Source organism: Mytilus galloprovincialis, chromosome 7 (genome assembly GCF_965363235.1).
Source record: "Mytilus galloprovincialis chromosome 7, xbMytGall1.hap1.1, whole genome shotgun sequence".
Lineage (NCBI taxonomy): Eukaryota > Metazoa > Mollusca > Bivalvia > Mytilida > Mytilidae > Mytilus > Mytilus galloprovincialis.
Window position 1 is genome coordinate 79,439,142 of NC_134844.1, and position 283,150 is coordinate 79,722,291.

Consider the following 283,150-nt stretch of genomic DNA (forward strand, 5'->3'; position numbering starts at 1 on the left):
CGCTACGTTGAAGACCTGTTGGTGACCTTCTGCTGTTGTTTTTTTCTATGGTCGGGTTTTTGTCTCTTTGGCACATTCCCCATTTCCATTCTCAATTTTATTTATAACAGAAAGTCCAGCATGCATGGAGTTCAGTATATTTGTGATTTAACAGGCACTTATCCGATGTACTTTTTCCTTAATCAAATGGTAAAAACGCAAGCTCAACCATATCAAACGAATGGATAACAACTGTCATATTGCTGACTTGATTCATTATAAGAATATTATATACTCTTAACACTGTTTAACAAACACATATAATTAAAAATAAATCTAGACCTGTGTTATACACTTTTTCGACAAAATATTTTTTAAAAGCAGTTTGGTTTTTTCCCCTATACTTTTAATTTATCTCACTTTTGTCAAAACACACAAAAAGCTATTTTATATTACTTTTATAAACCATTAGTTTTTTTTGTGACTTCTAATCAAATTTGTTTAACAAAGAATGTTATCTTTCTTACAGTAATAAAACAAACCACCACAAACCAATTAGAAAATCAGTTAGAAAACAACCCTGGAGTGTTTTATGTTAGTCAATGTTCAGTTTATTATGAGGAATATTAGACTGTTGTTTTTTGTTTCAATTTGGATGTTTATGGCAGTTTTCTTTTGACTGGTAAAATGTAAGTGTTCATTTGATACATTAGATATTTTCCACCACATTTTTCATAAAATCTGGCAATATAGGAAATAATTAAGAGTTCTTAAATTTAGAATTATGATCATAAGATAAAGATGAAATATATTTGAAAGAATATAAGTGAACATGTCTTTATCGACAATGTTTGTCTTTTGGGGGGTTTTGTTGGTTGGTTTTGGAGTTTAGCGTGACGTCCATTTAATTGAATTGTCATTTACTATGAGTGTACTAAATTCTGTACTTTTGTTTTGATTGGTTTAAATCTATAGATACACTGCCATGTCATGTTTGTGATTTTTTTTTCAAATTTGAATCAGTTCGATGTGTTTAAAAGTCGTTTACAACTGATTTGATAGTCTGTTCCTATGTTGTACACAATTCTCCAGTTAAGGAGGGTTGGATCATTCAGAAATGTTTCAGTGGTTGCCGTTGATTAATATCCGTCATATTTTGTTATTTTTTTTAAATATTTAATATAAATTAGATTAGTTGTAGTCTTTGTTTAATACATAACCGTACAATAGCATTAAATTGCTCGTGTGCATTTCACTTGAAATTTGATGGGTGGTTGTCAAGTTGGCACCAACACCACATCTCATTATATTTCATATAGTGTAAAATAATGTTGAACGGTCAGCTGAAACCCACAGCCTTCCTGTGTGGTATTTTTCATTGCAATTGAAGACAGGTGGTCTTCAGATGCTGTCTGCTCTTTAATATGTTTTTGTATCGTTGATATATTCCCTGTTTCCAACCTCTATTCTTTTGTAAGATCGAATGTCATGATATAGTAAGATTCGTAAATTAATCATATCTCTACAACATTATCAATGATACTTCGACATTATCAGTGATAAGCTGTATGCAATTACTGAATATCTTTCAACATGCTGCCATTTGCAATAATTAGTTATTTGTTAGACTGGCAATACTGTCGCAGTTGCTAATAATGACGATTAAAAAAATCAAAACTTAATGGCTCTTTATCAGTATTGATGATAACCTTTGCAAATTTGTACCAATATATACGAAGGACAATTTTCCCCTTTTTCTTCTTAAATAATCACTTACGCAAAATGCCAGTATATAACACTACCAACTATCCAATATCATTAAGATCAATATCAAATGAATTCAAGGACATTTTTTAATCTAAATTCATTAATCCTTTTTACATGTACTTATCCGACATAACTTTTTAAAAGCTGTTTTTTTTTTAATATTTTTAATGGAACTTAAACGTCAAAAGTTAGATTAGAACGATTTTTATTACTTTTTTTATTCATTTGTTATTTACCCTACTTAATAGTTTTGTTAATCAAAGTATGTTTTTTGATTAAATTCATAAAAAATGGATTTTACTCACAAATCTTATATATCAATAAATAACATTATGAAGACAACAACCTTGTTTTTTTTTTATATTTGGTATTTACTTAGTTATCTATGTACAGTATTGAACTTATTTGCACTGACCTGACAATCTTCACTTACTTGACATGGTTTTGTCAGTTTAACCTCGACTTGTGAGGGTTTTTTTTTTATTTTTTTATGTCTTCCGTCTCATTTGTTAATAAGGCAGGCTATAAAGAAAGCTATTTAGAAATCTAGGAATGTTGTGATTTCATTTTAAGCAGTACAATGTCCTTGAATTGTTCATATTGACAAAGTTCAAATTTACTAGCCTGATTTCGATAAGACATTGTATGAATGTGTGATGGAACATTGTAAATTAAAGTTGAATGAAAATTGTTGATTTATTTTAGGACAACAATACCAAGTGTATTTATTTATTGTGATAGATTCGTTTTGGAATATGTTGATACTTAATGCCACATAATAGTATTTATACCTTAAATATCAAATGTTATACTATTATAAGATCCATTGATAAGTTGTCTTACCAAATTTGACCTAATTGCAATCAAAAATCAAATATTACAGAATGTATATTTAGCATAAACCTTGTATACATAAGGAACTAACATATTAAATTCTTATCTATTAAAAAATTCCTTTGGAAATTTATTTCTCATTATAATCTTTATGGATTTACCGAAGTTAGTTTTAATTCTAGCTAAATTATTTTTATTTTCAAATTGTCAACTTCTTAAAATTGTGTTTGTATGAAAGTGATAGTTTATGACTTAAATTTATAACAGATGACATAGAATATTATATGCATTTTATTTCGTAAATATTGTGGCGATTCAGCCTTTGTGAAAACCTAGTCCAAATCGTTATCAAGCTGAGTAGTCAGAACATGTGACATCTTTTTTAATTTAAGGTTTTAAAAGAACTTTTTTTCCTGTTTCCATCAGTTAAATACGGTATCCGACAAAATAGTGCTAAACTTTACCCCTATTTAAATATATCCTGCTGCTGAAATTAATTTTGGTTTCGAAAATTTAGATTGCTGATGAACGTATACATTTTGCCTTCTATCGTGGTCGAATTAAAGAAAGCAGTGTGAAACGAATTGGATTTTTTAAAAGGGACTTCCAATCATTTTTTTTATACGTATGACAGTATCTGTTGTGACTTTTATACGAAATTTGTACTCTTAACTTTGTGTTACTTATAAGCAAATACAAGTGAGCGAATATAAATCCTACTATTTAACAGTACAAATTATGACACCTAATGTACCTATGCTAATATTACAAGATTATCATTTATTGTGGAGCATTCGAAAAAACGAAAAATTATAAAATAGTTGAACTAAATGTGATCAAAATTTTGAGAATTTAAAATCTAAATACATTGATTTCTCTTAAAAGCATATATCATAAATATGATCAAATATGCTGAATTTATAATTCAGTGATACTCATGAACATTGTCCAACACAAAAATGTCAAGCTATGAAGCTTCCTTTCTGACTGGTATTATGGTATAGTGGGATATGACTTGGTTGTCTTGGTTTTTTCCTTATTGCTTATCATTATTCTTTATTCGTAATGTTTACACGCCGATGTATTCTCTTTTTCTTTTTTTAATTCTTCTTACCTATCTAGGCCATTACATATCCCAACATAAATACATAATGTAATGTCTATTGTTGACATAAAAAATAAACTCATCATAGATACGAGGACTAAATTTTGTATATACGTCAGACGTACGTTTCGTCTACAAAAGACTCATCAGTGACGCTCTCTTTATGAATCAACAAATGCGTCTTACTGTACAATGACAAATACATAAAGAGATAACAATTCAATCATCTTGTAATGTAACCTTATATGGAGTTTGCATTTTCTCTGTCATTTTTTTATATTCAAAATCAGCCAACTACAGAATTGAACTACCAAACAATCATACAATATAACAAGATAGGGGTATCAGAAACACATATAATTAGAAAAAAAACTATTTCATATAGGAGATCTTATAGATTACAAAAGAATTGTACAACCAAAACAGCGGCCTGCATTTTTTTATTTCACCGCTTATATATAAAAAGACCAACATGCAAATACAATTATGACAATATGAATTGAGTCCTTTAATTTATAGGTTTATCAAACTTTAATCACAGTACGCAAACTTGAAGTTAAATGTTCATCAAATGAAACAAGAGCTGCATTGCACCCTATAAATCAGTCAATCAATACTAGCGATTACAAACTAATTGACTTGTCGAAATTTGTTTCTTATTCTGTTTTTGGTGTATGAAATAAAATAAAAATATCTTAATTATCTTTACGCCTTGGTCATCAATCAAAACTTTCATTAATTTGTTTCGTTACCGAGATAAAAAAAATGATTAAAAACCGATAACATTTGCCACAAATATGGGAAAAAATATCACGTTTGCAAGGCCAATACTGATGAAAGAATTATAACTCAATTACAGCATAACTTGTTCAAATTAGACCAAACTTGCACAATTCGTTTGGTCCTCAATGCTCTTCAAATTTGCAACGACTGGGTCGATACCACTGCTGGTGGAGATTTATTTCCCCGAGGGTATCACCAGCCCAGTTCTCAGCACTTCTGTGTTGACTCGAGTTATCATTGATATGTTCATAATTATAAATAAACTGTTAACAAAACTTTGCATTTTTGAAAAACTAAGGCTTTCTACCTCAGGAATAGATTACATTAGCTGTATTTGGTAAAACTTTTAGAACTTGATGGTCCTCAATGCTCCTAAACTTTGTACCTCTATTTGACCTTTTAAAATTTTTTCGATTCGAGCGTCACTGATGAGCCTTTTTTTTTAAAGAATCGCGCGTCTGCCGTAAATGTAGAATTTTGCTCCTGGTGTCGATGATGAGTTTATCTGCACAATCAAATAATTCTAAGAACTGGAAATAAACTAAACACTTGTATATAAATTGAAAGATTGTACAAGCATGGCTTAATGTTCCCTAGGAAATCGGAAATATGCGAAAACTTAAATCCAAAAGATTGAAAACCAACACAAAAATCAATAACGAGAACTATTTGCTCCATTAGGTTAAAACAATATAGATATAAGACGTGTTTCATGCTCTCTTTCAATTCTATAACTGTGGTTTTTGCGTTGGTTTTCCATCTGTTGGATTAAAGTCTGCGCATTTTTCTGATTTCCTAGGGAACATTAAGCCATGTTTGTACGATCTTTCAATTAACAAAAACAGAATTGAAAGAGAGTATGAATCACGTTTTTTATCTATATTATTTTTAACCTAATGGAGCAAATAGTTCTCGTTATTGTAAAGTTTAGTTCACGTCTGTGTAGAAAAATATTCTATCTTTTATAATAATAGATTTATATACAAAATATCTGATATTTTGTGGTCTTGTTCGGTTAACAACCTCCGCGATATAGGCTGTGTGTGCTATTGCGGCGTAAAGCAAACAGCAAGCAATCAATCGGTTAAACTGACCATTATTGATTCCTCTCGAGTACAAAAGCTTGAGTGACTATGTTAACAGATAGTTGACCTATTTGAAAAGCATTCTCTACTCTAAAAACTTCCAAAGAAAAGCGTACAGTATGTTTTGGCCGCAAAGGAATAATGGATTTTGAATATTACTCTAATTTTAAGTTTAAACAGACGATCAAATTGTCATCGTTCGTTTTAGAGATACAACCAACTCGCTTTTAGTTTATCTTATAATTGGTTTGTGAAACGTAAACATCGATCAACATCTGATGCCGGCTTATTTGTTTTATATAGTTTTTTTGAATGTATTAAAATAATTTAGACTATAATTATTAACAACCACTCAATACTTAATATCTACTTATGAATATATGTGTAATTCCAAACATCAAGGTCGATGCCACTGCAGGTGGACGTTTCGTCCCCGAGGGTATCACCAGCCCAGTAGTCAACATTTCGGTGTTGACATGAATATCAATAATGTGGTCATTTTGATAAATTTCCTGTTTACAAAACTTTGAATTTTACGAAAAACTAAGGATTTTCTTATCCCAGGCATAGATTACCTTAGCCGTATTTGGCACCACTTTTTGGAATTTTAAATCCTCGATGCTCTTCAACTTTGTACTTGTTTGGCTTTATAAATATTTGGATATGAGCGTCACTGATGAGTCTTATGTAGACGAAACGCGCGTCTGGCGTACAAAATTATAATCCTGGTACCTTTGATAACTATTTTATAGATTTATATTTCTATTGTCATAATATCTCCGTTGATCAATAAACTTCTTCAAATTGAAATGCGAAATTATTTGTCAATATGTTTGCACTCACTGCATTTAAAACAAAATCCGATATAAATCTGCTCTAAGATAACAGCCGTTTATATACGTTCACGTCTCATTTATCGATTAAGAGTATTAAATTGAAGGTAACAAACAGACGCTGACGGAATCACATCAACGAAAAACATTAGCTAGGTTGGACTGGGTAAGCGCCTCATGTTCGTCATCACTCTTCATGCAAACATACAGAAATGCAGTCAAAATGTCACCTTCAGAAATACTATGCACAGAAATAGAGTAAAATACAAGACAACTATTTATCGTTACTGAGTTAAGTCACATATGCATCGTTACAGTGATGGTTATCCTAAAATTTAAGCTGTGCCAATTTCACTCGTTTTGTGGAGTGGGTTTTCTTAAAGGGGAACATCCCTGAAAACTGTTATTTTAACATGCCAGAGAAATATTCAATCATCAATATATTCTAGTTCGAAGTCGTCCATATGTATCCATATTGTGGGAAGATCAAGAACAGATACAAACCAACTATGTCTGCCGGAATCTTTTTTTTTTTTACATTTTTAGTATCTAATCACGGTTGTTAAAACAAAGTACACTATGATCTTTCAAGTTATAAAATATTCTATTTGATAAAAAGCATTTTGGACTCATTGCTAAAAAAAATATTACAATTATACAAATATGGTTTAATGAAATGCAAACATGTGTATTTTATTTTCCTTTAAGAATGTGTGAAATTGATACAATGACATATATTTCAAATTCTTTTAAACACACGTCAATTTTATTCAAGGACAGAATGTTGATAGATTCATTAAGGTAAAAGTCGTGTAGTTATTCGACATCATTTATGAAAAGCAGCTGCGCTTTTATATTTTAATGGTCCTACAATACAAAATTATACATTATCATGATCTGTACCAGATATGTGATTAATTAGATTTTCAATGCATTCCAATCAATTTTATTAAACAAGGAATACGTGTACCCTAGTACATGTAGTCGAATTAAGTTTTAATTGATAAAAAACAAAATGTAAGTATGTTATCATTGATAGCATTAAAATAAGATCAATAATGATTTTAATTGGGTTCCGTGTTTCTTGCATTTTTTGATGAAGTGTTTGGAGTCAGGTTTGATGTGTCTCCATTGTTTTGTTCATCTCTATGCCATGTCTGTCAGTTTCATCTTCACTTTTGAATGTCTCTTTTGTTTTCACACTTATGAAGCATAAAGTGAACAATGTAATGATAGTCTAGTTGGAATTGAATTTTACAACAGTTTGGATATAACGGTGATTGCTTGTGCTCGTGTCCTTCATAACAATCTAATACATGTATCAGATGTCACAAATTATTGCGCTGGTCTTTAACTCACAGGATGCATAGAATAACAGCAACTTGTATTCCTAAATGATCTTCTAATATGTTTACATTTTAAAATTTTCCTCAATACGTTTGATCCCGTTTGGATATTTTTCCGGGCAATATATTATAAAGTGTCCTATATACTCATAAACATAATAAAACAAATGAAACCAAATCTATAGAGATAGACGATATGAAATAAATAATTAAAACCCATTACTCGAATAGAAACCGACAGATGTAAGTTTTGGGATCACCGTGACGATAACAATGTATCTTTGTGACAATATAATGGAATTTGATGCGACTGTCATACAACTGAGAGGTTTAGCTAGCTATAAAACCAGGTTCAATCCACCATTTTCTACATAAGAAAATGCCTGTACCAAGTCAGGAATATGACAGTTGTTATCCATTCGTTTGATGTGTTGGAACTTTTGATTTTGCCATTTGATTGTGGACTTTTCTTTTTGAATTTTCCTTGGAGTTCAGTATTTTTGTGATTTTACTTTTGTCTCAAATCCTAAAATGCCAGAAAATTCGTCACAAATGAAACTTACTTTTGTATCTTATTTTCCTGATTGATACATTTTGACGCGCATGGTTGCTGATGCATGAATAAAAGGAGACATTTGCTTATTCCATGCAGCTGGTGTCGCATATTTGGAGTTTAAAGTTTAAAGTAGAGTGAATTATCAGGTTTGACGACACCATTTGTTTATGAATTACCGATATCACCACGGCTATGGGTTTTCTAAACGCAAACCTGAGCATTTTTTTTTTTTACATTATAGTTTGTGTACAAAGACAAATATTTTAACTTCAATAAAGATAGCATCAATTCTAATAGGACGTGTTTCTTTCGCTTTGTAAACAACACCGTGATAACATTCTCGATATATCTATACTTAGCCCAGACTCAGAGTTATACGTAATAATGGATATTACAATGTACCTCCCACGTAAATCAACATGTATTGTAACCTTTTTCCAAACGCTTTTCCAATTCTATTGTCTTAAAATTGCAATAAAAAAAAAATAATTTCAATTCTTATTCAGATGCATAATAAAAACATAATTACTATATAATAGCTTGGAGAAATTAACAAAATCAAAATAAAGTGAAATACCGCGAAAGTCTATTCATTTTTTTGCCGCATTTAAGTCGTTTCAAATGAAAACGCTAGTGTTGAAGATTTTCCGTTATGTGAACCATTGAAATTCGTATATTATTGTATTAAATTGGTTTTTTGAGAAAGTTTTTCTTTTATTTTCTATATGTATTATTCTTTTGCATTATTCGCATTTTTAGTTACCAATTGTCAACTTTGGATTTTACGGTAGCTTACGAGAAAAACATGCAGATCTGAAATGATAATGGCAAATGTTTGGTTTGAGAATTTAAAGAATTAAACAGATTTTTTTCTAGCGATTATTCACGAAATAATCCATGGAAGCTACTGATTTATTAGTCTGTATCTAACAGGGAGTAAAAAAAAGAACAGCCACACACTCGGCATACCCGTCCTCGCTTCAGTTTTTTAATGACTGTATTTGTCCTATTAGAATCGAAATAATTCATGGAAGCCATATATTTGTTGTAGATTTACACATGGTTTGTGCTGTGATATTCTTATATGTTATCCCTCGCTAACGCTCAGGATAAAATTTGAATATCACGGCCTAGGCCATGTGTAAATTTCTAACAAATCTATGGCTTCCATGAATTATTTCTTAATTATATACAAGGACTTTTTTATATCTAATTTGACAAATGATAAGTGTTTGTCACATTATTGAACATCAGCTTTGTTTACTAAATTTTTTAATTAATCCTACAGACCACAAAAACTGCATTATTTATCATGTTGATGTGATTAGTATTATTGTGGTAATTTATTAGAGTATAAATGCCTTGTTATACATTTTGTTAACTGAAAAACGCTTTTTTAACATCAGATGCATTATAGATGCGAGGTAGTGATTTCCAATGGTCGCACTCATAACTGGTTGCATTTAATCAAAACGAGACTTTAAGATGACCATGTAAAAATTGAAAGAAATAAAAATTGTCACGCGCCAAAATGAGCAACATGTCTTTACCCCCAAAACATAAGATGCTGTTACAATTTTAATCAACTTATTGAATTTCTTGGCTATGTTTTTTGTTCACATGTTCGAATGTAAATGTATATTTTCGGTTCTTGCTTCCTGAAGTTTGTAACCTCTGGCTTGTCACCCTTGACTAGCGGAGATGTACAAACACATGCTATTCCTCGCATTTTGCCTAAGATGCATGCACTGGACTGTCATATATTGAGTTATAGGACTTAATCAATATCTTTAAATGTTAGACAATACAAACTATGAGCGAGGGATTTATACTGTAGCTTATTCTATTTGAGTTTTACACAGTTAAGTACTTACACACTAACATAGTACATAATTACACATTTGAAAAACGGTGATAAAGAAGAGAAGGAGGAGAATTTTAAATCATCATTCCATAATTGCTATTTTAAGCTACCTGTGCTAACCATAGGATATGGTTTAGTATAATTTGATCATGAACATTTATTTTTATCTTCATTCAAAAGTGTGTCAAATGAATTCAAGGAAATATTTTTCTTTATTCATTAAACTAAACGTCATTTCTTTACAAGGACAATCTGTTGATATTAATTAAGACAAATGTCATGTATTTATTCGACATCATCATGATCATCTGTGAAAAGCTGCTGCGTTATTATGTTTTTGATTGATACTTTTGATCAATTTTATTTTAAACAAAAACAATCTTTTCTTTTTAGCCGTAAGAAGTTTTATTTGAAAAAAACACCAAAATTCAAGTTAACATTTCTCATGTTATAATGATATTAAAAAGTTTCGTGTTGCTTATAGCATTTAAATTATTTGTGTTTTTGTGTAGATTATGTAAACTGTCGTTTTGTAACTTAATTTATATGTTTAGTTTCACTTTGACCTTTGAATCTTCTTGTCTCTTTAGTATCACACTCCTTATTTGCATGAAGCATACACTCAGTCCTATTAAACGTAAGCCGCAGTGTAGATGTCTCCGAAACTTCTAGTATCTTAATGATTTAATTCATGTTTCAGATTCGTTTTACTAACAATTATTGATCTGGTCTTGATAAATTCAAGATGAATCAACAAAAAATATGACATGCAACAATTTTGACAACACTGACACATGCTATTCCTCTTATATTGCTTCAGATGCATGCACTAAAATTTTCGATATTTAGTAATAGGACTTTATCAATATATTTAAATGTTAGACAAAAGAAACTTTGCCATCAAAATGTATACTTTAGAACATTCTATTGCAGATTTGTGATAGTTAAGTACTAAAGCACTGCAGACTAACAGGGTACATTTTCACTCATTTGGATAACAGCGATAATGAAGAGAGCATCTGATTGCTACTTTTAGCTACCTGTGATAACACTAGTTTTGGTTTAATATAATGTTAACATGAACATTTTTTAAATCTTCTTTCAAAAATGTGTCAAATGGAGACAAGGAAATATTTTTTTTTTTTATATTCATTAAAACAAACGTCAATGTTATACAAGGAGAACTTTTTGATATTAATTAAGACAAATGTCATGTAATTATTCGATCATTATGATCTGTGAAAAGCTGCTGCGTTTTTATGTTTTTGATTGATACTTCAGTACGGAAGACCTACATTAATATGATTTTATCATTGCAGTAATTTATTAGATTTTAGTGCCTTTTGATTAATTTTATTTTAAACAAAAGACATTATTATCGTTTTAGTCGTAATAAATTCTATTTGATAAAAAACACCAAAATTCAAGTTATCATTTCTAATGTTATAATGATATCAAAAAGTTTCGTGTTGCTTGTAGCATTTAAGTTATTTGTGTTTTTGTGTAGATTATGTAAACTGTTGTTTTGTAACTTAATTGATATGTTTAGTTTCACTTTGACTTTTGAGTCTTCTTGTCTCTTTAGTATCACACTCCTTATTTGCATGAAGCATACACTCAGTCCTATTAAACGTAAGCTACAGTGTAGATGTCTCCGAAACTTCTAGTATCTTAATGATTTAATTCATGTTTCAGATTCGTTTTACTAACAATTATTGATCTGGTCTTGATAAATGCAAGATGAATCAACAAGAAATATGACATGCAACAATTTTGACAACACTGACACATGCTATTCCTTCTATATTGCTTCAGATGCATGCACTGAAATGTTCGATATTTAGTAATAGTTCTTTATCGATATATTTAAATGTTAGACAAAAGAAACTTTGCCATCAAAATGTATACTTTAGAACATTCTATTGCAGATTTGTGATAGTTAAGTACTTAAGCACTGCAGACTAACAGGGTAAATTTTCACTCATTTGGATAACAGCGATAAGGAAAAGAGCATCTGATTGCTACTTTTAGCTACCTGTGATAACACTAGTTTTGGTTTAATATAATGTTAACATGAACATTTTTTAAATCTTCTTTCAAAAATGTGTCAAATGGAGACAAGGAAATAATTTTTTTTTCTATTCATTAAAACAAACGTCAATTTTATACAAGGAGAACTTTTTGATATTAATTAAGACAAATGTCATCTAATTATTCGACATCATTATGATCTGTGAAAAGCTGCTGCGTTTTTATGTTTTTGATTGATACTTCAGTACGGAAGACCTACATTAATATGAATTTATCATTGCAGTAATTTATTAGATTTTAGTGCCTTTTGATTAATTTTATTTTAAACAAAGGACATTATTATCGTTTTAGTCGTAATAAATTCTATTTGACAAAAACCGCTAAAAAATCAAGTTATCATTACTAACTTTAACATGATGTTAATAGTGAGTTGATTTAGTTTTGTGTTGCTTCGAATTTAGATTTTTCGTTTTTCTTGCAGAGTGTTTTACTATTGCTTTGTAACTTAATTCATTTGTTTTGTCTGTTTCAACTTCACCTTTGCGTCGTCTTTTCTCCTTATTTTTATGAAGCACATACTCAGTGTAGGATTTCATGTTGGTCTTATAAGAAGTTAGCGACAGTTTGGATGTATCTTGGATTACTAGTATCATGATGATTGAATTCATGTCTCAGATACTATTAACAATTGTTGCTCTGGTTCTGAAAAATGCAAAATGCATAACAAAACTTATATTACATTCAATAACGTTATTTTAAAGTGAAACCAATTGTCAATCCTTCTTAATTAGACATATGAAGAAGATATGTTTGAAAGAGAGACAACTCTCCATCAATGTCACAATTTGTGAAAGTAAATCTTTAACACGTAGCTTCCTTAATGGTTAATCGTCAATACAAATATATTTCTTGTCACATTTTGCATTTTGCCCATTGATCTTTTTCTTTGACATATTTGTCTTTATGTGATTTATACTTTAACACAATGGTGACTGCTGAGCCCCTATTTTCAACATTTTGACCTTAAGTGTCTGTCTGATTTTTTCAAAAAAATGCTGTCAATATAATAGAAATTTATGCGACAGTCATTCACGGGAGATGTTTAGCTAGCTTTAAAACCAGGTTCAATCCAACATTTCCTACATCAGGAAATGCATTACAAAGGCAGTGTTCTGACAGTTGTGTTCAATTTGTTTGATGTGTTTGTGAGTTAGATTTTGCAATTAGATGTGATATTTTTTGTTTACATTTTCCTTGGAATTTCGTATTATTGTTAGTTTACTTTTCTCCCAACTTTTCGACTGACAACATGACGTTACACATCTAAGACATATGTATTACAACTAGATAGAAAAGCCTGCCAATACAAAAGAAAAAGGTCAAACATTATTCGTCAAATAATAATTAATAAAAAGTTAACAAAGGTACCAGGATTATAAGAATAACACGCAGAAAACCAACATGTTATGATTTTGAAATTTTAAAGTGAATTTTCATATATTCGTTTCACACAATTTACACAAAACTATCAAATTATTTTGCTGCTTCGTTTAGTAATATACATACTGATTATAAGACATAAAATTAATAGAACATACACTGAGTTTGAATGAAAACACCTACAATACAGATATGTTTAAAGGTCACAATAAACGACGTGTGCCAGTTTTAATAGACAAGGTATCAACGTCAACGTATGTTGTATATATACTAGTAACATCATTATAATAAAATCGTCAGATTCATTCATAAATTCAGTGTCAACAAATTTGACCCAATTATCAATGGTTGTCAAAAGAAACAGTGAAGTTGTGTGTGGTGGAAATTATGATATTTATTAAAAATGTACCGTAGGATACCGATCTATATCATCATCATAGGTCAAATTTGTAGGGTTACCCTTTATCATTGATTATATAAAAATTATTTGGTGCAAAAAGGGGTCAAAATATAGGGACTGTCAAATTCAGAAATCGAAAAGAAACTGACAACGCCACTGCTAAAAATTAAAACTAACAACAGATAAACAACAAAAGACACAACATAGAAAGCTAAAGACTAAGCAACACGAACCCCATCAAATACTGGGCAATTAAAGTATTGAAATTAATGAATTAAAAAAGGACAAGAATAAGAATTGAGTTCTAAGTATGAAATTGTTATGTCGCATTACTAAATTGTCTTTTTTTTTCTTGGTCATATATATTTATAATTAATATCTTATTTAAAAGATATAAAAGACACATAATTTTTTTATGGTATTAATGCTTAAGATGTTAAGATATACTTGCATAATAAGTTTCTTGAACCAAAAAAAAATATTCCAGTTTAAGAGAGCCGTGGTGTAGTGGTGAGTGCATCGGACTACTAACACAAAGGTTCCTGGTTCGATTCCCGTTTGGGATGAAAATTTCAGGAACTCAATTTTCGGCTCTCCCTTGACACCATCTGCGAGTATGGTCTTAAGGAAACGATGGTAGTCCGTCGGAAGCGGACGATAAATGGCTGACCCATGTTAAGAGAGAGCCATATCTCTTGCACGTTAAAGACACCCTTGTAGATTTCGAAAAAGAGTAGGCTTATGCCGCTACAAGGCAGCACTCGCACCCGCAAAGTGGAAAGGGATTATTATAAGTTTCAAAACTTGTTTCCCAATCCACTATAAATAAATATGTTTAAACTAAACTAAACAATATCAGGCTTACATTCAAGACGCAAAACAATCGTATCATCTGTATTCAATTTATTAGAGACACTCGATTCAGAACTATTAGAAGAGTAAATCAAATAACCAAGTAAGGAGCATTTGATTTAAGGGCATACGATACAGTTTCAGGGGAGGTAATGACGTTGCTAACGTAAATTTTTATTATCGCGACGTCAAACGGTGACTAACGGGAAAAAATGCAGTTTTCGGCTCATTTTTATCATTTATACAACATATACATAACATATAATTTAACAAAAAACAGCTCGTCTTTATCTTTTAAAACAAAACAGTTATGTATTTCTATCGAAAGAAAAAATACGTGCACAAATCCGTATTTTGTGGAAATATCTGAAATTTGAACCTCAATTTACTCTAAAAGTAGCACATGAAGGTAGACTTTTTATAACATATTTGATTTAATCAGGTAAAAAATAGCCTACATGCAAATTTTCATCGAAATTTGAATACGGGATCAAAACTGTATCGTATGCCCTAAATGGTTGTCGTCGATGATTATTAATGTGTTCATATTTGTTTTTCATGTGTTGTCCTGGATCATATGGGTTGTTTTAATTTGCATATTTCAAATTTTTTATGAATGGACCATTTAAAGATGATAGACCGGTATGGATTCTTTGTATTGCTGAATTTCCTTTGGTGACGTAACAGGATTACAAAATGGCAACTTGGTTAGCGTAGTTCTGGGAGATTTATAAGTTGTACTTTTGGAAATCTAAATATAAATAAAGTTTGTGTGCTCAAGCGTTTTATCTTATAGCTAATGCTTAATTAATGTTTATTTGACCAACATAGAAAGGTCTATTTGTCGAATTCATTAACAAATCATAAACTAAACCTAGATTTTCCAAAATATTTGTATTTATTATTTTTTTCTGTTTTATTTTAGACCTGCAGGCAAATTTGAAAATATTTTTAGAAATGAAAACATAAAACAATTGAATCCATGGAAATATCTTACATAAAGACAATTTTTAGGTACAAAAAGGAGACAACAAATAAACAGTCCATAACAACTTGAATCTCATATTTGATAAAGTTAAAACTACTACAAAAACAGCTTTAACTTTTTGAAATTTAGTATCTGCTTACATATGAAATTCTAACACCTGTTCTGGTAATTGAACGAGTATTGATTTGTTTGTAATACTTAAAAGTTGTTTTAAATCAGGTTTTTTTTATTATTTGAACGTCCCCGAAAAAAGCACAAATATTATCAAAACTATCGAATGGAAACAAGTAGACGCATGTTATTGGATGGTATCGAAAGAAAACATAGTATTATCAACTGGAAGGGAGATAACTGTATATATTTTCTTAGAAAACATTTATAATGACGGACGAAAGAGGGAAATGTAAAAATGTTTAAAATACTAAAAATTTAAATATAAGCGAGATCGGATATTTGTATAACTTTTAAAAGAGGGACGAAAGATACCAAAGGGACAGTCAAAGTTATAAATCTAAAACAAACTGACAAGGCAATGGCTAAAAATGAAAAAGACAAACAAACAACAACACACACGACACAATATAGAAAACTAAAGAATAAAAAACACGAACCCCACCAAAAAACTAGGGGTGATCTCAGGTGCTCCGGAAGGGTAAGCAGATCCTGCTCCACATGTGGCACCCGTCGTGTTGCTTATGTGATAACAAATTGGGTAAATAGTCTAATTCGGTAGGTCACATTCATGAAAGGGAAGGGAATTGTAGTTACGACGTAAGGAACATATTTGATATCATTTGTTTTTATTCCATAACGGTCAACCAACTCGTGATGGCGTCCGTAAAATTTACGAAGGGATGATTTCAACTTCACCATTTAGAACTCTTGGTTTAACAGCTTCATTGTGAGCAGCAACCCTCTATCAAGAAAATCATGATAGGAAATGCAAGCACGGGAATATCGTATCAATTGGGAGATATATACCCCGTATGCAGGTGCTGCTGGAATGTTGCTACTTAGAAATGGAAAGTTCACAATTGGAAAGCTGAAATCACCTCTTTTGTCGTAAAGTTTTGTTTTCAACCGACCCTCATTGTCAATTTCTAGATGTATATCAAGATATGAGGCCGACTTAACTGTATCTGTAGTATCCTTTATCTCTAGCTCAATTGGATAGATGCGTTCCACATAGTCACCAAATTTTTAATTATTTAGTGAAAGAACATCATCCATATAGCGAAAAGTAGAGTTAAAGGATATTGCTAACTTCTTATCTTTCTTCCTAAGAAGTTCCTGCATGAAATCAGCCTCATAATAATAAAGAAACAAGTCGGCAAGCAGAGGGGCACAGTTTGTTCCCATTGGAATGCCGACAGTTTGTTGAAAAACACGTCCTCCGAACGTAACAAATATGTTGTCAATCAAGAAATCAAGCATCTTGATAATATCAGTTTCAGAGAATTTTTTGTTCGAGTCAGAGTGATCCTTTACAAAGTAGCATTTATCCCTCCCTAAGACAAGATACTTGTATCTACGTTGGCCATTCTTTTTAACGAAGCAAAGCAATACAAACTCTTTCAATTTGTCTTTTAGTTTGGAATGTGGAATACTAGTGTAAATAGTAGAAAAGTCAAATGTTTTAAAACTGTTACAAGATGAAAAAGAGTTAGATTGTATGTACTCTAAAAGATCTTTGGAATTTTTAAGTATCCACATCTGATTCACGCCCCCTCTAGAATTGGCAGTTTCACAATAACTTTGAAGCCCGTCTTTGATTGCTGATGAAATAGATGTTAATAATTTAGAAAGCGGTTTCGTGGAGCACTTGGAAGACCCAACAATATACCGTTGTTTGTAAGGACACTTATGTAGTTTAGGTATCCAATACAGTGATGGCAGATCTAGTTCTTCATCTTTGGTTGAAATTCCAAAGGAACACAGAACAGACCTATGATTATCCAGGATTTCCTCTTTGGTAAGTGTCGTGAGGGTATATGTTGAGTTTTCAAGTGAATTGTCAATTCCTAATTCGTTTATCAAGCAGTGAATGTAATGAGTTTTACACACAAAAACGATGTTGTTTGGGCTTTTATCAACAACATATTTGTCATGGAGGTATGATATGTGTTTTGCAACATTTGGGTCTTTAAAGATTGACGTAGCATGGGCATTGATAGACCTATTCAGTTTCTTAATTCTGATATCAACGACCTCACTGCCCTAATCCATTCGGAAAGAGTGTCTACGTCTTCCTTCTCGCGCTTAACTCATTGCCTGGCATAATCCTCAACTGAATACATCAAAATTTTAAAGTTGTATTTCCAATTGATGGATGTAGGCTCACGATATTTCGGACCTTTCGATAACACATTTCGTAGAGAAGTGTTATTAACAATGTTGAGGTCACCGGTAATAACGTGGCCAGCACATTCACATTAATAAAGAACCATACCAAAATTAGTCAAATTCACAACAAAAGGCAGGCATAACAAGAATTATGTTTTATGCAAGGGGATTAAACTTTCAATTAAAATACTTAAATATTTCAGTAGCATCCCCGACAACATACAGCGTCAGCATTTATTGTTTTTACAAAGTTTGCATATTGCATCAAGATATTATTTGTGCCATCAAAATCACAACATTAAGACAGGTAAACTTGGTAAAAAGAAAGTAATATGTATACAACATGATACAAAAATATACGAAAATGCAAGACACATTGGTAATTCATTATGAAAACATAATTCATATTTTATTTTCATCAAAATGATACAGCGAAGTTGGATTACCTATAACGATAGCTATATAAGTACATATTTACAGATTAAATTACCTCGTTTCTGTGTTTTAATCTGAGGGCTTTTGATAAAAAGAATGGTTCTTTTGTGCTGGTGTAGATTTTATTCTTCTGACAATTAAACAAAATAAGCAAATTTAGTACGATTGCAAACAAGTCACCTATCCAAACGACGTGAATTGAAGCAAATATGTCTCACCGTACTAAATTAATGGAAAACTCCGATATCGTACTTTCAGCTCTTAAAAAAACCGACATCAAGCTAGGAACAATGAGGACAAAAAAAAACAACGAAAAACAACAACTAACGACAAAAACAAAAACAAAAACAAAAGTAAACGTTAGACTTTGTACAGGCACATATTTAATGATTCCGATAAACATTTGTTAGAACGCTTTTTCCCCTAGCTCTTGCTGTCTGTAATACCACAACATAAAAAAGAACAAAAATAACTGGGAATGGATTAATCAACAGGAACAAAAAAAAACATAAATAAAAAATGTGGCGGGATTAAACATGCTAGCGGATGCAAAACCTTCCTCATAACTATTCCAACATTACAACAAACTAATAAATCATAAGTGTTTTCTTCATATGAAATTTTGTTCCTAGTACTGACGCTTGGTGTGTTACTCCTAAATAATGAAAGTGAATTAGAGGTGAACACAATAACAATTTCGATACAACGCATATACTACCGTAATGTTACAAGTTGAAGCATCTTTACTATTTCCAGGCCTCTTATGGTCATTGGATATGTTTACTTGTCCTTGCAAAAAAATTTAAACCCGAAAATTCAAATCAAGTCAAGTTTCATTGTACAAAGATGGAATGTCTTAATTTCTTTATTCTTTTTTTTTAATTTTTTTTTATTGTTTCGGCCATTTATCCCTCAAGTTTCAATGCTCGTTGTTGTATTTTTCATTGCCACATCTTTCTCTATTTCTTTTCATCCGTCACCTCTTCGCCTTTCGTCAACCTTATGTAGACTCTCACATCCTGTAATAAACATGTAATTAAGTGTCTATTGTTGACATTGTTATTGTAAATCATAAACAAAAATGTCTAACTTAACAATCGAGCATATAAATTAGTAATTGTGATCTTCTTGTTTTACCATATATGGAGGTCACACTTTGTATATGTTCATCAATGTTATGATTAAAATCCCCCTCCCTCTAAAAAATGAAAAATTTCAAAACAAACAAACACAGCAGCTAGGCCGATAAAAACAAATGAAGTGAGAAACAACCGAGGGGTTTAATGAAAAATAATCATCGAAAAAATCAGGGAAAGTATTTGAATATTCGATTATACACTGTCTTCAGATGCCTAACAAATGGATCACCCAATAATCCTGCAATCATAAAAACATTCTTAGTTTACAATTCCACTGCTCAACTTATATAATCTGTTAATTGGTTGACGAAATTTAAGCACATTGAAAATACAATTTTTATTCACATGTAACAGTTATATGAAAAAAAGAACAGTTAAAGTAATGGATGTCTTCGCATTATTTCAAAAAAGATTAAAAAAAGCAAAGTCTATTTAAATACCAGATACAAACAAATTCCGGTCTATTAAAATGTCAGTAAAAGCTGAGCACTGCTTACATTTTCCTTTATACAATCACAAGTAGTAACTTAAAGTACAACAAGTAAATGTTTCATTGAGGATCTTAGAATTCACGCTTTACTTGCGCCTTATGTAGAAGATCATTTATGCTTCGGATGAAAACTACAAATGAACAGAAGATATTTTTTCATTAAAAATTGTCACGAAAACCGGTAATATTTTGAGCTGCGCTTGTATCACCTTCCGACACATCAATTGCCAATAAATGTTTAACTATTGTATGTTGACACATGACGACCTACATTTTGTAAAAGTCTGCTACACAAAATTAATCGGGATGGAAACATTTATATATATAATTTTGATAAAGTGTGGGATACCCTTTCTGTAATTATCTGCTATCTAATATACATCGTTATACGTACAACAATTGCAATAAAGAACCAATAAGCGACAACATTTGTAGAACGATGTCCAATTTTTATCCATCTGTAAAAAGAAGACAATTAACTGTCAACAAAAAACCGGACGGATAATCATGAATTCCAAAAGGGACGTAGCAGGTCCGTTGATGTTGTAATTCTATGCATTCATAACCAACTTAAAGTTTGCGATTCACATTCAGTCAAAATGACACAATCGATAAAGTTACACATTAGACAAGTTTTCTTATATCTAAATAACCAATTATCAAGAGAAACAGACGCATTGTCAATTTATTTATGATGGTATACGTTAATTCTATTTAGTGTAGATTTCGTTCATTTTACCTCGTTGGTAAATGTTCGACTCATTTTCAGGACGCCATGTCCATGAAAATTAAGTAGGGTAAGCTATTATAACGCAAACGATATTAATTGAAAGGCATTCTAAATGTTTCAAGTGTTGAATAACAAACGATACAAATATAAAAAAGTATGGACTTATTATAATTTGTTGGATACGATTTCTTATGGATTTCGTGGGTAAAGGGGAACCAATTATTTAAATGTGCAACGAAATAATACATTTCAATGTGCCTGTTTGCAGACAAATTGTAAAACCACGAATTCAAATATACAAGAAAAGACAATTGTTCCTCAATCCAAGAAAATTGATACTCACGAAAATAAATAAATACACATTATATATGTTCATACTTTTGCAATAACAAATGCAGGTCGTAAAATTCAGAATTTAGCTGCTTCGAACAGCACCAACAAAAACAGCAAATGCAGTCTTACATTTAATCGAATTCTAACACTAACAATGTTAACATAAAATCTACAGAACAATAGATTTTAGAACCAATTTAAAATTTCATTGACAATTTCAAATCAAGACATAGAAATCCTACGTTTTTTTTTCTCTAGATGGATAAAGAATTCTGGATAAATTAAATATTTTCCTATGCACCGATAGCTTGTTGGGAATGACAGATAAGTCGACTAAAAATTCGACACAGCTGATTGTAAAAGAAGGTGTATAACACCTTTCATCAACACCTTTTTAGAATGAACTGTTTCCATCTTAACCCTGTCAACTGAAACTACGAACGCATTTTAATATAAAAAAAAATCCATGTATTTAAATTTTGTCGGCTTCATGGAAAATTTTGTATATGAGCAATTAACTAGCATATTAAGACAGTCGTTTGGTTGTAGAAATATTGGATAGTCAATTGGCTCTGCAATTAAACTTTTTTAGAAGCATGTTTTTTTATAAATACTTCCATAATTTATATAAACGTGTTTCCGTAATCACTTGTTTTTTTTTTCATTATTCGCATGTCTAAAACTAAAAGTTGATTGGTTGTATCGTAGTTGTGATTTTTGGTGTGTACGGCGATTCAAATTATCATATTAAAAAGACACACAAAGTGCGACCTCCTTATAAGGTTTAAATAGAAGATTACAAACTGTTATAGCTTTACACATGTCATTATAGGTTTTTAACGTAAAGTAATTTTTGTTGGTACTTTGCAATAACAATGTCAACAATAGACACTTAATGACATGTTCATGTTAGGATAAATGAGTGTCTACATAGTGTTGATAAAAGGTACATAGTTAACAAATACTACAATATCGGAAAAAGGAAACGCTATAGTATCAAGATATCATATACATGATATATGTAAAATGAATCTGGAATAAAAAGTAAAATCACAAAAATACTGAACTTAGAGGAAGATCAATAGGGAAAGTCCATAATCACATGGCAAAATCAAATAACAAAACGCATCAAAAACGAATGGACAAGACATGTCATATTCCTGACTTGGTACAGGCATTTTCAAATGTAGAAAATGGTGGATTAAACCTGGTTCTATAGCGCTAACCCTCTCACTTTAATGACAGTCTCATCAATTTCCGATATTTTTACATTGATGCGTTAAATAAACAGACACAATAAATAAAATAGTCAAAATATGGGTACATCAGTCATCATCGTTTAACAATTTTAAAAGGAACAATTTAACAGAACACAAAAACATCTACTATCTACGAACACATTTATTGATTTGAGTGTCTGACGTCAGAAAAATTTAAACGTCACATAAATTTGTCGTTCAATGTGCGTACAAACAATTTTAAAATTTTCATGGGAATGTTAGCATACAGGGTTAAAAAATCAAAAGTATGTAAGAATAAATTTAAGAAATAGACCGAGATTTAAACTAGTCCAAAAGTTATATATAGAATTTATAAGAATCCAAAAATAGTTAATTCCACTACGTGATTGAATGATTTTGACGTTTGTGCTTCAACGTATATTGTAATTCATAATAGAAATATATCATAATGACATATAATAGAACAATATCATATTGACGGGATCTTTTAAAGTACAGAGTCACGTTATAAGAACAAAAGAAATACAAAAAGTCGCAAATACAAAACAAACCACAAAAAAATGAAAGCCAATACAAACACATTGACGAGATGTATAAGTACCGAGCCACGTGAAACGGATATCACATGAAACCATTCAACAGTAAAAGTAATATTAATAATAGAACAAAGACAAATGAAAGAACTATAAAACACGTTGTTAAGATGATAAACAACATCAGTACGCAGAATCTATACATCAAGACCATCGTGTATTATTTGAGAAGTTGATACGGAATATTTATCAACAAGGTCTTGGTACCTTCCGATGAACTTTTTTAGAAAAAGAACGAGACGTTCTTTGACATACCCCTGTTTCATCAACTTTCTACTCAGACACTGGTGACGTTTTACAAAGTCTGAGTAGGAGCTGCAAGCTCTTGAATATCGAATAAGTTGGGAAATATATATCCCATATGCAGGGGAAGTTGGTATATTGCTACTAAGGAGGGGGAAATTTATAATTTCAAAATTAAAATCGTCTCGTTTGTCATAGATTCTGGTACTGAGATGACTGTGTAAGTCAAATTCGAGATATAAGTCTAAAAATGAGGCGGAGGAAGCCGTGTCTGTTGTTTCTTTAATCTCTAGTTCTGGGGGATATATTAATGGAACCCAATCAGAAAAGTTCGGATTGTTTATGGAAAGAACATCATCAATATATCTGAAAGTGAAATTAAATAATCTGGCTTCTTTGATTCTCTTGTTTTTTACAAGTGTCTGGAGGAACTCCGATTCATATGAAAATAAGAAGAGGTCGGCAAGAAGAGGTGTGTGAGTATCGGCTATTACGAGCTAGTATTCGGGAGGAGCTTATTGCCAAGGGACTATAGTTATTATGATCCTTGCCATTGTGTTTTAGTCGATACTTGTGTCATTGGCAACTCTACCGATTCTCCTTATCTTCCTAAGCAGATGCAAGTTCACATCAAAAGAAATGTCGAAAATCACTAAATGCGAACTAGTAGAAAAAAAAATAACTTTATTTATGTACAAATATATACAGTGTCAAAAAGTTCTAGCAACTATTTATAAAATATAAAAATATTAACCATAACTTTTTACTATAAAAACTAGGATTTCAAGATCTTTTAAGGAATCGGTTAATCGGGTGCAGTTGACATCTGAAAGAGAAATAAAAAGATAAACTAATAATGATAAATTAAAAGTAAAATAATATCTATTGGCATTATCAAATACTTTAAAATGGGAGGTCTCTCAGCACATTTTGTTAAATAGTTAAGTTAACACACCTAAATGATGTAGAAAAAAAAATAATGCATTGTTTCGAATTTTGTGTTAAAAAGAATTAACATCAACAATATATCATACGTTAACTTAAAGTATGTAGTACTCGAATATCCAATTACTTTGACAATCGTAGTTAAAAGCATATATTTCTTTTTTTTTTCGCACATTCAGAACTCGACTTGAACATATCGTATTTCTATCAACATCCCTCAAAATCGTTCAGAAAATATGAATACCATGTATAAAGATAAAAGTTCTTTACGAATGGCGTGCAAAGAAAACTGAGTTTCCTAGTTGTATAGGTGAAGGTATTCAAATATATTGCGACAAACACCCGATGTTTACTGTATTACTAGTATTTAAATGAATGCTCACGTTTAAAATATCAGCTTTTATAACCGAAATAAATCTGTAAGTATAAATATTTCACACAAAAAAGAAGTCAATACTAACCGACTGAATTATTCCTCAATTATAAGGAAGATGTTTCGCAAATGTTCCTGTAACATCCTCGACATCGTTTCCCATTGTAATAATACAAAGTAGCCATTCTACATCTCGATGGAATTTTCAGTGCATGACAATCCAAAATAGGACAACCTCTGTTTAAATAATTCTTGTAAAATTTAATAGCATCCACATTTGATTGTCCTGAAATTGATATATATTAAATACACATTATAATTACAATTTGTATATCAAAATAAAATATGTTCAACATAATCTATGCAAAAAAGTACAGTTTAAAGATGTTATATTAATTTAAAGTACATATAAAATGTATGCGTTATCAGTTTCTTCAATTGGATCAATGGAATTGAAAGCACAAATATAGTTATATCCACAATTTTCCCCACAATTGATTTTTTTTAGAAAAATCTGAAAGTTTATATTTAATTTGCTTAATCAATAACTAAATGTGTTTGAATAAAGTTACAGCTATTTGATTCTCCTGATAAGACTTCAAATGAAAAATGTAATCGTGGAAATGACATATAATCCTACTTTTTAATATACGGCATTGATATTTGCATTTTGGTATGATGTAAAGCATGAAAATAAAAATTTACACCCAATTAATTTAATATGTTTCTTATATGAACTTACCTTCTATTCGTGGTGTAATCACAATCAGTAATAGGAAAAACAGTATAAGTTTTGTAGAATTCATATCGGACTTCAATTTGTCTTATGATACGAAAAAAGTGATTTGATAAATGATAGCTGTGTTGTCTTTTATAGGAAATTTTTGCTAATACTCTTAACCTTGGTGGAATATTTGGCAGATTACACATAGACAATGGAAGTGAATCAGATGTTATGTTTTTAATAATTTCCAGAAAATGTAAAATAAAACCGCAAACTAAATAGATACATCCTTAAGTACTTTTCATACTTCAAGGTCAATAATAATCATGGATATGAATATTATCGTAGTAAGTAAAAATCATAAGTATCGTCAACACCCACCTCTGTCTCATATACAATTCAAATGAACGCCTTCTTTGAAAAGCATAACTCCGACGTAATTTTCAACATGATTGAAGTAAATCTTTTGAGAATTAAAAAGGCAGTTTATTTACTAATTTTTACAGTATGTGTTATCGATTTACATTTCAGTGGGCAGTGTCCTTACAAATACTAGCCCAACATTTTCAGTGTGTACAGGTTAATTTATATAAATATGTGTATAGCTTGACATGCATACATCATTAATTGTATGTTTATTGTTATTGTTATTACAAAGTACTAACAAAACTGTCTTACCTTACAATTACAAACCCATAAAGATGTGACAAGTTTGTAATTTTGTATTTTAACCTTATATGGAGGTCTTATTTTGATTGCCTTCTAATTTTAAACTCAATACAAAACAAACAATATACAAACTATACAGATAAACTAAAATAATATAACGTTTTATTAAGGATATTCAAAGTAACCTTAATCATGTTAATAACAATCATATATCATGCAATACAATTCCACATGAACAACAGTTTTGATACTACTACACAAAAACAAAAAAAATTCTGGAATCAAGATTTAAGTGATATATGGGTAACTATGCACAGTTGTGAAAATCAGTTTAGGAAATCATAAACCAAAATAGGAAACGTGATAGTAGAGTGCTCAGTATCGAAAAAGACGTCTAGTTAACGAGTTTAAGTTAACGGATAACACACGGCTATATTTATATGCAAACTATTGCAAAATCATTATATTTTCCAATCATGAATGTCGTCGTAATATCCCGTGGTCACGTTTTTCAAAATTTTGTGGTTTCTCAGGGTACCCCAAAAATACCTCATCATACAGGCCATCTTCAACACGAAAAATAAAATTATTGCTTTCTGTGTTATTTGTTTAAAGGATACTTATCATTTAGCTTAAAGATTAGATTTATCATATAACGAAAGCCGAAAAGATTTATATAATTTAAGTATTAGTACTTCATGATTTTAATAAGACTATTTTTTAGCTGAAATTTACCATATTTTGAACTAAAGAAAATTTATTGCGTGTTACGTTCATGTAATTTTTACTCTGATTGTATCAATAAGACATGCTTCATATGTGTGCCAAATATCTTTCGTGTAATGTTAATCGGTGAGAAGAAAATAGCAATTTTAAACACAAATTTAGTGATAATTCTGCCTTGTTTTAAACACGTCTTTTCTCGTGACGTTAATCGTTTTGTAGCTTACACTATAGGTCATTATATAGGACAATTGTCACTATAAACTTCTTTTCTTTTTTCTTTTTTTTTTTTTTGCTTTTTATATGGTCGATTTGTATATTTGGAATAATCCAGTTAGTTTGAAAGTCGTTGTTTTGTAATTGGAAACATTTTTTTGTTGGTTTTTATAACTTTAATTGGTAATTGATAGTTTTGTTATAATTGTAATATACAAATCAAATCCTTCGGTCACGTTTCAGATCCGGAATGTGGCACACATTCACAGTGCTGTTAAACTATGCCCATCAAGCCCAAAACGAAGTAAGAATGAAATACAATGGAATAAATGTGTTATATGTCAGGGTTCTTCGACTAAATTGCATAGTTATATACGAGGAATTAGCACAAACAAAAGCTTTAACGAGGTTATGAGATCACGGAAAGATTTTAGTTTATTGCATGATGCTTCAGACCTAGACCATCTCCGTACTGCATGGTTACAAAATGTTGTACCATCATTCTTGCTATTAATCTTACACTAGCAGGCACAACTGCAGTTATTTCAAAACTGAATCAAGTTTGTTGTTCGTCTGTAAAAGTGTCATATATAAAAGGTCGTCAAATTCCTGACTGGAAAAAGTTTCTTTGAGTCAGTGAAAACCAACAGGCCTTAATCAGATTCCTTTGCGAATCGATTGTTCAGCATAATACATATGGTAGATCAACAGTTACTATGATACATGAGGAAGTCATATTCTATCCAGGACACTAAATCTGCTCAGAAGGGGTATTCAAGTTTTAAGAATTATTTTGTACGCCCGATGAAGTAGATACGCACATGATTTTACATGTATTCATGTAGACAAAGTGTTCGGTGTGAAAGAAATCAAGGGTAGGATAATAATAAAGTCACAATATACAACTGTTCCGATCTTATGCGTTCATTACTCTATGCACCATACGCATGAGCTATCGTTTCAAACAGGCACTATAACTTTCAAAGAAGATTTACGCCGCTATATACCTGTCCACGAAATATGCCATCTGTAATATTCTAATAGCCGCACATGCTGCAACATGCTATAACTTGATGCAATACAACGTAATCGGCCCTGTTTGGTAAGCGCACTGCTTTGTTTAGTCTTGAAGGACAACCCGGATGATTTTACCGATCTGTCAAACCCTTCTTATTGTGACATCGATGAATCTATAGATGCAGCTATATTAACTTATTGTTAGGTTGAATAGTTTGTAGTCAAAACAAAATTAGATCATTGTGACCTAAACAAATTGATCGTAAAATTTGCTACAATTTAAAATTTCTCTCTGTGAATCTACTTTTAAAATAATAAGTGATAAGAGCTTCACTCCAGACGTTAATTTCATGTCTTCCTATATAGTAAAACTATCCTAATATTCTCCTCTTCAGTTCGAATGAGAAAAATAAGAATGGCTTGTTCCTGTCTATCTCGAAGTACAGGTATCATCCGAAATTCTGCAAGATTTAGTTTGTACTTGTACGGGGAAATCTGTGTTTTAAAAGGGTTGTATTTCGAACAAAATCTATCATGTACAGATTTATGCTCATGTCAGGCAAATGACATATGTCAAAATGTAAATACTCGTCTGGTTGCAGTTAGAAACATTGATGACAACGGAGATGACAATGTATAAGATTTAATTTTTCTGTATGTACCTTATGAATCATTTTTAGCTATCGAATGAAAGTGAAAATTACGCAGTCCGTAACAATAAAAAAAAACATCTACTCAATTTTAAAATCGTGGGAATTATAGTATCTACTGGGGATTCCGAAAGATATGTAAAAAATAAATAAAAAAAAACCTGCAATATGTTCTCTGACCCTGGCGTGGTTGGTGGGCTTAAACTACAGGAGACCATAATACGTAGTAAGTAATACTAGCCTCGATCATAATTTATATATGCATTTGTTGTTGTTTTTTTTCGTGTTTTTGTCATGCTGTTGTCTGCTAGTCTTCATTTTGTAAGTTTTTAATGACTTGTAGACATTAAAGCAAATTGTTGCTCATTTAGTCATCTATAAATATGTAAGATTGGGTGTTTTACCTGTTTCTAATAGACGTTTTGTTTTCATAACTTTACCCCCCCCACCCCATTTTTCTCTGTTTACAGTAGTTTTTACTTTTGTAAACCAAAGATATACACAGAGCTTTATATTCAACCAAGTTCGACGTTAATTTCGAAACAAAACATTCATATATACACTTTCACGCCCTATAACAGATATCTGATATTTACTTAGAAATTGACGAACACCTTACTATCAAAAGACGTGAAAAAACACATTTTGTTTGCGACAAACGATTAAACTTAAGATCTAGAAAACATCTTTAGATCTTACTTGTAACGAATTGGATGCAAATATTTGAAATTTAGAAATGGAAATAGGTCAAGGTCACTGTTATTTAACAGCTGTTTGAAAATTTCAAATTTGCACCCTATATGCAAAAAAGTCAATTTAAAGTCATTTTTGGCGATAAAAATATGAAATAAGTTCTAAATGTTGATACAAAAGACATTTTTCTATAAATTATTTGTTTCTATCTTGCTCCAAATGCATAAATGTAGGAGAACCAAGCTATCTAAATGTGACTGTGTATTTTTCTTGATTTTTTGCTTTGACCTTTGACCCTGATTTAAAAATATCGTGACCACGACAGACAACGACGACAACGCTATTTCGATGAGATTTGTTCCGCTCTTTCCAATGATATAAAATATAGCCGTGTGATATTCCGTTAAGGCAAATCGATCAAATTCGTTTATTGGGCACCCTACTAGTTGGGTAAATTTTGGTTGCTACCTTTTAAAATGCATTGTAACGTTTTTAATTTCGGATGATTACTTTATTGCATGTCTTTGAAATATTTCGCATACGCATTTATAAGAAATTGATACCTTTTGCGTGGTTGGCCTATCCAAATAAAACTCATAAATAGTATTAATCTACGGATAATTATGATTCTATAGGTTGCACCTTGTAAATACAGCTGTTTCACAAACCATGCCTCTTTTGGGGAGATCTTGAATATTCATAGAAAATTAATTTTGTTTACATACTTGTTCCCAGTTCTGCTCTCTGTGTTCCATCTCACAGAGACTTAACTTGGGAATATTACCAGTAAATAAACTACCTAAATCATGTCTTCTCTGACTGTTCATGACGCTAAAATACTAAATCCCTGGGATGTGTTTTAGTTGATTTTAGTTTCTGATGCATATTTTTTATTATTAATTGTTTTTGGCTTTTAACTAGATGTCAGTAACTGCGATTACTCTCAAATCGTATTTTCTTGTTAATTCGACCTGTTGATAATGTTTATAATGCTTTTTTGTTATTTTATATTTATATGAATCTTGTCTATATAACAGCTTTGGTGATTTGGAATATCACTTCGTCTTACTACATTTGTTTAAACTTCAAGATTAACCTGTATTTTTTAAAACCGTTTTTTTTCTAAAGTGAATATTTTCGAAGGGTTAAATATTTCGCAGTGGTGTCTTGACATGGCTTTGTTTGGACTGGTTTATTTGCTTTTTGGCCTTTTATAGCTGACTATGCGGTATGGGCTTTGCTCATTGTTGAAGGCCGTACGGTGACCTATAGTTGTTAATGTCTGTGTCATTTTGGTCTTTTGTGGATATTTGTCTCATAGGCAATTATACCACATCTTCATTTTTATATGTTTTAAAGATAATACCAAAATCAAACATTTGCTACTATAACAATTATTTGTGCACACATTTTTTCTAGATAAACTTTATTTGCATATTTCGATTGCCAAAAGTTTGGAAATCCAAATTAGATAGCGCTAGAGAGATTTCAATCCAACAGTTAGATAACCTTTCGACGTAACGCAAAACGAAAGAGTAAAAGAAAGACTTTGTCTTAATATACTTTAATCCTTATTCGAAAAAAGAAACTTTACCATTTCAAATGTTGTTGTCAGATGTTTGGACAGTTGCTCTATCTTGTTTTTTATGAAGTCTACTTAAAACTTTTTCTCATTATGTTAGTTATTGAGAAAAGGTGCATATAAAAGTCACATATAAACATGTAAATAATTCACCTCAATCATGTCGTAATAAAGAGATCAAATTCCGAAATAGCATTAAAACAAATTGAACTTTGAATGTAACAAAATTAAATTCCGTATTTAGAAATACGAAAAAAGTTTGTTCTAACTCCTAAGTACTCAAATGAAGCTGTAAAGTTGACATAAATTCAGGTAAACTGTCCCAATGATAAAACATATTGATTATACTGTGTAACCAATGTAAATGTGCAAACGAAAAAGTTAAACATGAGAAATTTTAAAACACCCGACCCATATTTAGGTATGCATTTAAATCATCATTAGATAATATTCAATTGTACACGTTATTTCAAACAAAAATTAAAGTACATGTTGTTCCTCATCAATTGTAATTATAGTATGATTTATTTCACTGTAAATTTTACTAAGTTGAAAAAGGAGAAGAATATGTGTAACGATTATGTTCTTTTAATTTATAAATAATATTAGCTATTAGCCTGATACCTTTGATAACTATTTAGTTTCGTTGTTTTTCTTTTTATATTATTATAATTTTTTTCAGCTCAATTATCATACATTCCAATTACGCTTAGTGAGAATTATTTAAACAGAGGATGTCCTGTTCTTAACTGTCCGTACATATCATGTCCTTCTAGATGTAAAATGCCTACATTGTACCGATACAACGGTAGACTTTGTAGAGGATGTCATATTAATATATGCTCATCATACATACAACCTGTACCCATGGATATTTGAGATACACAGTGAAATAAGTTCGACCTCTTAGTTTTTGTATATTTTCTGCTTTGACAGTCACGGGAGTAGAAATTTGTAATGTTTTTATCATAACATACTGTCATGGAAATCTGTGCCATTTATTAGTTGCAAGTTTTATGAAAACAACAGAAAATAATTTGAGTATTTCTTTTTCTTATCGCATATCAGTAATGCAACAAATAAGGCATACTATTCACGTCTCATACAAAAATAAATATTGAATTTCAAAAGCTCTCTTTCTTGTGTTTATTCTAGATTTATTAGCTGAAGCATGCCTCCAGTTATGTGATTTTCTCACTGTAATATTGACGAATTGGTGGCCTCCGGCTGTTTTCTGCTCTTTGGTCAGGTTGTTTTCTGTCTGACATATTCCCAATTTCCATTCTAATTTTTGATTTTCCCTTTTATACTTTATTTTTTTATTTTTCAGATTTTACCCAAGCGTCCTAAACCTGATCCTAAGGCTGATAACTTTTGAAATCCAACATAATGCTGCCATATGATAAATTATTAAGTTAGATTGCAATTTCTTTTTTAAATTTGTATAGTATATAATTATATTTGTACTTTTATATGTTTTGCCTATTTGTAATAAAATATGTTTTTATACATCTTTTTTGTTTTACTTTAAACGAGAAGGTTAAACAGTATCAACTATAATGTTGAGTGCTACCCTCTATCATGTTTATTGTCTTTTACGCGAATATGACCTACTGGGTAAGTCCTACATGAGTTATACGACGGGTGTCACATGTGAGGCAGAATCTGCCAATCCTTCCAGAACATCTGCTATTACCCCTAGAAGAGGTTTAAAGACGCTCATGTAGCTCTTGCTTCAGTTTATGTGTTTTCTTTTGTTGTTTTGAATTTTCTCATATTGTATTTACCGGTATCTGGTCTTTTCTTTGTAATGAAAAAAGTTAGTTTGTTTCAATTTCAAATCCATGATTTATTGACGATATACATTTAGCTTATCATCGTTATGTATTAGAGTAAACACCACATGTGGAGCTGGATCTGGTTACCTTTCCTGTGAACCTGGAATCAGACCGGTTTCTAGCGGGGTTTGTGTTGCCTCACTTTTATGTAAATCAAATTCTGTATCATGTATACTGTAGAAAAGGTAGTTAATCTCAATTTTTTTGTAAAACAACTTTGAAATACACAAATTAGGAAATAACTGTATTGTATTTTAAGCTACTACGGCATCAATTGGGGATTTGTGTATATAAGCGTCGGAGCTTAAAATACAATATTGTTATCTCCATTCTAATGAAACTGACAGAAAACAACGTTAAAACATGTACTTAAAGTCTGTCATATGCCGTCTGCGCTTGCGCGTACGTCCCATAGCATCAATTGTCAATTGATGCCATGTAAGAAAGTGACGTTATCCAATCAAAATGAACGTTACAAACGTTGTTGCATTAGAATTATTTATGACCTTACGCTAAGGTAATTGGTGTTTATTAACAATGTGTTCAGGAAAGCCATGCTCTGAAATTTGTCACTTAATTTGAGTTAAAACAGCTAGTTGGATGAATAACGAATTTGCCGTTATTTCAAAGGAACATTAATTTTCGGATTTTCCGAGTTATTTAACGACTCGGCGGGTATATTGGGTTACCCTCAAAGTTGTGAACACAACCGCATTTAACTGATCAGTTGACAGGTATGCCAATTGAACAACGAAGTCTTGATTACAGCTGAACAAACACCTCCGATAAATATTTCATATATGTATGTCTAAAACCAGTGAGACCAGTAAGGAAATGAGATTTTCTTTTATTTAATGTTAAATATTTGACTAGAATACGTATGGTCTTAAGTTTTCACATTTAATCCATTACTTAAGTAGTTGTGTCTTAAGCAATGACTACCTCCACTGAGAAAAATTAACAATCACATGATGAACAGTCAACAAACACTATGATTAAACCCCACTAAAACTCATGTTCTGTTCAAATACTCTTGAAGGGACTTGCAAATACTTCGTCAAGGATATAGTTATGCGTCAGCACCTAATTGTTTTGGACCAACACCGTGAACATCTTTAGCAAAAGAATAATTATGTTTAAATGTTATCTGTTTCTGACAAGAATTCACGTTTACTTATTGAAACAAAATAATGATAACTCTATCATAATACCGCTAACGGAGCAAGATTATATATAATTAAGGTTGGAAAGCGATACAATTTTAAATGACTTGTGAAATTGTTCTTTGAATTTTTTGTGACTTCTTTTCTTTTTGACTTATATGGTCTTCATGGTATATTGAAGAGTGTGTAGTCTTCAGTGTTGATTATATATTTGTCAATATCTGTGGTGTTTCTAACGTTTTCTTTTTTTTTTGGTAATTAATCATTATTTGATTTTTCAATTTGAAGAATTTTTTTTTCAGAAAAGAGTTCGCTATTGTTACATTCTCTTTTAGACGTACTGTATATTTATCGTTAACATGTCTTTGTAAACAAATCATCCATTCAGGAGTACAACATGTGAAAAAATTAAGATGACTGATTTATTGGCGGTTAAATAGTTATCAAAGGTACCAAGATTATAATTGAGGAATTTAAAGCTACTTTCAACACTATCGTCCTTTTTGGGGCTGTCAGTTATTGTTCGTGGAGGAAGCCAGTGTGCTCTTAGAGGTCATACCACCTTCGGTAGGAACACTGACTTTTTAGATTGTGGTCAAGTGCACTTGACATGTGCCCAACCTCAGTAGTGACTATGTTGTGTTATAGTACTTCGAATTCTTATACAATTGAACAACAGAGATGGAGATTTCTAATACAAGTAAATAAATGACAGCAACACTTAACATTATTTATTACAAATTTGCGAAAGGCTTGTATGCAGACATTGGCAAAATCAATAAATCACATATTACTTTTTCCTCAATGCACGAAAATTGGTACCAACAAAAAAAAATGAATCCACAGTATATGCACTTAGCCATGGATAAGCATCATGATAGTTGTTGGTACTTTACTCTGGACATTACCGATAAATTTAATTTTATCACTATGTGCATTTTAAATAATGTTGAGTTTTAAAACAAACATTTGAAGTAGGCAAATGTCTACACTAATTCTTGATGTTTATTACCCGATAGCCATCTGAATATTAGTGACACAGCAGTATTGAATCATCTGCGATATTTCTTCAAAGTATAGAAATACATTCTATAATATTGTTTGAAGTACTTGAGACGGAATGAATAAATGAACGAACGAATGAATGAAGGAACTAACACACAAATTAGTGAATTAATGATACAGAAATGTTCTGCAAAAGATACTTTTGCATGAGCTATTTTGGCTGCATTTTTTTACTCTTCAAAATACATACATTGATTATTTGAACATAATCCAAAAGTTAAATAAGACTGATATCAAAGCGTTTCGTTCTTGAATAATAATCTATATAAATAGGGAGCATACTTTGTAATAGAAATCATTCTTCATCAAGTTAGTTTTTAGGAGAAAATCGTATATATTCAGAACATTTGGCAATTGATAAACGTATGATATAGATTGAGAAACTGGTTAAACGAGATTTCCCAAGCAACTGTTTTATGACACTTGAACTAAGTCGGTATCTTGTACTAAGTTAATAATGGTGCTTCTTCCTTTGTAACTTATTATTGATATTAATATATACATTGGAAATATCAAACAAATTATATTGATAGCTCAATCAAAGAGGGACGAAAGATACCAGATTTTCTGCACAGAGGTCATTCCGAAAATACATGTCTTCTCAGTAATGCTTGAGACCGAAATATATACTTAATTGAAGAGCTTTTAATCAAATACTGAATAAATGATAGCTAAATCTGGACAAGGAAATAGAGCATTCCTTCAGGAAGATACACTATTTAATTCAAACTTATACCCCAATTGATAGCGCAGTTGCAGATTGATAAATTAATGTATCCTTACCTTACCTTTTGTAAAGTATTCCACGCGTATTCAGTACCAAACTATGTTGAACAGACAGCACAAGCGAAATGATGACAAGTTCGTCAATAAAACCTTATGTCCATGTTCAATTTATATTTTTATTTTTACTTATTTAGAAAATATTTGTATAACTTTACCATACGAGTTTAACATAGATATCAGTCAACACTTACTGTTAAACTTATTAATAGGTCAAAAGTCAAAGAAAATAAACATGGTGTAACAAAATATATCGATAAGACCGTTGATTTCCCGTTTGAATGGTTTTACACAAGTCATCTTTGGGGCACTTTATAGCGTGCTGTTCGGTGTCCGTGTTGAAGACTAACTTTCACCTATAACGGTTTACCCTTACAAATTGTGACCTGGATGGAGAGTTGTCTCATACCACGTCTTTTCTGTTATATATAATTCTAATTTTTGAAGACTCGGTAATTGCGTTATTCTTAAAATAAAACTAAATGGTATCAACACACTATATAGTAATAATATGATATTATTACGTAAGTATTTCTGTATTGGCCTTGTTATTGGTCCGAGGCTTGCTGTATTGGCCTGGGGCAAAGCCGAAAGCTAATACAGCTGGCCGAGGACCAATAACAAGGCCAATACAGAAATACACGTAATAGTATTTTTATTAATTAACTACAGTGTTACAATATTTTTTTGTATTTCATTTCACAAAAGATAAATATTTTTACCTTGAAGTAGAACTATCCAAATCTCTTTTTATTAGATGCAATATATAAGGATATATTGCTGTTTCCAGGTGTCTTCAGCATTTTCTCATCTGATGAATTTTTCTACCCTTTCTAGTCACTATAAAGTGTGACAATTCAAATTTAGACGCAACGCATAAATAGTAATTGGAAGGTACTGCCATTGCATGTGTTATCGGTTATGCAGAAACTAATTGAATAATTTAAAAAAAAATGTAGGAGTTGAAAATGATACTATCCATATGCCAATTGACCAAAGAACGAAAATTTGCATAATTACAGAATGTATATGCCTGGTTCGGGTTTAAAAACTAAATGGCAGTTTACAAAAAAAAGCGAAAGTAAACAGTTAATCGATTTGTACCAAGGTCGTCAAGAAATGAACGTTGTGATAATCTACTCGTTCCCCAAACGTGAAATTATGAGGTGTCAAAAATGAACTTTGTGATCATCTACTCGTTCCCCAAACCTGAAACAATTCCATCGTCTGCTTTTAAAATGCTTTTTAAATGAATGTGACCGTCTTTAGCATGAAATGTACGTTTCAGCATGTTTATGATGCCTAAATGAAAACTGCAACTTCCAATCAACTGTATACTTTCAGTTTGTGTTTAACGATGTAAAAACTAGAGACGTTTCGAAATCATAAACATGCTGAAACTTTCAGTTTGGCATATATTTCAGGCTAAAGACGGTCACATTCATTTAAATATCAGACGATGGAATTATTTCAGGTTTGGGGAACGAGTAGATGATCACAAAGTTCATTTCTTTACACCTCAAAATTTCACGATGTAAAATTGATTTACTGTTTATTTTTGCAAGATTTTTATGTTTTATTAACTGTCATATATTTTTAATCACGAACCAGGCATACACATTCTGTAATTGTGGAAATCTTTGTTCTTTGGTAATTTGTCTTATGGATAGTTGTATCATTTTCAACTCCTATATTATTTCTTTTTTAATATATTCAATTTGTTTCTTCATGACATAACACATGCAAGGGCAGTACCTTTCCAATTACTATTTATATGTTGCGTCTAATTTTAAGTTGTAACACTTTATAGTGACTGAAAAGGGTAGAAACTTCATCAGATGAGAAAATGCTGAAGACACATGGAAACGGCACGAGATCACTAGATAAAAAAAAATAAACTGAGATTTGGATACATGTAGTTCCACTTCAAGGTAAAAATGTGTATCTCTTGCGAAATGAAATAAACAAAAATATTGTAACATTGTAATTAATTAATAAAGATACTATTACGTGTATTTCTGTATTGGCCTTGTTATTTGTCCTCGGCCAGCTGTATTGGCCTTCGGCTTCGCCTCAGGTCAATACAGCAAGCTTCGGACCAATAATAAGGCCAATACAGAAATACTTACGTAATAGTATCATATTAAACATTGATCACACGTGTGAAAAATCCTTTAAAATACACGTATAATACGCGACGTACAAACGTAAAGAATGGTATAAGAGTTTTATAAAAACAATTGTGCTATAATATGCTACAGAAATTTCTAATTGTGTTTGTTCAATATATCTGCTTAGTAAGAATTGATAACGTATCATAATATCAAACAATTAATCTAAAACATATATAAAACAAAATATATAAATAATTCGGATCCGAGAAGACACAACAAAAATATTGGTTATACAGTTATACTGGTCGAGAGACACTTCAACTAAAATTGATGTGTTTGGATTATATAGTCCAAATATTTATCTTCTTTTTATAGCTGAAATTTCCCGACATTAGACAATATTATGTAATGCTAAGTTGGTTGAGAATCATCTTGTAGATTTTGATAAGCGACAAACTAAAGAAAGACACTATATGAAAATTTGAAAAAAAACCAATACGCACTGAAAATTTACACATACTAGTATATACACAAAAAAAAAACAATAATTTGATTATAACAAATAAACAAATACAATTTATTTAAAGGAAAACTGCTTCTTTCAGAAACTGCCGTAAGGCCCATCAGAAGTCTGGTCTACGAACTATTTAAGATGATCATCGTTCCTGAGAGTGAAAGATATTTTATAAGTGATCCGAATTTTATGTCTACCACATCTTCTCCTGTTTTTTAATGTACCCTACCCATTTCCTAAGTGTCATTTTTATCATAATTTATTTATGAACAGCACAAGATTTAGTGAATGTGTACTTCCAAGAAATGGTCTGGCAGGGATATATGCAAAAACCTCATCTGTTTCATCTAGTTAGTATAATTCCTTTTTCATGTTTTTTGTATAAACTCAGATTTATTAATATGTAGGTTTATAAAGAACTAATGCACATCTATAATGAATGTAAGGCATGTCTACCACAGTTCTCCTAATTGTTCTGTAGATACATGTCGAAACTTTCCTGTGTATGTATAAGCACGGATCCAGATAGCATGTATGTCAACAAAGGGGCATGGCAAGGATGACTGCCACAACCTCTCCTTTTCTCAACTTCCCTTTGCACTTATCAGAAAAGAATGACTCTAAATAAAATCTATTAGCACTCTTTCACGCTGATTCATGCAATACTGATAGTAACGAAAGTGTATCTCTTACGCAACACAAAGTTCAAATTCTAGAATGATTGTTTTACGCATATTTGTGCTAATTAATATACTTTTGGCATTAATTATAATTAATTAGCATTTACGAAGACATTAACTGAATCACTTCCATTGTTTGTTGAGGTCACACATGCAAAACCACATTGTATGCTCTGTCACCTTCCTATAATGTAGGACCTTATTTGTATAAATACTTTCGGGTTTTATTTAGTTTTAACACACTGTCACTGTAATATAAACAAAAGATGAACATGAGAAATTTCGCTTTACTTTGCGTGTTTATGTTGACATTTGATGTAAATGGTAAGTTTGTTTTACATTATTATTTTTGCGAGAAACACTCTCTGTATTATGTTTTTATGTTATAGTTATCTTGTAATCTTTGTATATTTTTTAGGGGTTTATATAACCTAGTATACAACATGCGTTTCTGAATGAACCGCCATCATAGTATCCTCATGATCGTGTTTGAAAAAGCTTTAAAGCTTTCAATAACATTTGCCAGCCACTCCGAAAAGAAAATATTATAACGTCCGTAATCAAATGACCAAATCAAAAGCTCAAACACATCAAACGAATAGATAACAACTGTAATGTTCCTGACTTGGTATAGGCATATTTAAATGTAGAAATGGTGAATTAAACCTGGTTTTTATAGCTAAATCAACCTCTCACTTATATGACAGTATATAAATATCAACTGATAGTTGTATTCCTTCACAATGCATTAAATGGTACTTAGTTTCTAATAAATATTTTCAGCTCAACAATCATACAGTCCGATAACTCTCAGTGAGAATTATTTAAACAGAGGATGCCCGATTCTTAACTGTCCGTACATATCATGTCCTTCTAGATGTAAAATGCCAACATTGTACCGATACAACGGAAGACTTTGTAGAGGCTGTCATATCAATATATGTTCATCATACATACAACCTCTAGACATGAAAATTGGAGCCACTCAGTAAAGTAAGTTCAACACCTTTTAATTTTGCAATATTCTATCCTTCTCATGGGAATGGAAATTTGGTTCGGTGCTTATTGAGAAACATTCCCTCTTGTATCAATGAGGGTGTGGATTGGGTTTTCAGAAAAGTACATGATGAATCAAATCTATATACAAATTAACCAGTCAAAATAAGACAGTAATGTGGATTTAAAATATAAAGAATGCAGAATTTTTGGATAAAGTTTATAAAGAATAAACAAAACTTACCTACATGATATAAGTAATACAGATTTGAACGGCCAATCATCTGGAGCCTCATCTATCATTATTGTAATGTTTGGATTATTGCAGTTATTAATTCCGTTGCTAGACAAAGAGATGTATAATTACCGACGAGACAATAAGGATGTTAATAGCTGCAGATTAACGAATATCATTACATAATTGGCAAAAAATACATAGTATATGCTTTTGGTGGTACAGGGATGACAATACAAAATTTAATTTGAATATTATAAAATACTATTTGACTTTATCAATATATCATCCGAATCAACATGATGCACCAGTATAACACCAGGAGCTGCGATAATTGATGTTTGAAATTGTATGTGATACTATAAAAGTCATATCATAGATATTACATAATATACTAAAAACAAAACATTTTGAGTGAAATGTTATAAAGATTATGATACCAATAACTATTCAGACAGATGATACAGAAAGATGTATAATAACAACTAAGAGAAGTCAAGTTCATTATTTTTTTTTCAGGTCTTCTTCTTTTTTGTTCATTTTAGCTTTATTCGCTAAATGTTATTTTAATCTTATTTTTTAGGAGTTCACATCAAAGAGTCTAGCAGAACTATCCTTACCATTGTGTGAAATCCATATTTATGCTGCCATAAATTATTTCGTAACTTTACTTTTCTTTTTTTAATTTGTATTTTAAAACAAAATATTTTTGTATTTTTATAGATTTTGCCTTTTTGTAATAAAACATGTTCTCATCTGATTGTTTTACTTCCAAATAGAACTTGAATCTGTATTTTAGAACACATTATGAATTATCCTTTGATTAATAAAAAATCTTATTCTAAATGGTTGAACATACATATAATGCTCAATTCAGAGATCTGTACTACAGAAGCAGAATATATATACCAGATGAATAATCAAGTCTGTATTTGACCCAAAAGGCTTGCATCAATGTTTCAATACCTAATACCAGCGTACTTCTTGCTAATCAGTTCAACCCGATATGTTTGTTGCTTTTTACATTTCACATTTAAAAAGTAAAATCACAAAAATACTGAACTTAGAGGAAAACCAATTCGGAGAGTCCGTAATCACATGGCAAAATCAAATAACAAATCCGTTATTAAGTATTTTTTATCAAATACAATTGCAGTCAGCGAAGTAGTACGAAAAATCAAAATGATAAAAAAAAAATTGAAAACAAACACATACAATGCAACGACTGAATAAAACAACACATGAACAACACTACAACACTATATTACACACAGAATCTTAACTGCAAAATATAAAAAAGGAAATGATATCAAAAAGGACATTCCATCTCATTAGTCGAACATAAACTGACGACGCCATGGTTTAAAAAGAAAAAAATATCAACAGACAAACAACATTGAAAATAGTACACAAAATATAACATAGAAAACTGGATATTAAGAAACACGAACCCCACCAAAAACTTGATCCGGCTCAACATGTGGCAACCGTCGTGTTTCTCGTTATAGTACAAATACACTAACAAGTCAAATTCGGTAAGTCAAATTCGGGCAAAGGAGGTGGAATTTTATTTACGATATTAAGAAAATCATCTGTATAATGGATATTCCTTAACGGCCATCTAACTCGTTATGGCGTCCTTTAAACGTACAAACGCATGATTTCAACTTCACTACTTGGAACTCTAGTTAAATAGCTCCTAGTGAGCAGCCTACCTCTATCAAGGTAATTATGACAGAAAAAATAACCCAATGATTACCGTTTTTATTTGGGGATATATACTCCGTATACAGGCGTTGTTGGAATGTTGCTACATAGAAAAGGAAAGTTCACATGTGGTAAGCTGAAATCATATCGTAAAGTTTTATTTTCAATCGACTTTTATGGCCATTTTATAGATATGAGGCAGACATAACTGTATCGTTTATCGCAAGTTCGATGCGAAAGATGCGTCCATGTTTTGAATTATTCAATAGGAGAACATCATCTGTATAGCAGAAAGTAAGTTTAAGTATACTGTATTCTTCTTCAGCTACTACCTAGGAACATGAAGTCAGCTTCATATGAATGAAGGAATAAGTCGGCAAAAAAAAAGGCGCACAGTTTGTTCCAATGACATGCCGTTTGTTTGTTGAAAAACACGTCTTCCAAACGTAACAAATTAAAAATGGTGTCAATCAAGAAATCAAGCATTTTGATAATGTCAGTTGCAGAGAATGTTTTTGGTGAATCAGTATGATTATTAACAAAGTAAAATTATCACACCCTAAAACAGGATACGTGTTTCTACGTTGGTCATTCTTTTTTTAAGCAACAAACTTACTAACACAAACCCGGCCTAACCCCGACACATTCTGTATATATGTGCCTGTCCTAAGTCAGGAATCTGTAATTCAATATTGTATCGTTAGTTGATGTGTTACATGTTTGTTTTTTGTTAATTTTTTGTACATAAATTAGGCCGTTAGTTTTCTCGTTTGTTTTACATTTTGTCATTTTTTAACCTTTAATAGCTGAATAGCTGTATGGAATTTGCTCATTGATGAAGGCCGTACTGTGACCTATAGTTGTTAATGTCAGTGTCATTTGGTCTCTTGTAAAGAGTTGTCTCATTGGCAATCATACCAAATCTTCTTTTTAATATCTATGTCATCTGGTCTCCTGCTGCAATTTCCCTCGTTGACAGTTATATCATCTTATTATTTATGCATACTCAATACATGTCGTTGTGAACAATACATAAAATTAGGAGCAACAAAATTAAATAAGTGCAGATGTTGCATATGCTGAAAAGGCGACAGCAACTTTAAACACATCAAATCATTTTAAAATCATAAAAACAGACCCTCAGTAGAATTTATTGTTTCATTGACCGAAAGGTGTCATATAATTTTCAGACTGCTATCTCCATTAAGCGTACAGACTTGTATTATGTGTCGTATGTTGAGGTCAGACATATGTTAAGAAAATGACAAACATTCAGCACAGTCATAAACACACACATACACTTTCACTTTTAATTAATTTTTTTTATGCTTTATTTTCTAATATGGTTTTATAACTAAACATTTAGAGGAGCACTTTTCTCGCAAGTTAATGATTGGATAGCACAGTCATAATATAATATATGTTTTCACGATGAGCCCTGTATACCTCAAATTACCTGTGATTACAGATTCTAATGAAATGATTAGTGGCACGCGTAAAAGCTAAAGTATATAAAATATTCAAAATTAAAAAAGCAAATCAAACACAATGAACACAAATACATCTCAACTTGTTCGAATCCAACAACGTAATTGATTTTAGCTAAAGGAATCTCTGTAATACTGCACAATTATTACACCAGGAGTTTCGATATCAGAAGCTTGTCAAAACATTAATATAACTTTATCATCGGTACAAGGAGATCATTCTTAAATATAAATCAACTTGCAGACATCTTATAAGTTCAGGTATTTTACATCACATCTTTTATGGTGATATTCTTTACAAAGCACAAAAATGTCGGAAAACACCTCGAAAGCTAACCAAACCTTCAAACAGACTATTTGGAAGGGATAAAGTTACGATACCGTTGTCAAGTCATTAAGAATGGCATTTGATGGGATTAAGATATATGATTGAGATATGATACTAAACCCCTAAAGGAAGTGTGCTTGGTTTTCTTATGATGAAGATAATGATCTTTAAATCACTTTAATTGGGGGGTTAGGCAGGCATTTCAAAAACTGATGGTAGTCCTTTGTTATTTTATGTATTATTGTCATTATGTATTATTGTCATTACTCTGACATCGTGCTCGGAATTCTTTTAAACTGAGTTTTACTGTGCGTATTGCAATGTGTTTCTTTAATCTACATTGGCTAGAGTAGAGGTATACAAAATCTATAAACTCCGCCGCATTTTTGCGCCTGTCTAACTCCAGAGCCTCCGGCCTTTTTACTCTTGTATGTTTTTTTGGAGTTTGGTTCATACATATGTTTTGGAGTTAAGTATGACGTACATGTTCACTGAACTAGTACACATTTCTGTTTATGGGCTAGCTGAGGATTTTCTCACTGCATTGAAGACCTACTGGTGGCCTTCGGTTGTTATCTGCTCTTCAGTCGTATTGTTTACCATATGATATATTTCCTATTTCCATTTTCAATTTTACCATGTATTTATATTCTTTACAACATATTACAATTACAAATAAACAAATTAAAAATGACAGATAAAATTTGAAAAAAATAAATGCAGTTTACTGAAGTAACAGAAGAATTGAATAATTATAGAACTATATTTATAAACAGAACTGTCATGATCTGATTTTTGGAAGAACTGCTTCTATACAAAACCGCTGTAAGGTATTCATGGTCTGTCCTACCAACTATTTAAGGTCATCGCTCTTGAGATTGTAAGATATGTAAGAAGTGCTTTCAACTGTTCGTCTACCACATCTTCTCGTCTGTTTGATTTATTCTACAGATTTCCTAAGTGTAACTTTTATCATTATTTTTTTTTATGAATTCAGATACAACGATTGATTAAGTAAATGCGTACTTCCACTAATGGGTATGGTAGGGACTATTAATTAAATCAGGATATTTCAGTTTTATTCATGTTATTCGTTATACTTTATAAACTCCTATTTATTTTTACGCTCATAAAGAAATGATCAATTTGCAAAAAGGGGTATGAAAGGAATGTCTACCGCAGAGTCTCCTAATTATTCAAAAGATACATGTCCAACTGTTCCTCTGAATCAATCCGATGTATTTATAAATACGGATTCAGATAGCATGTGTGACAAGAAAGGAGTATGGCAAGGATTACTCTTTCGTCCTTTTCTTATCCCTACACTTCCCTATGTATTAAAAGAATAATAAATAATCAATTAGTACTTTTTCACCCTGGTGCATGCAATACTGATAATAACGAAAGTATATCTATTACACAACACAAAGTTCAAATTCTAGAATGATAGTTTTACGCATATTTGTGTTAATTAATATACTTCTGACATTAATTATAATTAATTTCCAGTTAATAACTTAGTAACTGAATCATTTCCACTGTGTGTTGAGGTCACACATGTCAAACCACATACTACGCTCTGTCACCTACGTACAATGAAGGACCTTATTTGTATAAATACTTTCGATTTTTATTTAGTTTCAACATACATTGTATACCACAGACATATAAACAAAAGATGAACATGAAAAATTTTGCTTTACTTTTCGTGTTAGTGTTAACATTTGATGTAAAGGGTAAGTTTGTTTTAAATTATTTTTCTCTGTGAGACACTTAATGTATCTGCCTGAAGTTTTGTTTTAAATTATGTTGATTGACAGCAGCGGGATTTTATATAAACGAATATACAAATTTTGAAAATGCATAAGAGCTTTAAAAGAAAGAAAATTATCAAATTTCAAAGTCAACATATGAAGTCGGATTTTGTTTTTTAATCTTTAAAAAAGAATAGACGTCTTTTTAAATTGTGTTGTCATTGTGACACTAGAGTAATCTTGTCTTCTCAAATGTTTTTCGATTTTTTTTCTTATCAAATAAACAACAATTGTGTAATTGAGTTACACCGAATTAGATATTTTTCTTTGTTTTTATAGAAGCCGTGTTATAGTCTTAAACTCTAGAAAGAAACAGTATAAAGTCAAATATGTAAACCAAGGCTGTTCAGCTGTAAATATTAGTTAACATTATAAGTAACCATTATCGACAAACGTCTAAACATTGATCTTGTGTGGAAAAGAAATCATGTCAGATTGGTTCATAATTAAGCAAATAAAATATTTATGATATATAAATATAGTATATAAATATCAACTGATGAGTGTTGTTCCTCACATTTTATTTAATTATACTTGATTTTTATGATTTTTTTTTCAGCTCAACTATCATACAATCCGATAACTCTCAGCGAGAATTATTTAAACAGAGGATGTCCAATTCTTAACTGCCGTTACATTTCATGTCCTTCCAGATGTAAAATGCCAACATTGTACCGATACAACGGAAGACTTTGCAGAGGCTGTCATATTAATATATGTTCATCATACATACAACCCATAGACATGGATATTGGAGCCACTCAGTAAAGTAAGTTAAACATCTTTTAGTTTTGCAATTTTCTTCCTCTTTAGACTGTCATAGGAGTGGAAAATCGATTCGGTTCTTGTTTAGATATTTTTACTTTTGTATCAATTAGGGTGTTGTTGGGGTTAACAGAAAAGAAAATATAAGTCCATATGAACAGACAAATGAACGAAAGAAAAACAATAAATAGAGAAAAATGTTAAGGCAAATATAAGAAAAAGATTTTTTTTTTCTAGAAAATAGTTAATATTTGTGTAAAGCTTAAGACAAATGAAACAAGAAAATAAACAATAGAGAAAAATGAGGCAAACATAAGAAATACAGAATAATGATCTTTCATATTTTTTGTAGATATATTCACGTATTATTCTCGCAAACATTATTTGTTTTATTTTTTAGATTTCGAGCGTCTACGAGTCCAGTAAATTAGCCAAATGATTGTGTGAAATCCATATGAATGCTGCTATAATCTATTTATTAATATATTTGCATTGTTTTAATTTGTCTTTTTAAATAAATTATTTTTATACTTTCATCTTGTTTATAGATTTTTGCCCTTTTGTAGTAAAATGTGTACCCATACATTCGATTGATTCACTTGAAACTAGAACTTGATTACATGCATTAGTATGATAGTAAATGTTGCTGGTTACCTACCCTTTACAAAATTTTAGAAGTTTAGAAAAACTAAGGCTTTTCTTCTTCAGCAATTGATTACCTTAGCTATATTTGGCAAACATTTTAGAAATTTTGGTCCTCAAAGGTGAGGATCACCTTTGTACTCTATTTGACCTTTTTAACTTGGATTCGAGCGTCGGGTATGAATGTTTTGTAGACAAAATGTGCGTCTGGCGTAAACACAAAATTTTATCCTGGTATCTATTAGTTTATCTAATTAGTCCTATATGTTAATCAAATTACTAATCTTTAACAATGCATGTAATAAAATATCTACTACTGAGGCAAACTTATTTACCGCTGTAACAACCAAGTCTCCAAACATCTCTGATACTTCGTTAATATATACTCTTTGAAAACAAAACAGTGAAATGAAAGGCATGAAAAAAACAACACAACACCACAAAACGAAAAAATGATACGACCACACTATATAGAAAGTTAACAACTAAGCAACATGAACCCAAGCAAACCCTTGTTGATTTTTTCATGTTCTGGAAGGTTCATTCAAATATTTTGTCGAGGTTATATGAATACCCTGACACTTTAATTATTTGGAGAAATCACTGTAAACATCTTTAAATGACAGGAAACATAGTTTCTGATCAATATCAATTATAAAAAGTTTCTGATCAATACCAATTATAAAATGTTTCTGGTCAATACCAGTTATAAAAAGTTATAAAAAGTTTCTGATCAATACCAATTATAAAAAGTTTCTGATCAATACCAATTATAAAAAGTTTCTGATCAATACCAATTATAAAAAGTTTCTGATCAATATCAAATATAAAAAGTTCCTGATCAATACCAATTATAAAAAGTTTCTGATCAATACCAATTATAAAAAGTTTCTGATCAATACCAATTATAAAAAAATACTACTGGACTTGGACAATACACGTTCGGAAAAAGATGTTGGTAGGGAAACGTTGCAGTGTTTTGTAAACATGTTCAAGGGATATATTTTCTATTTTATTCATCATTGTTGGTGTTCTGCCTTGTGTTATTGGTTGTGGTATCTTTTTTTTTTTGGAATATCTTGCTAGGCAAATAAACTCACTCAGATATTATTGGTTGTTTTTATTGGACATTATTCAGTGTAGATGATATCTGTGCATGTAACACATGTTTATGTAACTTTTCGTGTATTGTGAGCTTTAGTTGCTAATTGTTAGTTGGGTTTCCGATTTGTGTAATTTCGTGAAAGTATGGTTATATCATGTATATATAACTGTGTTGAGATGTAGACCTACTTTTATTTCATCTTTTTCGTTCATAGTTTTTCACATAAATCTAGTCGTTAGATTCATATTGTTACAGACGTCAGGACCGCGTATGTATAGCTGCTTATGTGGTATGAGTTTTGCTCATTTTAAAGTCTGCTGGTGGACTAAAGCTAATAAGTTTTACGTTGGTATGTCTCAGGTGGCGACTTGTCTCATTGGCAATCATCATACCACATCATTCTGTTTTTGCATACACTATACTTATTATGAATATTACGTTTTAATTAGAACCGAAAATCACGACTAAAACATAACAATAAATGTATAATATACAAAGACGGCGACACTATCAGTTAACCTTATCAAATTATTAAAAAAAACATCGCTAAGTGTTCGTCGTATTTTCGACAATTTAACATGAGCAATTGTAAAAAACTAAACTACAGGGGTAATGATCAAGACAATCGAGCAAAGTAGAGCTCACAAAAGATATGTCCGTGATTTTCTCGGACTCTATATAGGATTGCTATTTAACATTTCGCTCAGGGACTTGTATGATATGGGATGTACATGGTTGCTGTTCTACTTTTCAAAGTAAAAACAAGCTTTTAACATGGAGCAAACAAACAAAAACAACCTTCCTCAATTCTAGCTTTAACAGCCGACCCAGGCAGTTTTAAATACATTTTAACCAATCCATGTTTTAACGACGAATGACTGACGAAGATAAAGAAATATGCATAAATAATCAGTATTCGCTATGCGGAGTTATTTATAAAAGAATTAAAGAAACATGATTCGTTATGTTGTTATATCATAGACAAACTACCAAAAAATTATATTACTAATGAATTGTGGTGTCAAAATACATTTAAGGTAGCACTACAGTCTAATAATGATTTTTTGATCATATTTTTTTTATCACATAATTTTGAAGTAAGTATTATTCTGCACAGGTTGTAAAAATTCCGAAGTCATTATCATATCACAACAGGGAGTAAATTGATAATGAATTAATGTAAATAAAAGCACATGGTAATTAATCTAAATGTATAAGCATTTGGGAGGGGCTATTAAGTCAATCATCTGTTGATACCAGTGTCCATCTGTTAATCCCTGACCACAAGATAAATATTGTAGTCTTATATCATTATTTTGCAACAAAAAATATTTATATAACATGGAAGTAAACAAAGAAAAAAAAAACTAAAGGAAAAAAATCTACCAAAAAGGAAAAAAAGTACTATGGAAAAGAGTGGGGAAGTATTTTTGAAAGCCTCTGACTGCCTGTATAAATTTCTTCTCTTTGGTCTTCTTCCATTTAAATACAGTTTTATGAATTTTAATTTATTTTCAGTTTATGTGTATTTTTTCAGTCCCATTAAATTAAATGTATTTTCATTTCATCAAGAAAAAGGTGGTCTTGATCTTTTTATGAACATGTTTTTTTATACACACTTTTAATGTTCTAGCTAATTTCAAACATAGTTTATTTTTTTTTTTAAATTCAAATGAAAATTATCACTTTTATATATAGAGAATAATGATGTTAAACATTGATTAAATGCTGCTGGTCAATCATGTTTTTCTCTTATCTGAGACTGTCTGGAAAGAGGTGGAGCTTTGTCTATATTTAATTACTTCATCACAGATGTTGGTCATATCTGTGACCCCAAATGCCAAGTTAGTGTTGGACAGTTCACATATATTGCAAAATTTACCGAATTAGAGCATCAAAGACACAAAGTGTATGGTTCTATTGATATAGTAATGGTATCAGAACACTCCTGGGGTGTTCCCAGTGGAAGGTTTGTATTTATATTGACTTTATAGGGGTTCTAAGGGGGAAATTCAGTTTTTAGGTCATTTCTCATAACAATTTTTCATAATTGAAAGGAAAAAAATGAAAATAGAAACTTTATGGGTACCCCTTTGGCTTGACTTTGATATATATGATTAAAGGGTGTATTTTCTACAATACCGTGTCCCAGTTTTTGGATAATTTGTTTCTAAATGAATTTATAGGTCTCCAAAGATGAAAGGTGAAATGAGGTTTGGCACCCAGCAGTTAAATCAATATATCTTCTTACTGGAGGCATATATCAAAAATCTGAGACACGGTTTTGGAGATTGTATATGGTTGATTACAGGGATGAAAAGAAATGTTTAATACCATTTGACATGTATGTGCCATTTTCATCCAAGTTGGAAGCCCACTTTTTGGCAATTAATGAGCTATATTTTGAGATTAATCAAACCAAAAATAAATTTATATATAAATTCAGAAAGAGTTATATTTCAGCTTTAAAATGAGTTAAAGATTAAAAACATCCATTGAGTAGTTTTGGAGAAATTAATCTTTAAAGACTGTTGATTGGAGTCAGAAAATTCTGACTGTAGTGCTACCTTAAGACAATAGCAATCAAAACTAAGGAGTAAACAAGGACTAAAAAAAAACAAAGGAAATTTACATCAACAGTTATAAATAAATAAGAAACAACACGAACTCCACTAAAAACCGGGAGTGAAATCAGGTGCTCCGGAAGGGTAAGTATAAATATAAATGAGCCAAAATTTAAAAAAAAATACACAAAATACATTTTCTTTATCTTTTTCTTTTTTTTTTTTTTTTTGTATTTTAAATAATATTTCAATCTTATGATAAAAGATTTTCTTAAAAATGGTTTTTATATTTGATTAAATTATGTAACTTTTAATACATTCATTTAAACCAAAGCAGGTGTCAAGGTCGTAAAAATGTCCCCGTTGGACGTATAATTATTTTCATCTTTAGAAGAATGTGCATTGTAAAACACTTTTTTAACATTCATTTCATAACTCTTGATTTTGTTCATTGATATAAATTTTAAATTTACCTATCATATACATGATGATAAAAAAATCATTGAATAAATGAAAAGTTGAATGAATGAATGAATGAATGCTTCAATAAATAAATGAACGAATGCTTCAATGAATGAATGAATGAATGAATGAATGAATGAATGAATGAATGAATGAATTAACAAACAAATATAGGAAGGGAGGAAGGATGTAAGAATGAATACATGCATGCATGATTAGATGAATAAATAAATGACTGAATAATGAATGAATAAATGAATAAATGAATGTATGAATGAATGAAAGTATGAATGAATGAAAACATGAATGAATGAATGTTTGAATGAGTAAACAAACGACAAAATGGAGGAATGAAAGAACAACGGAAAGCACGATCGAAAGAACGAATGCACGTACGACCATACAAATTGACGAAATAATGAATGAATGAATGAATGAATTAGATAGTTAGTTAATGAATTAAATAGTGCATTAGTGAATGAATAAATCAATCAATCAAAAGGAATGCAAAATCCTTCTATACATATTTTCTAGAGCTGTCTTGTTTTATGTTATCAAAATACTTAATATTATGATTATCCTTAAGATGAATTCAACATAATTGAAAACTGCTCACGACGAGTAAATAATAAAATTTGTAAAACATTAACAAAACAAACGAGAGAATTTCAATATTGGAAATCGTGCAATTGTCTACCTAATAAATATAAATGGGATGATAACTCTGAAACCAAATTTAAACTGGCATTAGAATCCAATACAGTCAAAGCATTAATTAAAGAATATGAAAACTCAATATTTAATTACTTTTCCATAGAGAAAAATAAAATTGAAAATATTGTTAACAATTTCAATGAAATTATCTATGATGCAGCTGATCAATGCCTCAAAAAGAAAGGGGGAACCCTAAGAACAAAAAAACTGCATGCCGAAATGCTAAACCAAGTAACTCCTCTTTTAAGTGGTATGACATGCCATTGATAAACCTTAAAAACATCTTGACAATAGACTCAAGCTCTTTCTTAAATATGGTAGTGATCCAAATGTTAGATCTTTATATTTTAGTACACTTAAGCAATATAGAAAACTTAGAAAACTAAAGTCTCGCAAATACTGCCAAGAGATTGTAAATAGACTGGACACTTTGAACGATACAAATCCAAAAGAATACTGGAAACTGCTTGATCAGCTCAAAACAAAAGATAAATTTTAAACTGATGAAGAAAGTAATGTACCTGAAGCTGATTGGTATGATTATTTTAGGAAATTCGACAAGGAGACATACTCAAATACAGAAATGGATATCCTTTGAGAAAATTTAGAGAAAAACAAAATGTTTAATGAATTAGATTACATTATATCTGAAAATGAAATACATAAAGCTCTAAAAGAGTTGAAGAATAATAAAGCAGCAGGCTTTGATGTAATAATAAATGAGATGTTTAAATGTGGCCAGTCAGTTTTGGTGAAACCACTTAATAAACTATTTAATACGATATTCTCATCGGGGAGTATCCAACTCAATGGAGTCAAGGGTATATGTATCCTATTCATAAAAATGAAGTTAAAGATGATCCATCTAATTATAGAGGCATTGTTATTAATAGCTGTGTTGGAAAAGTATTCACAAAAGTCCTCAATTTACGATTAGATCAATTTCTTTTAAAAAAAAACAATATTATACCCCACGAACAAATAGAATTTACAAAGAAAAAACGTACTTTGGATCACATGTACATGTTTGTTCTAAGATCCCTTATTGAAAAACATACAAAGAAAGAGAGTAAACCTTTGTATGCATGCTTTATTGATTTTAAAAAAGCTTTTTATTCAGTTTGGCTTCAGGGGCTTTTCTATACACTAAGACAAATTGGCGTAAGTGATAAATTTAATCATATATTGAAAAACATGTATGCCAATACTAAACTATGTGCCAAATCAGGTCATAATTTGACTGATTTTTTTCAATATGATGTTTGGGTAAGACAGGGAGACAATTTAAACACAAATTTGTTTAAAATATTTATTAATGACATAAAGAATGATTTTGATATCTCTAGTGATCCAGCATTCTTAAATAAAAATCCATTGAGTTGTTTGTTATATGCTGATGATATGGTATTGTTATCTTCAAGTGAAAAGGGACAGTAGACCTCTCTTAATAAGCTGTCATCTTATTGCTTACAGTGGAACCTGAAAATAAAACTATGAAAAAACTAAATGTGTGATATTTAATACATCTGGTCGCTTATTGACTTCAAAATTTACTATCAATAATATCCCTTTAGAAAATGTTAAACATTATAGATATTTGGGAGTTGTATTTTCAGCATTTGGTGCATTTACAGAGGCAAAATCTGAACTTTACAAAAAGGGATTAAAGGCCTTTTTTAAACTAAGAAAATCATTTAGTGACTCACTTCCAAAAATTTCAACATTCATTCATATATTTGACCACAAAATTCAGCCAATTTTACTGTATGGATCAGAAATATTGGGTACTGGCAGTCCCTCGAAACTCAGGGATTCATCTTCTTTTTATAAACTATGTAATGATTTTATACTTGAAAAACTGAATGTAAAAAGTTGTAAATATATACTTGGTGTGAACAGGAAGAGCACAAATAATGCTGTCATGGCAGAAGTGGGATATTTACCAATACAATTGTCTATTTTATTAAGCATCCTTAAATATTGGATAACTTTAGAAAAATCTGAAGACATTTTACTAAAAGAAGCTCTGGTACTATCTAAACGCCTACATGAAAAAGGTCATACTTCATGGTATAGTTATATTGTTAAAGTTTTAGAGCTTCTGGATCTCACTCCCGACAGTTTACTACATAAGAGTAAATGTTGTATTAAAAAAATAGTCATGGGAAAACTTAAAGGATTATATATAAAAGAATGGAAAATTTTTAATGATGTAAGAAATACTAATAACCAAAAAAATAAACTTCGTACATTTCGTTTATTCAAAACACATTTCAATTTTGAACCCTATTTAAACCTGCTAAACTCTAAACAAAGGCAAGCATTAACAAAACTATGAATTGGGGACCAGCAACTTTCAATTCAAACAGGGAGGCAAAAAAACATCCCAGCTCATAAGCATATTTGTAAACTTTGTGAGGAGGAGGTGGAAGATGAGATCCACTTTCGCCTACGATGCAAAAAATTAGAAACATACAGAATAATATTTATTAAAGAACTTTGTATTTCTTATCCTAATCTAAAGAAATGTAACTATGAAAATATGTTTGTATGGCTAATGGGTTGTGAGAATCTAGAAGTTCTAAAACACCTATGTAATTTAATAATCAGTCTCTGGACTGAGAGGGATAAGTTGATAAAAAATGTAAATGATGCCAATTTGCTCACCCAGTGAATGATTCATAAACCAAATTTAAATTTTATGGCACTAATGGTATCCATAAACAGTTGAATGACATTTTTACATGTTGAATATATACATATATAAATATCTGCAGTTTTAATTCTGCTTTTTTGTTTATTTTGTTTATTCTATATTTTTGTATATCATTATATCATTAAGAATTAATAATAATCATTGTAATACATTGTTTGTAATTATACTGCTCTTTAAGGGTGTCTTTGATTGACAATAAAAATATTGTATTGTATTGTATTGATAACCGGGTGAAATAGATTGTCTAATTGGTTTAACGCATGTATATTCACAAAAGGGGTTTTGCACACACAGTTGGGATCAGTTCTATGTTGCATTTTGTAAAAATAGCTGTTTCCCAAACCGCACCTCTTTTGGGGAGATTTATCATATTCATAGATATGTTAATATTTTAAAGTATTGGTTACCATATATGATCTCTGTATTTCATCTCATAGAGACATCACGTTTGAATGAAACCAGTATAGAAAAACATGGTAGCGCATAAATTGTAATTCTTAGGAAGTCCAAAAATAGAGGTAAGGGTACTATAGAATTTTAGTATAAGTTTAAACTCTTAGAAGTTTAGGGCATATAAATGTTGACCTTTGAAAATAGTAGTGCATATAAACTTTCCGTTCTTGAATATTATTTTTCAAGAAACTTCATAGTAAAAGTGTCACAGTTTTAGCCACAATGGGAGTTCCTATGGGAAATTGAATTGTCTATATTTATAGAATTGCAACCTCTTACATCGATTTAAATTTGTCAAAATAACTCATCAGAGACTAAACTATTCTATTCAAGAACGTTTCAGCACGCGCATACTATACAACTGGTTCTAAATGATAAAAGCTAGTAAATATGATAATCTCCAACTTTGAAAGTAAAAATTTCTAAATAATTAATCATACACAAGATATCCAAGAATATGTTCGATTTGATAAAAATGAATTAAAAAAAATAATTACAAAAAAAAAGAAAGAAAATGTAATATCCATGTAGCTATTGAATAAATATTAAAGCAGATATAACTGCTAGCTTGTGATTTAGGGTAAAGCTACATCTGTAAGATGGGGTTCTAAAGAATATTTTTTTATTCTGAAAATAAGTACTTCCATCCAAGGGTAAACCAGAGATATCCCTTAAAGACTCTTCTGTGTCAATGCATTTACTTTTTATTTTTTTATTTATCAGACTTTATAAACTCAGATGTATTCTTACGTTTAGAAGGAATGTATGTCCATATAAGGGTTTAACAAGGATGTATACCAAAGCCTCTCCATGTTCCTGTGCATCAATCATATGTATTTATACACACAGATTCACATATGAATTCAGATATCAACATGTATGTCAACAAAAGGGTATGGCAAGAATGTCTACCACAGATTCTCCTAATTCATTCCGTACTATATGCATTTTGAAACGTTCCTTTTTATTTATCAGATTCAATAATAAACCAAACAGTACTCTTTCACCCTGATGCATGCAATAATGATTATAACGAAAGTGTTTCTCTCACGCAACAATACACAGTTCAAATTTTAGAATGATGATTTTACGCATATTTGTGTTAATTAAATACCTTATGACATTAGGTATAATTAATTTCCATTTAGGAGTACACTAACTGAATCACTTCCATTGTTTTATGAGGTCACACATCTAACCACATACTACGCTCTGACACCTTCGTACAATGTTAGACCTTATTTGTATAAATACTGTCGAGTTTTATTTTGTTTTAACACACTTCAGTTAATAATAAACAAACAATGAACATGAGAAATATCGCTTTACTATTTGTGTTTATGTTTACATTAGATGTAAATGGTAAGTTAGTTTATTATTAGTGTATGATATAATTTTTGCTTTGTTTTAAAGCTAGAAACTTTTTTTTTTTTTTTTTTTTTTTTTATTTTATGTTAAAATTGTGTTGTCATGATTGTTTTATTTGAGAATTGTGCTTTTGTGTTTGTTTTAACTCACATGAATTAAAATATGAAATTCATCATCAAAATGCTCATATTCTTTCACTTTTGTTACTATATTTATAATTTTACAATTTCTGTTTTCAGCTCAACAGGCATACAGTCCGATAACTCTCAGCGAGAATTATTTAAACAGAGGATGCCCGATTCTTCACTGTCCGTACATATCATGTCCTTCTAGATGTAAAATGCCTACGTTGTACCGATACAACGGAAGACTTTGTAGAGGATGTCATATAAATATATGTTCATCATACATACAACCTGTGGACATGAAGATTGGGCCCACTCAGTAAAGTAAGTTTGAAGTCCTTTTTTTTGCAGTTGTCTTTCATAGATTGTGATGGCAGGGGTAATTTGGTTCTGTGATTTTTCGGAGACTTTCACTCTAAATATTAGGCCAAATCAACAGAAAATTGAACCAAGAATCAAATAAAAGAGTAGTCTAAGCCTAAAAAAAAACCAGAAAATCTGGGAACTAAATTATAAAGAAAAAAAGTAAATCCACAGAAATACTAATCTCCGAGGAGAATATAAAACGAAAATTCAAATTTGCAAATGGCAAAATCAAAAGCTGAAACACAACAATCGAATGGATAACAACTACCATATTCCTTAATCATGTTAATATAGAATGAAAGACAAATTAGAAAAAAATTATCACATCCGTATCTACACAACCATCAGACTGAGTATATTATCAAGAGCTGTGAGAGTTGAGAGGTAAAATGGTATATGATATTGAGAACTTCATATCACAGGAACTTTATAACGTAAACAGATGTTTATAAATGGAATAACGTCTTCATGATTAGGGTATTAGTATCAACGAACATTACATAGATGATACAGACAGACTGATAACAAAAGTTTTAAAAAAAAAGTTTCACAAAAAATAACAAAATTAGAAAAAAAAAACATTTGTCATATTTTATCTTATCATATGTCTTTTTTGTGTGTTTATTCTAGTGTTTTTTCCTAAATATTTTTTTTTTTTTGTAATTTTTCAGGTTCTAGTGTCATAGAATCCAGTAAAATTTCCAAATGATGTTGTGAAATCCGTGTAAATGCTGCCAAATATTATTTATGAACTCAACTTTCATTGTTTTAATTTATTTGTATTTTCAAAATATAGACGATTTTTGTACTTTTATAGATATTTGCCATTTTGTAATAAAATATGTTTTCATCTATTCAATCGTTTTACTTGAAACGTTTACTTGAATAGAAAAATGTTGAAAGTTTCCCTTTCATCCTTTATGTCAACCAAATTCTGAATCGTGAACAATGCATGCAGTGCTCAATTCAGAGATCTTTACTTCAGAAGCAGAACATATATATATATGTATACCCAAAAAAAACAACCATATCTTCTTTACACATCAACAAACAGCACTGATACGTCGAAGCTATGCAATCTATGTACAACAAAAGACATCAAATCAATGTTTTAATACAGAATTTCCTAGTAACTATCAATGGTTATGTGTGGTTTTGACATTTCTTATTTAATCCTTTATTAAGAAGTTTTGTCAAATACAATGGGTTCCCCGACTCTGTAAAGAACACAAAAATACAAGATAATAACAAAAAATAAAAAACAAACACAAAACACCTTATAAAAAATGAACATCACTATAAACAATTTGAACGAAATTGCAACACAAACCAAACAAAAAACTCCTGTAGACTTTCGATGTTCCGTGTAAATATTAAATCCAGGTTTTATGAGTGCATCAACACTATAACAAAAAGGAGCTAAAGATACCATAGGGACAGTTAATCTCATAAATCGAAAATAAACTGACAACGCCATGGCTAAAAATAAACAAACAACAATACACAAAAGACAACATAGAAAAATAAAGACTAATCAACACGAACCCTACAAAAAACTGTAGGTGATCTCATGTACTCCGGAAGAGTAAGCAGATCCTGTTTCACATGTTGCATCCGTTTGGTTGTTCATATCATTGCAATCTCGGTTAAGGGGCTAATTCTGTATGTCACAATTTAGACTTAATATTTTTAGAAAGGAGACATAATTTCTGATGAATACCGATTACCAAAAAATAATAAAGACTACAGGACAATAGCCATACCGGGAAAGATATTGGTGAAGCACCTTTTGTAGTCTCTGTAGTGTTTTGAAAAAGTTATGGGGATATATTTTCGCTTTGTTATTAGTCACTGTAAATGTTCGGTCATTTACTAATACATGTATTGGTTTTGGTATCTTTTTGCACACCTACTTGAGCATATAATATCATTCTGAGGTTGTATTGATCATTTTAATGTTGATGCATTATTCAGTGTTGATGATATTTATGCATGACATGAACTTTTTTTTTTAGTTTTGATCGCTAATTGTTATTTGGGTTTTCAATTTGTTGAATTTCATGGAAAGTATGGTATTTTATAACCATTTAAAGGTGTAGACATATTGTTATAAGACCTTTTTCGTGTATTGTTTTGTACATAAATCTGGCCGTTAGGTTTCACGTTTCAATTCTTTGTGGTCAAAATTTGTGTGCCTAGTATGTAATTTTATTTTCGTTGGGTTTTGTCTATTTTAAAGTCCATATGATGACCTACAGCTAACAACTTCTATGTCATGTGGTCTAGTTACCTATTTTTAATATATATTGTCAAGCAAGGGGATGGAGGTTAGCTAGAAACGCATGTTTCATGTTTGTTTATATCAAGTTCTTGAGATTCATTTAAACAAATTTGACTAACAAACAAACTAGAAGCAGAAAATGTTTACCACAAAATTTAAGCAGACTGTTTCTCATAGAACACTAACTGAATCACTCATTAGACTACACCCATAGTCTACGTATTTTTTTAGAACAGTTTTTAGACAGATTCTAAGAGATTTTAGAACGGATCTATTCAGGAGGTTGGTCGTATCTTTCCCTTTCTTTACTTCTTTTAACAAATTTACTTTATTCTTCCTCAATCATAATAACCTTCAATCTTTATCGAACTGAACAAAGAAATAAAACGACGGGTGCCGTATACGGTGCAGGAATTGCTTACCCTTCCGGAGCACCTGATTTGACTCCCAGTTATTAGTGGAGGTCGTGTTGTTTCTTATTTATTATTTGTTACTTTTGATTTAAATGTCTTTTGGTTTTATGAGTTTTTGTTTACTCCTTGGTTTTGATTGCTATTGTCTTATTAAGTAACATTTTAATTTGCAATATTTAACACTGAACTAAGATACATAATTTTATTCTAAAACTGTGTATTTCCACTCAGCGGTATGGAAGAGATATATACCGATTTGAAAGTTTCCCCTGTTTCATTGATTCAGTACGAGTCAGTACATTTCACTTTATTGATGACTATTAACTCAGATGTATTCTTAGGTACATAATGAATGAATGTCCATGTAGGGGAATGATAGGAATGTCTGCCTCATCCTCCCAAAATACATTTAGGAGAACAATGGCATCAATCAGATCTATTTATAAACAAATGTACAGACTCACATATGAATTCAACAAAAGGGGTATGGCAAGGATGTCCACCACAGTTTCTCCTATTTCATTCAGTTGATAAATTTCCCAACGTTCCTTTTTATTTATCAGATCCAATAATATACCAAACAGTAATCTTTCAACCTGATGCATGCAAAAGCGATAAAAACGAAAGTGCTTCTCTTACGCAACAATACACAGTTCAAATTCTAGAATGATGGTTTTACGCATATTGTTGTTAATTAGATACCTTTGACATTATTTATAATTAATTTTCATTTAGGAGGACACTAACTGAATCACTTCCATTGTTTTGTGAGGTCACACATCAAACCACATAGTGCGCTCTGACACCTTCGTACAATGTTAAACCTTATTTGTATAAATACTTTCAAGTTTTATTTAGTTTTAACACATTTCAGTTAATTATAAACAAACAATGAACATGAGAAGTATTGGTTTACTTTGCGCTTTAATGTTGACATTTGATGTAAATGGTAAGTTAGTTTATTATTATTGTATGAGATAATTTCTGCATTATTGTTGAGTACGAATTTTTTGCTTTTTTGGTGTTATATAAAAATTAATATATTTGCTTATTTGAATCTGCAAGAATTTTATATAGACAAATATAAACCATGCGTTTCTTGATAAACCTCCATCGCCATGTTTGACAACGCTTGAAAGCTTTCAAAACAAAATAGATGATCACATTTCCAAGTCAATTAGAAACGAATTAGATGAAGCTAGTCAGAATGTATGGAGTAATTGACACTCATTTAAGGGAGTTTTTCTTTAACATTCTTATTTGCCCCATTTAAGATAGAACATGAAATCCGGTTATTAAGTAACAACAATAAACATTTCTTCTTTCTTTTTTTCTCCCTTTCGCACCCGTTTCGCTGTGTTCAAACTGAAGAGGTATATAGTCAATGTTTGTCCGTTCCATATTTTATTACGGGGCTCAAATTTCGAATTCAGATGAAATGAAAACTGACTGGGTTTTTAATGGTAAAGATTCTCAACACAATGCTCAACATTCAGCCGTATATATCAAAATGTTAACGAGACTTAAACTGCTTTTGAATGGGGTTTTTATATAACAAAAATTTACTGGTACCATTTTTTTGTGATACAAGTTTTCCATTGAAGGACATTTATAATCAATTACTGATCTGCATCTCAAGACAGATCGAATAACAGGCCTAGGCTTCATTTCCTTTTGATTCATTTTGTTTCTAATCATTGTTTATTTTGTAATTTTTTATTGCAAATTTGAACCAACTTTAATCATATATCAATTTATTACATGATCTTAAATAGGACATAATGGTATTGATTATTATTCAGGTTTCACTTGCCCTATAATATGTAAATGTTTTAGGTAATACCGATTGTGCTAATCTATGTACAAATTATAAAAATATAGTATACAAGAAATATACGTGAATACAACCTGTAAAATATCCTAAAATAATTGTAAGCATAAACATTTTCAAATTTCCTCGTTATTTCAAATTTAAAAAAATACATCTTTATTTTAATTGTTCCACACGTATAAGAGTTATGATATAAATTGCTTTTAATTGTAATTTACACGAATCATTGTGTCATAATATTAATGACTTTCCTCTCACTATTCTTTTCGTGTTTATTATGTTAACGTTCCTTTTCTTTTCATGTTTATATTGTAATATTTTCAGCCCAGCTATCATACAGTCCGATTACTCTCAGCGAAAATTATTTAAACAGAGGATGCCCGATGCTTAACTGTCCGCATATATCTTGTCCTTCTAGATGTAAAATGACAACATTGTACCGATACAACAGCAAACTTTGTAGAGGATATCATATAAATATATGCTCATCATACATACAACCTGTAGACATGGAGATCGGGGTTATTCATTGAGAAAGGTAAGTTTGACGTATTTTTTTGTATATTTTCTGTCTGTGACAAAAATGTTTGACTGTCATTAAACTTTGGAATTTATTTATTTATAATTTACACTTATTCAGAGATCTACACTATTGTGTCTATTAACCTTTGGATTTGTCGATAAAACCATTCGAAAATTCCATTACTCATTGTACAGTGGTAAGAAGATAATTAACGATGCGATTAGATTCATAGACCAGGAGAGTACTACCTTCATTGATGAACAAAATCCGTCTATCGCAAACTCGAACAGTAACTTTCTAAATATGAATAAATATTAGGATCCTGACTTAAGACGCAGGCAGGAATTTAAAAGAAATGTTTTTGGGATTAAATGAGTGTTCATGCAGCAATATACAGCCATTTTCAAACCATCATTTTGTACATACGGTAAGTCTGTACCATGTCAGGAATATGTCAGTTGTTTTCCAAACATTAAATGTGTTTGAGCTGGGAATTTTTTTCAATTTTATAAATGACTTTCCGCTTTGAATTTCTGTTGCAGTTCGGTATTTTTTGTTATTTTACTTTATACAACATGTACAATAAAGAGTGTCATGCCTATCAATGTCAGAGACTTTCTATACTACAGAAAGTCCTTGTCTGTGTACATATAATTTATATCAAGATAAGATATATTGCTCGCTTTATCTGTATACCGGGCTGTAATGGATATTTATGTCGTTTATTGGTACCAGGTTCGTTAACAATGAATTGTTCAAATCTTAGTTCATCGAAATCAATGCTAAATTTTAATTGTTTGTAATGTTTTGTATTTTCAGGTTTCAAGCATGAAGAAGTCCAGACCATTATCCAAAGGATTATGTGAAATCCAACATAGCACTATCATATATATATACTTAGTTATTTTAAAATTGAATTTCTTTTTTATATTTGTATTCCTAAATTAATTGTCTTTATACTTTAAAAACTCTTTGACATTTTTAATAAAATATATTTTTATACAATGCATTTTTTACTTTAAACTAGAAGCTGTGTCAGTATCAAAGATATTTTAGATACTCGGGATACCTGTATATAAGTTACCTTCCGAAATACCTGTATATAAGTTAACTTTCGGGATACCTGTATATAAGTTAACTTCCGGGATACCTGTATATAAGTTAACTTCCGGGATACCTGTATATAAGTTAAATTCCGAAATATTCACAATGACCTTAACGTAATTCTATGTTCAATGGTCGATTCGTTTAAAAAAATAGTCTGAACAAATTAAAAGGAAATGCAACACAAAACCAATTGATAATTAATTACATAACTGACAAACAACAGACCACAAAACCTACATAGTCTAAACAACTTGCACCTGGGTTACACTAATGACTGGACCGAATGACAGGACCGAATGACAGGACCGAATGACAGGACCAAATGAAAAATGCTAATAACTTTTTCATTTCTCAAAGGATTGATCTCAAATTTGAAATATAATAAGATTTCATCATTTGATAAATAGATTTAAGAAAAAAAATTAAAAAGTTTTTTAAGAAACTTTAGAAAACGTGACATGACCAACTCTGATAATGACAGGACCAACATCGAGAATGACAGGATCAAATAAAAATGCTAATAACTTTTTTTATTTTTCAAAGGAATTATTTCAGATTTGAAATATAAAATGGAATGTCATATTTTTAAACCAAAATGTTATAAAAAATGTAGATTTATTTTCAAAAACTTTCGAAAACGTGACATGACCATCGCTGACTGACTGGACCATCTTCGACAATGACAGGACCAGATGAAATTGCTAATTTCTCTTTCATTTCTCGAAATATTTTTCTGAAATTTGAAATATAATAAGATTTCATCATTTGATAAATAGATTTAAGAAAAAAATTAAAAAAAATATGTAAGAAACTTTAGAAAACGTGACATGACCAACTCTGATAATGACAGGACCAACTTCGACAATAACATGACCAAATAAAAATGCTAATTACTTTTTTATTTTTCAAAAGAATTATCTCAGATTTGAAACATAAAATGATATGTCACATTTTGAAACATTTATGTTATAAAAAATATAGATTTATTTACAAAAAATTTCAAAAACGTGACATTTTGCACATCATTTAAGAAAAATATAGAAAAAAAACGTATAGAAAGATTGCGGTTGTGTGACCTGACCAACATCGGCTATGATCTGGCCGATGAAAAAAAAATTATAATTTCTTTCTTATTTTACTGAAATTGTTCAATTCTGATCCATAATTAGTAAAATATATCTTATAAATTCAGGAAAATATATTCTATGGTGGTTAAAAATCTTGATCTAGCTACTAAACGAATGTTGGCAGAGAGTCACAGGACATGCAGATTTATTGAATTATCATCATAATTCATGACATCATGAAGCCCAATTTAAGCCACTTTGGAAAGGTATTAAACCTTTTAAAGTAGTCCGTGAAAATGTTTGATTCAGTATATTTTATGAAAATATTTATAACTCCCAAGAAATCATGCATGAAAAGGGTCGGGCATACTTCTAGAAATGTTTATTTGTTTATTTATTATGAGGGGGGAAAAACTATCAAGATATACCCTGCATATACTCAAGCATACATGGAAATAACCAGTGTCTGAGCAGAAAGTTGATGAACCAGGGGTATGTCAAAGAACGTCTCGTCCTTTTTCTAAAAAAGTTCATCGGAAGGTACCCAGAACTTGTTGATAAATATTCCGTATCAACTTCACAAATAATACACGATGGTCTTGAAGTATAGATTTTGCGTACTGACGTTGTTTATCATCTTAATTACGTGTTATATTATTCTTTTATTTGTCTTTATTAATATTACTTTTACTGTTGTCTGTTTTTAGAGATATCCTTTTGACGTAACTCTGTGCTTATGTATCCCATCATACTTTGAACGACAAAATTATTTTATGATGTGACTCTGTACATATGTATCTTGTCATACTTTGAATGACAAAATTATTTTATGATGTGACTCTGTACCTATGTATCTTGTCATACTTTGAATGACAAAATTATTTTATTCATTAATATTACTTTTACTGTTAACCAACTTTTTTTGTGATATACATTTTACGTGACTCTGTACTTATGTATCACGTCATACTTTGAACCACATTATTATTTTATTTATTATTATTACTTTAACTGCTAAGTCAGTGTTTGTTATATCTATTTTGCGTGACTGTATTTATGCATCCCGTCATACATTGAACGACAAAATTATTTCATGTCTACCTGTGCGAATTTCAAACGCGCAATTTTACACCAGTACCCATACCCTCCTTCCTTGACGGGTGCATTTTACATAGACAAATATAATCGTATAATATAATCAAAATGAGGATGTTAATTTGATGTATGCCTTTTTGTGCTTCTTCGTTACATTTGTTGTTTTTATAGTGATTAAGATGATAACACAATGTTGACTGCTGTACCCCTATTTTTGACATTTTTACCTGTTGTGTCTGTTTGTTTTGTTCACGCATCGGTGACTATGTAGTGGGATTTGATGCGACTGTCATACAAGTGAGAGGTTTAGCTAGCTATAAAACCAGGTTCAATCCACCATTTTCTACATTTGAAAATGCCTGTACCAAGTCAGGAATATGACAGTTCTTGTCCATTCGTTTTTGATGCGTTTTGTTATTTGATTTTGCCATGTGATTATGGACTTTCCGAATTGATTTTCCTCTGAGTTCAGTATTTTTGTGATTTTACTTTTTACTGTTCTGAAAATATTAATAAAACAACGACATGAACTATTATGTGATTTTAATTACTGTCATCACAAACTTTATTGGATTTATCAACTTATTTATGGCTTATGTCACACCTTTTGTGTGTTACCTTATACCCCTGTCAAAATGCAACCATGGTTGACCATGGTTACCATCGCTAACCATTGATAACCATGGTCAAACCATGGTTGACTGTGCTGAAAACCATGGTTAACCATGGTTAACCATGATTGTGACCATGGTCAACATCTGACCATGGTTGACCATGCTCTATTTAACCATGGTTAACCATGGTTTTCCACGTTTGTGACCATGGTAAACATCTGACCATGGTTGACCATGGTCTAATCAACCATGGTCAATTTGACAACCATGGTCTTGCACCTGACCATGGTCAACTTGACAACCTGGACCATGGTGAATAAATATTGATCTGGATTATACCCATGGGAATTTATAACAAATTGTAAATTACTTTGAGACTTTCAATATTAAAAAATCGTGCTCGTTTTTTCAGTGGTACAATGTTATTGACAATTTTTAATTTCTTTCTTCCCAAGAGGTAAGTTGTGACCTTTCATGATTATTTCAATAACAATATATTCTCTATACATTTTAAAACACACATAAACTGAGCAGTAAAGCTATAGTGGCAGAGAATGCTATTTACAGTCGGGTCAAATTTGGGACTTACAAACTTTTACAAACTGGAAGTTGGAACTTACTTTCGATCAGTATTCCTTGTTTTTTAACAGTTGTACGCAGTCATTTAACGATGTATTTCTTTCTTCCAAAGACGTAATTTCTGACTTTCTCTCCAAGTTCATAAATCTGCCTTTCTTTATCATTATACGGCATATTTTAAGAACTTGAAAACATTTCAGAGTGATATCTTTAGTCTTTATTGTTTATGTTTATTCCCCAACCGGAAACACATGCGACGTCATGATCAATTATTATCACCAACCGTTAACAATGATTCACTCAGTGCGAAACATTTAAATGACTTGGAACAAACGTCACGTGATCTCAGTAAAGTTATTTCGCGCTTTAAAAATCAAGTGAAGGATTTGATGTCCAGTGTTGTCACGTAAAGAAGATTTGTTATCAGATAAGTACATTCACATGAAATCTGTTTGATATTTTGTTTAAAAGATGTAAAAATTGTTACAGTATTTGATTTGGCTTTCATTAATTGAACACATGCCACCTGAAATGCGTCTTTAAATTTTTTTTGTCAGTGTCAGTTATCCATATCAACATAAATTTTATATTTAATTGTTTTTAATTCCAGGTGTAACTGATAAAACTGTACAATATGAAAATTTTGTCAATGGTAAAATAATTTACACAATCATTCTTTTGTTTGAAAGGTAAACCAAAAAAAAAAAGGGGGGTACAATTATTTGTTTAAACAAAAACATGTTCATAATGTTTATTTTGTTGGGTGTTTTTATTATTGAAAATTTGCAAAAGAAGATAAAACATTTTTGATCCTTAAAATCTGTTATTGTATACAAATTATCAAGAACAATTGATTCTTTGTGGAAAATTTTATGTTCTTGCAGGTGGAAACTGCTTTGCATTTTATGGATGAACATTTCTGCAAGGGTAGCTTTAAAGAGATTCATGCAATTTAGCATTTGTTGGTAGTCCTGACACAAAAAGGAAGAGAAGTAAACAGGCTCCATAACAAGTAGACTAACTGTTTCAAGATAATTAAAGATTGATTTGACAAGAATGTAAAATGGCCAACCATGGTTTAATGGAGATGGTTGACCATGGTTGACTCATTAATAACCATGGTTGACCATGGTTGGAACCACGGTTGACCATGGTTGGGACCACGGTTGACCATGGTTCGAACCACGGTTGACCATGGTTGTAACCACGGTTGACCATGGTTCCTACCATGGTTGACCATGGTTCTAACAATGGTCAACCATGGTCATTAAAACCATGGTTAACCATGGTCGGCCAATTAACAATTTTGTCAAACCATGGTCAACCATGGTCATACAACCATGGTTGACCATGGTTAACCATGGTTCTAACCATGGTTCAAACTGCACACTGACAGGGGTAATTGTGTCAGATTATGACCGGTAATTAATATACAAAATATTCTGAATGAATGAATGAATGATCTTTATTCTCATCAAACCAAATACATAGTTACAGAGAAGATATTACAATGATATATATAACATATATAAGATATAGCATTTGTGAAATATCAATTAATATGATAAATATTTACACCAAAGATAAATAAACATATTGTTGTACTAACCAGGAGGATAGACTTTCACAGAAATAGATTTAATAAATCTACAAAGTTTCTCAGGCTCAACTGCAATATTTCTACAACTCGGTTTAATACAATATACCAATACAAAGTTCAAATAACGCGGTGGGCGTTCGCAGACCTAACGTTTTCCCCAAGTTAGCTTGTTTCCCTTATTTTCTAAAAACTTTTAAATCATTCAATCATAATGTGTGTGTTTTCAATTATTATTATTAATTTCAACAAGGATTTCTATAGTAGGAACTATGGTCTATCACGTTTTCGCAATAAAGAAAATCTAGATTTTATCTTTATTTGATGTATTAAAAGATGAGATCTTATTATATTTTAAATCTGACATAATTCCTTTTCAAAATTAAAAAGTGAATAGCATTTTTATTTGGCCCTGTCCTTGTCGAGGTTTGTCCTGTCATTGTCAGTGTTGGTCAGGTCACATATTACAGCAAGCTTTTAATATTTTTTTCTACATTATTCCTATCTTTATGTATAAAAAGGTTAAATCTGATTATATCTCAAATTTCAGAAAAATATTTTTTAGAAATAAAAAGTAATTAGCAATTTCATCTGGTCCTGTCATTGTCGAGGTTGGTCCTGTCAGTCAGCGATAGTCATGTCATGTTTAAACTTTCTATATTTTTTATAACATTTATTTTTCAAAATATGACATATTATTTTATACTTCAAATCTCAGAGAATTCATTTGAAAAATAAAAAAGTTATTAGCATTTTTATTTGGTCCTGTCATTGTCGATGTTGGTCATGTCATTATCTGAGTTGGTCATGTCACGTTTTCTAAAGTTTTTTCCTTTTTTTTCTAAAATCTATTTATCAAATGATGAAATCTTATTATATTTCAAATTTCAGAAAAATAAAAGAGAAATTAGCAATTTCATCTGGTCCTGTCATTGTCGAGGTTGGTCCTGTCAGTCAGCGATGGTCATGTCATGTTTTCGAAGGTTTTTGAAAATAAATCTATATTTTTTGTAACGTTTTGGTTTCAAAATATGACATACCATTTTATATTTCAAATCTGAGATAATTCCTATGAAAAATAAAAAAAGTTATTAGCATTTTCATTTGGTCCTGTCATTCTCGATGTTGGTCCTGTCATTATCAGAGTTGGTCATGTCACGTTTTCTAAAGTTTCTTACAAAACTTTTTAATTTTTTTTCTTAAATCTATTTATCAAATGATGAAATCTTATTATAGTTCAAATTTGAGATCAATCCTTTGAGAAATGAAAAAGTTATTAGCATTTTTCATTTGGTCCTGTCATTCGGTCCAGTCATTAGTGTAACCCCTTGCACCTCACCAACAAATAACATGTAGTCAGATCAGGTGCCCAAACATAGTTTCACAAAATACTAAAAAATACTCAGTCATGATAATGTTATATAAAGATGATAAATAGTTTGGACCAATGTACTGTCAACATTTTTGATGACAGTGTACATATTTCCTACCGTCTCCTGATTTATCAACTTTTTGGAATTTTGGATCATCAATGCTCTTTTCCACTTTGTACTAGTTTGGCTTTATTAATATTTTGATATTTATGAGCGTCACTGATGAGTCTTATGCAGACGAAACGCGCGTCTGGCGTACTAAATTATAATCCTAGTACCTTTGATGACTATTATCACCAGATTCCTTTTATCACTACGTTTTTACATAGTACCGGTCCTCAACACATAAAATCACTCGCATCTTTTCAAATCTTAGTGATTATATGTGTGCTGCCAGTGATATCTGAAACGTTGTTTGTGGTTCTTTACACTATCCAAAATTGTCAACTGGACCTTTGATTTGTCAAAGTTCCTTAAAAGTATTCGCTATTGTATTCTGTACTTATTTTATAAATAACGGTGTATAAATATAGTTACATTCTATAAGAGAGAGGCGAAAGATTCTAAAGGAACGTTCAAATTCATATTCTGCATGTTGTAAGTATCCTAAAAATGTATGCATTTTTTATTCAGAAATAACTCATATTTATCAAATGTTCATGAATTGAGAAAACAAGAGTGCACACACTGAAATGTCTCGCCTTTTTAACTAATCATTGATATTATGTTGATACTCCTAAATATAAAGCTTTATTACAACTGTCACATAAACTTAACATGAACCATGAAAATGAGGTCAAGGTCAGTTGAACCATATGCCAGGCAGACATTTACAGCTAACAATGCTTCCATACAACAAATATAGTTGACCTATTGCTTAAAGTTTAAGAAAATAGACCAAAACACAAAAACTTAACACTGAGCAATGAACCGTGAAAACCAGGTCAAGGTCAAATATAACCTGCACGACTGACATGTAGATCATAAAATATTTTCATACACCAAATATAGTTGACCTATGACATATAGTATAAGATAAAAAGACCAAAACTCAAAAACTTAACTATGACCACTGAACCATGAAAATGAGGTCAAGGTCAGATGATATCTGCCCGCTAGACATGTACACCTTACAATCATTCCATACAACAAATATAGTAAATCTATTGCATAAAGTATGAGAAAAACAGACCAAAACACAAAAACTTAACTATAACCACTGAACCATGAAAATGAGGTCACGGTCAGATGACATCTGCCCGCTAGACATGTACACCTTACAATCATTCCATAAAACAAATATAGTAAACCTATTGCATAAAGTATGAGAAAAACAGACCAAAACACAAAAACATAACTATAACCACTGAACCATGAAAATGAGGTCAATGTCAGATGACACCTGCCAGTTGGACATGTACACCTTACAGACATGGGGTAATTGAAATATGTAATTGTAATTGACTGTAATTAATTACAATTTATCATGTAATTGAATGTAATGTGTAATTGAGCATTTTTTCAATTACATGTAATTGAATGTAATTAATTACATAGCCAAAATTGCCTGTAATTGACAATTACTTTTCAATTACAAGTCAATTACATTTGAAATTTTGGATCAAAAGATTAAATCTTGTGTTTTCTCAAAAAATTATTAAAAGCAATAATCTTAACAAATGTTGTAAGCTGACAAAGAAAAGCCTTCACAGTATACTTTCTGTATTAACACAACCATGGTAGATTCTTCATTTTGTATTGAATGATAAAAAAAATGTAGACACATGCCATAATTTTAAAAGAAACCACTAGGAAGTCACTGTCTTGACCTTAATTAGTAGATTTAGATAGATATTTTAAGACATTGATTTAACATAATTAACTTTATTCAAGGACTTAAATAACCAATAAATATAACCTCTGGCTATTTGTTTTATTACAAACTATATAATGACTGTTTTTATAACAGTTATGTTAAACAGATATAAGGCTAATTAGAGAGAGATAAATATACCCCTAGGGCCTATAGGTACATGTTTAAATTCTTGAAGGGATAATGCATATGACAAAATCTCACTTGCAAAATTTGTTCACTATATATATGAATGTTGAAAGAAAACATTTTATCAGATTTAAAAATGAGCTCCAAGAGTGTACTGGAACATTTTACTGTTCCTGATGACTTCCAAAATGGAAATACTTTCAAAGGAAAATGTATGCATTGTGGCACCCTCATTAGTGGAAGTTATAAAGTTACATCCAACTTTGTTACACATATGAAGGTTACATACTATATAAGAATTTTAAAAATTAATAAATTCATAATGCTTCTTTTTCATTTCTAATCAGATTTCATTTATCTTATATCCTCTAATAGCTTACATTTAAATTTGGAAAATATTTTGTTTATTAAATTAATTAGTTGTGATTAAAACTAAAGTTTATTTTTGTTTTAAGAAGTCAGATTTCTAAATCACTTATTTAAGATAAATAATTTGAATAAGCTGGGATAAAAATGAAAATCATTTCAAAAAATAAAAAATAGTGCTCTTTTTTTGTATCATTTACAATCAAATAAATTTAAATAAATGTAAAATTTCAATAGGTAAATTAAAACAATTTAATATTTTCAAGATATTAAATAAGGCCTTTTGTAATTTTCAGAGAAAACACAGAGATTTGTACATTCTGCATTCTGAGAATAAAGAAATTCAACCAACATTGACACAATGCATAAAAAAAAGTGTAAAATATTCACCGTCTGATCCAAAACAGTTAGAAATGACAAATGCTCTTATAATGTTCATAGCTGGGGATCTTTTACCACTCTCTATTGTCGAAAGTGAAGAATTTAAAAACTTGATGGAAAAAGCTGACACTAAGTATCAAGTGCCTAGCAGAAAGCATTTATCTTCGAAACTTCTACATGAAAAATCGGTTGAAATAAAAAATAACCTTGTAAATACTCTTAAAAGAGCTGAAAGTGTGTGTTTAACCATTGATCTCTTTTGTATTGGCATAGTAACTGTCAACGTTTACCACGTCTAGCTAAGTTAGCAGTGCAATATTTAGCTATTCCAGCCACATCTGCACCAGTTGAACGCTTATTTAGCACTGCTGGAAAAACATTTAGGCCGGAAAGGTGCAGACTGGCTGATGGAACATTTGAAAAGCTGATGATGGTCAAATGTAATGGGAAAATGCTTAAATAAGTTATATGACACAATACAAAAATGTATATACTAGTTGAACACTGTCTAATTGTTATAACTATAGAGCAATGTATAATACTTATGTACATATCATAGAATAAATGCATGTTTTCAATGTTTTATCTTAAATTTCCTTTCAAATGTAATTGAAGTAATTAATTACATTTGCCAAGTAATTGGAATGTAATTAATTACATTGGTAAAAAAAGTCAAATGTAATGTGTAATTTAATTGAAGATTTTGTAATTGTAATTGAATGTAATTAATTACTTTCAAATGTAATTGACCCCATGTCTGACACCTTACAGTCCTTCCATACACCAAATATACTAGACCTATTGCTTATAGTATCTGAGATATGGACTTGACCACCAAAACTTAACCTTGTTCACTGATCCATGAAATGAGGTTGAGGTCAAGTGAAAACTGTCTGACGGGCATGAGGACCTTGCAAGGTACGCACATACTAAATATAGTTATCCTATTACTTACAGTAAGAGAGAATTTAACATTACAAAAAATCTGAACTTTTTTTTCAAGTGGTCACTGAACCATGAAAATGAGGTCAAGGACAATGGACATGTGACTGACGGAAACTTCGTAACATGAGGCATCTATATACAAAATATGAAGCATCTAGGTCTTCCACCTTCTAAAATATATAGCTTTTAAGAAGTGAGCTAACACCGCCGCCGCCGCCGTAGCCGCCGCCGGATCACTATCCCTATGTCGAGCTTTCTGCAACAAAAGTTGCAGGCTCGACAAAAAACGACATCTGTTGCTGTACATTTATCGAAATTACATAAATAACACATAATCTTCTATAAACGTAAACAAACCAAATTTCATTTTAAAAAATAGGGATCCATGAACTCGTTTTCAAGTTAAATAAGTTTGAATGATAAAAATTAGTCGAAAACTGAATCTTTTCCCGATAAGTCATAGTTTGACGTCGCGAAAATAAAAATTAACGTTATCAACGTCATAACCTCCGCTGTAACTGTATCGTATGCCCTTAATCAACTGTATAACTCAAACGTTTGTCGTACAAAATTGTGTGCAAAACAATACTTCAGGAGGTTGGTATAAAAATGTTCGAAAAGACACATAACTTATTCTTTATCAATTTTATGGATATACACACATACCATGGTGTTTATATTCATTTATTTTAATGATGTTTCTATCATCAAATTGAAAATGATAACATTTTGTAAACAGAATTGCACAATAAGTCTGCTTTAGCCTATACAATGTTGTTAACTAAAATGAAAATGAAAAAAAAAAAAAATGAAGAATGAAAAGTGAATAGAACATATTGAAATTTTTATTCATTGCTCCCGGCATGGTTATTTGTGTCCAAATGAAATTTAATCATCCCAGAAATAGCATTCAGTTAGTTCAGCTTTTCCCTAAAATCATGTCTATATAGGCACCAGATATAAGATCTGATTTTGAGATTCCAAGTTTGTTCATTAAATCATCAGCAATTCTTTGTCCTTCGTCAACTGTCTGTCCTTCCTTCATCACAACCTGCAATAAATGTATTAAAAAACAAGTAAAATAAATCACAGAACAATATTTAAAACTACTCAATTCAAAAAAATCAAGGTATCGCCACCTTTCGTGTTAATCTTTAAGGTTTAAATGAAACTGTATACGGTTATTCAATTCAAAACAGCGGCCTTCGTTTAAAAATTCAGTGTCATAACATTTAAGATATCATGTGCAGATTCCCGAAAAATATAGTTCGAAAGCGTCCGGTCACTTTCAATTGAGATACGTGTATTTCATGAGCTATTCTACAGTGTATACTTCCTAAAGATTAATTATCAAAACAGGAATACATTTACCTCCAGCTCCATGAAGTCGCCATCATTAAGATTATGAACTTTGTCAATGTGGACACGTGTTTGTCCTACCATATATAGAGTTCTTGTTTTCTTCACTTCCCCTTTTATACCAAGACATTTTCCTAAGGTCTCCTGCGTACATAATAGTAAATTGTTGGAATAATTTTTAAATCAAATTTCATGGAAACATCTAAAAAAAATGACAAAAAACGTTGTGGTTTGTTAAAACGTCATCGGCAATTAGGTACCATTATTTTCCTTCATGTGTTCAAATAAGGAAGCTACCTATATAGTCAATTGTATTCTAAAACGGAATATTGTAAATCAATGTAAATAGTTTTTTCGGATTTCGACTGCCGTAAGAAAGTATATAGTTAGCTCTCAAAGTATTTGTAAAATGTTATTGTATTAAATTTCAATCAAAAGTACTTGACCGATACGCTTTTTTGTAGTTGTGTGGTTGATCACGTCCCATAAATACAATAGTTTACACGCATATCCAAGACGATATATTTTATTGTCACCTCATTAATTTCATAGCCGCTATCCAAATTTTATTAAATTCAATGTAGGTTGGACAAAGTTATTGATGCCATGAAAATAACCAGACTGAAACTAAAGGTTAAAGACGGCGATGACAACGGGCTGCATAATTGCTTTGTCTTGCTTCCGCTTGACACAAAACAGCGAAGTAAAATGCATACGTATAATATATGTTGTTTCAATGCCAGAAGAACTGGTACAAGTAGCCTAGGACATAATTCTGGATTAGATAGTACCGTTTCAAATGTGTAAGTAGTTTCTCAACATGAGCTTATAGTGCTGGATCTCATATTTTGCTGACATTGAATCCGGAGCGTCTTTTTAAATCAGAATACCATAGAATAATTTGACCATCAATGTACTTCTGATTTAATACAGATAGGAATGACAATTCTAACAAACCATGCAAAAAGTCAAAATAGAAAGGAAACTGGTCTTAATATATCATGTATAGATAGACTTAAAAAAAACAATTAAAAAAATATAACATTCAATATGAGATTATTTAAGGTTTCATGAGACAAAACATATGTTTTTTACAATTTAAACATCTTTTCAAGTACTGAATCAATAGCATAATGGCGACCAATTTTCAAATCAGAATAAGCCAAAATGAGGCTTTCCTCTTTCTATCCAAGGTGTCCAAATATTGTGTAGACTGATATAAACCTTAACATCGAATTATTGGACTGATGGACGAACGGATGCACATGAACTTTTACATGTTTTATTAATTCTAAGTAGATAATCAGTAAGCATCTGCATATAATTAATAAATATGCTTACCTTGAGACTGTCAGGGTTGGCAACTTCCGTGATGTTATAGTCGCTGAATTTGGGTCCAGTTTGGTCAGGTCTATCGTAGAAAATCAGTTGCGCAGTTTTACCCTTTTTGGGGAAAAATAAAACAAAAGTTTTTCATTATTAAAGTTCAACAGAAATTTCAAGTCACATGAATACGCAGTATAGACATTTGGACATTTTTCGGTCGCACTACGTTTGCGCGCAGCTTTTGTTTACACTTATGAGACTATATACTAACGGAAGGGGGTACTGATACTTGTAAATAATTGAACAAATTAATAAATTATAGATAAGTATTGTTACCTGTATTTTCCCTAGAAAATACTGATTGAATTCTTTCAAAATAGGTACCTTAGAAGACTTAGACTAACGGAAAGGATACTGATACTTGAAATAATTGAACAAATGAATAAATAAATAAATAAATAAGTATTACTACCGGTATTTTACCTGAGTTTACCTAAGTTTACATGTCAAAGAAGTTGGCGCAAATGTAATCAACAGCTGCGAGCAAACGTTATGGATTTTTGCGCGCAAATGTAATGGTAATGCGCGCAAACGTAACGCACCGGGTTTTTTTTTCATCAGGAAAAGGGATTATCATATTATTTCCGATCCGATTAATTTTTTCTGCTTGAAAATTGAAATATTTTTTACAAAATTGGTTTTACCTGCAATTGATTTTAAAGTATGCAGAGTTGTGGTTTATACATGTAAATGAATGTTTCCATAGTCTCACTAGCTGATAGTTCATATAGTTTAACCTGTTATATTGCATAACCCTCAAGTAAAAAAAAAAAACAAAAAAAAAAACAACATCCTCATCTCAGGATGCATATATAGGTAAATTTACCTCAATCTTTCGTAGTTTGAGTCTTCCCTTATCCACAGTGAAGAATGTGTCTTCCTGTTGTAGAATGGTTGGTCCCTCAGTACATATCTGTTCTGCTACCTTACAGACACCTGCCAAGTCTTTTAGATGTGCTTTTATTTCAACGTTTGACGGCATTTTGTAATTTGAGTATTACTGAAATTAAAAATAAAAACGACGATAGAGGCCTTTATTGAGAAATCCTAGTTCGTGACCTTGGGATATAATTATTTTGCAGCAATGTAAAACAATATATTTTGCTATAGTAGTTTACCTGTTTGGAGTTTAGATTTACCATTATTTGAATTTACATATTGATAACAGTTTAGACATGTTAGAGATGTGTGTTACTGTAATTCTAGATATTAAACAAAATGTTTTCATAATTGTGTTTTCCCTTAAAAAAAGTTATAATGATCCATGACTCAGTGGTTGGATCGGATTTTATTCCTGCAAAATTATCAAAATTCAAGAATACTAGTATGTCCGTCTTAATACACTTTGGTTCTTACGATACAGAAACATTTGATTTTATAAATTTTCTTCAGTGGCGGATCCAGAAATTTTCATAAGTGGAAGTGGGGACCCGCTCCAGTCATGCTACAGTGATTCCCTGTATATTCAACCATTTTTTTTCAGAAAAAGGGGGGGGGGCGGACCCCCTGCTCCCTTTAAATCCGTCTCTGTTCTTGAAAGAAAATTCAGGTCGAGAACGTTAACAATCATGAAAACAAAACAAAACCCTGCAACTTTGTTAAATCAAACTAAATTTTAATTTTGGACCCTTTGGACCTTAATGTAGACCTATTTAAAAACGGACCAAAAATTAAGAATCTAAATACACGGTTATATTTGGCATATGAAAGACCCCCACTAATTCAATTTTTGATGAAATCAAACAAAGTTAATTTTGGACACTTTTGAACCCTAAATCCTAAACTGTTGGGATAAAAACTCCCCAAATCAATCCAAACCTTCCTTTTGTGGTCATAAACCTTGTGTTTGAATTTCATAGATTTCTATTTACTTATACTAACGTTATTGTGCAAAAACCAAGAAAATGCTTATTTGGGCCGTTTTTGGCCCCTAATTCCTAAAATGTGTTGGTACCAAAACTCCCAAAATCAATACCAACCCTCCTTTTGTGGTCATAAACCTTGTGTTAATATTTCATAGATTTCTATTTAGTTATACTAAAGTTATTGTGTGAAAACCAAGAAAATGCTTATTTGGGCCTTTTTGGCCCCCAATTCCTAAACTGTTGGGACCAAAACTCCCAAAATCAACCCCAACCTTCATTTTGTGGACTTCTATTTACTTATACTAAAGTTATAGTGCGAAAACCAAAGGTCTTCGTACGACGACGACGACAAAGAGGCCAACGTCATACCAATATACGACCGAAGAAAAAAAATTTGCGGTCGTATAAAAAATAACAAACTGATAACAAAGGTCTTTCTTTGAACATGGTCCAGAATTGGATGAGTTCCTGGTTTTTATGTTACAAAATGAGGTTTTTTTTTTTAAATGTACTATTTAATCATTTCCCTATGACCATATGCTAGTTGCCCATGAAAACTGACCACATCCCCCTTTTTTTAGATCTTCCGATGATCACGTATACTTGCCGTAATACCCATAGTGTAGATTCTATATACGTAATTATATAGAAGATTCTGCGACGCGTGTCAATTGAGTTGGAGCCGGACATTTTTTCTGCAACTAAAAAAAAATTGCCATGTTAACAGTTTACCGTTCAAAGTGTACGGACTGCAAACCGGTCAAAGAATTTTTATGACGTTTTTTTTAACAGGTAAAGAGCTTGAACGGTGCTCTAGATCAAATCATAGACCTGTCTAAAATGAAACGTCCTAATCATGTTAATTACGACATAGCGTTGCTGTGTTTTAATATATATATTCAAAACAACCAAACGGATGCCCATGGTTTGCAACATGTCAAGGTGTGTACACGTCTGTTCTTCTATCTGCTAAGACCCCCAAGGGTGACTGGGGAATAGAAATATGGTCACTTGGTCTTTTCCCGACCGGCAGTAAAACGCTTGCCGAAGTGGGGCGTCCGTTTGGCTGTGCGGGATGTATCAAGTTTGCAGTCACGTTCGGTCAGAATGAGGACGTCAAATCTGATGTCTCGTGTGAGAGAGTGCCATGCTCTTTGCACGTTAAGAACCCTTGCAACAACTCTAAAGACTTTGAGGGGTCCGTAGTGGGACTGTTGCAAGGCAAAATTTATGTCCCTATCCAATATAACCTTATTTTCCAGTGGCAGTCCAAATCTCTCCGACCATCATCCCAGATGGCCTCTATTGTGACCCCATACCTATCTATTGTAGTTATTGTGAACTTGTACTCGTCCTGAACATGCATGAATTATTTGCCATTGGACGTTAAGCAACCAACCATCAATCAATCAATTTATCTATCTGCTAAGCCTCCCATTTAGAGTTGTTTAAATAGTTATCAAAGGTACCAGGATTATAATTTAGTACGCCAGACGCTTTTCGTCTACACAAGACTCATCAGTGACGCTCATATCAAAATATTTATAAAGCCAAGTACAAAGTTGAAGAGCATTGAGGATCCAAACTTCAAAAATGTCATTAACACTAGAGAAGTTCCTTCTTCTATGCGTGACAAACCTACACAAAGCATCTCCGTCGTCTATGTTCTTTTGCTATTATATTAATGTCCTCTGGTCACGGGTAAAAGCATATCTTAGTGATGCCCCAGGTCTAATAAAATTAGGTTTTGAACTCAGTGACATGTAGCTGTCAGTAACTACATGTGAGTACTCTCAGATTATGTACTTAGTGTCATTTTGTTGTTGGGATATACAAATACCCCGCCACGTCCACTCTGTGTAGTATTTGTATCCATTTGATGAGTTGCAAATGTTGAGCCTTTTTCAACTGATTTTTATAATTCGTTCTTATATTGCAGCACTGTCCCCGGTTATAGGAGGGTTGGAATCCCGCTAAGCTAACAATTTTAACACCGCCACATTCTGTATCCATGTATGACATGTATGTGCCTGTCCCAAGTCAGGAGCCTGAAAATCAGTGCTTGTCGTTTGTTTATGTGTTGCATATTTGTTTTTCGTTCATTTTTTGTACATAAATTAGGCCGTTGGTTTTATTCGTTGAATTGTTTTACATTTGTCATTTCGGGGTCTTTAAAGCTGATTACGCGGTATAGGATTTGCTCAGTGTTGAAGGACGTACGGTGACCTATAGTTGTTAATTTTTGTGTCATTTGGTCTCTTGTATAGAGTTGTCTCATTGGCAATCCTACCACATCTTCTTTTTCATATAACATATGTCTGTGTCTCTCTTTAATGGTGAAAGAGGTGAAACTGATCTGAGGGTTCCTATACGTAGGAAAACAAGTGGTATTTGCTTTGTTTCAGATCTATGGAATTTGTTTGATTTTAGGGATGATTTGTTTTTATTCTCTGTGTATTTTTCTAGATATATGTCCTATTTTCGGTGCAAAATATAGTTAGCATGCATTTTGTGTCCGGGAATACATGGACACGTATATATAGAACTATATAAACAGATAAACAATCAATGTCTATTATAATGGTTACAGTAGCCCAGTGTTATATAAAACTTGTGATTTAGGCGGACACAGCTGGACACAACGGTATTTCTATATAAAACTTAAAAATCTGCTGGCTACAGGTGGACACAACTGTACACAGTACTAATCCTATATAAAACTTATGAATATGGGGCTACAGGCGGACACAACTGGACACAACGTTATTTCTATATAATACTTCTGAATATGGGGGCTACAGGCGGACACAACTGGACACAACGCAGTGGCGGATTTACCGGGGGGCACAGGGGGCATGCCCCCCCCCCCCCAGTTCAGGTCACCAAAAAAATTTTTAACATAATTTTTTGCTACTGAATCTTCTTAATATCTAGAGCGGAAATGAATCACAGCTTGATTTGACTTCTTATACTGGCCGTTAATTAATTCCAGCGTCCACATGCGTGATTTATGACAACTTATCGATGGGTGTGTAAATATTGACACCTTTGTGTGTTTTTAATTTCTCTTTGCAAGCTTAAATTATGGAAAATACATTTACATGTTGATTGGAATAGTACGAATTTTTATTGGTTTATAATACAATAAAGATTAAAATCGATTACCAGGTGAAACTTCTGATCTGTGTTTTTAAAGAATAGGTACAAATTATATGTTTATGTCGATAATGTTGGTATACATCTATATTTAGGTTCTTAGTTTCTCTCCATTCCAAAATACAGTACTCACATTACCATTTTATTTAGAATTGATGTTTTTTCTCTCTTCAAAACGGTCTTTTTGTGAATTTATTCAGCAACAAATCAAATCATTATTTTTTTAATACCATACACGTTTGTTTTTTTAAATGGAATGGAATGTCCTATTTACTTCCCTCTTATTTTCAAGGGAAATCGACAATTTGTCAAACCCCCTTTTTTTCACCGGTCTAGGAAAAACATGATGAATTGACATTTTCTTATAAAAAAATCATTAATAAAATGCTAAATTATTTTCCTAAGATCTATTTTGTAACTGAATCTGGGACTTAATCATTTCTTTGAATGCCCGAGCATACAGTTATATTTGTTTATTTTGATTGTTTCAATTGCCATGTACATGTATGAGGCTAAAAAAGGTCACCATTTGTAAGGATATGAAGGTGTTTTACAGATATTAGAATAATGTACAAAAAAGTAAGTCTGGAAGCAAGGCCAAAAAAATATAGAGGTGATGAAGAAAATATTGATTGATTGTATGTTGTTAATAATGTCCAGTGGCAAATATTTGATGCATGTTGAGGACAAATATAATAACAGATCAATTGGCAGGAACAGAAAGTATAAAGTGAAATAGTAAAAACAATAAAAAAAAAAATCTAGAAATATAGAGATATAGAAACGATGATCTGACCCTCACCCTTTAAAAAAACAACAACCAAAAAACAACACTCACACTTGCATATACCGTATATACATCTCTAAAAAAATCTAAAATTTTGGTTTCATGGTGCCCCCCAGACATCAAGGTTCTGGATCCGCCCCTGCAACGCTATTTCTATATAATACTTCTACATATGGGGGCTACACAGGCGGACACAACGTTATTTCTATATAAAACTTCTGAATATGGGGGCTACAGTCGGACACAAGTGGACACAACGTAATTTCTATATAAAACTTTTAAAATATGCTGGCTACATGTGGACACAGCTGGACACAGTGCTATATTATGTAATAAATATAATACAAGTATCAAGAATTTATTTGTTTATTTTAAATCCAAAAGAGAAAGAGGATAATTAACTGTTGTCTTTTTGTCTGCATTGAATACAATAAAAATAGTACATTTGGCATGTTCTGTAATAAAATAATGATAAATAATAACTTATAATCTGAAAATCACTTAGTCAAGGTAGTAATTAGCCTCTTAGCAGTAATAGCTCTTAAATAATTTGCTTTTTTAAAAGCCCTTATATTTAAAGTGCATTTTTAATTGTTCCTATATATCATTAGGGCCACTGACACAATTAATAAGGGATCTAAGCCAGCTAAAGTAGGCGCTACTCACAATTTTTTTAACATTCAGAATGATTCCCTTAATAAATCAATAAGTCTGTCGTTAGATTGTATAGTTACTGCTCTAATTACAAATATAAGTTAGCACAACTTTTTAAAATTTCATAAAGACTTATAATACAGTATATTATTAGAATTTTTATAATTTTTGCTTTCATATCTTGTACACTGTATATTGATTATTCATGTGTCACCTTTGTATTGCAACTTTTGGCAGATCTGATAGCATTCCACAGTGATTATTAGCAGTTTATAAAACCATATTAGGATGTAAAACTTAGCAGTTTGCATGAATATTCATTATTGACAGTTGTTATTATAGCAGTTCTCATGAATATTCATTATTTAATAGCTGTTATTATAGCAGTTCTCATGAATATTCAGATCTCATTTAAATTTTTCGTTAAAAATAACTGCCAAAGAACTGTGAAGGCTAAATAAACTGCTAAGAAACAGCTATATGGAATGCTATTGGAATGCCTTTATGCAAATTAATCATTGCCTTATATTTGGTAACTGTGAATGCTTATAGACTGCCAAATAACTGCTGTCGAGGGGAAACTGTGAATGCTAATAAACTGCTGTCAAGTGGGAACTGTGAATGCTAATAAACTGCTGTCAAGTGGGAACTGTGAATGCTAATAAACTGCTGTCAAGTGGAAACTGTGAATGCTAATAAACTGCCTAATAACTGCAGTTCACTTTGACTTGGGAAAAGGTCTTAGAGACTCAATAAACAAGTTCGTGTTTGTGTTTCAATATCTTTAATCCAGTCATGTTTTCTGTATCAATGGGTTCCACGCTTTTTGCGCTTGGGATATCTTTCACATTTAAACTTCCTGACACAAAGTTATTGCCTAAAAAAATCCAGTTTTCTAATCACAGAAATTTGTGACATATCGCGATTTGTGGTCTAGGACACAGCGTTTTTCTCGTAACACGAATATTTCACGTCATTTATCAGTTTTTACTCTCGAAAGATGATGTTGTCATTATAGAGCAGCAGAATATGTCGACAATCATTTTGGTTAGATTTACTACAAAACCGAAAATTGAAACAGGAAGTCATAAATGAAACGAAATGTTAACGGTTATCGGTAACGGAAACGAACAAAATTCGGAAACGAACAAAATTCGTAAATCGTAAATTTTATAAAATAAAAAAAAATCGGGGCGGGACGATTTCAGAGGGGCGGGCGGGGATGAAAATCTATCAATTAATTTTAATTGGCCTTATTTCCATTCTTTAAAACAACATTCATTTCAAATTTTTATTTTTTGCTCAAGTATATATATATATATGCTTTTAAATGCATAAAGATGTTTTAACTTTTTCTATGATAATTTTATGAATTTCACCGTGAAACTATATTAATATGTACACATGTGTTAAATATTGAACTGTCCCTTATATCTGTTTATATCATGCTTTTAGATAATTTTTAGAAACAGAAAAGTAGTGTCACCTTGTTTTCTAACTACAGATTAAATTAGGTAAATTGACAACACTTTCTAATATAAAAATGACATTATCCTAATTTTGTGATGCCTTATTTGGCAAAGTTTTTTTTTCAAACACAAATAGATAATCCATAAAATCTGTTTAAAATAAATGTAACATAGGCCAATATAGTGGGATGGTAAATATATATATTCTGCTGTATCTACAAAAGTCAGATTTTAATCATAACTGGTTTTACAATGAATTTTAAACTGAAACAAAGATATATATAATTAAAAAAAGGCCTACCTTCACTTTCCTGTTACAGTTGAAAATCAGTAGCAGAATAATACAAATTTTGTGAAACATGAGATTAAGTATCAAAATGTCAAGGCATTTGATTGGGTAATAAGTAAACTGAACTGCAAAGTAATTGGCTAATTGATACAGGTAATTGATGCTGACAAGTTTTCTGTGGACATGATTTACGATTTTCATTTACAGCAATAAAAATATAGGTATAATTAAGTTCAAAGGAATGTAATACCTGTACAACTGTGTTTGTGATAATTAAAGCTATCATCAGGTATTATTTTTCTTTTTATGAGGGAACTTCTCCACTAATAAAATATACTTTGATCTCAATGAAGTGATGAAGCTTCAAAAATAAAAAAATAAAAGACCTGAGTACTGAGTTAATCAAGTTCATTGATGGTCATGATGAATTATTTTATTTATTAAAAAATATTATATGTTTAAGATAATATAATTTGTTACAAATTTGTCAATATATACCTACTTATTTGATGTATGTATTAAATTCCTACATTATTGCAATAAATTGCAGTTATATTTGAAATACTTTTAGAAGACATATGCATTTATTAGAATAATTTAAAACATGTAAGAATAGAAAAACAGCAAAAAACCAACATCTTATTATATATTGTTTTGATCCACCTTGGACTAATATGACTAATACAGTACTATTTAAGGAGCAGATATATATATATATATATATATATAAGTACGTCTGAGTCAGTGACAACCCTACAACAGATGTATCCATCGGATCGCCATCAATGATGGTGATACATGGCTGTGTACATAATGTATATACAACTCGTCTAAACATCAACCCAACAATGTTAGATCTGTAAATTTGCTTTCGCAAATTTTTGGTTCTTCCCTCGCCGGGATTCGAACCCATGCTACTGTGATATCGTGACACCAAATCGCCTGCACTGCAGCCGTCCCGCTAGACCACACGACCACCTGGGCTCTCAAAAAAAAAGAGCTTTCGGTGGGCATGTGTTACCTTTCCACGTCAGTTTTAATCTAGCGGCGTACTACAGTACATGATATATAAGGCATGAAGATGTTATTGTTACAGATCAGCTAAATTATCTATAGTAAAGGATCCTACAAATTAATGTAAGATACAGTCACAGAAAATAATTATATACATAAGTACGTCTGAGTCAGTGACAACCCTACAACAGATGTATCCATCGGATCGCCATCAATGATGGTGATACATGGCTGTGTACATAATGTATATACAACTCGTCTAAACATCAACCCAACAATGTTAGATCTGTAAATTTGCTTTCGCAAATTTTTGGTTCTTCCCTCGCCGGGATTCGAACCCATGCTACTGTGATATCGTGACACCAAATCGCCTGCACTGCAGCCGTCCCGCTAGACCACACGACCACCTGGGCTCTCAAAAAAAAGAGCTTTCGGTGGGCATGTGTTACCTTTCCACGTCAGTTTTAATCTAGCGGCGTACTACAGTACATGATATATAAGGCATGAAGATGTTATTGTTACAGATCAGCTAAATTATCTATAGTAAAGGATCCTACAAATTAATGTAAGATACAGTCACAGAATTTATCTATCGTGTAACGTGTACACAGGGTAAGCGTGTCTGTTTCTATTTTAGAATGAGTCCGTTACCAGTTTGATACTGGATCCAAAATTGCTCTATTTACAAAACATATAACAAATAATCTTTATTCAAATATATACGTCAATGAACCAAAATATGTACAACTGCTCTTTGCAATCTTTAATAAACTATCTATAAACTATTCTACTTAAAGTATCTATATACAACTGGTACAAATTTGTACTCTTACAAATTTGTCCTTGGGTCAGGAACAAACTTGTCCTCCTGGTACAATAATGTACCCTACAAGTTTACACACTTGTCTTTGTTCCTCTTGTACAATTATGTACTTTACAAGGTGGTCACACAGACTCACACTTGTCCTATACGGTACAATACGGTTCCGCTTGTAAATATATAAATCCGTATTTATAACAGGCACCGACCTGTTCTTTATTACTCTTAGTAATAATATTTAAATATATACGAGCGAGCGATCTCGAATATCACCGTACCGTGGTCTTATGTCTCTGAAGACTTTATGACAATCGACCCTGAGCTAGGAATCTCTCCTGCTTATATACCCCAATGGTAGCCGTACCATTATTATAGGAGGGGTGTTCTTCCAAAGTGTCTCATTACTCGTATTGACAGTTTCCTTAGGAACACCCCTTTACATTCGACCTGACCCAAAGTTTACCCGCGAAACATCTTACTCTTTTCTATGTTTTATTAAAGTATATATACAATGCATAAAATAAGGCTTCTACCGAACTGTAACCAATATAAACAATCTAGCCTTAGATACCAAATCATCACATAACCCACGCCTCAAAAACACATGCGTCCCGCATGTCTAAAACTAACTTTTAAAACGGATAAAACATAGAAATACTATATACACATGCTAATTTAGTTAAATGTACAAAAACTATTTAACAATATAATCTGCCATCCAAGCTGGTTTTCGCCTTGTACGACGCCCTTCATAACTAATTTCTTGCGTTTCTTCCTCAGGCAACGTTGACTCATGAACAGCAATGTCTTGTGAATAAGGGTCGTTTTCAGCTGTATCATTTTCAGTGTCTAATGGAACAAAAATGGTATTATCTGATTCTGTCCTTAATGTCTGTTTGTTCTTTTTCTTAAGTCTGTCGACATGTATGACTTGTGGTTTCCCTCTGTATCCACAGTCAACTTTATATGTAAGGTCACCATATTTGTCGAGAATTTTGAAAGGACCTTTCCAGAAACTAGTCAATTTTGAAGACATCCCAGGTTTCTTAACTGGGAAATAAACGTACACCTCGTCATCTTTTCTGAAATCTTGGTATGACAATTTGAGGTCGTGATAGTGTTTCTGTCTTCGCATTTGCCCTTTAATTTTACCTCTGACAAAACTGTGGGAGTGTTCTAACTTCTCTTTAAGCTCCCAAGCCCATTTATGTGCAAGTATATCTTTAATAATCTCTTTTTGTAACATTTTGTCAAGGTTGTCATTTACTACCTTGTTCAAATGATAAGGTGTACGACGAGGTGGTTCTTTAAATGGCCTTGCGTTTCCCGTATTGATTTCGTGTTTTATGAGATTGGTCCTTCCCAAATCAACATCAGAAGAAGCAAACAAGTTCTGATTTTCTATCAACAAAGATTTAACTTTTTGTTTGTCTTTCGAAGTCAATTCATCTGATGTCCTGTCTAACAGATCTTGTAAATCTGGTCTAAGTCCGTTATGTTTCTGTTCATTTGAACTAATATTACCATCTAGTACTTGTTCAACACCAGACATTTGTGCTATAGTTGTACCAGGATAGATTGTCTTAGGATCTAGTTCTGTGTTCATTAATCTAACAGGGACTTTTTCGCCTGACCTTACCAACGTTCTAGAAGTTAAAATGTAGTCTTTCCCTGCATGCTCATTTGCTTCTAACAAAGCATTGTTAGCAGGTAATTTCTGACCTTCTGCTAAGCAAACCGTGCCATTAATGACAATTTCTGACCTTGGCGGTATAACAACCGCTTCTGAAGCAACCACTCGGTAACAGCCTATTGATCCCTGAAAACACAAATCTACCTTAAAATCCCCAATACAAAAGTGTCCATTCTTAACATCAATTAAACAATTATGTCGTTTCATGAAGTCCAAACCAAGTATACCGTCAACTTGCAGATCAGTCACAACAGCTTCAGATTGCAACATATTTGGACCGAAATGCAGATTGAACCTGCCTTTTCCACGAAGCTCTAGCTTATTGCCACACACTGACCTAACAGTTGTCTTTACTTCTCTTAGATATGATTTGTCTAATGGAGTCAACATATCGTATAACTTGGAAGATACCAATGTCAAAGTTGCTCCTGTATCAACCACAAACTTGGCTTCAATGTCTCCTACATTTAGTTTGACATACATACCAGCATCTTCAGATGCTGTTGTAACCGCACCTTCATTTGTCTTACGGTTATTTTGTTTCCTAGTTTTCATTAATGTTTTTACAGACCCATCCCCCTTATTTCCATTATAATTGTTCTGATTTCTTCGGGGTAGGCGACAGTCCCTTGCTAAATGACCAAATTTGCCACAATTGTAACAACCCTTATTTGTCCTCTCTCTTTGGGTATATCTTGTTTTATTATTTGTACCACTAGTTTTTAATTTTGCCATTTCAGTCGTAAGAGTACTTAGACTTTTCTCCATTGTTTGCATCCATGATGCAATGTCTTTCGTTGGTGAGTCACTTTTTGTAATCTTTTCTTCCCTACCTAACTCGTCATCGTTCATAGTTTGCCGTAAATAACCTCGTCCCTCTCTCACTTTATTTTCGGCTTTATTGTAAGCTTCTAGTTCAACGGCAAGTCTCACGGCATCATTTAAACCTTTCGGTCGCGATTGTTTTATTCTAAGTCGCATTTCCGAATCAACGAGCGCGTCAATAAACTGCTCTTTCCCGAGAGTTTCACGTACGTCCAATGGGGCAGTAGGATATGCCAAGTTGGACAATCTCCGAATTGACTGGCCCAATTCGGGAAGTGATTCGCTGGCTTTTTGACGTCTCTCTTTAAACTGAACTCTGTATAACTCAGTTTGACTAGAAGGTGCGAATCGCTCGTCAAGTGCGCTGACTAAATCGGAAAAGTTTTGTCTTTTCTCACTTGGTAAATCTCCAAGTACAGCTTGTGCTTGTCCCATTAACGATACCGCTAAGTATAACCCTTTTCTATTTTCCGACCAATTATTTACAAGTGCACACATTTCAAAATGGGACAAATAGTCTGTCCATGATGTGCTACCGTTATAGTGACATGGTTTAATTTTCACACCAGAATTATCTGTGTTACCAGTATGTCGGTACTTTGATTTGTCAGTTTCGTCTATTTCCCTAATGTAACTATTGTCTATGGGTAAAGGCAAAGTATCCCCTTCCTTTAAATCAATTTGGGAAAATTTTACAGTTTTGTACGTATTCGGGTTGTTGAATGTTGGTAAATCAACCTTTTCATTATCTCCCTTTCTTGACAATGAGGACCCTCTTGATCCCAGACCCGAATCATTTCTTGATACAATATTATATTTTTGACGAACACCTTGATCTTTGGGTGTTGACGAAACAAAACTATTTCTATAAGTTGTTCCTTCTTCCATATCATAAATTTGTTTTGTGTACTCGTCGATTGTATCATCAAAAGACATGTTTGTACTTTAATTTGCGATATAACTATGCATTCACAATATAATAATATCAACACAATGTCATAAATGTACAATGTAATAAATGTCAATCAAAATATTGCCTGTACCACTATCGATCGTTAATCCCTAATGTAAATAATAATCGTAACTTAACCGTGGGAAATTTAAAACGTTAACAGGACAATTTTGATCTGTGCAAAAGTGAACAGTTTGGACAAAAACGATCTGTGCAAAAGTGAACAGTAAATTCTCACAAGACAGTTTGGATATAAGTTTATAAGATGATCAAATTTGGATATATAATCTTTCACTTTGGATTTAAAAATGAACAATTTGGATCCCAACGCTAGCCACCAAATTATGTAACGTGTACACAGGGTAAGCGTGTCTGTTTCTATTTTAGAATGAGTCCGTTACCAGTTTGATACTGGATCCAAAATTGCTCTATTTACAAAACATATAACAAATAATCTTTATTCAAATATATACGTCAATGAACCAAAATATGTACAACTGCTCTTTGCAATCTTTAATAAACTATCTATAAACTATTCTACTTAAAGTATCTATATACAACTGGTACAAATTTGTACTCTTACAAATTTGTCCTTGGGTCAGGAACAAACTTGTCCTCCTGGTACAATAATGTACCCTACAAGTTTACACACTTGTCTTTGTTCCTCTTGTACAATTATGTACTTTACAAGGTGGTCACACAGACTCACACTTGTCCTATACGGTACAATACGGTTCCGCTTGTAAATATACAAATCCGTATTTATAACAGGCACCGACCTGTTCTTTATTACTCTTAGTAATAATATTTAAATATATACGAGCGAGCGATCTCGAATATCACCGTACCGTGGTCTTATATCTCTGAAGACTTTATGACAATCGACCCTGAGCTAGGAATCTCTCCTGCTTATATACCCCAATGGTAGCCGTACCATTATTATAGGAGGGGTGTTCTTCCAAAGTGTCTCATTACTCGTATTGACAGTTTCCTTAGGAACACCCCTTTACATTCGACCTGACCCAAAGTTTACCCGCGAAACATCTTACTCTTTTCTATGTTTTATTAAAGTATATATACAATGCATAAAATAAGGCTTCTACCGAACTGTAACCAATATAAACAATCTAGCCTTAGATACCAAATCATCACAATAGTAAAGGATCCTACAAATTAATGTAAGATACAGTCACAGATATATATACAACTCGTCTAAACATCAACCCAACAATGTTAGATCTGTAAATTTGCTTTCGCAAATTTTTGGTTCTTCCCTCGCCGGGATTCGAACCCATGCTACTGTGATATCGTGACACCAAATCGCCTGCACTGCAGCCGTCCCGCTAGACCACACGACCACCTGGGCTCTCAAAAAAAGAGCTTTCGCTGGCCATGTGTTACCTTTCCACGTCATTTTTAATCTAGCGGCGTACTACAGTACATGATATATAAGGCATGAAGTTGTTATTGTTACAGATCAGCTAAATTATCTATAGTAAAGGATCCTACAAATTAATGTAAGATACAGTCACAGAAAATAATTATATTCATAAGTACGTCTGAGTCAGTGACAACCCTACAACAGATGTATCCATCGGATCGCCATCAATGATGGTGATACATGGCTGTGTACATAATGTATATACAACTCGTCTAAACATCAAACCAACAATGTTAGATCTGTAAATTTGCTTTCGCAAATTTTTGGTTCTTCCCTCGCCGGGATTCGAACCCATGCTACTGTGATATCGTGACACCAAATCGCCTGCACTGCAGCCGTCCCGCTAGACCACACGACCACCTGGGCTCTCAAAAAAAGAGCTTTCTATATATAACTCGTCTAAACATCAACCCAACAATGTTAGATCTGTAAATTTGCTTTCGCAAATTTTTGGTTCTTCCCTCGCCAGGATTCGAACCCATGCTACTGTGATATCGTGACACCAAATCGCCTGCACTGCAGCCGTCCCGCTAGACCACACGACCACATGGGCTCTCAAAAAAAGAGCTTTCGCTGGCCGTGTGTGTATATATATATATATATACAGGTATACAAATAATTTAATGAACTAAAAAAAAATGCTTGCACATAGTGAAAGTTAAAAAGGTAATAGATTTTCCAGTCAAGGTCTTTATCGTGCACACAATATCGGATTAAATAAAATAAGTTAATATTATTTTTTTTTAAATGTGTTTGTATTTTTTGGCATTTAAAAATAATTTCTTTCAAAAATCATTAATCACAACATTGATGTACGAAGGATTAGTAAAGTTAGAGATATTTAAAGGAAAAGAATGTCAACATTGAAAGTGTGGCAAAGGGAAATCACTTGATGACTGATTCCATCCACTAATAATCTTTACAGACAAAACAATGAGAAGTATACAAATCCTTGGATGTACCAATAATATTTTTTGAAACCACCTGCATGTGACTTTAACAATTGAAAACAATTGTATAATGTTGAAAATGTAGGGAACAAAGGAGTCATTCTCATTTTTCATAATTTATTATTTCATTAGCAAATTAAAATGTTTTTGGATGCTAAAAACTGTTTGTATGCCATTATTGAAACTAGTATAAAACTTGCTAATTAAAAGAAGCAAAAGGTACATTTTTTTCCATTCTACTAATGAAATGATATTATCTTAACCTATGTGTTTCAAATTGTGGAAAAACTACGAATTCACAATTTGCAACAAAACTTCAAATTTGATACTTAAATAACTAAAGTTTAAAAATTACAAATTTAAATAAGTCACCTGACTGACCATATATGGTATCTAGATGGTATCTTCCACATTATGTCATGTGACAAACCGACCAATCAAATTCAATCACTAGCACTAACAATAACACCAGTGTTTGTTATCAATAATTATAGAATTATCTTAATTGCCTCTTCACTTTATTTTACTTTGCTTTGTATAAGTTTAGTACTGCTTCTATCATTTCTATATCATAAGCCAATAAATTGAATTTTTTTTTTATCTATTTTTTTTTTTTGGACATTGGCAGATGTTTTAATTAAAAGTAGGTTTAAGTGTGGGTAATTTTATTCAAGTTGCTTTTTAATTTTGGCAATTTACTTTAAAAACAATGATTAGCATAGAAGCAAACTGTTGAACACTTTTCTGATGATGAAGTACAATAGACTTAACCTATAGCTGTACAATGTAACCTATGGGAGTGCAACCCGAGTATAAATCTCAATAACTTTCACAATTATACCATGGTTTAACAAAATAAGGTATTCAAAAGAAAAACATTGTCAAGACCTAGCCGCTGACGTCTGAATTTTTTGATAGAAACAACAAAGTCAGCATGGTCAGTGTGGGGCCTCTAAGCTAATTTGCCGGCTTTGCACCAGCTGAAATAAATGATTGCTTAGGGTGGGAATCGAACCCACATACACCAACTCTGTTGTCCTATACTATTGCCGGGGGTTTCAATAAAAGCTATGGTATAATTTAAGATACACCACAAAACAGTCCAAAAGATATGAAATATCTATAACATATGAGACGCGTTTGTCAAATAAATTCATATAATGATAGTTGTTGTCTTCTTTAAAGGATGTTAATGTTGAAGTTCACATTTGTTGCAACTCTTCAAGGATTTGTAATAATTATTTGTAAAGTAAAATGGCAAAAAGGTGTGAGAAGTTGTTAGAATGGATGAGAAGTTGGTAGAAACACTGTCCAATTTTTTTTAATTTTTTTTAAATTGTTTGTTGTTATACCACTTTATAATTCATATTTTTAAATTAATCATAGTAATTAAAAAAAACTAAGGTTCTCTTTTACATTGAATAAACCAATTCTCCAACCACTAAACAATGGTATAACCTCCCATCAGGTACTTTCCATTTTTATATTCCAGTGAATGTTGGCTTGACCTGTCATGTCAATTAAAAAAAACAATGATAGCTCTGCATGCTAATTCCTTATATGGCAAGTTTTTGGCCTTTTAACAATAAATAATGCAATCATTATCACAGCAATAATCTATCCTTTTAAATACGTATATGTTGCTAATCACTTTAAATTATGATTTTAGAGCAAAAAGGAAAATGAAGAAATAAAACTTATTATATGGAATGTCATGCGACTCTTAATAGGTATACACAATCATCACAGTGACACATCTACAATCACAGTCATTGTCCTATTCTTTTTTTAATTTGTTTGTTATTAACAACATTACAATTCATATTTTTATATTCATAGTAATTCAAAATCTTTTCTCTTACTTTGAATAAACCAATTCTCAAGCAAGTAAACAATGGTATAACCTCACATTAGGTACTTTCCATCGTTGGCTTGACCTGTCATGACTATTTAGCTAGCATTTCATGACCTTAGGTAGATTTTTACATCAGAGGCCCCTGAGGGGCCTCGGGTGTATTGCAATCGCCTACTTTTCAAAGATCAAAGAGATGCATATATAATTAGTTTTGGAATAATAACCGACATTATAGACCCGCGGACCTATATAGTGCAGAATAAAATTCCGTATCGCTTCTTTTAAATTCATGTTTTCAATGGATACTCAGTTTTTTTAATTTTTCTCAATGCAAAATTTATAATATGAAAATGTTTTGTCGTTAGAAATATTTGTATATTAATCAAACGATCTTCAATATCAATGAGGTGTCGAAAAATTGTTGTTGCGGATGAATACCACGAGTGCGCAAGAGGGCAAGTGCGAGCGTGTAGAAAATCGAGAGGAAAGCAATTCACACATTTATACACAGAAAGGTAATTATATTTCAATTATTTGATTTGGAGTAACCTTTTTAAACCGTTTATAGCATATTTGTCTATAATATTAACGTAGCAAAACCAGGAAAATTTAATCTGTCATAATATTAAAATAAATTATCAGGTCACGTCCCCCGCAGCCATTTTGAAAATACCAGCAGATTGGGTAGGAGTAACAAGAACCTGCAAGGCCTTTAAAGATAAGGTTACTATTTGTGTATTTTTTTTAACAACAATTTGTTTTTATAAAGATCTCAACAATTTTTGGAGTTAAATTTCTTTTCTTCGTAAATAACAAGTAGATTGATCACTTGGACACACACACGGAACTATTTTCTGTTTTTTAAGATACTGTTTCGGATTTTCGCTCCTTCTCCGACTTAGTTTGTTGCATTAGTATATATATGTGACCCTTGACTGGAAAATATGCGGAATTTGTAATGACTTTGACTATGTCTATGTAAGTAATTCTAATATATAATTATTGGTTGAATTTATTGTATTTATATAATATTCAGAGAATCTTCGACTTTTTCTTCTTCCAATAGAGTTGGACTCTTTTTGAGTGTATAAAGACTCTTGCTCGTAAAATCAAGAGTCTTACTTTACACTGAAATGTCAGAATTTGGGTTAATCACATTTACTGAATTACTATAGATATATTGGGAGAAACCTTACAGTTTTGGAGATATAAATATAGATTAACTGTCCTGTTTTTTAAGTCTTCCTTAGCTTGTAGTATTGTATTATTTTGACCATACATGACATGAATCGCCAAAATTATATGATAATTAATTTGATGACATACTTGTGCTTATCATACTCCACAGCATTTTTTAATTTAAATGTGTAACCATATCCATGTCAAATTTTAGTAACTTATATTAGACATTTGTTCACACACATACATGCATATGAGAACTTGAATTGAGCAAATATGATTAGTTATATCTATGAGAAATACAATCAGTTAACTTTATCTATGAGCACCCATGAGATTTTAAATTGAGCAAATATGATCAGTTATATGTTGAGTAAAATTTGAGCTAGATCTACTCAATTGAGTTAGATATATATATCAATATTGAGACTAATCTAAGTGGTTATTTGAGCACACATGAGCCTATTTATACTATTGAGAGCAATATTGGGATACTGCATGCATGAGCAAACTAAGCAAATCTTTATTGAGACAAACCTATGAGCGCTATATTTTTAAATTTGTTCTTGACAATTTTTTGTTTATTTTTAAAAAAAAATATAGGGACAACAGAGTTGGTGTATGTGGGTTCGATTCCCACCCTAGGCATTCATTTATATTGGCTGGTGCAAAGCGGGTAGTTTAGCTTAGTGGCCCCACACTGACTCTGTTGTTCATATGTTACTTAAAAAAATTAGGTGGCATCGTTCAGGTCTTGCCATCTTTATTTTTCTATTCGAAAATCAGACACAACAAAACCATTGAATAATTGTGAAAATTATACCAGAGGTAACTATGGCATGTATGGTAAAACTTTAATTGTTTTTAGCATAATTAAATTTGGCTGCCATCCAAGATCTAAAAAGTTTTTATATTGATGAATTATATATATCAGATTTGGATTCTTTTGGTTACAAAACATTTTGGATGGTACATGTAGGTAGCGGCCAAATCTTTATTCCTAAAGGCTTAAAGCTTTGGCCAAAAAAAAATATATGTCTGTTTCCTGTTTCCCGACCGACCCTGACTCAAACCCCCCGACCCTAGATCTTTTTATTCAAATCCGGAAAAAAATCGTTTCCAGTCCCGAAAAATTCATTTCCGGACCGATCCAGATCCGTATTTTACTATGCCCAAACAATCAAAATGACTTAGTCCGGCGGCTACAAGCATATTTCAGACGAATTGTGCACATCCTGTTACAAGCATGAAATTTGGCATAGACCTTCCTCAACTATTACTCTTTTATTTCAGATAGGGAGGCATTTGAAAAAAATGTCTCACTTCCGGTAAAATCCAAAATGGCGGACGTCATACTTAAATCAGCCCAATATCGAAGGCTAGCGTGTAAAAATGTCCTATTATCATGCTACTATCATAATATTTGGTACAGACCTTTGTGTTTTACTACTTTTGGATAAATTAAATAGATTAGATGTCTTCAGAAACCCCACTTTCGGTTAAAATCCAATATGGCTGACATTGTACTTAAATAAGCTTATTTTTTAGGGAGGGTAACTGAAATGTGTTTTTACGTATTGCTACTATCATTACATTGTGTATGAACCTTTCTTTGGTGTTTCTGATGGATACAATGCATAAGACATATGTCTTAAAAACCCTTTCTTCCGGGTATATCCAAAATGGCGGACAGAGAAATATCAATTTTTTATTCAAATTTTCATTTTTTTCAATATGTAAAGAAAATGATTTTATTTTGTGCTGGTCATTAAACTTTTGGCTTAAAGTTATCCTCAAAACCACTTATTCTAGCATGTTGTAAATATTTAGATATAAAGTTGACACTTCCGGTTAAAAATATGACGTAAATTTCAAAGATGAGTCCTCAATCTATTTCTTCGATTTAGAGTTTTGGATAGATTAATTAAAACAAAATAAAATCACTATAGTACTAAAAATTATTTAAAATTATTACTATTTGGCCAAGAATACATGTTTATTCACAGTCACCATGACATGCACACATCGCAGTGCACGGGATACCCGATTTTCCAGATTGAAAATGACCGCGGAATCCTTTCTTACATCCACAATGTATAAGCTTTTGACAAAATGATGAGGCCTCAAAAAGAGTTTTTCAAAAGTTATCCTCTTTGTCCCCGCCTGGAGTGGGTAGCATAAGAGCCAATCCCAAGCTCGTCTCCCTAAACACCTGTCTAAGTATATTGCATTATTTACATGCTGGAAAAGACTAGACCAAGTTGAGGGAATAGCCTCGAAAAGCCGTCCCTGTTGCGCAAATAGTTATTTTCTTGCTTCGTTAACCATGTTATACCCATCTGCTAAGTTTGTGCGATCTTACAGTAAAACCCCGGTGATTTAGTCTGATTAATCATTATTCTTTTTGTTAAAGTCACATCTTCAAATGCAATCAATGAATCCCACATAGTCTTTTCCCCCCTTTCAAGCAAAGAGAGAACCATATCACAACAGGTAAAGACATGGATAACAATAAGTGTTTCAGATCACCCAGATCACTCATTGCCTAGTGCATTTGAAAGGCAATTGATAGATATTAATCCAAAGTCTTTTGCCCTCCCAATTGCAAACACAACGTCTACCCCTATGTCACGGAATAGCGAAACAGTATTGACAACATCATCATTAACGACTGTTCGAATCATGACTCGTTTAAGTGCGTGTTTCACTGCATCAGACACATGCACCATGATTTTAGTGTCTGCCTCTAAATGTGAACTTGGTGCTGAACTTGAAATACATTACGTGGTGGATAAGATAGAATATCCTGACCATTTGTTGCTATAACTTCCATACGCATCCAAGACTTCATCCACTCGTATTTCAGTTTCAATGTATTTTATTTAGGTAAGGACATAATACCCAATCAGCATACTCAGTAGGCCGCAATTCACAATCGGAGAGCTGATTTCCAACATTTACAAAGACTGTGGTATTGTTTCTCACATCTTAATAAATTCTGCAAAAACACATATTTTCTTGCCTTGTTAACCTAATCTGTTTCTTTTTTTTTTTATCTTCCAACAAAACCACGTATCGTTTTCAATGACATTAAACATCAAATCCATATGGTGATGTTGGCTGGTCAATCATCATTCTAAATGCTATAGTCACATCTTCAAACTCCATTAATGTCACCAACGCAGTTCCTTTTCCAGCGAACGTGTTATCTTTTAATGCCTAGTGCATTTGAAAGGTCATTGATTGATATATATCTTATACTATTCCCCTTCTAAATGCAAACCAAAGTTTGTCTGCCCTATGTCACGGAATAGCGAAACAGCAATGACATCAGTATCGACTGTTTGAGTCATGATTCAGTTAAGTCTATGTTTCACTGCATCAGACACATCTATCTTGATTCTAGTGTCAGTCTCTTCGTGTAAACATGGTGCTAAACTTGAAACATCATCAAGTGGTGGATAACACTAAACATCCTGAGCATTTGTTGCTTCAACTACCTTGTACTCAAAATTGTATTGAGCAAGCTCCTGTGAATGAAAACTTAAAAGTTCTTTCTTACTGTCGTCATCTCCCAGAAAACTTTCCAATCTTTGAGGATGTTTTTAATCCTGGGTTCGTCTGTGTATTCCCTTTCACCTTAATGTTGCCCTTGCTTCTTTTAGCAGCTTTAAAACTACCAGTATTTCGCTATTCCGTAACAAAGAGGCAGACGAACTATTGATTGTATTTGGGGAGGCAAAAATCTTTGGATTAATATCTATCAATGGCCTTTCAAATGCACAAGGCACTGAGTGATCACACACTTTTATTTCTGATCAATACCTTATGACGGGTTGTGATACTGTTCTCTCTTTGCTTGAAAAGGAAAAAAAAAGACTGCGTGGGAGACATTAATGGTATTTGAAGATGTGACTTTAACATAAAGAATGATGATTGATCAGCCTAAATCACCGGGTTGTACTGTACAAACTTATCAGATCTAACATGATTAACGAACCAAGAAAGTCAATTTTTGCACAAAAGGGAAATCTCATTTTAAGTGAGGCTATTCCCACGACTTGTTCTAGTCTTTTCAAGCATGTAAAACGTGTAATATACTAATGCAGGTGTTTAGTTAGACGAGCTTTGGATTGACTCTTATGCTACCTAGTCTTGTCACTAATGGATTGCGAAGGAACAAAGAGGGTCCCTTTAAAAAAAACTCTTTCTGAGACCTCATCATTTTTTCAAAAGCTTGTACATTATGGATGTAAGAAAGGATGCCGCGGTTATTTTTAATGTGTAAAATCGGGTCTCCCGTGCACTGCCTTGTGTGCATGTGGTGGTGATTGTGAATAAGCATGTATTCTTGGCCAAATAGAAGTAGTTTTAAATATTTTTTAGTACTATAGTGATATTATTTTGTTTAAATCAATCTATCCAAAACTCTACATCGAAGAAATAGATTGAGGACTCATCTTTAAAATTTACGTCATATTTTTACCGGAAGTGTCAACTTTATATCTTAGCATTTACAACATGCTAGAATAAGTGGTTTTGGGGATAACTTAAAGCCAAAAGTTTAATGACCAGCACAAAATAAAATCATTTTCTTTACATTTTGAAGAAAGTTGAAAATTTGAATAAAAAATTGATATTTCTCTGTCCGCCATTTTGGATACTTCCGGAAGTAAGGGTTTTTAAGACATATGTCTTATACATTGTCTCCATCAGAAGCACCAAAGAAAGGTTTATACACAATGTAATTATAGTAGCAATACGTTAAAACACATTTCAATTACCCTCCCTAAAAAATAAGCTTATTTAAGTACAATGTCCGCCATATTGGATTTTAACCGGAAGTGGGGTTTCTGAAGACATCGAATCTATTTAATTTATCCAAAAGTAGTAAAACACAAAGGTCTGTACCAAATATTATGATAGTAGCATGATAATAGGACATTTTTACACGCTAGCCTTCGATATTGGGCTGATTTAAGTATAACGTCCGCCATTTTGGATTTTACCGGAAGTGAGACATTTTTTTCAAATGCCTCCCTATCTGAAATAAAAGAGTAATAGTTGAGGAAGGTCTATGCCAAATTTCATGCTTGTAACAGGATGTGCACAATTTTTTACAAAGCCGCCGGACTAACTGCTCCCAGCACAAATGTGCTACAATTAAGGTTTAAAAAATGTCAGCACTGGGAGGATTATTCAATTAAAGCTTCTTTAAAGGGATTAAATCATTTTGAGGTACAGGACCCTAACCAAACATGACATTTAACCGACTGCAAATCTGACAGGGAGTGCAAAAATAAAAAAAAAAAAAAAAAAAAAAAAATCCCGACCTACCGACCCTGATTTATTTGCCTTGGAAGCAGGAAACAGACATATATTTTTTTTTGGCCTTTCAGGTCTGAAAATTGCCCGAAATCATCACATTTTGACAAATTTGGAACATAAAATGTACTTTTATGAAAAGAACTGATTTATTGAGTGTTAAGACTTTTGAAATAGACCCAAATTACGAACCAAATTGAGAACTTTTTGGAGTTTTATAGGTTAGGCTATTTTGGGAAAAGTGAAACTTGTCCTTTGAATCAGTGGTTTCACAATAACCATTATATACTAAGTATCTGTTAGAAGATAGCTCTTTCACAGTACATTGTTAAACTTAAAGATAAATATACATGTATACCGACAATGACCAATATTAATGATGGAATGAGATTATACATGTATATATACTGTTTTATATTGAATTGCATGTACATACATAAATGAAAATTAAAACCAAACTGTTGTCATTATTCATAAAAAAAGAAAAGGGAGGTATGATTGGTATAAATCAGACACCAGCTCTAGACAAAATGATGAAAAAGAAATAAAGCTTATAACCATACAACATTTTTACAATCAGAAAAAAACTATACATAAATCAGTTAGAAATGGCCATGAAATGTCAAATGTTAAACAATATATACAAGAAAACTAATGGCCACATCAATGTACAATCGGGAAATCAAGATATACACCAAAAAATTACAAGGCCTGTTTTACAGGTTTCTTACAAAGGACCGACACATTCATATGGTAGTTGTGTTCTATATGTATAGTGCAAAATGTTCTCATTGCTATACCAGTGGTATCCAAAGTATTACTATTAAATCCAGAACAAAGTAAAAAAAACCTAACAGTTGAAAAACTATCCAAATGTGATATTCAATTAACAAAAATACCATCATTAGCAAATGGCTATCTACATATAATACATTGTAATATTTACAATGAACCATTTAATAATTAGAAAACAGAACCTACAATGTACATGTATAGCTGCTGATTTAAAAAAATTATAATGGATAAATGATTGACTGTGTTACAATAAAACCAAGATACAAATGTAACTCAGTGAAGCTATTTATGAACATTTAAAGAGTTTGTGTTGACTGCAACAAAAATCTAGAATAAGGGATAGTAATCTTGCTGTGTTAACATCCATTTAATTAGAAATTGATCCAAAAGCTAAATGTTTCAGAAAAAAGACCTGGATACTACATGTACAAACATTGTTAATAAATGCCATTTGTAGACAGTGGCGGATCCAGAACTTTTCCTAAGGGGGGGCCCGCTGACTGACCTAAGAGGGGGCCCGCTCCAGTCATGCTTCAATGATTCCCTACATAATCAACCAAATTTTTCCCACGAAAGGGGGGGGGGTCAGGCCCCCCCCCCCCTGGATCCGCCTATGGTAGAGCAGGATCTGCTTACCCATCCGGAGCACCTGAGATCACCTGTTTTGGTGGGGTTCGTGTTGCTCAGTCTTTAGTTTTCTATGTTGTTTCTAGTGTACTTTTATTTGTATACAGTATGCATGTCTTTTTCAGTTTTAGTCATGGAATTGTAAGTTTATTTTCCATTTATGAGTTTGCTGTTCATCTGGTATCTTTAGCCCCAGGGTTTCCCCTGGGTCAATTATTTTTTTCGCCAAAACAATATATTTTTCCCCACTTTATTTTTTAATTAGCCACAATATTACAATTTATCTGTTTTGATATGATTGTCTTGAACCTCTTTTTCATAGTTCAGTGAGTGACTATATAGCTACTCGAAGAATTGTTTGCTATGTTGATTCTCTATTATAAGTTATATGTTAGCAATTTTTGTATGTGTGCAACTATATGGTCATAATGCCAATCTAACAGTTCTCATTTGACCAAGTAATCATTGATAATTCACAAAGTTAAGTTTCCTAGTTCAAGTCAGTATCTCAGATATGATAGCAAATTATATTTAATATTTGTACTATATATTGTATGGTGAACATATCTGTCTGGTAGGTATAATATAAACACCTGTCATTTATCAATAATTCAACACAACTTGAGGTCCTCTGATGTTCAGTACTTCAGTACTTTGATTTAAATAGTTAACCACGTGTATCAGGAATTTCCGTTACTATTTGTTATAAAATACAGAAGGATTACCCTAAATTGTAAAAGGCAAAATAAAAAGAAATATCAATGATAGCTCTGCATGTCAATTCCTTATATGGCAAGTGTCATACATTTTGCCTTTACAATAAATAATACAATCATTATCACAGCGATAATCTATCCTTTTAAAGAGTTATAATAATATGTTGCTAATCACTTTCAATTATGTTTAAAATGGTAGATGATCACAGGCACTTGTTTGTGTAGATGATGTAGAAAAATCTTAACATGATCCAAGTTCCATATATGGGATGTCATGTGACTTCTTGTAATAGGTGTAACACAATCAGTCACTGTCCTATTCTTTTTTCAAAGGAGTAGGTCCGGTAAGGACCGATTTTGGCCTCAAATTTCAGGTTCATCTGACGAAAGATTTTGACCACTTATTAAACACCTAAGTGTCTATTTCATTTGAAACAATTAGTTTATGTGAAAGATTTTAACTGATTTAGTCATTAAAAACGACCCGATTCAAGCTAAATATTCCGAAAAATGTCACTTTTCAGATGGTTTTTGTCAAAAATGAAAGTGGCCGCATCCGTGTTCATCCTCAATCTTTATATATGTAATGTATTATCATAAAATACAACTTACATTTTAATATTGAGGATGAACACGAATGCGGCCACTTTCGTTTCACACGAAAACCGTCTAAAATTTAACTAAAATGCTAGAATTGTGAAGATTTTAGTAATTTAGCATGACTTAATGGTGCTAATACCCGATATATGTGCATTGTATTTTCAAAAACAGCCCATATTTATGTAGCAGAAGCATTCTACCATACAATAAATAACTAAAAGTTTACATTTTAACAATTTTGTAAAACTGCTATATTTTGGGGCCAAAAAGGGGTCTTACTGGACCTACTCCTTTATTTGTTTGTTTACCATTTTACAATTCATATTAATAGTAATTCAATAACTAAGGTTATCTTTTACATTTAATGTACCAATTCTCAAACAATGCTAGAATCTGACATCAGGTACTTTTCTTTTTTTATATTCCAGTGAAAGAGCAAGTAAAAATTCAAGTAATCATATTAATTATTTTTAGAGACATCTTAATCTAGAGATCTTTTGCATGTTTATTTGGTTGTTTAGATATGTTTATCTCATAGACAAAAAGTCATTGTTTTCCTTAGATATACAATTCTAAATATCAGGTAGATTCAAAGATAGAGAAGGGGCCATAAGACTTGCATGTAAATGAATTATACATGAATATTGTTCTCAACGGATACAGGTCACTGTGTTAAACGTGGTACACAAATTTAGATATAACTTGAATTGCAGTGATTTAGAATATTTTTACCAAATGACCAAAGTAAAAATGTGGTCTATATTGAGAAAATCATCAACACACAATTAGATATGAAAAAAATGTTAGCTCTGCAGGTGAATTCCCTATATGGTATTCATCACATCATGTGACTTGTTTCAATAGGTACATACACAACCAATATCACATGTAGCAATGTTCAAGGGAAGAAGGTTAAATTAAAAACTTAAATTTGTATTTCTATACATGAGATGTTTATTGTGTATTTTTATTTGTCTTATACTACACATTTTTTATTTGTTTTGATGATCCAGATGAGGTACACTGCCATTGATGGCAACATCACACCACTGACACTATTTACAACCAATTTGTAAAAGAGCCAATTCCAAACTATCAATTTACCCTCATATTTAAATAATCATATCAATAATATTGATTGATAATTCGCAATTCTTTAAATTTAAACCAGGTGCTCCGCAGGGCGCAGCTTTATACGACCGCAGAGGTCGAACCCTGAACAGTTGGGGCAAGTATGGACAAAACATTCAAGCGTGATACAGCTCTGAATTTGGATTGTGATCAAAGGAGTAGGTCCCGTAAGACCCCTTTTTTGCCCAAAAATATAACAGTTATACAAAATTGTTAAAATGTAAACTTTTAGTTATTTATTGGACAGTTGAATGCTTCTGTTACATAAATATGGGCTGTTTTTGACAATACAATGCACATATATCGGGTTGTAGCACCATTAAGTCATGCTAAACTACTGAAATCTTCAAAATTCTATCATTTTAGTTAAATTTTAGACGGTTTCCGTGTAAAACGAAAGTGGCCGCATTCGTGTTCATCCTTAATATTCCAATGTAAGTTGTATTTTATGATAATACACAACATATATAAAGGTTGTGGATGAACACGGATGCGGCCACTTTCATTTTTGACAAAAACAATCTGAAAAGTGACGTTTTTTGGCATATTTGAGAGATTTTTCATATTTGAGCTTCAATCGGATCGTTTTCAATGACTTAATCAGTTAAAATCTTACATATAAACTAATTGAATCAAGTGAAATAGACACTTAAGTGTTTAAAAAGTGGTCAAAATCTTTCGTCAGATGAAACTGAAATTTGAGGCCAAAATGAGTCCTTACCGGACCTACTCCTTTTTGACATTACATGGTTTTTTTTTACACAAAACAAATGTCAAGATTTTACAAATCAATTAAAGATTTCTTCTTCAAACTTTTTAAATCTAAAATTAAATAGTTGACACAGCATAGGTTTCTGACACAGAATGAATGTGGTCTAATGAACTTAAAAGTTGTTTTTTTTGCCTTTGAGCAATTCACTATGCTGTTGAATATTAATCCTCTCAAAAAAATGTTTGAAGAAATTTTCTTTTTATTTATGAAATCTGAAATGAGAAAAATTTAAACCCCCCCTTTTTTTCACATCCCCGTTTCCCTTTTTCCAAAACTGATATCAATTCAAATTTCTAATGGAGTTTGCAACAATAACTACTCTTTTAAATACATCATAAAATATTAAAATGTAAAATAAAGTGCTTGTTATCACTGAATGGTAAAGATTGATTGGTAGTAAAAGTGAATATACATTGTTTATTGTATAAAAAAAATAAAAAGAACTTCATCAGCAACATTTTATATTGGCAAATTTCCAATGAAGTTATTTACATAAAGTTATTGGCAAATAAAAATAGAAAATGACATCATAGTCATGTCTGGCAAATGTCCAACATACATTATCTAAAAACATTTTAGATAAGATAAGGAAAAAAAGCTTCATCAGCAACATTTTATATTGGCAAATTTCCAATGAAGTTATTTACATAAACAGGTCAGGACCACTACCTTATATAGAAATGCATAAATTAGCATACTTATGTTCTCGCACATGTAATTATTTATTTACATGTGACGCAATTTATTTTTACCTAGGTTTTTGACCAATCCACTAAATGAGTCACAATGCATGATGGACTACTACGTGTTTACAATCAACCAAGAACACGTGTTATTTACTGAAATACAACACATTTTTTCGTGCAATGCGGGATTCACAATTTCGCTTAGTTTTTCATTTTGTGTATCCTCATTTATAGTTCGTGATATAAAGTATTACTTCCATGCTCAGATTAACGAAGAGTTGTTTCTATGCGAAGAAAAAAGGGTTTGAATTACCCGATATATAGCCATTAACATGTTTGATGATGGCACAGAGATTCCATGTATTTGTCCACCAGAAGCAACGAAACAACAGCGAAAAAACACAATTACCCATGAGACAAACTTACTGGTGTAAAGTAAGCCGTCGATAAAATGCAGCCGGTGCTGATATTCAAGAGTACAGCAATGTTCGTATAGATAATTAAAGGCAAATGTGGGATCCTTGAATTTTGTGTTCGTAAAAAAGGCGAATAAATATTTACATACATGGCAGTGTTAACAAAATCTATAAGTATTTTTGTTGGTCACATTTCAGTATATGGGACTTCTAAACTGTTCCCTTTTTGTTTTAAGGTAGTGAAATCAGCAACTGTAGTTTCAGTTTGTTCTTTTTTTAACGGGCTCGGACATTTGCCAAACTGAATAAAATCATTACAGCTGATTTCTTAAACCTGCAAAGTAAAACTTTGGTTGGCTTGCTTGCTTTGTTTGAATAGTTGTTTATACAAGCTTTGAAAATAAGATTGACATCTTTAAACAATATATATATATAGGCATAGTTTAACTTGTATATTTTATATTTTGAACAATATACAAACAAAGCAAGCAAGCTAACCAAAGTTTTGCTCCACATGCATTAGGAAATAAGCTGTAATGATTTTATCCATATGTATGTGCGACAAGGTGGAAAATTTGATATGTTTTGTGAAAATTGCAGCGTTGGATCTATAATAAAAAAGATGTGGTAAGATTGCCAATGAGACAGCTGTCCACAAGAGACCAAAATGACACAGAAATTAACATTTATAGATCACCGTACGGCCTCCAACAATGGGCAAAGCCCATACCGCATAGTCAGCTATAAAAGTCCCCGATATGACAATGTAAAACCATTCAAACAAGAAAACTAACGGCCTTAATTATATAAAAAAAAAATGAACGAAAAACAAATATGTAACACATAAACAAACGACAACCACTGAAATACAGGCTCCTATACAATATTTTTTTTTATGGGATAGATTTCTTGTCCTTTTATATATTTAATTGGGCCTTTTTTTTTTCTTTTTTTTTTTTTTTTTTGGATTGTTTTACACAAGTAATTTTTGGGTCATTAATAGCTTACTTTTCAGCATTGGACCTATGACTGCTTACTTTACTAAATTATGTCTTTGTTGGAAAGATGTCTCATTTGGCACTCATACCTCATCTTCTTATTTCTATATACAAAGCACGTTTTAGAAAAAAAATATGGTAATATGGCACCCACTATGATCCAGAGACTTTTAATATTGGAGATATTTTACATATGTCAACAGGACAGCAGCCGAACGATAAAAAACCTCTGAGGTATCTTTTGTGATAAAATTAGCAACAAACGGATATTATCGATGGATGAAACTATAAAAAATGTATTGAGCTATATACCGTACCCGCTCAGTGGCGGATCCAGGGGGCGGGGGTTCCGGGGGATGGACTCCCTTTTTTGGACGATCAGTGCATTTGGATGGGGACATGTAGTTGGAACCCCCTCCCCTTTTGTCCAGGGTTGTGACCCCCTTTTAAAATGGCTGGACCCGCCCCTGCCGCTTTCATAACACTTCTTTTTAGAATACTGAATATTATGATGTTCTTACTATTAGTTCAAGTCCTGATAAAAAATAAATACACATTCAGTACAGAAAGAAGTGTTTCAATGAAAGTTTCGTGTTTATCTAGGCAGAAATGATTTTGCAATGACATTATACAGGTTTAAAAGAGCTTAAATGATTTTCTTACTGGACAGTGGTCACTTCATTGGATATTTCACTGTGTCATGTCGTGAAATTAATGCAGGTTCAATTCATAACAATGCACAAAACCGGTTCAACTACTTTTGCAAGGCGAAAAAGAAAGTCGAATCGTGAAGCCAATAAACAAATTTTTTTTAATCTGAGCATGCAAATTGAAGATTACGTTATACATTTTACATTAAATATATTTGCAGAATAAAAACTTTGGTAATGAGAGTCCCAGACAATATATTAATTGACTGTTTTCCCACTAATTCCACGTGTTTTAAGTAGTAGTTTACTCGTAGTAGCCCACAATGCATTGTAGTTCATTGAGTCGATTGGTCAGTTTTTCAAGGCAATATTGGCCTTGTGTTTTGGAAATTACTATGCAAATATATTCTGACGTCAGAAAATCTAGAGTTCTCGACCTGATAAAGTTATTGGCAAATAAAAATAGAAAATGACATCATAGTCATGTCTGGCAAATTTCCAACATATATTATCAACTACTATTCTATACAAAGAAAGATAACTCCAATTGAAAATTAATTGCTATTGCACAATATTGTGCAATTAGATATTTCTTGCTATTGTGCAATACTGTGCAATTGAAAATTTCTTGCTATTGCACAATACTTGATATGGAATCTTGATTTGGACCAACTTGAAAACTGGCCCCATAATCAAAAATCAAAGTACATATTTAGATAAAGCATATCAAATAAGCCCAAGAATTTAATTTTTGTTAAAATCAAACTTAGTTTAATTTTGGACCCTTTGGACCTTAATGTAGACCAATTTGAAAACTGGACCAAAAATTAAGAATCTACATACACAGTTAGATTTGGCATATCAAAGAACCCATTTATTCAATTTTTGATGAAATCAAACAAAGTTTAATTTTGGACCCCCATTTGGACCAACTTGAAAACTAGGCCAATAATTAAAAATCTAAGTACATTTTTAAATTCAGCATATCAAAGAACCCCAAGGATTCAATTTTTGTTAAAATCAAACTAAGTTTAATTTTGGACCCTTTGGACCTTAATGTAGACCAATTTGAAAATGGGACCAAAAATTAAGAATCTACATACATAGTTAGATTCGGCATATCAAAGAACCCCAATTATTCAATTTTTGATGAAATCACACAAAGTTCAATTTTGGACCCTTTGGGCCCCTTATTCCTAAACTGTTAGGACCAAAACTCCCAAAATCAAACCCAACCTTCCTTTTATGGTCATAAACCTTGTGTTTAAATTTCATAGATTTCTATTTACTTATACTAAAGTTATGGTGCAAAAACCAAAAATAATGCTTATTTGGGCCCCTTTTTGGCCCCTAGTTCATAAACTGTTGTGACCTCAACTCCAAAAATCAATCCCAAACTTCCTTTTGTGGTCATAAACCTTGTGTTAAAATTTCATTGATTTCTATTTACTTATACTAAAGTAATTGTGCGAAAACCAAGAATAATGCTTATTTGGGCCCTTTTTGGACCCTAATTCCTAAAATGTTTGGACCAAAACTCTCAAAATCAATCCCAACCTTCCTTTTGTGGTCATAAACCTTGTGACGACGACGCCAACGTGATAGCAATATACGACCAAAAAATTAAAAATTTTGCGGTCGTATAAAAAGGGTCCATCATGATTTTATAGTTATAACTACTTCGAGTTAGATGAAACTACTACTAATAGTTTATATTAATAAATGCAGAAATAAGCCTACTAGTAGTTTAGAATATATGCAGAACTAAGCCCACCTTGGCTGACAAACTTACTTTTATTTTCATATTAGGAAGGATTCCCAGAAAAAAAAAGCCTTTCCAGACGTCATAATTATTTGGACAGTCAATAACAGACTTCCCTGTCTCCCTGTGTTCTCCCTATTGAATATTTCTGATGCTATCGGAAATCTGCAAACTTATAATACATAATAATATTTCTGTGTCCGCGTGTCCGGACACAAAATGAATGCCAACTATATTTTGCACCGAAACCTTGCCACTAATGTATTTTTCTTGCAATTTTATTTAAATGCGCATCTTGCGAGTCTAAGTTTCCTTACACGCTTACAGTAGGTCTCGTTGGGGTTTAAACGTGACGCGAGATCGGTCGATTTAATTAATCGTGACACGTGAAAGTCGAATAATGAAGCATGAAAACGGGAAACCGAAGTCCGGCGGGTCACGGGAAATTGCTATTATGGCAAAGAGAAGCAGGATCCAGGATCAGACCACCCCAACCTCCAATGAGAGTCATGAGACCCGATTTCAGTAAAGTCGGACATAAACTATCTGTATTTTAATAAAATTGTTTTCCTTGTCAACATATAAATTTTAAGCATGTGACCATGTATAAATTAAGGGTCATTTAATTAAGAAGCAATTGTATGCAATTTATTGGATTTTTGTTTTGGCTGATAAATACACGTACTTGTCTGGCCAATCCTGGAGGAAAGGCTTACGTAGTTAATTTATTTGTCTGTGTACAATGGTGTACTTTATAATATTATACACTACCCAATTAAAAGATCGTCTAGACATGTTAGAAGGGGTTCAATTCGGCAGTCAACATTAGATCAATCATTAACAGATATACAATTCCTTGTACATATTGCTTAATGGCCGCGTCACACTGTCCCGATTTTTACGCCGATGGCAACACGATTATGGAAATTTCCAAAATCGGGACTGATCGTATCCAGATCGGGCTATTCGTAGTGCCATCTTTAACCATCGTAGAACCATCGGCCACTTTTTCTAGCCTTCGGGGACAACTTCGGGAAGAGTTCTAAATTTTTTAACATGTTAAAAAATCCCCGGAGGTGCGTCCGATGTTGAGAATTCGTACTGAGTTCGTATCACCATCCTCACCATCGCAATGTCACCGGGAATGCATCTTTGAACATCGTATTGCATTCGTGTTTCCATCGTTTCCATCGGGCAGTTTTGACATTACGATGTCTACACGAATGAATGACGAAGCTACCCGAAGGTCTAACGATGACAACACGACTTCGTGAAGACCTCGTAATCCCATCGTGTTGCCATCGAATAAAAGTACGAAGGCGACAAGATGGAACTACGACGGCAATAAATCCAGCTAAATGTAAGTTAATTTTTGCGCTAAAATACATTTAAAGTGCCATGATCGATATGCACTGGTCAGTCTAATACGACAGTTAAGAAAGACGTTCACAAAACATGGAGCTCATATCATAATTATGATTCTATGAGAACAAGAAAGGCGACAGCGTTTTTTCTTTTAATTCAAATGGAACAAGAAGAGCAGCTATTACACTCAGGATTTACTTTTACAAGTAAAATATTATTTTTTGTATCAAGTAACATAATGAAAATCATAAACGCGCCTCGTACACCAACACTGCAGGTACACGTATATAGGGACACCAACTTTTTCTCCATTATTCTGATTTTTTATGTATCGTCTGAGTTGTTGTCATACGAATGTTTACTCCATAACCATTTTGTTTTCTATATGTCATATTTTGCCGCATTTGTTGCTTTCCCCACATCCTTCTATTTGTCTATATAATTATGACATTCTCCTGGAAAGAGCTCTTTTTGAATAAAAGTGATCAACGAACCTATTACCTTACCTTTAAGATAGATCAGTAAACATGGGCATAATTATGGGTGATTATTCAGACTAGTGCACACATTTTACAGTTCAAACAAGGCAATGCCGAGCGTGGCATCCCCTCGTATGTAACATATTGGGGACACATATGGACACTATATTTGTATATGACACATGCAGAAAATGGTAAATTGAATATGCATATTTGATATATAAACGTCTTTTAGACATCGTATGGCTATCGCGCCATCATCGTAATCCATCGTGTAGCCTTCGTAATCCACCGTGTAGCCTTCGTGATCCATCGTGTAGGCTTCGGCTGAGATATGAAGCTTAAATATTCGTCTTCGGTTAACCTTCGTATGTCCATCTTTTGCTATCGTATATAATTTCGGCACCATCGTATAGACTTCGTTATTCATCGTACTTGCTTCGGTCACTTTTTGGTATTTTAACGAGATCGGGACCAACTTCGTACGAACTTACAATTTTCGCATTCGGGTGTCCATCGTCTATAAAAATCGGGACAGTGTGACACGGGCATAAAGGCTGTCAAATTCATGGTCACCGATTTGACTCAAATTCTCATATATTTGATTGTTGTTGTTACTTTTGTTTATGTCACAAGTATAATGTTACTTATATGACAAATAAAGATTATTTATTTATTTATAAAATGTAAAGCATTTATCCAAATAGATTAAAAATAAATCATGTAGATGTTTCTCATTGTTTTTAACCGTATAAGAATGATTTTGTGTGCATCGAATTAGTTATCAAATGATTTACCGTAGTTTCACTTTCATTGTTGACATTCTTTTTCTTTAAATAACCAGTACACGTACAATGCATGCGTTATCAATTTCTAGCTAGGGGTTAAATTGAAATTCACATGAATATGAATTTAAAGAGGTCGACTCATTCACTTGCAAGTGAATAACTAATTATCAATGTTTCTTAGCGTAATTTGACAAAATTGAACCTTTTTGGCTGCAAAAAGCAAATTGTTATTTCATTATTTCACTCATGAGCTATTTCACTTTCATATTTGATTGAACAGAAAAAAATCAAACTTTAGATTTTTTATATATATCATAGCTAGTGCCCCTTTAATGGGATAATGAAAATCTAATGCAATTATAGATTACTTCTTGCATTTAAACAATTTGTTACGAAAGAGAAAGATAATTTTACTAGTGCCTTCCTTATCAGAATGATGTATTATTAGGTATAAGATTTATTTTATTATTTATATCGCACAATGTGGTTATATTTTTTCCTGTAATTTTGAACATATTTAATACAAAAGTCTCTCTAAAATTGAAGTAACCTTTGCAGTGTAGCAGCATGTCCTGTTCATTTTCAATTTCGCTACTTTTACAGATTTCAGAAATTCTTTGTTCTCTGGGTAACTTTTAAATATCTTCCTCTTTCAATGGCAAGGTTATCAGCCCTTACTCTTATAATTTACATAATGCTGATCGATCTGATCTATTTCTTAAAGCATCACCATAACCTGCTCATTCACTCATTTTGTATCAGAAAACACTCAGGAAAAATGTTAATTTTGGAGAAGCTAAAATATTTGCATGTTGCTCATGTTGTTCCTTTGTTCCTGAAAAACATGGACAATTAGTCTGTGTTATAAAACCAAACGGGGGTTTAATAGTAAGGTTATCATTTGAAAAATATGATAAACCTCAGTTTTGAATAATAATATTTAACCTTTTAACCCATGAGGTTTTTTTTTTTTTTTTTTTGTAGCAGTATATATTTGGTGAACTAAACTTCCTTTTGAAGTGATTAAATGGTCCCAGAATTTAATATACAAATAAAGAACACATAGCTTATCATGCTTATTTAAAGAACCAACATCAAGGATCATCCATGATCCAGAACCTCGAATCTTTTATGTAGCAGTGAATAAAATAATATTGGTTGTAAAAGGAATATATCTTGTGAAAATCAATATGATTTTATTTCCCATAGCTAATGTTTGGGAAATAATAAAACTGAATTGGGGGGCGTCATCAGATTGTTATTGTTATTCAGTAATAAAATATAAGTTGTCTCGGAATCTTTTTTTCTGTATATTATATACCTTTTAACATGTTTAAAATTAATTGTATTCAGGAATATACATGATATAGAGGTGGGGGGGGGGGGGGGCGTGTGCTGACAATTAAGTTCCTGTGTATCTCATCTTTATGGTACTCACAAGACTTGACTGAATCAGGCTCAAAAAATGAGTTTGCAACGGTTTTCAAAATGTATGATTGTGTCTATTAATTTACGTTTACGTACACTACATAATTTAGTAAGCATGGTAAGTGCATTCACATAATTTATTAAAAGGGAATAAAAATACATTGGATATGCTGTTGCAGCATTTCAAAGCGAAAGTAGATTTTTTTTTAATTTGTATTATAAAACTTAGCTAAAATAATGAAGCCTGTCCGCTTTATTTTAAAATGAAAATTTGACTTACCGCTTAATATGAAAGCACGTGTTTTTGTTTACGGAAATAAATGCTATTTAAGGAGAATTGGTTGCAATTTTTAGATGTGTAGTACATAATACGTAATTATAAGATAACAGTTATTTGTTTGGTAATTAAAAAAAATATTCTTTCTTGCTTATAAAGTATGCATTAAAAATAATAAGCTTTACAGGCTAATTTTGTAATTTCATTGTAGTAAAATTTAAGCAATCAAATTAAGACGGATCCCGATATTTCAGCTCTTTAATGTTGAAGGGAAAAAAGCTACAAATGTAAACAAAAACCTTCTGATCTGAGATTTTGTGACCGGGTCAGTTTGATAACAAAAAAATGTCAGTTGCAGCTATTAACAGATTATTGCTGTCAGGGCAGTATGCTACTGTATTGTCGGTAGTTAAAGGTTTCAGAAATGGGGCCGTGTAAGTCATATAATAGAGAATGTTATTTTTTTCAGTGTTATCGTTGCCGTTGGTCGTCTTTCATGTCAAACTGAAACATACATGTCTTCTTCTTCTTATGGTATCCAGTTATCCATCAGATTATTGATGATTACTAACATACATTATCTCAAACTTCTATCAGATACATGTACCGTAAATATTCAATTGCTATACATGTCAACAACATCAGGACGTTCCGGACCCTAATCGATCATGTCGATTCGTTTAAGTCCAAATAAGTATGACGTCTTGAAAGACTATTATAATTTGTTTTCTTTGACTCCTTTATACTTTGAAGTAATAGCCTTTCAAGACGTCATATTTATTTGGACTTATCGATTCGTCACACCCGGACCCTCATTGATTCGACGCAAAGATAAATCAAAATCAAATCAAATAAATTTCTCCTCTGATTAATAAGATGCTACATTTTGTACATGTATCGTGAAGTCATCTTTTCTAAAAAGTAATCAGTTCTCGATAGCAATGCGCAGGTTTAAAATATATTTCACGAGATTACACATGTTTTCTGTTTGTCTGTATTTCAAGAACAGAGCAAAAAACTCGCTTCTAGCAAGCAATAATTTCTCCATTTCAAGTTTTCAGACATGGTATATCCTACTGTAGTCTAAAATCAGTCATCTTGTTGTTTCATTCCGATTTTGTTATTGTACTTATCACATGGGAAAACTCCACATTGAAGTCACAACCCTAATAGTAAACAATAACTTTAAGTGTATGAATCTCTCTGAAATTAAACCACAAGTTTCCATACCATGAAGGGATTGTTAGTATTAAATTTTGGGGGTTATCAGTCAGGGGACTTACTTAAACAAGTGATTTTCTAAATCACTGATTCAAGTAACATTATTTCCATAAAGGTTGGAAGTTAGAGTTGTCTTTCTTTCAAAATCACCTATTTAAGTAGTACAAATTAATCACCAGAAGAAGTGATTTAATTTTATTGTACCTTTAATATAGAATACTAATGATCCAGGGACTAATTATGTTTCTAAACTTACCAGAACCAACATCTGTGTTGTCTAGGATGACCAGGCCACCGTTTCACAAAGCCTTCGTAAGTCTACGTGTCATCGTAAGTCCATCGTAAATAAATCGTAGGATTTACAGCCGTTTCACAAAGCCGTCGTAAGTTAAGATGATCGTAAAAAAAGCGTAAATCCTAGCGTAACTTACTACAGCTATACCCAGTCGTAACTCCATCGTAGTTTTTCTACGAAAATGAATTAATCGATCTAACATGGCTGCAGCGTTCTTTTTCTTGGTCAAGATGCCTCAAATGTTAGAAGACGAAGGAGAATCTTCAATATCATAGAACTACACTTGAAGTCTTTCTTCGTTGGATTATTTGTATATTCAAGCAACTAACTTAAATGCAAATCTAAGGTATTAATCATTATTTACTCATCTTATTTCCTACTGGCGTTCGTCTTAACAATTTAATAAATAGGCTTTCTATCACGTCCGCGTTCTAAAATCTATTTATAATTATATCACTACAGGCACAGTGGTAATCGATAAAACGTTTAAAGAAGGATGTTTTATTCCCATTTTCAAAGTTATATATATGTACAATATAATTCTGAAATCAGTGTTTCACAGTCAAACCAGATAATAATCATTTTTTTTTTTGTAATTTCGACCAAAAAAGAAATGTATTTTAATAAGAATATCGAAATAAATATCTGACTGTAATTAGTTTCGTGGTTAATGGAACTTATTGCAATTATTTAGATATGTATGCCTTTCGAGTGACTATTTTTGGATCGACTTTAATGTAGATCATGTATACCAAAATTAAAAGGGGGTAAGCTGCAGATCAATAAGACTTTGTGTAGATGCGACATGTCTTAAAAAAATACAGTAGAAAAAAACTTGGAAGGGGGGGGGAAAGTTAAAGATTGAAACGTGGAGCATTTTTTTCTGTTTACTTTATTTTTTTTATTTAGGGACATCGCCACATGCACCTGTTTCTATAAATGGGAAGGTCGACTATCAATATGTAATATATATGGATAGTCGACCTTCCCATTGATAGATCGAAACAAGTGCCTGTGCACATCTCTCCTCGGTCCTTCTTCTTTTTAACATATTATTTAGGGAAACTCGGAAAGACAATTATTCTATACACAATAGACGTTTTAGCTATACAAAACTGTTGGAAATGTAGGTTATACGTTAATAAAACAGCAATCAAATGACAAAGACAAACTAAGGACATCCAGAAGGCAACATAGTATAGTATAGTTTTCAACAATATAGATAGATGTCTATGTTCCAGACCATATGAGTATTTTTACGGTACAAGTACTTTTTCAAAATACGCGGCATACATTTACGTCGGACTGTTCGCGTACGGTCTGTCAGATTTTAAGAAGTTGGTCAAGTTTTAATACAAATAAATATATTACAGATCAACATGACATAAATCTCAAATCAAAAATGTTTGGTATGATTGCCAATGAGACAACTACCCACAAAAGACCAAAATGACTCAAATATTAACAACTATAGGTCACCGTACGGCTTTCAACAATGAGCAAAGCCCATACCGCATAGTCAGCTATAAAAGGTCCTGATAAGACTGTAAAAAAATTCAAACGAGAAAACTAACGGCCTTATTTATGTAAAAAAAAAATGAACGAAAAACAAATATGTAACACATAAACAAACGACAACCGCTGAATTACAGGCTCCTGACTAGGGACATGCACATACATAAATAAAGTGGCGGGGTTAAACATGTTAGCGGGATCCCAACCCTTCCCCTAACCTGGCCCGGACAGTGGTATAACAGTACAACATAAGAACGAACTATAAAAATCAGTTGAAAAAGGCTGAACTCATCAGATGGACAAAAATACATGTGGACAAGGCCGGGTACTTATACATCCCGACACAAATAGACACAATGAACAGATCTGAGAGTACATATATTCTTTATAATTTGAAAATTTATATGGATTATTCTAAGGGAGTTGCAGAATGCAAACGTCTCTTTCGCCGGAATGATTCCTACGTCCCAAGTTTCATATTTGAGAGATTCATTATTCATTCCAATTTAAAAAAAACAAAAAAATATATATTTATATATAGATCTGGAAGACGAATGCTCGAAGACAGATGACATTGTTTTTGCTTTTTTGGGGGGTTGGGGAAAACCTATTTTTCTCTCACTACAAATAAAAGTTAAAAAAAATTAAAATCCTCCAAAACGATTTTATTGATAAGCATTTTTTTTCTATATTGGGCTATCAATAATAAATCTAATCTGTTCTGATGATAAAATTGTTACTTTGTCAGATTCCAGATAACTCTTAACATGCTTAATGTAGGATAACTAATAATGCTGTATATGTTATAAAACTTTATGCTCAGCGCTAGCTTCTCATTACTTTTTCCTCATATATTACAAACTAGATAAGATCAGATATAACTAATTCCATCTAATCTACTGCTTAAATTGTTACAAATAAGCTAAGTTGAAATATTTATATTTTTCTGTGTTTCATAAAGGAAAACAGTTCCGGAACGGAAACGATCACTGTCCGGAGTTTGATATGATCATCGTAAGTTAAGAAGGCTTTGTGAAACGGTGGCGTGGTCATTTCAGGTGATGACCTTGTACTGAATCTAGGATAATGACATAAAAATCACTTGTTTAAGTATCAGACCTCAATTTCCTTCCCAAAAATCACTTCTTTAAGTATCATTCTTTTAATAACCCCCACTAATTTCAACACCCCCGAACAGTGAAATTTTTATCGCGAACAGTAGAATTTTATTACATAATCTGAAAAATGAAACCTTGAACTTCACAGGAAAAATACTCCCACTGCTGTGAAAAATCTTTTAAGAAAGTATCAGTTCATTATGTAAAGCCATTATTATAGCATTTTTTCAACTAAAATAGAATTTTCAGCTAAATGATAGCATCAAAGGTATAAACCTTGCTACTTAAAAGAAGCAAAAAGTTCATATTTTTTAATTTTACTAATTAAAAGATATTGTTTAAACCTATCCCTACTAAAAATAATCAGTGGAATTCCACTGAAATCCCACATAAATCTCACTTGGGAATTCCACTGGTTCCCACTGGAATTCCACTGGACAATTTTGTCGGGATTTTTAGAAGATTCCAGTGGAATCTCAGTGGAATCTCAGTGATATTTTTAAAATCCCACTTGGATTCCAGTGGAATCTCAGTGATATTTTTAAAATACCAGTGTGATTCTGGGCAATTTCCACTGAAATTTCAATGGGATCCCAATGAAATTTCAATAATTCCAGTGGGATTTTAATGCAAACCCAGAGAAATTTAAATGGATTCTTCAACACTATGTGTAGTGAAATTATTTTAAATTCCAGTGAAAACAGCAGATCAATCACGTTATTTTTTCATGTCTTAAATAGTTTATTGTCTTTTTTTTGGAAATGCAAGTGAAGTGTATAGGTTATTCTTTACTCTGATTTGTATTGGTCTCTTATTTTACTCTAACATCATAGGCCCATATTTACATGTATGTCTTGCCATTTTTAAAATCTCAAATTTGATCCACAATCATGATAATTGAGTACATATGTACTAATTAAGTTTTAAAAGATAATACTTTTTGCTTTTTTGGAAAAGATGTCTCTATATATATTAAATTATTACAGTCATACTACAGATCTCCAATTTTGCGAAAACTAGCTACTATTGAATAATATTTTATTGAAGAGATTGTCTTAAAGATATATTAGTCATGTGTCATACTGTGACAATCCAATAGTAATTATGTATATGCAAAAAATGCATGGTCTTATAGTTATTTTCTTGATCCTACATGGTCACAATTTATTTGAAGGAAATGATAGTTTCATAATTTTCAAAAAGGTTGAAATACTCATTCATAATTTGTACTTACCAGAAGATTTAATCCAAAAAATATGAAAACATCAATCTTCACAAATCCAATAGTCATGTCATCAAAAAAATACATCTTCACTTTTTAATATCAATAGAATATAACTTTTGCTCTTTTAAATTTTAGTCCACAACTCTACATCCATGGTAAAATTCATATTTTGGTCAAGATAAATAAGACATCTTTTCTTGTAATGGCTGCAAGTTCAAATTTTGAATCCGACCAGTGTTGGGGTTGTATCTATAGGGAGTTGTTTGATTCCTTGCAATGTTTTCCTAATCATACTATTAAATTACCTAAATCTTAAATATCTGATATATATAATAATAAATAAATGATATTTACCAACTTTTATCTATTATTTTTATATTTTGAACTGTAGAAATTTAAGAGAAATATACAAAGACATGTGGTCTCCTTCATTGGGCCCCATTGAGTGTGTACATATCATTTCCTGTCCATTTCACAGAGGCAAATTGAAAACAGATGGGCACATAACATTTCTATTACTAATTGATAAGAAAGAGACTGCTTGGAAATAATATTTGTGTATAATCATGATATAATACTTAACTAAATATAGAGATAGACTTAATAATTAATTGTACTTGAAAATAAATAAATTTTAATTACCTGCAACTCCTTTGTTGAAAAATTCAAAATTAAATTGTCTTAAATACTGTTAGTGAAATAAGTATATATATTCTAGTCACTTTATACATGTTTAAATGTACATATATAAATAGCAACACATAACATTTTTCAGGTCCATCATCATTTAATTATCAGCTAAATTCATTGAAATTTTTTATAATGAAAATTCTACAAGTCCAACATCCCACTGGAATTATATATTTATAAAAGACACATGTCCAAATTCCAGTGGGATAATTAGGAATGACAAAAAGTACAAATTTCCACTGGAAAATATAGAAATAATCCAGTGGAAATGCCACTGAGATACCATCGGGATAAACTTCCCACTGGGATTCCACTGACACTCCAAAACATTCCAGTGGGATTCCACTGGATTTTTTTCTCCCACTGGGATTCAAGTGAATCCCAATGGTATCCCACTGGAATCCCAAGTACATTTTCAGTAGGGATGTGTTTAAAATTTTGAAAAAAATACAAAATCCCAATTTGTGACAAAACCTTGAACATGTTGAATTTGCTACTCAAATAAGTGATTTAAAAATCACTTATTTCAGTAAGTCCCCTGACTGGTTATGACTCAAAATGTTTTGGAATTAGGGGCAAAAAAGGGGAAAAACTAGGTATTTCTGGTCAATGGACAATGTAAAAGCAGTGTAAGCATGGTAAGGGAGGTATAATTCTAAAACATTTAACATACAATGTTGGGTATGTTTTCTGATTTACCTCCCTAACACTACTTGTATATTATGTATAAAGAAATGTCAGGTTAAAAACTAATTACCAAAAAAGGGGAAGGGTAGGTGTTTTCATTTTTTTTTCTTCAAATTTCTCAAATTCCAAATTTTTGAAAAGTTCAAAGAAAAAATCTTTAATTGAACAATATTGCACAATAGATTTGTAAGATCTAGATATTTGGTTTTGTGTCAGAAACTCATAAAATGTCAAAAATTTTATCGCAATCAGGCCTCTACAATAACTTTTTTATGAGTCAAGTACAACTGAATCTAGTCATGTCACAGGACTTAGGTTCTAGTATCCTGTTTTTTTTTTAAGTTGAAAAAAGTTTATTCAAATGCATCAATAAAAAGAAGAAAAGGTCTGATTGCCAATGAAAAAACTCTCTGCAAGAGACCAAATGACACAGAGATTTACAACTATAAGTCACTATTTTGCACATATTGTTTTTTCTACTTATGCATGTTATGATCAAATATGATTTTGTGAATGTTATGGTAAATAAAAAAAAGTATTTTTGTGAAAAAAATTACCGGTATGGTAAGTATTATAAGGAACAGAGTAAGGTAGCAAAATGAGGTACAGATTTGTCTTGGTTCAAATGTCTCCTTTCTTGCCAAACTGGCTATCAATCATGTCTACTAAATATGTCTCCTACGGTGCCAAACTGTCTATTAAACTTGGAGCTAAAGTAAAACCTGTGAGGTGACAACTGTCCTGTAAAGTTACCTTATCTACAAAGCCCATCATTGATTCGGATCAGTAAGACTGGTTTCTAAGAAAAGTATACCTTTTACCTTTGAAAATATACCTGACAAAGAACCAGTTAAAAATTATTGATTTGAAGTTAGAAAACATTTTGAAGAAAATGGTTTTGCATTTGAATAAACACAATACAGAAACATGTCAAATTATTATTTGTTTTCTTGTTTTTTGTTTATAATTACTTTGTTCATCAGAGTTGAATTATTAAAATTTATTTCCTGCAGAATAATTGAACTTCTCCCAACGGACAAGTTTGGTATACAGCTTAAAATTACTTGTCCGACCTTTTTTCCCTCTGGTATCAGACAAGCGTTATTGTCGAGGCCTGGCAATCCAAATTCAGAGCTGTATCAAGCTTGAATGTGGTGTCCATACTTGCCCCAAGTGTTCAGGGTTCGACTTCTGCGGTCGTTTAAAGCTGCGCCCTGCAGAGCACCTGTTTTACTTTAATAACCATAACATTATACTTTTTGACATAATTACATAATTGCATATAACATGTATAACATATATGGGCAGGAATTCGCTAGTGAAATTTTAGGGTCAATAGTGTTTATCCAATTAAAAAATAAAGAAATCATGCACATATGGAGAATAAACATTGTTTAAATATCAATGTGGGTTAGTCTTTATTGCCAAATGCAAAAAAAATGGATCCAATTAAAAAAATCAACAAAAAATCAGCACTTGTTATGTGCTGGTAGTTGAAAACTGAAGACAAAAAGTGTGACATTTCTGCAGTGGCAAAACCCCTAGTCATATTTAGAATATGCCTGAAGAATTGTTCTACTATAATAGTTGAAAATCAACTGCAAAATGATCCGTCTATCATTTAGAAACCCCATTTTGTACAGAATCCGATTATTGCTGCAAATTAAATACGTTTGAAAATGGACAAGTGCATGTAACTTTTCCCGTCAACAAATGTTACATGCACCTTTTCATTAGCTGATTAGCTTTGGAAACAAGTTATTGGTCCAGCATGGCAAATTTTGAAAGGTGTCAACAATGGGTACAATTTGGATTTCATGATTTTTATCAATCAACTGAAGTTTGAAAAATATAGAAGGTAAGAGAATTTATTTCATTTTCGTGTCAATACTGCCCAATAATACTCATCTTTTTATAACAGTTGTATACTTTTTATAGTAAGCATTACCATAATTATTTTTTTCACATTTCAACCCACTGACAATTACATTAAAATGTGGCTTTGTCATCTTTCACACTAGGCATCTACCAGTGATCAAGCAGATGATAAGAGAGTGGGACCAGGTTAATTTGACCTCACAATGAAGTGTTACATGCACTTTCTGTGTAAATTAGGTTCTTTGATAATGATGTGTGACTTGCTTTGCAATTTTGTCAAAAAATATAAGTTTATCTTGTATTTAAACAGGTTTGACCCTTACGATATTCATTTTATTGCTGGAGAGATTTCTGTACATAACATTGACACGAAAATATTTACCAAGGAAAGGTGTCTATGATACATGCAAAAGCTTTTTTTTTGTATGGTTTGCCTTATCAATCTAATATTTTACATGAAATACCACAGATTAATTGCCAATTTGATTAACTAGTACTTGTATTCATTCTCAGCATTATAAAGATAACTGGCCACTTAATTTGAAAACATAAAATGTAACATTGACACCAGAATAAAAACAATATTACTTTATTACCCTTAAAGCAAATTGGCCAGTGCATAATATTAAATCAAATGTAAATTTATGCTGAATTCTTAACAGAGAAGTTGTTGATCTTTCTTGATTTCTAGACTTTACAATATTTACTTGTAATTCTTATCGTTTAAAGGCATGTAACATTGACACATCTTCTGCGTCCAGGTTACATGCTACAACCTAATAAATGTGCATACAATTATTCAATCAATAAAATCTTGTTGAAATTTAAATTTGCTTCATTAAAATGATATTAAAGAAATAAATGAGTTTTAATTATTTGTGTTTATTTTTTTCCTGATTGACTAGCAATTTTTCCTCATCATTTGTTGGTGTTCCTGTCAATGTTACATACATAACCCAGAATTATAATGTTTTAAAAGCATTGATTTCCAAACCTCTGTTATGAGCTTTAAAAGGAGTTTATCTGAGTTTATAAATGACTAACATCTGAAATATTGTCATCACACAATTTCTTTGATGCTCCTATGATAACTTTATGAGTAACATGGACTACGATTTTTGTATCAGGTCTTTTTTGTGTTACATGAGAAGATTTTACTGTGTTGAAATCAACAGTTAATCTAATTTTTAATATTCAAAGTTATTATTATGATACCTATTTTAAAAAATAATGTATAAAGTAAACCCAAATTAAACTTTTTTTTCATTAAGAAATTGTGTATGTAACATTGACAGAGTCTATTATTTAGACTTTTACATGTTCAGGCCAGTGTTACATGCGTAAACAAAACTTACTGCCATATGGAGCTATTATCTTATTTTTATTTTACAAAATTAAAGCGTTTTCATGTTTTCCTGTTTATTTTGTCTTTTAACACTAGTTGGTAACATTGACAACAATATTTTGTGTCAAGATTTTTTTATGTTACATGCAAAGGTATTACTTCCTTAAAATCAGACATTTATATATAACATTTTAACACCTAAATGATTAATTAGATATTACTGGGCAGCAATTATATTATTTCTCCAAAGTTGACTATTAAGCACACCACTTTCATCTTCTGGTCTTCATGTATGTAACATTGACATACAACCTTTTACTTTTCTGTCAATGTTACACGCATGAACAGAACTGATAACATTTACTTACTCCTTTGCTCTATAAAGAGATTATTGATAATTTAACTTGTTTTACCACCATCAAACTTCATCTTTATTTCTAAATATAGATATTCTTTTTAGAAGTGTATTTTCTTTATTGACAACAAAATTGGTGTCAGTCTTGAAAATTTACATGCAATTTTTAATAAAAAAAAATCTACAGGCAATATAAACCTAAGAAAGAAAAAGATGATCAGCAATAAATGTGATGAAGAAAACTCTCAGGAAGATGCTGCAAAAAGAAACTGTCCCTGTCAACCAGTCAGATGGTGATGTCCCTGGCAGCCAGACAGATGGTGATGTCCCTGTCAGCCTGGAAGATGGTGATGTACATATCAGTCAATCAGTTAGTTGGTGATGTTCCTGTCAGTCAGTCAGTCTGTGATGTTCTTGTAAGCCAGTCAGAGGGTACTGTCCCTGTCAGCCAACAGATGGGGATGTCCTAGTCAGCCTGGCAGATGGTGATGTTCATATTAGTCTGTCAGTTGGTGATGTTCCTGTCCGTCAGTCATATGGTGATGTTCCTGTCAGCCAGTCAGATGGTGATGTCCCTGTCAGCCAGTCAGATGGTGAAGTCCCTGTCAACCAGTCATATGGTGATATCCCTTTCAGCCTGTCAGATGGTGATAACCCTATCAGCCTGGCAGATTATGATGTCTGTGTTAGCCAGTCTGTAAGGTCCCTATTAGTGAGTCAGGTGGTGACGGTCCTTTCAGCCAGTCAGATAGTAGTTCTGTGTCAGAAAACCAGATGATGGTGACTGTGTATGCAGACATACTAGTGATCTCCAATTTGACCATTCTACAGCAGTGTAGAAGATAGTTATTTCAAAATCTTGTTTATTTATCCCTTTTCATTCACCAGTCAACACATGTATCATGTGTATTTACTGATGCTCATTATAGAAATCATGAGGAATTCAATTTGTAACATTTTTTTTTAATTGTTATGCCAATAATTGACATTCCAGAATATCTTTTGCATTATAAGAGGTTCAGGCTCCTTCTGATTTCAAAATAATAATAATAAACTCATCATGGATACCAGAATTGAAATTTTGTAGGCCAGAAACGCTTTTCGTTTACAAAAGACTATTCAGTGACGCTAATGAAACAAAAAAGTAAAAGAAGGCCAAATAAAGTTGAAAACAGGACTATGGTCTAATGGGTGTTGGTTTTCTCATCTGAATTGTTTTACACTGGTCATTATGGGGCCCTTTAAATTGTGGCTTCCTGTAGTTTAGGTAACAAGTTTTCAAGATGAAATGGCATTGAAAAATCGAAACAAGATATTTGAGAGTTTCTATATTATTGTAAATTTTATAATCTATGCATGGATTTTGGTTCTGATTGAGGGTAGATTAATTGTTGTTTTGTTTCTTTGTTTTTTCAGATAGATAGTTGAAAATGTTGGAGACAGAAAACAAGAAACAAGAAACTTGTTTTGAATGTTTGAAATAAAATTTATTGTTTAATCCTTACAAAGTTATCATAAATGTAAGATTAACCAGCAGAAGTAAAACGAGATATAGGGTAATATGTCTATCAGACAACAACCTCAAAGATGAAACCCAAATTGTTCTTTATAGAAGTTATGTAAACGATTGAAAATAAGATTCTCAATAAATGCAGCTGTATCAACCTCTCGTAGATTTGTCCATATTTTGTCTTGGTTTTTCATACTATTAGTTTTAAGTGTAACTGTGTCACATGAATGAGGGATACATGTAATCATTTTGTACCCTTACTTTGTCAGTATTAGTTATTGAGTGTCAAAGAAACTTTGTGGATGCTGATGGTTGTGTGGTTGTCTTCTTATCAATCTCATCCCTGTGCATAAAAAAACGGGTTGCTTACTTACTGATATAAAAATGTTTCATGTTGTGGAAATTTTGGATGACTCCTTCATCAATTGATCTATCTTTGGTCTTAATTTTATTTTTCTGGTTATTTTGACATTTGAATATCTTTTAATTTAGCCTTCCATAGTGTACCACCATGAACAAGCATAACTACTGGTATAGTTAAAAATTATGTCTGCGCATGCTGTCTGAAATTTAGGTGAATGGTTTTGGTATTAACCACTATTTAAATAATATCATATATGAGAAATGTGGCAGTATAATTGTATAATTTACATTCAGATGGTTGTTGGGAGGCTTTTTATATCTTTTAAGGTCAATTCTGGCATGGTTCATTATTCATATTTTTTGTGTCCACGTTACATGCAACATTTAAGTCACTATTTTATGACAGAAATGAGATAATTGCAAAAATATTAATACAATTTTTTAATGTGAGGGTAACACAATGAAAAAGAGCCTTTACATGTTCAGAAAGAAAATGATTCTTACTGTATTTATCTCTTAAACATTGCATGTAACATTGACAGAAAAGTAGAGGAAACTTGTTTTCACAAAATTTCTGAAAGAAATGAAAATATACATTTTAGAGTTTTGATGATAGATAATGTTTTGTGATGAATATATATGATATTGAATGTTGAATAAGTTAAGGAATCATTAATCTCAATTTGGAAAAAGTGTCCATGTTACATGCTCCAAATTCATTAATTGCTTTGGTTCCAAACTGACGCAAGTTTAAAAATGATTTTTTTGGTTACAAATAGAAGGACACCATTTGTAGCAATAATTTGTAAAAAATTTAGAAGCTTATAATGATTTTTATTTTTTTCTTACAATGTCACACTAAAGTAGCATTAGCGAATTCCTGCCCATATTTAAAGCAAAATTGCAACATTGACTTTACATGCTTTAAGATTGCTTAATGAAAAGGATCTAAAAAACTTAAATGATAGGATTGAAAATTTGGGTACATGTACATGTATAGGAAACACACATACTTTTTTGTTGTCGTAATTAAATTGTACAATCAATATAAATTCCCTTATATACATGTACATATATTTTTACTTTAATAGTTTGAAACAGATAACATTTTTTGACATACATTAATGTATACTTTTATTATTATCTATCTAAGAGTATGTTTTTGTCTTTACAGCTATGGGGCTAAAGTTCGGTTTCCACATTCCCTGGTAATGGCATTCTTGTTTAAAAGAGAAAGGTAGGTAAAAGTAAAATAACAAAAATCAGAAACTCCAAGGAAAACCTGAAAAAATGTTCCATATCAAATGGCAAAACAAAAAGCTCAAACACATCAAACGACTGAAAAAACTCATTTTTCCTGACTTCGTTCATCAATTTCCTTTCTTATGTAAAGTCAATTTAAGAAAATTTAAGGAGACACGTATCCTGCCAGGGACTTTTATATTATAAATAGTACATGTCAATGCATGTAGTATGAAAATAATAAACAAACAATACTTAACTTTATAAACTTTATGTTGAGTAATAAAGACAAATAGTAGAATTTTCTATTGGAGTAGTATATGGTGTCAAGCTTGGGACAAATTCTAGAAAAAAAAAGAAAACAAATTCGTACAAAAATTTGTAAAACAATACAGACCACTTGTTATTAAGAGAATTATTTACCTGTACATTTACTATTAAATAAATTGTACTTGTTCATGTACAAGTATTATCCCTGACCGTCTGTCATCATGTACTGTAACAGTAAATAAAATATTCATGTATAAGTATAATCCCTGCCTGTCATTTAGTCGTACACTTACAGTAGTAAATTATATGTGTATAATTCAAGTTACTGTAAGTGTACGACTAAATGACAGTTTCTATATTTAAATTTCATATGTATTAATTAAACTTTTTTCCCTTTAAAATTGGAGATACACATGCATTCAATTACTAAATAATTGAAATCGATTAACGTGATTAAGGCTCAAATCATTTCTGCTTGGTTTTCCAACAGTTTCTTATTTAAAAGAAATATGAGCAATGAGGTAGAAACTGCTTGGTCAAATTATTTATTTTATACAGCACATATGTTTCATATATTTTTAGATTTTGAATTTTTTCCTCTTTTTTTTTAAAATGTTTTTGATGAATAAAGTATAGCTGACATTATCTGATTATGGAAATTTTTTATACTTTAGATCAATGAATTTTAAATAGGGTAAACAAATATATATACTTGATGTTCTGTACAAAAACAGTGCTAGTCCAAAACTGGTTTTATTTATGTAAAAAAAATGTGAAACTTTCATACAACTTATTTATACTCCACTCACTCTGATATTAAGGTTCAGTACAATAAAACAAACATGTATACAAGTCACCATGACATTACTTGGTGTTGAAGAAATGGATAAAGAGAGATAACTCTAATATTTATTATAGACACTCATGTTTTTGTTAAATGCAAAAAAAAGTTGTAAATACATTGAACTGTAGTACAACAATAAACAAGACAAGGCTGTCAACATTTGATAGAAAATATATTGTGTAAGGATTGGCAAGAGAAATGTTTATGATTGCTCGAAATAGTAAGACAATACCAGCAGAGCATAATTTGCTCATAATATATAGTAAGAAGATACCAACAGAATGAGCAGAGGATATCTACAAGTGTTTAAAACGAATATTATACCTTAAGGGGTAATGCTTGTTCCAGTTGTTTTTGATTATTTTAAGAATTAAATATTAATAAACTTATATTAAAAGTTAAAATATGTAAGATACTCACAAGTAAATTTATGGAAAAATTTAAGGGGAGATAATTCAAACCCTATCAGAAAATATGAACATAACAAATTTACTTAAAAAAAGTATATTATTATTTATTTATTTACTTCTTCATGTAAATGAAAATTAAAAGTAAATAATTATTTATATTCATAAAATTAGTAGTAAAATAAGTAAAAGTTTACAGTTCCAGCTCAATCGATTTCATCCTTTCATTGGGACTCTTCAGGATTTAACTGATATATCGTTATTATGGGCGACGTTGTTAAGGAGATTTGTGACTTCCATCATTGTTTGTAATTAAAAGTTCTTGAGATTATTATTTATATATATATATATATATATGCTTCTTCATGTAAATAGAAATAAGTTGTACAAGTAGTACCCCTGATTGTTATGTGAAATTATATATTTGCACTCATTATTTATGTAGTATACGTAAAAAGGATTGCAATGAAAATTGTAAATTTTTTATACCAAAGTGCTATAAAAAAAATATAAAAAGGGCTCTGAAATTTTTACACATTTAAAAATATTTACGATATATTATCAAATTATTACATGTATTATTTTATTTTACAGTCCAAAAGATATGGCAAGAGGAATCTTAGAAGCAACATTTACACATTCTAAGAACTTGGCCATGTTTGTGTTCCTGTATAAATCATTGACTAGTCTGATGTCATGGTTACAGTCAGAAAAGGTTGAGTTTCACTCCTTTATGGCAGCATTTGTTGGAGGATATTTGGTGTTTGGTAGATATAACAAAGTTAATGAACAAGTAAGTTTACAAAACAAAAAGTTTAAGCGAGCAGTAAGGTTTTTATTTATATTTCTTGATTCAGAGTAAGGGTTGGTGTGAGCGTGCTGACACAGCTTGTAAAACTAACAAATTTCATGACTTCCGTGAGTAGAAAATTAAGTCAGACACAAATGTGCTAAAAAGGTTGAGAAATAACCCCAAAAAGTTGATTGAACACTAAGAAGTACATAAAGTAAGGATCTTGCATGAAAAAAAGTTTCTGTTATGTTGGTTTACAGATCTAGAACATACATGCATTTACCATAGAAAAAGAATAATTATGATAACATACAAACTGTATAAGGCAATACTGTTTATCATGAGTTGTCTTCATAACAATTTTAAAGTATACTCTCCTTACTTTTGTAGTGTCTTGACTGCCATGGTTTCATACAAATTTGAAGCAGATATATTTTAAGCCAAATTTTAATGTAGATAAACTTTCCTCATATATACTTCTAAACAGAATATTGGACCTTTTATATGTGTGATTGAAGTCTGTTCAAACATGTTAATTTGAAAATTATACACACATGTAGAATGTGCTACGACCATCACTTTATATTCTATATGTACTCTTGATGCTATGAAAAACAAGAAACTGTTCAAACTTATCTCTATATTACAAAATTACATTTTTTTTAACTTGAAAGTTGTTTTGATAATACCATGTTCAAGGGGAAATAACTCAATGTACATTTGCTAAACTAAATATTTTCATGTTGCTTTTCATGTACGTGATGTACATGTCATGAATTGTACACAATAATTTAACTACATGTGAAACAATACAAAATACCAAATCCTTACAACATCATATACAATTTTATATAAACATGTTTCACGATGTAGTACTTGCCTTTAACAAAATGTGATGTTTTTGAGTATTGTAAAATATATAAAATAGGGAGATGAGTTATGATTGCCAATGAGACAATTTTCCACCACAGTACAACTAAAGTGGATGTAAGGAATCAAAGGCAGCCTTCAACAATGAGCAAAGACTATACTGCATATTCAGCGTTAAAAGACCCCTGAATTACAAATGCAAAACAATTCAAACAGGAAAAATTAAATGTCCTAATTTATGTATAAAGTAATGAACAAAAACAAATATGTAACACAGCAACAAACCACAATCACTAATTTACAGGTTCCTGACTTAGGATAGACACTACATAATGTAGTGGGGTCTCTTTTTGTCATGGTTTATCAATCATTGTAACTTTGAACTTAGCACAAGCATGACAAGGTCAAAAGTAGATGTTTAATAAAAATAATTTAATATTTGTGTTTCAGATTAATTTGTACCTACTATCAAGAATTTTATATGGATTAGCCAAGTTAGGAGTTCAAAAAGGATATATACCGAAACCCAAGCATGACACTTTTCCATTTTTTGCTGCATTAGTTTGGGGAGTAGTTCTGTGGATGTTTGAGTATCACAAGGACACATTACAGCCGTCACTGAAATCATCCATGACATATTTATACCATGACAGTAACCAATGGAATAGCTTCAAAAATTTCCTTATATACAACAAATGATTATATTTTTTGTAATATGTTTTTTTTATGTGATTTGAACAATCAATTCAAGTCTTTCATCATGTATAGATTCTTTCAATTTTTTCATCATTTTTGTAGAAAACATTAAAACTTATTAGCTGTGTCAGATAGAAATTAACATTATGCAAATAAATACCAATATATCTTTTAACCCTCCCGGGATGAAAATATGCTGCTATGAGAAAATCTATAAAATAGACATACTAGGCCTCAATCTTTTACTTCCTATTTGATTGAATGTTTGAAAATGAATCACAGCCTTATACATGTACATGTATATGTGCACTTGCATAAGGTTGAACTCTATCTTACACTGCTCATATATAAATCTCCTACTAGTACTGTAGACATGGTAGAGACATGACATTTGCAACTTTAAAAGTTTGTGATTATTTTCTTGAATAATTTTGAGTGGATACAATGGGTAAGATGACTGTCTATATGATTTTATATTTGTCCAAATGAAACTTGCCCCATAATTTATTTTAAAAACAGAAGACATATAAATGTACTGAAATATTTTTTGTAATTAAAAAGGCATATGATTTTACAACTTGTATCCTTTTATTTATAGACGTATAAATTGAAAAATGTATCAAACAAACTCTTACAGAAGTGCATAATTGTCATTATTATGCCCCACCTACGATAGTAGAGGGGCATTATGTTTTCTACCCTGTGGCTCCGTTCGTCTGTGCGTCCGTCCGTCCGTTCAGGTTAAAGTTTTTGGTCAAGGTAGTTTTTGATGAAGCTGAAGTCTAATCAACTTGAAACTTAGTAGACTTGTTGATTATGATATGATCTTTTTAATTTTAAAGCCAAATTAGACTTTTGACCCCAATTTCACGGTCCACTGAACATAGAAAATGAAAGTGGGAGTTTCAGATTAAAGTTTTTGGTCAAGGTAGTTTTTGGTGAAGCTGAAGTCCAATCAACTTGAAACTTAGTAAACTTGTTGCTTATGATATAATCTTTTTAATTTTGAAGCCAAATTAGACTTTTGACCCCAATTTCACGGTCCACTAAACATAGAAAATGAAAGTGGGAGTTTCAGGTTAAAGTTTTTGGTCAAGGTAGTTTTTGATAAAATTGAAGTCCAATCAACTTGAAACTTAGTACATATGTTCCCTATAGTATAATCTTTCTAATTTTAATACCAAATTAGATTATTACCCAATTTTGGTCCATGGAACATGGAAAAGGATAGTGCGAGTGGGGCACCCGTGTACTTTGGACACATTCTTGTTAAATTTTTGATATATTTTTGTTAATGCATTAAGACATTTGGCATAACAAGGAGCAACACAAAAAATTTCCCCAAAATTGTGTTCTTATAACTTCTTACTTGAACATTTGTAAAATGGCCATTAAGGAGGTTCGCGGGTAAAAAAATTTCGGCCAAAAATTAAACTTTTGTTTTTTCATTACAAGTTTTAGTTATTACTTTTATGGTTATATGGTACAAAAATCAAACAAAACAAAGTGATTCAGTTTGGCCCCAGATGACTTTTAAAATGTTTTTTTCATTGCAAAAGCTCCAAATTATCTCCATTTGGTGCAAAAATGCAATTTATTTGCATTAAAATTGAAATATCTTTTTTAACTCATCGGTGACCTATATTTTTAGCTCACCTGGCCCAAAGGGCCAAGTGAGCTTTTCTCATCACTTGGCGTCCGTCGTCGTCGTCCGTCGTTAGCTTTTACAAAATTCTTCTCCTCTGAAACTACTGGGCCAAATTTAACCAAACTTGGCCACAATCATCATTGGGGTATCTAGTTTAAAAAATGTGTCCGTTGACCTGGTCAACCAACCAAGATGGCCACCAGGGCTAAAAATAGAACATAGGGGTAAAATGCGGTTTTTGGCTTTTAACTCAAAAACCAAAGCATTTACAGCAAATCTGTTTTGGGGGTTAAATGGTTCATCAGGTCAAGATCTATCTGCCCTGAAATTTTCAGATGAATCGGACAACCCGTTGTTGGGTTGCTGCCCCTGAATCGGTAATTTTATGGAAATTTAACTGTTTTTGGTTATTATCTTGAATATTATTATAGATAGAGATAAACTGTAAACAGCAAAAATGTTCAGCAAAGTAAGATTTACAAATAAGTCAACATGACTGAAATGGTCAGTTGACCCCTTTAGGAGTTATTGCCCTTTATAGTCAATTTTGAACCATTTTTCGTAAATCTTAGTAATCTTTTACAAAAATCTTCTCCTCTGAAACTACTGGGCCAAATTAATCCAAACTTGTCCACAATCAACATTGGGGTATCTAGTTAGAAAAATGTGTCCGATGACCGGGCCATTTAACCAAGATGGCCGCCACAGCTTAAAATAGAACATAGGGGTAAAATGCAGTTTTTGGCTTATAACTCAAAAACCAAAGCATTTAGAACAAATCTGAAGAAGGATAAAATTGTTTATTAGGTCAAGATCTATCTGGCCGTAAATTTTCAGATGAATCGGACAACCCGTTGTTGGTTTGCTGCCCCTAAACTGGTAATTTTAAGGAAATTTTGCTGTTTTTGGTTTTTATCTTGAATACTATTATAGATAGAGATAACCTGTAAAAAGCAATAATGTTCAGCAAAGTAAGATTTACAAATAAGTCAACATGACTGAAATGGTCAATTGACCCCCTAAGGAGTTAATGTCCTTTATAGTCAATTTTTAACAATTTTCATTGGGCCAAGTTCATTATAGATAGAGATAATTGTAAGCAGCAAGAATGTTCAGTAAAGTAAGATGTACAAACACATCACCATCGCCAAAACACAATTTTGTCATGAATCCATCTGTTTCTTTTGTTTAATATTCACATATACCAAGGTGAGCGACACAGGCTCTTTAGAGCCTCTAGTTTATTATTGTTTTCAAATAAGCTTTACATAAACTAAATAATTGTAAAACTTTAGCGATTTCTGTAATTTAACTCTTTTTTTATTTCGATATTACTTTTATTTCTCCTATTAGTTCAACAGAAAAAAAGGACATTAACAAAAATGTATGCTTTGGAGGCAGATTGTGAGCTTAAATGAACAGTGACCCCATGTTTTCATTTCATTTTTCTATGAAGTATATGATAAAGTTCATTTATGAAAAAATACAGAGAAATCCTATATTAGGGGAATAAAACTATTTAGACCCGCGAGCCCCTTACAGGTAAATTATATATCAAGTGTTATATCACTAATGGCTTTTGCCAAACTTTTCACATGTATGTACATTTATTACTGAAACCAACATTATTAACAATGTTATTTCCTTCCATTTTGCATCATTGCATCTGTACAAAAAGTTGATATAATCTAATTAAAATTTGGTTTTAATTAGATAGAGATTTTATTCAAGATAATAAAATGATTTGTACTTATTGTTTCAATATTGATTAATGTATTTACTTTAATATAAATAATTCATTATATACATGTATATATTATGTATTTATAATTATATATAAATATAATTTACCCAAATGCCTTGTTTGCCCTGAAAAAATAAATGTTAGAAATTTCGATAGAAGTTCAGAAATAAGTATGTACATTTATTGTTGAGATTGTTTAACAATCATCAGAATTGCAAGGCTGCAAACAAATAATGATATCAAATATAATTAAATATTTTGGACATCTTTCTAGTCACAATTATCAGATTATTACAAAACTACAGACATTGGAAAACGTTTCTGAATATTAATAGTAACTGTTTTACTGTGCTTGAGGGCTATTTCATTTAAATGAATTAAGGAGCATTAGAAGAAAATTACAAATTTTTGACATGGTTGTTGGGTCTTTTATGCCAATAAGCTTTTATATAAAAATGAGATGTGGTTTTTAAAAATCAGGAGATGTTGTTTTATTGCCAGTAAGACAGCTATACTCCAAAGTTCAAATGAAGGTGATGTAAGTAATTATAGGCAACCGTACTGCATTCAACAGTGAACAAAAACCCATAATGGTATATGGTCAGCCATAACAGACCTGGCATGAAAATACGAAACAATTTAATTCAGAAAACTAAACACTGATGTAACAAATCGCCTTTCCTTCCTCACACATCCATTTAAATGGACCAACACTGACTCATAACTGGCTTCACTTTCATCAAGTTCCATTAACACCAAAGGTTTTGAAAGCTTAGTGCATTACATGCTTGTGAGCTGCAAATCAATTGCTGCCAACTAAAACATCATCATTTCGCCTTTATCTTAGGTCTTGGATATAACTTGTCTTCTACAATGGTTTTAACAAGGTGAATATAGATCCGTCCGGTTGTAATTTTGACGACGGATCATTTTGTTATAGACCTTGTAGTTTGTCAAAAATTGGCATGCTTCAAAAACTTTGCATAGGAAGTCATCATCACAATCACTTAGGCAATTTGATAAACTTAGTTTTCGTAGATCGGGACACAAATCGACTAAAATCAAAACTGCTTCCTTTGTGATATGTGTACAATATCGCAATATAAGTTCCTTCAAGTGAGAATGTGACCCGGAAATAAGAATGTTACCATTAGTCAGTTGAGAGCTTTCTTTAATATTTGCATGCGAAATACCATTACAAAACGAAAGAATTAAGCTGTTTAAGTTCGGACATGAACTTATGAGAAAATAGACGCCACTGAAGGTAATATTAAAACAATTACTGAAATCAATTTCTCGTAGAGAATGACAGTGTTCACCAATCGCAAACAAAGATTCGTCCCGTAGTTCAGTACATCCATTTAATGTCAATAACGTTAAATGTCGACATGATTTTGCTATTTCAATTATACCATCGTCGTCGATATTTCTACATCCAATCGTGGACAAGGACTTTAGGAGACTACAATTTTCAGCAACTGCGAAAAGTGTCCGATTTGATATGTTTTCGCTGTTTGAAGGATTCCCGAAAGATATGTTTTCAAGACTTGGGCAATTCTGTGTTAATTGTACCATTCCACAATCTGTAATTCCACTGCTTTGTTCAATGTTAAGAAGTTTTAGAATTTTTGTTCTCCCTGTTATATTTTGAAGTCCTTCGTCATCGAGTAAATTAGAATGTATTGTAAGCTCCGCTAATAGAAGATCCTTTTCTGAAACCATGAAAGCGCCATTTGAAGTGTGTCCATTGAAGAGATAAAAAGAGTTAAGTTTTGTACAATCATTTAAAATTGAGGCAATAGAACTATCTTTTAATGTTTTCCATCCACGAAGAGCTAGTTTCGTTAATTCCGGTTGTTTTCGTAGAAGAGAAATTAACTCATCATCGAGCGTGCGTGTTCCGTAGAAATATCCTATATCTAGCTCAGTAAGATTAAGTCCTTTTAATTTTTCTAAACAATGTTCCATATTGATTCGAGTGCCGGATATGAATTTATTTTTTTTTAGATTTGGGCATCGTTGAATTATTTTATCAAAGAAAACTTCCGATACTACAAGGTTGTCGGAAACATCGAGTGACTTGAGATTTACGAACTGCAGTTTCCTCTGAAAGCCGAAAAACTCGATGATATGACCAGGAGTAATGGTTAAGCTTTTCACAAAATTTTGTATTCTGCGCACATGCTCGAACGGTTGGGAATAATCTCCATAGATTTCCGTATAATCAACGTGTTTCCAGAGACACGATGTAAATGCAAGCTGTTTCCATAGGTCGCATACTTGGTCAATGTTTGTGAATAGATCACTCTGGGGTACGTACGATAATATATGAAGAAGTAACTCACTTGGTATGTCGTTGATGTTCATATCTGGAATTACGCTGTTGTAACTGACTTTACGAAGTGTGGTTTGAAACAAAAGTAAAACGTATCAAAATAATGACTTCGTTAAATTTCAATTTCATCAACAAAGTTCAAAATAACATCTTATTTTAGATTTCTGTAGAAAATCGATCGCCGTATTAATATATACTTATAATTGTTCATGATACAATATGTATATCCTTGTTGTTCTCTCTACTTTTACCATAATTTTCAATGAAGTCCAATAATCATTCTGAAAAAGACAAAAAAACAACAGTACAATAGCTGAATAAGATAATATAAATATATTTGAATACAAGTTGTATACCAATTTAGTGGCGACTGGCGTAACGTATATTTAGCGAAGCGACCAAAATTTGTAATGATTTTTACTTAAACAAAGTAAAAGTAAATTGTAAATAAAACATGTTTGACATAAATTAAGAAGATACTACAATATAAACTACATGCGATATACTATATTGTTTATTGCTGTTGTTTTTTCTCACTTTTAGCGAGGAAGGATGGAAATACTTTAATCGAATTATGTCAGGCATCGACGGAGTATTAGGTTGGGTCAGGATAAAGGCGGTTCCAAGGGAGGGAGGGGGTGGTCAGGCGGGCCCACCATTTCGTAGGAAAAGTTTGCTTGCTTATACTTATATAGGGCATCACTGAAGCATGACTGGAGTGGGCCCCCTTAGGTTACTCAGCGGGCCCCCTTATGAAAAGTGGATCTGCCACTGCAGGATGCCGGACTCATATGGCCACCGACGCCTATACCGCCGCCGCCGACGACGACAATGGCTTGGTAACATTATGCGAAATCTATACATTTTTATTCAGAAATAACTCATATTTATCAAACGTTCATGAATGTAGAAAAAACATCATTTTATGCTGTATATTTATCAAATTTTAAAAAATTGCACTATTTTGCGTTTTCCTGAAAATTGGTACACATAATCTCTTCACGTTTGCCCGCGTCACACTGTCCCGATCTTTATATACGATGGACACCGGAATGCCAAAATTGTAAGTTCGTACGAAGTTGGTCCCGATCTCGTTAATATACCAAAAAGTGACCAAAGCAAGTTCGATGAACAACGAGGTATATACGATGGTGCCGTTATATACGATACCAAAAAGATGGACATACGAAGGTTAACCGAAGACGGGTATTTAAGCTTCATATCTCAGCCGAAGCCTATACATGATGGATCACGAAGGCTACACGATGGATTACGATGATGGCGCGATGGCCATACGATGTCTAAAAGACGTCGCATACAGCTTACTCTAAAACCGATATGATTCAAAAGATTTTAACCACATTTGGTATATTGTTCCTCATTGTAATGATCTGACATTTTTTATGTTCAAGGCCAAAGGTCAAGGTCATGCAGATGGACTTGTTTTTTCTCCTTGAAATAGCATAATACACAGGAAATTGGTTGCTCATTTTTTTTTTACCTGCTGGTTCTAAAGACAATATCAAAGGTATTTCCAGTTACTGAATGTTTTGGTTGATTTCTAAAAAAATAGTTCATGTATCAAATATGCATATTCAATTTACCATTTTCTGCATGTGTCATATACAAATATAGTGTCCATAGCACCCAATATGTTACATACGAGGGGATGCCTCGCTCGGCATTGCTTTGTTTGAACTGTAAAATGTGTGCACTAGTCTGAATAATCACCCATAAGTATGCCCATGTTTACTGATCTGTCTTAACGGTAAGGTTATGGGTTCGTTGATCCCTTTTATTCAAAAAGAGCTTTTTCCAGGAGAATATTATAATAATATAGACAAAAAGAAGGATGTGGGGAAAGCAACAAATGCCGTAAAATATGACATATAGAAAACAAAATGGTTATGGAGTAAACATTCGTGTGACAACAACTCAGACGAAACATAAAAAATCAGAATAATGAAGAAAAAGTTGGTTTCCCTATATACGTGTACCTGCAGTGTTGGTGTACGAGGCGTGTTTATGATTTTCCTTATGTTACTTGAAATGAAAAATGACAAAAAATAATATTTTACTTGTAAAAGTAAATCCTGAGCCTGTTATAGCTGCCCTTCTTGTTCCATTTGAATTAAAAGAAAAAACGCTGTCGCCTTTCTTGTTCTCATAAAAATCATATGATATGAGCTCTATGTTTTGTGAATAAACTCATCATAGATACCAGGGGTCGTGTTCTCGAAGCTATCTTAGGACTAGGACGTGTCCTAAGTCCATCTTATGACAGGTTTTTATCCTAAGTCGTGTTCTCGAAGCTGTCTTAATTTACGATATATCGCAGTTTTCGTCCTAACTTTAGGACACCTAATTAGGTGTCTTAGGATAATCCTATCTTCATCCTAACACAATAAAGTTTGGATTTCGCTTTTTTTTCATTTTTTTACCTGAAGATTAATATGAAATGAAACGCACCATCGGTTTTGACTCGTATATAAAAAAAAAGGCATGATTTTGAACTTTGAACTTCGTTTTTACGATTACACTACCAATTCAATTCTCATTTCAAAACAAATTCTTTTCCAGTTTAAATAACAATCGTTTTTGATATAATTTTAGTATTACATTTAAAATCATGGATTTAATTCTTTAATTGTAATTATAAAATTCGTAAACAATCAGTTTATTAATTGGTTTAGTAATTAATAAATGTTTTATCAAAAAATAAATTTGACGATTTATAATTTCGACTTAGGATATGTTTATGACGTCCTAACATAAGATACGTCTAAGATAGCTTCGAGACACAACTTAAGAATGTCCTAAATTGATCTTAAGTCCATCCTAAAATTGGTCTTATCTATGACTTAGGACGAATCTTAGGATACGTTCGAGAACACCACCCCAGGACTATATTTTGTATATACGCCAGACGCGCGTTTCGTCTACAAAAGACTCATCAGTGACGCTCAAATCCGAAAAAGTTAAAAAGGCCAAATGAAGTACGAAGTTGAAGAGCATTGAGGACCAAAATTCCTAAAAGTTTTTCGTCTTTCTTAAATGTCGTATTAGACTGACAGGTGCATGCATGCATATCGCGCATGGCACTTTAAATGTAGTTTAGTGCGAAAATTAACTTACATTTAGCTGGATTTATTGCCGCCGTAGTTCCATCTTCTCGCCTTATATAGAATGAAATTCAAAACAGTGTGGCTGTGGCCATTGATTGACACACTAAACTGATCCATTGACTGGGACAATTTAGGTGAACGTTTGTATGTAACGACCACTGCTCACTATGTACTTTTAAAAGACACTTAAACTATGGGGTCACCAAAGGTTCTCAACACCTTAATAAAGTACTTCGAAAAGTTAATCAGAAATAACACGATGTTTTGATTTATATCAATAATATAAATCAAAGCATAAAGGTTATTCCTGATTAATTTTTCGAATTATTTTATAATTAAAGGCGTTAAGAAACCTTTGGTGACCCCACAGTTTAAATGTCTATCGTAGGTACGTCGTGAACAGTGGTCGTTACAGACAAACGTTCACGTAAATTGTCCCAGTCAATGAATGAATTTAATATGTCAATCAATGGCCACAGCCACACTGTTTTGAATCTCATTCTATGTGACATGTAGACAAATTCAAATAATTTAAAATCCAAACAAAATTGTCTATGTACTAACAAAACATTATGTTACTTGTTTGTAAACTTACGTGTACTTAATCTCTTTAACATGCGTTGTTTTGCATTCTGAATTCATGTACATACATATTTTATAGTCTACGTAAAAATATACCTGTTTACTTCCTGTCAGGTAAACTTGAGGCAATATCTATACTTTTACATCCCAGCTCCTTTGTTCTAACAGGGGTGATCTGAGCCGGATCGTCCCTACCAGATCACCCCAGTTTGAGTTTCTTTGAGATGCATGCTTTCCTTTGTTCTGTAACATTTTGGCGGGAATGTCAAATCCACTATAAAACTTATAATTAATTATACGGAAAAGACTATCTATCAAAATTCGCGTAGAAAAAATCCAGTGTATATGCTGGGATTCGAACTCAAGACCTTTAGCATATCAAGCCACGACACATACCACTACACCAGGAGGACTGGATACGAACTCACAGTAATCTAACATACTTAAAAGAAGCAAGATCTTTTTATAAGTGGGGCGAGTTTGCAGACCTTTATTCAGTGGGGTTTAAACCTTTTTCGTTAATAAGTGAGTTATCAGACTGATTGTTCAATTTGATTTTACACTTTTTCAAAAGTGGGGCGAGTCAGTAAACAAGAGTACGGCGATTCTTTTATAAAGTGGCGATATAGTGTGGGCCGATAGGCAAGTGGGGCGAGTTGACATTGTTTGATATCTACTCATCGTGTTCGGGGGTCATAAAGGGTATACATCATATAGTAATATATAAAGTATATTATAATGGTTGTGTGGCGTTCTAAACTAGATTTTATAAATTGCAAATGTTTTTTCGTCCAATCTAAAAGAGCTTGGATGTAAAATAGTTATCCCACTCGGACTTGGTGTGTCAGTGTTAGATCACCCTCTGGCCTCCGGCCATCGGGGTGATCTTACACTGACACACCGCGTCCTTATGGGATAACTATTAAAGAAAAACTAATTTCTATATTTAGAAAACTGATTTATACCTCGATTAATACAATATTTAAATAAGCGAAAGGAATCGACAAAAATAGAACTTTGTTTTTAAACTTGTTAAAAAGTTTATAGTACGTTTTTTTCTTCGCAATACATGTTTAACAAAATCACAGTGTGGGAACGGAACTGTACGGTTTTTTAATAATTTGGTCATTCGGGAGACTGTCAAGCGGTGCTCCGACATTTGCAAAATAACAAGTTGCTTGATGGAAACTTTGACGAACTCTTATGTTCCTATATAACGTTTCTGCTTCAAGTTTTGATAGCTAAAACATTCTTTATGTAAATATGAACTCATAAAATAATAAAAAAGATATATGCATCCAAACGTTTTCCTTAGAATTGTTGAGCTCCGTGTAAAACGATCAAAATTGTCACACAACAGCGATCAAAAATGTCAAATAAACATCGAAAAATCAATGTTACAGTTTGCTACCTGAATTTTCATATGTACCTTTTCTGATATATAGTCTTACCAGTCTGAAAGTTTCAAAGCCAATGTCCCAGTAGAAATCTAAATATATTCATTTTCTCCATGTCGGATATTTTTATTGACTGTACAATCGCTTGCAAGTTCACTGTAATATCACTCGGAGCCTTCCTGTACAATCGCTTGGAGCTTTCCTGTAGAATTGCTTGGCCAAATTTATTAGATACATTGTACATCTTTTATATTAGCTTTGGATTTTACTTATTTTTACCACGAGCATCACTGAAGAGACATTATTTGTCGAAATGCACATCTGGTGCATAAAAATTGGTACCGTTAATGTTCTTACTAACACTGGGTCGATGCCTCTGCTGGTGGACTGTTAGTCCACGGGGGTATCACCAGCCCAGTAGCCAGTACTCCGGTACTGGCATGAAAATACGGATTTTTTGTGTTTTTAAATTTGCTGTTACAAAATGTTAAAAAATATTATAAATTAAGGAATGTATCTCCCTCGTGCAAAGCTCTGATTCCTGTCACAGATTTGGCTATACTTTTTGGAACGTTTGGATTATAGCTCTACATCTTTTATATAAGCTTTGGATTTTACATATTTTGACCACGAGCATGACTGAAGAGACATTAAAAATGGTACCGTTAATGTTATTGTATATGCATTGCATTGGTTGTTTCTTGTTGTTCTATTAAATTCATCTGTGGTATTTGAAGTGAAAATAAGCATAAAACCGGTCATTTTGTGATTTTACTTTTTTCTTTGACAATTTAGATTCTATCAAGGAACCCTTTTAAGGCGACTATATCAGAGACAAAAACAAAATGTGTACAATAGATATAAAAATGAAGGTGTGGTATGATTGCCAAAGAGACAACTCTCCACAAAAGACCAAAATGACACAGAAATTACCAAATATAGGTTACCGTACGGTCGTCAACAATGAGCAAAGCCCATACCGCATAGTCAGCTATAAAATGCCCCGAAAAAACAATTTTAAACGAGAAAACTAACGGCTTATTTATGTACAAAAAATGAACGAAATACAAATATGTAACACATAAACACAAAACCACTGGATAAATATACAAAACAAAAAAAAAAGGACATTACAAAATATGTTAAGAATCTAATCTAAAATAAAACTGAAAATAATCCTGTTACAAAATAAATATTTATATATACCGAAAAGGTGACTAGATTCTCTTTAAGGGTAATTAGCATATTTTGAATTTTACTTAATATATTATTTACCAGCAATTTAAAAAATAATAATAAATACATATTTGAACAATACAACAAAATATTTTTCATCACAGGATCTGAATATTGTAACTTGATATGTAGTTTGTCTGATTTTCCATTGAAAAGGATGTGAGGGTATTTAATAGTTATCCCATAAGGACGCGGTGTGTCAGTGTAAGATCACCCCGATGGCCGGAGGCCAGAGGGTGATCTAACACTGACACACCAAGTCCGAGTGGGATAACTATTTTACATCCAAGCTCTTTTAGATTGGACGAAAAAACATTTGCAATTTATAAAATCTAGTTTAGAACGCCACACAACCATTATAATATACTTTATATATTACTATATGATGTATACCCTTTATGACCCCCGAACACGATGAGTAGATATCAAACAATGTCAACTCGCCCCACTTGCCTATCGGCCCACACTATATCGCCACTTTATAAAAGAATCGCCGTACTCTTGTTTACTGACTCGCCCCACTTTTGAAAAAGTGTAAAATCAAATTGAACAATCAGTCTGATAACTCACTTATTAACGAAAAAGGTTTAAACCCCACTGAATAAAGGTCTGCAAACTCGCCCCACTTATAAAAAGATCTTGCTTCTTTTAAGTATGTTAGATTACTGTGAGTTCGTATCCAGTCCTCCTGGTGTAGTGGTATGTGTCGTGGCTTGATATGCTAAAGGTCTTGAGTTCGAATCCCAGCATATACACTGGATTTTTTCTACGCGAATTTTGATAGATAGTCTTTTCCGTATAATTAATTATAAGTTTTATAGTGGATTTGACATTCCCGCCAAAATGTTACAGAACAAAGGAAAGCATGCATAACAAAGAAACTCAAACTGGGGTGATCTGGTAGGGACGATCCGGCTCAGATCACCCCTGTTAGAACAAAGGAGCTGGGATGTAACGACACATACACCACAGTTCCATATCGACCCTCTGATTGGTTTACCAGAAGATTGAAAATGGTCATGTGGTGTATGTTAGATACCTCACACTTTTAGCCAGAAACTACAATGTAACACATTTTCTTTCCTGTGATATCAGCAAAGCTTTCTCGTGAAATTTAGCTCCTCCTATGGTGTATCTACACATACACAACACTTTTTAATTTGGTAACTATAACAAGGAATTCGAATGTGGAATGGTGGTAGCTAACCACTGATCCAAGAAAAGACACGTATATGTCAATAAACATGATATTAAAATAAGAAGATGTGGTATAGTTTCAAATGAGATGTCTGTTTATTACAAGCTATAGCTATTGGTAGAAAAACCTTCTGTAAAATTAAATTTTATCAAGGATGGGAGAGGACTTGTAATCTGAAAGACAGAGAAAACACAAAATCCTTCAAAATGATTTTTTTTATATCAATGTCACGATTCAGCAACTTTTCAATATTCCCCTCTATAGCATCCGACAAACGAACGAACGTTGTTTTGTTTTTTGTAAGAACAACATTTTTATCAAACAACATTTATATCTTCAATATAAAAATAAGGAGATGTGATATGATTGTCAAAGTTCAAAAAATAAATGGATTTAAGCAATTATTATAGTCGTCGGCTATAAAAGGTCCCGACATGAAAAATAAGAATCAATACCTTTCGAATTTAACTGACGGCCTATTTCATAATAAAACAATTTACGAAAAATATATATGACGACATGAACCAACGACAACCACTAAACTACGAGCTCTCGACTTGAAACGGGTACATAAAGAATTTGGCAGGGTTAAAAATGTCTGTGTGCGCTCATTTCTCCCCAAAACTAGCACAGCACAAGACCAAACTATAAAAAATGAGATGAATGATTGGATCATCATACTATTATTGACGATATCAGACCAGGTGCGGATCCCGCCTTTCTGCAAAAGGGGGATCCAAACCACGGAACACACTGAAACGTCCACAAAATAAAAAATAATCGGAAAAATGGGTTTCAACCACCAAAACTCCCTCTCCCCGCATACCGGATCCGCTAATGCAGGCTGCATCCATTCAAATAAAAGCTTCAAACATCATTAACACTTTTAAGTGTGTAATTTAGGTTTAAACAAATGAAAAAAAACAATACCAAATAAGTAACTGTTAAATCGTAACAGAAAACGGAGAGAAAAATCATGCCAGACATATAATGTATTGGATTGCAGTAGTTTTAATAAATATTTATATGACAAAAGTATCATGGAAAACATAAACTGATCACGAATGTGTCAGAAGAGATAGTAGTAAGCATTATCTACTTAAGAGTTGTAATTAGTCATATGCCACTAGAAACTATTACAGCAAAATGCAATGAGTGTGTAGGGAAAAGTAATACCTTTGACTAGCTTGCTTGCTAGCTTGACCGTGAAGTCAAAACAAGGTAAAGTAGGTTACCCTCCTTTCGGAGTAGTCTTGTTGGCCAAACGATGAAAAGAAAAGCTCCAAGCGATTGTACAGGAAGGCTCCGAGTGATATTACAGTAAACTTGCAAGCGATTGTACAGTCAATAAAAATATCCGACATGGAGAAAATCAATATATTTAGATTTCTACTGGGACAATGGCTTTTAAACTTTCAGATAGGTAAGACTATATATCAGAAAAAGTACATGTGAAAATTCAGGTAGCAAACATTGATTTTTCGATGTTTACTTGACATTTTTGATTGCTGTTGTGTGACAATTTTGATTGTTTTACACGGAGCTCCACCATTTTAAGGAAAACGTTTGAATGCATATATCTTTCTTATTATTTTATTGGTTCATATTTACATAAAGAATGTTTTAGCTATCAAAACTTGAAGCAGAAACGTTATATAGCAACATAATAGTTCATCAAAGTTTCTATCAAGCAACTTGTTATTTTGCAAATGTCGGAGCACCGCTTGACAGTCTCCCGAATGACCAAATTAGTAGAAAACCGTACAGTTCCGTTCCCACACTGTGAAAATGTGATCTACAGCTATAAAAAAAAAGTGCCTAACGAGCTTAAGATTGTGTGAGGTAGACGAAATTGACCTTAAAACGATCGTATTGTCTTTTGATGTCCAAAAATAGGCAGATCGTACATATAAGGACTTTATCTAATGACTACATACATTTGGGATTTATTCTTATTATAATATTCGAATGAATCTGAAAAAAATATTTTTTGTTAGGATAAACAAGTGTGGACACAGATGAGTGTGGATAGTATGTTTGGATGTTTGACAGTATTTTATGATAAATGTAGTTCTATGATTTTCCTATATGTGTTATTAACTGTGTTGCACGATGACAACCAACCGGAGCATTAGGAGTATTGTTTATTTTATATTTAGTTTAGTTTTTATGTTCAAGACAGGCATGGAAGAGACACTACTTGCAATAGTTACCAAATGATTATGATAGAATATGTTCCACATCTTTGATTTTGGATACATTTTATAGCCAGGAGAGCAACACATAATAGGTTCAATTTTTCGTGATTTTTTTTAATTGGGAGTTGATATCTGAGAACATGATATAAGGAGCCTGTAATTCAGTGGTTGTCGTTTGTTTATGTGTTACATATTCGTTTTTTCTTTATTTTTTGTACATAAATAAGCCTGTTATTTTTCTCCTTTGAATTGTTTCACATTGTCATTTCGAGACCTTTTATAGCTGACTATGCTGCATTAGCTTTGCTCATTGTTGAAGGTTGTGCGGCGACCTGTAATTGTTAATTTCTATGTCATTTTGGTCTGTTGTGGAGAATTGTCTCATTGGCAATCATATCACATCTTTTTTTATATGTATTTGCTAACTATTTGTATGGTTCTATTTATATATACTGAGTGCCAATGAAAACGCAACACTTGGTTTTTCAAAAATAAAATTTATATTAGAAATCATAATCTTTCAAAATGAATTGTTCTTGAAAATTAACAATTCTAACAATAGATCGATATCAAACAAAAATGTTTCATTGTCATCTTTCGGGCGCAATAGATAAACGAAACATCCAATGTCGAATCATCAAATCACAGTCCTAACTAAAAATGTTACAACCCCGTTGTGCAGGGCAATCTCGACATGCGCCGTGGAATTGATCATCCCGGACGTTTAATGTGATCTCGAGGAATGTTATTCCACTTGTCCTGTAAAGCAAACTCAAGCTGACTTTATGATATTGGTGGTGGTTTTCAACGTCTAAACCATGTCAAATCTGATGCAAAATTTGCTCTATCGGACCTAAATCTGGCGAAACGCACGACTTTTGGCCAAGGCGGGTGCCAAACGTCTATGTAACCACCACTGACGATTTTTGGTACATAATGAATGATTTTTGGTCTACAGAATTCGATGTTTACACCAGACGGCCGTCTAGATGTCGGCTGTGGTCCTCTTTAACCGTTGAATTTCTGTGCAAATGGTGCTTTACTGAAATTGCTCCATAGGATCTACCGTGACCACCATTGAACTCACGTGACCTTTGGACATCCATCAGAGTCGATATCGGATATGTTAAAGACCAAATGTATCCGTTTTGCTGAGCGTTTCTTGCTTTTGAACCCCGGGATGTGGCTTATCATTAACTGATCCATTTTTGTTGAATTTGTGGATGATTTGGGTTATTGTATGCTGTGAAAGGCTTCATTGGATCATGCCCGTAACTGCATGTCGCTGGTTGTCAGAAAGTCCTGGCATTTACTCAGATGTTTATTGCAGTTTCCTTACAATAAGGGCGGGAAAATTCATGACATTAGCCAAGCTTTAAATGACAAAATCGTGAAAATGGTGCGTATGTTGAAAAGCGGTAAACTCAGTTTATGTCCGTTCAAAATAACCCTTACTTCGCATTTGTTCCCAAAATCACCCAACCGTAAAGTTGTCGACAATTGTCTTTAAAGTCATTTTCAACCAACTTTACAAAGTTCTAATATAAAATAAATAAAAATTATCAGACTTTTTTGAAAAACAAAAGTGTTGCGTTTTCATTGGCATTCAGTATATCTTTGTGGTGGCTTGTCAGTATCATTAGTAAAACACTTTAAAATGTTGAATTGATCCTCAGATTAGAAGACATTTATTGGTTTTTATTAATGACAATGCCTAACATGATGCTTGGGCCTGATGAGCTAGAAAGTAAGCTTCTGTGCTGTTTTCTATCAATTCTTTGATAATATCTCCTTCAAAGCTGGTGAAAGCAAAACAAATTTGGTCAATGGACAAATAATGTTTGGTTCAAACAAAAACAAAAATGCTTTTATCTCCCTGTTACTTACATTGTACATATAAATGATAATACTTGGAGACATCCTTGTACATGAGAGTTGTCTGTAAAATCTTTATTTCACAAAGAATGAATTGCATAACAATGAACCGAGCTCAAAGCAAAGCACTTTAATAATACACTTTGACAGAGAGCTCAATCCAGTGATATACTTTGTACTACGTATATACAGGTCCTTCATGAACATCCATCAACCAGAACCATATCTCAATAACATGCCATTCTACATGGTTGGATCAGAAGTCCTGAAAAAGACATGTATGATTTTTTTTTATCGTATTTAAAGTATATATGCATATAAAACTTTCACAAATCTGTGGTACCGGTATAATCATTCAGTGTCAGCTGGCAACTATCAATCGCTTCATGCACAAACTGATATAGGTTGAGCATGAGTGCCCCTCTGTTGGAAATAAAAACATACCTCCACCTAATTTTAGTCAAATGATGAAGAAACATTCAAAACTATAAAATGTTATCTAAGACTTGTCAGTGTCTATATATAGCTATTCACCATCACCACTGAATCAGTGATATATGTACACATAAATACATGTAAGACTAAAATTAAAGTACATATATAAGACTAAAACTGACATTCAGTCTTTACCTTCATTCCCCAAGTCGTGTTCAAATCTGATTCATGATAAAATAAAAATTACAACCAATGAAATCAAAGGCCAATTAAGAGCCCCCCCCCCCCCCCTTGTCTGGAAAAAAAATGGTTGATTATTTAGAGAACCACTGGACCATGATCAGAGTGGGCCCTCTCTTAGGCAGTCCGTGGGCCCCCACTTATGAAAATTGCTGGATTCGCCACTGGAAATATCCCTCTAATAGACTAGCGTTTAAATCCCAGTTTTCTAATATGGTAGCTAGGTGGAACCTAAAACTAAAAAAATTGAAAAAAATATTTTAAATATATTTCAAATGCATGTACATGTGATAATATAAATTCTCCAAATTTCACTGTATTTTCCCTTTTGATGTTTTTGAACTACAGCCAGTTTGGTGTGGGTTGGTGTTTGATTGTTGTACATGTTATATATCGACATGAGATTTGTTTATATACATAATACTTATTTCCCTAAATTCAAATAAAATAGATGTGAGAAATTAAAGGAAACCATATGCAAATATTAAAAAAATAATTTGCATTTGTTCTGTTGATTGATAGTGGTACACATATGAAGAAATGGTGAAATCACTATATATATATATAGTTCTGATCTAAAGTTTCATGATAGACATGCATGGTAAATAAGTAGTAGGTTGTTTGAAGTTTGCAGCATATTCAACTTTGAAAATCTTTTTCAGGTCTACAATCCATATAAAAATCTGTATATATGTGGTATAATTTCCAATGAGACAGCTTTCCAGAGGTTAAAATAACAAAGTAATTATAGGCAACCATACAGCCTTAAAAAGTGAGAAAAAAACAGTCTACTAGTAGACATGTTAAGTAAGCAACAATTAAATTAAGAAAAGTAATGGCCTGATTTGCAACTTATAAACAACTGGTTTGGAACCCTCCCCCCAAAAAAATCAAAGAGCAGATTGCTCTGAGGGATACGATTGCCGTTGTTTTGTTGACACATGTACATGTATACATGTAGCTGGATAATATTATTTTCAAAACTAATTCAACTGCACATGTAAAATAGTTACAAAATAGCCAATCCCGGATAAAAGTGTATGAACAATGCAATTAGGCCTATTGTGTTTTATTTTTGTACTATCAATTCCAAGTTTACTTTCCACAGCAGTCACTGAGACTCAGAGTGAGAGAAGGTATTTCACTTCGTATCTTATCACCTATTTTCCTACGTTAATTCTAGGAGGAACCCAATTCCTAACTCTTTAAATATTTAATTTCCTTTCGGTCAGTGATCATGACTCCTTTCTGTACACATTTATCGGTTTAAATTGCGATAGTTTTTAATATAATACACTTTATTGACAGAACGAGCTAATACTTGACGTATTGTTTTGATTCAGAATTCACGGAAGTTACTTCCGGAAGGGAGACAACTCGAAACAATAATATAGAAGACTCCATTTTGCCTGAAGGGGTGTTCTACGATGTGGACTATATTTATTTTGAATTTAAATGATGCATATGATTTAAAATTATGCAACAATAATAACCTTCAATAGCAGACATACATAGAAAAGATCCCATTTTAATTAATTAATTAATTAATTGAGTGGGGAATCCAGAGCAACCATTCAATCGAAAACCCCTCGAAGTCAAGAAAACTATACCCATGAGCATAATTTCCAAAAAAACCTGGAGCAAGAACGTATATTAAATGTTTATTAAACGACCTAGATAGTTCTCTATTTCTTTATGGAAGTACAATCTCAAAAGGTACCTTCATAAAGGTAAAATATAAGAAAAACTCCACTTCAGTTCTTATATGACAGAAATAGATTTATCGGAATTCAGAGAACTCTTGCATTTTATCAAAACTGGGAATTCCCTCTAACGTGTTTCTAAATTTATAAAAACACTAAATATAAATACTGCTTAATTCTGATTTTCCGTGTTGTTAAAAACGCGCATATAAGTCAAGGGAATTATCAAACATGAAGATTATGAAAAGAACATTATAGGAAAGTTGTTAAAGTTCAATCCCTTTGTTTGTTTTTACCTTTTAAAGCAAGACAATCATAAGAATCTGAGATGTTCCTTAATGTTTAGGCAGCAACCATTTGATTTTCTGGGGGGCTATGGGTTTTTTTTTCTGGACAAATTTTTTTCGAAAACAATTTTTTTCTTTCAATTTTAGCATTACATATAGTGGCAGCTGAGGGTGAAACAAACAATTTTTTTTTCTCAGAATCAAAAACAAATTATTTTTTTTTTCCAAAAAAAACCATAGCCCCCCCCAGAAAATCAAATGGTTGCTGCCTTAGAATAAAACGATTGACGTGAGGGCAATGCTCTGAGCCACCAGTATAAGTCTACAGATTGCTTGAAAGCAATCGTAGCCCAAAAATTGTTCCAATGAAGATAAACATGATAAAGGCAAGCCTGGAGGGGATTCATTACATTTGGCACAACTTTTCTGAAGGATGGATACGTATAAAAATTAAAATATGTAATAAGATTGCCAATAAGACAACTGCCCACAAATGTTCAAATGACAAAGCAATTATAGGCAACCATACAGCCTTCAAAAATGAGGGAAACTGTCCGAACATGAAAAGTATGCATTAATACAATTGAGAAGAGTAATGGCCTGATTCACAATTCCACTAATAAACAGGTCGGGAACATCTACCCTTCAAATAAACCAGATGCTCCACAGGGCGCAGCTTGATACTACAGCAGAGGCCGAACCCTCAACAGTTGGGGCAAGTATGGACACAACATTAAAGCCTGATACAGCTCTGAATTTGGATTGTGATCAAACAGTCAAAACAGAATAGGTTTCTGACACAGAATGAATGTAGTCTAAGAACTTAAAACATTTAATATTAAATTGGACTTTTACCTTTTGTGGTCCTTTATCCAAAAATCTTAATACATGGTTTGAGGCACTTGTCGCAGAAAAAAATCCTATATATAGACTTAGGGGTTGACCACTTGATATTCTGGGGGAGGGGGCAGGAGGATTTGTTTTTGATCGGTTATTTATTTTTGTAATCTAAGAGGACAAATTATTCATTTTCTGCACTAGTGAAGCAAGATTTTTCATTTTCATTAAAGCAAGGGACTGATTATTCATTTTCACAACTGTATTTATGATATTCGAAAAACATACAATTTTTAAATATTTACCTGGCGTAGCCGTGCGTAAAGTGTTTTTCTGTATTTATCTTCGAAAAATGGCATGTTTTAATGGAACAGAACGTAAAAGCAGTAAACTTTCCCTTTTTTCTCCGCAATAGGCTTTCAAAAATATTTTATCTAATGTGAATTCGGAAAATTATGTGAAAATATAAAAAAAGTGGCAATTGTTACCTTTCATACCTTAGGCCGTTTCATTAATATTGATAGTACGTAATATGGACTGTTCCAGTGTCCAGTATGCAGGTCATTTAATTTACTGTACACATTCACGCACGGTATGCTTTAATCAATATACTCGTAATAAAAGCATGAACAGTTTGAAGGTAAACAAAAAGAACTTAATCCAATCAAATTGCATAAGATTCAATAACAATGTCCAGTCCACATTATAATAAGTAATAGAGGTAAACTGGGTAGGGAGAAAATGACAGATATTTCAAGTTGATATTTATGCAATAACGAATTAAAATTTGTCGACCAAAAGTTTTGCTACAATTTCAAAAATATATCGTTCTGTATTTGTATAGTTTTCAGACATTTCATTGGCGTATTTAAAGCTATAAAAAGTTTGAGCTTCAAAGGGTCACACAATTATTGACTTTATACAGAAAATTCGTCCTTGTAAAACATATAATAGTTCACAAATGGTACGTGATTTTAAAGTAAAATTATTTCTTAAAACACTGCAAAATATTTCATTCATATTGATAAAGTGGTATCGTCATAAAGTGCGTTAAAATGAACAGTGGTATAGCAAACATCGAATTCCCTCAGAAAATGTTATCACACACTACAACAGTATTAAACTTTATTCATGTTATCGTAGTAAAAACAATCATATAAACATTGCTCGTTAAAATTTCAAATCCGTTTCTATAAACATGATATATAAACTTGTAAAAATTATCATACATTTAAAATGGTATGTGGGTATTCATGTATATGATAGCAGACCAACGAATGCAAACCATTAAAATATGCATTATTTTATATTCTTCTGAACGTCTGGTGCGATATGGATAAACTTTCGTCCTCAAGGAAGGTACTACTATATTTATTTCACTTGACTGGGCAGAGTTTAACTGGTTCGCTTGTTAAAGACCAGTCCATCTATAGACCGGTGTTTTGGAATAAACTCATCAATGAAGTGTTATTCGAAATTATTAGAAATCAATAATAATATAATAATTATAAAGACAAAATTACCCAAACATTTGATTTCATTGTAATTGAAGTTATAGATACTACATGTATGCCTTACTTCATCCCCAAAATTGACTGGCGTGTATAGAAATGGGGTCCCTTCAGGTCTGCTGCTGACCAGCAGTTAAACTTTTTGTGAAAAGCGAACAAATGGGGCGTCAGTTTGACTGTGCAAGATATACAAGAACGAAGCACGTCTAGTCAGAATAAAGAAAGTACACCAAATGCCTTGTGTAGAAAGAGTGCCACTATTTCTGCACATTAAGAACCACTGAAACAATTCATTTGAAGGTCTGTTGGTGACCTCCTGCATATGTCTGTACACTTCTAACATACCCTCATTTTTAATTTTAAATTTCCCGGACGACGTCTATTATATGACATTTCTATTGTGTTATTGTAATGAGTTCTCATCCTGAACATGCATGAAATATCAGCGACTGGACGTTAAGCAACCACCAATTAATCAATCAGGCTTGCTACATGTTTGTGCTGGTATTTAAAATTTAAAGACAACACGCTTAGAGACGAGATAAATGAAGGTCTAAGTGGTATAGAATTCATAGTTGCTAGTAAAGGGAGTTTAATCATAGATATAAACATATTACTGGTTATATTGGAAACAGATGAAATGTTACAATCCACTCTGGCTTCATTTCTTGAAAAGATTAGGTCACACATAATGACCTTCCATACTGAAGACATTGCAATGGTTTTATTACCTGTTGAAGGTTTGTCATTTATGTTCCAGAGATTAGCTATCTATTGTTCTGAAAAATTAAATGTTCGTTGTGTAAACATGTAGTACTGTACATTGATAAATTATTTAACAATGCGAATAATAAGACAAGATTTCAAGATTCTTTATTTCTTAAACACCATAAAGATACAATGGTACAAAGAAGTTCATCAAAAGTCATATAACATAACACAAACACACATGACAAGATGAGATGAAAATATCAAATAATACATGATAAACAGTATAGTAAAGAAGAGTGGTGATTAACCAGGAAGACTCACTTGAAAAGTTATAACCCTGATAAATTTGCACAGCTTTTTCAACTTATTTTTAATTTTTAACTGAAATAGTTTTTCAAATTTTAGTATGTTACATCTGTGCAAGAAAAAAGTATCCAAATATTGTGCTCGAAAATTTGCCAAAGAACTACAATGCAAAGTGTAATGAAATTCATCACCAATCTCGTTACAATGACATAAGTTACAATATCTAAGGTTTCGCTCAATCTTATTCCATCTACCAGTTTCGATGGGTAACTTATGGTTACCCGTACGAAATCTACAATATGTTATTCTATCTTTATCATTTAAAATATTCAGATATTCCTCAAATTCAAAATTTTGTCTATACAATTTGTAGGCCAAACCTTTTGGCGAAAAGTCAATATCAGCTCTCCATTTCTGTTGAAACTGATCAAATAACTTTTGTTTTAAACTAATACCCAACCACTTAGAATTAAAATTTCCTTGTGACAACCATATATTGCTGTATCCACATTTATCTAATATATCTTTAATGCATTTCAACCAATCTGACCTAAATTGGTTGTCCGAATTTTTCAAGAACACGTATTTGTATAGTATTTTAGCAATCCTGTTATCATCCCCATTAACCATTTTTGACCAAAAATTAACCATACGCAGCTGTATATATAAAGACATGGGATAAATACCAAGTTCACCATAAATCATAAAATTGGGTGTCGACTTCTTAAGGTTTAATAATAATTTACAAAATTTTAGGTGCACTTTTTCTATAATATCAGTATTACTGAAACCCCAAATCTCACACCCATTCAGGAGAATTGGCTTCACAATTTTATCAAAAAGATCATATTGTGATTTCACTGACAAGTTATGCAACCTCCCCTTTTTCAATACTTCATACATTGCCTTATTTGCTTTTCTAACTAAAATCTTCTTAGCACTCATAAAGCTACCTGTTCTTGAAAAATTCAACCCAAGATATGTCAATTCATTGACTATCTCCAATGCATTTCCGTCATATATAAAGTTAATATTTTGGGGTAATCTACCACCAGAAAAAATTATAATCTTAGTTTTACTTGTGTTAACTTTTAATTTCCAGGTACTGCAATATTCAAAGAATATATCTAATTACAACTGCAGATCGGATGCATTATCCGAAAATAACACTGTATCATCTGCGTATAATAACACAAACAGTTTTAAGTAGATATCAAACTCATTCTCTATTTCATCAGTAATACAATTTAAACCACATACATTTTTTTCTTCAATAAACTGTTGAAGGTCGTTCAAATACAATGAAAATAAAAAAGGAGACATATTTTCACCCTGTCTTACACCGATATTGCATGAAAAGTATTCTGACATTTCACTATTATACATAATACGAGATTTAATACCAGTGTACATATTAAAAATTACATTATACATTTTACCGTTAATATCATTCACAAGTAATTTATGCCAAAGACCCTTTCTCCAAACAGTATCAAAGGCTTTAGCAAAATCTACGAATGCACAGAATAGTTTCTTTTTCTTATTTTTCATGATACTAATAAGCATGAAGATAACAAATAAATTATCTGTAGTAGAATAACCTTCTCTGAAACCAGCTTGATTCTGACATAGTAAACAAAAATCATCAGAAAATTTATTCAAACGTGAATTCAAAATAGAGGTAAATAATTTCCCAAAGCAGCTTATAACTGTTATAGGTCTAAAATTGCTAGGATCATGTTTGTTACCTTTATTCTTAAATAAAGGTATAATATTTCCAGAAAGCCAATTTTCAGGGATAGTTCCACTGTCAAATATAATATTAAAAAGTTTCACAAACACCTGTGACATAACACTAAAAGAGTGTTTTAAATATTCATTTACAATCATATCATCACCAGAGGATTTATTATTTTTTAACTTTCTCAAAGATTTTTCAATTTCCTCTTCTGTAATAGGTGAATTTAATATAGCATTTAAATCTTTTACATTGTTCTGATTTTCTAAAACAATCTCTTCATCTTCAGAATTTCCTAAATTTAAGTTCTTAAAATAATCAAACAAAATATTAATAGGTACACATGGATTGTTTCCCCTTTTACCACCGTTCAAAATCTTCCAGTATTCTTTCGGGTTAATCGATCTTAAGTTTTCTATCTTGTGTCTAATTTTCTTTCTATGTTTACGAATGCTCTTATCCATTACTCGCTTATAACTCTTTTCTAGTTTCTTTGTTTCATTCACTCTGTCGTCAGTATGGTTTCATTTACTTTAAGTCTATCAATGTTACTAATAAAGGTGTCTAATTGCTCATTTTCCCATCTCTTAATCTTCTCCTCAGGCATTTCATCATCATGACTGACGTCGTTTTGTTTTTCATAACAAGTAATCTTTAACGACAGTGGATTATGAATATCCGAAAATAAAACGCTAGAATTTAATACTGAAAAATTTTGAACCAGCTTAAGAAAATTTGGGGAAGCAATATTGTAATCCACTACACTAGTGTTTTTACATGTAAAACTACCCAGACCTTTGTCTTCACACATTCTTCCATTTAGGATAAACATATTGTTATTCTTACAAAATTCAAGAAGCAAGTTGCCAAAATTGTTTTTTTTGTGATCCATACTTTTCCTTAATCGATTTATATTTAACTCATCTAAAGTACAAACATCCTCATTTTCAATGTCTAACATTCCTGAAAATTCTTCAAAATTTACGACGTCAAAGTCTGACTCTTCTGCAGTTAGAGCATTAAAATCTCCAAAAAGACATATATTGTCATGACTTATACTAAAATTCAAAATTCACTTTCAATTTCGCTAAATGGATCACCAACACAATATACAGAATTTTCAGGCGGAATATACACAATACCACACAAAATATCTTGTTGTAGTTTAACTACATGTTTGTCAATTTTAAACCATAAAATATATTTACTGTCTGTTTCAACAACAGAAATATGATCAGATAATGATTCTTTAAAACCAAGTACAATTCCACCTGATTTTACTCTGTTTAAGTGAGATCTATTTTTCATTACAAATTTATAACCTGGCAGATCTATAACGTCTAAATCATCAGTTTTTGTTTCTACAAAACACAAAATACTAAATTCATTTAACAATTCTAAAAATTCTGGGTATTGTATACGCCTCTTTAAACCACAAATATTAAGGGTAATTATATTTATAACTGTATTGTCTACTAAACATTTATTTACATTATACAAATCATTATCGATTGGTTTATTAATACACTTATGTCTTCCATGGTTGTCCTATGAACCGTTTCGTTCAGGAGTAGAGTTCACCCGTGGACGTTTATTCGGTCTGGTGGTTGATCTTTGAGGCTCTTTATGCTCGGTATCGTCTGCGATTTCATCTGGTTTAACAAGTTTGTCGTTAATGTAAAGTTTGTCTCTTTTCATTACAACTTTTAATTTCTCTTTTCTCGCCTGTTTCGCTATTGGGTATAGCTTTCGTCGTTGTTTTTCTATTTCTGGTGGAAACTGCTCGTTTACACCGTAAAATGTACCTCTTAGATTTCGTCCTGCTTTTTTCACCATATCAAGGTCAGAATAATACAGGAATCTTGCAATAATTGGTCTCGGTTTCCCTGGCTCACTTTTACCAAATCTGTGAATGTTTCCAAATTCTAACGGTTTTTGGATCTTCATTTCATTGTGAATAAACTGTCTAATCTTCATTTCACAGTTTTCATCCCTTTGCTCTTGAAGTCCCGTGAAAATGAGATTATATTTCATAGACCTACATTGCATGTCCAATAGTTTTCCTTTTAGCTTCTCATTATAACTTTCTAATTTTCTAAGTTCGTCTTTAATACTCTGAGAATCATTACTATCTCCGTTATTTCTGTTAAGTTGTTCGATATCTTTTTCTAAAAAGCAAGTTTTACTCTTCACTTCCTCAAAAAGATTACCAGTTCCCTCTGAACTTTTCTCCAAATCTGAAACCCTACTTTTCACATTTACTATGTCGGTTTCGACAGTAATAACTCTCGCTGTCAACGAGTTTAACTTATCGTTCATTTGAGTCAGTGCATGTACTTGTATTTTTACTCGTATTTTTCTCAATGGATACAAGCCTAGTGTCCATTCTATTTAACAGTGTTAAAACATTTTCTAGGACTGTAGCCACTTCGACTTCATCTCCATATAGCACATGTCTACTCTCTTGCAATATATCAGCTGTCGACTTTTTGTTTTTCTTATCTCCCATTTTTGACCCACTCAACTAGACCCTCAAGAGTTCTAGCACATTTCATATATACGTCGATGCGGATCGGACTGGGATCACAGGTAACTAGAAAATTCGATGAAATGATGAAAATAGTCTTATCTGTGGGAACAGGATGTCTAGGACCCAAAACCAAAACACTAAAGATACTACATACTGTTGGTTGTTCCAAAAAGACGCAATTAGCTCCAGTATTGCACATATTTCACATATTTCACATATTCCATAGCGAGCGAAAAAATTCAAACATCCATCTTGTCATGCGCAATCACCTTCCCAGAGACAGAGTGAATATTGCAATAATGAAAACTCGTCTTGTGATATCCGATACATTTGTTTGTACATGTAATACTATGTAGATTTCCCTGTAATCACAATAACTAATTCTCTATTTTGTCTATTCGAAAAATATCGCAGTGATCAATGCAATCCATAACTGCTGTATTTCTGAAGAAGAAAAAATGGTCACTTGTTAAAATTGTATAATCAGTCCTGGCATTGTTGTATCTGTTCGAAAGATAAGCAAAATAACTTCGGGTTTATTGTAGCTATTCGAATAATGAATACTAAATATAAAAGAGTTGATATGGTTAGAATGCAAGGAAGACAACTCTTCAAATTAGTTCAAATGGCACGGAAATTAACAACTTTAGGTATCTGAACGATCTTCAACAATATGTAAAGCCCATACTGAGACTCCTCATGGCGTTTCCGACCATGTGATAGCTTGGTCGTTTTTGTTTTAGATATACCATGATTATTTAAAAAGAAAAGTAAATCCAAACCCAAATAAAATAACAGGGTTATACATGAGTAAGATCAATGTCTAAATTTTAAAGTGTTTCAAAATAACAAGTCGTCTAATTATATTGAAACAATCATACGACTGTAATCACAAACTGCAAAAACTGGAAAGCATACACCATCCATCCAGTAAATATTTCGGCAGTGATAATAATTACCAATTCAATTACAATTTATATGCTCTGAAATTTACCTTTTAATAACCGAAAGCCTTCCTTGAATTAATATTCCAGAGTATACAACATGGAATGAAACAAAGACTTGTGAGGAACCGGTTTACCTTGATATTGAGGCTGAATCGATGGAAACAGATGATGAAAAGAGAGAACAACTCATAACAGAGTCTGTAGATATTTTCAACCATCCGACTGGAAACGGAACCAGGAGTAACATTACTGCAACACTATCTAATCTTGGTAACTAGTTTAAATTTTGCTATGAAGTGTTTTCAATATTTTTTTTTTCAAGTATTAAAAATCAAACTTTGTAATGCATCGAGCTTCATTTGAGTATAACATGAAAAATTGATGCATTTCACAACCTTGTTCATCAAGTTCCTGTTTTTCGAAGAAAAAAGGGATAGCATAAGTAACGCATGGCTCAAAGTTTAACTTTAGGTTTGTGTAATTAATTTTGAATCAATTTGGAACCGATAATCAAGCACTGACTTTAATTGATTAAGTAATATATTCATGATATTTAACTGAACGACTGAATAACAATGATACAATTGTTATATCTGAAAATAATATTCAAACTAAAACCTTCATGACATTAATAGCTTTAATGTGTTCCTGTATTTTACTTGACAAAGTTATGAACGAAATTTATTTATTTGTGCTGGTATTAATGAATTTTTGATACACGGGTCAACTATGTTTGCAGTAATTTGTTTATTCCGTCTCAAAATTTGCGTTTAAATTGATAGATATACTCTAAATAGCATCGTAACAATAGTTCTTCTGTGTATCTATAGTAGAACACAGAAAATGTACTGAATCGGAATACTCTTTTGTCGTTGCAAGATTAAGGCTTGCATTCTACAAAATAAGAAAAGGAATAGCCTTAAAATCGGAGTATACATCGTCGAAACCGCATACTCCGCGAAGAAACAGCTAGTCGAGAAAAAAGTATTAGTAGAAATGAGATTATTTTATGTGGAAATTGACCAGACATTGCCAGGCAACGTATCCATTCTATATGGCAGAACAATTGAGATCCCATTACACAAATTGTATACAATATAAGATAAAATAAAAAATGGAAATGGGGAATGTGTCAAAGAGACAACAACCGACCGTAGAACAAACAACAGCAGAAAGTCACTAACAGGTCTTAATGCAGCGAGAAATTCCCGCACCCGGAGGCGTCCTTTAGCTGGCCCCTAAACAAATATATATAACTAGTTCAGTGATAATGAACGCCATACTAAACTCCAAATTGTACAAAAGAAACTAAAATTAAAAATAATACAAGACTAACAAGACTCCTGACTTCAGACAGGCGCAAAATGCGGTGGGATTAAACATGTTTATGAGATCTCAACCCTCCCCCTATACCTCTAGCCAATGTAGAAAAGTAAACGCATAACAATACTCACATTAAGATTCAGTTAAAGAGAATTCCGAGTCTGATGTCAGAAGATGTAATTAAAGAAAATGAACAAAATGACAATAATACTTAAATAACAACAGACTGCTAGCACTTAACTGACATGCCAGCTCCAAACTTCAATTAAACTGATTGAAAGATTATGTCTTCATCATATGAATTTCAGGCACAGTCCTTCCTGTTAGGGGTTTAATATCATACCTTCATAACATATATGAGAAGAAGTTAATTTTAAGTTAATTATTACGATCGACAATTAATCTGTAAAGCAATGTAACCGTTTGATTAAAGCGTTACAAAGATTCTTATTTATGTAGACGAAAAGCGTACTCTGGCATGCAAAATTAGAAATACGGAAATAAGAAATGTGGTATGATTTGCAATGAAACAAATCCCCAGTAGAAGCCAAATGACTCAGAAATAAATACCTCTAGATAACCGTACAGCCTTCAACAATGAACAAAACTTTTACCACATATTCAGCTACAAAATGCCCCGAAAAGACAAATGTAAAACAAGTCCTACGAGAAAATTAACGGCTCTATTTTATTACAAAATAATGAACGAACAAAATATGACATACAGCAACAGACGACATGAAACAGGCACATGCAAAATTTGGCGGGAGGAAGTTAGTTTGTAAGCGCCAAACATTCCCACTCACTAGTAACAGTAAACCATACGCATTTCATTTCACTGTATAATTGTATGAATAGGATAACATGATGTAATCGTATAGTGCTATTCTAATATACATGTAGCAAAATATTTCATTTTCAAATTTGAACTTCGAACTTGCATGATTGTACTTTACTAATAAGAACTTCAATAAAACACGAAGCAATGTTCTTCAATATTCAAATAACATAGAATGGAATTGATAAGCATGGAATCAAATAAAACTTTTGATCATAAATGATTAAATTACTAAGTATATTCATGTTATGTTCGGGAAATTTCTTTCCCCTTTCACTTTTGCAATGTTCACTTGATTCTAGCAATTATTTATCAGAACGACAAAACAAACTACCTGTTATTTTTTTCAGAAGAAGCGATACCAAGCACAGGATATGCATATTCCGAGGCGCAAGCACATGTGAGTTATAATCTCCCAGTTTCTGTCATTTTGCGTAGACAGTTAAATGTAATCGATTCTTTTGAAAATGAACACCCTTATTATAAGGACTGCATAAAGATAGATATTAAACTAGTTTTCACGGACTATACTTTTTAGCGACTTGTAATTTGTAATGATAATGGTTCTAATGTCCAACACATTCCTCTACCTTATAAGCCGTGGTTTATAACAAAGATAGACCATACTACTGTTGCAGTATCCTGTAGTAACAGACATATACCGATAATCGATATAGATACTGGTACTGTAACCAGTATAATTGTCATCAGTGGTCACAGCGAAGGAATATCATACAATGAGAATAACCTGTACGTTTTTATTGATTTAAGCGAAGTACAGGTGATGGACTTGACCGGAAAAGTGACACGCACAATACCATTACCATCATACAGTACTTATTATATCATAGTAATAAATGATAAGTTGATATGTATAGATAGCACATCAATATACTGCTGCTATTTAGAAGGAAAACAAATCTGGAAGTTTGAAGAGAGAAAATATAAAGATTTAAGAGGCTTGACAACTGATGGTGAGGGAAATGTGTATGTTACCGATGAAATTACGAACACCGTTTTAGTAGTCTCCTATGATGGGAAAAATTCGATAGAAGTTCTTACGGAATCAAACGGACTTAATAGACCGATCGGTATTCAATTCGACAAAAAAGAAAACATTCTGCTGGTTAATTATAGATTCAAAGGAACAGTAGTTTTATTTGATGTCAAGGTGAAACACACAGAACATGAATGACACTTCTTACATTTCATTTATTAGTTTTTGAAGCCATGTAGCTGTTTAAATGCTTCGAATCTTTTACATTCACAGCTTTCAAATGTTCGGCTTTGACTGCCCCCTGATATAGGTAGCTCCAGAGCTTCGGACGCATGAAATATCCTGTAATGTGTTATGTTCATTCAAAATAGATCTTATATGATCTAGGTAATGTTATGAAAAATATGAAATTTGCTAGATTGATAGAATAACTTTAAACCTTTTTATTAATTTGAATATGATCTTAGTTTATTGATAGATTTGTTTCATACATTTTAAAATTGTTAAACAGGTGCTTTAATACCATACATACATACCCGAGCTTGATACTCGAAATGAAGTTTAATCCACCATTTTCTACATTGGGAAAAGCCTGTACCAGGTCAGGAATATAATAATTGTTTTGTCATTGTTTAATGTGTTTGTGGATTTGATTTTTTCATTTAATTTTCATTTTTAATTTAACTTGGGTTCGGTATTTCAGTTATTTCATTCGTGTATCAATACAGTCATTTTTTTTGACAATGTGAATAGGTATAGTTTAACATCATAGAAAATCACTTTGAAGTGTCTTTCGATGGTATGCTTTTGATTTTTCCATTTCATATCGGGGACTTTCCGTTTTAACAGTGGGCAAACTGGTGACAAAATATTACCTCCCCTGTAAACAGTGCGCTCTTCTGACTAGAGGTAATCGGTAAAAAAAACGGATGATGCTGTAATTGTTTAGCTTGTTTAAAATGAGCTAGCATAAACGAACTAAGACGTGTCAACATAATGTGAATATGATAACGAATCAGGTAAATTATTTCTTATTAAGTTTATCACCTCATCGTATCATCATATGATAGGTAAATGCGTGAATTTTCGATTTTCAGTGTCGTCAGGGATCAAACTTGTAATCATGCCATCCTTTCATTATTTTTTTTAAATACTATCCAATGGTCGGAACACCTTGATTTTCTCCCAATTTGTAAAGTTGATTATGTTGCATGATATATATTTTTATCGGGGGAAAAAATTGATATGCAGCAAAGATTGGCAGTTTTTAATTTGTGTTGCTATGTGAAATAATGGGAGGTAAATTAAAGTATAAGAAGGCGCGCTTTTTCAAAAAGTAAACACTTTAATTCAGATGCATAGTATTTTGTCAAATGATAAAGAATATCATAGAAACTTACTAGAAATTCATCTAATTCATAAAATATATACAACATGACATACTGAAATCTGAAAAGGGGTAAAACCACTATACCTTGAACAAATTCAGTTTAAAAAAGGGGGGGTGGTAAAAATGCTACGAAATTTAGATTATATTTATCTGGGGTCTACAACCAAAGGATGATGGGACATGCAACTAACTACTGTTTTAATTTGATTGTTAAGTAAAATGGCTGTGTTTTTTGGGGGGGATTTCTTTTTAGCATCTCTATTCAAACGTACGTTGGTCTAATATTTTCAGGTTCTGTTTGGATTGCCAAATAATATTATAATCACCTAATTGAATGTTCAAATTATTTTGCAGTGATGTTCTGTATGGAAGGAAGACTGTCATAAAATCTAACAGTTCCGGATGACCCGTTAAACTAATTGCTTAACATCAATAACGATGTCAGATTCAAGTGTCTGATCCAGCACAAGTTTAACCAGATTTTCCACACTAGACAGTGTCTGGCATTGAAAGGGTATCAAACGGATGTTTTATGGAATGATTCTCACGTACATATGACAATCATATGCATAGGAATGTGGAGCTAGACTCTTTCATGCAACAATTTAATTTCCAATATAAACTCCGAAAAGACAAGAGCATATAAATGTACATCAATGAGAAACATTCTTTGTGAATAAAATCCTTCCAAAATTAACTTAAATGTGTCATTAGTGTTGCATTATTTATCAGTAGAGATAATTAGATTCCAGTCAGATTGCCCAACTGAAGGTTTTTATTGGAAATGTTTTGTAAATCTTGGCTGTTTTGCAAGACAAGCTTGGCTGTGCAGGTTGCTCGGCCGCCCCTTTCAGTATGAGACAATATTTTGTTTATTACTAGTATATACTAAATCACTGACGTAAGACTGAAGCGGGCCCCCTTTTAGGCAGTTAGAGCGAATCACCTTAGGTTTCAACCATTACATGCAAAACCGGGGGAGGGGGGAGGTTTTTTCATAATAATAATACATTGAGATTTAACATTTACTTTCCTATATGTAGTGTTTCTTTAAAAGTATTGCCAACAAAATTTGGGATCATAATATTGTTTAAGAAAAACACCTTACCCCCTGTACTTCATAAAAGTGCAAATTATTCTTCAATACACGTGCATGGTTAATTCGGATCACATATTTTCTATTTCGATATTATAAGAATTCGAAAGTTTATATCATTTACAATATCAATCAACATTTTTCTGTGATTTTTTTTTACTACCAACGTTTAACCTCGAGGTTACATTGTAGTAAAAAAAAATCCAATAAAAACGTTGAATGTAAATGATATGAACCTTTAAAGTCTTATATTATAGGACTCATGTTTTTCAAATATAATGTGTTGATCAATTATGTTATGATGATTTTAATAAACTTCACATTAGGTTATTTGTCACGTATATTGATTACATTATATCGAGTTGTCCCAACGATACACTTGTCGGTGTGCTCGATCATGCGAATTTACCGACATTTATATAGACAAAATGACCCAACTTTGAAAAATTCTTGTGACGAAACTACATTTCGGAACACGTTAAAAATTGGATACTCAGAAAGCTGCATTATTAAGGTTTGATATATATTTTTTTCAAAAAAAAAGAAAAATATGCAGTCAAATCTGGCAGTTTTTTACACACCCCTATGTTGAACAATAGATTGTTCAATTAACAGCATGTTTGGCAATTAAAAATTCATATATTAACAAATTTAGCTTTAGCATATACTTTATTTATAGTGGTTGTATAAATGTTATATAATGGTTTTGTGTTTTAAGAGATATTCATCCCTATGCATGTCGGTTTTTATGCGTAAATTGTCTCTCCCTTTTCTCTACCTTTTCTATCTCTTTCATAAGAAGAGTGATTTTTCTATTGTTCTAGTGTCACTGGAAATCCCACTGTTAAATTTTCCTCGGAGTTAAGTATTTTTGTGATTTTACTTTTCATGATACATGTAGAAAACAAATGTACTCGAAAATATTTCAATCTTGCATTTCCATGATAAAAGATGGACGAAAGATATCAAAGGGACAGTCAAACTCATAAATCGAAAATAAACTGAAAACGCCATGGCTAGAAATGAAAAAGACAAATAGACACACAATAGTACACATGACACAACATAGAAAACTACGAACCACACCAAAAACTAGGGGTGATCTCGGGTGCTCCGGAAAGGGTAAGCAGATAAGAATGATGAACAGGCTGATACTATATTGCATCATATTTATGTCATGTTATGTTATGTAGAATAAATAATATATATTAATTGTCATTGTTACGGCCAGAAATCGCCTTTAAATTGTAGCCAACAAAAGACACAAATCAATAGTAAAATTTAACAATATTTATTATACAAAAGTTTACAAGAAGTATTTCACAAATATTACTGTCAACTTAACTGTCAAAATATGAGTCCAATCTTTTATCTTTATCTGTATCCGGATATCTATCGGAATCCAATCTGAATATGACGGTCACAATCCAGTATGATGTTGTTTGTAGAATAAAAGTGTCAATCCAAAGGCTATGAATATTAATGTCTATCGATGTATAAGTTCAAATCCAAGAATGAGTGTTTAACTTTAGTGTTTGTATATATATAATTGTCAAGGAAAATTCTAGAACAATCTATACTGGAACATCCTAGAAAGTTACAATGGAAGTTTCTAGTAAAATGTAGAAGTTTATGTAACACATCTTTTGTTAGGATCATTCTGGAAAGTTCCAATCATTCTGTAATTGTTCCAGTGATTTCTAAACTGCACAGTTCTAAGACTATTCTGTAAACAACTATCAGGCCATACAATACAAATTAGGCCAACATAAATAAATACAATAATTACAATATCATAACATCATTTGTAACAATTCTATTGCCAAACCTGGATTGCTCCCCCTTAGTCAAAAATGATAAAAGCTGGCCTGATGGTTCCATCTTCGTTTCTTGCTATTTTGGTAGTTATATAGGGCTTGGAACCAGTTGGAGATTTTTTCACTGTCAAATTAAAAAGTCATCAATGGTGTCGAATATTTGATTCATCAATCACAAGAAGTTTCGTACTCGTTTTGAAAAAACCTAAAGAAAAGATTTTGAGGGCTAACGTTTACAACATATTTAGAAACCAAACTTAAAAGAAAAGTTGACATTATAAAACAAAATTCTAAAATATTTAAAAACCAAACCTTATAGAAATATTGAAGAGTTGATATCGTAGAAAAAACAAACATTTTACAGACCTGCGCATCTTTTGTAGCTTGAACCTTTAATTCAGCCTTAAAATTCAATTGATTTCCTTAGATATACAAAGATAAAACCTCAATGTATCAATATATGTATACATGTATATGTATATACCTTGTATAATGCTAAAGTAATGTTGTTTCTTATGCAATAAAAAATCATTCATTCACAATATTTGTATTACACAGTCGACGTTCCACTGCTCTTGATTTTAGCCAGATGTTAAAATTGAATTAATGAGTTTTGTTAATGCATTTATTGTAAAATTACTGCTATAAATATATTTATTATTTCATTAATAATGCTATCAGAATCACTTGATTTGCCGGTCTTTAGTTTTTTAGAACCCTTTCTTTTCACTACTAGATATTTGTTTGTCTGTTTCTGGATTAATATTTTAGTTGTTTTCAATGTTATTTAAAAGTCATACGAAACCTCATATCAAAACAAAAAAAATATGCATATGTTTTTTTTATAACTAAATGGATAGTTTTTATTATAAAACTTTTGTACATATACATTTTTTAATTTGTCCATATTTAGAAGAAGATTATTTTTTATGAATAGTTTGCTTCCAGGACTCAATTCGCCGACATATTTACCATATTCTAGTGACCATAGCGAGAACCTGTCGTAAAAATCCAGTGATCGCAATACGCATGCTTCTGTTATTGTTATAAACTATAATCTGATTATACATGTTATACACCTGCTCAATATCCTTGCTTTTTATTAATTGTTTACTATAAGGTGACAATCGGTAAACTTTGGCTTTAACACACAACAATTAAGTAGCTGCCATATTTTCACATCAAAACAGAGAGGTACGTTGTTGGTTAATTTGCGTTTTCAAGGAAGGAATATTGTCAAAGCACAAGTAGTAAGATGGCCTTACATTAGAAAATTATCTAGTTTGATTAATGTATTTGAAATTAATACCAACATCTGGTAACACTATATGAACAAATGATGTTTTCATGGATTCTCATTTCGATTCTTTTTTTCTGTTCTTGAAGATTATTCATTTAAATATATTGGATCGAATGAAGGGTTATCAGGAACCATTCATTGAAGTTTTACACGGTTAATCATGTGTTTTGGTTTTTTTTATTATTATTATTTTCCATTTGTGTATATATTAATTGATATACATGTATTCTGACTTCATCAAATACAACATGACCTTATTTAGTGTACATAATTTACACAAATTACAAATTTGGCTGAATATAATGTGAACGAATCAAATGTTTTTCTTTATGTGCATTTACACCTAAGGCGAAATGAAAATAAGATTGCGATCACGATGCGAAACTACTCAAGCTACTCGTTTGTTAGGATGTACACACTATCTTGAAATATCTATACGTAACAAAAGTAAGAACATGATAATAGTTTCATCAGGGATCGGCCAATTAACTTCAAAGGGGCTTATATTGTTTTTGCATAAAAGAAATGTGATTCCCAATTTGATTAAAAGAAATATTGTGGTCATAACAAGCACATGCCAAACAAAATGTTCTGAATCAAGATTTTGCTCAAACCTTACAAAGTGTTTAAAAATTTTAAAGAAAAAAAATGTGATTGAAAGCGAGGACAAAGATTGATTCAAGCATAAAATGAATCCTTCTATTGAAATTTAAAGGTTGCTCCTTTATGATGTTGCGTGATATATATTTATTGATATGGAAAATAGATCTGAGAATGCCTCAGAGAGGATGAAGAAATTATACAGGGATCTAAATGCAATATTCTAGACATAATCGATAAACTATATAATTATATACAAAATGCATGCTGATGGATAGATCCCTGTTGGATAAACGCAATGAAAAGGGGAATACGTATACACAGACTTGTTGCTGGTATGGAACTATCAACAGGGTACACATTTAAGGTTTTAAATTATAATGTTCAATACTTAAGTTTCAAGATAATCCTCATTATACCGTGTTCGATTTCGTTTTACACACAAACGTCACGCCATTACGTCAGCAATAAATGCTTTGTATGAATACTTTTTAATATTGTATGCAGGTAAACATCAACATATTGACTGTGCACTTTTTCGTCGGGGTGTGGAAGTGAAACTAGAACACCTGGGTCGAGTATTCCAGTTGGAAATCTAATAAAGACGTAAAATTTTCTCAATTCGCCTGTGTTAAAAAAAAACACTCAGGGATTTGCATAGCATAATGTCACGCGATGCTAGTTTTTCATTATCCCCATCGATACAAAAACTATCGAAGAACTCTCCAGTTGGTTGTAATATATATCTTTGGGTCATAGATATTCATCATCTGTTAAGTTGTTTTGTAAATAATAATGTTGCACTTGGTTTTTTGTTATCTATTGCGTTTGAATTGTTAGTGTAGTTAACATTTTATTAAGACATACAGCTTATGTCGGGTAACTGAGAAATATACGAATGGATGATGCATGTACTATGAATAAAAAATAACAATGTGACATGTTTACTCATAAATCGAAAAAAAAATGACAACACCATAAATAAAAGAAAATAAAAAAAAACATATAGACAAGACAGGCACACAACAGTACACAAAACACAGCATCGAAAGCTAAGACAGTGCAAAATGAACCCCACCTAAAACTTTGAGTGCAATCACGTGCTACAGAAGGGTAAATAAATCCTCAACCACATGTAGCATCCGTCGTTTTGCAAACCCGGTAATACGTCTAATTCGGTACATTCGGTTAAAAGGCCACGAAATTGTAGCTATGGCATTTCGAACATATTCGCTATTATCTGTGAAACAGATATTTCATAACGGCCGTATAACTCGTGATGTTGTCAGTAAAATTCACGAACTTAAACTTCACAACTTGGAGATATTGGTTTAATAGAAATCATCTATTAAAAAAGTAATGATAGGAAAGATAAGCTTTGGAATCGTACAGGGAGATATATATTCCGTATGCAGGCGCTGCTAGAATGTTGCTGCATATAAATGGAAAGGTCAAAATTGGGAAGCCGAAATAATCTCTTTTTGTCGCAACGTTTTGTTTTCAACTGACTCTCATTGGCAGTTACAGGACACATGTGAATATGCGGCAGACTCAACTGTATCTGTTGCATTCTTCATCGAAAGTTCGATGGGATAGATGCGATCACTATCGGCACCTTAATGTGATATATATTTGTTGAGAGAGCATATTTAAAGGGTAATGCTTACTACTTGCTAAAAAGTTCCTGTATACATTTACCTTTTTATGAATAACGAAATATTTCGGCTTAAAAAATGCATAGTTGGTTCCCATTGGAAAGTCGATTGGTTGTTGAAACACGTCTTCCAAACGTAACAAATACTGTAAACTAACTTATTTTTGCAACTTTCGCGAGTAGAAGCAAAAACGCGAATATAAATCGTCGTATATATGTAAAACGTGGATCTTTCCTTTTAAAATTTCATCAAGTGAATCAGACAGTCGCGAAATTAAATATCAGCGAAGTGCTCAAGAAAAGATCAAATGCAAACATTAATAAAGTATCCGCGAAAATAAGTTGGTTTACAGTATGCTGCCTGTTAATCGACACATCAAGCATCCTGATAATAAAATTGAGAATGGAAATTAGCAATGTGTCAAAGAGACAACAACCCGACCATAGAACAGACAACAGCAGAAGGTCAACAACAGGTCTTCAATGCAGCGAGAAATTCCAGCACCCGGAAGCGTCCTTCAGCTGGCCCCCACACAAATACATATACTTGTTCAGTGATAATGAACTCCATACTACACTCCAAATTGTACACAAGAAACTAAAATCAAAAATACTACAAGACTAACAAAGGCCAGAGGCTCCTGACTTGGGACAGGCGCAAAAATGCGGCGGGGTTAAACATGTTAAACATGTTAATGAGATCTCAACACTCCCCCTATGCCTCTAGCCAATGTGTAAAGTAAACGCATAACAATACACACATTAAAATTCAGTTCAAGATAATTCCGAGTCTGATGTCAAAAGATGTAATCAAAGAAAATAAACAAAATGACAATAATACATAAATAACAACAACCTACTAGTAGTTAACTGACATGCCTGCTCCAGACTTCAATTAAACTGATTGACAGATTATGTCCTAGATCATATGAATATACGGCACAATCCTTCCCCATAGGGTTTAGTATCATACCATTATAACATATATCAGCAGATAAATAAATGTGTTTAGTTCCGACGCAAAGACCCTATAAGTGAATCAATATTAACGCCAAAATATTCAATCTTTAATGACCTGACAACAGTATCGTAACTAACCTTTCTTAATAAGTCTATTTAAAGGTTTTGTTCGCTTCTGAGGTGAATACTGACATTTTTGTGCTTTATAAAGAATATTTCCATAAAAAAAAAATTGGATAGGAAATACCTGAACGTATAAGAAGTCTGCATGTTGAGCTATATTTGCAAATGATAATGTCAGTTTCAGGAATTGTCTGTTTGGATCAGGGAATGTATCCCTCTCTAATACAATATCCTTGTTTCTACGTTTGTCTTTTTTATGAATCAAAGCAGGACCAACTCTTTCGATTTGTTTTAGTTTGTAATTGAGAATACTTGTGTAAAGTGTAGGAAAAGTCAATTGTTTCAATACTATTGCAAGATGAAAGAGTCTTAGATTTCCTGTACTATAAAAGATCTTTGCAATATTTTAGTATATACGTCTGCTTCTAGAATAGATAGTTATTCAATATTTCTAAAGAATAACTTTGATAATTGTTGATTGTTGATAAAATTGATAATTAATCAATAATTAAGAAAGAGTTTTCTTGCAGCAATTGGAAGACAAACCAATATTACGTTGTCTGTAAGTACACTAATGTGGTTTATGTGCCAAATATACTGTGATTGAACATCCATTTCTTCATCTTTAATTGAAATAGCAAAGGAACATAGAATAGACATTTTCTTCTCATATATGTTATGATGGTATGATACTAAACCCCTAACGGGAAGGATTGTGCCTAGGCCTGATATTCATATGATGAAATCATAATCTTTCAATCAGTTTAATTGAAGTCTGGGGCTGGCATGTCAGTTAAGTGCTAGTAGTCTGTTGTTATTTATGTATTATTGTCATTTTGTTTATTTTCTTTGGTTAAATCTTCTGACATCAGACTCGGACTTCTCTTGAACTGAATTTTAAATGTGCATATTGTTATGCGTTTTCTTTTCTACATTGGATAGAGGTATAGGGGAGGGTTGAGATCTTATGTTTAACCCCGCCGCATTTTTGCTTCTGTCCCAAGTCAGGAGCCTCTGGCCTTTGTTAGTCTTGTATTATTTTAATTTTAGTTTCTTGTGTACAATTTGGAAATAGTATGGCCTTCATTATCACTGAACTAGCATATCTTTGTTTAGGGGCCAGCTGAGGGACGCTTCCGGGTGCGGGAATTTCTCGCTACATTGAAGACCTGTTGGTGACCTTCTTCTGTTGTTTTTCTATGGTCGGGTTGTTGTCTTTTTGACACATTCCCCATTTCCATTCTCAATTTCATTTTTATACATGTATAATAATCTAGGATTTGCCCTTATGTATTGTGAATGTATATGTTGAGTTTTCAAATGAATTGTCAATACCTTTTTAATTTGTGAAGCAGATGATGTAATGTATTTGACATACAAAAACGATGTTGCTGGGGCTTTATCTTGTAGGACAACAGCATATTTGTCATGGAGGAAGGAAAAGTGTTTTGCAAAATTAAGGTTGATGAAATATGCATAGGTATTCATGGTTTGTATCAATGACCTCACAGCCTCAATCCATTAGGAAAGAGTATATATTACGTCTTCTTTCTGACTTGTAGCCCATTGCCTGGCACAGTTTTCTATTGAATTAAGTAGTTGTTTACGTTGTGTTTCTAATTGATGGATTTAGCCTCGTGATATTTCGGGCCTTTGGAGTGGTTTTAGAACATATCCGGTGGTCTTCACCAAACTTGCTTCCTTTAAAAATCACACAGAATACATAAACTGAGGTAATTGTTTAAAATGCGAAGCACTCTGTACCTTTCCAGATAAATTAAACTTGTTCAATATTGTTTTGCATGTTCGCCATTTTCTTTCAGCAATGGCGCTGGCTGTTTTGACCCAATGAATGGTTTGAAAGTTTTTCGTGGAAAGTAGTTTTCTATACACCCTCACTAACACACTTTTTATTCTTGTTTGTAGTAGTTTTTCCTGTTAATGGCTCGTGTTGTCCGATTTCTAATTATTGTGTACTGGTTCGTCGACAATAGTTTGATATTGTGTGTTAACTTATGTGTTTTCTATCTTTCGGCGTGAATTCAATTCCAATTTCAAGATCAACGATTTTCAGTTTGTCAAATGCATATTGTTAGTTCACCGACGCTTTCAATTGCTTTCTGGTGGGTTTCAGTTAATTTAACATAGCTTCTTGTTAATTTTGGTTTCATTATTAACGGGCTTTAAAACGTCTTAAATTGAATAAGTATATAAAGCAAGGTGATTTCCATAGTACATTATAACTTAACCTACAACTTTGTTACTCAAGGACGGAAACTTACCTTACTTACTTACAGTTTGCAATGGCTTGTTTAAGCTACAAAGGTAATAATATTAAGAAAAACAAATCATAAATCTATATCACTTTGCGTATTAGACAAAAAAGAAAGTTGCTTTTTTGTACTTCATTTAAAGTTTACAGCGATGACATCGCTTAGGACCACATATCCTCATACCACAGTACGTTCACATCTTGTTTTGTTTTATGGCGAAGGTAAGTCTCGTTCGTGTTATTTCGAAGACGAGTCAACTCCACTGATAAGGTTTATGTTTCTGTTGAAAATTTTGTATGAGAGAAATTTTATACTTCATGGAACATTTGTTTTCATGAAAACTCAATAAATATTAAAACAATGTTTTGATAGACTTCTTCTATGTGCATTGAACATCAACTGAATTTATCAAAATAGAAAGTTCTTATATTTATTTCATTAACAGATTAATTAATGGCAACGCTCAATGTAATCATAATTTGCAGAAATTTATGTATGCTCCTTTGTTTTTCATTTATGCCCGCGTCACACTGTCCCGATTTTTACGCCGATGGCAACACGAAAATGGAAATTTTCAAAATCGGGACTGATCGTATCCAGATCGGGCTATTCGTAGTGCCATCTTTAACCATCTTAGAACCATCGGCCACTTTTTCTAGCCTTCGGGGACAACTTCGGGAAGGGTTCTAAATTTTTTAACATGTTAAAAAATCCCCAAAGGTGCGTCCGATGTTGAGGGTTCGTATTGAGTTCGTATCACCATCCTCACCATCGTAATGTCACCCGGAATGCATCTTTGCACATCGTATTGCATTCGTGTTTCCATCGTTTCCATCGGGCAGTTTTGACATAACGATGTCTACACGAATGAATCACGAAGATACCCAAAGGTCTTACGATGGCAACACGACTTCGTGAATACCTCGTAATCCCGTCGTGTTGCCATCGAATAAAAGTACGAAGGCGACAAGATGGAACTACGACGGCAATAAATCCAGCTAAATGTAAGTTAATGTACGCGCTAAAATACATTTAAAGTGCCATGCGCGATATGCATTGGTCAGTCTAATACAACAGTTAAGAAAAACGTTCACAAAACATGGAGCCCATATCATATGATTCTATGAGAACAAGAAAGGCGACAGCGTTGTTTCTATTAATTCAAATGGAACAAGAAGAGCAGTTATTACAGGCTCAGAATTTACTTTTACAAGTAAAATAATTTTTTTTGTCAATTTTTCATATCAAGTAACATAATGAAAATCATAAACGCGCCTCGTACACCAACACTGCATGTACACGTATATAGGGAAACCAACTTTTTGTTCATTATTCTGATTTTTTATGTATCGTCTGAGTTGTTTTCACACGAATGTTTACTCCATAACCATTTTGTTTTCTATATGTCATATTTTGCCGCAATTGTTGCTTTCCCCACATCCTTCCTTTTGTCTATATTATTATGATATTCTCCTGGAAAGAGCTCTTTTTGAATAAAAGGGATCAACGAACCCATTACCTTACCTTTAAGATTGATCAGTTAACATGGGCATAATTATGGGTGATTATTCAGACTAGTGCACACATTTTACAGTTCAAACAAGGCAATGCCGAGCGTGGCATCTCCTCGTATGTAACATATTGGGGACAAATATGGACACTATATTTGTATAATGACACATGCAGAAAATGGTAAATTGAATATGCATATTTGATACATAAACTATTTTTGTAGAAATCAACCAAAACATTCAGTAACTGGGAATACCTTTAATATTGTCTTTAGAACCAGCAGGTAAAAAAATGAGCAACCAATTTCCTGTGTATTATGCTATTTCAAAGAGAAAAAACAAGTCCATCTGCATGACCTTAACCTTTGGCCTTGAACGTAAAAATGTCAGATCATTACAAGGAGGAACAATATACCAAATGTGGTTAAAATCTTTTGAAGCATATTGGTTTTAGAGTGTCCACAAGGGAGATATTGCCTATTATTACAACTGCCACTGCGACCTTGACCTTTGAACTTTAAAGTCAATAGCGCTTAAGATATTCTTAACGAGTAACACCATACCAAGTTTTGAGCATTTTGGTTCTAGAGTGTCCATAACAATTTTATCTACACGCAACTTACATGTAGTAGGCGAGGAGATAATAAACTAAGTTTTATAAGAATTAGACAAAAAGATCGATTTCCCGCCATGCATGGCAGACTTGTACAGAAACGATATGTTGTCGAAATTCTGTTCGTATCTATTAGACATTGAATGGCCATCGCGCGATCATCGTAATCCATCGTGTAGCCTTCGTAATCCATCGTGTAGCCTTCATGATCCATCGTGTAGGCTTCGGCTGAGATATGAAGCTTAAATATCTGTCTTCGGTTAACCTTCGTATGTCCATCTTTTGCTATCGTATATAATTTCGGCACCATCGTATAGACTTCGTTATTCATCGTACTTGCATCGGTCACTTTTTGGTTTTTTAACGAGATCGGGACCAACTTCGTACGAACTTACAATTTTCGCATTCGGGTGTCCATCGTATATAAAAATCGGGACAGTGTGACGCGGGCATTAATATTATATAGCCAATACTGAACTGTAATTCGCTATTGTGTGATACCTTATCTCTTGGTATAATTTACCGCGTTTCATAGAAGTAACACGTGGGTCGTTCTATATGGAGCAGGAACTGTTTAGCCTTCCGGAGCACTTGTGATCGTTCCGGTTATTAGTTTGGATCCGGTTGCTCGACTTTAGTTTTCTACGCTTTTCAGTATTTTTTTTTTTTTTTTGCCATGGCATGTCTTTATCAGTTTGTTTTCGAATCATGCATTTGGTTGATTAGGGACTTTCCGTTTTGAATTTTCCTCGGAGTTCAGTATTTTTGTGATTTTACTTTTTGGTTTAACCATAGGAATGCAGATTGCCTACAGAAAGCAATGTAGCATCCAACAAAAATAGTTTGTCAGTATAAAAAGTTACCATTTTGATATGTATACTTGATATGTGGCTGACATTTTCGAGTCTTTAGAATACCACATATCAGAAAAAATTGACATCTATAGTGTTGATTAGTTAGCAGAAATGCAGAAATTTACATGATATTATTTTGATCAAGGTTCATTAGATAGTAGAAATGCAAACATTAAAATGATATAATATCGATCAATTAACTTTAGCTGTAACGTAAAAACTGTAAAAATATAAAAATATAAAAATATTGTGTCCATGCTTTGTATTAATATTGGTGAAAAAATGTTATATTTTTGTTTACAACTTACAGGTTTGATATTACTCGTTATTGCTTCCACTGTCCTTGGTAGCTACCAAAATGATAAAAAGAAATCGAGACCATTAACATATAGGCAGTATTGTCGTGACGGAGATTCCATTGATAAGCTATTCCCTGATCCGTTTCCATTTACGTGTAAACCGGGACCAGGAAAAAACGTAGTGTGCCAAACTCTATGTAAGTATATGTAAAGTACTTAAACGATATCCTCACTATTAAGGTAAGGTACTCAAACGATATCTTCACTATTAAGGTAAGGTACTTAAACGATATTCTCACTATTAAGGTAAGGTACTTAAACATGTTAAACGATATCTTCACTATTAAGGTAAAAAAAAAAACTTTCAACAGTTGAAGTTTCGTAGAAGTGAAAATCAAACTAGCTAATTTATCATTTACATAGTATATACCAAGCTGATAAACGGTATACACACTTTTAATCTTAGTATTTATGATGAGTTTATAAAATGCATAATTAGGCAGAAGGAGAGCATTTTAATGCAAAATGAATATGCTTTGTATTAGACCGATACACTAATCCGGATTTAAACGTGTCAGTTCACTGTGATAATCAGTAAGAAACATATAAGAACAACCGTATAATTGAAAAAAAAATGAGTTTTACGGACTGAACACAAATCCTATTTGAAAAAGCATATGTCCTGTCAATGTTTATATGCAAAAAAACAATTCTGTATCGATTTAATCAATCTATCTTCTTTTTTTTCCGGTAGTTTATAATTTGAAAAACTCTTTCAAATGTCCTGGATATGGCTATATAAGTGGATGGGAATATTTAGAAGGATTTGGTCAAAACGTTCGATGTTGTGAGGACAAAAGTAAGTAATACTAAAAACATGTCATTGTTGTAGACAGTATAACGTATGACATGTATGTGATATTGGTGTAATGGAATGAATTGTAATTCTATCAAGTTCTAAAAGCGTTGGATATGTACCGCCAATTTATAAAATGGGCTATGAGCAATGCTATTACACCAGAATAAGATAACAAAAAGCATTTAATTCTTAAATCATAGGATTATTATTATTTTACGAAGCACAGGAATAATTAACATAATCAAATGTCTTCTTGACTGATTGGTTGATTTGTGCTTAATGCTACTTTCTACACATTTGAATATTTCGTGACGGTCATTTCTTTAAGATAGCCATGTTACTTCAGACAACTGCCCACATGTATCCGGGGTTTAATATATAAAATAATTTGTCTTCATGAATGAAATGTTCAACTTCTAATTGTATATCATTATATGGGTTTTGTCTGATATTTGTATTTACTTTGCATTTATTATAATAAGAATAATTGAAATTCATCTTCGATTTTACATAGTCTTTATTCTCAAAGAATTTTAGTGCACCGACCAGTTTTTAATTCAAGACCATGATCACTTATACGGAGTTTAGTAAAATGCAGAAGGACTATTTAATGATGAGTCTGAGAGTTTATCATAAATTAATTCTTAATAAGACTCCATTTTTAACAGCTTTTCTAATAGTTTACGTTTTGTCGGACTTCTTTTATCTAACCAGTTTTCTTTTTGTATTTCTTTTTTCTCACCATTCGGGATGATTTATTTGCTGTCTTAAGAAAAACTGAGATAAGCTTTTCTGTGGTTAAATTAGTTCCATTTTGGCCCTCTGAAAATGTTTTGGTATCATCATGTATAGTGTTATTCATAAAAGTTTCATCACAGAGAACGTAATGATTGTAATTTTCAAAAATACACAAACAGCTCTTGTATTAAATTAACTGTTCAAATATGCTAAAAAAATATCTTCAGCTCTTGTTATGTTTACATGAACAAATAAATATTTGAGCTGTTATAAGTAATATTTTTTGCAGACATAGAGTACACATACAGAGATTGTGATGTACAAGTGGACGACGCGACATCAAACGGGCGGTCGTATAGAGTTAATAAAGGAAAGGTTATCGTTGGTTTTAACAGTGAAGATGGCGGGTTTGTATACTTTTATCTTTACACATGTTTTATAATTGAACTAGATTCATATTGAATGATAAAAAATTGGCAAAGAACTATTCCAATTAACTGATTATTTCCGCTTAGTCTGAAGCAAATGATCTTGGATTAAAGCAGCTATACTGAAATTTCAAAGTTGGTCCATGGATTATGTTTTTGAAATACCTCGCACTACTATCATGACAAATTTGGCACTGATTTTGATCTTGTAAAGATCTATTGATTTTGATATTTTACGGCGGTCATTTTGAAAAAAGCCGCCATATTGAAATTTCAAGGTGGGTCCATAGCTAATATTTTTTTAAACACCCAAAACTACTACCATTCCAAATTTTGTGCTTTTATCATCAAACCCACAATTTGTTCACCGATCTGCCGTACTGTAGTGATCAGTATGATATTAGGCAGCATTATTGTATGACAACATAACCCGGAGTTGTTTTTGTCTCAATCGAATTGTGACTTTCGAACAGCAGTATACTAATGTTGCTTTTACATGTTTTATTAGTCATTATTTCATAAGTACAGACTCCTTCTAAGCCAGCACTCGTCTATCCGTGGCAGTTATTGATCTTTGCTTTCTGATAGTTTTTACTTAAGCACAACGAAGAGTCCAGTATAGTCGAAGTGCGCATATGGCATGCTGTAATTGTTAATTGGTTTCTATGACCAATCAACATGTTTTGATATAGCATTTCAAAAAATTTACCCAGAATGTATTTGGTTCCGACGAGGTGAATAACAACATGCACTACAATGTAGAAGTCATTAATTTTAATTGAAAAATAATAGAATAAAGAAGATGGCTGGTTTTAATACTTTTATTTAAAGAGACAGTAACGATATCAACATTGTTTTAAAAGTTATATTATAAAAATATTCATAACTCTATATAAAGTCTTGGTGAAACAATTACAATGTATAGATTTCCATTTGAGACGAAGCAGGCCCGCTTGCAAGTTTTACCCTAGACAGAACATTTCCAAAAACAAATTTTGAAATTATACATAAACTGAAAAATATATATTTCCATACTTTAATTTCAACGATCGAAACTTCGGACTAATTCCTTTCCGTTCACCCGATTAGAAGCTATTATATTATATAATGAATTTAGTATCATTGTCTTTCATACATTCATGGGTTGTCTCGAATTTGTCGAAGCGTTGTCATTCCTTAATTGTCCTTCAATGAAATTGTAACGTCATATTGCTTTGTAGATACGAAAACAAATAAATTCTATGAAAAATAAACAAATGCTTATCACACAGCTCACTTGAATCCATGACTAAAAGGTTAAATAAAAGTTTAAAACATTCTTAAAGGGGCACTAGCTGCCAAATTCATGATCACCGATTTGTCTCAAGTCCACATGTTTTATTTATAACAATGTAAAATATGTTTCCAAACTATCAAAAGTATAAAATAAACAATGTACAGGACATGGTCTCAAAAAGATGTAGTTTCGTTTCGTGAGAATTTTAGCCAAGACGCCATCTAATTAACTATCGAGTTGACCATATATGACCATATAAACGATGTAAACATAAAAAAACATAGATATGAATAGATTAATCCACACGTGCAATTGGATTTTTAAAAGTCTATTATATTGTATTATAGATTCAAAAACTATGTTTACCGTCGTTTTTAGCTTTATAAGAATGACTTTTTGTGGATCGAATCAATTAATCAAATTATTTACCTTTGTTTCACTTTCAATGTTTACATTTTTTCCTTTTAATAACCGTACACGGACATTGCATGCGTTTTTCTATCTCTTTCTACGGGGTTAAATTGGAGTTCACATGACTACGGGTTGAATAAGGTCGAATTATTCACTTGCAAGTGAATAAGTCATTATCAATGTTTATCAGGTTAATTTTACAAAATTGAACCATTTTAGCTGATAAAAGCTAATTATTATTTCACTTTTTCACTTTCATTAATGATTGAACAAAAAAATCATACTTTTGATTTTTTATATATCTCGTAGCTAGTGCCCCTTTAAAAAATATTAAATGAATAGATGCAAAACCAACGATAATTATTTTTGGGTCTTCAAAATAATCACCTATCAAAAATAACTAAAAAATCTACGACAATCTGAATAACATACATAACACTATAAAAATAAGAAAATATGGTACCATTGATATCTGCAGTAAATATATAGTTAACTGTTTCGGGTAACATTGAAAATCTATTTATATTGAATAAAATTTATAATAAACAAGTAGCTACTAGTATCACAGATCACCTTTAATAATATAAACATGTTTTGTAAAATGTATACACTTTTTCAAAAGAACAGGTGTGATGTGAAGAAATTCAAACAAAACCTGACAAAAAGGAGACATCTTTAAATATTGATGGACAACGTAAAGTTTTGAAACAAAAGGCAAAAATTAACAACCACAAATACTAACATTTTACCTTTATAATTACCTAGATATTTAACTTTCAGTGGAATTTAAGCGAAGTGTATTTACGTATGCATTTCAACAGTATAAATTATTATAGATCACATTTGAACTGATTATAATGCCTATATAATGTTTTTCTTGCAGTACGAGATGCTCTTTTTAAAAAAGTGGTAAAAAACAGTCTTGGAGACCAGATTATAGTAAACACTTTAGTACTGGTACATGTATCTGCAACTATAATTACAATTATTCAAGAAATATATACTTGATGACTGTAATGGCATGTTTCTTGTGAAGACATAATTGTATATTAACAAAATAACACGTGGCACTTTAGAACTTTGATATTGAAGGTCGAATGTAACGTCATTAGTAGCCGCTGCTGTAGTATGACGAATACGCAACCACTCGTACCACAATAACTATGACGTAAACAATTATTCCCGTCACAAACGCAGCAATGACAAAATTTCTGGCATTTCTAGCTTTTGTTTCTGCGAAGGCATAATCGCCGTCGTTTGCTGCTCTGTTTGCCTACAATGAAAATAACAAAGGTTAGCAAAGATTTGGTCAACGAAAATAGAATATACGATAAAGGTAAGCGTAGATTAAGTCGACGAAAAACAAAATATCATATTCAACAAACATTCTGTATACCAATTATAAATTCCTCCAAGCATGGCGAATAAATTGTAAAAAACTGATTAGTTAAGGGAAAGTCCAAGGACCATAACGCTGCACAAAATCATCAAAACGGAACAAAATTCGAACTTGATTTGTAACTTGTCCTAATAAAACAATGTAGCAAATATTAAACCAATGTTTTTAAACATGAAGAAAAAAGTGTGGAAAACTAATTTCCCGGACGAACGAAGTCAACTTCGATAGAAAGAGACTCACAAAGGTGAACGAAAATAACTTATACTAGAAACATGAGAAAGGTAAGCTTAGTCAACGAAAATAACTTATACGAGAAACATGAGAAAGGTGAGCTTAGAACTAGTCAACGAAAATAACGTATACGAGAAACACGAGAAAGGTAAGCTTAGAACTAGTCAACGAAAATAACTTATACAAGAAACATGAGAAAGGTAAGCTTAAAACTAGTCAAAGAAAATAACTTATACGAGAAACATGAGACAGGTAAGCTTAGAACTAGTCAAAGAAAATAACATACACGGTAAAGGAAAGCATAGATTTAGTCAAGGAAAATTGACATGACTCTTTTTGTTTGCACGGAGCTATTCGTGTATGGTTTAGAAATTGTTGTCACATGTTTTGATTTCTTTGGTTTTTACTACCATACAGGGTAAAATATTTTGTCCAATATCACCTACTTATTTTTTCATATAAGACGTCTATAGTCATTTACCAAAATTAAGGCAGATTCTAGATTTTTCTTATTCCGATATGTGATTTGAGGCCCATGCTATATATAAGGTAAAAGTAATATGGATCATATCCGTGATCATCAGTTTCACAGATATCGCATAAAGTCTTTGTCATTGCTTTTTCTATACTTATTTATTATAATCATCCGTCATAATACATAGAATCGTACCAAATATGCACATTTATTTTTAAAAAATTAAGTTAAAAGTAATATGACAAAAAAACCGAACCCCATGGAAAATTCCAAATGAAAAGTCCTTTATCGAATGAAAAAATCAAATGTTCAAACACATCAAAAGAGTGAAAACAACTGTACTATATCTGACTTGATACAGGCTTTCCGTATGTAGATTGTGGTTATTTTTATTTATAGATATAAAAAGATGTTGTATGAGTGCTTATTGAATACTTACATCGTTTGCCGCTATAAGTGCACATATTCCAATAGGCCAAAAGCATAAACATGCAAAAATGGCGGGAATCAACCAATTAGTTGGTCTTACGCCATGAACGACCATTTGCTGTGGCTGGTTTGTAACCTGAAGAATAAACGTTGAAACTATATTCCAATATCATTAAATTTCATCAGTATTACATAACTTTAATATTCAACTGCAAAATAAAAGGTAAAGTTGTACGATAAGCTAATGACAATTAATCGTTTTGGGAGGCATGGTCCCCGTCCCAAAAACAATTAATCGTTTTGGGAGGCATGGTCCCCGTCCCAAAAACAAAATTTGTGTATCAGTGTTTTATTCTGTTATCTCTGTATGACAGCTGTTTTGACTGTTGGCCTTAGGTGTCATCTGTTTTCTCTGTACGCAAAGTTTTTTTTCTGATATCGCCATATGACATGTGTTTTGATTGCTGCATCTGTTTGGTAGAGTTTTTACCAGTTACATTGTATCTTTACAATGTGATGTTTTCTGCAAGTTTTTATCTATTGCCCGAGTGTTGTAGAGGTTTAGTATGTTGTCTCTTCATTGTTGTACCTGTTGCCTTTGAAAACACAGAGTCACTGGTCTCAATCGAGTCAATAAATCAATATTATTCAGATATTGTAATGTTATTATATTCATTGTACGGGTTTTGTGATATTGTATATAATATACTATCTGGATAACACTGATTTGCCTGTACCTTCTTTCTTGGAAATGCACTTGCTATCCGAATAACTCTGTTGTGTATGTAGATATAGGAAGATGTGGTATAAGTGTTAATGAGACAACTCTCCATCCAAATAACAATTTATTAAAGTAAACCATTATAGGTCAATGTACGGCCTTCAACACGGAACCGAACAACAAGCTATAAAGGGCCCAAAAATTACTAGTGTAAAACCATTCAAACGGGAAAACCAACGGCCTAATAAATGCTTACTTTGGTGATTGACGGGATTAGTTCCCTTAGTAAATGCAGTAGATCCACATTTGTACTTAGTTAGTCGTAAGCGGTTGAGATAGGGAAGTACTTCTTAATATCAGTCGGGTTGGACATTGCTTTGTACCATTGAGTTCTCGGGTTGGAGTTCCGAAGGAGACACAGTGATTGTGTAATGAAAATCATGCTCAACGGTGAGATTTAGCGTCCATCAATACAAAAAACCTGGTGAGAATAATTACCTAGTAACTTTGGGAACTGTTGTCGTATATCATCATTATCTTAAAATTACTTTAGAGATAGGGAAATGTGATTGCATTGCTTCCCTTAGCGATATGTAGTATATATAGTTACTTAGCTAGCCTAAGCAGTTGGGCCAAAGAAGTACTTATTTAGTTCAGTCGTTAGAGCACTGCATTGTTACACAGATATCCCGGGTTTGATTTCGTGGGCTAGACGGTGATTTTGTATCGAGAAACATTTTCACAGTTCTTTGACAATTACACTAATTTCATACATTGTATTAGCAATTCCTTTAATAGCTAATATGCATCGTGTCACGCATTTATACAAAACGTTTAAATTCGAAAATTTGAAGGCCAACAATACCTTTATACTAAAGACGTTTTATGATCACTGACGTAGATGTTAATAACTAAAGGTAGGCGTCCTAAGCTCGTAAATGTATTGAGTTAATCGACATCTTTAAACCAATATCATCACTAGTATATCATACTAGGTTACTTGTATTATATGAGAAGGTTATTTCGGAAGGGTTGTCCTTTTCACTCAAAGAAATAAGACGGAAAGCGCAATTAAAAAGCAAGTGACTAGAATCATTTTCATCACAGCGTGGACAACTGCAATACTTATGTTGGTAATAATATACTGAATCATGTAACTTTAACTTGTTTGGTGTCGGCTATCGATAACAGTCATTATCGGTCGTCCCTCCGTCTATATCACTCTGTTCAGCTCTTAATATTATTCCGTATCATGTCTTTGTGACGTCAAATACGTTGACCCGGCCTTAATAACTTTGACCCGGACATATCAGCGACGTCATAATGTTTGAACCGACATAATAACTTTGACCCGAACTTATCAAGTCATCTTTTGTGTGCTGGTGAAACAAAGAAAACACTTCTGAAACACGCAAATATAGCCCGATAAATCGATTATCAGATTATCTGCATATTGATATTGTAAAATATCAGCTGCTTGACATTATATGAAGGCTTTTTGATCTCGTTCGCTACGCTTACTCGACAAAAAGCTTCATATTATGTCTCGCAGCTGATATTTTACGATATCAACATGCAGATAACCTGATAATCGGTACTTTTACGCTCACTCAGTGTGTCAAATAGGGATTTAATTAGAATAAAAGAGTAACATACATACAGGTGCACTAGAAGAAGCGAAAAAAAGTTTAAGTATTCAACATTTAATTCAATACACAAGGTTTAGTTCTCTGCTAGTTATTCGTATTATTTGATTTATGTGTTTAGGACCTTTGGCGACCTAATAGTTAAAATGTCTATATCACGTGCGATATGACAAGTGAGCGTTACTGCAGACAAACGTTCACCTAATCTAACCCAGTCAATTGATAACCTGAGGGCGCACGCCACGAAATGGTCTTGTCCGAGCTGTTATGAAAATGGTTCTATATACCACTGATAATGACTTATACTTACTATAACAGTTGATTGTTGTTGTTGTTGTTGCATGCCGTAACCTTGTGGTGAACTGTAACCTTGCGGGGGACCATATCCTTGTTGTGGTTGGCCATAACCTTTTGGTGGCTCGCCGTAACCTTGTGGTGGCTGACCGTATCCTTGTTGTGGCTGGCCATAGCCTTGTGGTGGTTGTGTTACAGGTTGGCCATATCCTTGAGCAGGTGGGTAGGGTTGTCCGTAATTCTGCTGTGGGTTGTTCGGATAAGGTGGGGGTTGTTCTGAAATTTAAAAACAAACGAGTGCAGCACATACAATCAGGAAATGAACCACATTTTATCTGAAAAATAAAATTCGTACTTCGTTCTTTCTTTTCTTATATAATTAGGGTAAAATATGAAATAATTTATATTCGGTTATGGACCAACATTCAGATGGGCATGGCTTTATTTGCTGGTGTAGTTAAACTATGTTATCCACATGAAACCAGGTAAATATTTCAGAACAATAAATCCATGTCAATGTATCTGTGTTGATCAAAGACAGTTCGTTTGCAGCTGAATCGATTTAGCCCTGTGTTATCAAAACATTAGAAGCTATAAGGAAATAAAATTATCTTATTGATACACTTTATAGTCTACTAGGATAAAAACGAGCAGAAATATATAAACACAATAGTCACAGGCACTTGACTTACAGCATATCTGCTATGTAACCCTTACTGGAAAATCCCTTAAAACGAGACTAAAGTTTAGACACCTAAATACGTAACAACCAAACACCAGTGCACGAAATACCCCTAAATACATCTTATACTAAGATCATAGTAGACACCTCTCCATATGAAACTACATGTATCATATATCACGGTAATAGATGTTCGTAAATACATTTTTGATCATCTAGATACTGACACACCCAAAATAAGTAGAGATTTCATAAACTCTTTAGTTAAAATAAAATGTAAATATGTTTTGCACTTGACAATCTGTGTATTACATAATTTTACATTTGTATGTATAATAGGAAAGTCCAGTTAATTTTAAGATTACCAATTGACTGTGCACGATTTTATAGGAGTTTATAATCAATACTTCCCCAATCTAATAAATGTGATGTAGTTAAAGAGACTCATTTAGAAATTTAATCAAATGGAATTTTCTTTATCAAATCTATAAACCTAAGAAATTTGGCCTATTTAACTTGTTACTGAATACATGTATGAAATTAGTGTTTTACATCCCGATACAAGGTTCGAAATAATAAGTTAGGGTTCTACATTGACCTTTATAATAGTACTATGCGAACGATGCTAAATAAGATTTTTTTAAACTGAGAATGGAAATGGGGAATGTGTCAAGAATGGAAATGAGGAATGTGTCATAGAGACAACAACCCGACCATAGAACAGACAACAGCAGAAGTTCACCAATAGGTCTTCAATGCAGCTAGAAACTCCCGCACCTGGAGGCGTCCTTCAGCTGGTCCCTAAACAAATATATTATATATATACTAGTTCAGTGATAATGCACGTCATACTAAACTCCAAATTACGTATATACACAAGAAACTAAAATCAAAAATCATACAAGACAAACAAAGGCCAGAGGCTCCTGGCTTGGGACAGGTTTGCAACTTTACCAGACCGTCTGTTAATTTAGGCGCGTAGCTACGTTTACGTCAAAACGCCCGGGCGTACACTTGAATTTTGGTTAAAAAAAATATTTTAATCTCAATAAACTAAAAAGAACTGGTTAAAATTATAAAAGCCTTGTAAATTCATCAATGGCTTGTATAATTGCGAATAAAAGTGACGAAATTTACTTTTCAATCAAAAGGTATCGTATTATACATTTGTCCATCTGCTTTCAAAGTCTGAATGCACTGTGAATTGTACTTACTTTTCCTTTGTTGAAAGCTACTCATTATCTGTTGAGATTTGCATTTTTGACGAGCCTGCAACATTTCAGTCGCGAAAGCGAGACAAAGCGATCCTAGATTCCGTTGGCGGCGTCAACATTTAGGTTCAGCATGTTGTGAAGTTTTTTTCAAATATCAATAACTTTGTCAAACATTCATGGATTTTTACGAAAGTTGGACATATATTGAATTTTCTCGTATTTACTGATAAAAGGAAGTTGTTTTTGCAGTTATATAACAAGTAGATAAAGTCTGGGGTTAGTTTGTTACACATCAATTAATTTGTCAAACCTTCTTCGAATTTTATTAAACTTTAGCAGAAGCTTTTTTATGATTTTAAATGTCTGAAGCAAATTTTTATAAGAATTTTGTTTTCATTTTTCAGTTGATGGACTTATTTTTTCGCGATTAACAGACGGTCTGGTTTTGTAAACCTTCATAGATGGTCATGAAACTTTGACAGAAGAAGATCAAGAAAAAATATCTAAGGAAAATGTTTATTTTTTTTAAATCTTGTAATGGACTGATAAATAGATTTTTTTTGCGGGAAGTTGTCCTAGACGAGAACCAGAATTCCACGGAAACCTTTGCGAATTTTCATAATTCACCTGAAAATCTATTAAAGTTAATTATTTCATGTCCACTAAAGAAATTTGCACATAAAAAGAGGTCTTGGTTGAGTGATTGCTTTACCCCATGGCTCCTTTCAAACATATTTTAAAGTAACTGGTTTGGTCATTTTCTCTGAAACCAATAACCTTTATATCTCAAATCAACAAAATGAATATATTAAACACAAAAGATAAACAAATTAGACTCTAAGTATGTTGCTATTGATGAGTTTTCAATTACATAAATGGTATCCTATTCTTGATAACTCGTTAACTTCAGGGGGCTTCGCCCCTCGAACCCAATACCAACAGAACAGGTTGATATTTCAAAGTATCAATATTGTTGCGAACAGGCAACAATGAATGGTTCAACCAATTTTAACAAAAATTTAAAATTTTTGGTAAAACTATGAAATCTATGCTAAACCTATGATTGTTTACATATTACACATTGTGACTTCGATGGAGAGTGTCTCATTGGCACTCATATAACATTTTCTTACTTATATAAACGATTTTCAAGGTTTTACTTTACCCTTAAGTTATCACACCTTATTTGAATCGCAGTTGTTTTCTCCTTAAAAAAAAAACTTTGAGCGACTTACGAAGAGACTAACGATTTAACTATAAAGTCTTTATTTAAACTGACAATGGGTACCTCGTATCAACGAATCAGGTAACTGCTTTTTCTCACCTACGATTTTTGTTTAGATAGAAAAAAAAGCGAAAATTTAAAAGATCTTGATTTCTTATCAATTTTTTAATCATAAAGAAACACAGCTCAATAACAATTGACCTCATTAAACTAAATACTTCATACTAAAGTATATTCACATCCTATAATGCTTGTAATTTACTTTATTTATTTGTGTATTGTGTATTTTCACTAAGAAAAAAAATAATAATCATTGCCTGATATTTATGTATAGTGACTGACAAGAGCCCATGATTGGTAAACATGGTAAATAAAATGTCTCATGTACATGTACGACATCTATAGCTAGTTATACCAAGAAACGTTGACAAAGAACCATCATTACACATGTTACAAAAACTAAACCACAAAACACACTATTTTTCCGATACGTAGATATTTCAGTGTCAATAAAATAGAAATCCTCGTTTTACATATTTTCCTTACCTTGCCCTTTTTCCATCTGATCAAATCAAAGATTTTTTTCTAAATGGTTATAAATATATGATACATGATGAGGATTGTTATTGATAAATTTATAACTGTGTCACGTGAAATTTTTATGACGCACGCACACAATCTTAAGCGGATACATTTCAAAATAGTACAACCATGTTTGAAATATAACTGTATCATGTGCATTTTAAACAAAGATAAATAATAATAAATATTCAAGTTATAATAAAGATTAAATAATCCATCTGATTACTGTAACAGGTTATAATTTGAAAATCGACTTTGGAACATGTTGTAGTCAAAAAATTATTTAATTTGACATAGAATGAAAGACAGTGATTGATGAAGCTGACTGTATAGTAGCTTTCGAAAAAAAAAATCTGGGATATGTACTGTATTATCATATGTCAGAGGTTCTGTCGTATTCAATACATTGTTTGATTAACAAGGTTTCTAAGTCTCTGCATGTGGTCTCATAATTGCATGATCGCTTCGATTGCAGATATCTAGAACCTAGTCGAGCGTCTGCATCGAGTGGTGAAGGTTCTGTCAATTCCTAACTTGGTGTAACAAAACGTCGAACGTTTCTGTTACCTCCCAACCAACCAATCAAGATCAACGTGTCCAATTGAATGCATACATGTATTATGCAAGTCGCTAACAAGTTATTTTCATTATTTTGAAAATGTATATAACACAGAAAAGAGATGAATGAATACATGGACGCTACATGTAATGTATTGAAAACATTGTATATAAAAAATATATCAATTCACCTTCAAAGGAGTAGGCGACACTGTGGGGGAAATTATCAACTTAAATCAATGGTATATGAGCAGTCCTACATTTGATAAATTTTAATATTAAATCTTGATATCAATGTGTAAACATGTACATTTGTACCTTTAAAAGTGGTTTGAACATAAAAACATGTGGAGATAAAAACAGGTAAACTAAAATATGATGACATTTAATTTCTCATTTTCCAAGACCTTTTTGTAAGAAATGGTTATGTATAGACTTGCTGACACACAATCAACTGCATTTTTTTTTAAATAATATAAAACCATAAACATTCAATTAATTAAAATAATGATTATTGATTAGAATTAACCAGATCAGGACGAGTGTACCCGAAAGATAACTGTAGATTAAGGAATTTATGAGAGATTCTTTGTTTTTCAACTTCAAAATAACTTTCTTTTTATCTTTTCCACATGTGTGCGGAGACGTTACAGAGGCGGATCCGGGGGGGGGGGGGGGGGTCCGGGGGTTGGAACCCCCTTTTTTTTGGCCGCTCAATGCATTTGAATGGGGACATATAGTTGGACCCCTCCTTTTTGTCCTGGGTTGGGAACCCCCCTTTTTAAAATGGCTGGATCCGTCCCTGCGTTATCCAGCTTGCTTTCAACTTTCAAGCGTAAAATTATAAGGAAGGAGGAAAAGACCAGTAAAAGAACAGTAAACAAATAATCGGGTTTTCTTCGTATATGATCTCACCAAAATGATTCACATTGTTTGTGGCTCGCGGCTGATATTTTACGATATCAATTTTTAGAAACCCCGATTCCTATACGCCTCGCGTATGACGACTGTCACTAATGTTTATCTCTGTACGTCAAATAAGCCTCGCAAGAGTTAGAAACCCCCTTTTAAAAATGGCTGTGACCGTCCCTTATGCTTAAGTTCCAAGTGATTGTCCAAAATCCCGCCATCTGATCTTGATTTATCGCTATCGACCAACACAACACCTTGCAGAACCTTCTTATTGATAATTTGTTCGTCCTAACTACACATTAATTTTGGCCAACTAAATTAGACTAAACTCAAATATGCATTTTGCCGTTCAGACAGACTGGAGCCATCATTTAATCAAATTTGTAATTCAGTACAATACAATAATCTCATATACATATGCAAACATCATATATATCACGGTAATAGTATCTATACTTAAGTAATTTAACACACAACTTTGTGAACCAAAAAATAAACTTCCGGCAACAATAGTAATAAATATCTATTAACTTTCAAGAACATTCTTAATGTTAAATATCATATTATGAATACCCGTCATAAACGGACACTCGCCACCCAGGAAAAACCAACTTAAAAAGCTTGGAAACCTGCGTCACGGAGCAATGCAAGAACCGTTTCTGGGTAATGATGCCGTACTCCATGATCATGTTTACACACACTCTACATAAGGGCCTGGGTGGTGTTTACAGGATAGAAAATAACGAGCAAAACCTCGACAGTAACGGGCAAAAAGTTAATTTAAAAGACCAGTGAATATATAGGCAAACTTAAAAGCTAAGAGAGAATAAGTTGGTGCTAAAATGTATAGAAAATAATGGGAAACTAAATAAGGAATAGATAAATTAATAGAGGAAAGAATAAAGAAAAATGGGACCCCAATTGCAACCCAAACCCTAATACGTCGTCTAGGGTCTATATATATATCACTTTACACTGGAGATTTAATTTACTCTACTAACTTAAAATTAACACCGTTAAAATTACAATCTACACAAATGAGCAGATATAAATGTGTTTTTTATAATGCGCAGTTTCTCCTATTCAAATTACTGACCAAAAATATGACATAATTCTTTATTCTTTGATGAATGTTCAAATCCGTCACGTGTCTTACGTTTGTTTAAATCTTGAATTACATCTCAGGGTTGGGCTATGGTATTCTAGTTAAACTATATAGAAGTAGATTCCTCGATAGTCCCTTCACTTTAGAAGGTTATACACATATGCATGCAAGATGAGACACGAAATTTTTATCTTGATTCAGAATGAATAAAATAACAACATCAGCTTTACGAAGCTTGACTGAATTAAAGTCATATTATTAACCGATCATTCACTGAAATATGAATGTAGAGAATAACCATTAAATAACGACAATGTAAGTGTCTTTAGTCGTCTACAAATATGCGTTACTATCATTAGATCTTATAATTATTTTAAATAAGATATAAGTAATATGTTAATTAGGATCGCCAAGTTAAATTCACTCTTATATACTTATTTGCGATACATTATTAGGGAATGATGGGGTTCCACAAAATGTGAATTTTAAGAAAAATTACAACAAATGACACGAAATTTCTAGAAATTATTGATGTGTTAACTAGACCAATGCAGTCACAAATCATTAACCTCAACAACAAAAATGTGTAAACGGATATGAATGCATTTAAAGTAAATAGTGTATCATAACACGACGCTGTATGTAGTATTTAAATTTTAAATTCAAAATATAACCAGCTACAAATGTATATATACAGTGGATAAATGACATTTCTTTTTCTGGTTTCAATTAAAAACTGCGGTTTTACTAATGATATTCCAAATTGAATTCAAAGGAACTTTTATGATATACATGTATTTGTCACTTCGGTTTTAAAAAAATAAGGCGAAAGGTACCAAAATGATATTCTCAATGAGTTTGAGCCGAAAACCAACTGACAAATAATGCCATGACAAGAAACGTTAAACAATGAAAAGACAAACACAAATCCACGAAACACGACCTAGCAAACCAAAGTCTTGGCAACCGGAAACCAATGAAAAAACAAGAATTGTGCATGATTGCTTGAAAATGAAAAAATTGAATTGTACATTTTAAATGTGGAACGATTTGATCAAATTTCTTTAAGTATTTAGATCAAGGCTTTATTATTCCGAGACACCCCCATCCCCGTAGTCATGGTTGCATTAGAAACCCTGAATATAATTGAAACTGAATATTATTGGTTTGACACAATATGAGATGCAACTCAATCGTTAGTCGGGCTCATTTACTATTAATTGAAACTGCCCATTATAACTGCATGAAAGAAGGTGGTAATGCATGGTCAGCTGCAAATAGAATATGGAACAACAGCGTGCTTGTTTGTTTTTTTATCAATGATTTATCGTCCCTGATGATATTTCTAACAGTAATTCAATTCTAATTAAAGTGGAAAACGTAACATAAAAACTTTTTTTTTAAATATCAAACTGCTGATATAATATTATCCTCTTTTCTTCATTTTTGACTTCTGAAAATGAGAATTATCAGAGACGTTTTATGATCAATCGTCAACATGAAGGCTGGTAAAAGAGGAACTGGACATTATTACCCTGCCGGAGTACATGAGATCAACGCCAATGTTTTTGTAAGGTCTTATTTTGTAAAACCTCTAAGAATTCAACAACATGTTAAAATATTCTTCAATTATTTCTGTCTAAATGAAAACAGAAAAAAATGCTTCTACATTACACTATGTAAGATTACTGATTTGGACTTTTTTTTATCACCGATGTAAGTTATCTGGGGATATGAACATACATGCAGATATCTATTTAAATTAATATCATTGTTAAACAAACAATAAGTCGTACAGGTCTATTACTTGTTACCCAGTCTTTATCTTCCTCGTCTGGCAGGTCAAAGCTTTCAAAACGTTTATCATAAAAGTATACACCCTTAACCTTTACATATGGAGCATTCTTGGTGTATAAGTTTTTAAAAACAAATTCCTTGCAAAAGAGCATGCTAAAAGTCCGATGATCCTTTTTCATATAACGTGTTGTTTTCATTTTTCTCAGCAGTTTAAATAACAGAAAAAAATTGCTTCTACATTGTACTTTGATGGATTACTGATTTTGGCCTACAGTATTCCCGATGTAAGTTATCTGGGGATATCAACGTAAATAAATATTTCAAATAATATCAAGGATAAACAAACAGTAAAGTCGTACAGGTCTGTTACTTGTTACCCAGTCTTTAACTTCCTCGTCTGGCAGGTCGAAACTTTCAAAGAGTTATCATTTGCACACTTAACTCTTTACACACGCAGCATTCTTAGTGATTAAGATTTTCCTTGCAAAAGATCATGATAAAAAGGTCAGATGGTCCTTTCTCCTGGATTTCTTCGTCAACACACATTGGAAACAATCCTTTGTTCGACATTATTCTAAAATGTTGGTGAAGATATTAAGAACATAAATATTGCTCTCCCTTGCTATATTGATATAAACCTAGATAAAGATAGTCAAATGATTATGTTATGCCAAGTTAGGGGCATTATGTTTTTTGTTCTGTCTGTCCGTTCGTCCGTTCGTCCCGCTTCAGGATATCGTTTTTGGTAAAGGTAGTTTTTATTGAAGTTGACATCCAATCAATTTGAAACTTGGAACACGTGTTCCCTCTGATATAATCTTTCTAATTTATATGACAAATTAGAATGTAAAACAAGTTTAATTTAATTTTAAATTTATCAAAAAGTACCTAATGAAGGCTTTCATTCTGAAAATATTTTAGGTACTACGAATTGAAAGTTCCTTCATAACATAAGTTCATAATGATAGAAATGTTCTGTATTTTTGTTGCACTGGATCAAACTCCTTACGCAAAAGAACATAGATTATGATATGTGTTCAAACAGGAACAATATGGTATTTTTTATAAAAAGTTTTCAATGTAACTTCTGTCAGGCAGAACAAATATATTTAACAGAGATAGGTAAAGGAAGTAACTAAAAGTTGAACACACAAAATGTGTTTGACATTAGCGTGTGAAAATTTTTCCATAATATATATACGTAGCAGCGTAAAATATAACTATATATATATATATAGCCTTTTAAAGACTACATGTATATGACGATCAATATAATTATTAAATTACAAGATATAATGGGGCTATTATACATTCTGATTTTATTAACTACAGTACACAATAACATTTTTTGCAATTTGTCAACCTGGTACAATTTGAATATAAACAAGAAAATCAATACCGGATTTCTGATACTACATGTACTAGGGGTGTGACCTCATTTAAGGATAAGCACTTCCTCCTTTCGATAGGTAAATACGTTTGAAGGGTTAGGTGAAATTTGCGGTATTTCCTTAATTCGTAGTTAAATTTTTCGAAAGAACATCCTTCTGAATAAAATTCTTTTATGTCCAATTCAAATGTCAACTCTTTCGGTATTTCCATGATGGTTAGCCTGAGAATATCCTATTAAAATCTTTTTGTTCTTAGAGTCAAGGTCAAAGAATTTACAGATATGAAATCGAAAATCTGGATTGCCACCAAACACAGAGCAACAATATCGTTGATTTTAATCATGATATATATATGAATGTTTATATTCAAGACAAAAAGTATGTAAAACAAAATAATTAAAAGAATTCTATTTGTTATTCAAATATGACTGAGAATGTGCAAAGCTTACAGACAGTTATCAGTGTTATAAAAAAGCATATAAATTAATGTTTTGAAATATTAAACATAATTATACATATACTGAATTATAAGCTGCGTCGGATAGAATGAGAAATTCAATGTAAAAGTAAAATAGCCCCATTATATCTTTTAATTTATTAACAAACAACCAAAAGAACATAGCAAGCAATTTGATCAAAGGTTTGCCTTGTATGCTTTTATATAAGAGCTGTAACAGATGTGTTGATATTGATATGCATAAAGTCGATTTCTCTTTGACGCAGTTCAATTAAACTGATAGCATGGCAAATATTGTCCTCGAATAAAATATTCCAGCTAATCCTGCAATCTGGTTGTTTATGTGGACAGTGTATAGAAGACAAGAGCCGATGTATACCCTCTAAACAAAACCGAATATCAAAATTGTGATTAATATTGAAATGTCGTTATTTTCTTTCTTTGTACAATGAAATCAATGTTGAATTACTGTTATCTTGGTCAAAAAGGTCACGTATACCAGAGAATAAAAACAAATAATCCTTTTCGTTAATTTTCAGCACTGATTTGACAATGACAATTAATTTATATGATATACATGATTGTATGTGTCAAATGTTAAAATATGTTGTTGTAAAACAAAAACTTGCAAAGCTTGTTCGTGATTCTTTTAACAATAACGTTTTTCTTATCTTGCAATGTAATATTTGACATGGAGAGCGAAATATGAATGTGAAAATGACATCGATTTCTTTAAAAGATGTTGACAAACTAGAACAACAATCAGATGATTGAATTTCATCAATAATCAATAAGATATATATTATTATGTTTTGTACATTGCCTTACCTTGTCCTTTTTCCATCTTTTATTTGTGAAAATATTTCAGAGACTGTTTATTTCAAAATAGTGTGTTTACCTGTGTAATATACTATCAGGTAAATTCTCTGACGAACTGTGAAGATAACGGAATTGATTTGTGAGGAGCGTCACTCAATTAGATATTACAAATGTGTTTTAGAATATATATTGACAATAATAAAAATCGTTTAAGTATAATGACATATATACATATAATTGATCATATATCCTGTTTCATTTGGGGGTAAATAAGGTCATGAATTTCTCTTTTTATTAATCAGTTGTGTCATCTTAAAGTCATATGAAACGAGTGAGTGGTGAAAAATAATGTTTTTCCAATTCTTGAACCAATGCATGTATATATCACAAACTAAGTCCTCTGTGCACGATTTTATCATTATTTACGCAAATATATCGTATAATCTTCAATTTTTTTTTCTCTCTGTCTGTTATGATTTAACAAATATGGCTGCTCATTAAATGCCGTGTTTTGAAGCCGAAGTTTACCGATTGTCACCTTATAGTAAATAAATAACAAAAAGCATGGGTATTGAGCACGTGTTTATTAACATGTACAATCAGATAATTGTTTATTTTAATGACAGATTCATGCGTATTGCGATCACCGGATTTTTACGAGGAGGGTTACGCTCGGGTCACTATGCATACGGAAAATATGTCGGCGAATTGCTTCCTGGAAGCAAGCAATTTAAAATAAGTAAACTTCTTCTAAATGTGGACAAATTAAAGAATTTTCCTCAGAAAAAGTATATGTACAAAAGTTTTATAATGAAAACTATCCATTTAGTTATAAAAAACAGATGCATATTTTTTTTTAATTTGAGGTTTCATATGACTTTAACTCTGATGACTTGACATAACTTATTTGTGTGATCAAAGAACCTTAAATATTTTTTCCCGCTTCACATTTATTTGTTTTATTAAATGATTTTTTTCAAACTAAAAGTAACTTTATGCAGAAAAGAAGGGACTACCTAGATCTAATTGCATTTTTTTCATTTTTACCACATATTCCCATAAGAGTATTCATATAATAGAATACAATTGTGTAGTTTGTAATAAAGCTGTGGCCAAATACTGCCAAAACTGTGTTTCTGATATTTGCGCATCAATAATAATTCCACATTATATCTTTTTGAGACAACAGCAATGTATAGACTTCCACTTGCAAAATTTCCCTAAAAGTACTTTTCCCAAAACTGAAAAGTATGTATATATATTTCCCTTTCAAATTTCACCATTTGTCTACAACACGTTTAACGACCCCGGAGTCATCGTACTTAATAATTAATTTCCTCTTTGTTGAAGGCCGTATGGTGACACATATAGTTGTTAATTACTGTGTCATCTGATTTCTTTGGAGTTGTCTCATTGGCTATCATACCACTTCATCTTTTTTATAATTATGTTTTTCCTTTCACTCTATTGAAAATTATACTATTATTAATTAGTATAATTTTGTTTTTATGCGATCATAGTTTGTCTCCAAATCGTGGAAGCATTTCCGTTAATAGTCCTTTGAAAAAAACAATGATTTGTTTGCGTCATATTCCTTGTAGATCTACGAAACTATAGAGGCTGTAAAGAGCCTGTGTCGCTCACCTTGGTCTATGTGAATATTAAACAAAGGCCACAGATGGATTCATGACAAAATTGTATTTTGGTGATGGTGATGTGTTTGTACATGTATCTTACTTTATTAAACAGTCTTGCTGCTTACAAATATCTATAATGAACTTGGCCCAGTAGTTACAGTGGAAGTATTAGTAAAAATTTACAAATTTTATTAAAATTGTTAAACATTGACTATAAAGGGCAATAACTCCTTAGGGGTCAATTGACCATTTTGGTCATCTTGACTTATTTTTAGGTCTCAGTTTGCTGTACATTATTGATATTTATCCCTATCTATGATAATATTCAAGATAATAACAAAAAAGCTGCAAAATGTTCTTAAAATTACCAATTCAGGGGCAGCAACCAAAAAACAGATTTTCTGAATGGTTTGATAATTTCAGGGCAGATAGATCTTCACCTAATGAACAATTTTGTTTGTCAGATTTGCTCAAATGCTTCGGTTTCAGAGATCTGAGCCAAAACTGCATTTTATCCTATGTACTATTTTAAGCCATGTCAGCCATCTTGGTTCGCAGGCGGGGTCATCGGACACACTTTTAAAACTAGACACCCTTATGATGATTGTGAACAAGTTTGATTTAATTTGTCCCAGTAGGTTCAGAGGAGAAAATTTTTGTAAAAGATTACGAAGGTTTACGAAAAATGGTTACAAAATGACTATAAAAGGCTATAACTCCTTAAGGGGTCAATTGACCATTTTGGTCATGTTTACTTATTTATAAATCTTACTTTGCTGAACATTATTGCTGTTTACAGTTTATCTCTATCTATAATAGTATTCAAGATAATAACCAAAACGGCAAAATTTCCTTAAAATTACCAATTCAGGGGCAGCAGCCTAACAACGGGTTGTCCGATTCATCTTAACATTTCAGGGCAGATATATTTTGACCCTATAAACAATTTTATCCTGTCAGATTTGCTTTTGTTTTTGAGATATAAGCCAAAAACTGCCTTTTTCCCCTATGTTCTATTTTTAGCCATGGCGGCCATGTTAGTTGGTTGGCCGGGTCACCGGACACAATTTATAAACTAGATACCCCAATAATGATTGTGGACAAGTTTGGATTAATTTGGCCAAGTAGTTTCAGAGGTGAAGATTTGTGTAAAAGTTAACGACGACGGACGACGGACGCCAATCGATAAAAATAAACCATAACCAAACAGCTCACTTGATTTCAGGACTTAATGGAGCACTCGCATATCAGTTGTCTTTTTGTTGTTGAAATAAACCAGTACCCGGCCACACTTTGTGTTTTTGCCAGATGTTTTTTTTATTTATATCCATCCTGATGAGCTAGGCCTTTTTTAACTGATTTTGATGGTTAGATCGTATGTTGTACTGTTACATCACTGTCTCACGTTAGGGGACGGTTGGGATCCGGCTAACATGTTTAACCCCGCCACATTCTGTATACATGTATGTGCCTGTCCATGTCAGGAGCCTGCAATTCAGTGGTTGTCATTTGTTGATGTGTTACATATTTGTTTTTCGTACATTTTTGTACATAAATTAGGCCTTTAGTTTTCTCGTTTAAATTGTTTACATTTGTCATTACGGGGACTTTTATAGCTGACTATGCGGTATGGTCTTTGCTCATTGTTGAAGGCCGTATGGTGATATGTAGTTGTAAATTTATGTGTCATTTGTAGAGAGTTGTCTCATTAAGAATCATACCACATCTTTTTTTATATTAAGCGTTAACTTAGATACACGACTGAAGATAGAGTCTAAAAAAATCTTTAAAAACTTTTTAAGGAATAGACGCGAAACCAAACATGATTATTATTTGGGCTTCGACATAATCACCTATAAAAATACCTAAACATAATTTACGACAATCTGAATGATATGCAAACCGCTGTTCATTTATATGTGTTTCTATCAAATGCAATTTATAATAAACAAGTAACTTCTAGTATCACAGATCACCTTTAATAATAATGTAACATGTTTTGTACAATTATTACACTTTTTCAAAAGAACAGATGTGAAGAAATTCAAACAAAACATGACAAAACAAAGACATCTTTAAATATGTAATGGACAGAAGAAAATCGTCCAATCCATTCATATGTCTGAACCAAAGGCGAAAATTCACTTCCGAAAATGCTGACATTTTATCTAACGCTCAATAATTAGCGTTCAGTTGAATATTTAAACCAAGTTTATTTATATATGAGGTTAAACAGTATAAACTATTTAAAAAATACCACATTTGAACTGATTCTGATATATATATCTTTCGGGGCGAAATGGTTCAAGAAACTTATTTATTTAACTTAAGAAAATTGTCTTAAAGACCAGTGTATAATGACAAGAATGAAAGATGGCATCTTCAACCAAAATTAATATCATTCCTGAGATACATGTATGTTTATCGTGTATATAGACCACTGTAGAGGAATGTCTGTCTGATTTTACAAAATGTCATGTGGTATTTTCGTCATCAGTTACCATGGTGAACATGACTGCTGTCTCACTCTAACTGGGCAGCTCTTGCTATAATAGTTATGATTACACAAATTATTCCAAACACAAACGCAGCAATGACACAATTTCTGGCAGTTCTAGCTTTTGAATCTGCGAAGACATAATCGCCGGCGTCCGCTGCTTTGTTTGCCTACAACGAAAATAGAAGTAAAAAACTAAGTATGTTGAGGCATGATACGGATTATGTTCTTCTCAATACATATAATTTATGATGGTATGATACATAACCCCTAATGGAAGGGATTGTGCTTGATATTAATATGAAGATGACAATCTTCAATCAGTTTAATTGAGGTTTGGAGCTGCCATGTCAGTAACTGCTATTAATCCTTTGTTAATTTATGTTTCATTGTCATTTTTTTTTAATCGTCCTGAACATGCATGAAATATTTGCCACTGGTAAGCAACCAGCAATCAATCAATCATTTTGTTTAGTTTCTTGGGAAACCTATTCTGACATCGGACTCGGACTTCTTTTAAACCGAGATTTACTGTGCGTATTGCTGTTTTTTTCTACATTGGCTATAGTATAGGGGAGGGTTGAGTATTAAAAAAAACATGTTTAACCAAGTCAGGGAACCTCTTGCCTTTGTTAGTCTAGTTATGGTTTTTAATTCATTTTAGTTTATTCATATAATTCGGAGTTTAGTATGACGTCAATTATCAATAAACTGGTACACATTTTTAGGGACCAGCTGAATCAAGCCTCCAAGTTCAGAATTTTCTCGCTGTTTTTAAGACAAATTGGTGGCCTTCTGCTGTTTTCTGCTCTTTGTCTTTGGTCGGGTCGTTGTCTCTTTGACACATTCCCCTTTTCCATTCTCAAGTATATGTATATAGTTTATTATAGTGACAAAATCTTATATATACGATACACATCTTTAAAACCAAATTTAATTTAGATGCCTACCTTTCAGACATATAATACACTGTTATCCTTTTTAGAATAAAAATATATGCTATAAGTTAAAATTAATATTTAGATAATAAAATCTGTTTTCATATTATACTAATAATTTCAAATTCTAAGATTTCACGTCAATCCACAAACCAAGAAACCTATATTTGTTTTCGTATTTTACAGCGGCATTTCCACGATTCGAGTAAAAACTAGATCGAGGTGATAATTAAGATATACGAAACAGGTTGGCGTAGATAATGTCAAGGTGAATTAAAAAATTAATAATATAAACTTCAATTTATTGTCTCTCAGTCGTTTGCAATTTCTTATTTCACGCCTGGTAAACCATCTATTCTCAACCAATGGTTGAGACGGAAAAAAGTTTTCGGGCACTTCCTGTTGAGCTTTTCTGGTTCAAAATATCCAAAATAAACACAGGGTAGGTAGAATTTTCGTCAATTTACTGAAAGTCAGTGAGTTTTTTGCAAAATAGCAGAATGTCATGCCATAGATAATTGAGTTAGGATTTGTCTCGTGTATGATACGGACAAATATTTAATTTATTTAAAATGACATCGGAATGACTTTTCTCCAGCAGTCTAATGTCGCCAAAAAAGTCAGTTATTGACAAAATGACAGTGGCTGGTATCGGTTGTGATATTCTGGAACAATGTTGCTCAAATCTTCTGGTGAATCAGTCTTTCAACTAGTTAACGTAGATCATAGGTATATATTTCTTGAGATTCTTATACTTTGCCAAAAAAAGATTATACTATGCTTTTTCAAACATAAGTATCGGTTACCGTGCTATTTAGCTATCTATGTGTCATTGAACATTGCCTAGATTTGGTCAGTTTGTCCATTATAAAAAAAAAAAAAAAGACATTTGTGTGCCAAAAAATATCTATGAATGAAAAGGTCCTTTTTACAAGCTGCTGTCATCACAACAGACAAGGTAAATATGATAGTTGAAATGCCAAGCAATAAACGGCAAGTTTATGAATTTTGACGGTTGTATGTGATCGACACTTTTAGGTACTGATGAGTCTTATGTAGATGAAACGCGTGCATGGCGTATTAAATTATAATACTGGTACCTTTGATAACCAATTAGGTAGATTCATAGTATATCAACAACATCTTGGATTGTACAATCCCAGTACAAAATCGGTATAGTTATTTGCCCAAATCTACAAATTGGAGACAGATTTGCGGTCTATTGGTAAGACAACTTATCTTTATAAACATAATCTTTATTGCAAAATTACACCCATAAGATCAAGCAATACAATCAAACAATAATGTTATACAATACAATGCAATACAATGCAATGCAATACAATACAATGCAATACAATGAAATACAATGAAATACAATGTAATATAATAGGAATTTTCGTGATTTATTGTATAACTCGAAATATTTTAACAAACAAATTTTGTGTATTTTAAGAATCAATATTTTCAAATGAGCTCGTTAGAAAATAGTATATACTGGACTGAAAGGGAAATTTTTAATCTTAACTTGCAGTAAGAAAACAAGTTCTGTGACACTATCTTTTCTTTCTAATTTCTTAAAACCTGCCTTCTCACAATTTATTTCATAGATTTGTTTGGCACACAAATGTTGTTTTTTTTTTCATATGTTTGAAAAAAAAAGCATAGTACAATCTTTTTTTGCAAGGTATAAGAATCTCAAAAAATATATACCTATGATCTACGTTAACTAAAGATTGATTCAACAGAAGATCTCAACATTGTTCCAGAATATCACAACCGATACCAGACAATCTCAACATGGTATACTTTATAACATATTCAGCTGAATTGAATTGTATTCGTAAAGAAAAGAAAAGGAACAAACTGTAATTTTATGTTTACAAGGTGTTAGAAAAATACCAGTTTACTGATATATATGTTAGCTATAACGATGATTGTACTGTCATTTTGTTAATAACTGACTTAACTGGAGACATTAGACTGCTGGAGGAGAAAAGTCATTATGATGCCATTTTAAATAATATTTGTCCATATTATACACGAGATAAACCCTAATTTAATTATCTACGGCATAACATTCTCCTATTTTACCAAAAAAAAAACCACTGACTTCCAGTAAATTGACGAAAAGTCGACCTACCCTGTGCTTATTTGGATATTTCAAACCAGTAAAGCTCAAATACAGGAAGTGCCCGAAAACGTTTTTTGTCTCAACCATTCGGTTGAGATTAGATGGGTTACCAGGCGTGTATTTTCCGCATCATTTGTTCATTAAATTCTTGCATTTGTGTTGTGATTATTCATTATCATCCAGCCTTGAGAAAATCATTTGTTTTGAACTTTTACTAGGCTAGGATATTTTCAAAATAATCCTCCCCTTATCCCCAAAACACAAAATAATCAAATGGTCGTTCCCCTTTTCATGAATATTGTAATAAATACTTACATCGTTTGCCGAAATAAGTGCACATATGCCAATGGGCCAAAAGCAAAAACATGCAAAAACGGCAGGAATACACCAATTGGTTGGTCTTTTACCTTCAACGACCATTGCTTGGTAATGGTTTGTAACCTGAAGAATAAATGTTTTAAAAAAAGTTTTAAAAAAACACAAAAACACAAACTGCAAGGGAAATTCAAAACGGTAAGTCTTTCACAAAATGGAAAAATCAAGAGCTCAAATAAATCTAACGAATGGAAAACAACTGTATAATTCCTCACTTTGTACAGAAATTATTAATTAGAAAATGGTGGATTAAACATCTCACTTGAATGACAGTCTCATTGAATTCCATTATATAGACAACAATATGTGAACACAACACGTAGACATTATAAAGGTACAACGTATAAAAATTGGGGGTGCAGCAATCAGCATAGTAATACAATCTTAAAATAACCAATAAAACAAATAACTGTTTCATCAAAGAAACACAAAATGGCATATAGACAAAAGAAGATAAGCAGTATTGTCCATTATGACTGAGCTTGGACACGTTTTTGTTTAGGGCCTAGACTGGTTCTTGCTGTATTAAAGACGCAATGATGGCATTCGGCTGTTTTCTGCATTTTTAGGGAGTTGTAGTCTCTTTGTCACATTCCCATTTCCATTCTTAATTTTAAGCAATATGAAAGACAATAATTCAAAATTGACCATAGCAAAATAACACATTTGCGGGATGTGTAAATACTGAGCCACGTCATATTCGTGTAATAAAAAATGGACTAAACAGTAACGGTTAAAAATATACAAGAACAAAACCAGGATTTAACACGTAATTAAGGTGGCTCAACCCAATAAGAACAACCAGTGAGATATTTTTTTTTCACATATGTATCACATGACTCTTTAATATATTCAAAAACATCCGCTTTTTGTATTTCAGAATTTGTTATTTGCACTTTTGTGAGCTATCGTACAAAGTACAAATCATACACAGCCACGTCTAGTCAGAAATAGGCGTGAAGAGAATTGCCTCCCGCTTTGCTCGTAAAGAACTATTGCAATAACTCTTTGAGGGGTCCGTTGGTGGCCTGTTGCAAGGTAAAATGTCTGTTAATTTGTTCTCTTCCTGAACATGCATGCACTATTTGTTACTGGACAATCATTAAACGATGAAAGAAAAACATGTTGTCTCAGTCTATGTCAATATAAACAGCGCTGCCATTCAACTTGACTTAGATGCATGATTTTTTATTAGTTGTGAGTAGCTTCGAACTAGCTGTCAGTAACTGCGAGTACTCGTAGATCTGTACTTAAGTGTCTTTTTGTTGTTGGGATATACAAGTACCCGGCCCCGTACACTCTGTATATTTTTTGGATTTGTATCCCTCTGATGAGTTAAGCCTCAGTCAACTGATTTTTATAGTTCGTTCTTATATTGTAATGTTACACCATTGTCCCTGGTTTAGGAGGGTCCGGTTAACATGTTTAACCCCGCCACATTCTGAATGTATGTGCCTGTCCCAAGTCAGGAGCCTGTAATTCGTTAGTTTTCGGATGTTTATGTGTAATATATATGTTTTTCGTTCATTTTTTCAACGGTACATTAATACTGCCGTTAGTTTTTCTCGTTTTCATTGTTTTACATTGTCATTTCGGGGCCTTTTATAGCTGACTATGCGGTATGGGCTTTGCTCATTGTTGAAGGCCGTACAGTGACATATAGGGGTTGATTTATGTGTCATTTGGTCTCTTGTGGAGAGTTGTCCCATATGCGATCATACCTCATCTTCTTTTTTTATATTCAGTATTTGTCAATTCGGGACATTTTGTAGCTGACTATGCATTATCATGGGTTTTGCTCATTGTCGAAGGCCTAGAGCTGTTCTAGAGTTGTAAATGTCTATGTCGTATGTTATATTTTGTGTAGAGTTGTCTCATATTTGTCTTTAAACACCATCTACTTAAACAACTTCGGTCATTTCTGTATCATTTTATCGTGAGTATGTCACTCTATAAAATATTTTCAACTGCCATGGACATTTATTTATCAAGCGATAGATCTTTTGTTTTGTATATTTCTAGAACTTGTTGATACCGTATAGTCCAATTTAACGTGTCAACGAATTTTTCAATGAAGATTTGTATAAGCAGGAAAAACATGTACACTGTAGTAGGCGGACTTCAAAAGGTGTCCCTCTTGTATCTTTTTACCCTCTTTTTATTTACTCCGAAAGCCCCATACGTCAACCAGTCTACAAGTCGGCATATACATGTATACCATACAATCTGACTGAATTACGAACACCAGTGCATCATGCAGTGATTATCCTAATAGAAAGAACCTTACAAAAACAACAACGGAAAAATCGTCGACAGAAGGAACCATGACACATGGAAAGGTCCGTACTGATTTTGTTTCTAACCATACTTCTAAACTGAAAGATTTACTTTAAAACTGACATAATCTTCTTGAGTATCGCAATAGTAAGAACACATACAAATACATAAATCAAAATAATTAAACTCGCATTTTTGTTATTTTTTTTCACAAATCTCAATAACTAAACTCATCATAAGATACCAGGAATGAAATCATGTATTTGCGTCAGACGTGCGTTTCGTCTATAAAAGACTCATCAGTAACGCTCGAATAAATAAAAGTAAATAAGGCCAAATAAAGTACGAAATTGAAGAGCATTAAGGACAAACAAATCCTAAAAGTTTTGCCAAATACAGCTAAGGTTATCTATTCCTGAGAATGCACACATTAATTTTTTAATTTAAAGTAAACTTAATATCTGAATAACACTGGTTTGACTGTACTTACTTTGGTAGAGAGACACTTTCTATCCGAATATCACTGATACGTCTGTGCTTACTTTCATGACTTTGGCACGTCGCCGATACATGTATGACGTCGACGATATACAGCGGTAACTCAAGACGTAGCTGATCCCGCGGTCTGCTCGACATTCTGGAGGCACAGGGGCGGATGCAGGAATTTTCGAAAGGGGGGGTGCTAACCCAGGGCAAAAGGGGGGGGTGCAGGAGGGTGCAAAACATATGTCCCGATACAAATGCATTGATCGGCAAAAATAAAGGGGGGGGTGCGCACCCCCGGAACCCCCCCCCCCTGGATCCGCCACTGAGGCATCAAAATAATACGCCATTTACAAACAAAATGGAATAGAATATATAGTCCAGCTTAACATGTTGACAGTTATTTTACAGTTAGAGTTAACACAGTTCATATAAAAAAATATGTCAAACAGTCAATATTCATCTTGTCGTGCATATTATACAAATATGATTGATCGCTTTACTTATGGGTAATAAAAAAGTTAGAATCATAAAACTTTAAAAAAAGGGTAGCAAGAATTATAGACTACTGGAATGCGATATTTCTATTCCATCTGGTTTCATGTTTTCATCTTTAAAATGGCTATCTTTTACCAAAAGAATAAAATACCAACTATCAATTCTAATGTATAAAATTGTAAATTATAAATTTACTTCATTTTTTTACTCTAATAAATCCTTCTTTTTTTTTTTTTTTTTTTAACTTTGTAAGTATTTAATAATCTGTTCAGTCAATCACTTTACAACTGGATTTTTACATCAGAGGCCCCTGAGGGGCCTCGGGTGTATTGCCATCGCCTACTTTTCAATTCGCGCAAAGATCAAAGAGATGCATATATAATTAGTTTTGGAATAATAACCGACATTATAGACCCGCAGACCTATATAGTGCAGAATAAAATTCCGTATCACTTCTTTTAAATTCATGTTTTCAATGGATACTCAGTTTTTTTAATTTTTCTTAATGCAAAATTTATAATATGAAAATGTTTTGTCGTTAGAAATATTTGTATTTTAATCAAACGATCTTCAATATCAAAAAATTGTTGTTGCGGATGAATACCACGAGTGCGCAAGAGGGCAAGAGCGAGCGTGTAGAAAATCGAGACTGAGGAAATCAATTCACACATTTATACACAGAAAGGTAATTATATTTCAATTATTTGATTTGGAGTAACCTTTTTAAACCGTTTGTAGCATATATTTGTCTATAATATTAACGTAGCAAAACCAGGAAAATTTAATCTGTCATAATATTAAAATAAATTATCAGGTCACGTCCCCCGCAGCCATTTTGAAAATACCAGCAGATTGGGTAGGAGTAACAAGAACCTGCAGGGCCTTTAAAGATAAGGTTACTATTTGTGTATTTTTTATAACAACAATTTGTTTTTATAAAGATCTCAACAATTTTTTGAGTTAAATTTCTTTTCTTCGTAAATAACAAGTAGATTGATCACTTGGACACACACACGGAACTATTTTCTGTTTTTTAAGATACTGTTTCGGATTTTCGCTCCTTCTCCGACTTAGTTTGTTGCATTAGCATGATTAGTATATGTGAATATGTCCCCTTGACTGGAAAATACGCGGAATTTGTAATGACTTTGACATGTTTGACTATGTCTATGTAAGTAATTCTAATATATAATTATTGGTTGAATTTATTGTTTATATAATATTCAGAGAAGACTTTTTCTTCTTCCTATAGAGTTGGACTCTTTTTGAGTGTATAAAGACTCTTGCTCGTGAAATCAAGAGTCTTACTTTACACTGAAATGTCAGAATTTGGGTTAATCACATTTACTGAATTACTATAGATATATTGGGAGAAACCTTACAGTTTTGGAGATATAAATATAGATTAACTGTCCTGTTTTTTAAGTCTTCCTTAGCTTGTAGTATTGTATTATTTTGACCATACATGACATGTATCGCCAAAATTATATGATAATTTGATGACATTCTTGTACTAGTCATACTTGTGCTTATCATTCTCTACAGCATTATTTAATTTAAATGTGTAACCATATCCATGTCAAATTTTAGTAACTTATATTAGACATTTGTTCACACATATACATGCATATGTGCATATGAGAACTTGAATTGAGCAAATATGATTAGTTATATCTATGAGAAATACAATCAGTTAACTTTATCTATGAGCACCCATGAGATCTTAAATTGAGCAAGTATGATCAGTTATATGTTGAGTAAAATTTGAGCTAGATCTACTCAATTGAGTTAGATATATATCAATATTGAGACTAATCTTAATGGTTATTTGAGCACACATGAGCCTATTTATACTATTGAGAGCAATATTGGGATACTGCATGAGCAAACTAAGCAAATCTTTATTGAGACAAACCTATGAGCGCTATATTTTTAAATTTGTTCTTGACAATTTTTTGTTTATTTTTAAAAAAAATATAGGGACAACAGAGTTGGTGTATGTGGGTTCGATTCCCACCCTAGGCATTCATTTATATTGGCTGGTGCAAAGCGGGCAGTTTAGCTTAGTGGCCCCACACTGACTCTGTTGTTCATATGTTACTTAAAAATATTCGGCGGCATCGTTCAGGTCTTGCCATCTTTATTTTTCTATTCGAAAATCAGACACAACAAAACCATTGAATAATTGTGAAAATTATACCACAGATAACTATGGTAAAACTTTAATTGTTTTTGGCATAATTAAACTTGGCTGCCATCCAAGATCTAAAAAGTTTTTATATTGATGAATTATATATATCAGATTTTGGATTCTTTTGGTTACAAAACATTTTGGATGGTACATGTAGGTAGCGGCCAAATCTTTATTCCTAAAGGCTTAAAGCTTTCAGGTCTGAAAATTGCCCAAAATCATCACATTTTGACAAATTTGGAACATAAAATGTACTTTTATGAAAAGAACTGATTTATTGAGTGTTAAGACTTTTGAAATAGACCCAAATTACGAACCAAATTGAGAACTTTTTGGAGTTTTATAGTTTAGGCTATTTTGGGCAAAAAGTAAAAATTGTCCTTTGAATCAGTGGTTTCACAATAACCATTATATACTAAGTATCTGTTAGAAGATAGCTCTTTCACAGTACATTGTTAAACTTAAAGATAAATATATACCGACAATGACCAATATTAATGATGGAATGAGATTATACATTATATATACTGTTTTATATTGTTACATGTACATACATAAATGAAAATTAAAACCAAACTGTTGTCATTATTCATAAAAAAAGAAAAGGGAGGTATGATTGGTATAAATCAGACACCAGCTCTAGACAAAATGATGAAAAAGAAATAAAGCTTATAACCATACAACATTTTTACAATCAGAAAAAAACTATACATAAATCAGTTAGAAATAGCCATGAAATGTCAAATGTTAAACAATATATACAAGAAAACTAATGGCCACATCAATGTACAATCGGGAAATCAAGATATACACCAAAAAATTATAAGGCCTGTTTTACAGGTTTCTTACAAAGGACCGACACATTCATATGGTAGTTGTGTTCTATATGTATAGTGCAAAATGTTCTCATTGCTAAACCAGTGGTATCCAAAGTATTAAATCCAGAACAAAGTAAAAAAAACCTAGCAGTTGAAAAACTATCCAAATGTTGTGATATTCAATTAACAAAAATACCATCACTAGCAAATGGCTATCTACATATAATACATTGTAATATTTACAATCAACCATTTAATAATTAAAAACCAATTGTTCAAAGAACAATTGAAGGTCTTTCCACAAGTGAAGATCTATTTTATTATCAAAATATTAAAAATCAATTTAAAATGTCAGTTCCTATGGCTTTATAATATATAAATATGAATTTAAAGCAAAGGTCAAAATCTAGAACGTGCAAATTACCTATGACCTTGACCTCAATTTCAAGGTCATAAACCAAGGATCTCAAATCAAAAGACCCTAGGTCTTTATTATGTATGGTTAATGAGTTATATGACTTTACGCATAATTCTAAATATAAGATGGGCAAAAACTCCTATTTATTGTTTACGCACCCTTTCAACAAAAATTTATAAGTAACGGCATGTCGCAACTAACAATTTAGTGAAAATAAGATGTAGATATGTTATAAGGTTTTGAAAATAAGTAAAAATAAGCCAAAATAAAAAATTTAGAATATGACCTTGACCCTTGACCTTGACCTAATTTTCATTTTTTTTGGACCAAGGATCTCAAATTAAAAGACCCTAGGTCTCTATCACTTATGGTTTACCAGTTAGAAATGCAAATCACTTATATCAAATACATAAGGGGGAATAACTCTCATATGGAGTATCAGGATAGCTTCGGTTAAAACTAAAATCCGAATCCTGAAGATGTAACGTGCAATTTGGTAAAATAAATTTGTTGTAATCTTTTACTGTTGCGAAGGAGTAGTGGCCACAAGAAAAACAGTGTTTGGGGAGATAACTCTTACTGCGCGGTTGTCAGTTTTAAAGCCTATAAACTATACGATATCATATTCCAAATATCTAAGCGACATCTTTTGAAACAACAAAATTACGCAAGAAAAAAAATTAGGCGGAAGAAAAAAAAAAAATAATCAGAACAAAATCAATAGGTCTTTCCACGGAAAGGTGGAAAGACCTTATTAGAAAACAGAACCTACAATGTACATGTATAGCTGCTAATTTGAAAAAAAATATAATGGATAAATGATTGACTGTGTTACAATAAAACCAAGATACAAATGTAACTCAGTGAAGTTATTTATGAACATTTAAAGAGTTTGTGTTGACTGCAACAAAAATCTAGAATAAGGGATAGTAATCTTGCTGTGTTAACATCCATTTAATTAGCAATTGATCCAAAAGCTAAATGTTTCAGAAAAAAGACCTGGATACTACATGTACAAACATTGTTAATTAATGCCATTTGTAGAGCAGGATCTGCTTACCCATCCGGAGCACCTGAGATCACCTGTTTTGGTGGGGTTCGTGTTGCTCAGTCTTTAGTTTTCTATGTTGTTTCTACTGTACTTTTATTTGTATGCATGTCTTTTTCAGTTTTAGTCATGGAATTGTAAGTTTATTTTCCATTTATGAGTTTGCTGTTCATCTGGTATCTTTAGCCCCAAAGTTTCCCCTGGGTCAATTATTTTTTTCGCCACCTCTTTCGCCAAAACAATATATTTTTCCCCACTTTATTTTTTAATTAGCCACAATATTACAATTTATCTGTTTTGATATGATTGTCTTGAACCTCTTTTTTATAGTTCAGTGAGTGACTATATAGCTACTCGAAGAATCGTTTGCTATGTTGATTCTCTATTATAAGTTATACGCTAACGATTTTTGTATGTGTGCATATATATGGTCATAATGCCAATCTAACAGTTCTCATTTGACCAAGTAATCATTGATAATTCACAAAGTTAAGTTTCCTAGTTCAAGTCAGTATCTCAGATATGATAGCATATTATATTTAATATTTGTACTATATTGTATGGTGAACATATCTGTCTGGTAGGTATAATATAAACACCTGTCATTTATCAATAATTCAACACAACTTGAGGTCCTCTGATGGTCAGTACTTCAGTACTTTGATATATTTTGTTCTTACATGTAAGTTGTGCTTTAACACCCCTTTCCTATGTAAGGGGTTGATTGGGCGTCCGAAAAGTTCGTTGTGTGCTTGTACTAAAACCATGAGACTGTGTATCATTGATTGATATTTGTTGCTGTGTATTATATTTGTTTTTCGTTTATTTTTTTGTACTAAAATCAATTGTCGTTTGAATTTTTTAATTAACGTTTGTCATGTCGGATCCATTTATAGTTTGCAATGCGGTATAGTGACGTGTATTTGCCAACATCTACTTTATTTTGTTTTGCACTGAGGTGGATATTTACTTCATTGTAAATCTTACCACATCTTTTGTATTTTTAAGTCATAAATATCCGACTGGCTCTTTCATATTTTTTATATAAACTGATACATATCCAAGTGAACGTCCCATATTAGCCCATGGGCCAATACGGCTTTTAATCCCGTATTAGACTGGTTCGAAAAGCAATATCAAATCATGATTTATATCGACAGGACTAAGTCCTCCGTATTGCACATGCTGAATCATCTGCATTAGGACTGACTTGATCATATCATTTGATAACCGCAGTTTAATTCGGACTGGCAGTAGGAAATCTGAATTTATCAAAAATAAACCATTATAGCATTAACGGTTCTAATGAATATACGTGTTTTCCCGAAGCTTGCGTTGAACCCATATTATTTATAAAGTTCAGCAAAAAGGGTGTACATAATTCCAATGAACTTAAAATCACGTTCTTGAGACTTCATAATTAAAATTAGATTGAATCGTGAAACGTTTATCTATCTTAAAGATAAGACAGCAATCGCCTTTTATAAGTGAAACTTGTCACTGAACATTTCACATACTATCCGTTGAAATTGAGCTTATAGGATTAAACATGAAGATCGCCATAATTTTAGTTGCTTGCATGATTGGTGAGTTTAAAACTATACTCTGGTAAAATGTAGTTATACGGCAATATCTCACTAGTGTCCTTACATGTACGCATATTGTATTACATTATAGATACATGTATGCACAGACACATGTTTTCTTATCTTAAAGATATGCAAAGGTTTCGTGATTCCCTCTCTCAATTATTCCTAGTTACAAAAAAAGAAGACAATGTTAAGGTTCGCTTTCACAAGTTTATTGTTGAATGTTATTTATTAAATAAAAATGCAGTGTTCTCCCTTTTAATGCAGGATTGCACAACAATTAAAATATCTATCATATAATTACAGACTCACTTGTGTAGATAGATAGATAGTTTACTCTCATAAAGCCATACACGTACAAAGGTTACAGAGAAGTTAAAACGTAATAAACATAAAGCTTATGAAGTTATGTAGCTGTAGTTTGCATCACTTGCTTAAAGACGGCAAGGTTTAAAAATAATGTCGACGTTTGTCTAGTGCATACCTTATTGTAACATAAATTGGATTTTTTCCTTTGATGTTTTTATGAAATAATTTGCTTAAAAAGTGTGGGGAGGGAAAACCATGGTATATTATATGCAAATTTATGTTGTACCATACTTTGCTAATTAAATATGCAACTCAACTAGAATCCAAAGGAAAAAAGGCGGAGCTTCAGCCATGGTATAACATATTTATTTTCATGTTATTCCATGGCTGAAGCTCCACTTTTTTTTTAAATGTATCCGCCTCTAAAATATTTAGGAAACTGTAAAACGTACTAAAAGGTCAAGATCTTCATTTGTTTTTCATTTTATAAGAAAAAGCAATAAATTATGTGTAACACATTTCAAGAAACCCTTTTCAAACTATATAGGAGTGTAACGAATTTCCTTAATTTTGGAAACAATTACTAAATGTTTCTTCTTTTAGTTTTGAAAAAAATAAAATGTAAAACTATCATTTCCTTTGAGAAAATTCAATTAAATTTCGATTTAAAAAGGGGGGACCTATACAAAAAGGAATAAATATCGGCTACAAATATCTGTGAAAAAAACATGATTAGGGGACGTACACTATCTACGCCCCTGGATCCGCCACTGTTAAAATAAATAATCTAATAAAATAACGGAAGAAAAGCATTTTTCAATTGATGAAAATTCTGTAAAATATGATTAATTTGTATGATACAAAAAAAACAATTCTTACCGTCATTAGAATAATTATTCAATCCTTGTCGCTGGAATCCGACATTTTTGTTTACCTCAGTCTGATGACATTATGAAATTATCTGCGAGCTACTCTGGATGTTTACGCGTTAGAGAAATTGTCATGCTAAATCATGACCGTAAATATTTTCTTTCTTTGACAAATAATTTATTTTTACATTATTCAATGGCTTTTCCCTTCATTCATGCCTCTAGCGTGATAATCAGTTTGCAAGGAATTCCGCTCAAAATGGGGCTAGGGGTTGAATTAAACTTAAAGAAAGATTAGTCTTTTTGTTTAAGGCCGTATCTTGACCTATAATGGTTTACTTTTATAAATTGTTATTTGGATGGAGAGTTGTCACATTGGCACTCGTGTCACAACTTGCTATATCGATTTTGCTTCATGTTGAAGGCCTAACTGTAAATATGATATATATAACAGCAGCACAAACGCTTTTCCTTTGATTTTTTTTTTGTTTCTTTTTGTGCTTTTATTGATTTTGTGTCATAGATGAATACCCCATATCATTTTGTATCTGTAATCGGAATTAAAGATTCCGACATAATAAATTGTAGTCAATTTATCCATCAAAAAATCGTTACGCTGATTGGAACCCTAAACTTCTACATACAAAATTTACATTTTAGCAATCGTTGCCGGAGAGACATGTACAGGCAACTCAAACTTGAATTCTGAATGCTCACATCTCAACTGTGATGGTGGCTGGCATTTGGCATGTGTAAACACCCAATGTACATGTGTTGAAAACACAGCTCACAGTAAGTGCACGTTTTAAATTTTATCCTAGAAGCTAGAAAAATCTATCTTTGTGATAAAAAATTGTTCTAGATACACATACACTTTGGAAAAGACCCCTGCGTCCTATTCGAGTACATCTTTATTCGACATAAATCAAAACGACAAGGCTAGAGAAAAGACCTGAGTACGATATAAAACAAATATAAGAATGAGTTATTGGTTTTTTTTCTGTTGTTTTCAGGTCTAAATCGGCATTACAACATCCCATCTGAATCAATACGTTCAGGATATATATCCAGATGAGTGGTAGTTCAGACTATTCTATTTAGTACCCTTGTTTTTATATTGAACTCTGAAGGGTTACCAGTCTTATTATGCATCCTTATCGATCCTGAAAATCATGTTTACCTGATTGTAATAATCTAACTAATATATATTGAAATATTGAAAAATACTTTGATTCTTTGGCCTTGGTGATTAGAAATTCACAGAATTGTTAGGCGCCAAAATGATGAAGTTCGTTAACTGTCTTTCAATTAATATAATCGAAATTGATATAACTCATACACGTTAGGGGAATGCATGCCCCTACTCAAATAAATATATTCGTATGGCGTTAGTATGAATAATTGGTTATGGTTAATAAAAAGGTTCAGTTAGATGTGTATGATCAAGAGATTCAGACAAATAACTTCAGGGCCGTAACTAGGTTTCGAATTCAGGGGAGGCAGGGGTTTGGGGACCGCCGATTGAGCCTCCTTTGATACCGCCGATCTTTTTCTCTCAGTCATTGGCTAAAAATTACCCGTTTCCCTTCGATTTCCTTACTTTAAGAAACATCAGTATTGCTTGAACTTGGAAGCAACTTTTATGCAAAAACAAGCAGAGATTGCTGTTCGTGATCAGTCAAGGCTAGCTCCGTCTTGAAGGCTGTACTCTGACCTATAATTGTTAACATTAAATACATTGTGACCGTGGATTTTTTTCTCAAATGATATGGCTAAAATTACCCGTTTTCCTTCGATTTCCTTACTTTAAGAAAGATCAGTTTTGCTGGATCCTTGGAGCAATTCTCATGCAAACAATTATTATCTGTATTTTCTGTATTTAAAGATATTTTTTTAGAAACTGGTAAGTTCAAAAAACATATAAAGCAAGATTATAAAACACAAGATATTTTTTTTTATCAAGGATAATGAATTTCAAATATTGTTGAAAGCTGAACAGACATGTATATAACATTAAACAGGGACTTTCTATACTAGTCTAGTATATACTTAGTATAGAAAGTCCCTGCTACAACGAATGGGAGTATTTACCTACTAAGGCATTGACCATAATGTTCTCGTACGATCGGAAAACTTTAAAAAAGGATCCAACAGCTGATTCAGCCGGTAACGAATTTCCGATATCTTAAAAGATTCATAATACAAAAGGAACCTCCTCTGCTTAAATAATTGAGCCCCAAAATAAATGTGAATAGTTAAGTTTTTATTCAAAATTATCGAAAGCAAAGTTTCATATGTGTTCTCATACGAATACTGGAATACTGACCCCCTCAATACTGAATAACAGACGGACGGCCACACGCAAAAAAAAAAATGAAACAAATACTGAAACGGTTTACTTTTGATCAAAAATCCGAAAAATGACAGACATAGCACGTATCATGATAACACTGTTAAAACTGTTAACTTGTGTTGTTTATAATATAAATTCAAGTTCTTCGTGTTCATATTGTCAATATTTTATTTTTTTACTTCAAAACAATTTTGGTGTAGAAAATTCAGGGGAGGCAGTTGCCTCCCCTGCCTCATAGGTAGTTACGGCCCTGAACTTTCAATGTTATTCGCGATACTAAAATAGCAAGCAGCTGACAACATCGACCTGACCCGCATTACTCGGTATGGTAGCAGCATGTTTTAGCAAATAGTGAGTAAAATATAAAACAAACGAGGTTCTTTATAGGGGCTTGTTTACTCTTTTCCAGGGTTATTTTTAAAATGAAATATGTACATGTATATATAAAAATTGTAATTTAGTTAGAAATTGTGTATTTTAAAAATGTTTTACTTAAATGCTATATTTATCATTTTAGCCTGTACTTCAAAGGCTGAATGTGATGCCGTAACATCCTGGGACTGCCCCAGTCGTCGTCGTCATTGTGTTGATGGCACATGCAGATGTACCAGATTTTAATTGTACTTGTAATAAAAATGGCGAGATTTAGTATTTTCTGTTGTTGTTTTTTATTCACTGTAAATTATGCGGAAATATCATGAAGATATGATAATAATAATTTTCAAGGGTTTAGTCTTAAATACTTCCGTACTACTTAACCAACCAACACATGCAGAGATTGAACCAGTACTGTATCCTTAGCTGGGAGTGTGATGTTTCTTCTCGGAGAATGAGATCTGCAATTAAGACAAAATAGAATGACGTTTTCAATTATATATAAATAAGATAAGATGTGTGATACTGATACACGACAATGAAACACAAATCTTACGACGCACACATTAGACAAATGAGGACAACTTTGATCGTCTTTGACAACAGATAGATATCTATACAAAATATAAAGTATTTAGTCAAAAACAGTCTAGTGATAAATCACAGTAACCGATAATTTTACATGTTCAAAATTTTCCGTCCGAAGTGCTTTTCTGTCTTTAAATTTCTTTCAGAACGCTTGAAATGATGATCGGGGACGTATAAATATGTATTAGGTCAGAAAAATATAAACTTTTTTGTTTGAGGCTGAGAAACTGGTGAAGGGCGATGTTTTACCGAGACCTTCCTCAGTTTTATGTCAAATACAAAAAAGTTTATATTTTTTTATGACATTGACCTGATATTTTTTAATATAATCTCTTAACTGCAAAATTACACCCATAAGGGTCAAGCAATACAAACAAACAAATATACATATTAAATACAATGCAATACAATGAAATACAATATAAAAGAACATATTTTAAAAGTTCAATTATAAAATTTATGTTTAAAACACAATCATGACCTTGTCTGACATGTGTCTGACCCCCTCAGTTCTAAAGACTGCTTAATGAAGACTTCAAATATTGTGTTTACACTGCAACTTACAATGATAGTTTTTTTTAAATCGTAACACAAATGTCAAACTAATTTGTATCCCTTAATGAACCGCTGATTGTGGCGAAAGGGTTCCAATTGCAAAAAACATAGATTACCTGTTTTAAACTAGTTGCAGTATAAATAGAAGCGTTTGGCGCAACATCAACAATTAAGGAGACATCTGGGTAAACTTTGTTTGCATTAGAGAGGTTTTTTTTTATATTAATTTCCTAATTTATTTAAGGAAACATCTACATGTTTGAAAATTGTAAACCAATTAGCTTATACGACGGCATTATATGGTTGCGAACTGTAGAACAATCTTACCAAATCTGAATTACTATTGCTCGAACGAGCTCACAGATTCGTATGTAAAGCAGTACAAGGTCTACCTAAAAGGTCCAAAATCAGACAAGTGTACCAGCCTTCTTGTATGGCTCTGCATTGAGTGTTATATTGACAAACTTTTATTTTTCGGCAGATTATGTAGACTGAATTCAGCTCACCTACCACAGCAGATAATGATGGTCAGACTGCTAAGAGTATAAATACAAATGTGTGGACAATCACCTTGGTTTTATTCCTGATGTGTATTAAGTACAATCTCTTGCGACATATTGTGAATCTTATTGAACTTATTGAACTTGGATCTTTTCCTTAAAAAATTGTAAGGAACAATGTAGTGTCGCAAAACATTCACTAAACTGAACAATTGAAGTGACTAGAAAGGATTTCACACGATAGCGACTTTAACTTTTTCCAACTGTTCCATCCAGTCAAAAAGTTACATAAAGCATTGATACTTGCGAAGAGATATCCGATCTAAGAGTAGCTTCAAAGTATATTATCGTGGTATTGTTCGTATTGAAACTGAACAACTCCTATGTGAAAAATGCGGGAAACTGTTTTCAAACGTTTTAGTTCATATACTATATGCTCATGTAATTTTGTTCTTGATTACAGAAATGAAATGTGGAGAAACATTAGAAACATAAACCCAATCCAGTTTAGTGTCTATATGGACAGCCTATCGTCTCTAGAATTCACAGCCACTATTCATGCCAAGAAATTGCCTCCGTTGAAATTCTGCAAATATCCCATAGAGCAAATTACATGGATGATTAATATTGACCATTTGGTATATGGTCGTGTTCTTAACGAGACGTACATAAAGGTCATAAATTAGTTTTTTGAATGAAATTAAATCTGTATCTACTAATGGGTGCCGTAGGAGGTCCACCGGAATTTTTAGCTAGGATTTCTTGGCATGTCTATCCTGTGACACTAAATGCGAGCTAGATGACGACGAGAGTATTGTATTCTCAAAACTTTGTGTCCAGCATGTCTACAGCACATGTAAACTCTTTTATCGATAAACTGCTGGTCATTAGCGACAATCACAATTGCTTTACTTGATGTTCCTTTGATACTTTGAACTGTCTAAATATGTGTTTTTATGTGTTTTGTTCTAATGTGTATATATGTTATGACATAATCTCTGTATAAGAGGAAATACAGTCAATAATTATCTTAAAGATGTACTTGGGTGAGGGTTTGGAATAAGTGTCAAATGTTTTCGGACTCCTTTGTGCTTTTCCATACGATACAAGGTAAAATAGTTTGCCCTATAACACCTAAACATCCTTTAACATAAGACTTAATAGCTCCTAAAAAGTCATTTGACAAGTAAATTCTTGATTTTAGTTTTTTGGATTTTAGACCCAAATTATACCAATGCAAATATAAGCTAAAAGACCGAGTCAGCCTTTTCTAGTCATATTTTATTAATCAACAAGTATGGACACAGACGCAAATTGTCAGTGGGGTTAAAGGTCGTTACAAATGTATTGAAAGCTAGACTGGAAATGTGTATTAACAAATTGAGTTGATGTGTACATGTCTTCATTCAAATGCATTGACTGATAAAAAAAAAAGGGGGGGCTTCAACTTCCACCCCTCTCTGTGAATTAGTTGTTTGAGTGTTTGAATATGGAGTTTGTTAATAAATAGCTGCACTGTAAGCGCATGATATGTCTTGATTCCTTTTAAGCTTGCTTAAAGGTTGAACTATTTTGTTTTGTACAATTATTGGTCTATTTGTTTTCTCATTTCAGTTGTTTTATATTTGTCATTTTAAGGTCTTTTATAGCTGACTGTGCTGTATGAGCTTTTGTCATTGTTGAAGGCTATTTGGGGACCTGTAGTTGTTAATCTTGTTTTAAATTTTGGAATGTAGCTGAAGTCAACAGACATAGACAATTCACCCAAGTTTTATAAAATGATGTGGAAGTGTTTATGTGAATAATTGAGATGGGAAATGAGGAAAGTGTCAAAGTGACAACAACCCAACCATAGAGTAGACAACAGCTGAAGGCCTCCAATGGGTTTTCAATGTAGCCAGAAACTCCTGCACTTAAAGGTGTCCAAAAACTATAAAATCCCTTCTTTTTTTTAGCATATATAAAAATTCATAACACAGAAATGTATAATCTGAAATTTATTACAATCAAAAGGGACCTTAGGTCAATGGTGTAAACAATTCACCAAAGTTTAATTAAAGGTGATGGATGCATTTTTGTGTTATTGTTCAAAATTGGAAAATTCTCTCTTTTTTAAGGATAAAATCTCTCTTCATAACATGATAATGAAAATTCTAAAATTTATAAAATCGATGTGGAGCTTATGTCAATAGATATAAACATTTCAACAAATTTTCTTGAAAGTAGGGGGAAGTGTTTTCTAGTTATTGTCTGAAGTGTGGATGATGGACTAATAGACAACAGTATACTATATTATGTTGTGTGTGAGACATTGGTATAATAAAATGGTTTCGAATGAATAATGATTAGAAACTGTTTAATGCAGTTATTGAGGGAACGACAGTGAAGAAATTCCTGAGATCAATGCGTTTGAATCCTAAGAATTCAATTTTTGTTGAAATGAAACAAAGTTCAATTTTTGACCCTTTGGATCTTAATGTAAACCAATTTGAAAAAGGGACAATCCTGTGCAATTGAATATTTCTTGCTATTGTGCAATACTGTGCAATTAAAAATTTCTTGCTATTGCACAATACTGTGCAATTGGAGATTTCTTGCTATTGTGCAATACTGTGCAATTGAAAATTTCTTGGTATTGAACAATACTGTGCAATTGAAGATTTCTTGCTATTGCAGAATACTGCGCAATTGAAAATTTCTTGCTATTGCACAATACTCAGTTAGTATAATATTTTTTGACCCCGATTTGGACCAACATGAAAACTGGGCCCATAATCAAAAATCTAAGTACATGTTAAGACTCACCATATCAAAGAACCCCAAGAATTCAATTTTTATTAAAATCAAGCTTATTTTAATTTTGGACCCTTTGGACTTTAATGTAGACCAATTAGAAAACAGGACCTAAAATTAAGAATTTGGACATGGTTAGATTTGGCATATCAAAGAAGCACAATACCGTATTTCATTTTTTTGATGAAATCAAACAAAGTTTAATTTTGGCCCCTTATTCCTTGGGACCAAAATTAATCCAAACCTACCTTTTGTGGTCATAAACCTTTATAGATTTCAATTAACTTATACTAAAGTTATTGTTCAAAAACCAAGAAAAATGCTTATTTGGGGCCTGTTTTTTGGCCCCTAAATCCTACACTGTTGGAACTAAAATTACCAAAATCTATCCCAACCCTCCTTATGTGGCCATAGACCTTATGTTAAAATATCATAGATTTCTGTTAACCAACTTAAGTTATAGAGCAAAAACCAAGAACAATGCTAATTTGGCCCCTTATTCCTAAACTGTTGAGACCAAAATACCCCAAATCAATCCCACCCTTCCTTTCATGGTCATAAATCTTGTGTCTAAATTTCATATATTTCCATTTTACTTTTACTGAAGTTAGAGTGCGAAAACCGAATGTCTTTGGATGAAGACGATGATGCCAACGTGATACCAATGTACAACCAAAAAGTTTTCAATTTTTGCGGTTGTATAAAAATGATGTCAAATCAAATTTTTAATGGAGTTTGCAACAGTAATTATTCAACTACTCATTTTAATACATCATAAAGTATTAAAGTGTAAATGTCATACAGTCATGGTGATGATGCCTCCGCTAGCATATAACGTTATAAAGGTACATAAATCAAGAACTGTAAAAGTGAAGCTGCTAAAAATTGAACTTAAACCAAGTTTAGAGGTACCGGTAATAAGCATTTGTATACACATTTCACTAAATTTAGTTGAGACAAACTTGAGAAATTTTTCCATTTGTGAAAGGGGATAACCCTAGAATGATAATCAAAGTGCTTGTAATCACTGAATGGCTATTAAAGACTGCTTAAATTTATCAGTTGGTAGTAAAGTGAATTTTGCATTGTATATTGTATACATAGCATTATTTTAAGTCGATTCAACTACTTTTCTGGACAGAGACAGATAACTCCAATTTTCAAAGAAGATTTCATAAAGCAATGGTTTTAGGTAATATTAATTCAACAACCATTCTGGACAAAGAAAGATAACTCCAATTTATTGCCTGGAATCTACAAAAATGTTTGTTTTTGGCCCTCAATTCCTCGACTGTTTGCCCCATAACCCACAAAATAGACCCCAAACTTCTACTTATGGTATTAAATATTATGATACAGTTTCAAAACAATTGAAATACTTATACACAACTTTTTGTACTGACACAAGATTAATGCTTGTTTTGGGCACCTTTGGAACCCTTATTCATAAACCTTAGGGACTATATATATATAACCGCCCCAAAACAATCCCAAGCTTCCTTTTATGATTATAAATATTATGTTATAATTTAATGGCTTCCTTTTTACTTATACTGAAGTTATTATCTGGAAACCATCCGTCTTGGGAAGACGACGACAGGATACCTACATGTATTTCAACTGCAAAAATTTCTGTGGTTGTATAAAAATTTCAAATATGTACAATGAAATATAGTTTCAAAATTGATAAGCCTAGATAGGCCTTATAATTTTTTCCCCACATAGTTGAAGGACCATTTACATTCAGGACTGAGTCATAAGTAGGCAGTAAAGTCTACAGATGTATTAAAACAACCTAGCATCATATTGCTAGTAGTGGGAGTAGCATTCTTGGGTAAATTTGTTCTTTTTTTATATAATATGTTTGGTTCAAATCAAAATAGAATGCTTTTATCTCCCTAATACTTACATTGTAAATAGAGGTGGTACTACTTTGACAAATCCTTGTACATGAGAGTCTTCTGTCAAATCTTTATTTCACAAAGAATGAATTGCATAACAATGAACTGAGCTCAAAGCAAAGTACTTTAATAATACACTTAGACAAAGAGCTAAATCCAGTGATATACTTTGTACTACTGGTCCTTCATTAACATCCATTGACCAAAACCACATCTCAACGACATTCCATACTACATGGTTGGATTCGGAAGTCCTGAAAAAGACATGATTTTTTTTAACATATTTTAAGTATATATATACACAGGTTAAAACTTTCTTGTTGTATAATCATTCCGTATCTAGCAACTATCAATTTGCTTAATGCACATATTGATATATGTTGAGTGTACCTCTGTTGGAAATAAGAACACACAAACCTCCACCTAGTTTTAGTCAATGGACAAAAAAAACATTCAAAACTATAAAATATTATAGATCTAAGACTTGTCAGTGTCTATTTACCATTGCCACTGAATCAGTGATATATGTATTGTACACATAATTATATACATGCAAGACTAAAATTATAAAGTACATACATGTTTGTATATAAGACTAAAACTGACATTCAGTCTTTACAACATCTTCATTCCCAAAGTCATTTTCAAATCTGACTTCATGGTAAAATAAGATTCCATATCTACAACCAATTAAAAGGAAAAATCCCTCTGATAGACTAGCATTTAAATCCGATTTCTAAAATGGAAGCTAGGTCACCTTGGAACTTAGAACTAAAAAAAATCAAACAATATATCTGATATATTTCAAATGCATGTACATGAAATAATATAAATCTCTAAAATTCACCATATTGTTCCCTTTTTCATCTTCTGTTAGATACTGTATATCCAGTGGCGGATCCAGAAATTTTTTTAAGTGGGGGCCCACTGACTGACCTAAGAGGGGGGGCTCGCTCAAGTCATGATTCAGTGATTCCCTATATAAGCAACCAAATTTTGTCTCAAAAAGCAGGCCCCCCCCTAAATCTGCCTCTGATATCAACCTCTAGATGTCTTTCAATTACATTCAGTTTAGTGTGGGTTGATCTTTGATTGTTGTACATGTTACAACCAGATTCCCGGCAGGGGGCAACTTTGTAAGACCGCAGAGGTTCAAGCTTAGATTTTGAAATAAGGGGGAAAATGTAACCTTTTCAATTTATAAAACAGGTTCAACATCATTTCTGTACATATATAAACATATTCTAAATTGTGGACACACCTTCATTAAATATTCTACTTCAATTAGTGGAGGAGATCAAATTAAAAAGTTGCAATGGTTAAATACTCCAATCACAGTCTTTCCTGCTAAAATCTCATGTGTAGAATGTGATATACGGTTTTTGGGTCTATATATTGTCCTTGATATTGAGGTTATCTTGACACAGCAAAATATAAAGAAAATGTAAACTATGATCTGGAAATTGACTTCGTTTTCCCAAAATAAGCCCACTTAAACTGAACTTTAAAATGCAAAAGACCTCTAAATGGCTAACAGATATTGCTATATAAAAGAATAGTCCATGATTATACATGTATGATGATATTAAAGAATTCATGAAATTTACACTGATTCTGTCAGTTGAATGGACTAGAATGAGATAAGTTATATACATGATAGACATAAAGGTTTTTTCCAACAGTTGTGGTGTAAATTAATTCAGTTGTATTTTATGGTTGATATATTTATGTATATACATGTATGTAAATCATTGGCTCTTCAACCAATGATATTTTACAATATCAATTATTTGTTTATTTTTCTAATGTTGGTATTTTTCAGCATACTAAAAATGTTTTAGCACAACACGAGCACAAGCTTTATAGGGTGTCCTCACACAGGGTCCGCTGGCCGTCGCCATTTTTCCCAATTTGCGAAAAAATAATACTTGTGGCGATGAAAATTCGTCATTTGCTTAAGAATTTGGCGAAAGAAATATATAGAAAGATTTATTTTCCTCCTTCTTGTTTATTTACTTTTTTCGAGTTTCTCAGACTTTAACTTATCAGACAATACTCGGAATTCACCTTGACCTCATTAACATTTTGACAGAAAATCAATTATCAGCTGATTGCAATTTACAGCTATCGACAACAAAGGACTAATTAATAAAGGTGTTGATTGAATTGTTTGTCAAAATGATATGGTTGAATGACTTCCACTAAATGTCACATACAGGAGTTATTTACCACTTTTCGACTCATGTGTTTGAAGAACTCTTTTGTCGTCTCCTCTCCATGTAAAGATAGTTTAGAAAAGAAAGTTGTTGTTGTGACAATAAATGTTAAAGGGCAAGAAAAATCTCCGATTTAAAACTTGAATTATCCTTTGACTTTGATGTAAGTAATTGATCAGGGAGACTACTTTAAAGTCGTTTGAGTGACACACGTGTTTCAAGCATAGTTTACCGTCTAAACTTTTTCATTTAAGATGGTCAAGAAAAGATGGTCAAGATGGTGGTTATGAAGAAGGGGGGGGGGGGGGAATGCATTCTGGCATCACAATTTCAAATGACAGAGGATAACATATGATCTGTCCATATACATGTATGGGGGTATCTTATTGAAGTATTCTTGCCAAATGAAGATTAAACAGTAATTCTTAGACATGACAATAAAAGAGGGGGGATAGGACCTTTATCGGGACTCCGGGATCGGGTGTTTTTAAGCTCGGGATTATCCCCCCTCATAAAATGTACACTTTTTTCAAGACGATTAAAAAATCAGCTGAATTTGACAAATCACACTATTTGTTTTCCAAAAATAACTGTAATTGGATGGGGGTTCTGTGTATTCACATTATTTTAACAACTCTCCTTGGGCCGAGAAAAAAAAATCTGTGTTTCAGGTAACCTGACCGACCCTGTTTTTTAGCCCCGACCCTAACTTTTTTATTGGATCTTTCAAAAAAAAAAACAATAATAATTATCAACCGACCCTGTTTTTGACACAGGCTTCTGATAAATGACATAATATTTTTTCTCTCTTGCTTCCTCTTGCATAGAAAGCCAGTAAAACATTTTATTAATGTCAAAAGGTATTCCAAATAGATTAAAATCCAAGAAATTTGCACAGCAGGTGCTTCAAAAACATTGCAAATGACCCAAGACCACAATTAGTTCCTTTTAATTAGAGTGTATTTTTCCTTAATTTTTTTTCTTTCCCTTCCCCACTCATTTCTTAGATTTTATTGGGTGGAAATGAAAGATGAGAGGTAAAATAATTTTTTGGATGTTGTATTTAAACTCATTTTGATATGGAATGAGTGATTAGGCCAAGTGCAAAAAGGTCATATTTACAGTTTTCGGAACATCTCTTGACTTGTCCATAGGGGTATGGATGTATATTGGCTAAATTTGTAAAAGTGATTGCTTCAATCTTTCTGAATTTTGGATATATTTTTGGACTAGTGCTATACATAAGACACACAAAAAATTTGACAAAAGTGCATGGTGCAATTTTTTTAATGATACAAAATGTTCTAAAGAAATGATAGAGAAATTAATTGTGGTCTGTGGCCAAATGGCACACTTCCGGTTTTTGAAACTAATTATGGATCCGGACTTGGAAAAAACATGATAAATACTTAATAACTCAAATATGAAATTTTGAATCATCACCAAAAAGTATACAGATATTTAGATTAATGTAACTAAGAAGTGTTTAAAGTTTTAAGCCATAATCAAGAATTGTTTTTGAGATACGGTGTGACATGTGAAAAAAACACCCCCCTGTTTAAGTTACAATGTGCCGTAACTCAAAAAGTTTTAATCTTATTTTCACCAAAAAGTATACAGATCATGTGACCATCATAAGAAACAACTATATTAAGTTTCATGAAATTTGGATAAGTCGTTCTCAAGTTACGGTGCCACATGTTTACGCTGGACAGACAGACGGACACCTGACATTTGTATACCATAATAGGTCCCGTCTTTGACGGACGTATAAAAAGCAGTACTAAGCGTGCATGTTACGCTAGAAACATATTCAAAGAATACAGTTTTATAACTTCTTAATGTCATATCCAATATTTATCAAAACCTAAAGGGGAGTTACATGTATCTTACTTCCTATATTTTTTCGTGGATGTCAATACACCTAATCGCTATTTATTCCATACCGGATGAATTCTAAAATTACACAACTTTTTCATCCAGTTGAAGCTATCTGGGGGCCGTTGAAACAATTCACCATGCACAATACTTTTTAATGAGACCCGTTTTAACTTATTGTAAATACTTAAAACAAAATAATTTTTTACTTCAATTTTCAATTTCGAAAAATAGTGGATTATTAACTATTAAAGTTTCTTGATGATCGCTTTCTAAAGTTTTTCCTCCCTCAGCTCTCTAGTAAAAAACCTTTATTTTCAGTCGCATGACCCAAACAGAAAGTTGTACATACAGTGTATTACTGTTTTTCCCAGATTGGACTAAATAGCGATAATTAAATAAAGTGTAATTTCCGGGATTGTTGAAAACTTGCATATTCATCACTATCTGATTTTGTGGTTTTAACAATCCAGACAGACAAATAGCAATAAGGTGTTTAGAAAAAGATGACCTAAAACCTCCTTCATATAAGACAAAAAAACATGGGAACTCATACTGAATGGTCAAATGTGTTCAATATGAAAATTTGGTAAAATCACAAATCAGCCGTTAATGTAAATGGACTATAAGTATGACTTTTGAGCAAATTTAAAGGGAAATGACGGGGAAGGGGCAAATAAGCTTTCAAGGGGAGCAAATGCTGTTTAAATTGGTAAGCGGGTTTTAAATATAGAGGGAAAGTGGAGTCATCTTTTTAGACTTTAGTTACATGTAAATATAACTTATGTAGACTTACCTTCTAATTCTATAGACTATTAAAAAAAAAACACACACACAACTCGGAACTATTTCTAATTCACTTGGACTACTGATATGCAAACCTAAAAACAAAAAGAAAAATATCATAAAATAGTGATTGAAAGATTCATAACACTTTAAAAGGATAATTCAGACACGTGTTACACGGGGAGCATGTTTGTTTACATATAATAATGTCACGTGATCGCGCACTGACCTCGCATGCTGCATCGCCCTTACAATTCACTAATACATGTACATAACCATTTTCATGCAAACATGCAACGTGAATGTGATTGGTTATCAAATAATACAAAAATAATGCATGAACCGTTGAAGAAGAAATTATTTCATCAAATAGAGTGGATTTTCACTTTCGACACGAATAGGTCGAGTTGACATTCCTGTCATCGGAGATAGTATTGAGATAAAAGGGATAAAACGGACCGTCAAAAAGGTCTAGAGAATCACATCAGTAGAACCTTAACATAAATAAGTAATACTTGCCAACATTTCTCTAATTGATAACCTATAGAACTGAAATTTCACAAAAATACCGGTAAATAATTTTGTTGTGATGCTGGTTAAATTGGCGCTAAATAAATATTCTTACTCCTATTGCTTCATGTAAAAAAAAATGTATAGAATTGAATTCGACTACAGTTCAGAATAAAAAATAGTGAATATGCAAAAGCCAGGTAATATGTTAATGATAAAGTGTGTATAAATTTTCGTAAACGAAGTTACCCGTATACTTCCCCAAGAATTACATTTGAGCGCAAAGTTCTGTAATTGTGTGATATGGTTTTGGGTTTATGTAACATAATTTAGACTGGGATCCTGGCTAATCTTGACCTTACGACGCGCAGCTAGATTGGGCCGGATCCCAGTCTAATGTAACATCGTAGAACTCAGGGTAACGGAATTTTTTGCGTTGCTATTAGATCATTGAGGCCATCTATTTTTATTGCGGGTTCCACATATTTAAATCGGAATTATAGAAAAAAAATGGAATGTTGTGAGCAGAATCAAAACAGAAATGATGAACACTGCAACATTTCCAGAAAAATATAAATAGGATGGAGGATCTGTGTATTCACATTATTTGTAAAACTCTCCTTATTCATGTGAAGCGTGTGCTTTACATCGAGGCTTATTCTTTACATCGAGGCTTATTATGCTAATCATTGACGCCACAGTACTTCAACCAATCAGACAATGTTTATTTGGGGCATTCGATCGATTTTAACTCAGATTTTGGAATATTTCAATCGAAATTATAGAAAAATGGAATGTTGCTGGTACATATAAAATAGAAAATGATGAATACTTTTAGCTAAAGATAATTTGGATGGGGGTTCTGTGTATTCACATTATTTGCACAACTCTCCTTACTGATGCCATATTTTGGAATTTCCGTGACCTAAATGGTTCGCGAAAATTAATATTTTTATATATAGTATAGTAAATATCTCGAAAAAGAGCTTCATAACCTATCAACATTTTTAACTTATTTTGATCCTTAACTTATACTCTTCCAGCTTAAAATATCAATTTTGAACTCTTGATTTATTTAATTTAACCTTAAAATCACACAGGTACATCCTTAACTACATACAAATGTGCATGGTGTGTATGTACACAAAGTTTATCTTTCGTTATTTAGATATAGAATTTACCAATAGTGTATCGCTAGAAGACCTCAATGATGGACAAAACTGCTGTCAAAACGCAAGGTACAGTTGTTGTAAGGGGTGTCCTGATAGCAAGGCACATTTGTTGTATGGGGTGTCCTGATAGCAAGGTACAGTTGTTGTATGGGGTGTCCTGATAGCAAGGTACAGTTGTTGTATGGGCTGTCCTGATAGCAAGGTACAGTTGTTGTATGGGGTGTCCTGATAGCAAGGCACATTTGTGATCGTGCTGTTCAGTGGATTTTTTCTAAGCTTCACGAGTGTAAAAGTTTACTTTAGACCTCTTAGACTGTTAAGGTTTTCCTATGAATTATATAACTGTATATATATGCTTCTGAATTATTATTTGTGTTATTTTGTCCAATGGGACATTTTATTGGACTCGGGGAAAACTGACGATGTTTTTAAAATAAGACCCCAGTTACATAATGATGACTTCAGATAGCTTCTTAGGGACATGTATAAATTTTCTGATATTATAAAAAAAATCCATTTTCGTCCATTATATATATTATGAAAGTGAAGACAGAAAGTTTTTTTAAGGGTTGAGCAGCTAATTGGGACATTTTTTCTCTTTTTTATTTAAACTCTTCTGACGATCTTCCATCTCTTACAGTTAAAAACGTCTATTACTTCATCTAACGTTAAATGTATAAAATACAGGTGTAAAATTTTAAACCATTCTACTTAAATTACTAATGAATCCGAACTGGGAAAGAGGCACATAAAACAAAATTGTAACAGCGGGATACCCTTAAAATGACGTTATGGGCATCGAAATGAGCAAAGTTTTTCATTAAAAAATAGAAAAAGCACAAAATCATCTATGTTTTGATTTCTATGGTTTATTTCCTTTCGAATGATATCATGCATAACATGGTTATTTATTTTATAGGATAAGAGCTTGAATTTGAATAACCCGCCTTCTAACCCATATTTCCAATGCAAAGTGACACCAATATCGTGCGCAACGTCACAGCATTGTGCGCGATGTTTACATTCTACCGAACATTGCGACTAAAGAGATTTCACATAGATAAATCAAAGTACTGAAGTACCGAACATCGGATAACCGCAAATTCTTGTGGATGGCCAAAAGCACTTGTCACAGAAAGAAATCACTTCTCTATAACTAAAACTGAGATTAATGTTCAGAGATTTTTTTCTGATACAAATTCACACTTTTTATGGCTTTTTATTAACGGCTTTACATTATTGGGTTTTGTCATTGTTGAAGGCCTAAAGGTTGCCTATAATTGCTTACATCCACTTCATATTAGGATAATTGCCTCATTAACAATAATATCACATCTCTTCGTTTTCATATTATATACCAGACATTTTATATATCGTGTTTTCCTGATTATGCATAAAATATTTGTCACTGTGCGTTAAAAAATAGCATCAATTTAAACTTGTGTTAAATAAGAGAAAACCATCTGATATTTATTTATTTGTTGGGATGGGGGACAGGAGGGTTTTCTATATGAATATGGTTCCCTGGTAAGAACTAAAACAATAGGCATGATTAGAGAAAAATTAAAATGAATAATAATGCCCTCTTTCCTTCTTCATTTCTCATCTATTGGTGTAAACTGATAACTAGCTCAATCACGAGTGTTGAAAGTAGCGTCAAAACCAATGAATCAAAATCCCTTCCCTAGAATTTCAAATAGTTGTCCTTTATATGTTATTGTCCGTGCAGTTCTTATATTCATCCAGCTTATTGTCCTATAAAGATGTCCTACTAAGGCTGTCATGACATAAAACGTTTATAACATAGCTCACATTCTAATATATCTTCATTCATAAATTTATTAATGTCATTTAGACTAAACGACACCATGTTTGTTTTGTGCCGCTGTCGTCTAAACCACCCACTTAAAAGGAAGAGGTGGAAGATAGCTAGAAGATCTTCTTATGCAAACAAATAGGAATGGACCTGTTCTGGCTCACTAAAGAAGAACACAAAAAAAACACGCCCCAGATGTTACGCTATTATTTACTAATTTAAAGTCAAGGGGAAATAACTCGAAATAAATTGACTTTTCAAAAATTTCCATTTTAATAATTAATGGCAATTGTCATTTTCGTTAAACATAATCATGATAATATGCTTATGGGTTCAGAGGATACTAAAAGTTATGTTGTTGTTAAATTAACAATTGGTATTTTTAATTGTAGTGTATGTAAATTTTATACATGTATCTTTCGATATGATTCATTAGCAATGATTAGGAAACATAAACTGTCACATCTGTTACCAGGATCATTATGAAAGTTTTTTTTCGTCTTCAGCGGACCATAAATATAGGTAACACTTATTCACTTGTTCATATTGCAATTTATTTGGTAATGTTGTTGCTTTAACGTATTGTTACCAATTTGTATTGCAGTTTTTAAATTAATTTTAAAACATAACATTTTTACTTTATTGCGTATATAATCATTAACGATCATTAACGAACAATAATAAATACATGAAATAATTTTCCAGATCGAATTCTGAGCTACATGTCGGCATTGAAGTATAAGGATGAATTGGTGCGTGAGGAGTTTTGAAACGCTAAAACACAGTCACACACTTTAATATATATTTATAATTAATAGACCGATCGATGTAAGTTGGGTTGTAAATGTTTAATCGTACAGACCTGATTGAAGAAGACATTTATGATAATATCTTAACTACACACAAGTGTGCATGGTGTGTATGTACAAACAGTTTATCTCTCGTTATTTGAATTTACCAATCATAGTGTATCGATTGTAGACCTCAATTATGGACAAAACTACTGACAAAACACAAGGTACAGTTATTGTATAGGGGTGTCCTCACGGCCGACACTCGGCTAACCGAGAGATTGGTCGGTTAATCTATATTGAGTATGCGGCTATATCGGCGGTTGGTCTGTTAATCGGGTTGGCTAAAGTCTGTTAATCAGGTGTTATCGAGAAAATCATTGAAAACTCAGCATGTTTCATTGTATAACCTTTTAATATATGTTTATCATAAAAAATATTTATGTCTAACAAAACTATTCAATGTACTGAATCCAGTGGTGTAATTATTATTTTTCTAACTTCTATGTACGATCTATAAAATGAAAAGGCAAGTTACTCATCAATAAATTTATACACATTTTACACACACAAAATGTACACAAAATGACACTTGTGTTGAATTTACTTGCATGCAATATTTTGAACATCGAAAAAAGACAGGCATTATGTGTGTTAACCAAATTGATATCATTGTGTGAAAAATCTACACGAAAATCTGTATTTTGGTGACATACATCAATCTTTTTTTTAAACCTGGTCTGTTAATGGGTCGGATGTATAAAACCCGGTCTGTTAATTGGTCTGTTAAGAGTTATGAATGACAATAAAAGTATAATTTTATTACTATATAGTGTGTTAATTTGGTAGGCTCAAGACGAGCGGCTAAAATATACGGAAACAACACTTGAGCAGTGGAACATAAAGTATATACGGAAACAAAACATAATGGAATATAAAATATACGGAAACAAAACACATGAACAATTAACAATTTAGGCAATGGATATTGAAAATTGATAAAAGTGGTTTCAAAAAGTGTTAAATTAAAGTAAAATTAATTTTATCCGAGAATGGTCGCATATATTCTGTGGATTATGTTTTATTGTCATGGATGACACCAATTTGTCATCTACATTGGTAACCAGTATATTAATCAGAGATTAACGTCGTAATGTAACTAAACATCAGTAAGTAAAATATATTGGGATGCCTAAATATAAAGAATAGAGAAAGAATAATGTTTAAGATAAATAAAATGTATAGAAAAGTAACATAACAATTTAAAGAATACAGAAATAATCAACACCCCAATCTGGACCCTCATGGTATCAGGGGTTAAAAAATCCACTAGCCCGACGCCCGGAACTACAGCATTTGGACCTCGGGCAACCAAAACTTGTAACCCAATATGCCCGACGGACTAGTAACAAAATATTCTTGACGTTTTCAAAATAGAAAGTGGAAAATCCCCTTATCACCATTCTATCTTAGCCAATCAGATTCGACTACGTCATCTGGGATTCCCAGAGTTTGAACTGATTTTGTAAAAGTTTTAAAATAGAACAAATAACTTGGTGTGGATCCCTTACTTTCAATATCGATCTGTCATTACAGGGGGTATTGTACACTGCTTATGCAACCGGGGAAACATAATGTAACCTGATTAATAATTTATTGCAATTTTATGTGAATCCCTTTTGGCAGTAATTTAAAAACCTGACTTTCGTCAATTATAAATTAGTAACATGTGCACATGTTATGGACGCTATTTTGTTTTTATTTGCAAACTGAAGAAGCCTCCAGAACCATAACCTAAACATTTAAAGTCTTCAGAAAACCTAAACTTGATGCAATAATATTGCATCAATCATGATTATCTGCATTGATATTCAAATTTATTCGATTGAAAGAAATAAAATTTTTAACAAAAACAATTTCAGTTTAGAGACTGCTCAGTTTGTAGTCAATTTATAGCCCACAATTAGCTTACCTGTGATAAATGTAAGTATATGGATATTACCGTACTTCAATTATAAAACAATTATAAAAGACACAAACTATGAATGGTGATATTTAATCACATAAATATTTGAGGTCATTTGATTTATTTTAATAAAGAGAATTTTAAAACTGGAAACAAATATGAGCATTTCACATCACCAGCTGATAATTCTTTTACACAAACGTGATGATGTATTTGATAAAAATCACTCCAATCCTTTTATATACCCATATACTATAGCAGTGGGCAAGAGTTGTACCATATCGGGATTTGGTCAACTCTTTATTACAGAATAGTCAAGGAATATTCAATTATCATCGAACTGAATATATCTGCTAATGGAATATTTTTTAGCTGACATAAGTTTTTGGTATCCAATTTGCTAAAATCTACTGTACAACGGATAAAAATTGTAAAGTTTATAGAATTCATTGTATTTTGCAGGAAACTCTGAGTTTGTAAGGCATACTCGGGCTTGCAGGTCAGTTTTGTTGGGCTAGTAGTTCTTCCAACAGGGCTAGCAAAATCCTGCTACCAATAAGCCCTGGGCTAGTGAGCTATAACAAAATTTCTTAACTGAAGTTCCCACTGCACATATGTAGAAAAGGAACTTAACGAAATAACATGAATTTAAACTTAATACAACCAAATGTAGTTGCATTCGCTCCTTTCCATTTACTTCTTTAGATGATTTATAAACAACAGATGATTAAGTAATAGAAGAAAAGAACCAATTGGATGATGCTGACGAATTAGGGTTAAACGTCCAGTGACAAATATCATGTGCATATGAGAACGACAACACGTTATATGTACCCTGTGTTGTATTAGAAAAGACACGTTCAGTCGGTTTTGAGAACATGCCACTTTTTGCAGACACAAAAATTAAGGCTGATTGAAATCGTTAATAATATATTCATGCATATTCCAGCGGCCAACCCAGATCACGCTATATTGAAGTGACACACTCTTCAATAAAATGCAAATTAAAGAAAGTCAAAATAAAAATGCGTTTACTGGAAGGATAGTGCTGCACCGTGTTATCATTTTTTTTACTCAAGAATCTCTCATTCTTAACTTTTTCAATGGGAAAATATAAAGGTAGCAAAACTATTTTCGTGGCTAAATAACTCTTAACTGACACAATTTCAATTGTCCAACCCATTAACAGACTTTATAACCCATAATTTTCACTAAAACGTGGTTTACTCACGTTATATTACAATTATAAAATATTTACTAATGTCAATTTATATGCAAGAACCAAAGTAGTATTTAGTGTCTTTTAAATCATATCTAAAATTGTTTGTTTCGCCTTTTATTAAAAAAATTGCTATGCGTGTAGTCATAAATACTACATACTTGCGCGACGCCTTTTACTTTTACTGAAAACTGCGCAGACTATGAAATGTTTTTAAAGGTGGAAAATGTTCTATGATAGATATCATTTTGTCAGACACTTTTCTTTTTTTGATTTGATTCTTATAATATGCAAAAAATCTGTATATTTGATAGAGTTTAACACTAAATTGTGCGTTTTACTCTTAACAGACGTATAGCCAACCCGATTAACAGACCAATCTCCCATATAGCCGCATACTCAATATAGATTAACCGACCAATCTCTCGGTTAGCCGAGTGTCGGCCGTGGTCCTGATAGTAAGATATATATCGCTTGTTTGTGCCTACTGTACAGTGGATTTTTCAAAGCTGCACGATTGTAAAATCTCTTAGAATTATATTAATGTATATATAGTATTTTGCGCGATGTTTACAATCTGTCGAACATTGACACTAAAGAGGTTTTGCCTAAATTAAAATCGCATAGTAAATTTAAGTTGCACTATTGATCACTATTGTAAGGGCAATTAAAGCCAATATCGGAAATCGAATAAAAAAATGCCGTTAGAATTAGGTGGTCGTGATACAATTCGACTTCAATTTTTAAACCAGAATAGTATAGAAATATAATTCTACACATTACTACTTCGTTCAGGTTTTTATTATAAAAAAAAATTGGAAATTCGGAAAATGTTATCATTGTCGGCTATGGTAAAATAAATACTTACGTTTTGCCCAGAACAGATAATTTTAAATAAGATTGCCATACTCCTTATTTACGAGTTACAGCTGGTAAACAGTTTGTTTGTCTATATAGATGCATTGACCTTGAACAAGAATTCATTTTTTTTATTATAGTGTTAACTGTTATTTTCACTTTATATTTGGTCAAATGTTAAAGAAAAGATAAAAGTACTACTGTCTGCACACATGTGTAATTTACAGTCTGAGAAAATGTTAATGGACATACAAAAAAAAAAGAAATAGCAGGTAACTTACTACTAACATGACTCAATACATTTTCAAAAAATTCTGTTTCTGAAAAAGCCAATATTTCAACTGTTAAAAAAAACAGTACGTGGCGAACATTTTTTAAATCGCTGGACTATAAGCCTAGCATACAAGAGGGTTTGGATGGGGTTAAATGATTAAAGAATAATGCCCTTAAAAAATGAAGATTAGAGAATAACGCGCAAAAAAAATGAAGATTTGAGAAAAAAGGGGTGAAAATTAAATGTTTACAGAATAATATCCCCCTCCCCCCCCCCCCCCCATCAAGACCCTCATACAACACATGTAAATCGTTTATATAATATTTGACTAGTACAATTCTAGTTCCATACAGTCATTTATAAAGAGCTCCGAAGTACGAAAATATTACTGCACACATACATGTACATGTACAACATTAAAAATTTCAGTGTTTTATCGGTTTATTAATGTAGTCAAAACGCAGAACATTTAAATAAATAAACTAGCCTAAGGTCTTCCCTTCCCATTATCCATATTATGTAAGTTTAGATAATGAATTTTAAATAAGTCATTAAACTATGCACTGAATGTTCATGCTCTACTAAAGAGTCTTTATATAAATAAGACTGTGACGACGTGGTATGGTTGCCAATAAGACAACTCTCAACAAAAGAACAAATGACGTGAAATGTGAACAACTATAATAGGTCAACGTAAAAAACTATGATTTTATACAGCAAAATCCAGACCACTTTCTGAGCTATTTTGATTTTCGGAAACACCTTTAACATTCACTGATCGACATTGCAACATTGATTTAATCAGCTTTTTTAATTTCCAGATTCAACTAGTCCCTGTTGTGCACAGCGATGGATTCTAGCTTTTATTTTTTCCGCTGGATTTTTCTTTGTTTTCGCATTGAGAGTTAACTTGAGTGTTGCTTTAGTTTGCATGGTAAAGACCGAGCATGATAACACAACAATTTCAAAGATGGCCTCCACGAATGTGTCTGGAGATGCGTGTAGTGAAATTCAAGCTTCAAGTCAGAATTTTAATGAGGCAAGTGCGTACATATAACGCTGAGTAATATTTGTTTCGAACTACACATTCAGCTATTTAAATATATATATATCCACTTCATTTTAATTTTTGTGGATAGTTATGGCAAGCCGTTCTCGTGAAAACTATGTTTAAACCATTTTTCGAAAATTTTACACACTGAGAATTACAACAAAGCACAATGAGATTTAAAAACTTCAAAACACACACTGAGAATTAAACATTACAAAGATCCAGTGTATATGCTGGGATTCGAACTCAAGACCTGTAACATCTCAGGCGACGACACATACAACTAAACCAGGATGAATTGATACGAAATTACAGTAATTTAACATACTTAAAGGAAGCACTATCGTTTGATAAGTAGGGCGAGTTAGCAGACTTTTATGTGGTGGGGTTTAAACCTTTTTCGTTAATAAGTGAGTTGTCAAACCAATTGTTCAATTTGATTTACACTTTTTCAAAAGTGGGGCGAGTCGGTAAACAAGAGTGGGCGATTTTTTTTATAACGTGGCGATATAGTGTGTGCCGATAGGTAAGTGGGGCGAGTTGACATTGTTTGATATCTACTCATCGTGTTCGGGGTTCATAAAGGGTAGACATCAAATAGTAATATATAAAGTATATTATAATGGTTGTGTGGCGTTTTAGACTAGATTTTATGAATTATAAATGGTTTTTCGTCTAATCTAAAACTGCTGGGATGTAAAATAGTTATCCCACTCGGATTTGGGGTGTCAGTCATGTCAGTGTTAGATCAGCCTCTGGCCTACGGCCATCGGGGTGATCTTACACTGACACACCGCGTCCTTGTGGAATAATTATAAATGACAAGAGTTCTTGAATTATTCATCTCATAAATATTCATTAGTAATTTGAATATTAATCTCAGTGTGTATTTTTGAAATCTCAGTGTGTAATTTTGAATTACCAGTGTGTGTTTTTTTATTTTTTTAAATCTCAGTGTGTAATTTCGATTTCTCAGCGTGTTATTTTAGGTTTTTAAATCTCAGTGTGTATTTTTTTTTTTTTTTTTTTTTGAAAAGAGGGTTTAAACATATTTTTGACGAGAACGGCTTGTCATAGATAGTTGTCTCATTGGCAATCAAACCACATTTCATTGTATTTAAATAATTTACGTAAACTTATAACACATACGCACTGTTATATTCTTGCAAATTAGTAAATACATGTATCATAAATATCTTGTGTTAATGAGAAAACAAAACAATTTCCATTTAGATCGTTTGACTTGCATATAGATTCAGATATTTTATTGTTGCTTTTTATTTGCTCGTTTAACCTACAACATATATTCAAACATCTTATTTAGATTTTATTTGCTCATTTGAAAAGAACTGAGGCAATCGTTCTGGGAAGTAACATAACTAACCAAACCATGACCAACTGAATCAAACTGACAAATTCACTGTAATAATCGCTCATCTGTATTACATAACGACGTTACTAGCCGAGTTCTTCACGTATTTTTTTGTCTGTTTCAGAGAGCAGAATTTGACTGGGATAAGGAAACTAGATCATCTTTACTGTCTGCATTTTTCTATGGCTACATTATTACCCAGATTCCTGGAGGTTGGCTTGCTGATAGGTTTGGGGGGACACGTGTCTTTGGAATCGCAATGGGTGTTTCCGGAATATGCACTGTGTTGTTACCGGTTTGTGCCAGAACCTCGGTCGTTTTGGTATTTATTCTTCGTGTGATATTAGGACTTGTTCAGGTAAGAGTTATCAGGTAATAGGTGAAGTTGAAATCATCCCTTCGGAAAATTTACGGACGCCATCATGAGTTGGTTGACCGTTATTGAATATCCGTTTCACAGATGATATATATGTTCCTTATGTCGTTACTACAATCTCGTTCCCTTTTCAGTAATATGACCTACCGAATTAGACAATTTATCGGGTTTGTAATAACACGAGCAACACGACGAGTGTCACATGTGGAGCAGGATCTGCCTACTCTTCCGGAGCACCTAAGATCACCCCCGTTTTTTTAAGGGGTTTGTGTTGCTTAGTTTTAGTTTTCTTTGTTGTGTGTTGTGTAATTTTATTTGTCTGTTTTCTTTTTCTTTTTTAGTCATGGTGTTGTCACTTTATTTTCAATCTATGTCTTGGAATGTGCCTCTGGTACGTTTCGTCCCTCTTCCCTTATATATAACAGCGACATTTCTTTCAATTTAATTTTCAACTCAAGGAACTCCGTGTAAAATGTGATATCGGCATGTAAATGTGATTTTCTGATAACATTACATTACATATTTTGTATTATATATCTGTACTCAAAATTGCAAGTCTGTAAACTACATCATGAGATTAGAGATATTTGCCAACAGTGTTAAAAGGTATATTGATGAATATGGTTAAAGTTGAAATAATGAATGACTACTATTCAGCTCCGTTGAGACCAACTAAACGTCACCTCACGGCTTTAAACAATGGGTGAAAAAAAAAGTAAGCTAACCCCCCCCCGAAATGAACCCGTAAGCATTCAGTATAAGAAAATTCATACAAGCAGCCTGCGTTTTGTTAATTCTTTGTGCTATCAATTTGCATCAGTGTTTATTGATATAGAAGGATATTTCATGTTATATTATATAGATATAATGTACAATGCGGATTACCTGTGTAAAGGACTATTTTTTAGGGCGTAGTTCATCCGGCGTGTTATTCCTTATGGGGAAGATGGGCGCCTCGATTTGAGACAAGCAAATTGTTAGCAGTATCAGGTGTTGGTAAGAATGTGGATAATTAATTGAAATATAATATAATATGGAGGTGAACGTTTAAATTTCAATTGGTATCAATCAAGAATTGAGTATTAATATTGAAAAGTCACAGGCTCTGCCAGTATTTAATACATTAGCTAAGATTGCACTATGTCATCGTTACTTTGGATCTTAATTTTGCCATTCCAAGCTTGTTCACTTTGTTCTTATCTTTTCTTCCGATATTTGATGCTTAGTTGCCTCATTGGGACTTTACCACATCTCCTATGTCGTACACGTTTTATTGACCCTAATTGAATGATAATTTAGAGTCAGAAATATTTAAATATTTACACATATTATAAAAAATTAATAATCTGTAGTCGCCGTTTCAGAATTTAATGCATTCTGGGTAATATTTTCAAAAGCGTACACCAAAACATTTTGATTGGTTTGAAATGTACTTAACAATGGAAACTTAACCAATGACGGAACGTTATTTTCATTTTGGTGTACATACAATGAGATTACCCATAGACTTAGTCCTGTGAAAAATCTGAAAAGACTATTTATTTAATTATTTAAATAAATGTTGAAGCGTCATATTTCCAGGAGCTGTCATTGGCATTATAACAACTTTTGCAACCTCTGGTTTGTTATGTGAATATGGATTTGATAATGGATGGGGTTCCATATTTTATATAACAGGTAAATACATATAATCTATAGTAAACAGCTAAAAAAAAAAAAAAAAACGAGAAAAGTTATAAACATATTTATAGATCCGTTTTCTCTTTTATATTCAAGTTATGGTCATAAAAAAGGATATAAGGGAACTTCAAGAAAGAGAAAGTTTTGACGTAATGCATTTCACAATTAATTTTAACATCTGCATTGCTATGGAAAATAAACTCATCGTAGATACCAGGACTAAGTTTTGTATATACGTCAGACGCGCGTGTCATCTGCAAATGACTCATCAGTGACGCTCGAATCCAAAAAAGTTTAAAAGGCCAAATAAAGTATGAAGTTGAAGAGCATTGAGGACCAAAATTCCTAAAAGTTTTGCCAAATACAGCTAAGGTAATATGCCTGAGGTAGAAAAGCCTTAGTATTTCAAAAAATCAAAATTTTGTAAACCGTTAATTTATAAATATAACCATATCAATGATAATTCATGTCAGTCCAAAAGTGCTGACTACTGGGCTGGTGATACCCTCGGGGAAATAAATCTCCACCAGCAGTTGCATCGACCCAGTAGATACCAGGACTAAATTTTGTATATACGCCAGACGCGCGTTTCGTCTACAAAAGACTCATCAGTGACGCTCGAATCCAAAAAAGTTTGAAACATTCACATTCTATTGTTATTCACACTGTGTAGAAAATAATACATATATGGCTTGTATGCATCGGCTGGGGCAATATCCGATACTCAAACTGATAAATTAATCTTTTTTCTCAAATATATACATCTGATGAGCGAACGAAAAATATAACATTGTACAAAGACTTGAAATTTATTGAAGCCACTCTAATTAAAAAAAAAACAACAACAAAGGAGCGAATTTATATTAAACAGGAGTAGATTGGTGAACTATGGTAGCGATACCAATACCGACAACACAAAACACTACAATGACAATTAAAGATTGAGCATGCGCAATACGAACACTACAAATGTTCAGGAATAAACAAAGTGTTCCGGAAGCACTGAATACATGCAATGACTTAGAGGGGACTTAAAACAGCAAGGTAATCGAATTCGCATAAAAATGTTTGTTATACCCTTTTGAAAATAATATAGCGCTTCAACTGTTTAAGTTCCTATACGTCCTTGGCTTTCAAATATTTAGCTTTTGGCGTTTTTGAGAAAATAAAATACATAAAAGGGCATCGAACGTATTAAATTTATTTTTTATAGGTGGTCTGTGTTGTATTTGGACGGTTCTTTGGTTTTATAACGTAAGAGATTCCCCTAGTAAACACCCAAGGATTTCCGAAGTAGAAAGAGCGTATATCGAAAACAATGTTGCATTTGATACAAGAAAAAAGGTAACAGAAATACAATAAGTGATCATCGATAAAGCTGTTCGATAATCAGTGACGAATTGTCAAATGGACTATCACAATAGCGTTCACTTCGTAGTTACATTTGTGTTCTTATGCATATAGCTTTTTATTCATTGGTATTTTTTTCCTATCATTAAATGATAAACAGTAATTGATTGATTTATTTACATCTGAAACATTGTAAAATATTTAATGAAACAAAGTCCAGTGTAACCTATAGAGTTATACTGTGTATACATATAACTACATAGTCCTCATTGGTTTTTAAAAGCAGATCTCGTATATTCATTGTTACATGAAGTCGAATAAGACTGACCCTTGCTTATGCTGTATATTTTTTTTTATTTTTTTTTATCATAACTTAGTACATATCGAGAATCGGCCATAATCTATCAAACATTCAGGTTTTTTTTCAGTTTTTTTAAAAGCATTTCTGATATTGAATATGATCGATAAAACATTGTTAAACCACAACGTTTAACAATTTAAGAATTGAATGCTCTACTTTTTGTAAATTCATTCGGGTGTGAAAGCGTTGACCGAAGTATATTTTGTATGAAGGGCGGAAGCGCTTCATTCTAATAATGTGCGCACGGTCAACTGTTTTACAACCCTATGAAATTACAAAAAGAAGCTTTCAATACTTATAACTACATTTTTAAGTTATGATCATGAAAACATCATTTCTACCAAGTTTTTCTTTCCGTCTCGTGAGGTTATTGAGGGCCCTCATGGGGTTTTTGATTATGTGATTACTTGGCCGTTTTTTTAATGATTATTTGATTATTAAGCCAAATATTTCATGATTATTTGATTACCTAGGACTGTATTTTTAGTTTATGATTATTTGATTACTAAAGATAAGCAAATATTTTAATGATTATGTGATTATATTGGCAAAAAAATGGTGATTATGTGATTACTAGGACCCCCCCATGAGGGGCCTCGTTATTGCCGGGGGTTTCAACAAAAGCTATGGTATAATTTACGAGACACCACCAAACTGTCCAAAAGATATGAAATATCTATAACTTACCTGTGCACTTTATTGTGGGAGCTCGTGTCATCATGAATGTTACATTTCATTGTGTAATGAATGTTAATTTCAAAAGGACGCGTGATTACTGTAAGCCAGAATCAAAATAACGTATCATCATGAAACACACATGCAAATGTAATTATTAATCTATGATATATGCAGTTGATAAAAAAATAAACATGATAAAGAACGAACAGACTACATTGAGAAAGACTTGGTCGTCCTGCTATTATCTGTAGTGAATTATAATATTGCGTTCGTATCAAAGAGATTAAAATTATTTTATAAAAGTTTACCGATGTTAACATTTCGTTGATTTTTTTTTAATACATAATTCAATACATAATTAAGACATATACAGAAAATCACAAGAACACAAAATCGGGTGAGTACACCGGGAAATCGTCTCTTGCGATCCATGAATTGTCCTTTGTGCAAGACGTCACAATCAAAGGGTATAATATGAATATGGCACTTTATCAAAAAAACAACTCTTATAGATACAATGATTACTATTTGTGTACGCCTGTTACACGTTTCGTCTTCAAAAGACTCAATAGTGATGTTCAAATCAATTTTTTTAAAGATAATAAGGCACACACTGTGTTATTACATACCAGATATTACGTCTATCGTTTTAAAGATAATAAGTAAAATAAAATAATAATAAATAAAATAATAATAAATAAATCAATTTTTTTAAAGATAATAAGGCACACTCTGTGTTATTACATACCAGATATTACGTCTATCGTTTTAAAGATAATAAGGCACACTCTGTGTTATTACATACCAGATATTACGTCTATCGTTTTAAAGATAATAAGGCACACTCTGTGTTATTACATACCAGATATTACGTCTATCGTTTTAGAGTGTTAGTTTACATCATACATTTTTATCAAAGGACCCAAAATATTTTCTTATACCTGTTATGTAACAAAAAAGGAAAATAACAATATTTCTCAAATTTGTTATTTTTAAACTATAATACAGAACATGACAACACCCTGGAAAGACATGGTGAAATCTGCCCCACTATGGGCGTTACTTATATGTCACTCATGTAGCAACTGGGCGGATTATACATTAATGACAAGTTTGCCTGTATTCATGAAAGAAGTATTGAGGTTCGATATTAAAAGTGTAAGTATATTTCATCTGTCACTAGGAACTTTTGTTTATAAATTAAAGTTTAAATTGCGTTACAAATTGTTTTTTGCTTTAATTTGAATATCCTGCGTTCCCAGACTTCAGAACATTGCATGCACACAAATTTATAATAAAAAAAACGCCTTTATACTACCAAAATACAAGGATACGTTTTATGTCAACTATGCACTCAATGGTATTACTAAGCTCACAGTAAATTTCTTTATAAAAAGAACTTTTCTGACCTTTTTCGTCAACGTAAGGTCTTTTTAGATAGTCAAAGCAAAGGATATATATACAAAACAGTTCATTAATTATATTGTCAAATAAAGAGGCCCAAATTGCAGTATAATTACAACATTTTTTCACAATGATATTGGTGATTATAGAAAATCGGTATATAAAACTAATTCTCGTGCGGACGACATATTTTTGATGACTATCACATCTAAGCAGACATGCAAACAAAACCATCTCTAATGGAACAATCGAAGTCCTGGCTGTAATGTCAGAAGAAGTTAAAAATTACACATTCGCTTTAAATATTTAATTGATTTAATATCTTTTTATTGTCTAAAAAATAAATTATAAATAGGTACAAATAAAGCAGATTGGAGGAGGTATAAGAGTTACCGCCAATAAATACCAACTACTAGTATACCATTCCAAGACCGTTGAAAACGTAAAATATTTCATAAGGTCATCGTGTCCCATATTTTTTTTTAATTGATTGAAAATCGATTCTTTTTATTGGTAATTTAGAACGGAGCATTATCAGCGACTCCATATATATGTTCATCCGTTAGTGTTTTACTGGTAGCACACTTAGCAGATAGACTTAGAAGTAAACACATACTTACAACGACTCAAACAAGGAAGATGTTTCAAAGTATTGGCAAGTAAATATGTTATTATTATTATTAATTTTTAATGCAAAACCGACCATTGAGTCCGCGTAAAAAATATACAAACTGTCATCTGGCTTTCCATTATAATTTTATATTAATAAAATTGAGATTGGAAATGAGGAATGTGTCAAAGAGACAACAAACCGACCATAGAACAGACAACAACCCGACCATAGAACAGACAATAGCAGAAGGTCACCAACAGATCTTCAATGCAGCGAGAAACTCCCGCACCCGGAAGTATGTAGTTGACATTGTTTCGTCTGATTAAATGTTGTCTGGAACTATAAAGTCACGGCTAGCTACGGCAAAAGATCGTATTTAATAAACACAATGAGTGTGTTTTCAAAAAAAAACATTTTCACTAATTGATTCTTATTCATAAAATCAATACAACTCTACAGCAGCAATTTACTGAGAATGAAGCGACATTGGTATTTGGTTATTGCTTTTTACATTGTTACAAATATTTTACGCAATTCATTAAATATATCATGACTGTTACAATGGACAAGGTTATGTTAATAAATATAAATTATTCAAATTCTACACAAACTGTACAGACATATATAAAATCTATCAACGATCTGCAATTTACCCACAACTACTCCGTGTTTCCTAATGCCAAGGATAACTCAGGTGGGGAACATCTTAATCTACAAATTGAAATCTTATACATGTTATGTATGCAAACTAAATATCTATAACGACACAGAAGATTCAAATATTAATTTACTTCAGCATTTATTGGAGGATCAATTTTTCTGGTAGCAACAGGATTTGTTCCATGTTCTAAACGGGAGCTTGCAGTTGTTTTTCTCTGCACTGCTGTCTTTGCAAATGGATCCAATGCCGCTGGATACGGTGCAAATCACATTGATATAGCTCCTAAGTAAGTTTAAATATTTAAAACCAAATTAATATAATAAATCGATCCAAACAAGAGTTAATGTCATCTTTAGTATTTTGTTAGTTAATACAGTATGTATTGCAATATCATGAATAATGGCAGTCCGTGTATTTGGCACAACTTTTTTGGAATTTAGGGCCCTCAATGCTCTTCAACTTTGTACTTGTTTGGCTTTTTAAATTTTTTGATATGATCGTCACTAATGTGTCTTTTGTAAACGAAACGCGCGTCTGGCGTATTAAATTTATTATAATCCTGGTACCTTTGATAACTATTCATACATGCACACACTATACTCAGTTTAAACCTTAGGCTATTATATTAAACTTTTATTATTTTCTTAATCCAATTTTTAATTGTATGACTAATACTGGTTTTATTCAAATTCTTATCTGCAAAATTGAATATTAAAAGATATCTACAATGCCCCGATAGAAAGATATTAGATACTAATATACATTGTGATCCGCAGGTATGCAGGCCTTCTAATAGGAATAACAAATACTGCTGCAACAATTCCAGGAATTATTTCACCTATGGTTGCTGGAGCCTTAACACCAAATGTGAGTTACTATTTTGTAATCCTGCGTTTAAATGATTGAATAATGCCGGCGTCACACACTGGCGTATAGACCGGCGTGCACCAAACGTACAGAGGAAATTGACAGTCAGTATAAGTCAGTTTCAAGCCAGAGGAACGCTAACCAATCGTTAAACGCGCGTTGCATAAGTTTGAAGTACGTCGAAATCCAAAGGTATACGCTTGGTGAACGCTACAACTCGAGAAATGTTTTATGCAGTATAAAAATTTTCGTTCAGCTCAAGCGTTTGTCTAGCGTATACCTGTACGCTACACGCACGTAATACATACGCTACAAGCGCGTTGAATACGCTACAAATAAGTTTGAGACACGTTTATGGCACGTTGTATACGCTTCAAGCACGTTCGACTTTAACAAAAACGTATGCGGGTGTATTTGTCACAAACACCCAACAATAGAACGTCCAAGATACGACAGGGACGCGTCCCAAATACGTTCAAGAAACTTTTACAAAAGTATTTGTCGTAAATTCGATATATTTTTTTTTAAATATTTTGATTGATTAGAAATTTTAAATCATTGTAGTTATGTGACTTATAGAATATTTTCGTTTTTATACGTATTTGTTAGAGGGTCAAAATGACATTTCACCCATTTTCACCATTTTCCCGCCAAAATTTGGGTTTTTAGGCAAAACAAAATTTTTTCCTTAATGGTGACCAATGTTTTTTGTTGGCTCATTCTTTGAAGCTATAGTACAGCTTTTTATATTACAGTTTTGGACCAATTGTTATAGAACGTTTTTTTGATATTCTGATAAAAATATGTTAACACCTCTATTTTCTCTATCATTTCATTGAAAAATGGTCCCTTTTACATACCTGTTTAAAAGTAAAATTTTGATCTTAAATGGTCCGTAACCCCCTATTTTTTTTCGACCAATTTGATTCACTTTCTGTAAAGAATAAAATAACAAAAAATACGGCACTTCTGATAGAAACTTCGAATAGGCCCGAGCCACCTTAAAGCTCGTTATGCACACGTTACAGATATGATTGACAGGTTGAATGCATCCAAAATTACTAGCGTATTGGCAGCGTACATGATTTTTTAACACGTCCGGCGTACGTCGGCACTATATGCCGATGTGTGACGCCGGCATTAAAGGGCTTTGTCATGAATACTATTGAGAAAACAACGATAACACCACTTACATAAAAAAACTACATTTCTAGTACAACACACATTTGTTTAAGTAGGACACATAGACCCCTTATCGTTATTTTGGAATCTGCGACATTTGCATCACCAGATAATTTACGAAATTTAACCTTTGACGTCATGCAACAATCATTTTTTTTTTCATTTGTGGCGTCAGACATTTCCTATTTTGACGTCATACAACGATCACTTTTATTTGTGGCGTCAGACATTTCCTATTTTGACGTCAAAATTTACCTTGAGCCTTTATGAGTTTCAGTGATGGCGGATAAATAACACTCTATTCCAATTTTCTTAATAACAATCTGTTTTCTGCGATTGTTACATTATCGAATCAGGACAACACTTTATATTTATTAGGGTTCCTATATAGCCTTTAGTTTTATGTGTTGTCAATTGTAGACGTGAATACTTGTTGTCTTTCGTCGATTTACTTTTTTGTCATGGCTTTGTCGATTATATTCTGCTTATGAGTGTAAATATTTCTTAGGTATGATTAACTTTGAAATTGTTTTATAATTAATTTTACATGTTATAGGGTGATCCAGAAGAATGGCGGAATGTCTTTTATGTCGCTGCTGGGTTTTATATTTCTGGAATGGTGATTTTTGCAATTTTTGGAAGTGGAGAAGTTCAATCATGGGCTATGGATAAAGAAATTGAGATCAAAGTATCTTCTAGTCTTTTATTTCCAGCCAATGAAGACAAGGATAAACAAGTGGTTCCTGAAAATGACACGGTCAAACAGCGTCTTTTCATTGAAAATAATGACAACCATACTGATTTAGATGATATTCAGAATACAAAACTTGATTAAAATATATTTTCATTTGTTCTCATTTTCTTTTGCAAATAGACCATCATTATCCTTTTTCGGAATCTATAAAACAAATAAATTCATACTTCATGTTTGCTTACATAGAATCGCTGATATGATTTAAAGGTTGTTATTACCTGTATATCATTAAACATAGATAACATGACAATAATATGGATTCGAGCGTCACTGATGAGTCTTTTGTAGACGAAACGCGTGTCTGGCGTGATTACAAAATTTAATCCTGGTATCTATGATGAGTTTATTTATTAAGACTTAACTATTGTTTTGTCTTTCCGTCGTTTTTAAACACGAAGAATTACTTGACGATTATGTTTTTTTTTTCTATTTCTGTTATTTCTCGGATCTTTGCTTCGATTAAAGCCGACATTTATATTTATGTATTTTCAAAATGATCTTCCCAAAATAGCAATTCTGAACAATCATCGTAATAATGAATGCTTCCTTTTTAAAGGGAGAGACTATCGTTCAAAAACAGAATAATAAAAATACACAACTGATATTGTTGCATACATGTAGACACTTATTTGCATGATTTTCTTATTTAATTCCTAATAATTAAATAAGCGTAATAATCTATCAATGATACCAGCCATAAGTTGGGATGTAGTACGCCAGTCGTTTGATACGTCTACATAGGATTTATCAGTGCCTGTCATACCAAAATAGAACAAGGCAAAATAAAGTATTGAAATCAAAAAACGAAACGTCTCACTTGTATGACAGTCGCATACAACTCCATTATATTGACAACGATGCGTGACCAAAAAGAAACAGACATAATAGGTATAACTGTCAAAATTAGGGGTACAGCAATCAACATTGTGTTATTATCTCAATCACCATAAAGACAAACAAATATATAAATAGACATTTACCATAGCACAATAACACTATACCGGGATGAATGAGTACAGAGCTATGTCAAATGGATACCACCAAAACAGACTAAAAAGTAAAAGTAATATCCATAAAGCCAAATGAAAGAATACTACAACACGTTATTTATCATGAAAACAACGTCGCTACCAATAATCTATACTTCAAGACCATCGTGTATTATTTGTGAAGTTTTACAAAGTCTGAGTAGCTGCAGCATGCTCTTGAATACCGAATAAATTGGAAAATTTATATCCCATAAGCGGGTAAATTTGGTACATTGCTACTAAGGTGGGGAAATTGATAATTTCAAAATAAAAATCGTCTCGTTCGACATAGATTTCGGTACTGAAATGACCATGTATTTCAAATTCGAGGTATATGTCTGAAAATAAGGCAGAGGAAGCCGTGTCTGTTGTTTTTCAATTTCTAGTTCTGGGGGATATATTAATGGAAGCCAAGCAGAAAAATTAAGATCGAAATTGAATACCCAGGCTTCTTTGATCTTCTTGTTTTCGACAAGTGTCTGACGGATTTATATGAAAATAAGAAGTGGTGGACAAAAAGAGGCGCACAGTTTGTTTCCATAGGAATGCCGACAATTTGTTGAAAAAGTCTTACCTCCAAGTTCAACAGATATTTTGTCAATAAGAAACTTCAGCATACTGATCACATATTCCTTTGTTTAGCATGCTTTGCCTTTTTGTTCATTATTAGCAAATGAATATGCCGTATGGTATCCAAAAGTAATAAACTTATAGCGTATGCTTCCATTTTTGTCGAGCCTCCGACTTTTGTCGAAAAAGCGATCCTACATCCCGGCGGCGGCGGCGTGCACAAATATTCACTCTGTGATTAAAGTTTCTAAAATTTTAATAACTTTCCTAAACTATCCTGGACTTTTACCAAACTTGGACAGAAACTTGTTTTTGATCAAAAGCTAGTATCTGGAATAAAATTTTGTTAAAATTTTGTTCTTGTTTTTCCGTATTTTACTTATGAATGGACTAAGTTTTTCTTCCAATTAACATTACATACAGTCTGCAGTTAAAGTCTTTAAAACATTTATTAAGTTTTTAAAACATTTATTAAACTTTGTACTTGTTTCGGCTTTCAAACTTTTGTATCTGGGCGTCACTAGTAAGTCTTGTGTGGACAAAATGCACGTCTGGTGTATTAAAATTTTTAAACTTGATGCCTTTTGTTAGCTATTATTCGTGTGTTTCTTTGTCAACTGTGTTCTCCTATTTATTTATATTGTAGTCCTGTAATGTTGTGTTGTCATTTTAATGTTATATTTCACATGGCCATAAAAGAGGGAGGGAGGTTTGGCATGCCACAAAACCAGGTTCAACCCACCATTTTTTCCTTTAAAAATGTCTTGTACCAAGTCAGGAATATGGCCATTGTTATATTATAGTTCGTTTCTGTGTGTGTTACATTTTAACGTTGTGTTTCCGTTTTGTCGTTTGTTTTCTCTTATTTTTTAGTGTGAATTCACATTACTATAAGACGTGTCACAGTACTTATCTATCCCAAATTCATGTATTTGGTTTTGATATTTGTTATTCTCATAGTATTTTGTCTAATGCTTAGTCCGTTTCTGTGTGAGTGTGTTACATTTTGATGTTGTGTCGTTGTTCTCCTCTTATAATTAATGCGTTTCCCTCAGTTTTAGTTTGTTACCCCGATTTTGTTTTTTGTCCATGGATTTATGAGTTTTGAACAGCGGTATACTACTGTTGCCTTTATTTATTAGATTCATAAATTATCCTGGATTTTATCAAACTTGAACAGAAGCTTCTTACAATCAAAAGATAGTATAGAGACTCTGAGAGGAATATTTTTATCATTTTTTAGCTCATTTTTGTTGGGCCTGCGATTAACAGCAAAGGTAGGCGAGACACTGGGTTCGAAGGAATCCTTACGAATTTTAATGTTGAAAAGCATTGTGGATTATTGCTTGTAGACGATTTTTCAATTAAAGATGCATGGTGAATGATGGTATGCAGGGTTGAAAAATCCAAAGTTTTGATAGAACTAATTTCCGAAAAAGATTTAAGATTATCCAGATAGTATTTGGAGTTTGTTTAGAGTCCACATATGGTTAGTACCACTACTTGAGTAAGGCAGCAACCATTTGATTTTCTGGGGAGGGGGGGGGGGGGCTATGGTTTTTTTTTTGGGAAAAAAAGTTTGTTTCCAGTTTTTGGAGAAAAAAATAATTTGTTTTTGATTCTGAGAAAAAAAAAAGTGTTTGTTTCACCCTCCGCTTCCACTATATGTAATGCTAAAATTGAAAGAAAAAAAATGTTTTCGACTTGTCGCGAAAAAAAATTTGTCCAGAAAAAATAACCATAGCCCCCCAAGAAAATCAAATGGTTGCTGCCTAAACAATTTCATAGTATTTCTGAAGACCTCCTTTCACTACGTACAGATTTTTTGTCAATCTTAAGTCGAACATGCAGATTAGCCGGCTATGTACCACTGTTACTCGGATTTTTATGAAGCTTAGGTATCCAATGCAAACAAGGTAAGTCCTCCGATTTGTTGTTCAATGTAATGTTCGTTGAAGCCATGAAGGACTTATGATTCGCAAAAATCTCATTCTTGTTAAACGATTTGTTTTTGTATGTGGTATTCTCTGAGTACTCATTTGTTCCCAATTCTTTTGCAAGACACAGTATGTGATCACTTAACATTGTCTATACTGTCAGCCATAGAAGAGGGGCGAAAGATAAAAGAAGGATATTCAAACGCATAGTCACTTATATTGGACTTTGACTTAAGTTACAATCGATCCAAATCATTATTTATTTCACTTATCGACAACATTGATAAATAATGTAGTTTTGGATGTAATACGTCCTCTGATTGGCTGACAGTGCATTGTTAATCAACTCATAGACATAATTTTGTCATTGTCAACGTTTTTTTCAAGATTTACTCCGTATAAAATGTAAATTGAGAATTAAATTATAAAAGATGACTGTAATATATTTTCTGTCTATTCGAAATAACTTTAAAAATGTGGTTCACACTTTTAAATAACCTACTACGCACGTTATTCAATGTGCACCACATTTTTTATGTTATTCCTTCATAGGCAGAAAAAATAATATAGTCATTCCTTTAAGAAATTACTCTCAGTTACATGAAGTGATTTTTATACAAAATGATCTTCTCTAGCGAAAAAAAAACATACATCATTGCATTTAATTTGATATTGTATCTTAGAAATTTTGTGTTACCTGAAAGCGTCTAGCTTATAAATTCTAGCGTTATTGGAGATATCCTGGGCGGATCTAGGACATGAGCAAACATATCTATTTATCCAAAGTGAAAGTCGGAACACAATTCTATTATTAACTTTTTTTTAGAAAATATTAGTTTTTATAATACTCAGATTAACAATACGTATATTTCTTTGATTTCTTTACATTGTTAATTACGTTTTTCTTATAAACACATTATATCATTTTTGTTAATTACTTCATACATATGTACTATAATGTTTAGTATTTAGTACGTAGGCCAGGAATTATTTGCCAAATATTATTATCATATGAGTGTTGCAAGAAACCTGGCCTACAATATAAAACATTGGACTACTAACATGTATATGCGACATTTTAAGGTAACGTGTTGTATTATCACGGCTGAGAATACGGGTCAGGGATCAAGTTTACATATGTATATAAACGAACAACATTTGGATGTCTATTGTTCCTATCTCCAGTTACGAAAATGAGGATTAGTCTGGTAATCGCTGTTATTTTTGGTGAGTTGTTTCACTTTTGGTTAGAAAGAAATCAGACGGTTCAAGATTTCTTTTGTTTTACCTTATGTAGTATGACTACCTTGAGAATTGCTTTGTTTTGTTATGTTTGCAAAACTATACTTTATAATAGCGCTTAATAACTTTCTTGTGTCCGAAGCGTTTCACTTGGATTAAACAAATGCTCAAAATCTATTTGGAGGAAATTTTAACTGAGCTGACGTCAATCTCTGGAACCAGCAGTACTATCCACTCGATCTTAGTGAATACATATAACACTTTGTAAATTTCGTCTGTCCGAAGCGCATTTCTGGATATTACTTGATTAGAAATGCTTATAAAATCTAAGGATATTCAGTATGGAGAAACGTTATGATGATAATTTAAGATTTATCTTTGATAAAATGTTCCATTGTTAAAATCAAATTTCAACTTACTATCCGGCTGTGTCTAAACAACTTGAAATTAAATTCAAATATACATTAGACATATCAACTAAATTCGAATACAAACTGAGACAAAATAAAGATATAATATATATTAAATTTTGGCTACTGACTTAATTAAAACAGTAATCATAATCGAAGGATAATATTGAGTAGTGTTTAATAACTGCAATGAATATCATGTCTCTTTTTAAATACTCAGAAGATAACTTCATATTAATTAAAACTAAACAATAAACACTCATATTTGTTTATGATTGTTCGGTAACTATGTGTTTAAGATAAAACCACTAATGCAATAATGCATACTCTTGTTCTACTCGTGAATTTCTATATGCAAGTTTTATAAACTAACAACTATTTCAAGTCAAATGTATACCATATCTTGTTTTGTGCTTAACAAATTTAGCCTAGTACTTCTTTTTGATATTAAAGCACACTTATTCCCAGAAGTTTGGTAATAAAACTTCCGATATAAAAATGGAACATACTATGTCCTCCCCTTTCAATTTTGTATGATACCAAATAAAACAAATGATTTTACTTATTTACAGCTATGAGGAAGTACTTTATTTAAAAATGAACTTCATTCTATGATCTATCGCATCAAATGTTAATTACAGGTTGCAAATTCCTTCGAACTAAGTTTATTATCATTAATAAATCAAAAGACTAAGAAATACAAAACGATAGTATTGTTAATAGTTTTTTGTTTTATTTCCAGCTGCGGCATGTGTTTGCACAGCACTAGAAACAGAGAGGTAATTTAATCAATGTGTAATCGAGAGTCGGTTAATTTTGGCACATATTATTTTTAGGCATAAATCATCTTTACGAAATTAGTATTGTAGTTTTTCTTTGCGGCTCTTTTCACACAAAGAAGGTTTTAGAAATAACACTTGTTCATACACGTTTGAAACCTTGCAAAGATCTTTTCGACTTAATACATTGCTCAAATAAGTTAATTGTTAAATAAAAAACATAGAACTGCATATATCTGATAAATGACCAAAGTAGGTAAAACTTGGTTTATTTTTGCTTGGTTAGATTAACCTATTCATAAACATGCAAGTACAAAACAAAGTATTATTATCAATATTTTCTGTTGTCTTTTTTTTTTTTATATTATTTTGTGAATATAAATGTTATTTTGTAGGCAGCAAATTAATAATACAACACTTATTTGCTTTTTATATATCAATTTTCAGACAGCAATAAGATGTTCTTGATCTGATATGCATGTAATATTTGCCACTGGATCACATACCCTAACCCACTCAATTTCTTATACCTTACATATGTGTTTTTCTTCTCTAATGACAGCAATCAACCTAATGTTCAGTTGTTATATTTGATTGAAAAAAATTGATATAATTGGTTTTATTTTCTACAGTAATTGTACAGAAAACTATAATAAACAGCAACTTTCTTTCAAACAAGGTAGTGATAAGAGCTTGTTTTGTCTTCTTTCTGTGGCTCAATGACAAAATATTCCTAAATGTTTATCATATTTCCCTGGTTCCATATGTTGCACTTTAATTCTACCTCAATTATTTGAAGTAACTTTATTGTGTATGTTTACTCTTGATTTCAAGACATTTGTATCTGGGCCATTGTTCTACAGTATGTCAGTTGTTTTGTGAATGAAAACCTTTCTCTTAATATTAAAATAAAGACTAGATTAACCTCAAACTTATTGAGTGTTACTGTTGTAGTCTTTTTTCACAGAAATTCTTAATAAAAATGAATGAATGTATTTTACAAATTCCCTGAATTTAATCAGTGAATCTGTAAAAAAGATCTTAATTATTTCAGGGATTTTGTAAAATCACTAGTCAAAATCAGGGATTTTATAAAATCACTAATCAATTCAGTGATTTTACAAATTCCCTGAAATTTCAGTGATTTTACAAAATCACTGATTTCACAAATTCCCTGTAACATATATATTCTAATTTGCAGTTATACTAGTAGTACATTATTCGATAAAAACAAGTAATCTTTTATTAGACGTCAAGCTGCCAAATGTGCAAACGGAGAGACATGTGATTGTGGCGATGGCAATCCTCCAGGACATTGTGACCACAATGGAGTGTGTCATTGTCATCACAGGTAAGAAAAGAAAGATGATTCAAACCAAGCCAATTCATTAGGAGGATGAACACGCCATTTCAAAGATTGTTTTTACACTTACAAAGCAATTCTATTGGTTTCTTTTCTGATATTTACTAAGCAGTTCGGGTTTTTTTTATGATTATAATGCAGTTCTATTGTTAACATTATTCAGCTTTTATATCGTTAGTAATTTATATGTCAAACATTTAATTTAATCTTCATCCGAAATACTTCCTTAAACTTTTAAAACGGAACGTCAAACGGGTTCTTCTGTCGTCTTTTGTCGTTTATTTGGAATTAAATTCGTCGATAGGCATTGGTTTGCCGTCTTTCATCGCCCTCTCTGTCTGTATATTTTCTTACATTTTCCTAACTGTATATATGAATACAAGTTATCATTATTCCATATTCAACATGCACCCAAGTAAATATAAAATGTTTTATAAGATAAATTAAATTCATTTGTATTTTTAGACGACAGACAACATGCTCGGATGGTGGGTCTTGCACGTGTGCAAATGGAACACCAGGACACTGCGACCACGCTGGAGTATGTCATTGCCATCACAAGTTAGTAGTATGCTCTTGTTCGAACGATCTTTTCTAAAATATTTTTTGAATGATTCTTATCAACCTTAATTGCCATTTTTTTCTAATTTTTCTGATTAATTTCTTTCTTTTTCTAAATCTGTATTTTTCCAGGAAAAACTTGACATGTTAATTTGAATACAGGCTAAAAATAATAATAACAAATACAATATCTCTTTTCTACTTTTTCATTTTTTTCGATTCTAAATTCATGATTGAGTCATAAGAAGACCGAAAGTGCGTCTGTCGTTCAAATAAAAAAAGATCTTGTGTATGTGATTAGTACAGTCAGATATAACAACAGAGAGAAAATATAGTAATTGATAACCAAGTCTTCTTAATGCTTGAACAACAACTCATTTGGCGCACAATTAATGCTTTATTTCATAAAAAAAAACATGTCAAAGGATCTTATTATTAGTAAACCGTCATTGTATTTTAGACGACAAGATACATGTACTGATGGTGGAACTTGCACTTGTGCAAATGGAACACCGGGACACTGCGACCATAATGGTGTATGTCATTGCCATCACAAGTAAGTAGTGTGCTCTGGTTCGAACGATCTTATCTGAAATATTTATCAGGAATAAACATTTTTAAAATGATTCTGGTCAACCTTAGTTGCAGTTTTTAAAATCTTAAGTCACTTTCTGATTCATTTTTCCTTTTTCTAATTCGCGCTCTTCCAGTTAAAACTTGACGTGTTGACTTAAATAATGGCTTAATATAATAGGAACAAACATAATATAATCTTGTTTCTACTTTTTCGAATCTAGTTTCAGGTTTGAGTCCTATGTAGACTGAACATACGCTAGCGTCGAAAATAACTAAATCTTGTATATCGGATGAGTATTTGTTTCTATGACATCGTACAGTCACATATAATAACACAATGAAAAATAGGGTTATTTATAACTAATTCATGTTTTTGTTTGAAAAACAACATAATTGGCACAGGATGAAATCTATGTGTTTTATAGAAGGTTTCATTTAATCATTAAAAAATCCTGAATGTTTCCAAAGTCATTGTCAAAGGATATTATTATTAGTCAACTGTAACTGTATTTTAGACGACAAGATACATGTGCTGATGGTGGATCTTGCACTTGTGCAAATGGAACACCGGGTCACTGCGACCATAACGGAGTATGTCATTGCCATCACAAGTAAGTAGTGTGATCTTATTCGGAGGATCTTTTTTCAAACATTTATAAGGAATATTCCTTTTAAAATGATTCTGATCAATTTTTGTTTGCGGTTTTTGTTTTTGTTTTTTTTTCAAAATCTTGTCTCTGTCCAATTCATTTCTTTCTTTTCTAATTTTAACTCCTCCAGTTCAAACTTGCCGTGGTAACTTGAATAATGGCTACAAAATAATAGGAACAAAACTTTTCTAATCTTGTTTCGATTCTATCGTTCCTTTTGAGTCTAATGTAAGCGGAACATGCGTCTTGCGTACACAATTTTAAGCCTTATATATTTTATAAGGTTTTCTAAGTCTTCGTGCAGACATATATTGCAACAGAGAGTAAAATATGTTTTTGATGACAAATTATTGTAAATGACTGATCAACAACACATAAACACAGAATGACATCTATTGTTTTTTATAGCCAGTGTTACTTAAAAATACAAATGCTCACTGTCCATAGTCAAAGTCAATGCTAATGGGTCTAATCATTTGTGTATTCGAATTGTATTTTTAGACGACAAACAACATGCTCGGATGGTGGGTCTTGCACGTGTGCAAATGGAACACCAGGACACTGCGACCATGCCGGAGTGTGTCATTGTCATCACAAGTAAGTGGTGAGCTCTTGCTTGAACTATCTTTTCTCAAATATTTATTTGGAATAATTCTTTTTTAATGATTCTAATCAACTTGAGTCGCAGTTTTTTTAAGTCCGAAGTCACTTTCTGATTCATTTTTCCTTTTTCTAATTCGCGCTCTTCCAGTTAAAACTTGACGTGTTGACTTAAATAATGGCTTAATATAATAGGAACAAACATAATATAATCTTGTTTCTACTTTTTCGAATCTAGTTTCAGGTTTGAGTCCTATGTAGGCTGAACATACGCTAGCGTCGAAAATAACTAAATCTTGTATATCGGATGAGTATTTGTTTCTATGACATCGTACAGTCACATATAATAACACAATGAAAAATAGGGTTATTTATAACTAATTCATGTTTTTGTTTGAAAAACAACATAATTGGCACAGGATGAAATCTATGTGTTTTATAGAAGGTTTCATTTAATCATTAAAAAATCCTGAATGTTTCCAAAGTCATTGTCAAAGTATATTATTATTAGTCAACTGTAACTGTATTTTAGACGACAAGATACATGTGCTGATGGTGGATCTTGCACTTGTGCAAATGGAACACCGGGTCACTGCGACCATAACGGAGTATGTCATTGCCATCACAAGTTAGTAGTGTGATCTTATTCGGAGGATCTTTTTTCAAACATTTATAAGGAATATTCCTTTTAAAATGATTCTGATCAATTTTTGTTTGCGGTTTTTGTTTTTGTTTTTTTTTTCAAAATCTTGTCTCTGTCCAATTCATTTCTTTCTTTTCTAATTTTAACTCCTCCAGTTCAAACTTGCCGTGGTAACTTGAATACTGGCTACAAAATAATAGGAACAAAACTTTTCTAATCTTGTTTCGATTCTATCGTTCCTTTTGAGTCTAATGTAAGCGGAACATGCGTCTTGCGTACACAATTTTAAGCCTTATATATTTTATAAGGTTTTCTAAGTCTTCGTGCAGACATATATTGCAACAGAGAGTAAAATATGTTTTTGATGACAAATTATTGTAAATGACTGATCAACAACACATAAACACAGAATGACATCTATTGTTTTTTATAGCCAGTGTTACTTAAAAATACAAATGCTCACTGTCCATAGTCAAAGTCAATGCTAATGGGTCTAATCATTTGTGTATTCGAATTGTATTTTTAGACGACAAACAACATGCTCGGATGGTGGGTCTTGCACGTGTGCAAATGGAACACCAGGACACTGCGACCATGCCGGAGTGTGTCATTGTCATCACAAGTAAGTAGTGAGCTCTTGCTTGAACTATCTTTTCTCAAATATTTATTTGGAATAATTCTTTTTTAATGATTCTAATCAACTTGAGTCGCAGTTTTTTTAAGTCCGAAGTCACTTTCTGATTCATTTTTCCTTTTTCTAATTCGCGCTCTTCCAGTTAAAACTTGACGTGTTGACTTAAATAATGGCTTAATATAATAGGAACAAACATAATATAATCTTGTTTCTACTTTTTCGAATCTAGTTTCAGGTTTGAGTCCTATGTAGACTGAACATACGCTAGCGTCGAAAATAACTAAATCTTGTATATCGGATGAGTATTTGTTTCTATGACATCGTACAGTCACATATAATAACACAATGAAAAATAGGGTTATTTATAACTAATTCATGTTTTTGTTTGAAAAACAACATAATTGGCACAGGATGAAATCTATGTGTTTTATAGAAGGTTTCATTTAATCATTAAAAAATCCTGAATGTTTCCAAAGTCATTGTCAAAGTATATTATTATTAGTCAACTGTAACTGTATTTTAGACGACAAGATACATGTGCTGATGGTGGATCTTGCACTTGTGCAAATGGAACACCGGGTCACTGCGACCATAACGGAGTATGTCATTGCCATCACAAGTTAGTAGTGTGATCTTATTCGGAGGACCTTTTTTCAAACATTTATAAGGAATATTCCTTTTAAAATGATTCTGATCAATTTTTGTTTGCAGTTTTGTTTTTTTTTTTTTAATCTTGTCTCTGTCCAATTCATTTCTTTCTTTTCTAATTTTAACTCCTCCAGTTCAAACTTGCCGTGGTAACTTGAATACTGGCTACAAAATAATAGGAACAAAACTTTTCTAATCTTGTTTCGATTCTATCGTTCCTTTTGAGTCTAATGTAAGCGGAACATGCGTCTTGCGTACACAATTTTAAGCCTTATATATTTTATAAGGTTTTCTAAGTCTTCGTGCAGACATATATTGCAACAGAGAGTAAAATATGTTTTTGATGACAAATTATTGTAAATGACTGATCAACAACACATAAACACAGAATGACATCTATTGTTTTTTATAGCCAGTGTTACTTAAAAATACAAATGCTCACTGTCCATAGTCAAAGTCAATGCTAATGGGTCTAATCATTTGTGTATTCGAATTGTATTTTTAGACGACAAACAACATGCTCGGATGGTGGGTCTTGCACGTGTGCAAATGGAACACCAGGACACTGCGACCATGCCGGAGTGTGTCATTGTCATCACAAGTAAGTAGTGAGCTCTTGCTTGAACTATCTTTTCTCAAATATTTATTTGGAATAATTCTTTTTTAAATGATTCTAATCAACTTGAGTCGCAGTTTTTTTTTAGTCCGAAGTCACTTTCTTATTCATTTTTTTCTTTTTTTTTATTTCAACTACTAGTATTTCATCAAAAAACATGTCATATTGGCTTAAAATATAAGGAAAAAACATAATTGTATATTCTTTCTACTTTATCGATTCTAGTGTTTGAGTCCTATGTAGACTGAACATGCGTCTTGCGTCTTAAAAAAATCTTGTATACTTGTTTTTTTTCTTCTAAAACTTCGTACAGACACATATCACAACCGAGAGAAAAATTTGGTTATTGATTTAAAATTCTTTTAAATGCTTGAACAACAACTCATTTCGCACAGCATGACCTTTTTGTGTTTTTATTGAAGGTTTCATTTAATCATAAAAACAAAACACATGTATTCCAAAGTCATTGTCAAAAAGTATCTTATTATTATTGAACCGTAATTATATTTTAGACGACAAGATACATGTACAGATGGTGGAACTTGCACTTGTGCAAATGGAACACCGGGACACTGCGACCATAATGGAGTGTGTCATTGCCATCACAAGTAAGTAGTGTGTTCTTGTTCGAATGATCTTATCTCAAATATTTATTTAGAATAATCTTTTTTTTAAATGATTCTGATCAATCTTAGTAGCAGAACTTAAAATCTTAAGTCACTTTCTGATTCATTTCTTTCAGTTTCTAATTTGCACTCTTCAAGTAAAAACTTGACGTTGTAACTTGAATACTTGCTACAAAATAATAGGACCTAAACTTATCTTTTTTCTTCTGTTTCGATTCAATTGTCACTTTTAAGTCCAGTGTAGATGAAACATGCGTCTGCAGAACTAATGTGTCAGTCTTTGATGAGTGATTTTTAAGAGATTTGTACAGTCACATATTACAACAGAGAGAAAAATAGTGTAATTGATAACAAATTCTTGTTAATACTTGAGCAATAACTCATTTGGCACAGAATGAACGCTATGTGTTTTTAAAGCAGCTGTCATGTAATCATAAAATGTTTTCCAAATTCAATGTCAAAGGATCTTATTATAAGTGAACTGCAATTGTTTTTAGACGACAAGATACATGTACTGATGGCGGAACTTGCACTTGTGCAAATGGAACACCGGGACACTGCGACCATAACGGAGTATGTCATTGTCATCACAAGTAAGTAGTGTGTTATTGTTCGAATGATCTTATCTCTAATATTTATTCGGAATAATCTTTTTTAAATGATTCTGAAAAACATTAGTTGTAGGTTTTTAAATCTTAAGATACTTTCTGATTCATTTCTTTCTTTTCCTAATTCTCACTCTTCAAGTAAAAACTTGACGTGGCAACTTGAATACTAGCTACAAAATAATAGAAATGAAAATTATCTTATGTACTGTTTCTACTTTTTCGGTTATATCGTCACCTTCAAGTCTAATGTACACGAAACTTGCGTCTGTCGTACAAAATTATGTCTTGTATATTTAATGAGTTTTTCTAAGACTTCGTGCAGTCACATATTGCCAGAGAGAGAAAAAGAGTTTTTTTTATAGCAAATTCTTGTAAATGCTTGAACAAAAACTCATTTGGCACATTATGACCTCTTATCTTTTTATAGCAGGTTTCATTTAATCTATAACACAAAAACCTAAATGTATTCCAAAGCCATTGTCAAAGCATATTATTATTAGTCAACTGTAATTGTATTTTAGACGTCAAGATACATGTACTGATGGTGGAACTTGCTCTTGTGCAAATGGAACATCAGGACACTGTGACCATAATGGAGTGTGTCATTGCCATCACAAGTAAGTAGTGTGTTCTTGTTCGAACGATCTTTTCTCAAATATTTAAAACGAATTATCCTTTGAAAATGATTCAGACTAATCTTTGTTTGTGTTCTTTTTAAATCTTGTCTCATTCCAATTGCTTTCTTTCTTTTTCTAATTCTTAGCTCTTCTAGTAAAAAATTGACGTGATAACAGGAATACTGACTACAAAATAATTAGAACAAAACTTATCTTATCTTGTTTCTACTGTTTCGATTATATCGTTCCTTTTGAGTCTAATTAGGCGGAACATGCGTCTTGTGTACATAAGTCTTGTATATTTTATAAGTTTTTTCTAAGACTTCGTGCAGTCACACATTGAAACAGAGTGTAAAATATGTTTTTGATAACAAATAATTGTTTATGGCTGATCAACAACTCATTTGACACAAAATGAAATCTATTAGTTGTCATGTACTTAAAAATACAAATGCCTAACTGTCAAGTTTCGAAAGTCAATTTTTAATGGGTCTTATCATTTTTGAACTCGAATTGTATTTTTAGACGACAGACAACATGCTCGGATGGTGGGTCTTGCACTTGTGCAAATGGAACACCAGGACACTGTGATCATGCTGGAGTATGTCATTGTCATCACAAGTAAGTATTGGGCTCTTGTTCGAACGATCTTTTCTCAATATTTATTTGGAATAATTCTTTTTAAAATGATTTTTATCAACCTGAGTCACATCCTTAGTCACTTTCTGATTTATTTCCATATTTATTAATTCTTGCTATTGCGGTAAAAACTTGTCGATGTAACTTAAACAGTGGCTAAATTTAAAAGGAACAAGCATAATGATAAAATCTTCTTTCTACTTTATCGTTTTTCCGTCACGTTTTAGTCCTATGTAGACTGAACTTGCGTCTGGCGCCTTAAAAAAACATCTTGCATATTTGGTGGTATTGTTTTTTTTTAAACTTCGTGCAGTCACATATAACAACAGGGAGAAACATAGGGTTATTGATAACAAATTCTTGTTAATGCTTGAAAAACAACTTATTTGGTATAGCATTCTATGTGTTTTTATTTGAGAACCGTAATTGTATTTTAGACGACAAGATACATGTACAGATGGCGGAACTTGCACATGTGCAAATGGAATATCAGGACACTGCGACCATAATGGAGTATGTCATTGCCATCACAAGTAAGTAGTGTGTTCTTGTTTGAACGATCGATCTTATCTCAAATATTAATTAGAATAATCCTTTTAAAATGATTCTGATCAACCTTTTTTGCAGTTTTCAAATCTCAAATCACTTTCTGATTCATTCCTTTCTTTTTCAAATTCTCCACTCATCCATTAAAAAATTGTCGTGGTAATTTGAATAATGGCTTAATATAATAGTAACAAAAATGATATAATCTTGTTTCTAATTTTTCGATTCTAGCGTCACGTTTGAGTCCAATCTAGACTGAACATGCGTCTGGCGTCTAAAATTTAAAACAAATCATGTATATTCGCTGCGTTTTTATCTAAATCCTCGTATTACTTGATTTATTTTACTTGAATTCGTACAGTTACATATTATAACATCGAATAAAATATTGATAAGAAATTCTTGATTATGCTTCAGCATATACTTATTTGAAACATAATGAACTCTATGTGAATTTATAGCAGGTTTCATGTAAACTTTTTAAAAAATCTTAAATGTATTCCCAAGTCATTGTCAAAGAATATTATTATTAGTAAACTGTCATTGTATTTTTAGACGACAAGATACATGTACTGATGGCGGAACTTGCACTTGTGCAAATGGAACATCGGGACACTGTGACCATAACGGAGTATGTCATTGCCATCACAAGTAAGTAGTGTGGTTTTGTTCGCTGGTCTTATGTCAAATATTTATTAGGAATTGTCCTTTTTAATAGGCGATTTTGTGAATTTTTAAAGTTCAGTAGTCCTAATTAAGATTTGTAGATAAGCATGTAAAAATACATGATACACACAATTTCAACACGTTTTGACACATGCCATCAATTAAGATGAAGTTATGACCTTTGACACCCTAAAAAGGGTTATTGGCTTCTTGTTTAATTTTGATTGATTTTACTTTACACAATATCCGCCGCAGCAAGACCAACATGATTTTGAAGAATATTTATCTTCCCTATATAGACATCCTGCTAGTATTTTCGATTATCACTTAGTTTTCACTATCAAATGTTCGTATCAATTAAGAAATGCACGCCAAGACGTCAGGCAATACAAATAAAAAAATAAAATAAATGCAGTTTGAATGAATTTTGTTTATAATTCCACTAATAATTTTCTTTTATAAGGTCGACAGAACCCCAATAAAAACATATAACTAATCTTTTAAACGAATTAAAATGATATATGCTAATTTAATCAATTCATTTTTTTGTAGATGAAGGATGTTACCAAGAAAAACTTTTTGAACAATTCCCCTATATTCAGATATATAAAAAAATAAAATACATTACTGTTGTTTTTTTCAAAAGCTCCTAAATGAAATGCTCACGTTCGTAAATCAATATTGAAAAATCTGACGCTTGAAGAAAAATGTGTCTAAGTGAAATAGCAGGTATTCGTCTGACTTAACCGAATTCCAATAAATAAACATTAAATATGCACAGAAAAGGTTACCTTCGGGCAACATCTTCATAAGGACAGAACCGTTTGTAGTTCTCACTACAATGGTATGACCGTCACTGTTGTATTTGGGACAGCGTTGTCACAATGAGTATTATCTAGTGATACTTTAAAATTGTTATTTACTGCCTCTTATTGTTATCTAATAGTTCGTTTCTAAATCTTTCGAGCCTCTGGACTGTTCCACGGACATTTTCGTGTACGGAATCGAATGTACTTTGTGTGGACTACTTTATGTTGGTGAAACTCGTCAAACTTTGTGTAAAAAAATGAATCAACACCGGTCTGATAATAAAGATCCGAAATTTAGGGTCCTTTATAACCATTTTAATCAACCGGACCATGATCCTTCTTTATCTATGAAAGTACGCATCATCGGGAAAATTTTTATCACCACGCAAATAGCGCTGTACTAAGAACTCCTTTCTTAGTAAAATTTCTGGATAAGGGAATTAGGGACTGCAATGCCATATGGTTGCAATGATAATATCAAAGGAGTCGGAAATTTGTCAAGTCCTGCCTGCAGTGATGTTAATGTAATGAGTTTATTTAATACTACCTTACGACAACAACGTAGTCATGGGCAAAAACATTAAAAAAAGTCTAGATCACCCTCTGGGAGCTATGATGACCTTCTTTCACATCTTCATCATTCACTAGGGTTACATCACATTATAACTATTCTTTTTTCACTGCCAGTTAATTTACTAAAACGTTTGAGAGATTATGCACTTGACAAAGGAGGCACCAATACATTTTCTTCAATATACAGACTAGTCAGTATTATTTGTGGTGTAGCTCTTTTCCGTCTTTTCAAACCAGTAAGATCGGAACCTTAACATGAGGAAAAGAGGAAATTCCTTTCTGTTGACTTTGTCAATAGAAGAATTGATGCAATCAACATCTGCAACGTTCTACATCACAAGGAGGTAACATCTAAAATTCCTATTTATTTTCAAAATCAGTCTGTTCCTATTGTATCCTACAGTTACACCAAAACCATTGCACCGAAAATATTTAAATATAAACAAGCATTGTAGGACCTTGACTTATAACAATACCTTAAAAACCTCTGACATGTGACTGTTCCCACTCGCCTTATAATTACAGCCCCTCTGGTCATGTTATAACTGGGGATCTAAACATAATTCAACATGAAAATCTCCGAAAGGTGTTTTCTTATGGTCCTAAGTTTAGAGAACCCCAACACATCTATTGGAACCATAACTTCAAAATAATTATGGATTCCATTGAGGACTACGCCAGAGCATGGGCTAAGCGAGAAGTTGAACTGGACACTTTGTCATAATGGGTTAAAACTATCAGGCCTCTGATAAAACGTCGCATTCACAAGTTGAAAAACTGTGAACAATCGACCAAAGTCCGTTTTCAGAGACAAAGAGGCCATGACATGTCTATCATCTCTTCATGATAAGTATGTTGTTGTTTCTGCGGACAAAGCTTCAAATAATATTGTCTTTGTTTGTAAATCGTATTACTACGAATGTCTTGTAAAAGAATTAGGTATAAATGAGCACTCAGGTAATCCCACATACAAAGACATATCTTTTGACAAGGATGAGATTTTAGCAAATCATAAGTCCTGCATGGCTTCAATAAACATTACATTGAACACATAGAAGTTCTTTAGAATTTTTAAGAATCCACATAGGGTTAATACCACTACGCGAGTTTCACAGTATTTCTGAAGACCCTCTTTCACTGCGGACAGAATTTAAGTCAATCTAATGGACAATTCTTTAGTGGAACATCTCCATGTGAAATTGAAAAATCGCCTAAAAGAAATAATCCACAATGCCTTTCAACATAAAAATGATAGCATACGCTATAAATTTATTACTTTGGGATATCATAAGGCATATTTCGAAAAGGTAAAACATGCTACACAGAAGAACAAGTGGTCAGTATGCTGGAGTTTCTTATCGACAACATATTTGTTGAGTTTGGAGGTAGACTTTTCCAACAAATTGTCGGCATTCCTATGGGAACAAACTGTGCGCCGCTTCTTGCCGACCTCTTCTTATTTTGATATTAATCGGAGTTACTCAGACACTTGTCAAAAACAAGAAGATCAAAGAAGCCAGATTATTTAATTTTACTTTCAGATATATTGATGATGTTCTTTCCATAAACAATCCGAACTTTTTTGATTGGATTCCATTAATATATCCCCCAGAAGTAGAAATTAAAGAAACAACAGACACGGCTTCCTCCGCCTCTTTTTTCGACTTGTATCTCGAATTTGACTTGCACAGTCATCTCACTACCAGAATCTATGACAAAAGAGACGATTTTATAAATTATAAATTTCCCCCACCTTAGTAGCAATATACCAACTTCACCTACATATGGGATATATATTTCCCAACATATTTGATATTCAAGAGCTTGCAGTTCCTGCTCAGACTTTGTAAAACGTCATCAGTGTCTGAGTAGAAAGTTGATGAACCAGGGGTATGTCAAAGAACGTCTCGTCCTTTTTCTAAAAGAGTTCATCGGAAGGTACCAAGACCTTGTTGCTAAATATTCCGTATCAACTTCACAAATAATGCATGATGGTCTTGATGTATAGATTCTGCGTACTGATGTTGTTTATCATCTTAACAACGTGTTATATTGTTCTTTCATTTGTCTTTGTTTTATTATTAATATTACTTTTATTGTTGGATTGTTTTATGTGATATCCATTTAACGTGGCTCGGTACTTAAACATCCCGTCAATGTGTTTGTATTATCTTTCATTTTTTGCTGGTGTGTTTTGTATATGCGACTTTTTGTGTTTCTTTGGTTCTTATAACGTGACTATGTATTTTAAAAGATCCTGTCAGTATGATATTGTTCTATTATATGTCATTATGATATATTTCTATTATGAATTTGAAAATACGTTGAACCACAAACGTCAAAATTATTCAATAGCGTAGTTGAATGAACTATTTGTGGATTCTTATAAATTCTATATAACTTTTGGACTATTTTAAATCTCGGTCTATTTCTAAAATTAATTCTTACATACTTTCGATTTTTTAACCCTGTATGCTAACATTGCCCATGTGAAATTTTAAAATTGTTTGTATATACATTGAACGACAAATATATGTGACGTTTAAAATTTTCTGACGTCAGACACGCGAATCAATGAATGTGTTTGTAGATAGATGTTTTTGTGTTCTGTTAAATTGTTTCTTTAAAAATTGTTACACGATGATGACTGCTGTACCCATGTTTTAACTATTTAATTTATTGTGTCTGTTTAGTGCACGCATCATTGTAAATATAACGGAATTTGATGAAACTGTCATCAAAGTGAGAGGTTTAGCGCTGTAAAACCAGGTTTAATCCACCATTTTCTACATAGGAAATGCCTGTACCAAGTCAGGAGTATGACAGTTGGTATCCCTTCGTTTGATGTGTTTGAGCTCTTGATTTTGCCACATGATTATGATTTATATCTAGATATTGACTATGAGGGTCGGTTAAAAACATAACTTTACGACAAAAGAGATGAGTTCTGATTCCCAAAAGAGGAACATTGGGAAGCTGAAATCATCACTTCGTAAATTTTATGGACGCCATCACGAGTTGGTTGATTATTATGGAATATCTAGTATATAGATGATATCGGATATGTTCCTTATGTCTTAAATACAATCCCGTTCCCTTTTCACGAATGTGACCTACCGAATTAGACTTTTTCCCATTATTTTTGACAGTTTTACCTATCGTGTCTTTTTGTTTTGTTCACGCATCATTGTCAATATTATAAAATGTGATGCAACTGTCGTACAAGTGAGAGGTTTAGCGTTATAAAACCAGGTTCAATCCACAATTTTCTACATTTGAAAATGCCTGTACCAAGTCAGGAATATGACAGTTCTTGTCCATTCGTTTTTGGTGCATTTTGTCATTTGATTTTGCCATGTGATTATGGACTTTCCTATTAGATTTTCCTCTGAGTTCAGTTTTTTTGTGATTTTACTTTTTTCTGTGTGTCTTGCATTGTCGTTTGGTTTATTGTTGCACTTTAGTGTTTCTGTTGTTTTGTTGTTTCTCTCTTATATTTGATGTGTTCCCCTCAGTTTTAGTTTGTAACCCGGATTTGTTTTCTCTCAATCGAATTATGACTTTCACACAGCAGTATACTACTGTTGCCTTTATCTATTCGTATAACAATACATTTCGAAAAAAGGCAAAGAATGGTCGGGCTATTTAAAAGATATATTATAGAGTGAATTTTTGAAATACTAAGGCTCTTCTACCTCAGGAATAGATTACCTTAGCTGTATTTGGCAAAACAAATTAGGAATTTTGGTCCTAAATGCTCTTCAACTTCGTACTCTTTTTGGCCTTTTTAACTTTTTTTGGATTAGAGCGTCACTGATGAGTCTTTTGTAGACGAAACGCGCGTCTGGCGTAAACACAAAATTTAATCCTGGTATTTATGATGAGTTTATTTCTTACTGTTGAAACCTTACGACATAGTAAGTTAGAAATTAATATTTCGGTCTTGTACGAATATGAATATATTCATTTCAACTCATTATTATACTGTCATTTTAAAATTGGATATTTTTAAGTTGCATATTATAAAGGCACACATTGAGCAATTAGCTTCTACCATCTGCTTTACAATTTTTTTTATTTATGTTTCGTCTAAGTTTGAACATTATGTAGTTTAGGAAAAAAAGAAAAATACTGCTGACATATTTGACTGTATTGCAGATGAATAAATGACAATATGGAAAACATTATTAGGTCTTGAAAGAAAACCTCAGAGAGGCAGATGTTGATGTACTTCGGCGTTCTTATATCGGGATTTGCACTATTAGGTCTCTAAATTACTTTAAAAAAAACTGATATCTAAATCTAATAAACGCATTAACAAGGATGTACTGTCACACAACAGTTATTATTTTCGACACTTCTTACATAATAAGTTTAAAAGTGAGCTTAAAGTGCAGATAGTACTACTTCTTATTTGCAAAATTAAAATTAACATTTCTGTGTCATTTGGTTTACAGGAAGAATGCTCTCATTGGTAATCATACCACATCTGTTTTTTTATACAAATGACCGACGTTAAGCAATGATTGACAGACAAGTGTAACGATTTGAAGTGCGAGACCGGACATCATGTAAAGGCGTTTTGTACTTCAGCTAGTACACTCCCTGCTGTCTAACTTCCAAACACATAAACATTCAATCTAGCATGACGTCCGAGCTTTTTCTTTCCATCATATACTCAGTGTCAATGAAAACGCAACACTTTTGTTTTTCAAAAAATTCTTATAATTTTTATTTCATTTATATAAGAACTTTGTATAGTTGGTTGAAAATGACTTTTAAGACAATTGTTGACAATTTTACGGTTGAGTGATTTTTGGAACAAATGCGAAGTAAGGGTTATTTTGAACGGACATAAACCGAGTTCACCGCTTTTCAACATACCCACCATTTTCACGATTTTGTCATTTAAAGCTTGGCTAATGTCATGAATTTTCCCGCCCTTATTGTTAACAAACTGCAATAAACATCTGAGTAAATGCCAGGACTTTCTGACAACCAGCGACATGCAGTTTTGGGCATGATCCAATGAAGCCTTTCACAGCATACAATTACGAGAAGACTGAAGTTGTAGCCTCTACAATAACCCAAATCATCCACAAATTCAACCAAAATGAATCATTTAATGATAAGCCACATCCCGGGATATAAAAACAAGAAACGCTCAGCAAGACCGATACATTTGGTCTTTAACATATCCGATATCGACTCTGATGGCTGTTCAAAGGTCACGAGAGGTCAATGGTGGTCACGGTAGAACCTTTCGAGCAATTTCAGTAAAGCACCATTTGCGCAGAAATTGTTAAAGAGCACCACAGTCTTTCCTTAGTGACATCTAAACGGCCGTCTGGCGTAAACATCGAATTCTGTAGACCAAAAATCATTCATTATGTACCAAAAACATTAGTGGTGGTTACATAGACATTTGGCACGCGCCTTGGCCAAAAGTCTTGCTTTTCGCCGGATTTTGGTCCAATCGAGCAAATTTTGCATCAGATTCAACATGGTTTAGACGATGAAAACCACCACCAATATCATAAAGTCAGCTTGAGTTTGCTTTGCGGGACAAGTGGAATAAAATTCCCCGGGATCACATTAAACGTCCGGGATGATCAATTCCACGGCGCTGTGGAGATTGCACTGCACCACGGGGTTGTAACATTTTGTGTTAGGACTGTAAGTTGATGATTCGACATTGGATGTTTCGTTTACCTATTGCGCACGAAAGATGACCAGGAACTATTTTTGGTTTGATATCGATCTATTGTTAAAATTGTTAATTTTCAAGAACAATTTATTTTGAAAGATTATCATTTCTAATATAAATTTTATTTTTGAAAAACCAGGTGTTGAGTTTTCATTAGCACTCAGTATATATCCCTCCTGTCTCAATAACTTAAGTCGTAATACCTGGCAGGGAATCGCACACATTCTACTGAGCTATCGTGGCACCAAATCTTCTTGCACTATGCCCTACGCGCTAGACCACTCGACCACTCGAATAAATATTTTGTTATTTAAAGTATCAGTCAAATTTACGTTTAATTAGTTACTTTCTACATGTTCTAGTTCTACAATTGAACTTCCAAAAATTAAACGTGAACACATTAAATAAATAAAAATTTCCATGTTGCCTCTTTGTATATTCAAGATCTTAAATAGAAAACCGAGTCTTTGAAAGCATTTTGTATCATTATTATTAAATTTAACTCTGTGATCAGGATTATAACAGTTGTTTTCCATCCGTTTAAAATGTTTGAGCTTTTGATTTTGCCATTTGATAAAATACTTTATCCGTTTTGAATTCTCCTTGGTTTCACATGGTTTTTAACTATGATTTTTCTTCATTACATACTACACAAATAAACTCATCATATATAGATACCAGGACCCAAATTTTATATTTCCGCCAGACGCGCGTTTCGTCTAAAAAAGACTCATCAGTGACGCTCGAATAAAAAAAATTTAAAAGGCCAAACAGAGTATAAAGTTGAAGAGCATTGAGGACCAAGAATTCCTAAAAGTGTTGTCTATTACAGCTAAGGTAATCTATTCCTGATGTAGAAAAGCCTTTGTTTTTCAAAAATTCAAAGAACAACATATAAAGAAAATTGTTAAACCTAATTTTGTTCCATTTTTTATTAAACCTTAACATACAAACAATCAATTCAAAAGAATGTTAGAAAGAGTAGGTATATTAAATACATGCTTATTATATTGAGATGTCTACGTTCCTTATTCGACTTTAACGATTCAGTAGTAGATATGATTGTATCTTTCATTAGTTACAGCAGTATCAAATTCGTATTCAGTAACTAAAATCAATTACGTATCAGTCAAAACTTTTTTTTTCCAAGTAAATATCTTTTTTTAACAATTTACTCGGATTACAGCGTTAGCCCGAGTATCCCTGTTATTAGTTACTGAATTTCCAGGGGAAAAGCTCAGTCAAAACTTAGGAAATCTGACACACAGAGCTATAGTTTGCATGCATGTAATGATCGTGCCATCGATATCCTTGTGACTTCTTTATCAGAATAGTAACTTCATAAGGTTTTAGATCTGGTTGCTTCCCCTGCTTATTCCAGTTGAAATATTCAAGTGTTTCGCCATTGTTATATCTCCATATATTTCCAGGGTAGCGTTGGCCTTGAATCCTTACACCACCGTCGTGCTTTTGTGCTGATGTGTATTGAGTGGAATAAAAAATGTATATTCATAAATTTACATTTAAAAATAAATACAGATCTTACTTTAACTAAATCTAACATAAACAGCAGTAGTTGTTCTTTTCTAGATTTAGACATTTCAATTTCTAAAGGGAAACTCCATACTAAAATTTACGACAAAATAGACGATATTTCATTCCCTATTGTTAATTTTCCTTTTTAAGACGGCGACGTTCCTTTGCCTCCATCATACGGTGTTTATCCCAACTCGTTCGTTATGCCCGTGTGTGCACTGATGTCATATATCTTAACGAACGTTATCAATGCATCACTGGTAAACTATTAAGTCATGGAATTTGTTACCATAAATTACTTAAATTACGTTTACTAAATTCTTTCATAAATACAAAGATGTGATTAGAAATTTTGGCTGTACCTTTAGAAAACGGTATTATACATCCTTAATTTTACGCTAAATCCCTGGGATGTGTTTTAGTTGATTTTAGTTGAAGTCATACATGTCGGCTTAATGCAAACTTCAAGTAACGGGTGATTTCACCTAGTGGTAGGGATTAAAAAGCATAAGGATTTCAAAATAAAGAAGTGTAATCAAATATTAAAATTTAAAATCTAATTTGATAATTCCATTTACTTAATGCAACTGTATAAACATTTTTAAAAAAATATGATCACTAACATTAAAAATTAAACGACGATAAATACATGGTTCCAGGTTGTTACTTGGGTTAATGAATGTAACTTCAGACCATTTGTTCTCATTGTCTTAAGCGACATCATATAAATGATTTCACCTTTTTTCTCGAATGAAATAGTAAAAAATCAATCTGAATACCTAATATGTGCTCCAGTGTATGTTGAATAAGTCCTCTGTTTACTTTAGCTAAATTACTTTTATATGAGGCGCAGCTGTCCACAGCACCTTGGTAGTCCAGTTTTAGTGGAACGTAACGATAACAGAAACAAACTCCTTGTACATAGTCGAATCCAATGTGTGAAAGGCATTTCTGTTTTGTAATGCTACATTCTAACAACAAAGAAGAAAATAAGAATCATGATGAGTATAGCCAATTTTTTTCATGACGTCATTTAGCCAATATTTGTCATGACGTCATATACGTACACTAATAACTCAACAAATAATAGTCAGGGATACAGTAAGTCTTACCGTATACTTACCGTATAGCGGGTTATTTTCGCGGGATGTAAATTTTCGTTTACTTTCGCGGATAGAACAAAATCGCCAAAATAAATTCCGCCAAATTAAAAGTGTACATGCAAAGATATTGATAAAAGTTTTAAATCCGCCAAAATAAGTTGTTTACCTTATTGAATGAAAATCGCGAAATTTTACGAAAATAACCAGCTATACGGTATTTGATTTTAGCTACATTTCAGCCAGTTATACAATTTCATCTGAATCATTATAATAAAAATACTTTTCTATTCGATCCTTTGATTTTGATATGGTTTATATAATATTCCTGTTGGAATAACTCCAACAATAGCGGATATGAACGTCTACATCTCCACTAAACGTTACGTTTTACACACATGACATATTCTCAAATTGACCCTGTAGTTTCAGAGAAGACTTTTGAAAACGTTAATGGATAATTTTTGCCATGCAATGAAAATAGCCCAAATAGACGATTGGTCAGGTGAGATAGAAAATGATGTTTTTTAACCGAGCTTTGTACAGTGATATTATATTACAATCACTGCATTTCAACTTTTCAATAAACTCATTGTCTAAATCAACTTAGGGCTAAAGGCTGAATTTATACTTCTGGTGTTCAGTTACATTATTTGGTAATTGCAGACAACAATTCGCTGATATCTTATGTTCTTTTATGTAGTTTTAGAAAATCAACAAATCTTCATTAATAAAGGAAGAAGTTTCAGATCTGAAAAAAATCAATATTTTATGATTACCCTTCCACATTGACATGTGCCTTTTCAAAGTAGGAAAGCATGTCCTGCAGTTTTATGTCCGTTATTTGCACATCTTAATGTTGGTCAAAGCTTTTATGTAGGGCATATTTCCTTTCAAGTGTAATTTACTGTTTTAATTGTATATACTCCACATCCTCTATCAATTAACGTCAAAACTTGTTAGAAACTAAAACTTCTGAGTATATTTTTGCAAATATTCGTGTTTTTTTCTCAATTTCGTTGTCCCCAGTCGCAAAACAATTTTTATTTATATCAACAACGCATTGGACAAGTTAAGGATGCAAATAAAAAACATTTCACATGAAAAATGCCCCATTGAAATATAACTAACATGTTAAAATCAATGAAATTACTTGCAACATTTCTTGATGGATTTTGATATATATTAACTACTAACGGTTCAAATTAGCTTCATCAACGAGTTCGATAATCAATGACGAGCAATTCTTTTAACATGAGTGAGTCCCTTGAAAAAGGATATTAAATGAAAAATTGCATAGTAAGCAGTATTGCGCTTACATTTCGTTAAGAAATTGTTAATAAAAAAATTAGTAGAACCATATTCTTACCTCTGATAAGGTAGTAATAGCTCCATCCAGCTTCTGTTAAACTTTGTTTGTTATCAAGTCGAATGAAATCGTCGCCCCATAACTGGCATATATGTGTTTTGTTGTTAAAGGAATATGATAGACAATGCACATTGTCAACACAAAGAATGTTACAGCTCATAACAGTTGCGCCGTGACGAGTGTTCTGATTTTGTTTTGTAATCTTCATATCGGTAAAGCCGGTATTTTTTATACCAATACCAGTTCGTATTAATATACAGTGTATGGACTGCTTGTAAATCAAGAGAACACAGAAAACGTCCAAAACTTTCATACTGCACTGTTAACTTTAAATGGTTGCGGGGAATATGTACTGATGCAACATAATCATAGTTATGTTGTAACATTTTTATAAGGAGCATTGATTGGTTCTGTCTCTGTACCAACAATACTTTATTTGTATTCAATTTGATATCGATGCCTTTATGATATCAAAAATCCTAAGATCATTTCTAAACATCTGAACAACTAGAATAAATTAAGTAATGTATGTTTAATTTACGTACAAATTTAATTATCTACAAGTGCCAACTTATAAGTATATTCTTTAATATCCTTTAATATCCTTTCCTTTTCCGTGCTTGATCATGATAAGGCAAGATTTATACAAACTGATTTTAATTTTAATTTAATAATCGGGAAAACTTATCAAACGAAAATCACCTCAGTAAATACAATATACTGGCTATAAAAAAATGTCCTGACGTTTTTTAATATTAAAAGTATTTATTGATTATGTCTCAAAATGGTAATTTCTAGAATAACCTTAACTAAACAAATTGTTACTAATTTGTTAAATTTTAAAACTGCATGCCTCCGCCAATATGTGGCAGGTATATATCGAGTAACCGATGTCGGTCATTCTGTTTTTCTTAATCAAACAGATGTTCAAAATATTTTTCTATCTGTATGAACATATTGTTTCTTCCGTAGCACCCAAAGGCATCTTCTGTTTTCTATATAGTGTTTTGATGATTTGTTTTTGTCTAATGTGGCTTAGTTACTTAGGCTACGGCATTTAAGAAACCTCTCTGTATTTTGTACTACTTATTAAAAGATAAAGTCGCCTTGCTTTATTTTCTACTATTATCAAGTATGTTCGTGAAATGACTAAACTAACTATTGTCGTGTAAACGGGTTTAGCATTACATGTATAACAATGCATTGCAATTGTGAACTTTGTCTTTTATTTAATCAATAATTTTAGAAATTACGTCTTAAAATTGTGAGCAACGTTACAAGCCATGATACTTAAGGTAGTACCTAACACTACAGGGAGATAACTCTGTAAAATCAGCTTAACGTTGGAATTACGTTGTGTTGTTAAGGGAATATTAAGCTTCTCGGTGATCAAAATTAGTGTTATATAACCAGTTTAATTTTTCTGATAAAATGGTTGGTTCAAATTTTGGAAATTATTATATTTTTGTCAAACGGTCAAAGTTAATACTTTGTCAAAGTTTTATGAAAATTAAACGAGCCAAATTAATTTTAGTGAAGGTGTTGAGTACCACTTTAACTATAACCAGTTTACCTTATCACAATATTAAGACTGAAAAATAATAAGGGTTTTTGACATCAAAATTATCTTTCGATTTTCAACTGCAGATTAAAAAAAATATTAAATTATTAAAATATTTAGTCGGTGTCATATTACAGCTGCTAAAATGTCCCCTATACATTTATTGGGGTCTGCCCATTTGCACAATTGAAGGTTTGACAAAGTTATTGATGATCATTTATTTATTTTTACCACAGACGTAAGTTAACTATTAACTACGTCGATGCGAACGACGGACACTGGATCTGTATGTCTCCCTTCCGCGAAATAAAATGTCTATATAGAGACACACCCACGTTGTTCATTTTTATCTATAAAGAGGTTAACTCCTACCTATCCTACTGGCTGTCGATACATTTATTTTAAGGATTGCACAAGTCATATCTTCTTTGACTGAACATGACGTTAAAATATTAAATCCAAGTGAATTATTTTAGTTGCTTTAATCACTGATGTAGGATTATTTATTATTAATTGTTTTCGCTTTTAACTACCTGTCAGTAACTGCGAGTACTTTTAAATCATTTTTTCTTGTTATTTTGACCTGTTGATACTATTTGTAATGCTTTTTTTGTTATTTGATGTTTACTTATTAAGGGTAATAACTGGTCTATATTCCAGCTTTCATAATTGTTTGGAATTACTATAACTTTTCATTTCTTCGAAATATGAACATCAAAATTATCTCCTTTCTCCTTTTATACTGTACTGTATATACATCACACTTTTGGCACCTGTACATGAAAAACACAAAGATTTATTGAGCCCCAATTCTATAGTTTTATTGTTGATATTCACCCTAATTGTACAAAGTTTTAGACTAGATTTATTGATATACAAGAAATTTCTTCTTAGTGTTCCTAAACGGAAGGTTCAGCAAACAGAAGAAGAAGTATACATAACAACACAATTATTTTCTTTTACCTGCGTTCAATCTTATTGCACATTGCTGATTTTTGTTCAAGGTTGATGTTTTTTTCTCAATTTGTTTAACATTTCACAGCGGTATAATACTTTTAATCTAATTATTGACCCCTAATTTTTATTAACTTTTATTTGCATTGTATCATAGATCAACGGAGTAAGGCACGGTTTTGGCCCAAGAAAATCTATAGTTTTATTGTTGATATTCACCCTAATTGTACAAAGTTTTAGACTAGATTTATTGATATACAAGAAATTTCTTCTTAGTGTTCCTAAACGGAAGGTTCAGCAAACAGAAGAAGAAGTATACATAACAACACAATTATTTTCTTTTACCTGCGTTCAATCTTATTGCACATTGCTGATTTTTGTTCAAGGTTGATGTTTTTTTTTTCAATTTGTTTAACATTTCACAGCGGTATAATACTTTTAATCTAATTATTGATCCCTAATTTTTATTAACTTTTATTTGCATTGTATCATAGATCAACGGAGTAAGGCACGGTTTTGGCCCAAGAAAATAAAATGTTTGATAACTGTTTCAGAGTGGCAGATAATGTTTGGAAATGAATTGGGTCAAGAAATGTAAATAAAAACAAAGATTTTTATCTGATGACATCCCAATTTAGTCGTAATAAGAACCGTTTTTGCAAAAACGCTGAAAAATGCAGAATTTATGTAGTTTTCCATCGTTATTTCTATTGTGGAAACATCCTGGGCAGGCAAAAAGCAACAACATAATTACAGAGAAGCTTTATTATAACTATTGACATAATCTCACCAAATATAAAGTTGTTTCTTGGATGCGCACATACTTTTCCAAACTAAAACATACTTAAAATTTGATGAAAAACATGGAAAATCAAGATTTTTTTTCAAAATATGCAAATTTAGACATGGTTTGTTGCCATGGTAACTTGTTCAATGTAAAATTTGTTTTTATTTTCTGAATACCTTGTAGCTTAGTCTGGTTTGAACAAATTAATTAATATGTGTGATGACTTTTTAAATTGGGGTAAATAAAGGCAACAGTAGTATACCGCTGTTCGAATTTCATAAATCGATTGAGAAAAAACAAATCCGGGTTACAAACTAAAACTGAGAGAAACGCATCAAATATAAGAGGAGAACTACGACACAACAGAAACACAACATTAAAATGTAGCACACACAGAAACGAACTATAATATAACAATGGCCATTTTCCTGACTTGGTACAGGACATTTTAAGAAACAAATGGTGGGTTGAACCTGGTTTTATGGCATGCCCAACCTCCCGCTTTTATGGCAATGTTAAATATAACATTAAAATGACAAAATACATGACAGGACTACAATACACATAAATGGGAGAACATATAGGACAGAGAAACACACGAATAATAGCTAACAAAAGGTACCAGATTTAAAATTTAATATATGGGCCAAATAAAATCGTTCAGTGTATGTTCAATTGTTTGCACCTGTCCTTAGTCAGGAATCTGGTGTTCAGTAGTTGTCGTTTGTTGATGTGGTTCATACGTGTTTTTCTTTTCTTGTTTTTTTTTTTTTTTTTTTATATATATAGACCGTTGGTTTTCCAGTTTGAATGGTTTTACACTAGTAATTTCTTTTGGAGCCCTTTAATTATAGCTTGCTGTTCTGTGTGAGCCAAGACTCTGTGTTGAAGACCGTAATTTGACCTATAATGGTTTAATTTTATAAATTTTGACTTGGATGGAGAGTTGTCTCAATTGCGTTCATACCACATCTTCTTATATCTATCTATAGTTTTAAATTTATTTAATATATGTGTTGTATACAGATATGAATGTTGGTCAATTATGATTAGGGTTTTTGTGGCTTGAAAAATGATTGGACAAGACCTTTTGCCTTTAAGAATTTAACGTTAATACCATGATGACATGAAAGTGACATACACATCAGAACTGTAGGATTCAGATTAAATCATCCTATATATTCATATATCCAAAAAAAATACGATTACTGCGGTTTCATGTGCCATTTATTGATTTTCGTTATCATATATTTTCTTCATGAACACATACTACCAAGCATTCACTATCAACATGTAATTCTTAATATAGTCATTGAATTAGATACAACAGAGAAAACACTGAGCAACACCGTTGGCTAATGAATCAATAATGAATCTGGTAAACGCAAATTGATCTTATCGACAGTATTACAGATGCTAACGTATATGCGTATTCTTGGTGACAATGATACGGTTCCATTTCTTTTGATCGTTCGCTACTTATCACTAATATGACTAAACACCATTTGTTTATTTGTCCCAACAGAAAAATAATAAACGTCTTATGTGCACTTGTTACGACGGTAACAAATAGAGCAGGAATTGTTATTCTTCTAGAGTACACATATTCACCATTGGTGTTCATGTGACTCAGTATCAAATTTTTATTTACTTTTCTTTTCGCTTTTCCTTTTACCGATGATCTTGTCTATGCTATAATTAATAAGTTTTAACTGTTACCGTGGTAGGTTCACTATATATTTTAAATAAAAAAAATCAATAAAGGGTTTAAAAAGTACCCAAGATTATCAAAGAATCTGTGAGTCTCTCAATAGTCATTTTATAACAAAACATTTCAAAACCGAATTGTAAATTGTGTTCAGGTTATCTGACACACAACTCCATATTTTTCATATGTGTAAATATCATGCCAACGATAATCACGTGATTTTCTGATGAGCAGATATTTTTCATTTGCATTCAGCGATGGTTGGCCGTTTTGCTTATTCCAGTTGAAATATGTAATCAAATCGTTATTATCATATCTCCACGTTGCAGCTCCACTGTTGAGTACACCTTGAATTCTAACTTCACCATCAATTACTGAGGCTATAATAAAAAGTTAACAAATATTTATAATAGGAAGTAGGATTATTTTAAGGAGGCAAAATGTGTTGTTTTAAAGAAATTTTTGTTTTGAGTAACTATGTAGTCCAGATTACATCGGCTAGATGATAAATACTAGTAACTTTGTACATAGGAACATTTTTAGTTTGAAATAAAGATTATCTTATCTTGTCTTTATTTGTTGTGCAAGTTAGTGCTCCAAAATATAACCTCAATAAACTGCTCCAATAATTCCTTATTACGTTTTTTTTCTACGTAGGAACAGTTACAGATTATAGGAATGCATTCAATTTAATAGATAAAACGAAAAGACTTTATTTTCTTTTCTTTATATAACATAACAAAACATCATAATAATTAAAATGTTTATGTATACCCTCTGTAGTTTTTTTTTCAAAATTGTATCTATTATGTGAAATAGATAACTTTCAATAATACAATAGTGTGTTCCTAATGCACAATATGTAAATAACTTTGGTGGATAATTGTCTCATTGAAAATCAAACCACATATCTTAAAGTGTATGTGTCTATCTGATGAGTTAAGCCTTTTTCAACTGATTTTTTATAGTTCGTTCTTATGTTGTACTGTTATACCACTATCTCAGGTCAGGGGAGGGTTGGGATCCCGCTAACATATTTAACTCCGCCACATTATTTATGTATGTGCCTGTCCTAAGTCAGGACCCTGTAATTCAGTGGTTGTCGTTTGTTTATGTGATACATATTTGTTTTTCGTCTTTTTTTATATATAAATAAGGCCGTTAGTTTTCTCGTTTGAATTGTTTTACATTGTCTTATCGGAGCCTTTTATAG

The 283,150-nt window shown here is 32.2% G+C and overlaps 5 protein-coding genes and 8 long non-coding RNA genes across 33 annotated transcripts; 8 read left to right on the top strand and 5 right to left on the bottom strand.

The window, feature by feature from the left end:
* Nucleotides 1–24,186: 24,186 nt before the first annotated feature.
* Nucleotides 24,187–25,552, bottom strand: LOC143081989 (uncharacterized). Its single transcript, XR_012980199.1, has 3 exons — nt 25,471–25,552; nt 24,817–25,014; nt 24,187–24,236 (listed from the first exon to the last, which is right to left on the bottom strand). It is a non-coding gene; the product is annotated as an uncharacterized LOC143081989 (long non-coding RNA).
* A 19,879-nt stretch (nt 25,553–45,431) lies between these two features.
* LOC143081990 (uncharacterized) lies at nt 45,432–47,027 on the top strand. The gene is made up of 3 exons (XR_012980200.1): nt 45,432–45,648; nt 46,286–46,495; nt 46,892–47,027. It is a non-coding gene; the product is annotated as an uncharacterized LOC143081990 (long non-coding RNA).
* Nucleotides 47,028–56,412: 9,385 nt separating this feature from the next.
* Nucleotides 56,413–57,860, top strand: LOC143081991 (uncharacterized). Its single transcript, XR_012980201.1, has 3 exons — nt 56,413–56,509; nt 56,755–56,964; nt 57,678–57,860. It is a non-coding gene; the product is annotated as an uncharacterized LOC143081991 (long non-coding RNA).
* A 2,624-nt stretch (nt 57,861–60,484) lies between these two features.
* LOC143081992 (uncharacterized) lies at nt 60,485–62,971 on the top strand. The gene is made up of 3 exons (XR_012980202.1): nt 60,485–60,649; nt 61,856–62,069; nt 62,874–62,971. It is a non-coding gene; the product is annotated as an uncharacterized LOC143081992 (long non-coding RNA).
* Nucleotides 62,972–70,919: 7,948 nt separating this feature from the next.
* Nucleotides 70,920–72,817, top strand: LOC143083750 (uncharacterized). The gene is made up of 2 exons (XR_012980869.1): nt 70,920–71,768; nt 72,151–72,817. It is a non-coding gene; the product is annotated as an uncharacterized LOC143083750 (long non-coding RNA).
* Nucleotides 72,818–73,848: 1,031 nt separating this feature from the next.
* LOC143083749 (uncharacterized) lies at nt 73,849–113,803 on the bottom strand. Of its 3 annotated transcripts, none has more exons than XM_076260041.1 (5): nt 113,693–113,803; nt 76,752–76,925; nt 75,881–75,982; nt 74,552–74,683; nt 73,849–74,231 (listed from the first exon to the last, which is right to left on the bottom strand). In XM_076260041.1, exons 2-5 carry the CDS (start codon nt 76,905–76,907, stop codon nt 74,100–74,102), a joined length of 522 nt encoding a protein of 173 aa, XP_076116156.1. In that variant the 5' UTR covers nt 76,908–76,925; nt 113,693–113,803; the 3' UTR covers nt 73,849–74,099. The 3 variants fall into 3 exon arrangements, with proteins under 3 accessions (XP_076116156.1, XP_076116157.1, XP_076116158.1); XM_076260042.1 differs by lacking the exon at nt 113,693–113,803 and adding an exon at nt 78,398–78,554; XM_076260043.1 differs by lacking the exon at nt 113,693–113,803 and adding an exon at nt 78,406–78,534.
* Nucleotides 113,804–113,952: 149 nt separating this feature from the next.
* LOC143083748 (peroxisomal membrane protein 4-like) lies at nt 113,953–134,554 on the top strand. The gene is made up of 4 exons (XM_076260040.1): nt 113,953–114,123; nt 127,066–127,128; nt 129,249–129,447; nt 130,768–134,554. The coding sequence occupies exons 1-4, from the start codon at nt 114,035–114,037 to the stop codon at nt 131,014–131,016; spliced, it is 600 nt and encodes a 199-aa protein (XP_076116155.1). The 5' UTR covers nt 113,953–114,034; the 3' UTR covers nt 131,017–134,554.
* Nucleotides 134,555–177,330: 42,776 nt separating this feature from the next.
* Nucleotides 177,331–179,248, top strand: LOC143081993 (uncharacterized). The gene is made up of 3 exons (XR_012980203.1): nt 177,331–177,441; nt 177,999–178,103; nt 179,131–179,248. It is a non-coding gene; the product is annotated as an uncharacterized LOC143081993 (long non-coding RNA).
* Nucleotides 179,249–181,510: 2,262 nt separating this feature from the next.
* LOC143083751 (uncharacterized) lies at nt 181,511–197,096 on the bottom strand. Of its 2 annotated transcripts, none has more exons than XM_076260044.1 (4): nt 196,903–197,096; nt 186,168–186,427; nt 183,501–183,626; nt 181,511–182,229 (listed from the first exon to the last, which is right to left on the bottom strand). In XM_076260044.1, exons 1-4 carry the CDS (start codon nt 196,916–196,918, stop codon nt 182,065–182,067), a joined length of 567 nt encoding a protein of 188 aa, XP_076116159.1. In that variant the 5' UTR covers nt 196,919–197,096; the 3' UTR covers nt 181,511–182,064. The 2 variants fall into 2 exon arrangements, with proteins under 2 accessions (XP_076116159.1, XP_076116160.1); XM_076260045.1 differs by lacking the exon at nt 196,903–197,096 and adding an exon at nt 189,819–189,970.
* A 3,399-nt stretch (nt 197,097–200,495) lies between these two features.
* On the bottom strand, nt 200,496–207,388 carry LOC143083753 (uncharacterized). The gene is made up of 3 exons (XR_012980870.1): nt 207,242–207,388; nt 204,415–204,540; nt 200,496–201,197 (listed from the first exon to the last, which is right to left on the bottom strand). It is a non-coding gene; the product is annotated as an uncharacterized LOC143083753 (long non-coding RNA).
* Nucleotides 207,389–238,350: 30,962 nt separating this feature from the next.
* LOC143083754 (sialin-like) lies at nt 238,351–249,972 on the top strand. Its single transcript, XM_076260046.1, has 10 exons — nt 238,351–238,568; nt 240,073–240,306; nt 241,233–241,320; nt 241,906–242,001; nt 243,218–243,348; nt 245,402–245,551; nt 246,320–246,452; nt 247,207–247,357; nt 247,848–247,938; nt 249,677–249,972. Exons 1-10 carry the CDS (start codon nt 238,473–238,475, stop codon nt 249,953–249,955), a joined length of 1,449 nt encoding a protein of 482 aa, XP_076116161.1. The 5' UTR covers nt 238,351–238,472; the 3' UTR covers nt 249,956–249,972.
* Nucleotides 249,973–254,517: 4,545 nt separating this feature from the next.
* Nucleotides 254,518–266,457, top strand: LOC143083755 (uncharacterized). Of its 18 annotated transcripts, XM_076260047.1 has the most exons (18): nt 254,519–254,636; nt 255,804–255,840; nt 257,090–257,191; nt 257,669–257,764; nt 258,225–258,320; nt 258,856–258,951; nt 259,492–259,587; nt 260,123–260,218; nt 260,760–260,855; nt 261,391–261,486; nt 262,021–262,116; nt 262,644–262,739; nt 263,255–263,350; nt 263,887–263,982; nt 264,508–264,603; nt 265,059–265,154; nt 265,723–265,818; nt 266,386–266,457. In XM_076260047.1, the coding sequence occupies exons 1-18, from the start codon at nt 254,603–254,605 to the stop codon at nt 266,387–266,389; spliced, it is 1,521 nt and encodes a 506-aa protein (XP_076116162.1). In that variant the 5' UTR covers nt 254,519–254,602; the 3' UTR covers nt 266,390–266,457. The 18 variants fall into 18 exon arrangements, with proteins under 18 accessions (XP_076116181.1, XP_076116162.1, XP_076116168.1 ...); XM_076260053.1 differs by lacking the exon at nt 265,059–265,154; XM_076260055.1 differs by lacking the exon at nt 262,644–262,739.
* Nucleotides 266,458–273,849: 7,392 nt separating this feature from the next.
* LOC143081994 (uncharacterized) lies at nt 273,850–277,251 on the bottom strand. Its single transcript, XR_012980204.1, has 3 exons — nt 276,928–277,251; nt 275,238–275,429; nt 273,850–274,397 (listed from the first exon to the last, which is right to left on the bottom strand). It is a non-coding gene; the product is annotated as an uncharacterized LOC143081994 (long non-coding RNA).
* Nucleotides 277,252–283,150: the final 5,899 nt, after the last annotated feature.

What these genes read in the sequence shown, in the direction of transcription:
- LOC143083749 (XM_076260041.1), bottom strand. Translation starts at nt 76,907, where the DNA reads ATGCCGTCAAACGTTGAAATAAAAGCACATCTAAAAGACTTGGCAGGT. An exon ending in CCAACCCTGACAGTCTCAAG is followed by an intron (nt 74,684 to 75,880) that starts GTAAGCATATTT and finishes TTATGTACGCAG; the next exon opens with GAGACCTTAGGAAAATGTCT. An exon ending in GCGACTTCATGGAGCTGGAG is followed by an intron (nt 74,232 to 74,551) that starts GTAAATGTATTC and finishes CATTTATTGCAG; the next exon opens with GTTGTGATGAAGGAAGGACA.
- LOC143083748 (XM_076260040.1), top strand. Translation starts at nt 114,035, where the DNA reads ATGTCAGTTGCAGCTATTAACAGATTATTGCTGTCAGGGCAGTATGCT. An exon ending in GGTTTCAGAAATGGGGCCGT is followed by an intron (nt 114,124 to 127,065) that starts GTAAGTCATATA and finishes TTGTCTTTACAG; the next exon opens with CTATGGGGCTAAAGTTCGGT. An exon ending in TTCTTGTTTAAAAGAGAAAG is followed by an intron (nt 127,129 to 129,248) that starts GTAGGTAAAAGT and finishes TTTATTTTACAG; the next exon opens with TCCAAAAGATATGGCAAGAG.
- LOC143083751 (XM_076260044.1), bottom strand. An exon ending in AACAACAATCAACTGTTATA is followed by an intron (nt 183,627 to 186,167) that starts GTAAGTATAAGT and finishes TTTATTCTTCAG; the next exon opens with GTTACAAACCAGCCACAGCA. An exon ending in CACTTATAGCGGCAAACGAT is followed by an intron (nt 182,230 to 183,500) that starts GTAAGTATTCAA and finishes TTTTCATTGTAG; the next exon opens with GCAAACAGAGCAGCAAACGA.
- LOC143083754 (XM_076260046.1), top strand. Translation starts at nt 238,473, where the DNA reads ATGATAACACAACAATTTCAAAGATGGCCTCCACGAATGTGTCTGGAG. An exon ending in TTCCATATTTTATATAACAG is followed by an intron (nt 242,002 to 243,217) that starts GTAAATACATAT and finishes TATTTTTTATAG; the next exon opens with GTGGTCTGTGTTGTATTTGG. An exon ending in CATTTGATACAAGAAAAAAG is followed by an intron (nt 243,349 to 245,401) that starts GTAACAGAAATA and finishes ACTATAATACAG; the next exon opens with AACATGACAACACCCTGGAA.
- LOC143083755 (XM_076260047.1), top strand. Translation starts at nt 254,603, where the DNA reads ATGAGGATTAGTCTGGTAATCGCTGTTATTTTTG. An exon ending in GTGTGTCATTGTCATCACAG is followed by an intron (nt 257,192 to 257,668) that starts GTAAGAAAAGAA and finishes TTGTATTTTTAG; the next exon opens with ACGACAGACAACATGCTCGG. An exon ending in GTGTGTCATTGCCATCACAA is followed by an intron (nt 262,740 to 263,254) that starts GTAAGTAGTGTG and finishes AATTGTTTTTAG; the next exon opens with ACGACAAGATACATGTACTG.